Source organism: Crocodylus siamensis, chromosome 2 (assembly GCF_052110815.1).
Source record: "Crocodylus siamensis isolate JL-2025a chromosome 2, ASM5211081v1, whole genome shotgun sequence".
NCBI classification, from domain to species: Eukaryota; Metazoa; Chordata; order Crocodylia; family Crocodylidae; genus Crocodylus; species Crocodylus siamensis.
This window is the reverse complement of record NC_143396.1, coordinates 170,645,068-170,870,660: the sequence shown is the minus strand read 5'-3', so window position 1 is coordinate 170,870,660 and position 225,593 is coordinate 170,645,068. Positions and strand designations below refer to the sequence as shown.

General features: G+C 50.7%; 1 protein-coding gene and 1 long non-coding RNA gene across 7 annotated transcripts; one reads left to right on the top strand and one right to left on the bottom strand.

Annotated features, from left to right (window-relative positions):
* Positions 1-67,912: 67,912 nt before the first annotated feature.
* Positions 67,913-81,205, bottom strand: LOC149871297 (uncharacterized). Its single transcript, XR_016440193.1, has 3 exons — positions 81,141-81,205; positions 72,134-72,209; positions 67,913-68,168 (listed from the first exon to the last, which is right to left on the bottom strand). It is a non-coding gene; the product is annotated as an uncharacterized LOC149871297 (long non-coding RNA).
* Positions 75,150-224,743, top strand: SYT7 (synaptotagmin 7). 6 transcript variants are annotated; one of them, XM_090032267.1, is made up of 13 exons: positions 75,150-75,472; positions 146,363-146,466; positions 158,195-158,274; positions 164,768-164,899; positions 166,008-166,223; positions 172,621-172,989; positions 178,763-178,885; positions 186,969-187,104; positions 200,589-200,859; positions 203,273-203,442; positions 204,007-204,121; positions 204,913-205,112; positions 216,712-224,743. In XM_090032267.1, exons 1-13 carry the CDS (start codon positions 75,439-75,441, stop codon positions 216,814-216,816), a joined length of 2,055 nt encoding a protein of 684 aa, XP_089888393.1. In that variant the 5' UTR covers positions 75,150-75,438; the 3' UTR covers positions 216,817-224,743. The 6 variants fall into 6 exon arrangements, with proteins under 6 accessions (XP_089888393.1, XP_089888395.1, XP_089888394.1 ...); XM_090032269.1 differs by lacking the exon at positions 164,768-164,899; XM_090032268.1 differs by lacking the exon at positions 178,763-178,885.
* The last annotated feature ends 850 nt before the right edge of the window (positions 224,744-225,593 follow it).

Genomic DNA, 225,593 nt, shown 5'->3' with positions numbered 1-225,593 from the left:
TGAAGGCAACAAACAATCTCGGAAGGAGGGAGCTGAAAAACTTGGCCAGCAGGGAAGGCAGAGTTCGTAAACCAAGAGACACACCACCAGGGAAATGTGAACAGGCAGTCCTTGTGCTGGGGATTGTGGAAGTCTAGTCTAACAGGCAGGGCATTAATCTGGGCATCAGGAAAGCAGGTTCCTATGTCCAAATCTGGTTCCAACCTGTTGTGTGACACTGGGACAGTCCCTTTGCTTCTTTCCCTTCCTCTCCCACGCATCCAACTCCAAACCTTTGCTTGTGAGTTCTGTTACCTGTTGCAAACTGTTGTCAGCAAATTGCCAACATAGGATCTTGGAAAATAAGTGGAGACCTAGAAAATCCAAGCTCTACCTTCAGGAAAAGTCACAGGAAGCAATGACTTTCTCTTTAATCACTGTCAAGAAGCTAGCCAGATCCCAGCTCCTGGTGGGTTGTTGGTTGTAGCCATGTTGGTCTAAGGACACAGGCAGACAAAGTTGGTCTAATAGTTGGTCTAATAAAAGATATCACATTTACCCAAATAACCTTCTCTACCTAAACTCCTGGTGGGAAATTCTCAAGGATCTTTGGTAGTTAACACAGCTATGAGCAACCAGTACCACGTGCTCCCATTTCCAAAGACATGATGTGCACATGGGTATATACGCATAGAAGGCTAAGGAGGGGCAGGCACAGAATTGGCTACCTTGCAGGACTCATCTGTCAAGTCACCCAGAGAGACGAATGCAAAATGAGTTTCAGTTGCCCAAGTGCTCCAGGATCCATCTGCATTGCATTTATTCTTCCCCTCCTCATTGACTTAACTCAGGCATGGGCAATTATTTTGGGCGGAGGGCTGCTGACTGAGTTTTGGGAAGCCATCAAGGGCTGCATGCCAGGCAGCTGGGGGAACATAAATATTAATTTTGTAAATTTTTAGGGGCCTCATGGGCCATAGAGAATGGCCTAGTGGGCTGCATGTGGCCTACGGAGCACATTTTGCCCACCCCTGACTTAACTTCTGCCCTCCTGTAGGAGCCATAAAGGAGTGCTTTTCCTGCGTGGGGCTATATCAGGAGCCAGGATAATGAGGAGTGCTTCTGAATCAAGAATCACAACAGTCCTGCAACTGACTGTGGAAATGATCTCAAATGCTCAACAAAGGGCTGTAGTATGATGGCAGACACATGAAGTTGTTCATACCGGAACTGGTTGGAGGAAGGTGCCCACCTTCCCATGCACTGCATTCAGGCTGAGGCACATCCAGTAGAAGACATTCCCTGTCTTGTGGTCCACTGTAGATGAGTTAAGACAGGGGAGAAGGACTTGTCATCCTATGAGGTGTCAGGTGCCAAATGGGATGTGTAATGTAGCTGGGACATCTGGTGTTTCCCAACAAGTGATCTCACAAGTTCTGCCTAACCAACTCTGTGCACAGTTAGAATTTAAAGAGATTCTTGTTTGTTTGTTTGTCAAAACTCTTCTATTAAGTTGCACAGGTCACCAGAGTGAACTAATACTTAGGTGTCAAGCTGTTGCTTACATGATGTACCCACACAAGCCAAAACATTTTTTATATTTAAACTTTCCATATTCCAAGCCAAATTAGCCAAAACAAATTCCAAATCTGAGAGTTAGTCCAGAACCATAAGTGGCCCTACTACCAGCAAACATCCTCCACCCCCATCTGGGGCTTCAGATGTTTCCAAAATCTTTGGCAGGCATCCTACTCGCAGGTCCAAGCCCAGAGGCTTCAGGTTCAGATGCCCCCAAGTTTTGCTTGCCCTCAGCCATAAGGCTGCAGGAACAAGCTTGGGAGAAGTCTCCCCTTTCCATAAAGTAGACATAAAGCCAAGACCTTCCCACTCTAGCAGCTAAGTGGGGGTTTACTATACATTAACTTGGCAGGTACTATCCTTATGCCAGGAGAGTGGTCTTCCCCAGGTGTGAGTAGGTAGATCGTCTCAGTGGTCATGGTGTTTCCCTTCTCAGGTAAGCATATCACTACGCTTGATCCGAGCCAAAAAGAGGTTGAGAACATAAGCCAAAACATTTAGATAATGTCAAATATTACAACCTGTACTTTACCATTCCCTAAACCAGGGCGGGCAATTATTTGGGCTGGAGGGCCACTTAGAGAGTTTGGGTGAGCTGTCGTGGGCCAGGTCAGCACTCCCTGCCCCTCCTTGCCTTCCCCAGCAACAGCTCACCAAAACTCCCTAAGCAGCCCTCCAGCCCAAATGATTTTCCATCCCTGATCTAAGAGCAGAGAGAACAAAGGTTAGGTACAGGGGTGCAGGGAGAAGTGGGGGAAACAGAACATAGCATCAGCCTGGCCAGGCCCAGATAACCTGCAGCTCTAGCCCCCTTCTCCCTGAACCCCGCCCCTGACCCTGAGTCTCCAGCACATGACCAAGCTGGTGCCACACTATGTTTCCATACACCTCTTCAGGCCATGTGGGTGCAGCTGGTGTGGCTCCTGTCTGACTTGGCTGCATGCGGGGGAACTCATGGTTGGGCAGGAGCCACACCAGCTGCTCCAACTGGACCCACACAGCACAGCCTGATGCAGCATGTGTGAACACAGAGCAGCACCATGTTAGCAGCACCCACACCCCTACCAGGCCCCAGCCTGACAGAGCCCAAATAACCTGTGGCTTCTGGCCCTCTTCCCTTTGCACCCCCACCCCACCAGCAGGAGGAACTTTACCTGAATTTTACTCTCTGGGGGCCAGGCTGTCTGGTCTGCAAACAGCCACAGGGTTGGAGCAGCACACAGACAACCTCACTGGGCAGAAGCCTGGCCAGGAGTTCAGCACCCCCTACCTTAGAGCATACACTGGGGGCTGGGGGGCAGGGCAGGACAGCTGGGGAGGGGAACAGCTGCTGCTGCAGCAGCCAGCTGGCATGGGGAAGGGAGAAGGGAGAAGGGCGACAGTCTAGGGCAGTCGCAGGCTGGATACAATTGTCTTTCAGAGGGGCAGCCATGGGCTGGATAAAATTATTTGGTGGGCCAAATCCAGCCTGTGGGCTGCCCTAGACTGTCCCTCTGCTGGCCAATGCTCCAGAGCCATCTCAGTAGATCACTAATGGAAAAATCAGTTACTGACAAAGCTTATCCTGATATCCCAGGGCAAATAGAAGTATCCAAGAGAGCAGGCACAGCTATGAATCATAGAAAAGTAGAGCTGGAAGGCACTTCCAGAGGTCATCTACTCCAACCCCTTGCCTGAGGCAGGATCATCTCTATCCAAACCATTGGTTGCACATCCTTGTCTAACCTATTATTAAAACTACATAGTCAACCCTGTCATTACACAGTGAACCCTAACACACAGCCACAAGGCATAGCACTCCAACATGCCATAGGTAAAGCAGGGAGATAATGATGGCGAGCAGCCTGCTTCTGTAACGGCTGATAAAACATGCTTAAGAGAGCCAAAAAAGAATACCACACCCCCTACCACATAGGAAGGCAAAATTCCTGAGAGTCCACATCAATCTGACCATGGAGTAAAAAATTGTCTTGACCCCAAAAGGTGGCAATCAGTTTCACCCTAAGCATAAGGGCAAGATCATTCCCAGCAGGAGCACTGACATAGTCCCAGTCAAAATCCCCAGCCCTGGATGCATCCACACCCAATACTTCTGGGGAAGGTAGAAAACAAAAAGCCAAAAACAAAAAAAAAAAAAACACATGACACACGTAACAACAGGAAGGGAGGAGGGGAAATCCTTTCTGAGCCCATGTGGCAACCAGAAAAACCCAGAAGCATAGGAAATACCCTTAAAGTAGCATAGGGATAGGTATTCCTAGATCATCCCTGACCAGTGCTTATCCAACTTCTTTCTGAATACCTCCAGGGATGGAGATTCCACCATTTCCCTAGGCAATCTATTCCACTACCTCACTGTTCCAACAGTAAAGATGTTTTTCCTGACACCCAACGTAAACCTACTTTGAAAGCTATATGAAGTATATGAGGGAGAAAGAAATGGTCTCCAAAGCCCTTGTTTTGTACTATACAGCAGAGGTCTAGCTCAGATTCATGCAAACAGATGCTGTGAGGTCAAGCACAGGTTTTGCATGGTTAGGTAGAAAGTCTAGAAGGAAAAGTTATGTTACTGTCCTCTGAAAGCCCTGGCCCCATCTGAAGAAAAAGAAGCACTGGACATTGAGGAGCTATGTGGTCCAGTCAGCTAAAAGGACAGATTGAGTCTGAAGATGCACAGCCCTTCAGCAGGCTCTGCCACCAGAATAAACCTCAGCTGAAACAGAGTGAGATCCCAAGCTGGTGAAAATCAGGAAAGGTTTGCAAATTGTAGTGGAACTAGGCTGATTTACACCCACTGGGAAATCTGCCCTATAACTGTCCAGCTCTTCATGAATGGAAGCCCCCAGGCAGGATAAAAGTAAATGCTGCAGCCTTTCTTCAGGATGTATCCTTCCTCCAAAAAGGCAAGTGAAGTCAGACTGGCTCAGGAGGGGGGTCATTTACACTTCCCTGTAGCAGCTGCATTGCCCCATGCCTGATAACTCTCAATGCCAGGCTCTCTGTAGGGTGAGGGCTCCTTGTGCTGTTTGGACATGATGCCTAAGACAAGTGGCTGAGGCTCTTGTTTCTGGTCACTCCTGCTCGTGGCAAAGGCAAGCATCTTGGAATTCACTTCCTGCAGAAAAGATATGGCATTGAGGCTTATTTTATCAACAATAGAGGCCATTCAGACATGCTGAGCAACTGATAATGTGCACCTGGCAAGGGGCCACTCTGTTGCCAAGGGATCCCGGATGCCTTCCTCATACAGAGGCTGCTACAAGGAGTTGCGCAGAGAACAGGGCCCTTATTCATGGCTGCTAATTTTGACAGCGGTCCAACAGAAAACACAGAGCAATATGTTGTCCCAGGGGCTTGGGGCAGTAGATGAGCTAGGCCAATGTGGCTATTAACTTCCTGTGAAGCTACAAAGCAAGTAAATGAGCATTCTCTTTGCCATGGGGCTTTACGGATATCCTGCAAGTGCTTATCAGAAAGGTCAGTTTTGTTTTCCAGACACACATTCCCTCTTTCTTCAACTCTTTGCCCCTCCACAGTGTATTTTAGGTCATTTTTGTGGGCACAGGATGATTTTGACTTGGCTGGTTACTTAAAAAACCTTTCCAAAGATAGGACAATGAACAGATTCACTAGCACACAAAATATGTGTCACCTTTCACCCTACCCCCTGCCCCCCAATGCACATTCATAGAAAGACTCAGTGGACTGTTCAGAGGGTTTTCCTCCATCTCAGGTTGATAGCAACCAGAACTAACAACCATCTCATGGTTGCTGCAGCAGCCTGCCCAAAATACTGAGGTTCATGGTTTAATTCTTGAGAGACATCTGAAGGGCCAGGTCCCATATTGCCCCACTGTTGGCAGCCTGTGACAGGCCAGTAGAGGGTGCTCCTGCACCTGAGCCACCTACCTCACTGCACCAGATTCCAGTCTCCGAGTGCCTCCCTGGGGGTGCCTCACGTCTGGCCAACCCCCCTTCCTGGAGCACACCCATTAGTCTGGGGGTAACACTGCCGCCACCCAGGCTCTGGCCTGATCCTGGCACTGTGCCCCCTGGGAAACACAGGCCTAGTAGTCCTTGCGGGTACTCAATCCACTCCAAGAACTTGGGATGCTTCCCTCAGCCTGGAGCACAAATAGTGTTCTCCCTTAGTCAGCTGAACCAAAGGGACCCCAAGGCATAATCTAGTCCCTCTCCCAATCAGTCTCCCATGCTAGGTACAAAGGAGAAGTTTATTGGTTACAAGGAGTAGGTTTGGAATAGGGTACAGGGTAGAGCAATATCAAATAAATCCAATACAGCAAATAGGGTGGCTGGGTGCCTTTGATCATGCATCTGAGTTACTGCAAACTATATATCTAGTTAGATCTCAGGTAGCCTGCTCACGAGTATCATCCAGAGGCAGGTAGAGATTCCCTCTGGAGGCAGGCAGTTCATTGATCATGAGTTTCGAGAGAGAGCAAGTTTCAGATGGTCCAGCTTCTCTCTCTCTGAGTTTTCATGATGGCTACTGCCCCTCTTCCTGGGCAGTCCTTATCTTATATAGACCTTATTGACCTCATTTACCTGCTCCAATGGAGGCCAGCACCTGTTGGCTGCCAGCCAACCAATTTGAAATGTATCACTAGTTGCCAGGTAGACTAGCGTTGCTCAGAACAATAGGGAGCCCAAGCCTCTCACCCAGGTATGTGATGCCAGTCACATAGGCAGAGGGAGCAGGTTTCCCGCCTCCCTCAGGAATGTATCCAACTCGGATTACAACTCAGGGTTACCTAAAGAGCCCATGAGATATCTGCCCTTTGCAGTGACCATGTTAACCAAATTGTCACATAGCAGAGTTTTGGGGGAGAGACAGAGGTGGCCTTCTGCCACACAGCCAAGGACCACTTGTGGCCTGGAGACAACATGCTCTTCTTACCCACAGTGATAAAAACCTCTGGAAAGGGATACAGGTTTGCCAGTAGGGTAGTATAGAGGAAGTCAGTGCTGCTGTTATTGACAAAGGGAGAGTTCCTGTCTCTAGGTATGTTAACCCAGCACCTTTCACCAGCAATAAATTAGCTTTAAAAAAATAAGTTAAATATTTTAGAAGTCTCTGCACAGCAGGCTGGTTTTGCTGACATATGAGTGGTTCCTCACTCAAGTGCTAAAATCAAGACCAGCCAGAGTTGTGCACAAGATGCAAGGCCAATCAGCAGAGAGACAAATGGAGGAAACAAAAATGATGTAAGCTGCAGCTTTCCCCACCCCAGTACCCCATCAGACGCATTACTTCCTTGCTGTTAGGAGTTAGGACATTACAGGCTGACTAGCCTCTAGCTGGCCTTGACAAACTGAGTGGGTCTGGCTGCCAACAGCTTTATCTCTAGCAGTCCTTAGTTACCTGTATTGGCTGCATATAAGCAGCAGCCCTTTTAGGATATAGATTAATGTACATTTGAAGCCCTTTCAAAAGGGGAATGTTGCAAAGGGGCAGCAGCTGATCTGTTCTAATTGTCACTGGACAAGCCAGGAACAATATAAATGTATTAAAACGGCTCTAACTTCAAGGTTGGAGGAAGCAGAGTTAAAGGTTAACCATTTTTTGATACAGTTGTTTCCTTCCCAGCATAATAAAACCACATAGAATAGATATAAAACCAATAGAATCATATTGTCATAAAAAATAGAGTTGGAAGGCACCTCAGGAGGTCATCTAATCCAACTCTCTTCTCAAAGCAGGACCATCCCCAATTACATCATCCCAACCAAAGCTTTGTCTAGTCAAGTCTTAAAAACCTCCAAGGATGCAGCTTCCATCACCTCTCTAGGTAACCTGTTCCAATGTTTTACTACCCTCCTAGTGAGAAAATTCTTCCTAATATCTAACCTAAACTTCCCTTACTGCAACTTGAGATGGTTGCTCCTTGTTTTGTCATCCGCCATCGCTGAGAACAGTCTAACTCCATCATGGGCGACAGTGATCATCGCCTGCTGGAATTCACCATCCAGCGCAAGGTAGCAAAGGCCTGCAGCAAGGCAGCAGCCCTAGATTTCAGGAGGGCGGACTTCAGTGAGCTAAGGAGAATAGTCGGGGAGGCACTGAGGTCCTGTAGGGGAGGGGAGCCAGGTGTCCAAGGAGAGTGGTTGCTCCTTAAGGAGATGATCCTCCAAGCCCAAAGGGAGGTAATCCCAACATGAAGCAAAGGGAGCAGGAGCGCACAAAAGCCCCCATGGCTCACCAAAAGCATCCGGGAATGTCTTCTACCTAAAAGGGAGACGTACACCCAATACAAGGGAGGGGTCATCACCAGGGGGGATTATACTGTGGTTGCTCGGGGATGCAGGGGGGCAGTCAGGAAGGCCAAGGCAGAGATGGAACTGGGAACAGCTTCCCGGATCAAGGACAACAAGAAGTCCTTTTTTAAATACATAGAGGGCAAAAAGAAGGTAATGTGGGGCCCCGGCAAGACACGCTAGGAAATTTGGTCGTCACACCAGATGACAAAGCTAACCTATTTAATGACTTCTTTGCCTCCATTTTCCTGAGCAGAGATTGGATCAGCTCCCCCCCTGGGCCCCCCTCAGGCCCCAGGGGAGGTGCACCCATGTCATGGGTCAGGGAGGATCTAGTCAGGGAACTTCTGGAGGGACTGGATGTATTGAAATCAGCTGGTCCAAATGATCTCCACAGCAGAGTCAGAGTGCTAAGGGGATTACCTGAGATCATTGTGGGACCCCTGGCATGGCTGTACAAGCACTCGTGGTGCTCTGGTGTGGTGCCAGAGGACTAGAAGATGGCCAGTGTGGTTCCCCTCCAAAAAGGGAGGAAGGAGGGGGTAAATAGCACTCTGTTCAAAATTGTTGATGACACTAAGAGGTGGGGGGATGTGGGCATGTTAGAAGGAAGAAATAGGCTACAATCAGACCTAGATAGGTTATAGGGATGGGCAGATGAGAATGGGATGGGATTCAACACTGACAAGTGCAAGGTGCTGCACCTGGGGAGGAAGAACCAGCAGCTTACCTACAGGCCGGGGAACTCCTTTCTCGTCAGTGCAGAGGCAGAAAAGGATCTTGGAGTCATGATTGATGCCAAGATGAACATGGGCCGGCAGGGTGGGGATGCAGTCAGGAAGGCCAACCGTACCTTGTCATGCCTCCACAGATGCATCTCAAGCAGGTCCAAGGAGGTGATCCTCCCCCTCTATGCGGCACTGGTCAGGCTGCAGCTGGAGTACTGCGTCCAGTTCTGGGTGCTGCACTTCAAGAAGGATGTGGACAATATGGAGAGGGTCCAGAGGAGGCCACTCACATGATCAGGGGGCAGCAGGGCAGGCCCTATGAGGAGAGGCTACGGGACCTGAACCTGTTCAGCCTCCACAAGAGAAGGCTGAGGGAGGATCTAGTGGCCTGTTACAAACTAGTCAGAGGGGACCAGCAGGCACTGGGGAAGTCCCTGTTCCCCCGAGCACTACCAGGAGTGACCAGGAATAACAGTCACAAGCTGACAGAGGGTAGATTTAGGCTAGATATCATGAGGCGCTACTTCACAGTCAGGGCAGCTAGGATCTGGAACCAACTTCCAAGCGAAGTGGTGCAGGCTCCTACCCTGGGGGTCTTTAAGACAAGGCTAGGCAATCACCTTGCTGGGGTCGTTTGACCCCAGTACTCTTTCCTGCCATGGCAGGGGGTTGGACTTGATGATCTGCTCAGGTCCCTTCTGACCCTACCAACTATGAAACTGTTTTGAACCTCCCACTAGTTAAAGTCTGCTATTAAATCCCTTCTCAGTCTCCTCTTCTCTAGACTAAATAAGCCCAGTTCCCTCCGTCTTTCCTCGTAAGTCATGTCCCCCAGCCCCCTCACTACTTTTGTTGCCCTCTGCTGGACTCTTTCCAATTTGTCCACATTCTTTCTGTAGTGTAGGGGTGCAAAACTGAACACTGAAGTCCAGATGTGGCCTCACCAGTGCTGAACAGAGGGGAATAATAACTTCCCTTGATCTACTGGCTACACTCTTAGCAATGCAGCCCAGTATGTAATTAGGCTTCTTGACAACAAGGGCACACTGCTGGCTCATATTCAGCATATTGTTCACTGTAACCCCCAGGTACTTTTCTGCAGAGCTGCTGCCCAGCCAGTCAGCCCCCATCCTGTACTGGTGCATGGGATTGTTCCATCCTAAATGTAGGACTTTGCACTTGTCCTTGTTCAACCTCAGGAGATCAACGAGTGGAAGGAACCAACAGCTGTTCACTGAAAGTGTTCTCCTTTTGAAACAGGTCTCCAAATGTGTGTGTGTCCATAACCTCAGTGTTCAGCAGGATAGTCAACAGCACAGTTGCCTCCTTAAGGAGTTTTTCTACATCTAGCCATGCCCCAATTTGGACCTTTAATTGCTTACCACCTGCCTTATGACTCTTGCAGATCCCAGTTACCTGAACACTGGATCCTGAGCCCACAACATCTAGCCTCAATTGCTCATGCCCCCAGTCCCCTGACACCTACACATCCATCACCTTTGTAACATGAGACAGACCTGTGTCCTATTTCTGAGCCCAAACATCTCTCCTTGGTTAGGGCTACTTGGCACTCCCCTCTCATACTGCACTCTCCTTCTCATGCTTTCCCTATGGTTTATTAGCAGCCTAGTGTTCTACATTGGAAACACCTAGCCAGTTCCCATTCTGCACAGGAAACTACAGCTGGAATACCTTTTTTTAGGAGATGAGAAAGTCAATTACACATGGTCAAATCTATTACAAACTGGTCCCCATCAGGTCAACAATGGGGCGGCAGCCAGCTGTCTGGATCTAGGAACAGCATTTCAGGTTTTGATGGGGCCATCCCACAAATTGGGATGGAAGACATGAAGAGTCTGATTTCCAAAATTAGGTTCATGTAATTACTCATCCTAAACTACCAGCCTCATCTGTGCACAATTACTGCAATTATGCATACATTCCTGGCCAGTCAGAGAGCTGACTGGCCACTTGTATATTCAGCTACTGCAACTATATGGGGAGGGAGGGCCGGGAATCAGAGCACTGCATGACTATTTGTGCGCATCCAACTTTGACAATCAGGCCCTAAGAATTCCCAGAATCCTTTTCAACACTATTTCACGGTCGTCAGTCTGGGGCACTGCACTACAATGTGATGATGACTTGAGGCCATCAATTTATCAAGCAAACAGCCATGATGTTGCATTGTAACATGACTGCCTTGTAATGTGTGTCACAACATGACAGACTGTCAATATCATCAAGATACAGCAACACCAACATTGTTCTCACTTTGCCCTCCAGTATCTATCCCTTGGCTTCTATCCCTCTTCACTTCAGGCATGCATGGCATTGGGGTACATGCTAGAAGAGTTAAAATCATCAGAGTGCACGTGTCCTCCAAGGCCTGCTTCATGGGATCAGTCAAGTAGTTGCATCTTGCCTTATCAAGTACAAACTGGAGTCATAGCAAAGTCCCCTTGAAATAGCTTTCGCCTGGTCACTGGGATTCGTTATTGGTGACACTGAGTCATTCTCTGCAATGTGCTCTCTGCCACTTTCACTTCAGATCCTATCTGCCTGTAATTTGATCATATCTCCTGCCTACTCTCCCTCTGTCCTCTCCCAGCCTTTATGCACACCCAGAGCTAGAAATGTCAAGATCTCCATGTGTTGTCTTTTCCTGACAGCTTTCATCAGTTTGCTTGTGCCTGGAGGTGATGGAGACATGACTAAGTAGTAATTGCACCATAAGCCCCCCTGTCAGAGGGAGGGGACAGCATAAGTGACCCCTCTGGTAAAAGAGACACTGCTGTTTCATGGAAATACAAGTCCAGCTCAGATGTCATTCTCAGCTAGGATTAACCCTCCCCTCTATGATGCCACGACTTGGTTGGTCAGCAGAGGCAGCTTAGGAAACTGCTGCTATCTTGATATAGGCAGAGGAGTAGCCCAACTCCCTGAACAGGGCAAATAAAGCTAGGTTCTGTCTGCACTGGCAGTTAGGCACAGTTGGGAGACAAATCTGCTGCAAGACAGCTCTAGGGTAAATAGGACTTGACTGGGTCAGGCACCAGAGGTGGGAGGATGTCTTGGGAACCACAGTGGACAAAAGGAGCAGCAACACAAACCTTACAATAAGATGATGCTGAAGGAGTGGGTGTAAGCTACAAAAATATGGAGAGGAAGGATGGTCTAGGAGTTAGGACACAAACAAGGGACTAGTTCAAATCCCTGCACTGCCACTGGCTGCCCATATAACCTGGGGCTAATTATGTAGCCTGGGCTGACACTGCAAACCAGAAGGGCAATTGTATCTCATGTAGGTCTTACCTGTGCTTGCTTGCATATTTAGCCACAGAGGTACAGCTTTCAGTCACCAAGTGCTTGCCCAGAGTCCAGAGTGGGTCTGTGCAGCACATATTGAAACCCACTAGCTTAAAGCTCGCTCATATATGCCTGCATGAGCTGCAGCTGTACCCATGGGCTGAAGCCTAAACTGACGTACCCCTGTACCTCAGTGTAAAGTAGGGATAATGGCCCTTCCTTACCTCTGCCTCATGGGGACATTTACATAGGCTGGAGATCTGGCCTATGGTATCCAGATTAACAAAAAGGCATAAGATAGAGCTGTCTTCTCCCGTCTTCCACACACCACCCGATGCTACCAACATAATAAAAAGTGCATGCCTCTGCACCCAGCTTTGCAGGAAAGCTTCATTTCAAGGGAAATCCATTTTTAAAGGTAATGAACCTATCACCTGCTCAGAACACCCTAGTGTCATATTTTGGAAAATCAATTCATACCATCATTGCCAAATAAAATGAGAAGGTATTCAACATGCATGGGTCCATTGCCAAAGGCTACATTAAGAAAACATTGATGTAAAAGAGACAAGCACTGAAACGCAAGGAAAAGCTGAAGTCACACAACCTTAACTCTGCCCACTGGTACAACCTACAATTAGCATAACCACTCAAACAATACCAGGCAATTTCCCCTACAACCTTAGAATCAGTGGTAGCTTTTTGATCTATTTTTAACAGTCTTTTCACATTGGATCTGACTTCATTTTCATAATGTACCAGCCTGCTTTGTTTTTTGGCTTAGAGGTTTATATTCCCCCACTTTATGGGCTGTGTGTTATTAATGGATTCAGAAGAAATTAACACATATTCAGGAGCAGCCAGAGGCCATAATCAGAGTCGGGGACCCTTGTGCTGGTAAGAGAGACCCTATCCATCCATCCAGCAGCACCATTTCTCTTATGGACACTGAAAGGGACAAGCCAGCTAATTCTGAGGCTAATTTACATGCCCGCATTCCCACCTCATTTAGGTGCACTTAAGGGGAGGAGGCAGTTAACAAGGAAGCTAATTTAGCTGTTAACTTTGGTGACCTAGATATGCCAGTGAGTTTTTACTCTCATTCCATCTCCTATTTAATCCTAGGGCACTGGACAAGTACAGTTGTGCATTAGGCAAGACTCTCCATAGAAGCGATTCACAGGGCACATAAGTGCTTCTCTCAACATGGAAGTAAGGACACAAGCAATACCAACACGTACATTACTTGAAGGCACCTCAGCCACAGCAAGCCAGATCTGCTGTCTTCCCTCCCCTCTGCCCCCATACAAGGGCTACTGACTGAACAGGGAAAAGGGCAAGATTGACTTCTCTGTACCTGTACTGAAGCTGAACCACGTCTTCTGCACTTGGCCCTCTAGTGGCTGCTGGTGGCCATTGCAGCTCAGCACTGGAGCCAGACAAGAGGACACTTGCACCAGCTCTTGCTTCACCACAGAAGCCAAAGCACAGCTGGTGATGGCACAGACTTTGGACCTTACTAAACACCATCCCATCCTCCTTTGTCCGATATGTGCAGCCTCATGCTTCCCTTTCCTGTCCCATAAGGAAGCTCTGTATAGCAAAACCCATAGCCACCCCTCCAGGTGGCATTGCTGCCATCACTCTCTGGTACAGCCCATGGATGCCCATGAAACAGGGCAGCTAGAAAGCACTGCGTCCCTATGCTTCCATGATGGGGCACTCGAGTGCAACTGCATTGGCTTCAGGGGCACTGTTGGGCCTTTCCCCACCCCTGCTCCTCCCACCGCTCTTAGAGTTCCTTCACGGAGGTCCTCCATGAGGGGTAGAGATGCTGAGGCCTCAAAGTTCCTGAAAGCCAACTTTGCCTCCATTCCTCCTTCCCCTGCTCCCCTACTGGCTGGTCTAGCAGAGGAGATGATGAACAAGACCTGGTCTCTGAGCTCCTCAACCTCCACAGGAGCCAGAAATTCAACTCTTGGAAGATGTGCCCAATCCCCTATTCATCTATGCTAACTCTTGGTGCCCCTCCTGCCCCATGTCCCTCTACTGGCCTTCTTTTGGAGTGGTACTGCCCGGACCCCACAGTAATCACATCTTGGGTGAGGGGACAGGGGCTTGCTTGACATATAAAGCCTCCATGCAGAAGTCAGTGAAGAGTCAGCACTCATTGACATGAGTTCCTTTGAAGCTTGCCTCAAAGCATCATCCTCTGGCCTCTCACCCAGGTGACCAAGTGGCAAATCAGGCTGCAGTGCTGCAGAGACAGAAACCGATACCTCCCAGATGCTGTGCCCTCTCCTCAGAAGCAGACGTGAGCATCTGGGCCAGAAATTGTCCCTTTGTTAGCTTTGGCAGGAGCTCAAGGTGTGCAAGTCACACAGGGGGAGAGATGAGATGGCCTTAGCAAAAGGAAGGAGAAAGAGAGCAAGTTCTGAGTGGAATATTCCAGTGTCTCCAGCACTCCCACAGCAGCTTTACCTTCCTGTCTCTCACTGCTGCTTTTTAAAGCCCATTTCCCATGGGACAGCACAGCTAATTTAACCAGAGGTCAGCTTCTCCGGGTCAGGGCTGAAAAGGATGCAAGCAGGACAGGGTTCTATAAAAAGATACTTGCTGCTGCTTTTTTTGTAGTCCTGCATTGATTTTTCCATGGGTATCTATACCCGTTCTGTGCGGCATAATGAGAGGGAGGGACACGGCTCCCAAGCCTTGCCCATACTGTAGCCTGCTCCTGTAATACAAAGCCAGGCTTCACCTAGCCCACATGAGACAAGCTGGGATTTCACTAGTCAGCCAGGCAGCACAATCTTGTTCACATGGGCTGGGAGGGTTGTGAAGACAGGCTGTAAAGAAGGCACCCTGGCCACAGTTCTCCCAGCTGCATTTAACCACCAGCTCCCAACACTGTCAGTCACTGCTGTCACTCAACCCTGTAGCTCAGTCAAGGAATTTTCCTTCTTCATGAACGCAAATCAGACAGACACCTTTTAACCAGTCTTCCCGTGGGCTCTCGATAGTCCCTTCAGTCTGCTTTTGTTTCCCCTTGCTAAATGAGAGCACATGTACTCTTCCACCTCCCCTGAACAGCAGCAGTCACAGCACTGCCTCAAAGGGCATCAGTGCAGTGGGTCCCCACCCCTCCCTGTACTCTGTCTCACTAACCTTACCCACCCCAGCTACCTACCGCCCTGCTCCTTTCCAGGATCTTGTCTCCTGCATGTCTACCCCTTCTGCTCTCAACAGAGTACCAACTGCAAGGCCTGCTCACCATCCCCTGTCTTTCTCCTCCCCCTGGACAAGTTGGGCCATGCCCAACTCAGCCCCAACTATCTGAAAAGACCATCTCTTTTAGTGACACTGACCATGTCCCAAAAGCCAGCGGCTCTGAGAACATATTTAGCAAATGTACCACAGCCAGGCTCAAGGAGTGGCCTTTTTACTCAGCACCTAGCATCCCTGACATCCCTCACCAAGTGCTAGGTGTCAGTCCCAGGCCTACTCCGTCACTCATCAGCAGTGGGATATGAGAAGCCTATCATGGGATGCAGAGATTAGGACCAGAAGAAGGCCAGGAGGTCAGTCCAATGAAGGGCCAATGGACCAGAAGGCCCAGAGCTCAGAGACATGACTGTAAGAGGGAAATGCTGACTGGAAACAATTGAAATCATAGGCAGATAGCAACTGGTTTCCTCTTCGCCCTGTCTCATATTCCTTTGTTGCCAGGCTGGGTCCCCTGCACCGTAAGATTTTCCCCACCTTGTTCTCTGCTGGTGTAACACGTGCTTACCCTCTCGAAGGGCCCAACTCTACCCTGTCTTCATCTGTGCCTAAGAACCAACCCCCACCACACTGTAGTTCACAACCAAATAACCATTTCCAATTTGACAAATATAACATGGCCACAGGGAGGCTCCTGGCTCAGCTCCAACACTGGAGGAGAATTCAAACTATAGTTGAAAGGCCACTGGGAGGGCAGAGGAGAGGAGGTTGTCACCTTAAGCTGTTGTTCATATTCTCCTTCCACCCCCACTCTGCCTCTCTGCTCTGTCCTTCCTGACCTGACGCAGCCCCTTCTCCTTCCGAACATCACCCACCTCCTCATAGCAGGTGCAGGTGCAGGAGCTGTTACCATGCAATTCAGCAGTGAAGTTCCAGGTTTGTGCTCCTGGAAACATGGGGCACAGTTCATCAGAAAAGTCCAAGCAGCCAATAGCAGCGCAACTCTGGACAATCAGTGTCCCTGACCAGTCCTTGATTGGTTTAGATCATGGATGGGACTGGGCCTGCACTGGGGGGACATAGAATGGGCATAGAGTTGCTGTAGCACCCAGAAGGCAGTGCAACAGGTTTTCCATCAGCTACGCAGGAAGGATGCAGCCATGGACTCCCCCCCACCCCCACCTGCCCTTGGGGAAGCAGGCAGTGGGAAACAGGGAGCAGTACCTGTACCAGTGTGACTAAGAGAAACCTTTAGCCAAGATCTTTGGGCACCCCAAACACCTGCCTTAACCTGGCTGGCCCTGTTGCCTGCAGGAGAATAAAAGATGACAGAAGCACATCAGATGTGCAGAAGGGCCCTTGTGCTGGATGAGACTGACTCCTGGGCTCCCAGCTCTTTTTGGAAGCATTGAAGGAGAATCTCAAGGGTTTCCTTCCTCAGCAGCCTGGCTACAGACCAAGCCTCAGAGAGTACCCAAGAGACTGACAGAGCCCAGCACTAAGCACAGCCTGTCCAGGGTGAGGAAGTGGGTGGATAGTGCTGTGATGCAGCAGAGAGCCACCCTCAGGGCACTCATTTTTCAACTTTAGATTCCTCCACCATTTTTTTTCCATAAGCATTTGCCAGTGAGGAGGAATCTGCTGCCACCAGCACAAGTGATTTTCCACTCGCAGCTTCCCCTTAACTATCTACCCCTCCCACCTGCAGCTGAGCGGGGACTGCAGATTGAAATCATATTTCATGCATTAAGTTAATGTCTTACTGGAAGTGGCCAGAAATCTTATCCCGATGATGCAATGCGCGGCGGGTTATTCTGGGGTGGCGATGGTGTGCTTTAGAAAACTAGTCCATCCTGGTAGGGCAGTCACAGGAAATGAACCTGTAGATGTAGATATGTCCTCTATCAGATTTTGAACAGCTGGGCTGCTGGCTGATTGAGGGGCTGCACTTCCTCATGGGATACTATCTGCTTTATTATCACGGGTTGCTGACAGGTTGTGTACACAGTGCTGTAGGTGAGTTTCTTGATGTATTATACAATAAGCAACACAATTCCAGCAAGCAAAGGGTTGTGCTCTGTGCCACAATCTGATTTGCAGAGGCAATAATGCTGTCTGCCAGCCCCCTCCCCCCATTCCGTGCTGGTTCACCCATGTAGCAGTCAAGAGGTTTGGGGAAAAGAGGAAGCCTCTTTTCACTTTGTAAAATTCAGCTCGTTGATCAGATTCTTTGTGTGCGCCACTGTCTGACACCTGAAACATGAGGGCCCTGCCTTGGCTCAAAGCCCAGCTCCTTGCTGCACTTGGTATTCGGAAACCATGGGGAACGCACAATAGAGCACACTCCACTTCTTGTTTTACTTGAGGAGGATTTAGTACTAGGGAGCAGCATCTGGCAGCTGTAGACCCCAACAGTCCCTTGTCCTCCAACTGGCATGGCTTCCTCCTGTAGCCCTGCCAGTGAGCTGATCTCGACACTGCCCTAGGGTCACTGGCTCTGGTCAGCTTGCCAGGTCTGATCTCCAGTGAGGTCCCCTGGCACAGGAGATGCTGTTGGCAGGCACTGGACTGGCTAGCTGGCCCACTCAAGGTACTCCCAGGGCATGACCAAAGGACTTCCACATACTCCCTGTTCCTCACTACTGACAGCCCATGGGAAGTGCAGAGGCTGCATAACTCAGAGCCAGTGGTCACCCCTGCCACCTCCCGGCAGCATCAAACAAGTTCCACCTATGCCCCCCGCCCATCATGAAGTTCAGTCCAGCCCCAAGGACAAATCTCACCCACTGGGCTTCAATGATCTCTGTAGGGGACTCCTCCCCAGCTGGCTAGGAAGTCCCGTCTCTATGACCCCTTGTCCTTGGCCTCCCTGTTGAGGCAGCCCAGCAACTACAAGTGCTTAGGAAAAAAATGGGCTCAGCTCCTTTCCCACAGTATGTGACTTGCAGAGCTGGGTCGGGTTTACAATGGCAACCTGAGGGAATGATAGGAAACAAGCCTGGCCTCTCAGCGTCTCATCTATTTTCCTCCCACAGTGATACAGCCTCATGGAGGTGAATTTAGGGGTGCATAGAAGGAGAACATAGAAGGTACACAGAAGGAATTATCACTTGGGGCTATTCGCCCTAAAGACGTTCTCTGGGGCAGTTCTCAGGTGCCCTGAAGCAGTTTGCTTGTCTCTTCACTGCACCCTTCCCCTTCATTTGTTCCTCTGCTGTCAAGAGGCTGCTGTAGGTGACCACACAGCTCCACCATGGCAGTCCTTTGCACAACTGGCCATGATGCCCGTGCTACAATTCTGGCACCCACATTCTACACACACCTTGTCAGCTCTCTTCTTCCATAACCAGGCTGTATGTGTGGTTGGATCTCTCCAGGAGTCCACAGGGGAGGCTGGCAAATGCCAGCGGGGGATCCATGCCTCAGAGCAGGTTGTCATAATGGCAGGTCTCAGTACTGTGTCAATGAACTTGCCCATATTCCCTATTGAGCCCCTCCCCTCTGGGTGTCTTTGGCTCACTCAGCCTCATGACCCCCTCACCTTCTGCTTCTGACTTGCCTCAGTGCCCCATTGTTCTATCACCCACCCCCAATCTCACCCCCATAGCAGTCCTGACAATCACCATGCCCTTGTCCCCAGCACTCTGCAGCAGCCAGGCACATGCTCGCCCCAAGACAGACCATTCAAAGAAGTAGTCAGTCAAGGGTGAGCATGGCTTTAGTTGGACCCTTTTCGAATCACAGGAGCCTGACCTCATTCAGTCACACTCTGTGTATGTCACGTCACATATGATTATCCCACCAGCCGCCAGCCTGGGATTCAAATCACGTCACCTCCTTGTGCAGGCCCCAGTATCTCTCTCTGTCCCTCTCTCACAGCCAAGTCAGCTGCTTCCCTTGTTCTCATAATTGAGCTTCTGAAGACACTTAGCACAACCAGACTAAGTGGGAGCCACCAAGCCAGAGAGGGAGGGGGATAGACAGACAGTCAACTGTGCAAGAAGGAGCGCAGGCCATAAGCTTGCATAAGGGGACTCCACATGATAACAAAAGTTGCCTTGGGGATACTATCCCTGGTTAATCAGAGACACCAACACCTCATGCTGGGGATGAGGCCTCTTGGGTTTGGATGAAGATGGAGAATAGAGTCTCCTGCCTCGCGGGGATGGGGGGGATTCCACCATTGTAAAGCTGGGGGTCAAAGGCAGAACTAAGAATACAAAAGCCAGTGCTGTGGGCTGAACCGACATGGAGGGTGGACTTCCGTCTTGGCACAGGGGAGGAAGGCACATGCTGTACAGTGCACTGGCTAGTGTCAGGAGCTGGAATCCAAGTCTGGATTGAGCTATAGTGCTGTCTGCCCAAGGGCCATTTCTTTCCCAAGGACTTGGCCTCTCCAGCAGTGATAACAAGCTAGGATTGGCATCAACTACCCTCTTACCCAAGTGTTTTCCTTGCAGGCAGCCCTACCCCACAGCCTCACATTCCTGCCACCAAGCACCCTTGTCTCACTTTTCCTCCTGCACCAATGATCTCCCTTCACAAACAAGGCCACCCAGGCCAGCTAGTAGGTGCTGTGAGCTGTACCACAAACTGCTGCTGAATGCACTATCCCACAGGCCCCTCTGGAAATGATTGCAAGGACCCTGCCAGTGTCTGATCCTGACCCCAAAGGGGTGGCATCCAAAAGTTCCACAAAAAAACCACCAGGGGGAGCTTTCAGACCATTCCTACCAGCTTGCAGACCATCCTCCTGTCTAGCTTTACTCTCCATGGCTGCTACCTGCTCTGTCCCAAATACAGGTCCTGCACACTGATTAGGCTTCCTGAAGAACATCATTTCTCCCAGGTGTAGGGGCACTTCCAATCAGGGGTGTGCAAGGGAGTTGTATTACACAGAGTTCTGGATGAAGCAGTGTTTTCTCCCCTGCCCCCCCACCCACCCTCGTGTTCAGTCACACACTCTGAAAACCTCTCCCAAGCTCTGACGTGTTCCACACCTGATTGTCACACGGAGGCAACTGTTTTGGGAAAGTCTGAATTAAAACACACACACACCAGCAGCCTCCCCAGCATCACCCTCCAGCCAGTCAGTACTGTGATTCACATGACTGCAGCAGTTGGAAGTAGTCATTGAGACCAGAGCTGCATCACACTGAACAAGCACAGCAGGAGAGATAGACTGTGACCCATAGCATCCCCAGTCCAAAGAGACAAGACTTCGTAACCCTAAAGGCATAGGAGGCTTCTTATCTCCACTTGCTGTCCAGAAAGCTGAGACACCACAGGACAGATTTTCTCAAGTTCACATTTAGACTTGGAGCTGGGTTTTCAAAATAGGTCAGCAACCATTTAGACACCTAAACATAGGCCTGGGTTCAAAGCAACTCTGAGTAGATGCTCAAGAGAATTCAGCAGCCAATCTCTAGACCACTGTCAGAAAGGGACTTGCCCAAGGTCATTGAGCAAGTCAGAAACTGAACCGAGATCTGAATTCCTGCCTGGTGCATTTACCATAAGGCCGGGCTTCCTCCCCACAGGGAATGGCTGAGCACATACTCCTAGAGTAATGGGGCCTGTGGACATTTTCAGAGTTCAGCAGCACTCAGCAGTGCCAGCCCTCATACTATCTGGTTCACTATTCTTTTTAAAGTCCCAGCTCCAGAGTCAAGTGATTCATGAGACTCTGAGGTTCCCTTTTTGCAGAAAGCCTGTAGCGATTAAGCTACATGAAAAATGACTAGAAATATGGCACATAATGGCCCCAAAACTGAGTGGCCAATCCAAAGGAACAGACATGTGGTATTTAATAAATGTCTTTTGACTTATGTGAAGCCAACTTGTGATGTGGAAGGAGGCTGGCAATAGCAAGAGCTGGACACTAAGGGCAGCTCAGCCCCATGGAAGACACTGAGGAAGACCACAATCCTGTGCTGAGCACAGATCCCCAGCTCTATGGACAGTGGGGCAGTCACAGAGTAGGGACTAACAAATCAGTAATGCTCATCTCCCCTGTGAAAGGAATGGCCCTCCTTGGAACTGTCTGGAGGTCTCCTTAAGAGCATGTTTGCATGTGTTTTGGGCATCCATCTGCTGAAAATATACTTCACAAAAGACTAGCATTGTCACTACCCTGGACCCCAGTTTACAGACAACCTGGCTCAAGCAGAGGCTGGTTATGGTCATGTCAACCCAGACTACATGCAAGTGGCACTAAAGCCCTCTCTTCCTAAGGGCTCCCCCAAATATTTTTACATAGGGCCAGTGGTGACCATGCAACAGGAAGAGGTATGAAAAGGAGGCTGCAGCAAGATGTAGTGGTGGAAAGAGATTGCCAGAGACAGGAGTGGAAGGGAAGTGGAACTGATGAACACTAAGGGATTAATTGGTTAATTCCTGGTACCACTCCCTACCCCATCACCATTGCTGCTGCCCCTCTCCCACCTACTGTATTTTGGGCATCTGAATCTATCCATTCTCTCCCTGTTGTTGCTGTCTCTTCCCCTCCTTCCCTCATCTCTAATTCTAAGGCTCTGGGAGAGAGTCTCTGACTTAAGCAGAGGACTAGGCATTATACGCTCCCAGATTCGAGGCCCCCAGTCTTCTGTAGCCAACTCCTAGGTCTCTGGGCCTTACTCCCCTTTACTTATGAAACAAGGATTGTGAGATTTTCCTTTCTGGCTGGGGCAGGGAAGATGCATTTCCAGTACAGTGCTCTTAAAGACCTACAAAGCCCTTCCCCAGAGAAAACTCCTCTCCCCTCTCGTCCGAGCAGAGGAGTTATGAGTCAGGGGAAAGAAAGCTTCAGTCACGTTGCCAGGTCTCCTTCCCCAACAGGCTCTGCTCAGACATGAGGCTCATTGCACCCTAGCTCACCCTGAGTCCCACCAAGCAGCGTGGCTGCCACCCAGCTGTCTAAATTTAGCCAAGTGCTGGGATTAGATAGGAAGAAGCCTAATTAACTGTTGCTGCTTTAGTTTCCGGCTGCCACTTGTCTCCAGAGTGGCATCATGCGCTGCCCAGGAGGAGGTGGGTGTGTGGGGTGCTGAGAAAGAAGGAAGCAGGAAGTAGCTGCAGGAGGGGTCCCTTCCACTATCCCTGTCCCAATGAACCATTGGAGTCAGGCCAAGAGCTCTAGCTCCCATATTACCTATGACCCCTCTTGTCTCTAGATGTTTGTTTTTCTATATTGGTTGGTTCTTATGGGCTAGGGTTGGACATTACACATAAACCAATTTAAGTGATCAGAAACTGGTTTAAACCTGTAACAGACTAGGTGTTTAATGCACACAAACCAGTTTGAAAATGGCTGAAACCAGTTTGAGATAAACCTGGTTGAATGTAGTATCACACTTAACTGATTTGGGTCAAACTGGTTTATGCAATGTCTGTCCCAGACCCCCCTTGCTAGCTTAAGATAAACCAGACTCCCCCAACATCCCAGCATGGTCCCCCAGCATCCCAGCATGGGCTTTGCTCTACAGTAGGGCACTTTGCTCTACAGTAGGGTTGACCCCTCCCCTCTGCTCCCTTGCTGCAGCTCTGACAGAGACCACAGGCATGTGCCTGGCTCTCCTTGCTAAGCAAGGATTATTCCCACCACCCCTCTGCCTTACACAGACACATCATCATTAGCTAGCAGGCCACATGCTGGCTACAGTCCATGCTGTGGGAGACGACAAGGCAGACAGGCTTTTTGGAGCTAATTAACAGGTAGCTTAATGTCCTTCCTTGGAACAGCTGTTTAAGAAGAGCTTGGAGAGAGGCTCTGTTTTCCTAACGGGTTGATAAACACTGAGTTAGGGGTGATAAATATTCCCTGCTGGGCTGTTCATGGGGGGTGGGTAGGGAGGGGGTAGAATAATCAGAGCATTCTGCCAGGGCCTGGCCATGTCTGCTCAGCTCAGGACTATGGAAGTGAAGTCCCCCCAGCTTCTAGCCTGAGCCAGTACAGGCATGTGCCTACATTTCTGGAATGAAAGGGGAATGACTATCCACCACCAAATCAGTTCAAATTTTGCAGGTTAAACTAACTTGCAAATATTGAATCAATCCAGGCTCAGGCTTTTTGAATGTCTGTCCCTAGCCATGAGGCCTGCGACCTGCAGAACTTTCTGGCCCAAAAGATCCCTACACTTCTGTTGCTACAGGGCACACAAGTTTCTCAGGACCCAAACATGTGTATGGGTTGGTGTAGCAAGCCTTGTGGGTCTGCCACCTGGTGGCCCCTGGGGTCTGACCCACTGGCTAGCTGTCTCCGGCCCTGCTTCACCTCCAGACTCTTGCCTACCACCCCTTGATGTTATTGTTTGTTTAGTAAGGAGGTGGGCACTGAAGCTGCTGGCTGTCCTTGCCACCCTCATGCCTGGAGGTCTGTGTTTCCCTTGGGATGCACCCCTTCAGGTCTCCAAGCACCTGCCAGGGCTTCAGCCATCCTGGCCTTGGCCCTCTTTTTCTCACTGAGCTCTCAGCCTTGATCTGCTGTCTGAGACTTTGGTTGCTGGGCCTCAGTCCTGCCTTGGCTGCAGCCCCTCCTGGGCTCCCATTTTATTTCAGCAGCCTCAGCCCTCTCAGGTTATGATTTATTTCCAGTCTCTGATAGTGGGGAGTACCTCATGGGCCCCTGACCCATGGCCTCCTCCTCCCCTGTAGCCACATTCTAGTCCTCCAGTTGAAAAAACTTAAAAACACTAAAGAGTGACTTAACCCATCCTAACTCAAACATAATCCACTTGGGACTCTAGTGCTCTAGCCTTGCTTCTCAGCAGCAATCCTAGTTTCCTCTGTTTAAAAATTGCAAATTCTCTGATTAAAAAACCCACACAAATTCTCATATTAAAAACCCGCAAATCCACAATTAAAATGAAGTGCCACCCTGTGTGTGTGTGTGTAGGTATCGATTGAACACAATGTTTTTATTGATATATTTACAATTTGAAAGCAATTTGGAAGCCTGTCAGTGCCTCAATCACTATAATAAAATAAATTCTAAATATCTATAAATTTTGGTATTTGATTTTGGTGTTTTTATCATGGAAAAATCAGAGCTCCCCTTGTTCGCTTCACTCACCTGGACACAGGTCCAGGCCCCTCACTCCCCAGCCACAGCCCCCCAACCCTGCTGGTGCCCCTTACTCCCCACCCACAGCCCATGGGAAGCGGCAGCTGCTGTGACAGAGTGCAGAGCTCGACTCCCCCTCCCCGACAGGCAGCATGGCTGGAGCAGAGCCTGTGGCAGGGGGAGGTGTGGGTTGCCTGCTGCAGGCTTGGGGCTCCCCGCCCTGCTGCCCTCCCTCCAGGACCACCATGGCCCAGTAGGTGGGACTCAGCGCAGCAGGGCAGAGCATGGCAGGGATGCTCAGTGCTGCTGCCACAAGCCCCATGCCTCCATGGCAAGGAGCCCCCTGCCCACCCAGCAGCAGTGAGGGGCACAACTCCGCACTGCCCACCCCAGTTCTGCTGCTGGGTGGGCAGGAGGCACTTCACCAGGGCACGTTAAAATGACAGTAAGGGCAATAACTAAAGCTCATTCAACAGGGGTCCTGAATACACAAGATGCAGAGGCTGCTGGAGTGCACTAACCAATACACTCCAGCAGACTTGCTTAATTGAGTCTGCTCTGATGCACTGTAATTACAGTGTGTCGGAGCAGCGTCCCTGCACATGTACTGGTACCCTCTGTGTCCTGCATCAGCCAGGGCCAAACTGTCCCATCCCTGATCAGAGGCTGGATTTATATGCCCCAAGCCCAGCTCTTGCTGCACCCAGGGCCCCAGTGCAGTTAATTCAGTCATTATCCGCTGGCCTTTTTCTAGCCTCTGGCTCAGTTCTTCAGGGAAGCTATTACCTGCAACCACTTGGCCTTCAGGTTTCCTGAACCCTTCCCCACCCCCCGCCTAGTAACAGGCCAGGATTTCCTGTTACTGTTGGTCCATCTCAGGGCCTTGCAGTTAGCACTGGAGAAAGCCAGTCCCTCCCACAAAGCACTCCTGTTTTAGGATACCTCATATGCCCAGTCACCATGCTACCTGATGTGTGTCTTCTAGCCCATTGTCTCCCTGTCCTGTGCTCCTTCACCTGGCTGCAGGGCAGGGCCATCCAGCTAAAGTAGCTGGATTTGCACGCCTGTTGTCAGCTTTTGCTGGCCTTTGCTTGCTAGTTAACAGCTGAGGCCTTGCCTGAGTTGCCTCTCATTTATCTCAGCTCTGCTTTTGCCTCTGGTAGCCCTTCAAAAGACTGAGGTCAGAGCCACGACATGCCCATTTCAACAGAGAATACAGGGCTGACAGTGTCTGAGCAGCGGACACAATGGATTGTTCCAGACACATGCTACTTTAAGAAATGGTAAAGACATAGTAATTGGTTCTACTAACAACCTCATTAGAACACAGTGCCTTATTAAAAACCCAACATGCACCAAGCCCAGCAATGCTCAGCAAAGGTTAAACTTGTGATTTACAGCCTGGGTCTGAAAGTCTAGGAATTCAGGCCCAATTTTCCCCACAAATGCCTCAACCTCTGCCCTGCCCTGTTGTGCCCTAGCATGTGTGGTCTACATGTGACAGGTGTTTCAAACACTTGTCAGCTGCAGCCGCATCACTTCTTATGGCAAGCCCAGCCACACTGTCCCTGAGCAAACCCTCCTTGTAGGGCAAGCCAGGGGGATAAGTTTGCTGTAGAGGAGGTAGTGCAGGCCTCTGGGGTTTGCAGCTGAAATCCATACAATGGGTGGCACCCACAAGATTGGAACAAGACAGATTCATACAGCTTTGGATCAGGATCACATAAAAGAGCCCTGGTGGATGAGAGGCCATGAGTGTTAGTTCCATCATCCACTGGCTGTTGCCTCCTTAGTGATGGACCTTCCTGTTAGCCCAAGCAACTGAGGTTTGCCTAGATCCAGAGGTTTGGGGTAGATTTCTGCAGCAGAGCCACTGGGGGAAGTTATTGCACGTGCACAGGAATGCCTCCACTTTGTATAGAGGCTGGTCAGTGAGCTGCACATGAGCAGGCAAAGCAGTGGTCTCTCCTGGCACACAGCCTTTAATAAGTGGATTCATCTTATGTTCATTCATTGTTGTTATGGGTCTAAATGGAGGCCCCAGATCTGAGTCTTTCTGGGCTCAAGAGTCATAACAGTGACATTTGCACTGAGCAGTATTACTTATGATGGACAAGGTGCTTTCCAGGTGCACAAGAAGACACAGTGCCTGCCTGGAGGAGCTCACAACCAAAGGACAAACAGAAAAAAGGTCAGCGTTTTTTATTTGAGTCAAATCAAACCATCATAGGCAGTAAAGAAGATATGGGATTTCCAAGAACTTCATCTGTCAAGGTTTTGGTGGTGGAGAGGAGAGGGGGCTACTCTACGTGGAAGACAGCATAGGATAATTATAGAGAAGACTCAGGTGGGCAAACAAGGGTCAGAGAGATCCAGGCTTCAAGCCCAGCCCTTCATGTTGTAGGTATGTATCCACTTCCTAATCAGAGATTCGGGCTAGTTGCTACCATTAGGCACAACAGGGGCAGAGAGAATCAGCTCTTAATCTGTCCCCCTCCTCTGGAAGCAATGCAACAAGGCAGAGGAGCCCTCTGACTGCCCAATCTGGGAGCCCAACTTGACTTTCTCTACAGCATCTTCCAGCTCTGCAGGGAGGCCAGGAGGCAGAGCATTTAGTACGGGGCAGTCCAAAATTTGGCAGGCCCCCGAGCTTCTTGCCTGCTCCTGGGTGCGTGGGAATTTTATGTAAAGTGGTGCTTTCCAGTTCTATAGCGCTGCTTGGCAGGCGGATGGAACAGGACTAATTACCCTTGTCACCAGCTTCTCTTGCTACCTAGAAGTGAACCAGAAGCATGTAATCTGCCCTGTCAGAGAGGAGCCTGGGTGGGGTAGAAAAGTCTGCCTCCTCCCCACCACTGCCCTCCTACAGCCCCACACACTTTTCCCCAGGCTGTCACCACCAGACGCCACTCAGTGACAATGAATATTACACCAGGCAAAGGAAAAGGGAAAAGCTGATTAGAGTAGGATGAGGCACTGTGATTCACGGGATTAACTGCCAGCTCTGAGGGACAGCTGATAAAGAACAGCTGGCTCCCTGTGGCCACGGACGGGCCAGGATGTGCTGAGAGCCAGTGTGGGCCTCAGGCTCTCCTTGCTCCTGGCCTTGACTCCCCTGGGACCAATGCCCACTCCTACTCCTGGGCCCCAGGCCCAGACAAAGCTTTTTGGGGCTGTAGGGGGTGGAAGAGGCCATGAAACCAGCTTAACCACTATCCATACAGCTCCCCAGCTCTGATCATGTGATCCCAACCCCTTCTGAAAGGACAGCACTGTGTCTGGGCTAATATACTGAGCAGAGGTGCAACGTTCATTGCAACCAGGTAGCACTGCTTTGCTGCTCCAAACTCATTTCAGCCGGCATAGAGTTGATTCTTGCAAAAGACACTGAGATACCTCCTTTCTGAAGAGCTGGATGAAAACCTGGTAGAGGATAAATGCTTAACACCTGCATAAGAAAGACATTATGGTTCCCCAATACCACCTCCTGCACTGAGCTGTTATCACTGCCTCTCTCCAGGAGTCTTGGGCAACACATTGCCTCTGACACACCAGAAGATCATGGGGACTAGGCCTCAGGGTGAAAGCTCCCACCCCACCAGCACACAGAACTGTCCTCTACTGCTCTGCCAACTCCATCCATCAGCCCACGTAACACATTCTCCCCCCTCCAACACCAAGGGCCTGAGCTGGCCATGACCCAGGGAGTGCCACCTACCCCGCTGCCTGGTGAGGCAGCAGGGAAGGAATTGCTGGAGTGAGACAGCAGCCCATCTCCAGCATCTGGGGGCGTCTGATTTCTCCCTGATGCCGTCAATAAAGCCCTTCTAAATCTGTCTCCTTGTTTTTGAGGGTGGGAGGACTTGCGTCAGTGGGTGACACTTTTAGCTGGGAGAGTAGAAAGGGGGGACTCCTGGCAGGGGAAGCAGCTGCTGCTTGAGTCATGCCTGGAGAAGGCTCCCTCCCAGGCAGGCTGGGGGGATTTGCAGGCATGATGGGAAGGGCGGGGAAACTTGTCATTTCATTCAGGTATGTGAGGGGCAGGTGGGTGAGGATTTCCACTGATGCATACTCAGAGAAGTTTCCTTCGTCGCCCACAAGGCTTAGTTGACTCCTCATTTGAAGGCAGTAGCAGCAACCAGATGAGAGAGGGAAGTGATGCAGGTTCTTCTCGTCCCTTCCTCAGCCCCTTCCTGGGTTGCTCCTCTCCTGCACAGCTGCGTGTAGGGCAGGGGAGTCAGGATGAAGCTCCAGGAGCTGTCCAGAAGCACTATCACTTCATGTGTATCCATCAGGAGCTTGGAAATCACCTGCAGTGACCTGCCTGTGGTTCAGGTGGAAGGGAATCCAGCTTGAAGAAGCACCAATATCACCCAACATGGCCCCTTGGAAAAGTTTCTGGGTATCCAGCTGACATTCACTTTGGGCTGTTCCAGGGGACTGGATGCAGCTGACCATTAATTCATTCTGCCACAGCTGGGAGTTACTGCCTGTTTTGTTCAGAGACTCTCCAAACTCCTGCTCACCCACCACAGCTGAGGCCTGGTGTTCCATGAGGAGCCTCATCCACTGCAAGAACACCCCAATGTCTGGGGAATGCGCTTACCCTGCTATCTCTGCTCGCTCTGTGCACGGACAACGCACAACCATTTCTCACCCCAGCTGGATCCCACCAAAAGGCATGTGTGTCCTCAGTCCTGATTGCAGAAAGCACACATTGTGCAGGATCCAAAATAAAGCCCCATTTTTACTAAGCTGGCTCAAACCAAGGACCTCAGTGAGAGCTGTGCAAGTCTAGAGCACCACCTGGAAAACGATGGTCTCTGTGTCTGCTTAAACAGGGTCAGTCTCACCCTACCTGAACAGTTTGGCTGGCCATTTTGGATCAGGTTTGGCTGCTTTATATGGTTGGGACCATTATCAGGATGGAGGTTGACTTATCCCTTTCTAGGGTTAGCCTGAGCCATGCCCACACCCACAGACAGAGCTATCTTAATTAATCAAGGGGCCTTCCTCAATGAGAGGGTTAGCAATACAACAGACAAATGCTCCTCCTCTTGCCACTCCATTTATATGTAATCCAGTTCAGTCTTCTGTGTCTTCATACCATCTCTTCCTTGACCAGCCACTCTCTCTTCCCTGGCACACAACCTTCTATTAAATCCTTCTCTAGACTGTCTCTTTCTGTTCTTAAGAGTGTGTCCATAGCATTTCAGTTCCCCCTTTTTACCATTTGCATCAATTAAGGCTTGGTGCCAATCTTCTTAAGCATCCATTTGTTGGATTTTTTTAGGAGTCCAGGAAACACTCGCTTTGCTTTTGCAGCACATCATCTTACACTTGTAATTTTCTGACTCCTTCCTAAGCATCCAAGTGACACAACTGGATGTTGCTATCAAACGTATCAATGCTTTTAATCACTTTGTCTCTGTTTTTTTTAGCAATCTGCCCACTTGTCCATGTCACATTCAAATGATCTATTATTGCATAAGTTTTGCCTAGCCTATGTTGTACTACATTTATGCATTTATTGTCTTCTGTTAACGATTGCACCCAGTTATATAAAGCTTGAGATTTACTCCCAAGGGCTTATGCCAGCTGATTCTTTCTCCAGCTGTAGTCGTCACTTCAGTCTTTGGAATATTAACCATGGTACCATGTCTTTTACCACCCATCACAACTAATCTTTGCACTAGGCCTTTCACCTTTTCAAGGAGAGTGGCTATCAAATTAATGTCATGATGGACAACTGGGTTTAAGCCCCAGTGCAAATGGGTTGTGTGTGTCTAGGAATCCAGATCCTGTTTGCCCAGAATGCACTAATGACAGATTTCAAGGCAGCATTGCACGCTTCACTGGAATGGGTGCTCCCAAAAAGAATCCACCGAGGCATGTATACCAGACTGGGAATAGGGAGATCCGGCTTCCACAACTGGCTCTGCCACTGACTCTGAGCTTGGCCATGCCACTTGCATAGGGAAAATAAGCAGTCACTTCAAGTAACTTGACAGGTGGGCAGCTACAAGGAAGGGGCAGCAAGCAGTTTTTTGTTCTACCTTCTCTTCAGCCAGGAAGGGTTGTGTGAAACCCTCATTCTTCTCCTTGAGACTTTCCCTGTTTGGTTTCTGTCTGAAAGTTCCACTTTGTGAGGACTGTTTTAGCAAGAGTCCTTCAGCTGCTTTGGAGTTTTAGGAAAGTTAAATAAAGGTATTTTCTACAGCTGGTTGAACCATTTTTGTCAACACTTGACAGAAAATTGGGTTTTTGACAAAAAAAAAATTGCATGAATAGTGTTGGTTTTCCACAGAAACTTTGACTTTTTCTTTCTTCTTTTCTTTTTTTTTTTTTTTTTACAAAGTGAATGCCTAGACCTCTCCCAGAAACACATTTTTTTTTCTTATGTGTCTGCCATGCCTTCTGGCCAGAGGACCTGGTCGGTTTCCTGTCCCCAGTCTTCTCTATAGTCTCAGGACAGACTTCCCATGAGGCTCCACCAATAAAGACTTCCAGGACGCAAAGTCTCCCCACAACCTGGGGTAAGACAGTGGTGAGCTAGGAGTTTTGCCTTCAAACCAGGGATCCCTGCCTACACTGGAGGAAGTAGAGAGTGGTGCAAACCATGGGAAGTACAACCTGCTGGGGCAACTGGATTGCATTTTAAATGAGTATTTCTCAGCATTTGTCCAACATATTCTGGTATATGAATTTTCACTGAAAAAGTCAGGGTTTTTTTTTCCATGGGAAAATACATTTTCCAACTAGTTTAATATGTCTCCCCTCAAAAGAAAGAACCATGATTGTTTTTAGGGGGCCAGTTTTTAAATATTGGAAAGGGGGAGGTGGACAAGCTGGGCAAGCAGTTAATGTCTAGCATGGTTACTGATAACCTATAGCAAACAAAGACTCTTTGTTTGCCTTCTGCTTGTTTTGCTTTCCTGGGACAGGATGCAGTCATCTCTTTGGCACATCAAATAACCTCAGTGGAGCTTTCCTTTACCTAATACCTTTTACACAGAAGGCAACATTTCTAGTGGGTCTCTTGTCCTATTATAGTCTTTTTTTATATTGTAGAAAGGGCCTAAAGGCCTCATTATGCCAGCTATGAACATTTTTTGTTACCCCCGTAGATGATGAATAGAAAATGCTACACATGATCAGTTATGTATATCCTGTCTCCTAATGACAGGTCTAGGAGGTAGAGAAGGCCTACTATCTGCAATTTATAGAAGGAGAACTGCAGAGAAAAACTAAACAACTGGCCCAAGGTCATGCAGGGACCTGGGTGTAGTGTGGGAGTCATAGACTAGTTAAGGCAAACCCAGGAACAAAACCTTCATTTCCTAAGTCCTATACTAGTGCTTTCCTCTCCAATGAAGTGGTTAAAAGTCTAACTGGTTAAGAATTTCAGCATATTTTTTTCTGCAGGACTGCATGAGCTCTTCAAAGCCATCAAATCCTTTGGCAGGAGCTGTCACATGGTTATCCACCTCATTAATTTTGCTGGACATGGTATTAACTTCATTTTCCAGCCAGACCAGAGTGTTTGGCTGGAACAGAACGTTTCCAGGAATAGGCAGAAGCGTATCTTAACTCTGCTGGTAGCCGCAGGTTCTCTCTTTCTGCCTTTCTAACAGGGCTCATCTGGAGCCTTCGCGCCTTACAGGGAAAGGTGATAATGAATGCTAGGCATACAGGAGGGTGTGTTTTAAATTAGTCCAATTTGGCAATTTTATACTGTATTTTTCTTCTTGGTGTTTTGCCTTTTTGAGTTCCACTGGAGATGGGAGATAAAAGCAGGGAGAGAAAGAGAAAGATTTGCTTCCCGAGGAACAGAATGCTCTGTTATCTGAGGACTAGTACAACATTTAGAGAAACCAGTTCAAACCACACACACTCGTTGTGCCTTCAGGAAAGATGCCCAGGAACACAAGTCTGGAAGAGGCCGCCTAGGCCATCAAGTCCAGGCTCCTGCATTCACAATCAAGCATTTATCCCCAAAGTCCTAAAAGCCTCACAGACTCCTTCAGCTCCTCACACACTCCACACTTCAGTGCACTGCAGGCAACAAGCACAGAAGACTTGGATACTATCAATGCCTTGCCATTGGGATGACAGAGAAGTTATTTGGTTAGGTAGAAGGTAGGTTAGGGTGGCACCTTAGAGACCAACTGATTTAGAGAGGCTTGAGCCTTGGTAGGCCACAACCTAATTCATCAGATGGTTAACATATGCTCAGGAGAACCTAGGAAGATGACTACGCTCTACATACTTGTACTAGGAGGCTTGGAGCTGCTGCTACTTTAAGAGCAGGCAGGCTTTGACTGAGGCAGGCTGCAGGTGTGGCAGGATGCCAGTTAGGGACCATGCCTGAGAAGCAGCAGTTTAGAGATTTGGGAAGGAGCCAAAGGGGTGGAGGATGCTCCTGGGGACCCAGTGACTGAGGGGTACAGAGCCTGGGGAAGGGCCATGTGTGAGACCAGAGCCTAGGAAAGGGCTGAGTACAAGACAGGGCCTAGAGAGAGGCTGAGTGTGGGGGACCCAGGGAGTCCAGAGCCCAAAGAGTGGGGCTAAGTTTGGGGACCTATTGTGGGGTCCAAGTGAGCCCAGAGCAAGCAGGGCCAGAGCTGAAAGAGGCCAAAGGTCCGAGAGGACCACTGCTGAGACTGGGGGTCTCACTGGTGCAAAGTGGGGCCAGGAGCAGGGGCTGAGCAAGTCTGGGCCAAGGGGCCTGGAGGTGAGAAAAAGTCAGGGCCAAGGGGCCCAGAGGTCTGCAACCCAAGAGGGGCAAAAAATGGGGTTAGAAGCCCATGGCCCAGGAGGGGCATGTGACTGAAGCTGTGTCACTCAGAAATAGCCAGGATAGGTAAAGTTTCCAGGCAGGACAGCTAGGCCCTAGGGGTGGAAGCAATGACATGTGGGAGTAACCATCGGGGGGTGAAGTGCTCAGGTAGGAGAGCTAGGCCCTACAGACTGAGGCCAGGGCCTAAGGGATGGTCCTGAGTATGACCAAAAACTGCACCCTACTAGGGCTTGTGGTCACAGTGGTAGGACTGCTTGTGGCAGGGCAACCCCTAGAAAGTACCACTGGTGCCAAAACCCAAGGAAGGGCGAGTATGGGGTGCCCTAAAATCCTAGCTCCCACTGTCTTGTGGGCTACCCCTTGGCAGGGAAAGGCTAGGAGAGATAAAAGCATGAGAAGGAGGTTCTAGTGGGACCAGAAAGGTCCAGAGGCCCAGAGAAGAGCTGGGAAAGAGCAGGACCAGAAAGGTCCAGAGGCCCAGTGAGTGTCTGGACCAAAAGGGCTCAGAGGCCTGGTGAGGCACTGGGAAAGAGCAAGATCAAAAGGGTCTAGAGGCCCAGAGAGGGGCTGAATGAGAGAGCAAAGGGCCTGAGAGACCAGAAAGGGGCTGAATGAAAGATTTGAGGGGTCTGATAGTCCAGAGGGGCCAAGTGAGTCTAGGAGAGTCCAGTGTCCAAGGAGGACTACTGGGTGGGACCAGCGAAGGTCCAGGAGCCTATAGAGAGGCTGGAGCATGTGGAGACCCCGGGGGAAGGCTGAGTGTGTTGGGAGTCCAGAGAAGGCCTGAGGGAGATCAGGTAAATAATAAGAGTGTTAACACCCGTGAAGAATGGGGCATGGTGTAGGGCTGGATTGGAGTCATGCAATTAACCCATAAGGCACTGACCCCAGACACATGACACTAAATGAGGTCCTAGAGAAGGCAGACTCGCCTCAAGGACCCCAAGCTCAACTCCCCTTCCAGCACCCTCATCCCCACCTCCACCCCAGGAAATCATTTATACCTTAAAAACCATTTCTCCGGCTCCAGTCTCTGTACCCTCAGCAAGATTAAGATGCCTCAGATCCCATCCAAGACTTGTCAATGGGGCAGACCCTCTCTGTAGAGGAAAAAAAGATGGAGAGTCAGAGGGGGCACTGGAAATATTTAAGGACCAGTACTTTAAACCTGATGAATCCAAGTTTAGGTACCTAACTCAAAGGCTTGTTGTCAGATGTGCTGATAACTCAATAGACCAGTAGAAATCAGGGTCAGATCAGCACTGCAGAAAGTCAGGTCCCCTTTTCTGGTACCTAAATATGAACATAGGCAGACAATTTTAATCAGCCGCCTATGAGGAAAAAATGGGCCAGTACCTGCCTAAGATACCTACTTGCCTGTAACTTGGAGGTGTGCTGTGATGATTAGTTCCATTTATAGATTTTTAGGCCAGAAGGAATCATTAGATCATCCAGCACGACCTGCATAAAACTCTACCCCAGTGGTTCCAGCCGTGGAGGGAGTTGTTTTCTTCTGCTGTCTACGAGACTGTCAAACCCAATAGCTGACAGCTATATGGCGCTTTGCATGTGCTCAGCTGTGAGACACAACAGAAATTCTTGGGGTAAAGGTAGGAGGGATGAAAACCAAAGGAGAAATGATACTGGATATCCGCCACAGGCCTCTGGGACAAGAGGAGATTGAGAATGACAGTGACCCAGGTTGGTTCTCAAGATACTTGAAGCTACAGGGTACTGAAATCCTGCATGAGTTCAACTCCACAGACATCTGTTGGGAAATGAGTTTAGCCAATAGTACCCCATGCAGGTTCTTAACACACAAAGAGGACAACTTTATGATCTAGCAAGAGGTTACAGCATGGGAGCAGCCCTCCTGGGTCTGCTGGGAGAAGATCTGAGAACACCACTGTGCTAACAACCTCAATCAAAGCCACCTCCTCCCTAGAATGAGCTCCCTTCTTACAGCAGAGCAAGAGCATGCACTCTGCTGCAACACACTGGAAATCAGGAAGAATCACATAAAGTGAGGAAGCAACAAACAGGACACACTTGCCCTAAACTAGCCAGGAGCATCCCTGTGTCTAAACTTTGTTCTCCACAGGGAGTTGAGTTCAGTCCTGCTGGGTCACTTCATGTAGGAATGCCCAACTGTAAGGGATCACTTGGGGTATCAGGGCTAATCCTCTGCAGTCATAGGCAATCATATATTAAACATCACCCAAGAGTCCACAAGAATATCTGCTCCAGCCCCTCCTGTAAGCCACAGCCACAAAGGGTCTCCTGAGACTGTGAGGATCTTGAATGACAAAAAAAACTATAAAGTTCTGCTGGAGATGATCAAAACAAATAGGAGCACCTCCTGGGCCTTGGGCCCCTACAACAGCAGATTCTCAGATGATCCTAGGAAAAGCACCGTGCCTCATGCTGCAGATGAAGCCAAAAAACTCCCCATCACCTTTTAGCTATCTGAGCTGGGGTCAAATTACTTCCCAACACTGAGTCAGGTGATCAGTTTGACCCCAAGTGTGAGACTCATGAGCCCAGTACCCAAGAACTTTCTCAGTGTTCCAGCCACCTGCAGAGGGTTCAGAGTGAGAGTGTGGTCAGGGGTAGAAAGGGAAGAAAGATTTATTTACTTAAGAAAAACACAACTACGTGTAGTAACAAGACAAACGATGACAGACAAAAGCAATTCACATTGGCGACTTATCAGCAATCCCTTTGATGCCCGATCACAGCAAGCTTCTCTTTCCACAAAGTTCAGCGAGGTTAGGCGTTCCCGGACAACGCTGTCTGAGGGGTGCCGGGAAGGACCCTGGAATGCATTTCTTGGGCTCCTTGAGGTCCATAGGCCCACTGATCCAGGCAACTGCTAACTAATCCTTTTCACAGAGCTGCAGTTTCCTTCTGAATGGTTTCCAAATATTTCAGATAATTTATAGCTTCTGAAGGACACTGATAACGTACGACCACTTAGATTTCATTTTCTTCAACTGTCCATAGACTGACCAATAGCAGTACAAGCCTTGCATTCTTTTGATAAGGTAATTTTAACTGTACCACAGGGCCTTACTACTTCTAGGCTTTGCTAAATTTACCAGGCCTTACTTTATACAAGGCCTCACTACATCTTAAACTATAATTAGGCTTTTAGCAACAACTTACAGCTTAATATATAAACAAATACAGAAAAACACATAAACAAATACAGAAAAACACTTGGTCTAATCTTCATAGAACCTTCAGCAAGCACTTTTATCACACACACATACTTTTCAGCTGCCACACTCAGTACCTTCTGGAGCAGCCCAGCCCAACTCCCATCTCTAGTACTGACTAATGTCCAAAGTTTCAGACAAAAAAAATCCCAGAACCCAAGTAATGCAGCTCAGGGGGGAACATGGGTTCTTTCTGGCTCCTGCAGACAACAACAGATCTCCTGAGAAAGGTCAAGGATCGTCCCAAGCCTGGTGGCCTAAAGGGATGGCATGGTCAGGGACAACATAGTCTGTAGCTCCTGGCACACAAGGAAGCCACATGACTAGAATTGCATCCAGCTACCTCTGACTCCCCAGTCTAAAGGGCTAGGAACCCATTTACAGCTGAGCTGACTGGGAGCAGCTTTTGGCTTGAGTCTGGAACAAGGCTTGAATTCTTGCCACTGCACCCCCAAAAGCCAGAGGGATGGAGTTAATACACAATAGGGCTGTGAGGGGCTTCCACCTCTGCAGCAGAGCAGTCTGGCCAGTGGAGATAGGCTCCTGCTGCACAGGCAAAGGGGCTTCATCAGCATGGCAGGGAAACGTCACCCTCTCCTCCTCCAGTGACATCCTCAATGGGAAGTGCAGCCAGAAAGAAATCCCCAGGTCAGGGCAGACACCAGCACCAGAAGGAAGCAGCTTGAGCCCTCCCAGGTGGGGCCTGCCCTGCACCTCCGCAGCAATGACCCTTTGGGGGTTGCATAGATTTGTCAGAACATAGAAGCACCTTGTTTGCACCCCCTGTCTATCCCTTCTGGCTCATTTGCACTTCCAGTCTTACCTCCAGCCTCTGGAATAGCTCCTGCAATGGAAATGATGCTGAAGAGGTAGTGTACAGCAGGCTGCCTGCCCCTTACTCCAGGGCATTCTCATGAATTGGGGATGCCTTAGCTGATGCAGAGCAGTGCTGAATGGTGGCCAGAACAGGGTGGGAGCAATGGCAGGACCAGGGCACATGACTAACCTTGTAAGACATGAAACAAAAATAGAAGCATTTTACAAAGAGCCTTCCCTATTATAATCTCCTACTAAACACGTGTCAGGGTGCTGCTTTGCAATGCCAGCAAAAGCTCTCCCAAGGTTCCTTCCCCCACAGCTACATGCAACTACAGCAGAGCAGGTTTCACACTAGGTCTCTCACCCCCCAAAGCAAACTTTGGGGCCCTCTCTAAGCCTGGTTAAAGGGGGAGAGGACTCCCAGCATCCCCTGTGATTTTAAAGGGAATTAAAATCCCTTTGTCATTGCTCACACATTTACAGTCCTCAATACAAACAGGAATCTGCTGCACTAGTCAGGAGGCTGTAACTCTGAGCCCATAGCAGACTCCCCCTGTTGCCAACACAGAGGGGAGTTAACTGTAAAAGGGGACTTTCCTGGCTCTCTCATGCTGTAGTCTTCTTCCTGAGGTTGACTTTTCTGGAGCAGTGCTCTGGAAAGGGAGGCAGGAAGACAGGTAGCAGGGACATGAAGAATAAAGTGCAGTGAGCCAAGCAGGTTCACATGGCTCCCCAACCCTACAGTGCAGCTTGGGGGAAACACAACATACTTATGAGGCAAAGAGTCCTTCTCCCTTAGGAAGCCAAGACCACGGCTAAGGGAGAGAGGTGACTGCTCAAAGCTCCCAGAGCCAGAGAGGATTACCAGCCAGAAACTGAAAAAAGAACCTGGGAAGAAAAAAATGGTACCTGCTACCTTCCCTAAACTGGAAGGGGAAAGGAGATGGTGTTTCTGAGTTCAACAGAGGTAACACAAGAAGTTGCTGTGCCTTCTGCTTCAGCATCTGAAATTCCCCTGCGCGTCTTCCCTCTTACTACAAGATACTCTTCAAGCACCATGAAAGCCCTTTCAGAGGCCAAGTAGGACAGCAGAACACTGTCAAAGCCTGAGCAAAGAGAGGAACTGGAGGAGGAGCAGTGGACCTGGCAAAGAGGCTGAATGAGGGGAGGTTAGGATGCTAATGCTCAGCCTGGAGATGTTGATGCACATAGTGGGCTTGCAGATACCCAAGGAGCTCACCATAAAGGGCAGAGAGGAACCAGCTAGTGTGGTCCCAGAAGAAAGAGTGAGATGTTGTGGGTTGGAGTTGGACACTGACAAGTGCAAGGTGCTGCACCTGGGGAGGAAGAACCAGCACCATACCTACAGGCCGGGGAACTCCCTTCTCATCAGTGCAGAGGCAGAAAAGGATCTTGGAGTCATGATTGATGCCAAGATGGACATGGGCCAGCAGTGTGGGGATGCAGTCAGGAAGGCCAACCGTACCTTGTCATGCCTCCACAGATGCATCTCAAGCAGGTCCAAGGAGGTGATCCTCCCCCTCTATGCAGCACCGGTCAGGCCGCAGCTGGAGTACTGCATCCAGTTCTAGGCGCCGCACTTCAAGAGGGATGTGGACAACTTGGAGAGGGTCCAGAGGAGGCCACTCGCATGATCAGGGGGCAGCAGGGCAGGCCCTACGAGGAAAGGCTGCGGGATCTGAACCTGTTCAGCCTCCACAAGAGAAGGCTGAGGGGGAATCTGGTGACTGTCTACAAACTAGTCAGAGGGGAGCAGCAGGCATTGGGGGAGTCCCTATTCCCCTGAGCACTTCCAGTAGTGACTAGAAATACCGGTCACAAGCTGGCAGAGGGTAAATTCATATTAGACATCAGGAGGCGCTACTTCACTGTCAGGGCAGCTAGGATCTGGAACCAACTTCCAAGCGAAGTGGTGCTGGCTCCTACCCTGGGGGTCTTTAAGACAAGGCTAGACTATCACCTTGCTGGGGTCATTTGACCCCAGTACTCTTTCCTGCCATGGCAGGGGGTCGGACTTGATGATCTGCTCAGGTCCCTTTTGACCCTACCTACTATGAAACTATGAAGGGGAAGCATTGGCTGAAGGGTCTTAGTGGATTGATTTCCTGGGAGAAGTGGTGGCAACTCCATTCTTTGGATCACTTCAAACTGGACTGGGCAAAGCAGTGCAGAATCTGCTGGAGACCACAGCCCTGTAAGGATGGGCAGGGGCAGAATAGGCATGGTGGCTAAATAGGTTCTCTCTATACCCAGTGATCACAGTATTGTGATTCCCTCCATTCTATCTGAGATTAAGAGTGTCTGGGCCCCTGTCTGTGATAGCCCAATGCAAGAGAGTCCCGGGAGGGGGAGTGCTAAGCTCTAGGGCATCTATCAGTGATCACCCTGGCAGTGAGTTCCTGGAGGGTGGTGGGGCTCCAATGAAAAGGGGAAGGACACTTGTTTCACATCTTCACCTATTTCCATCTGGCTCGCCCCAGCTGCTGTCACCAGTCTGTTCCCCATCTCTGGCTGTTGCACTGCTTCAAGCCCTCCTTCCTGCAGGGCCATGGAGCATCTACAACAGGAAGCCTGGTGTGAGCACCATTTCCTGGCCCTGATGGATCCACCTTGGCCTGCAGCATGGACCTATAGCAGCCCCCTCGTGCTCCTTGCTCAGGCACTGGATCCTTCTCAGGGTCAGGGTGATAGGAAAAGGCAAGGGCCAGGAAAGGAGGGGATGAGTCAGTGGAAAGGAAGAAGCAGGAGAGGCCCAAAGCAACCAGGGAATGGAGGGAGTGGGAGAGAGATGGGGGAAAGGAAACCAATCACTTCTGCTAGCTCAAGAGCTGGCTGGCAATCTTCTTACTCCCACAGTAGGGAAAGGAGCCCAGGGGAGCATAGGAGCATGAAGCGCAATACCTGAGTGGAGACCCCCCATGAATCTTTTGAGTGACAAGGCTCCCTGCTGTTCCCATCATGTTGCAAGCAGCATTGGCCTCCCTCAGAGGGAGCCTTCTCCAGGCATGACTCAAGCAGCAGCTGCTTCCCCTGCCAGGAGTCCCCCCTTTCCATTCTCCCAGCTAAAAGTGTCACCCACTGACGCAAATCCCTCCCACCCCCAAAAGCAAGGAGACAGATTTAGAAGGGCTTTATTGACGGTGTCAGGGAGAAATCAGACGCCCCCAGATGCTGGGAGATGGGCTTCTGTCTCACTCCAGCAACTCCTTCCCTGCTGCCTGATCAGGCAGAGGGGTGGGTGGCACTCCCTGGGGCATGGCCAGCTCACGCCCTTGGTGTTGGAGAGGACAGAATGCACTATGCGGGCTCCTAGGAGGACATAGTAGAGCACTGGAGGACAGCCCTGTGTGCTGGCAGTGTCAGAGCCTTTTACCTCGTATGTGCCGATGCTGCAGCATGGTGGCCCTCCAGCTCAGTCCTGAAGCCCAGTCCCCTAGATCTCATGGTGCATCAGAGTGATGCAGTACCCAAGACCCATGGGAAGAGGTAGCGAGCACAGTGCGGTGCAGAAACACTCTTTGCAGGGAGCTGCAACAAGGATTCTCCTTCCCCTGAGGCAACGACGGGGCAGCAGCATAGGAGGCAACTCTGTGAAGCAGGTATTGGGGGTCTCTAGCTCCTTCCCTTGCAGGTGACAGAAGATCTGGGGAGGCTGTAGGGGCACTGTGTGGTGGTGAAGCTGTCAAATATGCTGAAGCCCATTTTCAGTATACCTTTCTCCTGTTCCATCCATGGCACCTGATTTCTGGGCACTGGGGTGCGAAGCATGGTACGAGAGGGGGAACGGAGACAGGAGATCCAGGCTCAGGAAAGAACCTTACTTTACTTGCAGCATCCCTCAGCTACCCCCTCCTGCAATGAGTGCTAGGAAGACCGCCCTGCCAGTCACCACAGCCAGGCAATCAGAGCAGCCCAGTGATAACAGGTTATTAAAGCTCTCTGAAGTGTCCGATTTCCCATTATTGCTCCGAGTGCAGAGTCATTACCATTTAATAACCACTAATCCCCTCATTACCGGTTATCTCCACTCTCTAGCTACTCAGTGGCAGTGCCAAAAGTTGAGCCCTCCCCCCTCTGCTGCCCAGAGGCTGCTGGCACACAGCTGTCCTTAGCCCTGGCTGCAGCCAGCCCTGCTTATTCTCTGCCCTTCCCACCCCCCACCCCCAAAATCCCCACGTTTATGCCACAGGAGAGTATAAGAGCCTCTGGCAGGCCTGACCTGATCAGGGGCACCTCCCCTGTCATCTTTTCCACCTGCTACTGTCATCCCTGGCTAACCCCTGTCTGTGCCCATTCTGAACCTCCAGCAGCTCCAATCTCTCCAGGTCTCTTTGCTGTTGGCTCCCTCCCCCAGCAGGTTTTGGCACTACTGGCAAATCCGTGCATGTCTGAATTTCCCCTTGTTCCAGGCAATAATTGCAGGGGGACGAGGGTCCTGATGTCCACCTCTGAAGCTGCCCCACACCGCACCTCTCCTCCAAGAGAGGTCTACCCAATCCCTATTGCTACCTGCCCATCAGCCAGTTGTTAATACATGTGGTAGCATTTTTATCTGCTTGGTAGTGATCCAACTTTTTAATGTTTATTCTGTGGCACTGGAGTGACTGAAATTCATGCAGGCACTCTGCCCTGCATCCCCTTCATCTGCCTGATCAGTGATTACATTTAAGGAGACTATTAGGCAAGATTGGTGCAACCTCTTCCTCATAAACCTGGGGTACTCAGTGGCTATTATAAACCTTTCTCCATGACATTGGCCATCATGGAGGCCACTGAGGGCTGCTTCTTTCATGCATTGCACTTCAGTCTGTGGGACTTAAGCTTATTTTCTATACAGTCTTAATGCTGGGAGACATTTTTCCTCCTGTCTTCCTGACTGTCTTGACTATCCTTTCTTCCTCAGTGGGCTGAGGGCTGTATTTATTGCCAGGATAGAGGCTGCAGATTTCTTCCACTACAGTATTTAACATCTTCACTACAGTTTATTAGAGCACTGTTCCATACAGCCCGTGCACCACTCCTGCCCCCACCTCCACATATATGGACCTTGCTTCTGCCATCACAGTATTGTCTCTTCAAAACAGGGGCTCAGGCACTGGAGTGACTGGGCCCTGGAAGTGCTAGGGTGGATGGGGTGTGACAGGGCTGCTACCTTCTGCATTTTTGGAACTGGGTTCTAGCCTCAGTTGTTCCCTTTCGGGCTGTGAGTTACATGGTGGCAGTGCCTGTTGCTAGCAGTGTGTTAGTTCCCCATACCTGCAAGCAGGCTCTTCACGTTCTCCAAGAATTCCTCATCCCCCACCTCTGCCCCACCCAAGGCGATCTATGCTCCCCCGTTTTGAGCTAAAATGAGAATCTCAGCCTCAAGCACTCCTGTTCTGCAGCAGCTCTCCTCCCATTTCTCCACCGCTGCCACCCTCTCCCCTAGCTTGCCACTCCCCACTGTGTGGCTGGGCTTCTGCAGTCCGCCTGGTTCTTTTGGATTTCCCACCTCAGCATTGTCTCATTTGTCTGCCGTCTCAGAGGGCAGCATTCCTCTCCTCCTTTCCACCTCCCCACAATGCCTGTTTCCCAGACGATCCTCCCCTGGATCTCAGCTTGCTCACTGCTCTCCCTTGCAGGCTCATGAAGCCTGCGTGTTGGTTGTGCTTAACTTTTAGGCTTCCTGGTCTGTCTTGTCTCTCCTCCAACTAATTACCTCTCCCCTCCAACTTACATTTCAGCTTATTTTATGTGTCCTTCATGGTAAGGAATTTTGCAGTCAGGTGCATCCTGCACCTCATCTCTCAATGTTGACTCTTGCTGAATTGTCCCAGTGAAGTCCATAGGATGAGTATTGATTATTATAGCGGAGGGAGGTAGTTAGCTGTGTCAGTCTGAAATCAGGCAGAAGGTATCATAGAGATGCACCTTATAGACTAATTGAATCAGGGCTGCACAGTTCAGTGATTCTTAACCACAGTGCCATAGCACTGTTAGCTGTGCAAATATGATTCACCAGATAAACTCAGAGATTTCAAATAGGAACCTGTAGTGTTAAAAACCTTCTGGTTTGTTGTGGTCCTGCTGAGTTCTTTGCAACAGAAGAGTTGCTTGGTTATTTTTTGGTAGTCAAAAATGAGTGAAAACTGAAATGGCATTTCCTGAGCGGTGCCTTAAGTCTAAACAGGTTGAGAACCAGTGGCATAATCTATAAGGTACAATTATTACAGAGTCATGTACCAGCCCCAGGGTCCTAACAGTTACAAATACACATAGAATCATAGAAAATTAGGGTTGGAAGGGGCCTCAGGACATCATCTTCTAGCCCAACCCCATGCTCAAGGCAGGACCATCCCCAACTAGATTGTCCCAATCAAGGCTTTGTCTAGCCAGATCTTAAAAACCTTCAAGGATTGAGATTCTACAAAGTCTCTGGGTAGCCTGTTCCACTGTTTTACTACCCTCCTAATGAGAACGATTTTCCTAATATCTCACCTTAACTTCTCTTGCTGCAACTTGAGACCATTGCTCCTTGTTCTGTCATCTGCCACCACTGTGAACAATTTAGCTCCATCCTTTTTCTAACCACCTTTCACATAGTGTAAAGCTTAGCCTGAAGAGCTTGCAATGCAAAATGACTAGACAGAGAGGAGAGCAGGGGGGTGCTCGTAGCCCCATTATGCAGCTGGAGATCTGAAGCACAGAGAGGCAAAGTGACTGGCCCAAGGACAGCTAGAATGCCTGTAGCAGAGATAGGACTTTAACCCAGATCTTGTGAGGTTCAACCCAGTGCATAAACCCTCCTCTCCAGAGTCATGGGAGAAAGGCTGAATGTGAAAGGAAGATTCTTGGGCTCCCAGCCAGCCTCACATTCAGAGGCAACCTGGGGGCTGTGAATGAGAAACTTAGTACTTATGAGTTACAAGAAGCTGTCTATTCGTACCAGGTCTTGTACATAGTGCTTCTACTGGAACTGGAACCAACCTAAAGAAAGCTTCTTCCCTGGTGGCTTCTTCCTCTCTCTCTGTTGGTCTGGGCTAAAACCTGGAGCTGCAAGGAAGAAAAACAACTGGAAAAATACAAGCATAGAATGTGGTATTTTATGTGCCAATCAGGCCATATTCAGTTCTGCTTGAGAGGTACGTTTGCAGGAAGTCATATTTTAACACATGATAAGTCACAGGACTATAAACTCTGACAGACAGACTTGGTTGTTTATTCCTAATCCTGTTTAACCCTAGGCTGCAGCAAAACATAAGTGTCTAGTGGAACTTCAAGGCTAGAATTTACAGTCAAGTGAGTTAACGCAGGCTGAAAGAGTCAAGTGTGGGCAAGTCCTTAGGGGAAAATATCATGGCTGGCTCTTGTTTTATCCAATCTATTCACCCACCTAACATGCCTTCTCTTTTCTGCAGTCCTTCCCTATGCACCAAGGAGCTTGAACAGTGATTGCTTGTCCAGTCAATTTCCTCCCATCATGCTGGCCTCTTTGGCTGATGTGAAATCCAAGATCACAGCTCTCCCCTTGCTATTCCCTCCTTCCTTTGCAGTGAGAAGCTGTCTGCTGCCAAATCTAAACATCTCCCATATGCAAGTTTCCCATTTGTGCTCCTTGACAGAACTCTCACTGTGAGGACTGAAACTTTCTATTCCACATGTCATTTTTCATCTTTCATTTTTTGACATTCTTGATATTGGCTTCATCATTCATAACTGCCCAAGCTGCCTCTATTCCCCTACTAAGGGATCCTTAATAATATGCATGCAAAAAGCTAAGCATTAATGCCATGTTCCAGATAAGACATCCAGTGCTCCAGTCAGGAAATGCAAAGTTAAGCTTATGATTGACTCAGCTCCTTCCTGCTAATGCCTTAAAAATAGGTCTCCCTTTATGTCAGTGTAAATGACATGTCAATCAACACAATATACAATGTGAACTGGTAGCTTTACAGACAGATTATAAGCTTTACAGACAGTACATTACAGATGATACAGCCCAAAGACTTGGCTTGACTTTTGTCTCAGTGAGATCTACAGAACAAGCCAGGTTTGAAAAAGGTTCATTTAGAAGTAGGCTGGCAGTGGTGACCTCCTCTCTCCCACAGCTTTGCTCTTTCTCCCTTTTCAAATTTTCTTCCAGCCAGAAAGCTTGCTCTGCAACTCCAGGAGGCCCAGCATAGGCAGCTCAGTTCTTGAGATCCTGAGATGTGCCAGGGACTGAAATGGCCCCCACCACAAGTGACAGCAGTCCTCAAATAGTCTAATTCATGCTTATGCTGGGCATCAATACCAGCCAAAAATCCCCATAACACCCTGTGCAATAGGGTGGTCCCACTCCATCTTTGCCCTGCCAGACCTCCCTTTCCCAGGGCTTGCTGAGGGGTTGAGGCTTTTATGTCATCTCTGTAGTATCTGCCAAGATAAAAATAATCTCCAGCACCCTGGGGTATATTAATGACCCCCTGTCCACCACTGGAGAGGGCAGAAAAAGGACCAGAGCCTGTCTATACTGTCTGAAAGTGCAAGGCACATTCTCACAGGCTGGTGGGGCAAAGTGGTACCCTCTCAAGAACCCAGGGGTGTTTGAGATGACTCTGAAGGCCTACTGCCCTGGAGATACTAACAGGGTTTTCTGTGTATATGTGATTTGCTCCAAGCTTCACCTCAGCCAGAAGGGATGTCAGCCTCAGGCACCAGTTCAGAGGGAGTGCAAAAATGGTAGCTCCCAGGAAACCCATCCCACTGCCACTACAGCAGCATTTGTTTGAGGAGCTTGTGATCAGCCTGTGCTGCTTTCACAACCATGGCAGGCACTGAACAGAAAGGTAAGTGCTCACTTTCTCCCCTCCCCTCCATTCTGCCATGCTACCCAGAGCACCAACATTTAAATTTTTATTTTTTGGACAACTATATTTCTACATATATAAATGAATATATATCTACCTGTACTTTAACAGTCCTATTTTGTGACTGGTCTGGTTCACTTGACAGTCCTTAACATACATACACTATTATACCATCATCTCCTATTATAATAACTGCACCGCATACCCATGTGCTTGCATGCCTATCACCATCACCTGGCCCATCACAATTACGCAAAGGACCACCTCTGCACCTCCTTCCCAACGCCCTCCCTCCTCTCCCCTTACAACTCTCCCTCCTGATTCCCAAGTCCTCTCACTCGGTGCTGTCATTGTCCTCATCATCATGGTGATCTCATCATCATTGCTGTTTTCTCTGGTTGTCCCATTGAACAGTCTGTGCCAGTCTTTTCTTTTCCATGGGATGTCCGCCATCTCCTCCCTAACATCGTCTACCAGCTTTCTGTAGTACCCCTACATCTCACTCAGACCTATTTTGACAACAGCCCTTGACTGAGAAGTTTCTGTGCCTGTACATAAGCAGGTTCCTGGTCTTCCACGGGGCATTCCTGAAGCAGGAGATGAACTAGTCAAAGCGGGTTGTCAGGGTCTCCTGCTGTTGCTCCTTGGTCAAGTGCCTGAACAGTGCCACCTCTCTGGTCAGGATCTTGACCCTTGTCACTAGCATGAGAGATTACTCTTCTCCACAGCCCCTTGGCATAAGGGCAGTATCAGAGGAGGTGGGTGATAGTTTCTGCCTTCCTCAGGCAGATTTCCCTGAGCCAGTTTGGCTGGCCTCTGCCCCTTTCTGTGTCTCTGTGCCCTCATAGGGAGTGCCCAGCAGGCTACTTGCCAGTTCAAGTCTCTCTGCTCCTTTTGTAGATCATTGTGGAAGATCCACTCCCACACAGCCTAGCAGCTGTCACGGAGTAGTCAATCCACCGTCGACACAATGTCTCTTGCCCTTACCACTTTCTGCATCTTCCAGTGGTTGGTCATGGTCACTGTGGCCTGATTGCATAGTCCATATTTGTTCCAGAAACATTCAAGGACCCTGTAGAACCATGGCAGCTCCCAGGATCGCAGCAGATGCCCTACAAAGTACCTTACAAAGCAGGCTGTTTTGGATTCTGTTCCAGTTGAGTTTGCAGATCTGGCTCATGGACTTGGCAGTGAATGAAAGGACAGAGGACCCAAAAGGACACCAACATTTCAATTGATACCTCTGAGGAAACCTGGCTCCCACCTTACTCCTGTGTACCAGGGCCAGCACAACCTATGCCAAGTTCACAGTGTCCTGCACGCCGTAGAAATCAGCTGAAAAAGAACACTGCAGCTGTCCCCGGCTGGAGCTCCCAGGATGCAGGGGTCCAGCCTTGCCTCAGAGCATAGGGAGGCTGATATGACTCAGGATGCCCTGTACCAAAGCTTTGCCAACTCTGTGGGAGGGGAGGCCAGCAGCAATTGACATTCCTCTGACTGGCTGCATTTGGATTATTTTGTCTCTTGTCAGGTCCATAATAATGATTAAGGACCTTAACATTTAAAATTTGTGTGCGTTCCATCATTCTACGTGTGTGAGAGAGATGGGAAAGCTATTTACTAGCTCAAGTAGTAAGTATAATAGAGATTTTTATCTCCAGTTCTTTTTTATCTCTATTAGATTTTCTGTATCTCTTGGACACCCAATAAAATGATTGCTACAGCAGCAGCGTGTTCTCTGTTCAGCCGCCAAACACAGCACCTCTGGCACACTCCTCCTAGACAAGAAAGTGGCTTCAGAGGCAGGAGGTCTCGCTGGAGACAGCAATGTCTGCTTAGGCAGGATATTCTTGGCATAGCAAGACGCTGCTGACCTTGTTGGAGGGGTATCCCGGGAGGGCAAAGCATACAATAGAGGGAGATCACCGCCCTATTTCTATGTGTGCTGTGCTGTGCTGTGCTTGCTACTTGGACTTCCCCACGTTTCTGGCTGTCACTCCCCACCTGTAACCCCTCCTTGCCCAAATAGGTGTGTTGTTTCTCTGGTTTCTCTATGTCCTGCCTCATCTCCTACCATGATGCAAAGATGAATGTGCATACGTCTAGCTATTTCCTCCTGCCTTTGGAGGTGCAGTGAGTATTTCAAGGAGGTCCCCTCAGAACTTCAGTGTTTTTCTCCTCGTCACCCACATAAGGACTGACTGTCAGGCTTGGAAAAAAGTGAAACCATCTGATAAGGGGAAAGCATTGGCAGATGCCTCCTGTGTCCCAGGTCTCTCATGCACCACCCCATGGCCTTGACTTGTGAGAGCCTCCCTTGCAACTTCCCACCATGCGGGCAACTAAGTTGAAGGTGGAGGCATCTCTGAATATCAGCAGCCTCCACTGCAAGGCCCTGAACTAGATCATCAACACCTAGGGACTCTCTTGTACCTGACCAGGACTTCCCCATATCTCAGCTTGGCCCTGCAGAGCTCTGATTCCCACAGTACTAAGCACAGGAGGTGGCAGCAGGAGACATAAGGTCTTTGGTGGATCCATGTATGTCAGGAAGGCTACAGCGGTGCAAGGCTGGGAAGAGATACAGCCTGGAGGAACAGGAGAGGCCAGCTGCCTGGTGGAAGGAGCCATAAAGGGCAGTACAAAAGCTACATTGTTCCAGCAGACCCCAGGGGGCCTGGCTGCCAGCAGCCTAATTCCTTGCAGCTGGCAATCTTACTTGCATGGGTGTGGTACCCATCTTATAGGCAGTTGTCTCTCTGTCTAGCCCCCAAATTTTGATTCTTTGCCCTTAGTTTCTTGGTTCCTGTTCCTACCTGTTGGCTTTCAGTTTGCTAGGCCCATGCTTCCCCTGTGGCATAACAAATAAGCCTGGTTGCTGCCTCCAACCCCTTTGCTCCGGACCTGCCAGCTCCTGACCACTTTGCTTTGGTCTCTAGTCCAGACCTCTTGTGCTCTGACAGCTGTCTCTTAGCCAATAGCTTTAGTTTGGTGATTGCCCCTGTCCTGGTACTATACAGCTACAGCTGCCTGCTAGTGACTCCCTGCTTCGTGTTCCTGAAACCCCCCACCCCCAACAACTTGTTGCTCTATCCATGGTGACTGTCTGTGACTCAGATCCTGGCAGACCTAATCTGCTCTGTCCTGATCCCCTGACTAATGACTCTGGTCTGAACCTCATCTGTGCCTGACCTTGTCTGTTGCTGATCCCCTGGAGTGTGACCCAACAGTGCATGTCCTGGTTGTAGCCTGACATCCTGATCTCACCCAATTCAGCGCTCATGAAGAACTCAGTGCTATTGCATGGCATCCTCCCCCTACCTGGTTTGCTGCTGATGCACCTTATAGAACATCCAGGCATTAAAAAAAACCAACCTAAGGGAATGGCCATACAAAAACTATTGTTGTGAAGTTAAGCTTGGTGATGTGCCAGTAACATAAGGGTTTAAGAAACATCCAAGCCAGAAAGCAAACATTGTCCTCATAAACAATAAATAACGCTCCCCCCTACCAAAAAAAGCAAAACAAAAAACAACCCAGCACCACCACAAACAAAACTAAAAGAGAAAAAGAAAAAGAAAAAACCTGCCTTGACCACAGGAATTAGAAAAGCTGGATGGTCAGAGTGGACTGAAAAGAAAGCCTAACATTAAGCAGCTGGAAGGACAAAAATCAAGTTCTCCAGCAACCCTTATAGGGTTATCTGCCCTTATAGTAATGCTCTAATGGAAAACAAAAACAGGAGACAAAATGCTGAGATGCTCTGATCCCTCCCTAAGAGTTTCAGTTAATCAGGAACTGCAGCCACGGGACTGCTGTGGGGTTTTTTCCTTAATTATGTAGTTGCTCAGCAAAATCCAACTGCATTTGTGTCTACAAAAAAAAAAAAAAAGAATAAAAACCCAAGATGTATTTTACACATTCCAGTATTTGAGACTAATAGCTTACTGGAGATCATCATTCATTAAAACTCCATGTATCACACATTATACAAGCATCAGGAAACAAAGAGCTATTGTTTTTGCATGTAGCTACCTCCTAGGTCTAGAGCACAAGAACAGCAGCGCTTACAGAAAAAGAAGGCAGGCTGGTGTGGTTATGGAGTACCACACCTCCGGCTCCTGCTCTCTGGCAAGTCTGTACATGCTGCACAAAGACAGTCTTTTTCTTCAGACTGCAAATGGCTCAAAGCTCTTATGAAAAAAAGATGACTTAGGGCCAGATCCAAACTGCACTGAAATCAGGGGGCAGGATTTTAGCGAATTCAACAGGCTCTGGAAGAAGTCCAAAGAGAAGGGTGATTGCCAACAGAACGGTCACTAGAGTAGGACACCTGCTTTCCCAAACTGCGGGGGCCTGCTGGCTGGAGGAAAATGTCAAAATACCTCTGCCTACCACAGAGTGACAACAGAGTGAGGATTCAGCCCCAGGTACTGGCAGCCATCTTGTGACAGCTCCCAGAAAACATCCAGACTCCAGAAATAACACTCCTTCCTCCTCTGAGACCTCAGCCCACTGAGTCCTATTCACATGCGTAACAGTTTGCAGAATCCTCGAGGTGCGAAAGACACAAAGGCAGCAAGGCTGGAGCTTGGTACCTCTTGACAAGAAGCCCCAAGGTTGTTGGGGTGCCTGGATGGCAGCTCCACGCTTGCCAAAGGGAGGCTCCCTTGGGGACCATGTTGCTTCTGATGGGCTTTCTGCACTGGATTAAATTTAAATAGAGCAGCAATATTATTTTAACCTTTTTAGCATAAACTTAAAGTTGCTGACATGTGAGCAGAGCCCTGACAGGGATTTTTCTGCCAAGGGATAGTCTTACTTAAGCTGTTTACAGCGCTTTTCAGCTGTAACAGTTAAAGTGCTGAGCAAAGAGGGGCAGGTACCATTAGGTTCCTGCTACAAGTAATGGCAATGCATAGGGGATGCATGTGGGTGCACATGCATCCCCTGAGCATGGCGGTGCACCCCCTGTGAAAAGGTGCCACTGATACCGCCTGCGGGCAGTTGCCGCTCACCACCCCCCCTCGCCGCCAACACCGCTGGCAGTGTCTGAGGGCAATCTGTGATTGCTGCTGGCTGACACTGCTGGCGGTGTCTGCAGGTGGTTGCTTAGCACCAGTGGCGCTCAGCACCCCACCATGCACAGTGTTGCGGCTGCCTGCGGGAGCTCCCCACTTATTGCCGCCATACTCCCACCACTGACAGGGCTGTGGCACCACCTGCAGGAGCTCAGCATGCCCCCCAGCCTCTGGGGGCACGTGGCATTCATGTCTACAGGTATAGACAGAGAGGTACGGAGTGGCGAAGTGGCCTCCCCAAGATCACCCAGCAGGTCAGGGCTCATGGAGCTTTCCTGATGCCCCATCTAGTTCCCTGTGAATTGGACCACTCAGCCCACCTGAATCACTGAGCAAGCATCCAGTTGGAGCAATTTTGGCAGCGACTCGAATTTGTGGTTCCTGGGAATTTAACTGTTCCAGAGCTGACTCTCAAACCACCAACCCTACAACAGCACAGCCCTCCCTGTCACAGTCTTACACGTTAGTAAGTCCCTCTTTCTAACGTCTCCTTGTCTTCTGCCCTTTAGGACTTAAAGCTGATATTGTTATACCGGAAAGCATTACTAGCAGTCGTCCTTTCCTTGGTAAAAGCCAACAGTTGTACTGAGCACCTTTCATTTCAGACTAAGTGCAGAAGCAATTAAATTCCTCTTTCATAATGATGGCTGCAACAATAGATGCCACTGCCCAAGGACAGACCAACATGGTACGGTTGGAGCCATGTGGGACAAGCAAGCCTGTGAGCCTGGAAACTGCCTGCAAACAAAAGGGCTGGGGATTATTTTGGCTGCTGTGGTGGATTTACCGATACAGCCTGGCACCCCTGGGCTCGGAGAGTCTTCATTGTGATTGGTGGAGCACGTCCACTAATCAGGTAATGGTGGGAAGGGGCTTGCCCCACCTTGGCCTGGGCGAAGGGAGAGAGGAGAGCTCCAGACCTGGATCCGGCCTGCTCTTTGCAGGTCCAACAACACTCTGGGGCGGAGCCTCCGGGGTGAATAAAAGGAGCTGCATGCCCAACATGTGGCAGACGCATCGAGGGACGGAGAAGAGGGAGGGCAAAGAAGAGCTAGTGTGAGCTGGCCAGTGGGAAGAACCAGTGCCCTGAAGAGCCTGAAGATGCCTCTTCGCAAGCAGGAGCAGCGAGCGGCTGTGTCCCCAACCCCACCACAGGGAATGTAGCATCAGGGCATGGCTCGGTGCCTGGAGCGCAGACCCTGGGAGCTGTTCAAGGCAGCTCAGGTCTGCCACGCCTGCCATGAGGCCAGGGACCCAGTGTACACAGCAGTGCATGGAGCCCAGACTCTGGGAGCTGCACAAGGTGGCTTGGGTCTGCAATCCCTGGCAAGCAGCCAGGGAACTCGGTGCAGGCAGCACTGCATGGAGCTAGACCCTGGGAGCCACCTGAGGCAGCTCGGGGCTGCAGCCATCCACACGAGCTCAGTGGCTCAGTGCAGGCGACGCTGCATGGAGGGTCTAGGAGCAGACTGAGCCCTGGCACCACGCAAGTTAGCCCAGGCCTCCAGCCCCCAGCAGAAGGCAGAGCCCTCGGTGCACACAACAGTGCACAGGGCCACCTGTGGGCAGCAGCCCAAGGGGAGCCAGTGGCCTGAGAGGCCACACTTGTGAAGAGCACCTCAGCCAAGGGGACGAGGACCACCCATCCAGGCCCTGGAGTCTGAGTTGTTGGGGAAGGGATTCCCACAGGGGAGGGGAGCTACCCCGGCTGTGAGGCAGTTTATCCTTGGGGAAGCTTGAGCTAACCAGTTGTTGAGGCGCCTTATATTTTGTGGGGGAGTGCCTCCAAGTCTGTAACACTGCGTCTTATATTTTGTGGACATTTTAAGTTTGTATATTAGTCATTTAATAGAGTGTTAAGTATAAACTTCTTAAGGGACTCTGCTGGGACCCCTTCCCTGATGGTTATATATTCTTACCTATACTTACCTGTGTATATTTGTGTTTTGACTGTCGTTTAATTGTACTTATACATGCTCACCTGTACTTACGTGTCTACTGTAAATCAACTGTTTGTCAAGACATTGTTTGAGGCTACCTGGAGGGGTGTAATCTTTCAGCCAGTGGCAACGCATAGGAGGTACATGGGGGGGTGCATGTGCACCCCCTGAGACCATTGGTGCAACCCCTCACAGCCAGTGTCCCCCACTTAAGCAGCAGGCAGGGGGAGCAATCAGGGGTGCGGGTGCCCCCCCCAAGAGCGCTGGCCAGGGAGCAGGGGCATCAGGAGCTGGCACTTCCGGGCATGTCCCTGGCCCTTCTGGGTGCACTGCTGGCACTTCTGGGCAGTAGTCCCTCTTAAAGCCAGCTTAGAGGAAACGCTGCTTCTGGGTCAGCGTGCACCGTCAGCATGATCGGCTGCAGAAGCACCCCCCACCCCGGTCACTGATTGACCACTCAGGGGGCAAGTGCCCCCCTGCCTCAGGAGGCACCAGTCACCCATGCTTTCAGCCTTTATCTGATAATTGTATATTTGTATATATATATTTATTAATAGCAATTCCTTTAATTTTTGTATATATTAATAAATCTGTATATAGTTAAGTATCTCTTGGCCTGGCCTGACTCTATAAGGGGTAGAGGGATCGGGCCTGCATATTGCAGATCCCTCTCACAGCAGTTCTGCCACCCACCTATCCCTTCTATGTGGAGAAGGGAGCACAGTACTTGGGTGCACCTGGGTTACATTGCATATGTTTGGGGTTGGGCAAAAAGCATCAGAAAGCAAGGAATAAGTGCATAGAGAAGCAGCGAAGTGTGGTGCTTTGTAGAAGCCAAGATGATGATACCTTTGGGCACAGTACTCCCTGAAAGGCAGACATGGATTTCTGATCAGAGTACCTGCCTCCTCTTCGTCGCTGTGTGGGGTTTTTGTGAATTCTTTGCAAATGAACAGGACTGTATCAAAAATGTGCCTGACTCATCCTGCCATTTTCTCCTCCTAACAGAAACTACCTGGCAAGGCCCCAAATATTGGCTAAGTGCTTGGGATAAAAGGGGCACCGATACTTTTGATTCCACCAATGGCTTTTACTGCCTCTCCCCACCTCTCCTAAGTACATCATCTCCTAGTCTCTTGGCATGCTAGTCAGGTGTCTTATCACACCAGGTCTCTGCAACACCAACAAATTCATAATTGTCTTCATGCATGAGAAACTCAACTCCTTCTTGCTTATTCCCCTTGATTCTAGTGCCAGTGTCATTGCTTCTCAGACATCACCCACCCCCTCCCTCCTTCCTCCTCTCTCGGTGTTTCCTTTGTTAGTCACAGGGTTGCTCTTCCTCTTCCCTCAGGGACCAAGTTCCGTGCATCACACACCTCCATAATTGCATTCCCCAACTCAATGCTTAGCTTTCAAGACCTTCCAAGCAGCCTCACTAGCCTGCCCCTCAAGAGGATAGCCTCCTACTCAAGTGGGGGATCTATCAGCACACAGAGAGCTAACACTGCAAAAACCCAAAGCTCTTCCCCTGCTCTATGGCAGCTCCAGAGACATTTGTTTCACCAACAGAGGCAGACCTCTTTTTTCTCTATCTGCTCTTGCTACAGATGGGCCCTCTGGAGAGATCAACCAAGAAGTCCTTGCCTTCAGGTGCTATCTAGCTATTGTCCAGCTGCAATTATCTACTAAATAGTGCTGCCATGAGGTTCTCTGCACTGTTTTTTGCCTTCTTCTGTGGCCTGGCTGCAGGAAATCTGAACAGTTCTTGAATGCTCAACAACTATTCTGCAAGCAGAACCCAAGCTGCAGAGGATAGGGGTGGCAGCACCTGTAAATCCAGTGTTTATTTCTTTACAGCCACAACGTCTTCTGCAGAGAGAACAGAGCCAAGTCTGCTGCCTAATGGCTAACAGTGAAGCCCCAGAGAAGCCAATTTCTCCCCTCCCCAGACACATACCCTATGCCATTGCTCCAGCTGTACCTGGTGCCTGCCATGGACCTCACCCAGTTCCCACTGACATGGCTGGGCTTTGACTCAGGCCCTATTTGGGCATGGTCCCCACAGACCTGAGTGAGGCAGGTTAGGAAAGCTGCCTGGATTTTCCCACAATGCACTGGTATAATTCAGAAAGCTAGGTGAGACTACAGACACGGTCGTTTCACATTTCAATCTTGTTTAAAGCCTCTGCTAATGGCTGGTGAGGCAGCCGTCACTGGGAAAGCAGAGATCTCAGCAATAAATATTTTTAGCTGAAATTACTCCCAAAGAGAGGAGGGTGTTTGTTAGCCTGGAAGCAGAGGTGCATAAACACTTTGAACAGGACTGTGAGGGAGTGAGAGAGAAATGAGAAGGGAAGGGGAAGAAAGTAGATGGGGGCTGGCAGATAAATAGGGCACAGGAAAAGAGAGCCAGAAGCAAAGCAAGGCAGAGAAACAGCGGGAAGGTGGATAAAATAGGATGAAGCCCCATTCAGGCAGCTGCTGAGCACCTGAGTGGCTTCAGTAGGAGTTGAGGGTACCCAGCATCTCAAAGGCCCTGGGAAGTGTCTGTGTTTATCCTTATTCTTGATTAAATATTATTTCAGATGCTCTACTTGCCTCAGAGGCAGCAGCTGAGCAGGGATTGCGCTTATTCACCTTCCCCAACTCCCAACTAGCAAATGCACCTGACACTGGTATGATGAGTGAGTGGGAAGGTGAGGGGGAACAGTACTGGAGGCCTGGTGAGCGGGGGTGGTGGGGAAGTGCCTCTCTGAGATATGTGTGGGTGAGCAAGGAGGGAGCTGTAAAATGGCTATATCCATGATGGGGAAGAGCCCCCTGATGAGCAGCCTCTGGCTCTCCCACCTCCTTGCCCTCAGAGCACTTGGAAGGCACTGTCCTGAGAGAGGGGAGGCTTGGTTAGACTGCGCATGTCTCTTCCTGGGTGGGCTTGTTGGAATTCTGCACCGAGCGGGCGGTAGCTGGGCATCACTCTGATCCCAGACCTGTCTCCCCCTCTGCTGGCTGGGTGATGGGCAGGTGTGTCAAATGGTGGGGAAAATGGGTTCTTGGATTGCCCCGTAATTCATCTCTCTGACTCTGCTCTCCCTGTCTCCAGTCTTCATGTTACCATATTTTTCGGACCATAAGACGCACTTTTTTCCCCCCAAAAGTGGGGGGAAAATGAGGGTGCGTCTTATGGTCCGAAGGTGTGTGTCCCGGGGAGACGGGGCGGAGCTTGCCCGCGGAGGCGGCGGAGCCCGAGCGGGACATCCGCCGCTTGTTTAGACCGGAAGCCGGCGCCCGTGCCAGTGGCTGGGAGCCGGCAATAAAAATGGCCGGCCGGAACAGACGGGGCAGGAGTCCGAAGGAGGGACTCGCTGCCGCGGAGACTGAGGCTCCAGGAGGGGTGCGTCTTATGGTCCGGTGCATCTTATGGTCCGAAAAATACGGTAATTAGAATTTTATGTTTCCAGTTGGGTTTCTTTTGTTCTTTTTATAACAATTGCTGCTTGGGAGAGGAGAAATAATGAATTTTTCTGAAATACAGAATGGGGGCTGAGTGGAACCCGGCAGAAAGGGCCTGGAGCCCTTGCATTTGCCTGGCTGAGCAGAGCCCAACACCAGCAGAAGAGCAAGTAGCTGGCCTCCTTGGGTGGTGTGGCAGGGGCATCCAGAGGAGCTATGTGTGCTCCATGGGACCCTTTCTTCTCCAGCTCAGGTTGATTTGCTCTGCAGGGGGTGTGTTGGCTTCTAAGGGGGCTGGAGGAAAGCAGAGGTGGAGGAATGCCCAAATGAATCCTGCTCTCAAGATTTCTTCAGTGCCAGGGAGGTTAAATTTGAAGATGTCTCCAAGGCCTATAAGCCTCTTGGAATTGGGGGCTCCTCTGATGTCAAAGGGAGCCAGTAAGTAGCTGATGGATCCACCCATAGCGACTGTTCAGGACTCTAGGAGAACCAGTTAATACTGGGATGGACCCCTCTGTTTTCAAAATGGGTAGTCTGTCCCATTCCAACTACTGGGATCCAGAATAAAAGATACCAATAATCCTTGGAACAAAGCAGAGTGTTGGAGATATTTTACATAGTCAGTTAGCCTTTGCATAATAAATTAGTTGTGTAGATATAAAGGAAGAGGCATAAGACAAGTCCCTAGAGAAAACCAGTAACACAGAAGACAGGACCAACACCCTGCTGGATTCCCCAGGGGAGGCTTGGGACCTTGCATCTTTGTGCAGGCATTTACTATCCATGCATATATGTGTGATAAACTGAGCAGGAACTGGCTATTACAGTCTGAGTTGTAAGGGATAATAACAGCTGCTGTCCTCTCTGCTGCTCCTGGTATAGCTCTTGTTTAAGGGTAAGAAGAACAACAGTCCCCTAAGATGGTGATTGCTGCTGCTCCTGGTCTGAGACTTTTTTTCTCTTGAGTAGTACACTCAAAACAGAGGTTTTCAATCTTTTTTTAGTAGGTGTACCTCCGGCGGATGGATGCAGAGTGACGGGGAGGTGGTGGCGCGCAGCCGGACATGGAGCAGCGGCAGCGCGGGGTGGTGAATGATGGCAGCGGTGCAGAGGGGTGCTGCCGCCCTCACCCGGCCCTGGCCCTGCTCCTGAGAGGCAGTGGTACGGGGTGGGTAGGTGGTGGCGGTCCGTCCCTACCCACCCATGCATACCCCCTAGGGCCTTCCCAAGTACCCGTAGGGGTACATGTACCCCCAGTTGACAACCCCTGCCCTAAAACATGGGTCAGAAACCTCAGACCTGCAGGCCAGATCTGGCCCAGGCAGCCACTGGATCCAGCAAGTGGACATGGGGCTCCAGTGGCATTTGGCTGTGGGGGACTTTGACTGTGGACATTTTCCCTGTGATACCATGGAGAGAAGTGGTGGTTGCAGGTGGATCCTAGCTCCCACCTGCCTTTTCAGTCCAGCCATGGCTGCCTGCTGCGCCACAACAAAATTCAGAGCAACATCCAGCATGAAGAACCACAGCACCTCTCCTGATATTTATATTGGTACTTCAACAAAGATCTAAGAGAGGCCTGTACTGTTCCCTACTCCTAAACTTCTAACCTTTTCCAGGAGATAAATTACCTGTACATGGTCTTCTTCCCTTGCTTTTTCTCTCAAAGGGTGTGCTTTCTCTCTTTCTCTATCTTCTCCCAATTTCCTGTCCTCCTGTCTCTCCTCCTGGTTTCCTTGACACCAGTTTTTCAAACAGAATGAGGATAGCTGAACACTTAGCCCTGATTTCAGTTTAAAGGCTGGACAGATAAGGAAGTTGTTAGGTGGATGTAGATGGTGAAACACTGTCCTGTCCTGATGAAGGTGGCCACAGACCAGGGGATAGTTGGACACTTAAATGTATGTTGTACGCAAATGGGATGAACAAGAGCAGAGATAACTGAGAGGTGCTGATACTGTTGAAAGTGCCTTAGTGAAAATAACTACAAATAAATGCCCTACTGCTGATATAGTCTATTTGTGGGATGCCATGAGGGAGTGATCCAGACTGTTATGAAGAAACAGGTTACTGCAATGAGGCAGTTGAGAATAGAGATAACAATGAACAGTGCCAAGGACAGTGAGGTGATACCATGAAGAGAATTCCTACCCTGACTTGTGAGGAACACAAGAAAATACTGAATTTTCATTTCTACCTAGGAGAACTTTAACAATCTCTACTCTCTCCTATGCCTGATGAAGGGTGTGTGGACCCAAAAGCTTGCAGATAAATATGATGATTTGTTTGCAAATATCTAGTTGGTCTAATAAACGATATCACTTCTTCCATGAGTTTTGATTCCTGCTTTCCCTATAAAGTGTTCCTCTAACCCTGTTATGGGAAGGAGAATGAGGGACAGGAAAAAAGGAGCAGCTGTGTGTTTATGGCCAGGCTGTGCTGGCAAAAAGGGGTGGGCCCTGGAGCTCTATAAGCCTAGCTGTGGTGAGGGCTAGGTACAGATGGGCCTTGGTAGTGCTGGGGAGAAGAGCTCCTTGGTGACAGAACTGCAGAACTGGAACCTCTTGGATTGCTTACTGTGAGTATGCCCAGAAGAAGACCAGAGCTGGGAGAAGTTCAATGAAACTGAGGGAAGCTCTGGGAGTGCCTGAAGAAAAAGCATCCAGGACAGAACTGAGGTTGTTTTGGGGGGGTTGGGGTATTTTGGTTTTGTTGGTTAGGTTTTTTATGCAAAGAGAACTCCTGACTACAGAATTCGAAGCCACAAGGTATGGAATGTCTGTGAGTGGAGCTTTGAGGCTCCTGCAGGAAACTGTAGGGCTAGGGACGTACATTCAGAAAGCCTGAGCCTGAATTGATTCAATCTTTGCATATTAGTTTAACCTGCTTAGGTTGAATTAGTTTGCAGGTACACAGACATTCTCTCTGGACTGAGTAAATGCAGGCACATGCCAACAGTGGCTCAGGCTAGAAGCCAGGGAGTGCTAAAGCAGCCCCCACTTCCCTTCCGTAATGCTGAGCTGAGGGTGGGGGGGCATAGCCAGGCCCCAGCAGGTTGCTTTGATTAGGGAGGGGTTTAAAATCCCACTGTGCCTGCACAGTCCCAGGCTTTTCCCTGCTCGCTGCTAAGGGGGCAGGGGTGTTGTCAGCCCCCATCCCCTGGCTAGCACTCTGAGGCAAAGGAGGTGGGGGGAGCAGGGGGGACTGTATGCATCTGTTGATGATACTGAGCTTTTCAATCTCCCTTTCTCTGCTTCTTCATACTGTCTGAAAACCTGACAAGCAAGTGAGCCAGCAGGGAGCTGATAACATAGCATTTAGCAGCCCACCAAGGAAACAAAATCCTCTCTCATTAGTTCAAGCTCTTCTTAAGCAGCTTTTTCCAAGGAAGGAATGGAGGGACATTACCAGTTGACCTGTTGATTAGCTCCAAAAAGCCCTAAGCAGACACTGTCCTGTCTGCCTTTGTCCTGTCCCAGTGAAATTGGAGACCTATACACACAGACACCTCTCAGGATTAGCTAGCATACCACATGCCTAGTGTCCATGGGGCTGGGGTCCATGCTGTGGGAGATGGAAGGGAGGGAGGGAAGGGATCCCTGCTTGAGTAGAGAGATGGGGGGTGCAGCAAGGGAAGCCAGGCAGACCCTGAAGTCTGCTAACACTTCAGGAGCTCTGGCTAGAGAGCTCCTGGCTTCTGGCTGGAGCTCTGGCTAGAGAGCAGAAGGGTGGGGCCAGCCCTGCTCTCTGGAGCAGACAGCCCAGCCCAGCCCAACCCAGGGCTGCAAAGCATCTGGGATGCTGGAGGACTCTGGTTTAGCTTAAACGAGGGGGGTCTGGGAGACATTGCATAAGCCAGTTTGACCCAAATCAGTTAAGTCTGATACTACATTCAACCAGGTTTATCTTAAACCGGTTTCAGCCATTTTGAAACTGGTTTATGTGCACTGAACTTATGTTCTGTTACAGTTTTAAACCAGTTTCTGATCACTTAAACCAGGTTATGTGTAATGTCTGACCCTAGCCCAGAGGGTGCATGGTTTGTTTATGATTTGTGGATTACTTTGACTAGCAAGCCCAGGTGGACTGATGGCAGACTGATCCAAACTTATGAACTGGCTGGGGTCAAAGCAGCCCTGTGCCCTGCTTGTAGCCTTATGTGACCCTGTGAACTGCTGGCGCAGAAACAGCCTCATAAATTGCAGGTAGACAGAACGGTTTAGAAAACTACAAATGGGCAGAAAGGCCCAAAAGGGGAGAGATACTGTTTAGAGGCTGATTGGCAGCTGGTAAACCCACATGAAAGAGCAAGGTTTGTTGTGGCTAGACATTGTGGGCAAAGGTGATGTGAAGGAGTGGCACCTAAGGTTGCTCTGTGACTGAAGTGAGGGACTACTTAACTATTGATAGCACCAAAGATATGGCAGTTAAGGAAAATTAGACCACTGGGACATCAGATGGGTAGGTAGGTGAGAACTGACCACCAGGGGGACAGTAAACAACACCACAGTCCCCCAGGCCTGCTATACCCCAAAGACATCCATCCTAGATTTTAAACAAGGCATTGGCTGTGATTCAGAGAGCTTAGTCAGTGCCATGTGGATGGTCTTGGGCACTGCAGACATAAAAACACTTTTACTCCCATACCTTCTTCCTGGATCCCAACAGCTCAGACAAAACCAACTGAAGATAAGGTAAGATGAAGGCAAGTCAAGGTGTGTGTGTGGGGGTGGGAGGGGCACCCAATGACTGATGCCAGTGAAGAAGATGAAGCACAGTCATAAGGGTGGCAGTGGCAATGATGAAAACAGGACGCTTGCTATGAGGAAGCACCAGAGAAGCGGCATGCAGACAGGATCCAAACGTTACACAAGGTTGATAAATTGGAGCAAGGGGCTGAAATCAATTAAAGGAGATTCAGCGGGAACAAGCACAACATGATTTATGTGAGAAGGAATAATCAAATGCACACGCATAAAATGGGACAAAGTGGCAAAGCAGCCGGTCCCATGGAGGAGGGCCAGGATGACAAATGGAAGAGTCAACAAGACACCGCTCTCACAGAGAAGGCAAGCACCTGATGGGGCATCACATGGAGCAGGGACTCTTTCTGCTTTGCATGGCAGTGGGCAGGATACCATTGGGAGTCTGTGCACAGATTTTTGGGAAATGCTGGGAAGCTGAAAACAAATCAGAGGAGAGGCAGAAAAGTATATAAGAAATGAATCTCCCAGGGCAAGGTTAAAAGAAAGTGGAGGACAGAGTTGGCCGGGAAAGAGGCAGAGGGGAGACATAAGAGCCATCTACAAATACATAAAAGGATCAGTTCCCAGCAGCTGAGGACAGAACAAGACACATCCAGCTAGAGACCCAGTCTGGAACATTTAGCTTAAATGTTAATAAAAACTTCCCAGCTTTTGAGAACTGCTCAGCTGTGGAGACTTGGGGGTGGGGATGCACGGAGGAATGGGTCAGGGAAAGCAGAACTGTTTTGTGTAGGTGCAGGCACAGGTGGCTAAGGCTCTGCCATGACAGTGAGTGCAGGGGATGTAAAAGGAGCATGGGCAACTGAAAAGACCTGAATCTATGACAGGGACAGCAGGGGAGGTGACGGGGAAGAACAAGCAGAGGTAGGACACAATGCTTTGGAACGGGACAGATTGAGGTTGATTTTGGTGGGATAACTGAATGTGGACACATAAAGATCTGGGGATCTCAAAGACTGACTGCAAAGTGCCCATCCCTCATGCTCCCCCACTTCTACAAGCAGTTGCCCTTTCTTTTATTTCCTCAATCAAAAAAGGCCCGAAACCTCTTTAAGTCTTATCCCCAGGCCTGAAACCTCTGCCTGGCCCTCTCTACAGGGAAGAGGGAACTTAATCTACCTCTCCTCTCCAAACCGACCCACAAGCACGGAAGTTAGAGTGGCAGAGGGAAGAGGGATTTCGTCAACAATTTGAGTCATGTTGCGTTGCTGGAGGAAATCCTTCTGGAGCTGAACTCTGATTTTTGCTGCAGCAGGTTTGTGGAGATAACTCAACTTTTAGAATGCAACAGCACAATCCTATCTCGGTGCTTCACTGCTTGCTTCAGCCAGAGTTCAGCAATAACACAGTCTTGGGAGTTCCCTGCTGTGCCTGATAACAGCAGTCCCAGCCTGCCTGGACCTCCGAGGAAGCCCCCAAACTGGAATTGTGCCTGCTGAGAGTCTCCTGGCCTAACAGGATTCTTTAGAAGCTGTGACCTGCAGCCACCCTGATAACAACAGCCCAGAGGCCACAACCTACATTTCCATTTTGTGATTGTATTACTGCCAGCTGGAGCTTCCCTTTAGTGTGTAGTGAGGTAGCTGCGGTGTAGGCCCGTTAACCTGTGTACATGATGAAGGAGAGAGAAGAGGGTCCAGAGATGAGTAGTGGAGCACGGTGGAATCCGGGCAATCCCTCAGCACAGCTCCCCATTCCCTAAGCAGGAGCTTCTCTTGGTCTGGTGCCCAGAGGCCTGATTCAGTTGTGGGGTGGCCCCTTCCAAGTGGCTTCTCTAAGTGCTCTGGTGACACAGAGGAGTAGAGGTGGCCGTCTCACCAGAGGTGGCATCAGCCTAGGCCAGGCTCTTCCCAGCACCTAGTACAGTTCAGCCGGTGCACAGTGGGAATGCCCAGTCCTCTGGTGGTTCCTAAGGATCAGTGAGAATAAACCATAAAGCAAACCCGAGGCCACTCTAATTTACAGCAAGGGGCAGGGGAACCCCTAGATGGCACCAGAATCTGGAGCTGCTAAGTAAGTGGGGGAGTATAAAGCTACCTTTGCCACCTCTACCTCCACAACTCTTGCACTGAGTGCAGCGAGGCACTGTGGTAAGAAAAATGCTTTTCCTCAGCCCACTTCCTCCAGCTGCTTCCAGATGCTTCACTCTCTGGCAAGTTTTCTCTGCAATCAGGCTGTGGCCAGCGGGAGGACCCTGGCTCTGCCATTGGCTCCTGAGCAGAAAAGTGTATCTGTTGAAAACAGTCCTAAGGGCACCAGTTAGCAACAGTGAGAGGCAGAATTCATTAAAAAAAGCCTCAGAGTCAACAGCCCATAGAGATGCGTGGGGTAGTTTTCACCCCAGCAGAGGCTAACCTTTCCTACTCTCTGGAGTGTCACTGAAAGACCATGGCAGTTCACACTGAGAGCATTTTCTTTGCAAGGTTGAGGGCTATGGATGGTAATTATTTAAAGATGTAAACATATATTCTGCAGAAATGGAAAAGTCTGTGACTAAAGCTCCTGAGTGCTACAATACCCATTATAAATAATTATAATAAAAGTGGCTATGGTGAGTAACACACCCTGTCATGCCTTAGCTCCCAGCAGCCCACTGCATGCCCTCTCCCAATGTGCTGCTTTACACAGGCTCAGTCCAGCCTCTGGATTCACAGCTTACTGACCCACACCAGCCTCATCCACCCTGTGCTTTTATACTGGCCTGTTCCTTTTTTACCCCAGTGCCAGCCCTGTCTGTGGGAGCAGAGACCCAAAGATTAGAATGCTTTGTGCAGCCTTTTGCCTGGAAGATGAGATTGAAAGCAGCACTGAGGAGCTCTGCAGTTATTCCTATTTCCCTGCCACTCAGGAGGAGATGGAGCAAAGCTTTAAGACTTGGTTGAACAGTTGGGCTCCTAGAGCCTTTCCATCATTTTGTCAGCCACAAGCTGGTGTGTCCCTGTGCCTTTGCTAGGGAGACCTAGACTGACCTGCTCTTGCTTAAAATGGAAACATCATCCTCACTGCTAGGGACAAAGGATGGAGGGTCTCCTTCAACTTCAGCACCAGAGACATGTCTGCTCTGGGAAACTGATGGCCCTGAATTTTTGGTTGAACATTTGGTTCAGCTAGTGACTGTGACTTCTGTGTCTGGAGTCAGGACACATTCATGATCCTTGTAAACAGGGCAAAGTAGTCCAGTGCTCAGCCACTGCAGTAAGACAGACAGGCAATATGGCACATGACAATATTTCCTACGCAGCCAGAAGGCTCTGTACAGGATATAAAGAAAACCAGAGGACCTGACCCAACACCCATTAAAGACAATGGGAGGCTGTTTGCAGACCTCAGTAAAGGTGTGGCACAGGTCTGAAAAGACGCAACTGTTAAATAAATAACTAGTAGCAGAACACTGAGTGCAACACCACCGTGGGTGCCAACCCAAGGCTCCCCTGCTGCTCCGGTCTGTGGGTTTATAGAGGAGATGGGTCATAGAATCATAGAAAATTAGGGTTGGAAGGGACCTCAAAGCAGGTCATCTAGTCCAACCCCCCACTCAAAGCAGGACCATCCCCAACTAGATCATCCCAGCCAAAGCTTTGTCTAGCCAGGTCTTAAATACCTCCAAGGATGGAGCTTCCACCACCTCTCTGGGTAACCTGTTCTAGTGTTTTACAACCCTCCTTGTGAGGAAGTTTTTCCTAATATCTAACTTCAACTTCCTTTGCTGCAGCTTCAGACCATTGCTGCTTGTTCTGTCATCTGCCACCACTGAGAACAGTCTGGCTCCATCCTCTTTGGAACCCCCTTCAGTAGTTGAAGGCTGCTATTAAAGCCCATCTTCAGTCTTCTCCAGATAGCTCACAATGCCACCGTCCTTGGTCCTCACTCTCTCTAATCTGTTCCCATGTGTACTGTATCGTAAGGGATGGCCCTGCCCTGATGAATCACCCCACAGGTCCCTTTGCTCAAGGCGGGTTTGCAACCAAACTTGGCTGATGTGACAAGACCTCTTGTTGTGGCTTCTCATGTGGGTGAAAGTGCTTACTTTGCTAGGAAAAGGACTACAGCTATGGCATCAGCTGTGCAAAGCAAACAGCCAGCCCAGGCCAGTGCAAACACTGAGCCATAATGAAGAACTTAATCCAAACCCCAGTTAGAGCTTTGCAAACATATAAACCCAAACAGGAGAATCCAGGGGCATAATCACTGTGCCACAGGAAGTCCCTGGGAGTTGCTTCCTCTGTTATTAAATGGCATATTGCATGTTGGATCACCACCAATCTGGTCACTCACATTGGATAATGGACAAAGGTAACCCCTCTGGCTAAAGTGTCGTGAATGCAAGTTCTTTCAACCTAGGGGTGCCCCCTCCAGCTTCCTATCCAGCACTCTGAAACAACCAAAGAGGTGCCATTTACTCAGGATTTATGCTAAGCCCAGTGCATACTGAGACCAGGATTTTGGCAGGGTGGCAACTGGCGAGGAAGACAACACAGCCTCATCCCCAAATGAAAGGTTTTTCATTCAGCACCGACTTCCAAATAGGCGTGTTCTGCAGATGACAGCTAACAACTGCTTGAAGGAACGTATATCCTTGAGAAGTGTCTCCTCTCTTGTATGAGCCTATTCCAGCCCCGTGGCTGGGGCACCTGAGTGAGCAGCCTGACCTCTTCTCAGAGAAAGGTATTATTTTATTACCACTTCTGCCAAATGTTCAGTGGAGTGTGCGCCAGAACTCATGAAAGACCACAAAAGCCTTTCCATTGGCCTGAAACTGCCTGTCCCTGGTGCGGGTGTGCGGCTGCAGGGGGAGTTCTGCTGCCCCCCTGGGTGGAAACAGGAGCAAGACTGTTGTCCACCAATCAGCATATGCTCCAACACCTGTTCAGTGACCAATCCACATAGCATCTGAGTTATGGTATAACTTTGGCTGCAGTGCTTGGTCCTTTAACTCAAGCTGTGCAGGTCTGTGCCTGTAGCTCTGGAGGAGCCTGGTTTTCAGTTTCAGTCACCACCAGGATGGTGACTGTGATACCGTGTAATGAGCATAACACTGGATCCTGGTTACTTCCGAGGCTGTTTTTCTCTTTTATTAAGATATCACAGCATTCAAGATCACTCAGTGCTCTCCAGCTATCAGCCCTCCCAGAACTGGACAGCCAGGGGCCAGTGGCAGGGCATTTTCATCTTATGCTCTGACTCTCACTCTCTCTGCCTTGGCCTGACAGAAATAGGATCTAAAGAACTGAAGGCCTTATCTGGGCTACGCATATAAGTTCTTGTTTGTGGGAATGTGTGGGTGAATTTCCAGCTGACCTTCTTTGTTGGATAAGTTATTACTGTCTATTTACTGGGACTGTGGCAGTTTCTGTTACATATGGGTTGAGGGACTTGCTATCAGAGAATATTATACAGTGACAAAACTAATTGAATGCACAAGTATGTTTCCAGGGGCAATAACATACCCAAGCTGTTCATTTCCCCGCATGAGCATGATATATCCTCATATAAAGGGCCCACATAATCTCTCATATGCTGAATCCCACTGCCACAGCAGGCCTAAACAGCAGCCAGGGTGGTCGCCAGCCTTCTGGAACACATGCACATGCATACGTACACTCACGCAGCTGCTCACACAAGTTAAATAATTTTAAATTCCATTTCACCGCCTGACCAGTTCTGTCCTACACGTAATGTTTACCCAGAAAGACAAACAAGATGCCGTGGTGCAGCCAGGCTATGATTCCACTTCTGTCAGCAGATAAGAACTACACCCGCCAGCCCCAAGGCTCTTCTTCAGGCCCGGGATGTAGCCATAAGATGCACAATGCAGCTAATCTTACCCCATTTATATCTGAGGGAGTATCTCAGTATCCTGGCTGGGTGGAACCCCTAGGGAAAAAGAGGAAGGAGGAAAGGGAGGGGGAAACTGCCCAACAAAATAAGCTTTTTTGTGCCTCAGACCTGGAATCCTTTTTCCATGACAACAGGCAGGAAAGATGGCTTTACTGTCAAAGCACTAGAGCAAGCCTTTGGAGGGAGAGATCTGCAGTCCTGCTGGAGGGCTCTGTGTACCCAGTTGTGAGCAAGTCACTTGGCGCTCTGTGCCTCTATTCTCCAGCTGTACAATGGGGATAAGGACATTCTTACCCTTTGCTTGGTCGCTGTAGTCTTCAGGGGAAGGGAGTCACATAGCACAATGGACTCTCATCTCGGTAAGTCCTACATATACAGTAATAAGGACAGCATACCAAAATGCAAGAGAATTCTTGACACAACCAGAGCCCCTTCCTGTGGAAGAGGTCCAAAAGCTTTGCAAACAATAAGGAATGTGGCCTCTCTCCCCCTCTCACAGACAGAGGGAAGGAAGAAGACCCAAGAGAGTTTCATGGAGGTCCACTTAGGGATAAAACCCGAACTCCTGCCTCTTGGTTTATTTATCATTTTGATCCCCTTTTCCCTACCCATACTCTACCTCCTTTGAAAGGTGCATGCAACAATTAGAATTAATACAGGGGTGTAGGCTGTAGCTGTGTCGGTCTAAGGACATAGGCAGACAAGATTCTTTGGGTAAATCTGGTATCTTTTATTAGACCAATAGTTCTTCACCAACTGTCTATCTTGTATGCAGACCACCCCAGCCTCTGGCTTCTTTACTATTCATTCCATCCAGGAAGAGCACATACCAACTGCTGAAACTTCCTCAGCCTGAAGAAGGCTTTTTGAACCCGAAAGCTTGCTTGAAAATTGTTTTCTAACTATTTAAGTTGGTCTAATAAAAGATACCAGATTCACCCAAAGAACCTTGTCTGCAATTAGAATTAATAGCACTTATCATTCAAGCAGCACTTTTTACCCCTCAGAATCACTGTACAAACACTCAATCACAGAACAAAAAAGTTACAAGCTCTTTCTCAGGTGGGCACCAGTGGGCGGTTTTTGCATTAGGTCATGCCTGAGGCACATTCAGCCTTGATAGCAAGGCTTGGGTGGGCCCAACTGACTCAGAAGCCAGAATGGTCTTATTCATCATCCAATTAGGTAATGTATACTCCAAAGCACAGTGATCCCGGGGCTATCCCCATCTTGTGGTGTCTCCTGCCGGTCCTAAAAGGAATAAAACACAGTGGATTATTTATGGTAGCTTTTAATCTGACAAATTGGCTTGTTAGAAGTTTCATCTGAAGGAAACTGAATCTAGGTAAATTCAAAGAAGAAGGAAGGTACTCATTTTTAACCATAAAAGTAATTAACTGGGAACAAACTGCCAAGGAGCATGTCAAATTCCCCATCACCTGGAATCATTAAGGCAAGATTAAACAGCTCTCTAAACACTATACTAAGTTTAAGACAACAGTTATTAAACTGGTTATTGGGTAAAGTTCTATGAGCTGTGTAATAAAGCTGATCATAATGGTCCCTTTTGGTTCTAGAATCCATAAAACTATGAGAAAGGCAAGACACAATAGAAAATCAAGGTGTTTGAAGGGGAAAGAACGCAGAGTCCTCAGGCCAAGGGGAAGGAACTGAAAGAATTTAGGAGTCATACTATTATTTCTAGTTCATTAACATTTTTATAAGTCCTAGCAGCTACCTGGTCACAACGTCCTCTCATTGAAGCTGTGAAATAATATTCTCTCTGACCCCCACATTATTAGTCATGTTGGGAACTGGAAATTTCATGTTTTTTTGGATTAAATTTCCCCAGCTTGGGTTCAGCCCAAAGATTAATTTTTATAAAAGGTTTGAACAAAAGAACTGTTCTCCCATTTTGGAGTTAAAGAGGAATGAAAAATATTCATTTTTCCCCATTGTCCAACAAAAAAAGTTTAATGGCTTCTTTTTGAACAGTGCCATAGCCAGAATGGCTGGGGACTGAACATTGCAATTTGGCAGGGAAATAGACTTCATTGGAGAGCAGTGCACGGTTGCCTCCTGGAAGAAACTCATTTTGATTTGGTCAAGTTTTAAGCACTTGGAAATCATTTATTGAGCTTTCACAGCATATTTTTGGCAAGAAACATTAAGGGCACAATGGAGAAAGTCCAAACTTGTCATGGGTGGTGATTACACTGTAGTGATGTCCACTGCTGTGCAACTGGTCGCAAGGGTTGATGCAGAAGTTATAGCTGGTTCAGAAAGACATTCTGGTCTTTCTGAGGTGGTTAGGGGGAGATGGTGAAGGATCCAAAAAGGAGATGTGTGTTTTGATATTATGTATATAATAGCACCTACTGTGCTAGGTGCCATACACATCCTGGACTGCCCTTTTATAGTTTAAATGTGCAAGACAGACAAAGAGCAGAAGGGAAAAAAACCCAAAGAGAGGACATTATTTCCTCAATATCACACAGTGGGTCAGCGCTAGGGTGCTATTAGTAGAGATCAGGGCTCTTCACTTTGAGGCTATGGCTCTGTTCATGAGATCTCATTGCTTCGTGTGCTGGTGAAGGGATGTAGGGCTATTCTATATTGCCTCTGTGTTGTGCTCAGGACTTCAGACAAGAAGCATGTCCACACCCTTCCTCTGCACATGCCAAACCATGAAGTGAGCCATCATAGCCACCTTAAAGCATCTCTGAGTACATGCAGTAAGCATGGCCAAGGCAGAGAGCCAGAGAGCAGGGCTGGGGCACATGCTAGGTGCTGTGTTAAGGTGGCTACATTTCTTCATGGAGGTGGACCAGAGTTGAATGGGCATGGTGTGTTTCACAGTGGTGCCCCTTGGTGTGTCACAGAAGTGATGCAGATCTGTCATAGGGTAATGAGGGATGGAGTTTTACTCCTAAGCAGGAGCTGGGAAGATTCTCCAGCTTAACTGGAGCCACACTAGGGGTGAAACATCTTAATTGCCCAGCTGATTTGAGGTGCTTCTACTCCTGTGCTCTCACCTGGAAACATTGCTTTGGTTTGTCTTTAGGAAGAGAACATGGGTGAGATGGCCACAATTTAGACAACACCCTGGGGACTGAACCTGTACAGTCCAGACCTAAAAGCACATTACTATAACTTGAGTTCACGTTCTCCAACTGGGTCTGTACTAGATAGACTGCTATCATCTCTGAAACAGGCACAGAAAGAGGAGCTGTAATGTATGCTCCCCAGTGCACTAGAGGAGCTGCATTCTGTGCTGCGTGTATGTGCACAGACCTGGCAGCACTGCTTGACGCTAGTCCCATCACACATTCTAAGTTCATTGCACAGCACTGCTTCCAGCCTCTGCTCCTTGCCTCAGCATTCTGCTTCCAGAGGAAGGGAGTGGCTTGATGGTACTCTGAAGAGCACTGGCTCCAGGTACAGCAACTTGGAGCCACCCCCCCATATCATTAAAACTTGCTGCCCCCCTGCACTCAGGTCTCTAGTAAAAACTATTTGTCTGTAAAACCTCAACCACAGCCCAAGTGCAGCCCTCAGGCAGGAGGGTGGCTCTGCAGTCTTCACATAGTATTGATCAGGAAATGAAGTCCAGGATGAGTGAGGACTATGCAGGGCTCAGGGGAAGAATGGAGCATTTGCCTCATAGTGGAACTGGCCTTGGGAAGTGGATGGTAGGGTCATGGATGAATGGACAAGCAAGTGAAGGGAGAGGGACAGGGAGGGCATCATGGAGGTATGGAGAGCAATGAAGAGACTATGCCTCTCTGAAGTAGAGCTGCAGCATGGGATAGAGTAGGGCTGCCTAGGAGAGGAAGGAGGGACCTACTGGTAAAGCCCCAGCCCTGGGACTCCAGAGATCCACACCAGGCTTCTTTGCTCTACCACAAACTCTCTTTATAATCTCATTCAGATCGCTCGAGGTCAAGAGCTTGAAATACAGGACTGTGGCAGCAGCTGTGATAATCACAGGCCGGTCTTCCAAGAAGTTCAATGCTCATCTTGCTGAGCACCCTGGGAAACCTGGCCACTTATTCTGGTGCATAAATGGGGACCTCAGCTTCCCTGTGCCTCTGTTCTCCACTGTATTACAGGGATGACCATCCTTCTGTCCTCCCTTCTGCTGTGTGACTCATCCATCCAGGTGCTCAGGGCACAGCCTGTCTCTCATGGGTCTGCATAGCACATGGCCCCGCTTTGGGCCTCTGACCCCACCTTGTGGAGTCCTTTACACCTGTGCCTAGTGAGTGCACGACACTGCTCTGATTCAGCAGCATTTCACACCAGCTTGGCATCGGTAAAAATGACTAGGCAGGGTGCAAGGCGGCGGCGTATGCCTGTGTGGGCGCATGGGGTTATGTAGCTGACTGGAGATTCTGGGCGTGTGGGGAGGGGAGCTTTGTAGCTTGCTGAAGAGCGCGTGGGAAGTGAGTGTAGAAAGCAGAGCAGAGCAGTGATTTGCTGCCAAGAATTTAATGAGAGGTTCTTGCACAAAAAAGGCTCCCCTTCAGCCTGTGAGAGAGAGCCAGGTCACTCCTGGAGGGTAAGGAAAGGGACTGGGCGGTCTATTCATTTGCTTTCTTCATTTAAATTAAACCACTGCCTTGGAGCCCCAGGGAACCGGATAAGATCAATTGGCAAACAAACTTTTGAGTGTATTTGCTGGAAATGTTTAGCTTTGGTCCTCACTTAGAAGTTTTGTCAGCGCAGTTATGCCAGTCAGGAGGGTGAAAAAAAAGAAATCACAGCCTCAAGTCAACATCATTGCAGCAACAGGAGACCTAATGTAGACACAGCTTGCCCTGGCCAAAAAAAAGCCTGAATCTGGTACAGCTGATCCCACACAGGGAGCTGGTCAAAGATCTGTGGTAAAAGCACTCTTGTCTGCCTCTTTGTTAGCTGGGCTGGCCAGAATGACTCTGCCAGGGTCACTGCAGTTGCTGAGCACACTTTGGTCCTGAGGCATGCACTGAGTTTCTGAGACTCTATCTCAGTATTTAGCCAGTGTCCTTTGCAGTAGGGGTTTGCTATATGCACACCTGTAGCCTCACAGGTGTGTATAAAAGAGGCCAGAGCCACCATGCTGTGGGCACCAATAAGAGACATGTTTCAGACACAAGGGAAAGAGGTCTGACTTGGACATGCAAGTCCAACACCAGTATAAGTCTTGTATTTGGAAGTGTAATAAATACCCTTACCAACACCGTTGAATAGGTACAACTCCAAGAGTGGACATGGCTGCACTGGTGTACACATGTCCTGTGCTGCTGCAGTCTGTGGAAATGAACCAAAGGGATGAGAAGGCACCTTTACCCAGGATAACTGCAACACTTGATAGAAGCTGCACCATTGTAACTGTACCAGTAAGGCTAACACAACAGAGTTTTTATATGTGGACAAGCTCTCAGTTTAGAGGCAACACAAAGACAGATCTCTTCTCAAGTAGCTTACCACAGATGGGATACTCCTCACATGAAAGGAGACAAAATCTCATAGGTTGAATTCTCCCAGGAGCAGTTTTTTCCACACAGCAGCAGCCTACTGGGAGGAGATGGCCTTCTCCACATGCACGTCTAAAAAGGCTTTGTCTTGTGGAGCCTGCAAGTGCTTTCTGAGATACAGTCCCAAAAGGTGTTGCCTTCCTTTATTTGGGTACCCAGACAGCAAAAGAGCCAAGGTCCCAAGAGACTTCTTTTGGATCCCAGACAGAATACGGCATTTGCTACACAGTGGCCAAGTCTACGCAAGCTGAGTACTAAATACCTCACAGTAACCAGCATTACTGGGCAGTAGTGTCCCTGAACATTTTTTTCTGACACTATTGCACAGTAGCGTCGTGTCATGGTTAGCACCCCTCAATGCTACTGCGCAGTAGTGTCTTGTGTAGACATGGCCAGTGTCTCCTACACACATGTGCATGTTCTAACACAATACATGCATGCAATGCTTGCATACATTTGCATGTCTTCATAACACTGCCCTCAGGGAACTGTTTGCAGTAGGAACTGAACCTGGGACACTTCATTACAACACATGAGTAGGGCCGGATTAACGCATAGGCAAACTAGGCATGTGCCTAGGGCCCTAAGTGAAGAAGACGTCCAGTTATGCTTACATACTATAATTACTGAGTGAAAAAAGTCAGGGCCCACACGCTTGTTTGCTTAGGGCCCACTTAAAGGTTAATCCAGCCCTGCAAGTGAGCCTCCCCTGTCTGAACTGAATAGCCCAGCCCTGTAAGCCATAGTTGCTGCAGGGGGATCCACCTTTGTCCACGTCAGTCACAGCCAGGAGGGTACAGCAACTGATGCTGAGTGGGGAGGTACGTGGGCACCAGCACTTGAGTATGTGTGCACATATGAGCCTGCACATAAGATGCCTGTTAGGGCACCTTCCCTTGAAAATGTTTTTATAAAGCATCTGCCACTCGGTGCCAGTTGGTGCGTTGCAATGGCAAAGATGTGCTTTTCACAGATAACTGCATGGACCCCAGTGAAGAGGAGGAAGAGGAGGAGGAAGAGGAGGAGGCCTGCCTGGCAGAGCTGGCTCAGCAGCATCCACAGGGGACATGAGCTTCAGCAGGGGTAGGGAATCATCTCTCTCCTCTTGGGCAGGATGGTAGCTAAAGGTACCTGCACACACTGCTGCTCTAAGGAACAGACTATGAGGTCTGTCCAACTCCAGCACGTATGGAAAAGGTGTTTGTCTAGTTATCTGTGGCATGGCCATGTACAAGCACAACATGGAGATGGTGTTTGCCTGGACCTTTTCCTCATCTCAACATCACCCCATACCTGCCTTCCCTTGTCCTCATCCAGTGGCACCCTGCAGATACCCTTTGGGCCAGGCCATTTGATGACCCCAGTTCCCTCCGCAAGGTTGTTGCTCACTGAGTACAATGCTCTCCAATCTCAGGTCCCAGGGAAGGACTGCAGGATGTGGCTGGAGAGACCAAACAGCAGGTCTTCCTGCCAGCCAACAGAGTGGTCCCAGGCCAGAGGGATGGAAGAGGCCTGCTGGATCAGGAGTCCCCTACACTCAGAGTGGGGTTGGAGGCTGTCAGTTTTAGGAGCCAACATAGCCAGTGGGCTCTGCTCCTGTCCTGTCCCTCCTGCACCTTCCTCACTGCACCCAGGATCCAATTTGGAGAACATCCTCCCTTTTATTTGCCATGTGCTTGCTTTTCCCTGGGATACGTTTGCAAATGTTCAATATGCAGTGAAGCCAGGGGGCATAAATTGCATTTACCTGCTCCGGTCAGGGGAGTAGGACATGATGGAGGGACCTTATTCCACACTACCATCCAACTACAGTTGGGCACAAAGATCTCGCCTTTGTTTTACCTGTGGGAAGGGAAGGGGGAGGAGGGGAAGGGGGCTAAGGGATGCCTGCGCCAATTTTAAGACTATTGAGCTGTTGTCCTCTGTGACTTTGGGGGCGGGAACCCAGGATGGATTTCTTCTGTGTCCAGTGGAGCAGAACCTGGGGGCCATGTAGGGCAGGAACACGCCTCGCCAGCTCACAAGGGAAAGGGCAATTGGACCTGGATCTCTGGGCCCTCCAGAATGGGGGGCAGAGGGGGGAGCTGGACACAGACTGCCCTGTGCCCTCTGGGGTGGGCACTGGGTGCAGCCAACGAGGAGGAGGAGCTGGGAAGTGTGGGTCCGGGACGCTGTGACCCCTGCAGCAGGCTGGTTGCAGCTGCCGGCACCGGCTCCTGTCCCCTGTGGGCAGGGCTGGCTGCCTGGTGAAGGCGGGAGAGGTGGGGTGCATGTGTGTGTATGTCCATGCATGTGTAAGGGTGTGTACGCGTGCATAGGGGTGTGTGCATACGTGTGTATGAGTGGCCGTGTATGTGTGCATGGGGGAGTGCAGGTGTGTATGGGTGTGTACGTGTGCATGGGAGTGTATGGGTGTGTATAAGGTGGCTGTGTATGCGTGTGTACGGGTGTGTACGTGTGCATGAGGGCATGTATGTATGGGCGTGGGTGTGTGCGGATGGCTGCGTGTGCGTGCGGGGATGTGTGCCTGGGGTGGGGTGTGTACGCGTGCATGTGTGCGTATGGGGGTGTACCCGTACGTGTGCAGGGGCGCGTGAGTGTGCGTGGGCGTGCCCGTGTGTGTGCCGGGGTGCGCGGGCGGGCGCTGCAGTCCCGTCTCCCGCCAGCAGCGAGCAGCACGCGGCCGCGCGCGGGAGCGTGACGGCGGCGGGCGCGGAGCTGAGCCGAGCCGAGCCGAGCTGAGGGGAGCTGAGCGGAGCACTCCGCCCCGCGCCGCCGCCGCCGCCGCCCCGCGCGCACACACACACATGCCGGCGGCTGCCGCGCGGCCGCTGCGGGGCTCCTGGGCGGGCCGGCCCGTGCCGACAGGTCGCCGCCCCCGCGCCGCCCGCCCGCGGCAGCCCCGCAGCCCCCGGCGCCGAGCCGGGCAGCGGGACCGGGACTGAGCTGCCGCCGCCGCCGCCGCCCCGGGCTCCAGCCGGCGGGGCCCGCCCTGAGGGACCATGCACCTGCCCCCGGACGCTGCTGCCGGCAAAGGTGCGCGGGGCGTGGGGGGGAGGGGGGGAGACAGCCGCGCCCCGGCGGCGGCCGCCGCCCAGCACCCGCCAGGTGAGCGCTGCCCGCCGGGGCCGGGGCCGCGGCCGCGCCCGCGCGAGGGCACTTCCATTGCCCCCTGCGGCTCTTCGCTTCCTTTATCCCCGCTCCTCATTTCCTCCCTGCCGCGTGCTTGGCTCCCCTCACGTCTCTGCCTGCTCCCTCCTCCGAGCCACCTTCCCCGTCCCGACTCCCCTTCCTCTTCCAACACACTCACACTCATTCACGCTCTTGTCCTCTCTCCCCACAACCCCCTTCCACCTTCTGCACCCCCCTCACCCCTCCTGCCATCCAAAGCTTTCCAGAGTTGCCCTGGGCAGGAGTTACAGTAGTTTGGGGAACAAGTCACGGCAGCTCGTTTCAAATGAGTCACCACCCTGCGGAGAGGCACCCGAGCCTGGGCACCTGCTGTTCCAGGTAGAAATAAATGGGGTGTGCTGCAAAATGTGCCTGAGCTGCCGAGCCGATTCGAGAGCACCCAGCCCAGCTTGGTCCAGCAACCTGTCTCCCAGCCCTGTGCGCCCAGCAGGTTGCCGGCTGCTGGTTTGGCTTGGCTACCTTCCTCTGCCCCTCCTGCCCTGTGCTCGTGCCCTCGGAGGACAGTCGTTTTAGGAGGTGTTTTAGCTAGAGCTGTTTTACTGATCTTATGCTCAAAGAAATGGGGCAGCCCCACATCTAGGAATCTGGGACGTGCTGTTGTGTTGGGACTTAGGAGGGACAGCTGCACAGTAGCGCTTGCCCACTTTCTGGGCAGCAGGGTCTCTTGCCAGTGCCCAAAGAGAGGGAAGGGGCACTGGCAATGCAGTAGGGGTGCCTGGGCCTGGCAGGTGGTTACCCACAGGGTCCTGGTGCATGGGCTGCTACCAGCAATGGCCCCGGGGCCAAAGGACAAGCTGTCCTCCCCGGAGTTGGGGAGATGCTGGGTGGAGGATCTGGGCAGAGGGAGTGCAGGGGCTGTTTTTCAAAGCAGTCCCAATTTCAGCTGAAGGCAGAGTGGCCTGTCAGTGCTCGGTACCTCAGCAAAATAAGGCCTGTAGGAACTAGCAGGCTGGGACAGAGCCAATGTCCATCTGGTCCAGTTCCTTGTGTTTGTCAGTAGCCAGCACCAGATGCCTCAGTGGAAGGTATCAAAGGTGTCAGAGCCCCAGAGCCTGTAATTATGGAATAACATGCCCACAAGGGAAAATTCTCACTCTCTGTCTTAAGTACTTATCTGGTCCTGTCACTGCAGCCTCTGAGCATCTTACAGCCTTGAATCCATTGATCCTTACACCCCCTCCGGGAGATGGACGGATGCCGCTTGTGTTTTACAGATGGAGAATGGAGGCACAGAGTGGCTAGGTGCCGGCCCAGGGTCACAGGGGAAATCTGTAGCAGAGCAGGGACATGGATCCAAGCATCATGTGTCCCAGCCAATGTCATAAAAGGTGAACCGCTGTCCTGAGAGCCCTCACAACAGCCTGACTTGGGTCCGGACAAGGGGAGCTTACATCCCTTCCAAACTTTGGCTCTTGTGGTTTAGAGTCCTGCGTCATGTTCTCATTATCAGTGCCAACAGGTCCCGTCCATCCCTTGAATCTGGCCACACTGGCTCTTTGTGGTGAGGGCTTCCACTGGCTGATCTTAAATATTTCCTCTCCTCATCTTCAAATTTGCTATTTCTCTCATTGTTGAATGGCCTCTCGTTCATGTTTGACCTGATCTTAGCTGTCTCCTGTGAATTATTTTCTTTACTTTGCTCATATTCCTTCTGAGTCATCTCCCTTCCAAACTAAAGCAGTCCCAAGCTTTTCAGTTTCTCCCCACAGGGAAGTTTTCTCATATCACTAACGATCCTGTCTCTGAACCTCCACGTTTCCGCTCTGTCCTCTCAAGACAAGGTCTTTGGACCAGCATGTGGCATTCCCTGCCAGGGTGTCCCAGGACTTTACAGACTGGCACTGTAATGTCCTCAGTATACTTCTCCCTCCCTTCCCTCTTGCTTCTTAGTATCTGTTTGCTTTTTCCTTCTTGCTGCTACACGTTGCGTAGAGGCACATTGCACTGTCTATAGCCATGCTCAGATCTTTTTCTTGACCGGGGCAGTGAATGTAGAGCCCAGCAGTTCCTTCCTGTGGTCCATTTTCTTACCAGAACCTCCTGTTCTGCCCTGGTCCCTTGCTCGGGAAACGGAGCACCCCAGGTATGTCATAACCGTGACTGCTTGCTGTTGTCCTCTACCTGTCCCTGGATTAGGCAGTAGCAGCTTACAGTACCCTCAGCTTGGCACTTATATTGCTGCATGAGCAGTTTGCCCCAGCTTCTACCATGCACTGCACTCACCACATAATGTGAGTAGCCTTCCCTGCACCACCCTGGATGAGAGACTCTATTCTACTGCCCATCCACTGCACTAAGGAGGCTTCAACAGCTTCCCTCTCTGTGGCATGGCATGCAAGTGAGCATGCACCTATCTGTGGGGTGATCCCTCACCATCTGCTAGGGACCCCTTTGTACAGCCATGCCTTAAACCCCTCCACCCAATATGCCATGTGTCCAAACACTCCTGCACCCATAATCTTGATCTTATACTACTATGAACCCTGCTTTCATCATGTCATGTGGGGCAATCCTGTTCCACCACTTGCACTGAACTTGTCCTGGCCTCTGGCCTCCTGTGACTTCCGGATTGCAGGTGCAGTGGGGCTAGCCCCTCTGCCTGACCACACATCATCCCAGCTTGCTTGCCCTTACTGATCTTTCCCCCTTAAATGGTAGATTCCTAGGGTCTGAGCTCCCAAGCTAGCTTGCTTGTCAGAACACATTGAGCCAGATGGGGGTGCTGATAAGGCAGCAGAGACCTTCCTTTCATGCCCTGGACAAGCCCAGATGCTTGAATGAGTGTGCGAGTTCAGGCTTTTCAGGAGCTCAGAGGCTCCCAATGATTTCCCATTAAAGATAACAGGAGTTGAGGGCAGTGTGTCCCTTGCAGGGTGTAGCCCCACATATGCCTGCTCATTGTGTGTCCGGTAGGCAGGCCAAGCAGATCTATGAATAGCCTCTGCTGATGCAAATTCAGCCAGCAACCCAGCCCACAATGAGCTGGTGAGAGAGCTTTGGCTGTGCAGAGGGGTGGCCTGAGGGACGGTGCACTGGTAAGGGATGAAGAAGTTGCTTCCTGTGCTCGAATCTCCCATCTGTGAGAAGCGCAGGAACAGCTTTGCACAGCAGCATTCAGAGGAGCAGGTGCTGACTTGGGACCAGGGGTTACAGCGGTAATAAAGCAGCAGCACAGAAATGAATGCCAAAATATTTACAGCTGTGTGCCCTCAGGTGATGTCACAGGGTGGTACCAGGTCAGTGTATGAATGGGAGACTGGGGGGTGAAGCAGGCTGGGGATGATCAGCTCTGAGTGTGTCCAACATTCCCAGGTATGCTGTTTGTGCCCCGTGGGTGTCATGCTTCCTTCTCAGTCATACTGGTCCCCTAGCCCCAGCCTGGTGTCTAGGGGCACTGTGCTGCAGGAGGGGGCACATTTGCATCATTAAAGAGCTCCCAGTGTGACTGCTAAGCTTGGGTTTCCCTTGAGGAGTTGCATTTTGAATCCCTGCAGCACTTTGAGTTGGATGCAATATAATCCTTCATTTCCTGCTCTGTGGGGAGTGTTGATGCAGCTGCTGTTTAACAGAAAGCATCTCTTTCCAGCAGTGGCTGCATTTCAGGGAGGTGATATTCCATGATGCTGATAAGGGATCATATCTGGCAAAGCCCCATTCATTACACTTTGTAAAATCTGGTCTCACCCTTGAATGAAAAGTGCATGGTAGGGCAATATGGTGGGTGCAGTTGCTATTATTTAATCCAAAATAAGCCATAGTCCAGTTCTGCACTCTGAGTTGAAAGATGTCAGGTAAAGGTGTAGTGTAGGGTGAATGGAACAAGTTCACTTGCAATTCAAACTAGGGTTGAACAAATGTAATTTCCAGACACTCCTTCCAAAATCCAGGAGCTTCAGGGAAGCTTTTTGCACCAGAAGTTTACAGCAAAGGATAGAGGAGGCACCAGGGGCATGGTTATGCTTGTGCAAGAACTGGGGATTGGCTAGTGGGAGGGGGAAGCATGGAAGGGAGTGTGCTCTGGGGTGCCTTTGCCACAGACACTTATGCCACTGATATGTAGCTGGCACGTCTGGAGGATCTGTGGTGGCTTGAAAAACAGGATGCTGTCTAAGTGTGAAAGCCTTCTGCCCTGGCGTAAGGTTCCATCCTAGCCCACCAACTTGTACCCTCCCCTACAGAGTAAGACTTCTCCTTTCTCCATCTCATCCCTTCCCTTTACATTTCACAAGGCTCTTTTTCTTCCATCACAGCTCCCCGGATCCCACCCTGCCAGTCTGGCCCCACCCAGTCCCTCAAGCAGCCTCAGAACTTCACTTGTCCCCAGTCAGTCCTCCCCAGGAGTGCAGTGGGAGGTGGCAGTCTGACTGTGGTTGCAAGAACAGGCCCTGGGAAGGTGGGTAGGGATCAGCACCATGTACTATCCCTGCAGGGCAGAGGCCCCCTCCCAGCCCATGTACCAGGGCAGCTCTTTCTGCTGCTCCTTTTGTGCCTTCCCTCTTTGGCCTCTCTCCTCCGACTGCTGGCCTCAGGAGCTAGCTGGCTGCACTGGCAGGAGCCAGCAGCCTCAGCAATGGTCCCTCAGGACATGGTGAATAAATAACCAGGCAGCAGTGTGTTTCCCCTGATGTTTTCTTAGGGTGGCGCTTTGGGGGTGGGAGGCAGGGAGCAGGGAACGCTGAAGTCTGGGATGAAAAGGGCTGAGCCTTTGAACGTCAGATGGCAGAGCCGGAGGACAGGCAACTCCCCCAGGCTTGTGGTACAGGGACAAAAGCCCTAGTCGGTAAAAAAATAAGGTGAGAGAACATCAAAAAGATTGTAGCCTGCGGCATGGGGACAGGCGGAGCCATGGCCCTGAACTTGCATAAATGGAGCAGCCAGAGGGAAGGTGGGAGGGGAGGAAGGGAGCAGAGCTGGGGAAGATCGTCAGTGCTGAGGCAGACAAAGGGCAAGGAGCTCAACAGGGCCAGGCTGCTCTGCAGAGTGTTCCTCTTCCCTTGCTCCCTGCAGGGGTCTGGGGGCAATCCTAGGAGTGGTCCACCTCTGCCCCTCCCTCTCCCTCCCTTCTTCCCCTCCTCCCATGTGATGATGTGGTGCATGCCTGGCCTGAGTGGGAGTTGCCTGTGCTGTTGTGCCAAGGTGCTGACTCCTAGCTGCACCTCTCAGTCCTTCTGACCCAGAGTGCCCCCTGCTACTCTGGTGCTGCCAGCTACACTTCGTCTCTGCCTCTGCCGCAGCCTCAAAATCCAGCCCTGCCTCCCTCACCCCATGCATATATCTTCTGCCACTGCCCCTCCATCACCTTCTACAACATCACCTGCTCTTCAGGCTTGAACTTCCTCTGTCCTGCCCCAGACACTGTTGTGCTTTTCCAGGTCTGGGCCCCCCTTGCCCCACCCGCTCTGCAGCCCCCCATTCATGTTATTCTCAGCAGAAGCCATTCATGCCACTCTCAGCTCCCATGTGGTAGGTAGTATGTGGATGAAAGCAAACAAGATGCCTAGACTCCTTTTACCTGGGATCCAGCTTGCATCTCCTGGTGGGGTTGGAGGGGAGGAAGGCTATGCATGAAGCTGTTGCAGAGGGGAGCTCCTAGGGCTCCCACCCTCCCTCTCCCACTAGCCTCCTGCTTGCTTTTCTTTCTTTCTCTTTCTTCCCCGCCTACTAGCTGTAAAATTCCTCCTCCTCCAAAGCTCTCAGGTGCCTCTGCCTCTCAGAATAGCTCCCGAGCTGAGGAAAACCATACATGCACATACCCCTCTCCACTGCCCCCCCACCCCTGGGCTCCTTGCTTTCCAGCTGAGTGACAGATGAGGGCAGGTTATTCCAGTTATACACACCCTGCCTATAGCTGGAGGAAGATGAGCCCTTTGTGAAGCAAGGGAGCCCGTGAGGGCCAGGGCTGTGGGATCTGTGCAAGACAGATCCTGACTTTGGACACAAAGAGAGCTGGCATGAGGGGGGAGCAGCCAGGAATAGAGGGAGAGGAGAGAGCTGGAGGCTGCTTTCCGTGGTCTGATCTTGCAGCCTTCAGACTGCCAGAGAGAGAGAGAGAGTGGGAAATGAAGACAGATGCAGATAATATTGCTGCCACCCCCAAGCCCCCAGGGGCTTGACTACAATATCTATTATGGATGAATTCAACAGGGGAAGGGATTTCGACTAGCAGACAGCAAGGCTGACACTAAGGGGCCATGTTCAAAAGGCAGAGAGCCAGGGAAAGTGTAAAGTCGGGGTACTTATCTAGGGTGAGAGGCTTAGAAGGCTGCCCCTGGTCCTGCAAGGCATAGTGCACATTCCCTAGGAGAGGGCCAATGCAGAGACGGGTGAAGTGAGTCCTGCGGAAAAGACCCAGGTCCCTCCTGGCCTGGTTGGTGAGGGGTCTGTAGTCAGAGTGGGAAACCATACATCCCTGCCCAGGCCCTCATGAATTTACAGGTTGTACAGTCGAAAGGGACTGTCACAATCCACCTGCCAGAATCCTTCCCAGTTCTGTGTCATCACCCATGCTCAGAGCCAGGCACTGTGTTTGGACCATATGGATCCAAGTCATGCATGCCGCCCATGGTTACTCTGTGGCAGAGATGGTTGTAGAACCCAGGAGTTCTGATTTCCAGTTCTTGCCTTCAGTGCTAAAGAAGGCTCTTCCCTGAGTCCAGGACCAGGACCTGAGAGTCCAGCCTATGGGAGCCTTTTTGCTGTGGGGGACTGGTTCTGCAGGTCCTAGCTGTGGCTGTGGGGGTGCCATGTCCTGTCCAGACAGTGGAGGAGATTGGCTCAGATACGCTGTTCAACTCTGGGGCTTTTGGTCCCTGGTGGTGGGTGTGTCGGATCTCCAGATCACAGGACAGCAGAGGTACCCAGGAAGAAGTGGGGGATGACACAAGACAGCCACAGCTGGGTCTCTCCTGTGCATCTCCCACAACCAGAGTCACTCCCCCATATCCAGCTCATCTTACCTGTCCATTCTTAACACCCCCCCTGCCCAAACTCATCTCCCTGCCCTCATCTACCACTTTGTCAGCGTCTCCTTTCTTCTGGTCTTTCTTGTCATTCTGTCTTGTCCAGTTTTCCCTGCTGACATCTGCTTTTTACCTCTCTTTTCAGTTCTCTTCCCCTTCCTACTTTCTCCTGTCTGTCTGTCTTGTCCATCCCCTCCTTGCCCCACACTTCTTGTCAGCCATTGAGCACCTCTTTCTTGGTCATTATTGTCTCACTTATCCCTTCCCCCTCTTTCCCTGTTTCCTCTGGAGTCCCATCTGTCTCATTTCCCTGGGACTGACCTGCGATTGGCTTGTTAAGGTCGGCAGGAAGCCAGACAGACGGGGACCCAGGTGAGATGGCTACTCATGCTGCAGGATAAGAGGCATCAACACAGGAAGGAGTGGGAGGGGGAGGTCACCTTGTGTTGAGTGAATGAGGTTTGAAAGGGAAGTCACCAGTCTCACAAGTAGAGATAAAGGGAGGAGTGTAGGGTGACTAAGGAGACTTGGGAGCAGGCATGGCAATGTGTGCAGCCTCCACACTGCCTCATTAAAGCCAAGGAGTGGAGGGGGGCAGGGGGGAGCGTGTCTCGCATGCTTCCACTGGGATGCCCAAGCCTCTCTGAGAGCACCAGGCAGAAGATCGTGCTGCCCCCCTGCGACAAGCGTGGCAGTCTAACCAGCTGAGCCTGCCAAGGGCACTTGGAGCAATGTGCCAGGAAATGTGGCCTTGTGGGAATGCTGGGAAAACTCAAGCTGACCTTAGCAAGAAAGGCCTGTAGATTCACCTCTCCCCACCTTGGTTTTCCATGTGGGTGGTGCTGTGTGCTCCTGTCCAGGCCTTTAGTTGGGTTTTGGCCCAGTTTCCTACAACCCTCCAGCTCAGAGGCTGCAGGTAAATTTCTCCTGAAGTACCTTGACCACTGGCAGCCAATTATTATAAGAAGCTGGTAGCTGGTTTAGCACATACTTTGCCCCTTTTTTCTTGTTCTTGCCTACCTTTGCCTTCTCCACCTTCCACTGCTAACGTCATCATGTCTTTTCCCATCCTCTGTCCATAAACTGGAGGGGGTGCTGTATCTACAGCACAGTCCTTGTTGGTTGGTGGGGGTGGCTGGCTTGAGGGCACTTCTGGTGATCTGGGAGACTTTGATAGTAGGCAGAATTGGGAGAAGTGCTCTTTCAAATGCCCTTCTGCGAGTTCCTTTGGATGGCTTGTGGCCTGGCTGGAAGATGGCTCTAAGTGGAGCCAGACATGGGAGGAATTCATTGGGTAAGTGAGGATGGGAAGAAGATTCCCATTCAGCTAGCTAGCTCCTTTCAGGGGAGGAAAGTCTTGAGGATGGTAGAGGCTCCTACTGAGAAATTATTTTGGCCAAGATGTCATGAGGAACTCAGCCGCTTGCAGGAAGTTTTGCTTGGCCAGCACCAGGTGCGTGGTGGAGAAAAGCCAGCGCTCTCTGGTTCTGTGGTTCACTTGCCTGGGCCAGGTGCATCACTGTAGGCCCAGGTGGTTCTGTCTGGGATGTCACAGATTCAGCAGTCTCATGTCTTTGAGATATTGTCTCCCCTGAGACCAGTGACCATGGAGCAAACTTTATTTGAGTTTTGGCCTGTGCTCTGGGGGCAAAAGCAGGATGCACATTCCCATGGCACTGCACATCTCCTGAAACATTGCCAACACTTGCTTTTGGAGACTTCTGTGAGCATCTGGATGCCAGCTCAAATGGGCTGGCCTTCATCATCCTGGAAGCAAGGGGTGGGCTTTTAACTTGAGGGGCAAGAAGAGTCCTGTCCTTCTCTCCCATCTGTGTGCATGCTCTGGTTAGTTCAGGTTCTCCTGTGCTTCTACTGGTTGGGTTGGTCCAACCATCACCTCAGAACAGCTGCAGTCCCACTCACATTTTTCCTCGCTATCTTGGAAGCTTGTGAGTCTCCTATAGGTGTCTGTGGTCCCATTTCTGATGCTTGAAGTATTTCTGACCCTCGGCTCTTTCAGTTGCAGACTGACAAGTATTACTGAGGGGCATTGGCTCCTTTTAACCCACAGTTATTCCTGGAGGTCACTAAGATAAAATCAGTACATAAGATCAAAAACTCAATGATACCCTCTTCCTCCTTATGGAGTCTATGCACCCCTTCTCCATACTCAGCAGCCCAGTCTCCATTTCACTGAGTGTCACTAGCGGGCCCTCCTCTTTCAGCAGCTTCCTGATTGTCATTTCCTTTTTCCTCTGTTCTGTGCCACCATCAATGGATCCTCCTCCTTCTCCATCCCTCTTCAGGGTTTTTTTCCAGGATTTTGCCATTTGCCAAATCCACTTCTCCCTTTTACACTCTGTCTCCTTCTGCCAGTGACCCCATCCTTTCTTACAGCCTCTCTCATCCCCTCTATGCTCTCAAATCTCTCTCTCCAGCCCTGAACTCTCTCTATTTACTTAAACTCTTCCACTCTCTCTCTTTCCACCCTGCACCACCTCAGAGGTGGTGCCTTTGGGTATATCTTCAGCTCCTTTCTTGTCTTGTTCCCTCACATCCATGCTCTCACTAAATCCTGGTCTTTCCCCTTGAATTTCTACCCCATCTCTTGCCTCTACCACTTGAGGAGGGCTTAGTAATACTAAGCACCTTTACTTACCCTGCAACAGGCTTGCACTGCTGGCACTGAGGCCATGACAACTGCAATTCCTTTTTGACAGGGCTGCTGGTAAGTGTCCCTTTTGCTCACTACAACCTCTTGGTGTTGAGTTATCATGAGGCTATTACACCCACACTGAGTTCTTGACACTAGGTGACCGAAGTGGATGATTGATTGGAACTAAGAGCATCAGCTTTTAGAGCCCTTGAAAGTTCAGGGCCTGGTTAGCATTAACACCATCTCCTCTTTGAGTCTTGGCAATTGTCCTCTGAGATCCTGCTACCACGTTTTAGGGCTGCTGATGATTGTGCCTTCCCAGGCTTTGAGGTATGAAACGTACTGCCTAGCCAGGGCTGTGGAGTGGGGATGTGCCTTAATTTGAACTTAGGACATAAAGTAGGAGTTAGACTTTATTTGGACTAGGGCTGTGGGATAGAGAAGGAGTCTACTAGGACAGGGAACCGGAGGCACAAACAAAGAGCAGGACATTGGGGTAAAAACTCAGCTTGATAAGGTATATCAGTGGATAAAGGTATATCTGAGTCAGCAATGAAAGAAGCCCTTTACTCAGGCAGGGTGATGGGGTATATGAAGTAAGACTTTTGCTGAGAAAGCAGTTGGGGCATGGATTCTGAGTCCCCAAGGTTTTAAGAGGAGTGAGATGAGAGACACTAGTGGCTGAGAGGCCATCAGCAGGAGGTACACAGAGTGATGTACTTGGTATTTGTGGCCATGCATTATAGCCATGGAAGGTGGGAGTCTACCTGCATGCAGTGGGCAGGTTCTGTTGTTGTGGAGTCCACCATGGGGTGGGAAGACACTTGCCAGGCTTGTATTCAAGGACACTGCATAGAAGAGCAGAGGTGTGAAGAAGGCAAAAGAAAGAAGCTGAGGCTGGAGTAGCTCTGACCCCATCACATCTGTCACTTCTGTACCATAGTGCCCCCAGCCCTCTCTGTCCCTCCCCAGCCAGCATTCCTGACTGGCTCTTCACAGTGCACCTGAGGTTTGGGCTGCAGTAGCCCTGGGCTTGGTTTCTCCTCTCATTTCCAGTCCCACATGGTAACGGATGTGGACGCATCTTGCATTGTCTCCTTTCCCCCTCCATCCATCACCCTCCACATTTTTGAATAATGGAAGGCCTCAGAGCTAGAGTGGGGTGGGAGGGAGAGCCTGGGCCATGGCAGTTTGCTCTTCCAACCCCAAAATGGCAGCGCTGTCCCACAGCCAAAGGGCACTGATGGCTTGAGAAGTGGAGAGGCCAGTGGTGCACACATACTGCACCTGCTCCCAGTGTGACGGAGAGGAGGGGAAGATGAGTGAGATGGAGAGAGAAAAAGCCTACGCTTCACTGTTTTGTGAGAGCCAGAGGAAGACAGCCGAGGGGCCAGGAACGCAGCACTCAGCAGGAGCTGCATGCACTGCTACTTTTATACTCCACTCTCCCCATGTCAGTGCCTAAGATGCACCCCACCCCCCGTGTTGTACACACAACACCCGCAGGGGACAGGGCTATTAATATTCACCAGCCAAGCAAGCTCCCCTGCTGCTCCCTGCCTGCTGCACATACACAGAGGTTGTAATAGCACTGAGCCCTCCCTTGCACCAGCTGCCCCCCCTTCCTTGCTTGCAGTTCTGGCCCTCCCGTCCACTGAGGGTGGCCCAGCTGATGAGAGGGGACAGAGCCTCTGCTGTCAGCCCTGGGAGACCCCTGTCTGCTTCCCCCCTACCCCTACACCCCCCGCTGCAGCCATACATCTGCTGAGTGAGGGTGCCCCCTGCTGGTACTAAAAGCAGATCTCCCAGGAAGTCCCCTGCAAGGTGTGAGTTCTATTAGAGGCATGGCAGTGCTGGGTGGGTAACCTGAGTCTCCAGCCTTGTGTGCTTTAGGTAGGGGGGGGACTAAGCCAGTAAGAGTCTAGCTGATTAGGTGAGCAGGTGACAGCATAGCTGAATTTAACCCCCACAGTACAAGTGCCCACAATCGCACCCTGCAGGGAGGGAGTGCACAGGTCGGTGACATGCTTGTGCATGGGTGGGCACAGGTGAGCAGAAGAGTGGATGTGAGAGCAGGTGGATCTGAGTGGACAGAGACGTGAGGATGTGAGAGTGGGGACAAGTGTGCGGGTGGATGAGGGAGAATAAGGAAGCATAAACATGCAAGCAGGAGGAAGTGAGTGTGTGCTGCATGAAGGGGACCAGGTGTGGATAGGATCTGACCTTGCTATCGGTCTTGTAGGGAGAGGGTTGACTCCCTGGTGATGCTGGGGCCCTGGAACCCCTGTTGTTACAAAGCTGTGCAGTTCCAGGTGTTTTAAGCTGTGCATTAAGTTATACCTGCTCCCACCCAAACTTTTAACCTGCTTTTGCATGCACCGGAAGGAGAAGAGCATACAGTCAGAGCATGTAATGCTTTGGAAGGAAAATGTCTCTCTGAAATAATTGCCCTGATTCTGGTTTAAAGGGAGAACGCCTTGCCTGTAACAGGAGTAGAGAGCTCAGCAAGTGGAGTGTCTAGAGTGCTGCTCTGGCCCTGTCATTGGTCACTGACATTGCCTAGCACCAAGCATTTGAGAGGAAAGGGCAGGAGATGTCTGTGGAGCAGTGTGCCTCAGGAAGCTTCTCCCCCTGAATCCCATTAAAATGAATTCTTGCCCTTCCTAAACTTCCATTGGTCATTGTATTATTTGCAGGGCATCCTGATTTCCAAGCCAGTGTTTGTTCCCTGCTGGAGCCTGCTGAGTCTTTGGCCTCCATATTATATTGTGGTAGAGAGTTCCCCAGGCTAGCTCTTGGTTGTAGGAAAAAGCATTTCTTTTTTGTCAGTTTAGAGGCTGCCATCTTTGATGTCTTGCCAGGGGGTGGGGCAGGGGGGATGATGACGACAGGACTATCAGCTTGAGCTGGTAGTTTTCGTCCAAGTTCAATCCACCTTTTTCCTGAAGACCAAATGCGTTTGCAATCCAGGTGACAGGAAAAGACAGACAAGATAAGATGACACTGCTGCTTTCTTTTTCATTTCCAGCTTAGCTGCTGGGGGAGAAAAAACAAATCTGAGGTGAAGCACACAATACCCACATCTTTGATTAGTCACTTCACAACCTGGCAGACTTTGACCAGAATGAGCACTGCTTTCAGTTTGCTTTCCTGTTCACCACATTATTGCAAGGGCAGGATATGCTTAGCTGGTTAAGCCAGACTCTTAGTAAACACAGAGGGCAGGAAGACTGCAGAAGGCATAAGGGAGGAAGCTAGCGCATGCAGGAAAGAGTACTAGTAGCAGGAGCCTCAAGTTTGTATCACACGCACTGGCTGCAGTGCTGCCTGCTCACCAGAAATCATCTGGCCTTGTCAGAAGCACTGTGGTTCAAGACATGGGACACAAGACTGAAGCTTAGGGGACCTGGGCTGTGTTCTCAGCTCTGCTGCTGGGTTACTGGACAAGTTGCTTCCCTTCTAATGCTCTGCCTTGTTGACTTGTAAGCTTTTTGGGACAGGTGCTGTCTCTCACCAGGTGTTTGTATAGCTCCTGCCACAACAGGGCCCTGAGGTGCCACCATAAGCAAACAGTAATAAACAGAGCCCTGTTGGGCAGGAATGGGTATTGTTGTGTATATGGCAATAGTCTGTTTCTGGGGAGCTGTGTCTGGTTAGGGTTCTGGTGTCTACGTATGTTGAAAAGCAGGAAGAGTCCCAGAAAGGTACTACAGGAGCAGTTTGTGGTCTGGAAAACCTGCCCCTTCACAGGGACATGTGCAGCTTAGCTGAGGGAAGACAAGGAGGTGACTGGAGCGTAGTCTGCCCATCCCTCCAGGGGGAAGAGATTTCTGATGGCACAGGGCTCTTCAGCCTGACAAAAAGAGGCGTAACATGATCCAGCAACTGGAAGCTGCAGGCAGACAAGTGTGGCCGAGAACCGAGGCACACAGTGAAGATAATTAACTGCTGGAACAAGTTCCCTCGGGAGATGGTGGCTTCACCATGTCTTGAAGTCTTTAAGGCGAGACTGGACACCTTGCTAACAGGCTGGCTCTTGCTCAAGCAGATGCCAGGGTTTCCATGCAGATACTATTGGGTGGCCTCCCCCAGCTGGGGTTACATGGGAGGTCAGGTTGTGTCCTTGTGATAGCCTTTTGGGTTGATTAATAACGGTAATAACCTGGATCCCTCTGCTGCCCTGGTCTGGTAGGGGCATCATTTAGCCTGAGGAGAACAGCTGTGTCCCTAGAGGAGCTGAGAGCAGGAGCAGCGACAATTGTGAAGCAAGGCTTTGGGGACACTTCCTCTGGTTTGCAAGCACCTTGTCATCTTGCTGAAACAATAATGTGAAACCCCTGCCTCTGAGTTTTCTGCTCCAATATATAACTCATAACTAAACATAACACAGTTTGTAACTAAAAACCCTGGCAACCTGTTAGCTTCCCATCAGCTTCAGACAATGAAATTCAGGCTCAGACCTCAGCCTAGCTGGAATCCCTGTCCACTGGCAGGGCATCAGGGGTAAATTGATAAAAGACCAATTGCTGAAATGTGAGACGCCTAAAAAATAGGATGTATAATTAAAACAGCCCCAGGGCTGCTCTGGTTTCAGCTGGAGGTCAGGTTGGCTTGGGGCTTCCCTTTGCTTTGATCCTAAGTGTGACTTGTTTGGCCAAGAGAATCTACCACTGGCGTGGCATTTGTGGGATATATGGCAGGGAGCAAGTCTTCTGAGTTGACAGTGGAGTAGGAAGGTCCCGCAGCTTCTGATGAACCAGCCATCAGGCTATATCTAGATACAGAGCTGCATCCATTGTGGCCCCACTAGCACTGTTCCGGGCATCACTGCAGCTAATAAAGTGTTGTACTGCGGGCGCTCCTTGTTGCAAACAGATGGATCGTACAACATTGGAAATCAATGGCCAGGCTGAGAGACCTTGCTGGTACTGCCCAGCCTGAGAAAGGCAGCTCATCAATTCAACAGCTACCTGTGGTCTATCATGCTGATCTAGCATTCGGCTGTGTCTCAGTGCAGGTAGAATTGGGCTGAAGGTTTTGCTTTTGCCCCTTGCCCTAGTATCAGTACAGTAGTGAATTTGGGGTGTACTTGGGTGGGAGCACCTAGAAGGGTGTGTGTGTGTGCGCTGCCCTCTATTGCCTGGAATCAGAACTACTTGGCTGGTGCTTTTCAGAATGCCTGACACCACCCTCACCCCTGTACTGCAACATATTGTAAGGAGGCTCTCCCGTACTTCAAGCAGCTGGGCCTTGGGTAGCAGGAGGTCCTGAGGTTTGGGCCTGCTATCACCCTGCTGTTCAGAGCAGCTGGAGTACACAGACCCCTAACAGCTGTGGAAGCCTTGTTGGCCACAGTGGTCTTTTGACCATCTTTGCTGAACATGGTGGGAATACGTTGAATCTCTTCTCAGAGGTGCAGCCCTTCATGACAGCATGCCCCATCCTGCCCAGTGCTGACACTTATGGAGCTCTGGCCTGGTGTGATACATGTGCAATGTCCATACGCAGCCCCATTCATACATAGCCCCAAATGCTTTACAGTGGTAGCTGTACTTCCCTTTCAAAAGAGGGGAAACTGAGGCACAAGGGGGAAGTGATCTGCCTGAAGTCAGTGACAGGGCTGGGAGTAGAGCCAAATCTCCTAACACCTATTTCACTTGGCCTTCATGCCCTTTATGTGTTGCAAAGTCAATACTGGGCTTTCATGCAGTTACCCAGAGCCAAATAAATCAAGCCTGGGAGAAACTGTAGGCAACAGAGCAGTTCTGAACCCCTGGCTGCACCGATGCCTACGAACTCTTGGAGATTTGGTTCCAAGGCCTCCTATAGCTCTCTGGCTTCACTGCATGCCTGACTGATAGGCCTGCACTAGAAAACAGGGCTCTTTGCTGCTCTCCTGCAGATGGTTAACATTGGTCATCTTGTTATCAGCTGAATGTGGAGGGTTGTACATTCTTTCCTGCTCCCCTGATGTGTAGGGAGCTGCTTGGCCCCAGTGTTAGTGAGGTGGCAGGCAAGGGGCAGAGGTGGGAGGATGAGTACCTACTGCTCTGGGACTGATGGGCAAGAGACAGGGCCAGGGAGGCAGTCTGTGATTAATGGCTGTCAAGACTAGGGACAGAGGTCACGTGTGGGAGGTAGAGGCTGTCCCTCAGCAGGGTGTGTAGCAGCAGGGATTTACCATGCCACAAACTCTGCTGATCCCAGCCAGAAAAAGGAAGCTGCAGCTCGCTGGTATCCACAGGACCTCTGTGTATATTGAAGAGCAGAGCACTTGGCTTGGGCAGTATCACCTCCTCTAAGTGTCTGCTCGTGGGTGTGGAGTCTCTCCTGCAGTTTGTAGTGCTCCAGCCTGGCATTAGCTTCAGCCATGGCTGGCTCCTATCCACCCACCCACCGTCATGGCATGTCCCTGGCACCTGCTTCAGGCTCCTTCCTCCCTATTCCTCCTCTCTCCTCTCCCCCACACAGATGCTTCTCCACAGGGGTGAAAAGGGAGAGCAGCTGTTGATGGCTCCCTGCAGCAATGGAGCCATCTCTTGGGGGGAAAAAAAGTTTCAGGATTGAGTTGATACCAGCCCCCTTGCTGCTGGCTTCCTGCTTCCCATTAAGCTGTGGGTCCTGGGACCAAAGAAGGTGTTCCTGACTGTTCCAGTACCTCTTGGTGTAACCTGGGCATCTCCAGGGCTTGGTGTTCCTGTCTATTTAAGAGCTGCCGGAGCTGACCACTTGTCTGCCTGCACTGCCAAATGGACAAAAACTCATATCTCACCCATGAACAGTTCCCTCCAACGTACCTCTTCTACTAATGTAAAATCTCCATCCCTGGGCAGCAGCAGCAGTGTGGGGACTCTGACACATGGCTGAGCAGTTCCAATCCCCCTCCGTAGGGGGCAGTAGTGAGCCTACACCAGCCAGTGTCTTACAACATTTACTTCTCCTGTGGGGTTGTGGGTTGTCTCCATTCACACAGTGCTCTGAGACCTTGGGCTGGAAGCCTGGCACAGGTGTGCCTATGTGCCTCTATAGTATGGCATGGGAGATGGATTTGGGATCCCTGCCCACTGACATCAGGCTGAGGGCAGCTTGATGCCCCACTGGAAAGTGTTTTGACCGTGGAGAAGTAACGTGAGTAGTAGTAGTATAGCGGTTGGGAGGTGGGGGCGGGCAGGCATCACACCATGGACCACTTTAATGGGCTTCCAGCAGGGGGTCTGACAGGAGCAGGGAGCTTCTCTCTGGCTTTGAGCATGGTGTGGTTACTATGTTACATAGCTCAGGGGCTGGTGACAGGAAGGGTGCTGGAAGCTAATTTCATTGGGTGAGATCCTCCTCACTGCTTCCCGCCTGGCAAGCCCGCCTCCACTGATGTCAAATCTTCCCCGGGGGGCCTCCAAGCAAAGGTCAGTGTGTTTGGTCGACTTGCCCCAGGCTTTCAAAGCCTGTTAGCTGAGAGAAGGAGGAAACTGGGAAGGCCAGCACTGATTTGCAGTTCAGCCCTGACCCTGGCCCAGAGCAACACTTTGCAAACGTTCTGCGGTTTGCTGAAGTGAAAGCTAAACAGCACCGCAGAGTTGGAGGGGAGGAGGGGGTTTAGATGTGATGTTAGATAAACGGTGTGCCCAGACTACAAGGTATTCTTGCGCTTGGAGGAGCATCCTTTCTCAGTGCCCTCTGGGCCAGGACGGCTGCCCTGTGTTATCCCACTGAGCAGGAGAGGAAAGCTCTGCTGTGGGCCACGTGCTGCTGGCTGGTTAGTATCGCTTGTGGGAAGAGTGGGTGTGTGGGGAAGAGAGAGGTGAGTGGGTGTACAGAGGGAGGGAACACTGGGCACAGACTGCCTCTGACCTGCACTCAGGACTGGGGGATAAGTAGCCATGTCCCCCTGCTGCCTCCTTCCCTGGCAAGGCACAAGGCATAGGCGCCCATCAGCTTATAGGGCATGTATGCCCACGGTGAAGTGCTGTTGCAGCCAGCTCCTTCCCCTGATGCATCCCCTTGGCTCCAGTGCTATGCTTGAGGTGCTCCAAGCAGAAGTGATGGGGCCTATGAAAGTGATATGACCAGACATGCTTGAGCAGTTTCCAGGCCCCTGCAGGACTATCAGCTGCCTCCTCAGCTCGCCTTTCTCCTTGGTGCTTCCTTCATGGGTGCAGAGTCCCTGGCGTTAGCCCTTGCAAAGGCTCCATCAATGCCGTGCCCAGGAACTGAAGCACTTCCTGCAGGCACTGGGCCAGGCCTAGGGGTCCTCACTGAAGACTGGCAGGGGGAGGTGAGTGCTAGCACTTGTAACCTTAGCAGAGTGACATGTGCTGGTGCAGGCAGCCTGAGCAGGATTGCATTGGAGGAAAAAGCCCAGGAGGCAGTAGTAGGGTCACATCATGTCCTGAGGGGATGAGCTAGCTCCGACTGAGGCTGAGCAGGCAGGCCCCAGCTCATTTTGCAGGTGTAAGGCCAGACTTAAGCAGGATGTTACATGGATCCTGCTTGCACTGTCTCACATTGAGGGATTTCGGGGTTCCGGATGTGCGGCGCATGCTGGAATGGGGCTGTCTCACATGCAACATTGGATTGAGGCGGGGCAAGCATCTTCTTGGCCTGGGCAGAAAGCTTACCTTGAGTGGGTGTGTCCACGTGTGAGACATCCAGCTTTCTGTATAGAGGAGTGCTGCTCAAGATAAACAGAGGCAAGCGCTGTCTGTCTGCATGAGTGTGTGCGTGTGTACTGTGGGTAGGGGGGTGCGGGGGAGGGTGGCGTTGATCTATGTAGCTGTGGATAAGCATGCTCTGCGTGGCTGGGGATGTGTAAGGCATGCCCAGGCCCCCGTGTTGTGTAGGCGTGTGGCGCCCGGCTGCAATGTGCACTGTGCAGGGTGTGCTTGGCGTGCTGCACACATACTGGGAGTAAACACCACGTGGCTGGCATCTCCGTGGAGCAGAGAAGGAGGGGGCAAGCGGGCAGAGGGGGACGTGCACCGTGTACCAATTAGGTTGTTTATTTTTGGGTGTCTCAGCAAAGTCAACAAGTGTGCGCCCTGGGGCCTGGCGCTCTCTTCCCAGGCGGGTCCTGTGCCTGTGCGTGGCAGGGACAGATGCCTGTGAGCAGCAGCTGTGTGTGTACAGGGTTTCAATAATCTTTGCAAACGTAGGCACCACGCAGGAGGTAAATGTTTGGAAACCACCTGATCTCTGCCTTGTTGGGCTCAGTGCACTTCCTTCTCCCTGCCCTCCCTCAGCCGTGTAGAGGCTGATGAGGCAAGCCTGGAGCAGAGCCCAGGTATAGAACCCCCTGCTTATCTCTGGGCTGAGATAGGGCAGAGGCTGAGGGGCCTCTGGTGAGGTTAGGTGTGGGTTGGTGGTGCGGGGGGAGTGTCTGGCTTATGCTGCTGGCTGTAGCAGCTGCCTGTTGACTCTCGGGGTGGAGCTGGAAGATTCATCGTGACCATGCTGTGTTCTCAGCATCAGGCACTAGCAGGGGGCTGAGTGACATCGGGTTGGATTCTCCTCTTGCCTGCATGCTGTAAAAGGGGTTTTGCTCTTTGGAAGTCAAAGCAGTATCTTGCCAGTGTAAGCAAAGGGAGGAGCAGGCCCAGTGGCTTTCATAGTGATGCACCAACCCATTCTGCTAGCATTATGCCCTGTCAGTGATGGCTGGAGGGTGCAGGGAGGTGGGGATAGGCGGGAATGGAGGGGCATCAAAAGATACCAGAAGGGGTGAGTTTCTGTCTCTGGCCTCCTGCTGATGAGGATGTACTTAGTCGCTTGCAACTGTATCCCACTTAGATCCCAGGCACGCCCCCCAAAGCCATAACACAGCTTCCTGGAGCACCTTCTATCCTACTCTGGGAGCGGCACAGGGCTGCCTCCATTTCCCTGAAGCTTCCAGCTGGCTCTTCTTGCCGTAGTTCCTTTAGGTCAGCACAAAGTATTCTGGGGCTTTGTGTGGGAGGGGGACGTGAGTTTGGGGCTAATGACTGAAGTGGCCATACTGCACCATTTCATTTACTTGCTGCACTGTTATGATGGTGGCCCAAATCATCACCCCCGTAGTCAGGGCTTCTGTGAGCTTGCTGGAAACCTACTTCTGTCAGTTTTCAGTGCAAACTCTCTGGACGCCGTCTAGGAGCCTCTCTGTCCATCAGTCCCCCAGCAGAGCCAAGTGGCACTCAATCCATTTGCAGAACTGGATGCGTATGAACATGACCTCCATTTCAACTTGTCAGACGCTATCTCCTGCCTGCAGCTGTATCACCCTGGGCTGTGATCTTGTCATCTCTCATAAGCTAAACAGGGCTAAGCCTGGTCAGGGCTTGGAAGGGAGGCCTCTAGGGGAAGCCCAAATGCTGCAGGAAGTGGTGCTGGTGGTTCTGGTGATAGCTTTCTTCTCTCAGTGTCAACATGGCATTCAGGGATGCTGTGCCCCTGTCTTCCAAATACAACATCTCATCAAGGCCTTAATCCTTCCTGCTTATTAAAGATACAACAGGTGTCTGTCTGTACATTAGCTCTGATGTCCAAATTCCTCAGAAGTGTTCAATTTGGAAGCTGCTTTTTGTTCGGTCTCCTAAAGATGGCTTCATGCAGCCATGTTCCCCCCCAGAAACAGATGTATTCCTGTGTTCAAGAAGTGACCCTTGCAAACCCAGCCTGGGAAATGACATTAAGATAGTGTCTATTCCAGGGATTGGCAACATTTTTGGGCAGAGTGCTAAAAATACCCGCAACCTCAACTTGCAAGATGTTGGTGTGTCAGGGGTGGAGGGTAAGGGAGACATGAGGGGCCTAATGCTTGTTGTGGCAACATAGATCATGAACACCGTGTGCCCCTGGAGGCTGGGGGGGCAAGGCGAGCTCCCACGGGCGGCAGCACTGTCCACAGCGGGAGCATGGTGGTTGCAAATAGTGAGCTCCTGCAGGTGGCCCTGGCGCTGTTGGCAGGGGTGGGGGTGATGGGGAGGTGGTGGTGGTCAGTGGCAACTGCCTGCAGGCGCTGCCAGCAGTGTCAGCAGTACACCACTAAGCTCAGGGGGTGCACATCCACCCCCTACGCATCACCAATGACACAGACCCAGCCCCTTCCCCACCATCTGCCCCAAAGTGAATGGGTGAAGCAAAATGCCTTCATGTGCCATGCTCTGGCAGCTGTGCTGGGGGTTGCCTGCCCCTGATCTATCCCATCCACCCCTGTTCCGGGGCAGTGGGATGAGAGAGTGAGAGAGAAATGCTGCCATATTGCTTTTTTCACAAGGAGCTGCGATTTCACAAGGTGTGTTGGGGTGATGGACGTTTTATAAACCTGTCTGTATCACCTCCTGCCCCTAGGCCTGGGGCCTCAGGCTGACTCACTCCTTGGCAGTAAGGATCTGGCATTTGGCAGGACAGTTCTGTAGACCATTCCACCAACGACAGATCTGAGATGGCCAGCACTAAGAATCTCTGGTGAATTCGCTGCCTGGGGGAGCTGAGGAAGGACCCTGTTGTACAGTACCTGTGTGTGGTCAATCTTTAGAGAACAGGTCATGTTCAGGCTGTGGAAGGTCAGAGGGCCTGGGAAGGACCTGAAAGAATGGATGATGCGGTTCTTAGTAGTCTAGCTCGAGAGCACCAAAGAAGGGCAGGTAAACTTCCTGTCTGTCAAGGATCCAGGACTGGAGGCAAATACTGAAGTGCTGGACTGGTTTTCAATTTTGTCCTTCTACCTCTGGTCTATGGTTCAGGCCCTGGCTAGTAAGTGCCTCCATCCACGATAGAACATGGACCAGGAGTCCTGGGTCATTCCTAGCTGCAGTCCATGGTCTTAGGTGAATCCTTAGCCTGTAAGCTATCCCCTACCCCGTACAGGTGCCAGGGAACCTGGTTCAATCTGTATCTTGGAGCAATGACTGCAGGACATAGGCTTAAGGGGAACTTAGGACACTTGCAGAGACATGGGTGTGTGTGTGTGTGTGTGTGTGTGTGTGTGTGCGTGCGCATGTGTACATGCACGTGCACGTCCTCTTTCCTTTCGCGTGCCTCCTCGAGCTGCCACAAGTGTTTCCTGTTGCAGCTGGCTGGCTCAACCTCAGGGTAATCTACTGTTGCCAGCCTGTGCTGTGCTTATATCTTACTTCCCATGCAGGCTCTAGCCCATGGTGTTACTGCCACACAGCTACTTCTTCGATAAGTGCTTGTGTTGAGAAAATCCCTGGGTACCTATTCCCTGGTAGCTCATAATGTGCAGCTGTCCCCACCTAAGGCTTTCCCTGCTGTTCCTTCATCCTTAAGGTAATGGGAGCATTCAGGTCTCTGTTCCCATTGCCCTCAGAGGAGGGCTCTGTCTCATTATCCCACTGGTAAATGGGCCTCAGCAAAGGAAGCATGAGCAGCTGTCTCTGTGTCCCACCCCAACTCTGCTTGCCTGTCATTGATGTGAACCCCTGCTCAGTGGCTCCAGCCCTCTCCAGCCCTCACCATCTGGGCTTTCTGCCATGTTTGGCACAGGGTGGGGGAGGATGGAGACATGAGGGAACTGCTTAGGCCTGTTGCCTGATACACCCCAGGTTAGGGCTCTGGCCTTGCTGTTGGACATGATCCTCCACTGACAAGCTGACATGTGCCCTGATGGCCCTGCCACGTGGTCTCTTCTTCTATACTGTACTTGCTGCTTCTCCTGGAGCTTAGCATGGCTGCTTATTGACCTGACAGTAGCTGTAGTAGCCTGCAGAGTCCATTTGATGGGAGAGACTGGACAACCGCCACTATGCTGCGTACAAATGACTTTCAGCCTCAGCTCTCCCTGAAGTCCTTTCCTGTGCTGCTGTAGGCATCTAAGAAATAGCAGGGATAGAAACATACATAGGAGGGAGGGACAGATGGATGGACAGGCAGATGGATATGTTCAGGGGTTGGATGGCTAGAACTATGGATGTGTGCAGGGAAGGATGGATGGTCAGATACATATAGGAGATGAATTGATAGATGAAGAGTCTCTTTTCCTCCCTGTGCTGCTCTGTCCTACCCACTCTTTCTTCTCTCTCTTTCTCTTGTGTTCTCGCTTTCGCTCTCTTTTTCTCTCTCTCGCTTTCTCTGTCTTGGGCACTTAGACTGCAAGCTCTTTGGAGTAGAGACTGACTCTCCATAAGCACATCTGTAGTATGTAGCCCCACAGGCCCTTACCAGGACTGTGTCCTCTAGACCAGGGGTCAGCAGCATTTCTGGCTAGAGTGCCTGACCCATGTCTTGACTTGGCATGCCAGGGTTAGATCATGGGGAAGCTGTGAGGGGCCCAATCCTTGTTACTTATAGTGGCTGCGCAAGCACCTCCAGGCAGATGGTGGGGGAGGGACTGGGGTTGCATTGCTCCAGCCCCTTTCCCACCTTGCACCCTGAGGTGTGCATGCAGAGCCTGGGCCAGCTGTGGCAGCCAGCTGGGAGGCTGTACATATCTAAACCAGGCTCCGCAGCCCTGCCCAGGCTCCATGGCACCGATGAGTTCATGCATGCCTCTAGGTGGACTCTGAGGGAGGGGCCTGGGGCAGTTCTCCACGTGGAGGTGTGTGTGTGTAGTCGTCACTGGCACGGACTCAGCTGGGGCACCAATGCCTGGTGCAGCTGTTTGCAGCCTCCTGGCTGCATCTTGCCTGGGTTCTGGGCAGCTGCTGCCAGGCACGAGCCCAGGCTGCTTGCAGCCCGCCTGCTGTGAGTAGCCCAGGCTCCATGGCCAGCAGTAGCTGCCCAGAACCTGGGCCAGCTGTGGCATGCCAAGCAAAATGGCCTCACATGCCATGCACTGGCATGCGTGCTGGGGTTTGCTGACCCCTCATCTAGATGTTACTTTATTATACATGAACAATGATCCTAATATCCTGCCCTGGCACTTCACCCACTACTGCCTTTGGACTGGGACACTGCTTCATTTGAGACTTGTGGTAAAAGGTTCTGTAGAGCATTGATGGTCTCCTATCTGAGCACTGACCAGGCCCTGTCTTGCTTAATTTGAGGCCTCACAATAGAGGATATGTTCCTCTATGGGTAGAGCCTGGCAGCCCTCCCCTCCCCTCCCCTTCCCCAGCACTCAACACATTAGCCAGCACCATGCTGACAACTGCAGGTTGGCCAGGGATCTCATGGTTCCCTCCCATGTCCCAAGTGTGGGTTGTGAGAGGATGGGATGTTAAAAGCTTGGACAAGTTTCCTAGCAAGCTGCCCAGTTAAGCCCTAGATTACAGGGGAGGAATAAGCAAATGAGGTAGAGGGGGAAGGAGTGTCATGGCAGTGGTGGCCTCTTGCTTTGCAGACAGGTCATTTGGGTCTCACAAAGCTGGCAGGGCCTGTGACGGGTCTGTGCCAGTGACGGCTACACACACACCCCTCCACGTGGAGAACTGCCCCAGGCCCCTCCCTCAGAGTCCACCCAGAGGCATACATGAACTCATTGGTGCCATGGAGCCTGGGCAGGGCTGCGGAGCCTGGTTTAGATATGTACAGCCTCCCAGCTGGCTGCCACAGCTGGCCCAGGCTCTGCATGCACACCTCAGGGCGCAAGGTGGGAAAGGGGCTGGAGCAATGCAACCCCAGTCCCTCCCCCACCATCTGCCTGGAGGTGCTTGCGCAGCTACTATAAGTAACAAGGATTGGGCCCCTCACAGCTTCCCCATGATCTAACCCTGGCATGCCAAGTCAAGACATGGGTCAGGCACTCTGGCCAAAAACGCTGCTGACCCCTGGTCTAGAGGGCACAGTGCTGGTAAGGGCCTATGGGGCTCTCACCCCCTCCTCTGTTTGCTGTGTTCAGCAAGCTGTAGCCATCAGAGTCAAATGCTGCAATGTGGTTGTAAAAGCAGCTTTTGCTGCCCAGTGTAGCACATCTGGCGAAGCCATCTGAGTCAGACTTGAAGAGGGTTACTCTCAGTGTGTGACTTCTTCTCTCTTCCTCATTTACTATCACAAGCCCCAACTTTCACTGTTCTGCTACAGATAGGGAAACTAAGGCATGGAAAATCTTGGGCCAAGTGTTTTCAAATCTGAGTAGCCACAGTTTGGCACATGGGTAAGCAGCCTGGGATTCAAAAGACACTGCTCTTCCCAGCCACTCCCATTTAAGTCAGTGCTGCAGGGGCCATGCTCCCAAATCCCCTGAAATGGTTCAGTGGGATTTAGGTGCTCAGTGTAGCCGAACCTAGTGTGAAGTATGTGATCTCAGGTAACTTGTCTGTAGCAACACTGGAAGTGGATGTCAGGATGAGAACTGGAGAGTCCCAAGTCCCAGCCCCATGCCTGCTTATGCCTTCAGGTGGATTCTTGGCCCAGGTCCTACCAGAGGTTCCCACCTGGGAGCAGGGTCTCTTGACTTGCATGCCAGTGAGCCAGGAGCCACTTTGCACCCTAGAGAAGCGATCCTAGATCACTGCGGGGAGGCAGGCAGTTCCTGAGCTCTCTCCATTCCTGCCCTTATCAATGACCCCTTGTTAAAGGGAATGGCAGGGGACAGCACTGCTGGAGAGGCATCATGTCCTTGCTGCTGCCACTCCTAAATCACTAGCTCAATGTAGATGGCATCAGTGTGACCCATAGGCCAGGCTCCTTTGTCATGTGCTAGGGCTCATTCTTAAGCCTCCAGGGGTTCCAGAGAACTGCTTATCTCCCAAGCTCCCTGGCCCTGGCTGCAGGGAGATCTACTAAGGAAACCCCAGAGGGAGATGTCTGCCTTGAACATGATCACAGGGAGACATGCAAAGATTGCACACAGTATATATGCACATGAGCTGGAGCAGCCTATACACACAGGTAGTGCCCACACGCAGGCACACATGCTGCAGGATGCTATGGCAGACAAATATGCAGTGCCAGCACAGAAACACATACATATGGTCCAGTGCATTGCACAGACATACAGCACATGCAAACATGTCCTCCAGGCTCCTGTGACACACAGACATGTGTACACACTGGCTGGTACAGTACAAACACATGTGCTGGGCTTGTGCACATGCATACAGACCCCTGCAGCACATGTAAGCTTGTATACACAAGAATGTACAGATATGCCCAGTTTGCCATACAAACCTACAGGCACTTTTACATGTACTCCCAGGCATACATGCACTGTCTCAAACATACATGTACACAGCTACTAGAGCCTTATTCTCCAGGTACAGTACTGGCTACTGAGATCAGATTTTGAGCGCCAGCCTCCCCTCCTCATGTTTGAATGTCAGCAAAGGGCCTTTGACTTAAGAATCTGCTTCCCCCATCAATCAGAGTGAGAATCTGTTGACCCTGGAGGCTCAGGGTACAGATCATCTGTTTGTTCAGGCTTTTGCCTCAGAAGTAGTGGTGGGATGCATCTGCTGAGAACTAGCCATGGGGTGGTGTCTCTTTGGATTTAGGTTGACGTCAAGCACTAAATTCTGCATTGTTTTAAATAATGTAGGAGCAAGTTTGAAGAGACTGAGTGAGAAGTGGAGTTTTACAAAGGAAATGCAGCTGCCTGGATGTGCTTGCACCTATATCATCCTGCAGCTGGAGACTCATGTGTACAGACCCCCATGGATAGGTATTACCCTGACAGGCCACATGTAGTCCTGCAGGCATGAATGCTATTGTTAGTCAGGCAAGCAGAAAGGCATACCTGTGGGTACAGACATGCACATATGCATATAGGCACCTGCACAACAGCATGTGCATTGTGGTGCTTTTTGTTCTTACATGTTGGGGGGAAATAGTATTTTTCTAATTGATGGGTTTCATCTCACCTCCACCTCTCTGTATTCCTCCTCCCAAGCCTTGTCCAGCCAGTGAGCAATAACTGCTTCCTTGCTGGGGTGGAGAGAGATAGGCAGGAGCACTGTAAGCTGATAGAAGAACTGATGGGAGATCATGAGAGAAGTCCTGTCCCTCATTTCCTCCGTGATGCCTTTTGCCTGGTTGAATCTCTGCATGTGGCAGGCAAGTGACTAGGAATGGCTGGGAGGATTCAAGATGGGTCCAGTTAGACCCAGGGCTGGCCAAGCCCAGCCTAGACAGGGGATTGAGACCACTCTAATGGGGCGGGAATTGTTAGCGGAAAAACTTCACAGATTCATAGGATCGTAGAAAAGTAGGCTGGAACGGACCTCACAAGGCCATCTAGTCCAGCTTCCTGCCCAAGGCAGGACTGTCCCTGGCTAAGCCACACAGCCAACTGTCTGTCCAGCCTGCTCTTGTAACCTTCCAAGGCTGGACTTTAGACAGCCTGTTCCAATGCTGATCACCTGCACAGTCGGAACGTTTCTCCAAATCTCCAGCTCCAGTGTCCCTTGCTGAAGGTCATTGCTCCTAGTCCTGTCCGCTACAAGGTTCTTTGCACCTGCCCCATGGTTTGTTCCCTCAGCTGCTATGACCCCTGGTTGGCTATAGCTCTGTTGTGGGAGAGGGACAGCAGTGTTGCTGAACACACAGAGCTGGATGTATCAGCAGAGAGGAACATAACAAGACTTGGGTAGGGAGGGCAGAGATCGGGCAGGGCCATGGGCATCAGCTACATGGCTGACACTGAAAAACAGCCCCTCAGGTGTCCTCTGTGGATGGGGCAGCAAGAGGCAGGTCCATACTGTTTAGCATATGTTAGAGAGCATCACGGTCTATGGACAAGGTTGTCCCAATGCTAGGCTGCTTACCTGGGTCCCTGTTGCTCTGGCTAACTCTCCTTAGCAGGATGCAGCATTCAGCAGTGCCTCCCCTGAGTACAGCCAGAGGAGGAGATGGCTAGGCTGTCCACACCCATGTTCAAGTGTAGCAGCTCAGTTTCACCTGCATGAGTCAAGTGGAGGGTGAGATTCATTCAGGACTTCTGAGGCTGTACGGATAGCCTCTTCCTTCCCTGGGGCAGCCACTTGCACTGATTAAATTGTCTGGCCTTGTGTTGCCATCACCTTTGCTTATTGCTCCAGGCAACTTCTGTTTCCATGGAGATGATGACTCTTTATTCATTGGCAGAGACTCTCCTGGCCTCTGTGGCAGTGATAGGGACTGTCCCAGGCAGCCCCAGCAGGAAAACTAAGCAGGCTGACAACATGTAAGAAACTCAGCACCCCCTGTTTCAGGACAGCTCCAGGAAGCAGTAAAGGCATGTGCCCCACCAGAGCCCAGTCACTTCTCAGGAGGAGCCTTTAGTTCATACAGGTGCTTCCTGGCCCAGAGACTGCCATCATGGAGCCCCTGGTCAGAATGCTCTGCTGTATACTGGGAGGTCCCATCATGTCCCCCCCTTATAGGGAGGGGTCCTTGCCTTTTCTCAGAGAGACCTCACCCAGTTGTCCTCACTGCAGCCCGGAAGTTCAGGGAGGGGGTAGGATGGCAGTATGCAAAGCAGTATTTAATGGGGCAAGAGAAGGAAAGGGAAAGTGGTGTTTACAGCAGTATGTGGGCTCAGTTTAAAGGACTGTTATGCAAGGACTCTGTTAAGAGAACAATGCAGATGCATCAGACACTGCACATTAGCTTCTATTTCTCTTTGGGCTGAAGGGGCTGCTAATTTTCTGCATTGCTTTGGAATGGCAATACTGCTCTGGCTCTCCCCTCAAGAGGCTCTATTGTATCTTTGCTCTTCACACAATATTAAGGCTCTGAGGAAATTGCACAGACGTGGCTATGTTCCAAAGTGCTGCGTTTACTGTTCCATACAGGCAGGTAAGGCCTGTCTACATGCATACATTTGCATGTCACTGCTCCTGGGGCAGGGTCCATAAAGTAGGCAGATCACAAACAGGTAAAGGACTGCAACCCCATTTCTATACGTGATACATTCTCAGCACATGCTGCTGTGAGAGGCTCCTGTTTTTAGACCCTCTGGATGAACCAAGGGAGGACCCTAGTCAGAGCATCCTCAGAAAAGGCTCCTGGCTTTTAGAGGCAGGGGAAGGTAGGCAGCATTCTTATCTGGCCAGTGCAAGGGCACCCGGCGAGGAACCTCTTTGTGCTTTGGTCTTCTGTTGAAAAGGTATATGGCTACCCTTAGACTTAGGTGTGGAGCAGTTTGCATTAGGAGTGTGCACAGGCTTGCCCACATTTCGTGGTCCCTTGTGGACAACGTCCCCTGCTCTGTGCCAGATAAGGGGCCAAAATTGCTCTGGCAGCTGGACCCTGTGCCAGGCTCTTCTCCTGCATCTGTTATGGGCTGTACTAAGAGTTTGCTGTCCTGGGTACTCCTCTACCCATCTTCTTCCCACACCTGCCCTGGCAGGTGTCAGAGATTCCTGTCCTGCTCCTTTCTCCATCTGCACCACAGGCCAGTTTCTGAATCTTTGGAGTGGCGAAGAGCCCAAGGCTGTTCTTTGCACAGCTCCCTGCCATGATGGACACAGTCTAGTTGACAGGCTTTGTTACTTGAGTGTTTGCACAGGTGTGAGGGCTGTAAATTCACAGCTTTCCAGCTGCAACCTAAAAATAGCAAGTTTGGGAGATGTCTGGCAAATGAGGAGGCGGAATTAGAGGCCCAGTGCCAGGCAAACAGCATCTGGGAACCTCCAGCACTGAGACATGGCCCCATCCCCTCCACTACATCACAGTCCCCAGGGGCCCCTGGCACTGAGACATGGACTCATATTCTCTACTACAGTGTAGCCCCCAGGGACCTAGGGCCTGAGATATAGCTCCATACTCAGGTGTATCACTGCTCCCAGGACCAAGTCATGGCATCATCCCCTCCGCTCTCTTACAACCCTGGGGGAACCCTGAGTGTTGAGTCATGGTAATGTCCCCTCTTCTGTATTACAGCCACAGGGAACCTACAGCACTGAGGCATTACTGTATCTTCTCCACTATTACAGTCCCCAGGGAATCCCTAGCACTGAGACAGATATGTCTCCTTTGCTATAGTACAACTCCAGGAAGCCCCAGCACTGAGTTATGGCTATCTCCCTTCTGCTGTACTGCACTTCCTCCTCTCCTGGGAACCCCTCCACCAAGGGCTGAGGCTGGTGCTCTGGTTCTACATCCAGTGTCTGTGCCTTCTCCAGTGATGCCTCTGGCTCTCGTGGAGGCTGCAGGCGGAAGGGCTTTGATCTCCCCCAGATGTGCTTGGTTCCCTATCATGCTTACTGCAGGGAAAAGCTGGGTCCTCTAGTAAGCATGCGTAGCACTGCCACGGGGAAGGGTAGAGCATGTGCGGGTATCTTTGTGAGGGCCCAGTAGAGAGGCTAAATCTCAGATGGGTTCTGCATTTACTGTAAATATGAGTCCAAACTGATTTGGCATATGAGGAGTGCAGAGGAGACCTTGATCACGTCCATCTCGCTGAGAATGGAGACCAGACATGACTGTACTTTTATATAGGCAGAAAGACCACTCCCCTTTTCACCCCATATCCCATCTATCCTAGCGTGAGAATGGAGCTTTGGATTAGCAACCAAAAAGACAGTTCAGTCAGGCCATCTTCACCTAGGTGAACACACCAAACTATATTTTCAGCTAGTCTAAGCCACCTTTACTCCACTGACTCCCCTGCGCCAATGCCTTCCTAAGAATCTGTGAAGTGATCATGCAGTTGCTTCTTGGTGAAGGTCAGGCTTGTGGCTCTGTGCAGTTGAATCCCATGCTGTCTAGCTGGGTGCTCTGGTAGTAGTCATCCATTGAGAGACAGACACTCTTTGTGCCGTTCAGTCAGTAACTATTTGCTTTGAGCTGTGGGAACACATGGAAACACTGTAGTCTGGGGCAGGCATCTGTCCATCCATCCACCTGTCCATCCTCCCTCCACCTATCCAAAGTATGAAGCAGTCAGAGGCAGCTCAGTTCAATACATGTTATTGGCAAAATGCAGGATGCTGGAATCATCAAAGTGAGGCTCTTGTCTACATTTTGCCATTTCCTCATAGATAGCTCCTTGGCGTGGAAGAATAGCTTTTTGCATGGAGCTGTGGCACTGTAGCTCCTCCAGTGCTTTCATCATTCCTTTGCCAGAATGCAGCATGCATTGTGTTGGGAGATTCAGTGAAGGGATCTGCAAAGTTCTCAGTTCTCCCTGGGTTTGGTTGTATTGATGGATCATGGTGCCGATACTATTTAGTTCTGGGAAAGACTGTGTTGGAGCAAAATGTATATGTTTTGACTTGCTGGGCTGTCTTATTGAGGTGGGGGCAGGAGGCTGCCTGCCTTGGATGAAAGCAGATGTAGAATATCAACCAGCAAAGGGAATTAGCCATGGTCTGCTGGGCTGTCCTTGCCAGGAGAGCACTGTGTGTATGTCCAGCTCTTGTTTGTGGAAGTGTTTTCCACCAGAACCTGTTTAGAAAAGTGTAGATACAGCATTTTGCTCCTATGTAGCCAAAGGAGCAACCTTATATTCTTCTCACAATAATTTTATTGATGGGTTGTATTTGTCCTAGTGGTTTCTTTGCAGCAGAAGAGCCCACAGAGCCTTTCCTTTTAAAGCTTTTGTATCCAGACTGAAGCTTCCCAGTGCATTTATTATGAAGCACAGGGATGTATAATTTAGAGCGCATTCAATTTTTATGTCTCTTGAATCAAATTATAGCTTGTTTTGAGTCATTCTCTGAATGGTCAGAAGTTTGGTCTGCTCTGTGCTGACCCAGACAGCCCAGGATATGAGGAAGCAAGAGGTTCTTGGGGCAGTTCCCTGAGGAGGGCAATAAGGCTGGCTGCATTGCTACACAGAGATGACATAGCCAGGCAGATCCACACCATGGATCAAGCAGATAGCAGTGAAGCTGTGGTGGTTTATGCCTGTTGAAGATTTGGCCCTTTTCCTTCAAGTTACTTGGTGGAAGTTCAAGGGCTGCTGTGGTGCCTGTGTTTACACTATTCCTGGCTTACTGAGCAAGTCTCCATCCATGGGACCTATTTTTCCATTGTCCTGCAAGGAGCACTGCCATTTATAGCAGGACAGTGTTGATGTAGAAATAGTTTCATAGTTTCTAGGGTCAGAAGGGACCTGAGTAGATCATCTAGTCTGACCCCCTGCCATGGCAGGAAAGAGTACTGGGGTCAAATGACCACAGCAATGTGTACATCTAGCCTCCTCTTAAAGACCCCCAGGGTAGAAGCCTGCACCACTTCTCTTGGAAGTTGGTTCCAGACCCTAGCCGCCCTGACCGTGAAGTAGCGCCTCTTGATATCTAGTCTAAATCCACCCTCTGCCAGCTTGTGACCGTTATTTCTAATCACTCCTGGCAGTGCTTGGGGGAACAGGGACTTCCCCAGTGCCTGCTGGTCCCCCCTGACTAGTTTATAACAGGCCACTAGATCCCCCTCAGCCTTCTCTTGTGGAGACTGAACAGGTTCAGGTCCCTCAGCCTCTCCTCATAAGGCCTGCCCTGCTGCCCCCTGATCATACGAGTGGCCCTCTTCTGAACCCTCTCCATGTTGTCCACACCACTCCTGAAGTGCGGCACCCAGAACTGGACGCAGTACTCCAGCTGCGGCCTGACCAGTGCCGCATAGAGGGGGAGGATCACCTCCTTGGACCTGCTCGAGATGCATCTGTGGATGCATGACAAGGTACGGTTGGCCTTCCTGACCGCATCCCCACACTGCCGGCCCATGTTCATCTTGGCATCAATGATGACTCCAAGATCCTTTTCTGCCTCTGTACTGAAAAGAATGGAGTTCCCCAGCCTGTAAGTGTGCTGCCGGTTGTTCCTCCCCAGGTGCATCACTTTGCACTTGTCGGTGTTGAATCCCATCCTATTCTCATCCGCCCACCCCTGTAACCTGTCTAGGTCCAATTGCAGCCTATTCCTCCCTTCTAGCATGCCCACATCCCCCCACATCTTAGTGTCATCAGCAAATTTGAACAGGGTGCTTTTTACCCCCTCGTCCAAGTCACTGATGAAGATGTTGAACAGTGCGGGCCCCAGGACCGAGCCCTGGGGGACCCCACTGCCCACATCCCTCCAGGTCAAAAATGACCCGACCACCACCACTCTCTGGGTGCAGCCCTCCCGCCAGTTAGTGACCCAATTGACTGTGTGGGTGTCAACACCACAGTCCCCCAGTTTCTTAATGAGAACAGGGTGAGAGACAGTGTCAAAGGCCTTCCGAAAGTCCAGGAAGACTATGTCCACTGCTACCCCTGCATCTAATGGTTTGCTGATCTGATCATAGAAAGCCACCGGGTTGGTTTGACAGGACCTGCCACTAATGAACCCATGTTGGTTGCTCCTAAGCATGATCGCCCCTGCTGGCCCCTCGTGGACATGTGCCAGAATAATTTTCTCAAAAAGTTTGCCCAGGATTGAGGTAAGACTAACTGGCCTATAGTTTCCTGGGTCCTCCTTCTTCTCCTTTTTGAAGATGGGAACCACGTTGGCCCTCTTCCAGTCCTCTGGCACCACACCAGAGCACCACAAGTGCTCGTAAAGCCGTGCCAGGGGCTCTGCAATGACCTCGGCCAATTCCCTCAGTACTCTGGGGTGGAGATTGTCTGGACTGGCTGACTTGAATACATCCAATTCCTCCAGAAGTTCCCTGACTAGGTCCTCACTAACCCTTGGCCTAGGTGTGCCTCCCCTGGGGCCTGAGGGGGGTCGGGGGGGGGGGCCTGTTCCGGTCCCTGCTTAGGAAAATGGAGGCAAAGAAATTGTTAAATATGTTGGCTTTGTTGTCTGGTGTGATGACCAGATTTCCTAATGTGTCCTGCAGGGGCCCCACATTACCCGGAACCTTCTTTTTACCCTCTATATATTTAAAAAAGGACCTTAATCTGGGAAGCCAGTCCCAGTTCCATCTCCGCCTTGGCCTTCCTGGCTGCCCCCCTACATCCCCCAGCAACTGCAGTATAGTCATCCCTGGTGATGGCCCCTGCTTTCCATTGGGTGTGCACCTCCCTTTTAGCAAGGAGACATTCCCAGATGCTTCTGGTGAGCCATGGGGGCTTGTGTGCCCTCCTGCTCCTGTCTGTTCTGGTAGTATTTTATACTAGCTTGGCATGGTCTGGGGCAGTAAGGAAATTCACAGGGTCCTGGATGTTTCCTGTTACCTTTAGGCTGATGGATCAGTGCAGAGATTTAACTAGGTCATATTCTCCCTCCTATCCATTGGTTTCCTCTTTCTCAGGGCATCGCTTGTAAGCACTCTCTTGGGGCTGGAGTGAGTAAAAAGCTTTCTTATAGCAGGCAAATCTCTTTTTTTCATGTGTGGCAGTTAATAAACCTCAGCAGGGCAGGGGTGAAGTAGGGTTGTGGTTTCTCAGGCAAGATGCTGTTTAGGTTCTTAGGTGCTACATTGCAATCAGTAAAACATTGCATGCTGCTGTCATTGAGGAAGCTGCACAATGGCTTTCTGATGAGAGGGTTGCCACAGCTGCTGTTTGGATTGAGCTGGGAGGGGATTATGGCTTAGATGTACAATGTTAGGGGAGTACTTGGGGACCTCCCAGGAGCTGGAGGTTCTACAAACCTTCAGCAAGAAGTAGTCCTTGGTTTGGAGAGCTAGGAACATACATGGGGCAAAGAAAAAGCATTTCATTCAAGAAGAAGTTGTGGCCTGGAGGATGAAGGAAATACTCCGTGGGGGAGAAAGTGGGGAGGGAGGGAATGACAATGCAGGGACCTGACCCCCAGGTTTCTTACCTCCTTCCAGAGTTGGCCCTCAGCACAGAGTTGTCCTGCCTTTACACCCTGCTCAAGAGAGACACTAGGACAGGTTAACTGCTTTTAACAGGACTTTGTGTCTCTAGCTGAGGCTGAACTTTGACTGACCCATTCACTCTAACCCCATTCATGCAGTCCTGTAAGTCACATTCCCCAGAACTATGATACTGGCTTAAAAATTATGAAAGGATTTTTTTTTCAAAAACTCTAATAAATTTGGAGTTTGTTCTTTTTCATCTGTACCTCCTGGGCTCTGAGTGTTTAAGTCATAAGTTAAGATTTCCTCTGCAATTACGAAGGCTGGAAACATACTTTATATTTTTAACCAGAAGCCAAGATTCTCACCTAATCACATGCCTACTGGAGCTGGGATTTAAGGAGAACATTGAATATTGCCAAGATGTCCCATCAAAATTGTAAGAGCAGATAACGTGGCATTATCCAGGCCTCATCTTCTTTATGGCCTTGTCTCTGATGGCCCCTGTAATGTGATGGGGTCTCCCGGGTTTCAAACTGCATTTCCTAGTTCCTTTGTTTTTCCGTCCTCATCCTGCTTGGTAGTTTTCCAGCCTACATTCCTCTGCAAAAGCTGTTTCCAGATCTGTCCAGCCAGCACTGTGAGGCTGCATTCCACTGCATCAGTGATGCTTTCTTGCCTGGTCTGCCAGACGGAATTGGTCTCTAATGCAATTTGATTTGGTAGCAGTTTTTTCCTGCAGCTGCTCTGATCTTTTCCTGTGGGAGCACTGCTTTGTAGTTCCTCAGGGAGTCAGGAGAGCTGTTGATCACTTGTCTCTACCTGTGCAGGTGTCTCTGTGTCCCACCTAGGGACCTTGCACTGGCATGCATCTCTTCAGATCGTGGAAGAGTGGGAGTTGGCCAGGACAGAAGCATGTAAGGAAAAACAGATACTGCTCTGTACATGACTGAGGAGGAGTATATAAGGGAAATGCGAGTCTGTGCCCGGGGAGGAAGTATGCACAGTTGGACAAAAGCCTTTGGAGCGGAGAGATGTGCACAAGTATCTATGGTGTGTATGTGCATGTGTGCACAAGTGCCTGGCAGGGGGATAGTGTATACGTGTGCATGTAGCGGTCATGCGTATTTGCATTGTGCACCTGCTCAGTAGTGTGGCAACATGTGCCAGCACCCACCGAAGCATGAGTATACACACACAGAAGTAGCACATGACTGGTCACATGCACAGGGCAGTGTGAGTATGCATGTCTGGGTTATTAGGAGGATGAGGAAGCTTGTGTGGATAGAGAGATCAGCCCAGTCTGGGAGTGCAATGGTGCAGGTGCACACAGTAATGTGTCTAGGTGTGTATGGGGCTGCAGAGGGGTGTATGGGAGTCCCAGGGACTCCAGGAGTACAGCTGAATGGCTCCAGACTGCTCAGCGACTAACTAAGCCACTGCAGAGCTAACGAGGCAGGTAATACACCCATCTATAACAGGATGTGAAAATAGAATTATATTCCATCGGAACACTGAGTTGCACTGAATACTGATGAAGGAGCTCCCAGAAATGAATGGCTGTGTCTCATGCTGCTCAGCGCTCTGCTTCTCCACTTCCCCCACTCTCTCTTCATCTCTGTCTCTTGCTCCCAGCTTTGCCCAGCCTGTTAGGATAACTAAGTACAGTGCCCAGGAGTCCACACCTTGGAGATCTTTCCACAAAGGGGGGCATCTTTAGAGGATACTGGCACTTTGAGTAGCTAAGGGAGTTAGATACTCAACTTCTTTTGATTTTCAGCAGGATAAGGGAACTTCCCTTCTTTCAGCTCCTCTGAGAGTGCTGGCTGGTTGGTAGAGGAGCAGGCTCACGTCTACTCCCACCTCAGCAGTGAGGGACAGCTCTCTCACTCCACCACATGCCATGAGCTGATGCTCAGAGCCAAACTCAAAGACAGACCCCCGTAAAAGTGGCTAGAGGGATTTGGAAGTAAGTGCTACTGCAGCCAATGAAGGTAGCAGGGGAATCCCACAGGGTCTGGGCAGGCATCTCTGGCCTTGAAGGAACCAGAGTGTCTTGGAGCTCTAGCAGGTGGGACAGGTGCTGCCTGCAGTATCTCTGGGATCTGTGGCTAAGTGTAGGGCCTGCTTTCCTTAGGACCAGGCAGGGATGCATTGGAATTCAGCTGATCCACTGCTCCCCACCCCACACAGCATTGCCGTGGCTGCCATTGGGATTAATTTCCCCTGATTGGGTAAGCACAGGGTGCTTTTAGAGCCAGCTCTCCTCAGTCACATTACGCGACCAGCTCTAAATCTGGTGGCCAGGCGAGGGGGTCTCTGTGAGCTCTGGAGCCTGCTGCCTCTCACATGCAGGGCCCAGCTCTGCACTGACAGATAAAAGAGATTTATAGAGAAAGCCAGAGGGAAAAAGAAGGCGGGGGGGCAGAGAGAATAAACAAGCGCCTTATTTATCATGTGCACACGTCTCTGTGTCCTTGTGTGCGCTGCCTCCAGCCAGAAGCAATTACCAGCTGGAGGAAAAAGCCAGGCTGACAAGAGGAGCAGTTTGGGAAATGAATCATGGCGTCACTGACAGAGCTGTTGTTCCCACCCTAACAGTAGGCAAGTCTCTGGCAGGGACTGCCCCCAGCCCCACCCCACACCCCCCAGCAGAGCCATGTAGGCCTGCCATCCCACCCTCCAGACATTCCCCTTAGTATGGCCCAAATTCAGAGTGGTAATTAAGGGTCTAGCAGCATTTGACAAGCCAAACTACCCCATATCCCTGCAGTCCCCAGCTGGGGTTGACGTTCACAGCTGCCCCAGCAACCAGGGGTTGAACCCAGGTCTTCTAGCACAAGGGATGCAGGGGTCTGCAGGCTTGGACTAGAGGAGAGCTTTCTCAGCAGTGAGAAGCCAGTCCCATGCCCCAGGCAGGTCATGGCATCATGTCCTTACTCTTGCTGAACACCTCATGCATGCAGGGGTTCAGCTGGCTAGTTGGGTCATAGCTACTACTGCAGACAAAGGGGAAGGCCTGCCAGTGGCAGAAGTCCCTTGATTTGAGGTTGATCACAGCTCATTGATGGGTCTTGAGATGACTTAAGAGTCCATTGTCAGAATGTCAGCTGAAGTCTTTCTCACTTGAACTAAAGGGATCCTGGTGTCAATTAGGACTTCTGAGTACTTCTGTAATAACAGCACTAAGCATCCGTTGGGGACCCTTTCCAGACTCAAACTCACATAGCTTCTAAGGGCTTACATAGTTCTTAAGGGTCCAAGCCCTCTTTCTACCCATCCTGACTGCTGAATTGCACTGCTCAAAATGCCCAAGCAGCATCCTCTGTCCCCAGAGGGACAATTTCCCTCTCCCCTTCCAACATTTATCTTTTTCCTCTTATTCTTGCATTGGTTCTTGCACCCAGAGCTTATGCCCTTCCTTTGTCTCTGCTGCCTCATGTCCCCTCTCCTTCCTCTTTTCCTCTCGCTGCGTTTCTTCTGCTCTAGCCGCCATGGAGATTTAGGGTGAAGTAGCTGCCATCTGTCTTGTCACAAGGCTGAGTGAGCAGCCGAGCACAGGCCTTGTCTCTCAGCTAACAGCTGTCTGCTGGCTTGCTGCTCTGTGTCACCTCCAGCTACAGCACCCCCAGATGTTCCCTTTTCCTAGCTAGCTCTGCCCCATGAAATAGCTGCAGGGACCCAGTGCTGGGCCTGTCTCCTAGCTAGCCCATTAGGGAGGGCTGCAGCCTGGCTGGCCTCCATCTTTGTACCAGCACGTGGGGTCTTCCCTGTGGGCCAGACTCCAGGCTAGCAGCTTGTTGCTTTGATTGTGGCTAGCAGGGGAAGCTCCCCCCAGGCTGGGATTGGGGTGCATTGACTGCAAAGGGAGAGAGGGGTCCCCAGGAATGGTTGTGTGGGGAATGGATGTGCCTTAATAGGACCAGCAGTGGTGCCCTCCTTTGGACACAGGAAGAGGGCACAAGACATATGCGTTCTCAGAAAGGACAAGGGGTTAAATTCAGTCCTTAGTCAAGCCACCTTAGGCCCATTTTAGGCTGCAGGAGCTGGCTCAGTCCAGTAGGTTTATCTAGTCTATGTGGGTGTCTCTCCCTTTCTCTCTGCCACCACCACAGCCTCTTCTGGTGCTGACTGGTGTGGGCAGTGGGAGTAGGGGATATGGTGTGTGCTCAGAGGGGCTGTGGGAGTTGAGGTAGGCAGAGGAGGATTGTGCCTCACTGACACCATATTTTCCCATCTCTCCTTTTGGGGATGATGCAGGGGCTTGTGGTCTGCACTCGTTCACCTGGCAAGGGTGTGCGTCTCCTGCCTGAGGGGTGTGTGAGAGCGAAGTGCCCATGACAGAGTAAGGATGATGCCGTGCCTGAATGGATGGGGATGTGACCCCAGCAATGAGCAGAGCCTGCAGCTCCAGCCCTCCTCAGTTCGGCTGTGTGGGGAGAGCACAAGGCATGGGGGCATTGAGAACAGAGTGAAGGCAGGCCTGAGGCATGGAGCACAGCAGGGAGGGAGACAAAGCCTCCTTTTCCCTCCTCCCTGTTTCTCTGTTCTCTCCTCTCTCTCTCCCTGCCTTCTGCCTCATGCTGCTGCTCCCATCCCCCACTATTGTGGATCTGTGGAGAAGCCAACAGGGCAGTTCCTGGGGATGTGGCAGGTATCATGTGGAGTGGGGTGGGGAGGGGTCTGCTCCACTGGATGCCCCCTGAAATGCTTTGTTGTTTCTATAGAACCTCCAGACTGGAGCCTCTTTCCTCAGCTGCAGGCGGGGTGTGTGTTCATGTGCATGCATGTGTTGCAAGGGGGGGGTCAGCCCCAGGTGCCAGGGAGCAGCAGCCTCTCTGGGTAATTACTAAGTGCTAATTGCCTGGAAAAATTCATTTAGAACCAGACTGAAAACAGCAACTGGAAAGAAAAAAAATGGGAGGAATATATGAAAGTAGGGCACAGCTGAACAGGGGGCAAGTTGTGGGCAGAGCTGCTGGTTTCAGCCCCATTCCACTTTGCTCAGAATGGGCCCAAGCTTAGGGGAAATAGTGGAAAGGGGGTTAGGGCCTTAGGCTGGCCACAACCCCATTAGCACCTTGCAGGTGCGGGCAGGGGGCAATGGTGGCATTTTCTGAGGAGAGGTGGGTGGTTTTATACCATGGGGTGGCCAGGGTTGAAGATGTATGCATCCCAGGGGTAATTACAAGTACTAGAGGTGAAAGTGCCAGATCAATTAGCTGGGCACTCATGCCTTGTCAGCGGGTGCCTACTTTGGTCCCAGATAGGCAGAGGCCAGCAGTGACAGGGGTTGGGGAGGCATCCCTCATCCAAAGGCCCCAGTATAATGGGAGAGGAGTCGGGATTGGAAGCAAAATAACCTTCAAGCCTGAGCAGTCTTTATTTTTCCATTAGAAACTAATGGTGGCAGCTGGGGCAATAGGGGATCTGCTTGTCTCTGTGAAGGAGAGACTGGAAGTGGGGGCTTCAAGCAAGGAGAGAGGGTGTGGTCATCAGTGACTTCCTACCAGTGTGTGGCATGGTGGTGAATGCGATTCCAAGCCTGTGAGCATGGGGACACAGGGGTGGGTGCAGGGCTTGTGCTAGTGTGAGTCTGTAGGGTATATTCATATGCTGTTGTGTGTTGGGGCATTTGTGTGCTGGTCCCTGCATGCAGGGTGTTAATGTACTGTCAAGAGTCTGTAGGTAGTAGGGCATTAATGTGCTCTTTTATTGTGTATGTGTGAGCATGTTAATATGTTAATGTGTTATTGAGTGTGTTTAGGTAGTAGGGCATTAATGTGCTTGTGTGTGCATACACATGGCATTTATGTTCTGTTGCATGCATCAATGTGCTATTGTGTCCATAATGTGCATTAATCTGCTGGGGGGGGGTGACGGGGTCTAGGATGTAAATGTGCTCTTGACTGTGTAGGACATTAATGTACCGGTGTATGTACTAGTATGTGTTTAGGGTGTTAACACAGTAGAAGAAAATGTGTGGCAGGCATGAATGTGTTGGGGTGTGTGTGTGTATGTGTGAGAGAGAGAGAGAAGATGATCACATTCGCTTCCTAGTCCCCTGGGTATAAGAGCCATGAAATTAACAAGCAGAAAACATCTCTTCCAACAAGCCAAGCTAACCCCTCTCCCCCCTTGACTATTACACATGCTGCCAATGGAAGGAGGCTGAAGGTTCTTCTTTCCAACATTCCTCGAAATAGCCCTTCCCGCGTGCACATTGGGTTTTGGGCACCGCAGGCACAGGGAACTGTCTCTCCCCACAACAATCTGGATTTGCAGTGAGGCAGCCTTCCCTTGCGTGTGTTCTGCAGATGGCTGCAATGGGGGCTGGGGGAGGGGCCTGCCTGCTGCTCTGCTTCCTGATTCAGCACTTAAGATGTGAGTCACGGTGCTTTGACCTTCGGGGTATGGTGTTAGGCTCTGGAGCCATCATTTCTCTTCCATCTGGGCTCTGTTGCTTCCACCCTCCCCCATATTACGAGGGACTGTGGCTTTCCCTGTGCTGGGAATAGAGGAGAGATGCTGTGCCAGCCCTGTACCCCACATCCATGAGGGATAAGTTCCCTGTTGACCAAGGCCATCTAGCAGCCTCCTTTAGGGTCAGGGCCACATGGCACAGGTGCAATGTGAGGGGAGAGAGAGCATCTTCCCTGAAGGGTGGGCAGAAGAAAGTGGTCTTTCTCCAAATGGAGAACTGTCACACAAAGGACCAGGTCCTTTAAAAGTATCTGTATGGGTGTGCCTGACTTCTGCTGGCCTCCATGAGGATCAGGCACTTTAGTTCTTTCAGGGATATGGGCCTAAGTGACTGGGCCAAGGTCACTCAGGGAGTCTCTTGCAGAGACTCCAAGAACTGAGCCTAGATCTTGAAGATCCAGACCCCTTCACCACAAGACCAACAATTCTCTCTCCAGCCCTGAGCAGCCACCAGGCAGCAAAATCCTCATACTCACTGTTATCAGGGACATGACCATCATCTAGAGTATATCCACTTCTGGCCTGGGGACATGGCTACCTCCTGGTCTGTAGAAGGCATTGATAGTTTGTAAGCATCCCTCCTCGGCCTGCTCTGGAGGAAATGGAAGTCAACAGGATATGTTCCAGTACCAGGCTGCTCCAAAGCCCCGGCGGTCTATGGAAAGACTTGGGATAGCTGTCAGCACCATGGAGAGTGCTCTGTACAGTCCATCGATAGAGTGCTTGACAGGGAGTCAGTGTCTGGGCTCAGGACCTTGCAGTCTCCTTGGGGTGGGGGTGAGGGTGGCAAGAAAAAGGGTTGCTGTTGAGTGTCAGAGAGAGATGGGGAGGTGGATGTCCTTTATCCCAGGACAGCTGGCTTGTGTCAGTTCCCCTCTTATAGATTTGATAGGCCGGGGAGAGTGAACAGAGTCAGTGTGGACACTAGAGATAGGACAGCACACAGCACAGGGGAGGGGGCATGCAGGTGTTTGATGGGGTGGTGTGATAGGTGATTATGGGCCCCACATGGTAATCCTGCTCCCTGCAGTCAACGGGAGTCTCCTTGCTGACATCAGAGGAGCCAAATAGGCCTCTGGTGGGGGACACTCAGATGAGCAGCACAAATCATGGCACAGGTGGCTCTGGGGTAGTTGCATGTCATCATGTGTCCCTCCAGCATGTGGCTCCATTAAGCACAGCACCCTGTTCCCTCCAAGTCCTAAAAGGGCTTGCCTAACTCCACTCATCCAGATTTGTGTTTTCTGTGCTGAAGGGCTTGAGTTCCCACTCCACTGTTGGTTGATGGAGGAGAGGGGAGGGCACTGAACAGAGGGGGCTGTGTTCCTGACATTGGCAGGGGAGCTCCTCACTTCTTATTAATATCCCTTACTATTTATACTGAGTTGGGATCTCAGCTGCCAAGTGCTGCACAGGCAGACAGTGCAGTCCTCTAACCTGCCCCCAAAAATCCAGCTCACTTTAGATGCTTATGCAACACATCCCGTTGACTTCGGTAGGGGGCTGTTTGCATGAGGAAGGATGACGTACATGAGCAAAGGTTCTGGGCTTGGCACTTTCTAAATGTTACCCTCAAATTACCTTGTGGCTGAAACATGTCACACTTGGTCTTTGCCTGGAAATCAGGGATGCTGACAAATTTAAAAGAAATCTGTTTGGACAGTTGGTTGAGTGCAAAGAACAAGTCTATCTCAACCATTCCAGAAAAATAATCACCCAGAACCTACAAGTGCATGTGGGAGTATATACATGCCTGTGTATTGTGTGCATGTATGTGTATGCATATGCATGTGTATTCTCACTCTGCTTGTGAGGTTAAACATGAGCTGAAGCGTGCTGCTCTGAACAGATGCTCTGCATGCGTTGGTGATCATAATTCTAGTCTAGCCTTGCAACGCAGCCAGGAACATGCATCAAGTCCAGGCACCCACCTACCAGCCAACCTTTCCTGCAGCAGCATTGCAGTGCTGAGTCCAGCAACCTTAGGGAAGTCTCCTGTAGCCCAGGCCAACTCAAGGGCTGTACATAACTACCTAGGTGCAAGACAGAGACCCACCATGACTCCAAGTACCAGTCTGAGTGTTTGTTCCCTCGTTACTCTCAGGTGCTGGCTGTCTGCTGGCTCAGATAGTTTTATCTCTAACATGCTGGTTAATGTATTGGCATAGGGAGATCCAAGGCAATGTCTGCTCCTGCCTGCCCCACTTCCTTTCCCATGTGATGTGTGGCACTTGTGTGACAGCTGTTCCACTCCAGGGCAGGGGGCAGCCCACTCCAGGGACCAAGTGGGTCCTTGCAACAGCAGTAGAACTCAGCTCCCCATTCAGCTGTTAATCCTCCCTCTTGTAAACCAGCAGTAACAGTATGTCCTCTACCCAGCCCCGCTGTTTAGACCAGAGGCTGCTGAGGGCAGTACAAGGAGTTCTGTTGCATGTATGTTCAGCCCTTGGCACCACTGGGCCTTGCTCTTGGCTGGAGATCCTGTTACTATAACAAATGCTCCAAGTAGGAGGCAGATGCTGTCAGCAAAGACTGTGTGAGCCATGACATTGATTTTGGGTGGGCTCTGAGGTTTGTTTGCCCTTGGGAGCACTTTGGGGAAGGGGCCACTCTCCTTGCATGTACTGGAGTCACAGCAGAGGGGTAAGGATCACTTGGACCATACTAGCACAGCTAGGCAGCATCAGCCCAACTGATTGAGATGTGTAGCTTGCAGGAATTGTGAGCAGTGTGAAGTGGCCTGCTGAGAAATCCCACTCCGCTGTCAAAGAGGGACATCAGGAAGGCCAGGCTGGGTCCATAAGTGAACTGGGAGACCTGGGCAGCAGGCAGTCTGTGTGATGGTCCTTGAGGGCAAGAAGGAGGTATATCTTATCAGAAACTTGTGCCCCTGCATGCTAAGCTTCTCACTGCAGCCTAACAAGATGGGGAGGGGGTTAGGGAACAGGACAGTCTTGTGGTGAAGGCACTGGGCTAGCAGAAAGGGAATCTAAGCTTTTTTCTATTGGCATGCTGTACCTCAATTCTCATTGATGAATTCCAGATACTTGTCTGGGAAGATCTCAGGCTCCTGCAGCCAGAGATAGGTCCTCACTACAAATATGTTCAGTGCCTCACTTGCTCCAGCTCTGATTTCCAAGTGTCTCTGGGACCTAATCTCATCCAACCTCCAGGCAGAAGTGAACTGCAGTGCTCACTATGTCGATAATAGGCTGTTTGAGGGGGGGGGCCAAGTCTACCTAGGTTCCCCAAACCCAGACTACTTCACGTGGGCAATGTGAGCCTAGAAAGTGAGCCTGGAGCGTGAGTTGTAGAAATGCAGACCTCAGGAAGGGCTCTCTGCTGGCAGATAAAGCTGATTCTGCTTTCTCTCAATGGGGATCTTGAGATGCAAGGGCCCTTGGCTTGATTCCTTGCTTTCACAGATTCTTCCTAAGCAGGGATAATCCCTCATTTGAGCTTTGCTGCTTGGATACCTCTCTGTAGTCAACAGAGCTTGCCTCTATCTATTTTTTCTTTTTTAACTCTTGCCAGAATGCGTTGAGGGTGTAATTGGCCCTGCATGGCCTGAGTGTCATTAATCCCACTTAAGCCTCTCAAGCTCATGCTAGCCATCTGCCCAGGGGTCAGTTTCACCCTTAGTTATTAGTTGGGGCTTCTGTTCTTCAGGAGATGAAAATCCAGAGGAGTTACTTTCTGAGCCTGGCTGACAAATTGCCAGGACAAGTCTGTTCCTGGGCCCTCTTTCCTTCTCCTAGCTCTTAGCCCAGAGGTTATCTCCCCCTCCCACTCCCAAGACTGAAGAAAAACCTAGCCTAGCTCTTTTTCTTTCAAGGCCATCACATTCTGATCCCTGCCAGCCCCTTGTGGTATCAGAGGAGGGACGTTGGGGCATTTATTGAAGTGCCGTGATCTTTTTTTCCTTTCTCACGTTTGAAATAGTTTAAAGCAGACAAGATCGATAGGCTCAGCAGCACAGCAGCAAGCAAAGCATGATATTTTCATGGCCCAGAAGAGCAAGGGAGGAGCAGAATGGGAGGCAATTGGTGCTACATCAGTGCTGATTTTACTGACCCTCTCCAAATAAGCTGAGGGTCCCAACAGCCTTGCATGAAATGTGCTTGATTTACAAGTCCAATATGGTTTCTTTTTGCATGCCTGGCAAGCAGAGCTCAGCTAGGCTTGATGCTCTGTACATCTGTGGTAGCATCTCTGCAGCCGCACATGAGGGATGAGTAGAAACCAGAACCTGGCATCTAGTCTTGTGAGTCGGTGCCAGCAGGGGCCCTGATCCTGCCAACAGTTCCAGGCACCCTTAGCCTGAAACTCAAAACAAGGAGGCCCATTTCCATGAAGGCATGAAGGGTGTCATGGGGCTCTGCGTTTCTCCGTGTTTTTCCAAGCCTGCTAGAAACTCCCCACTGTGTAGCCAGCCCTGCAAGCCTGCCCGGGGCTCCAGGTACCAGAGCAGGGAGCAGGACCTTGGTAATAAAGGTTCAGCTGGGTAAATTGGGCCCCTCCTGGCATTGGGGTCTCCCCACCGTTATGGTCTCAGTGACACCATTGCCTCCAGTGGGCTTGGGTGGACCTACAGGCTAGGGAGTCTGTTCCTAGCCATGCAGGCTCCTGTGTGCTCACATCAGGAGCAGGCTCTGTACCTTCACTTCTGCTGCCAAGGCTCTCCATTGTGCTAGCTTGGCTGGGGCATGTGGGTCCCATTCTAACACCACCCCTTGGAGCACCGCTTCTGTGCGGAGTTTCTAAGACAGAAACGCTTCCTCTTCCATGTGCATAGACATAAGACCGGGGAGGGGGGCAGCATGTGGTCACCAGCTGAGAGCCATGGCATGCTGAATGTACATGGGTGACCCTGTCTGTGTTGCTTGCCTGTCTGATATGGCAGCCCCTTTGCCTTTTGTGGCTGTGCTGTGAGTGATGAGGATGGTGTTGCTGATGCTCTCTGTGTGTGGCAACCTGGGCCCTTTGGATGGAGAGAAGCTGGGGCTGTCAAAGCGAAGCTCCATCCTATTAGGATGCCTTTATTTATTTATGGATGGTTTGCAGAATGAAGGCATTGCATGGGCCCTGCTCCATGGTGCTGTCACTCAGAGCAGACAAAAGAAGAGCAGACCAATACATACTGGCCTGCAAAAAAATACAGCAGGTGGCCAGGGGCAGGCTGGATGTGAAGATGGGCAAGCTGAAGGGACTGAAGAGAGTGTGTGTATGGGGTGGGAGGGAGGGTGTATTTGTATTTTGCAAGGGCTCTTGGGTGAACATATATGGCTGTGGAGAGGTAGGCAGGGTATGTGGGTTGAGTGCTGGGCAAGGGCTCAGGGAGTCTTGGGTCTGTGCATGGCCTATGTTGACCTGCCTTTTTAGAGCTGCAGGGCTGGAGGCCATTGTATCAGTTTTAACCCAAGGTGTTGATTTAAGCTAGTTTAGTGGTATCTCTTCAACCCCAGGAAGACTCAGTTCAGCTGAAGTGAACTGGGAACAGGTGTAAACTAAAGCCACTGGTTAATCCAGTTAGGAGCATTAGCACCAGTTGGAATGAAACCCAGTTTTAAAATCACTTTAAGGTGCAACATTCTCCTGAAGGCAAGTCCTTGTTTCCCCAAATGTAGGAGGGACAGTACTCTTGCCTTCCACCTGCACTCATCTTGTCTGCAGAGATGGTTCACTTGTAGGCTTGTAGGGAGAGATACTCTCACTGCATGTCTGAGCAACAGCAAGCATGGTGAAGCCCTGGTCTCTGCTGGTCTTGCCTGAGTGCAGAGGAGAACAGTCTGTCTCTGGGTAGCAGATGAACATCCACAGGCTTCCTGAGAGGGGAGTGTGATGGGGAAGGGCCTGATAGAGGAGTGAATAGAGCAGCTGCCTGTTTTGATGTTCTGCTGCTGCTCCAGAGAGCCGAGGGCATCAGCTGGCCTGCACACTGCTGCCTGGTTCAGCTACTCCACTGCTGGTGGGCTGGGGCACATGGGGCTGTGACTCATGGGACCAGGTTTTTGTTCCTATCCCTGCCACTCAGTCCTGCTGGGTAACCTTGGGCAAGTCACTCGACCTCTGTTTCCTGCTCCCCGGCCATTTGGATTACAAGTTCTTTGCAGCTCATGCTGTGTTTGTGCAAACTGGTTTTACAGGGCCCCAGTCTGAGTTAGGACTTATAGGTGCTGCTGTACAAATATCCCTCTGGGCATCATTGCAAATGCTTCATATAATGGAGGGGCTCCCTGCAGGAGCCCACAGGGGTACTTAGTCCCCTGACACCAGTACAGCTACCACTCCCCACCCCAGCATTGGCAGTACTGATGTGGTCTGCAGGGAGCGGGGGCTGGCAATCCAGCTGTTCCTCTCTGCACCTCATGACTAGTCCTGCTGGTAGTACTGTCACTCAGTACACTTGGGCTCTCAGCTGCTGGGAGATCTCCCCATACAGCTTTGTGGTGGCTCCAGATCTGCTCCAGTTCAGGATTGCTAGGAACTCTGCTGCTTCTCCCCCATCCCCAAGCCACAGCTTGGCTTCCTAGGACAGGGCCCAGGATGGACAACGTCTTAGAGCAACACCATGAGGAGAGGTCATTTACTTCTTCCCCCGCCCCTCCCCTCTAAGTCTCATTGGCTCTGCCAACAGGTTGAGTTGGCTCAACATCCTCTCCAGCACTTATCTGGTTTCAGTTTATAAATGTTTGAAATTAAGGGTTGCTCCCAATTCCCTTCTAGGCAACAGTTGCTAAGTGTGTTTTACACAAAGACTTACTACTACTGATGTGATCAAGGCCTTTTCCCCCACCCCCCACTGCATCTTTGGCATGCACTGACAGGGAAGGAGGAGCACCAGACCCAAATCAGGTGTGCCTGGTGGGAGAGGGTCCCATCACATCTCACGCTATTGCCAGGGTACTTGGTGCCCCTCCCAGCAATGGTTTTGGAAAAGAGAATACTTCTGGAGCCTGGTCTCCCAGCACAAGCCCTGTCACCAGGGCATCAACTTGCTTAATAAGGCATTGGCCTTCCCTTGCTGCCATGCCATGTTATCCTCACCAGCAAAGCACTGATCCCCAGCTCAGGCAGGCAACATTATCTCACTGCTGATACCCCTCACAGCTCCCCTCACTTATGCCAGTATCCCAGGAGTTTCTGGCTCATGATTTCCACTGACACAGGCTTATACAAGGCTGTACGAACACCCCAATTCCAGCTGAGAATGCTGGCTGCCGTAGCAATCAATCGTTTTCTTGGCTGTGTCTGGGTTGTGCCACAATTCGCCTCCCCTGCCTGAGGCAGATCAGAATGCTGCTTGGCTAGGAGCGATTGCCCCCGCTCCGCTCTGGCTCTGGCGGGTCTGACAGATCCATTTATGGCTTGTATTTAGAGCTCCTTAAGGTTTTTCTCCTCTCCGTCCTCCCCCCACACCTTCTTTCAATTATATGCAGCGTATTTTTTGCTTCTGATTTATGCCAGGTTCACAAAGGTGGTCATTTTCCTGTCCATTGAGGAGCTAGTGATGCAGAGATGAATTATGGGGATGCACATCTAAAAGAAGGCGAGTGAAAAGCAGCCGTGGGGATTAGACACTGATACCAGTCAGCGCCACTTGAAAAGGGAGAGGGGTATTATCTGCAAGGCCTACTACAGCTCTCTGGACACACCAATTAAAACACAGACCTTGGATTCACGCTCCTTGAAATACAAATGGGCCAAGGGAGATTAAAAGATCAGCAGTGGAAGAATGGAGAGCCCCATGACTCCCCAGCCTGGACCTTGGGCACAAAGCAAAGCCTCATTATTGGGGGAAGGAGAGCACATGCTCCAACTGACCCAAACGCTGATGCTGGCTTGTCCCAGAAAGAAGGATGCTTTCTCCCGCTGGGCCCTGCGACAGCTTTTTGCTTCTGCTCAAATATAGATCAGATGTGCCAAGTGAAGTGCAATAAAGGAAGGCGAGATCATAATGATGCACGAGGCAAAGGCACCATCCCAGGAAGGAGAGAGAGATCCCTCTGGCCTTGGCCTGGATCATTTGCTGACAATGGCTTGTCATCTCTGGGATATAAATACACAGAGAGGTGGCAGAGCAATGGGGATGAGATCCCAGTATTTTGCAGTACTGGGGTCTCCCCACACTTTGCTGGCCCCAGTGAGGTCAGCATCCTGGGGAAACTGAAGCATAGAAGGCAGAAAACTTGCCCAAGGCCTTATGGGAAGTCAGTGGTAGAGCCAGGGGCTCTCTCGTGTCCCTGGTGGAACATGTGGGCAGAAACCAGGTGTGTTTCTCTTCACAAATCACAGAGAGGGCATCCGCTCTCTTTGTGCATCTCCCACTGAACTATTGCAGCTGGCCACATAGAGGTGAGCACTTCTTACTGTGCCAGCTGGCTGGACAGGGGCTTCCCATACTGACCCTCACCCTTGGACAAACCACTCCATCTTTCTGTGGTACTGTTCCTCCAACTTTCACTGTGGGAGACTGTAACTGGGGATCCTAGCCCTGTTACTGGGAAGAGAGGCCATGGGAGAAAAAGTCAGCAGGGCCCCTTTAAGGTCCACATTTTTGTAGCCTGGAGAGGGGGAGGATTACCCGTGGCAAGGAAAGATGGGACCTTGCTAGCCAGGTAGGGTGGAGCAGAGCTCACCTACCAAGAGAGGCACCAAATCGGATAGGAGGAGGCAAGTGGCTTGCCATAGTGGGAAGCAGGGACCCTCAAAGGAGAGAAGCCAGGACCTGGTCTTCAGACTCACCCTTGCAAAGACCAGCCTGGAGTCAACCAGCTGCAGAACCTAGCAGCGAGAGGGGAGAAAGAGATTAGCCACACCTAGGCCAGAGGAGCAGGACACCAGATCAACTGACCAGGCAGGAATGGTTGATTGGGAGATAAACTCTCCCCAGAGCAGAGATGAGGGACTGGCCCCGGTGGAGAAGGGGAACGGGGCCCTTCTGGGCAGTGCGGGGGAATGCACACCCCACCAGCAGACCTGCTGCCTGGGAGAAGGCAGAGCAGAGCGAAAGCAAGTGCATGGGAAGTGCTAAGAGATTTTTTTTGTGCCTGGGGAGGACTCTGGGGAGGGTGTAGAGAGAACTGCGGACTTTTTACATTACTCCAAAGGAGTTCTGGGGCAGGGGGATGAGGATCCCCGGAAGACTGAGGACTATGTATGTCAGCCCAGGAAGGGTCTGGAGCAGCGGGTTCCCCAAGAATCTAAGACTTTGAGAGCCTGATACAGGTCTACTTTTTGTTATTTTTTGTCTGTTCATTTTGGTAGTAACACCTGGTATACCCAGGTGTGACTGTGAGGGGAGGTACAGAGGCTGCAGAATACAGTACCCAGTGCCCTGTGACTTTCTTAGTGGTTTTTACATCTCTGCTTTTCCACTTGTTTTTCTGCTGGTTTCAGAGCAGGAGGCAGATGAAAGCCCCTCTTTACATGGAAGGCCTAGGAGAGGGTCAGAGCTCAGGGTGGCCAGGGCCTTGCCTAAATTAAGATGGGCCAGAGCCCAACAGGGGCTGAACCCTGCCTACAGATGGAAAAGGGGCAAGAAAAAGAGAGGGGCGGATCCCAGCGCTGCCCAGTCAGACTTGTGGCTGAGGGGCGAGTAGTGGGAAGCAAGGTGCCTACAGCATACCCTTCACTTTCCTAAAGGCAGCCTTTTGAAACAGCACCTCAGTTATAACACCTAGATGTGGCAGGCAGGAGAGAAAGGAGCCAGCTTAGGAGATGGAGTAGGCAGCCAGTGGGCCCCCAGCTGCCCTGAATGTGCACCCTATTACAGAGATTTTTCCCAACCTATGTCCCTGTGGGTGGGGAGAATTGCGGGGGGGAGGGGTCTTCTCTTGGGCACTGGCCTGTTGCCTTGAGGCTGAAGCATGCTGACTCTGCTGCCCTGTCACCCAGGGGTCCCTGAGAGCTCCCAGCTCTGCTACTCCTGGCACGTCTCCCTGTAATGATCTGCTTGGCACTCCTCCCAGCTCTCCTGCCTTGGGTTCTGCCAGCTCTCACAGTCTTCCCCAGGACACCCAGCACTGGGGGAGGCATTGTTTCTACCTTGAAGCCTCTTCTAAAAGAAAGGGGGGGAGGGAAAAAAAAAACAGTTCTACATGATTTTTTTTTGTTTAGTCTTCAAATGTTGCCAGGCCTGGGTGACAGGGAAGGGTGGGTGGTATGGCTGCCACCACTAAGCCTGAGCCAGAACCATGAAGGAAGCAGACAGGAGCCATTGTCTCCATTTGGTGTCTCTTCTTTGAGCTGCTCTTCAAAATGTTGCAGCTGGGCTCAACTTTTCCTCTGCCTTTCTCTGCTGGTTTCCCTTCCCTTTGTCTTCCCCTCAGGAACATACACAGCAAAGGCAGCAAGAATCAGGCGGGGACATCTTGCCTTCAGTGAACAGTCCTCTCTGGCAGCTCGAAGCTAGAAAGTATCAGCCCTGGCTCTTACTGACAGAGCTGCTTCCCTTCTGTGTGGGCATGGGGCACACCCCAGCCTGTCACCCAGGTTTGAAAGCCTCCTTCCCAGTGGGACCATACCACACTACTTCCATAAGAGCTACCCAGTGCCAGACTGCAAGCTATTGGCTTGTGCCCTGCATTGACAATGTATGGGAGATGTATGCAGGTGCATGTGCACCCACTGAGATCAGCCATGCACCCCCTGGATATCCAGCAGCGAAACTGGAAGTGCCAGTGGAGGTGCAGTTCTGGTTTTGCTGCTGGTTTGGCGATTGGCTGCTGAAGGACTCCCCTTCCCTCCATCGGTCATCTGGTGCCCCCCCGCCCCCGCCCCCAGACTCAGGAGGCACCAGTCACCCATGGTGCCCTGCTTAGGAAATTTGACTAGGAGGGAAGTTGGGGTAGCACTATCACTAGCAATAAGCATTCTCTTCAGTTTGGGGTTGGGTTGCCCAGTAGGACAGGGCTGAATATAGGAAATGGAAAATACCCTTCATTATTGCCTGTGCTAGGCCATGCCACACTACAAGCTCAAGAAAAGAGGAGCCCTTGGAGGGGAAAGGTAGGGGAATGGAGCTGCCTCCCTGTGGCCAGCATGAGGTGCTTATCCAAGGTAGAAGTTGGGCTGTGCTAGAAACGCAAGGGGATGCTGTTCCCCTCATGCCTGACATGGGGAAGTGGTAGGGTTTCCCTGACGGGTACCAATTGTAAAGTTGTGAGGCATGGTGCAGTTTAGCTCATGTTGTACTTGGGGCAAAGAGACATCCCAGGGCTTCTCTGTAGGAGATGGCAGTGTCTCCCTGGCAGTGGCAGAGGTGCTGTCAGCTGTCCAGGAGCCCAGCAAAGTTCTGGGCCTCAGCATGCACTGGCTTGGGAAGGACTTTGGAAAAGACCTGCAGCTGCAGGACTGGTGCTTGGAGCAGGAAAATTTCAGTCGAACCTACCTGGAATGGCTGAGTACAGGGCAAAGTAGGCAGCAGGGATGGGAAAAGATGCAGTGCAGCTGGAATGGACAGATAGATATGACCCTCTAGGACCCAAGACACATCAGCCAGGGGTTAGTTAACATGCAGGCCCTGCCCCCTCTCTAAGGGAAAATTGGGAGCTGTAGTGTCAAGCCCCTTGGCTCCAGCAGGAAGGTGCTTACTCTAGCTTCCTGAAGGAGGAGATCCCAGAACAGAAGGGGTAACTTACCAAAGGGTCAATGGAAATTAGGTACCTGTATTCAACGAGATCTGGGTGCCTAACTCCCTTAGGCTTCTCCAAAAACCCCAGCCTGGGTCACCCTCAAGTCAGAGAACAGCGTCTATGAGACATGGGTGATCCCAGGGGTCCAGCAGTGGCCTCCTAATCCAGGTCCTATAATAAGGCACCAGTGTACTCTGGAAGCCAGGTATCTGTTCTAGTTCTTCCAGTGTAGGAGACCAAAGGTTGGTTTAGGGCACTGGGACCCAAAGAGCCTTGTGTATGTGGGGCACCAAAAAGGCTCACTAGAATATCCCTCTTCTCACTAGTGTGGAGGACTGGGATTTTGGGGAGATGGCCAGAGAGGCAGGAGAGCAGACTGACTTTAAAGGCATGCCAAACTGACAGCCTCTGGAGGAGGCTGAGCAGAGCAGGCTCTTGGGAGCATCATTTTTATGCCTCTCCTCTGTGGCAGTTGTACAAGCTCAAGAACAGGGCTTTGAGCTCTGTATCCAGAGGTGATGTCTGAGTGACAGTATTCCAGAAAGGAGCTGGAGGGCAGAGACTCAAGATGTGGAATTCTTGGATCCCAGTGCATTTGTTTGACTAAAGAATAAAGTTTACTGCTACTGACCAACTGCGGGCTTCCTGCAGCCCTCTCTGGGGTAGGCAGGTGAGATGCTGGAAGTTAGTGAAGCTGCATGCTTGGGCTGAACTTCCTGCAATGGAGGAAGCAAGGAGCCTCAGGTGCTGCCAACTCTTGCTCTCCATCATGATTCTCATGGTGCTTAGATTAAAGCCTGAGCTGGAGTTGCATGATGATGAGAACCTCAGCTGGCTTTTTAAAGTGAGTTTCTAGGCCTGGTGATTGTAGAAGAAAGAAGGGTTGAAAATATGACCCTTGCTCTGCCAGCTCAAAACCCAGAAAGCTAAATACCTTCCCCCCCAAACTTGACTCTCTTTTTTTTGAACTGTAATGATGCCTAAATCAGTCTGCTGATCTCTGTGGGGCTGGCTCATGAGCTGGGGTTGGCAGCACTGATTCAGTGTAGTGCTTTTGGGGAATATTTCCCCTGCCAACTGGACAGAAAGACCTGGATTCAGGGCTCTGTTTCCACGTTTCTCCCTAACTCGCACCCTGTTGGATACCATTAGCATCCAAAGAATGGCACTATCTTGCACTGCCCCATGCCATTTCTACCTCAAGCTACAGACCCAACCTGGAGCCTCTACTGGAGGGACAAATTTCCTTGGTTGCACTAAGCAAGATCCCAAGGAGCTGGCATAGGCACAGAACTCCATTAGCAGAACCTTATCTGGCTAGGATGGGGCAGATCAACAGAACAACCATTTCTCTACCAGCTTCTGCAAGGACCCGGCAGGAGGAGGGGGGCTGTGCAGGACCTGGCACTACTGGAGTAGCCAAGGGCTGTAGCAGCCTGTGTGATGGATCTGCTTGTCCCTGGCGTGCCCTGTTAGCAAGCGGTGTATGCTGCAGCCATTCCCTGGCTTCATTCAAGCCACCTGCCTCAATTACGCTGTGTTCTTTTTGCTCTGCCAGCAACGTGTCTGTGGATTTAGGAGCAAGCTGCCAGCCTCCCAGAGGGAGAACAGATCCCTGCTCCCCACCAGCAGGCTGGAAGCACCATGGGGTCATTCCCTCATCACAGCCCCTCTTCCAGGGTGTGCAGGGATGGCCAAAACTCATTTGCTCTCCTTCCTGGCTTTCTCCTCTGTGAGAGATGGGATCCAGCCATGATGCCTGGAAATATTGCCAGGATTTGGGGGATGGGGGAGAGAGGTGCCTAGATCCAAAGAGTTAATAGGGCATAGAGTGCTGGAGCACAGGGGAGCTCACAGCTGCACTTGGATCTCACTACCAGGAGGCATGTAGCAGCAGGGATCTGGGTACAGGATGCTCAAATTCATGCCAAGGAGTCAGGCTCAGGGTGAGCTGGGGCTAAAGACACCTCTCAGGCTTTGGGCCAAGAGTAAGGCCTGAGGCTCCAAGGACAGCAGGGAATCTGAGCCCTTCAGAGAGGAGCCAAGAAGGGAGTTAGGGCCCTGATGTCCTGGGCCAGGGGGGCTGGGATACAGGATCTGTCAGGGATTTGTACTCAGGGATAGATGAAACACAACCTGGTCAGGGCTCCAGAGAAAGAGGGTGGATACTAAGCTTGCCAAAGTGTCAGGGCCCAGGACTTAGCAAGCACCCCAGCCTTGTGGAAGGACAAAAGGGAGGCAGCTGCTGCCTGTAGGGAGCAGTCACTCTTGCTAAGCAGTGCTGTCTTCATTTGGAAATGTTAGCCGTGCTTGTGGGCTACTCATTTGTTTCAATGATTTAGTGATTTACTGTTCATTACAAACTCCCGTTAAAGATTCAAGCTCCCTGCATGACAGAATGAAAGAGCTGTTCTCCCCAATCCCCCCTCCCCATCCCCCTGTCACTCAGGCAGTGGCACAGCCATCTGCTCTTTGCCTGTGCTGAGGGTAGGGGAATGGAGCCTGCTGGGCACAGCTCATGAGGAAACTGGACACTCTCCCCAAGAGTGCTCCATCTAGCCCCCACACCTTGTCATGCCCCATACACACTGCCCAGGCCCATTTATCCCTTCAAATCTCACATAGCCCATCCACAGACCATATGCCCCATCCATCCCCACATACCTTGGCCTACCCTATGCACTCTGGCCAAGTCTCACACAGTCTGGCCAAGGTCTGCACACCCCATCCAGCCTTACATCCCTTTTCTTGCCCCATACACCATACCCAAATCCCACAGGCTTTGCCCTGCCCCATGTACCAAGCCCAGGACCCACATAGTCCAGCTCCACTGCCCCAGGCCCACAGGCCATGACCAAGACCCAGATGGTCATTGCAACTCCTTGCACCCAGTCCAAGGCCCGCATACCCTACCCAAACCCTCATGCCCTAAACAGTCATATGTGCTCTGTCCAAACTTGCACACCTTCACCAAGGTTCATAGATTCATAGATTCATAGATGCTAGGGTCAGAAGGGACCTCAGTAGATCATCGAGTCCGACCCCCTGCATAAGCAGGAAAGAGTGCTGGGCCTACATTACCCCAGCTAGATACACATCTAGCCTTCGCTTGAAGACCCCCAGGGTAGGGGAGAGCACCACCTCCCTTGGGAGCCCGTTCCAGACCTTGGCCACTCAAACTGTGAAGAAGTTCCTCCTAATATCCAATCTAAATCTGCTCTCTTCTAGCTTGTGGCCATTATTTCTTGTAACCCCCGGGGGGGCCTTGGTGAATAAATACTCACCAATTCCCTTCTGTGCCCCCCTGATGAACTTATAGGCAGCCACCAGGTCGCCTCTCAACCTTCTCTTGGGAGGCTGAAAAGGTCCAGTTTTTCTAGTCTCTCCTCGTAGGGCTTGGCCTGCAGGCCCTTAACCATACGAGTGGCCCTTCTCTGGACCCTCTCCAGATTATCCGCATCCTTCGTGAAGTGCGGCGCCCAGAATTGCACGCAGTACTCCAGCTGCGGTCTGACCAGCGCCCGATAGAGGGGAAGTATCACCTCCTTGGACCTATTTGTCATGCATCTGCTGATGCATGATAAAGTGCCACTGGCTTTTCTGATGGTTTCGTCACACTGCCGACTCATGTTCATCTTGGAGTCCACTAGGACTCCAAGATCCCTTTCCACTTCCGTGCCACCCAGCAGGTCATTTCCTAGGCTGTAGGTGTGCTGGACATTTTTCCTCCCTAGATGCAGCACTTTGCATTTCTCCTTGTTGAACTGCATACTGTTGTTTTCTGCCCACTTGTTCATACATCCTGTCTAGTCCCACATGCCCTGTCCAATCCTATACACCTTACCCAGTTCCATGTGCACTGTCCAGCCTCATATGAGCTAACCAAGGCCAATACATATTGCCTGATGCTCACATGTCCTGCCTAAGGCCTGTGCCACCCATCCAGTCCTATCAAGGCTCTCCAAATCCCATACTTTCCACCTGGGCCCATATGGTCTCTTCTGCATGGTCAGTCTTCAGCCATGCAGCTGTTCTGACCCTATAACATACCTTTGCTTCTGTTACAATTCATTTGGCATTGATTTCATCCCTTCGCCCCCAACACGTCTTATAAACCTTAGCATGCTCAGTTCAGAGTGCAATGCTACCATCCCTTTCTGTATAGTCTCAGCCTTCCCACCTGGTCCCTCTAGACAAGAGCCACCATTTCTTCTCAACTTATTCTGGACTCTTCTCTATGGCAAACTTACTCTGTGGAGCCAAACTCAGTCCCACGGGAGAAAATTACATTGACTTTAATGGAGTCACACCTGAGCTGATCTCTTCTTTTCACCGTGTAATTGCTGAATTGGCTTGGTGTTGGTCTTTTATAGGTTCATCCACCAATTGTCTCAAGGCACTTTGCAGACATGAGTGAGTTGTCTTGGCTTCTTGCAAGTCAGGTTGTCACCAGTGTGACAGGTGTTTACATCTCCTGTGTCTGTCCCAGGGAGAGGAGGAGTTAGATTAAACAAGAGGGATGGGGAGAAGAAAGAAAAACTGGAGTGTGATGGAAAGAGTGGAGGAGGATGTTCTCCTACAGAGGACTATTAATAAAAACTGCCTGTCTGGCCTAGGAATAGCACCTGCCTCTTACTGTGACAACAACAGTGCCATTAGTACAATTCCCCAGGATCCCAGGAGGCCTTCCCACTCAGGACACTGACTAGAGATGTGGTGACATATCAGCGGCCCTTGGAGAGGAGTACAGTCTACAGAAAGCTATGGGCCGAAGGCGGACAGCCACGGGCGGCTTTCCATGTGTCATGGCCAATTAGCTCTTGGTTTCTTGATATCCCCTGGGGGCATTCAAATGAGCTGGTGCTGGAGGGAGACTTCAGCTTCTGACCAAAAATTACCAACAGAGAAATGCAGCTGCCTCCAAGGATGGAGTAGGCTCTGGATAAAGGGTTCTATTCTAAAGAGCTGCCTAGAGGTATGGTCCTGGGCCTTGGCAGGGCATGCAAGTAACACTAAATCCCCCCTTCCTTTTTTTAAGCTGAGGCAAAGCTGGGCTTATCTCAGTAGTGCTGTGCTGTGGAGGGGATGGGAGCTTGGCAGAGTGAAGGGACTGCAGGACCAGCAGAACTGGCTTGTTGGCATGTGACTTATTGGCCTCTGTTGATCCCAGCAGGGACTTGAGGGTCTGGAGTGCAAGTTCTGTCTTAGGGAGTTCTATAGGGAAAGGCAGGTAGTCTGGGAGCCAAGGCCCTCCTCTGACCTAGGCTGGAGCTTTGCCACAGCCTGGCAACCAAACTGTGGTCATGCTGGGGGATTTCCAAAGAGACTGCTGCTGGGAGCCACAGGTGCTATGATGAAGGAGAGTGCTCTGGCACCTGTGCACATGGAAAGTGGGACAGAGATGTGTGCTAATTGGCAGCTCCCAGCAATGAGAGCAAGGGAGGAGGCATTGTTAATAAAACACAGCATTGTAACCTGCCTCTAGGCACCCCCTTCGCCCTCAAGCCTGGTGCGGTCCACATGGTGCCACTGGCAGCCAGCCTGGTTGTGCATGACCCAGTGGAGCAGTGTAGCTGGCCCCATTCAGGGCAGTGCTGAGTGAATGGAGAGTAGCCAGGAACAATCTGTTTGTGTTGGGTGTGCCTGACTCTTTTAGGAGCATCATTGTGGTCTGTGTGCAGGCTGGGGCAGGCTAGCATTTCTATGGCATGGTGTGGTGGATACCAGAGGGGTTGCATTATGAGTTGGAGTGGCTGTCTCTCCTGGAGTGGTTCCTGGAGCCACCTAGCAGTCTGTCCAACAAGTTAAAGGGCAAAGAGGACACCCCCTGTAGTCCAGGAAGGTACCATGGAGGGGTGAAGCCTGGCTGGAACTCCTCCATTGCTAAGCGAGATTCCCGGGAGGGCTCTGAGAACCATCACTGAAGCAGCCCCTTCCCTGGTCCATTGCCATGTGTTTGGCTTCAGTTTGGGCTTGGTTTGATGAATGTTGAACATGGTTGTGACCTAGCTTCCCAGCTAAGAGCGGGGTGCAGTAGCTGGCACAACTTGACTGTGGACAGATGCTCACGTGCCCCAGTATAATTTGTACTGGGATTTTATAGTGATGAATTTTACAGCAGGGTCAGGAACAGACAGACATCTCAGAGGAGTCAGCACTATTACAGCACCTCACCACTATACGGGAGGAGAGCAGGTAATAAATAGCTTGGGAGCATTTGCAAATAGCTTTGCTGGGATGAAAGTGGACAGAGGACACCTACACCAGTAGTAAACTTTTCCCCCTTGTTCTTTCCCTTTCTCCCATCCTCCACTATCCAAATGCCAGGAGCAGTTAGAAGCAAATGCAGATCTTTGCACCCCGTTGTATCTGGGTGTCCACCCAGAGTGGAGGCCCAGCTAGGGACAGTCTCCCTGAAGCGTTGCACTGCACAGCCATATCACTGGCACACAGGTCACCGCAATGAAGTTGGCCTGGCTGTCACATCACAAGACAGACTCAGAGTTTTGCTCTAGCTTATAGCGCGGGCTCCGCACCTGTTGCCCAGCTGAACAGTGACAGTTCCCCAAATGCTTAGCTTAGCTCCAGTAACCCTCATACCACGGAGACTTTGACTAAGTGGCAGATACATGAGGCTGTCACACCAGTCCTGACCCTGCTCACCAAATCTCTCTCTATACATCTTGTAGTGCTCAGCACAGTCGTTTCGCTGAAGGCAGCAGCTAAGCCCCTGCTTTGTGCCTCAGAGAGGGACAAGCAGCAGTTCATAAGAGGGATAGCTGAGCCCTGGTGAAGCAGACGGGGTTGGTGTTCTGATGGTCCTACAGGCTTCTTTGGAGAGAGCGGAGCTTTGCCCCTGTGTACCTGGGGACAGTGTGCTTGCTCTTTCCTGCCCTGTTTCATGCAGCACTGTCTATCTCAGTTGTTCCTGTGGCCCTTGTTTCTGCCCCATACAAGCATTTCATAAGAACAAAAGGACTGCCGTTTACTGGGTCAGACCATAAGTCCATCTTGCCCAGTATCGTCTGTCACACAGTAGTAAAGTGGATGCTGAAAGGGGGAGTGAATTGGGTATAACCAGGGTTTTTTCCTACTGCTCTCTCTTACCTGCAGTCTCCAGCATTTAAGGTCTAAGAAGTTCTGATTCAGAGGTTGTATCCCTAACTCCCGTGTTCAATAGCTACTGATCCCCCTGGCCTCCAAGAATATGTCCAATTCCTTTTTGAATTTGGCTAAGCTGTGAGCTTCCACAACATCTTGTGGGAATAAGTTCCACACTTCAGTTACCTTCTGTGTGGAAAAAGAGCGTCCTTTTGTTAGTGTTAAACTTACTATCTAATAGCTTCATTTTGTGTGCCCTAGTTCTCGTATTGTGAGAGAGAGTAAAGAATAAATCCCTCTTTACTTTTGCTGTCTTGAACATTTAGTTTCCCAAGGCACTAGGAAGTGCTCCCATCCCCTGTCCACAGCTGGTAAAGTGAGGCAGGAGGAGTGCAAGCTACTTGCCCCTGGTCACACAGGGAGTCTGTGGCAGGTAAAGGAGATGAATCCAGGTCTTCCACCCAAAAGCAATACCATATCTCTAGGCCCATCCTCCCTCTTTTGTGGGGAGACCAGATCTGTTAGTCTGTACTCTGTAAAACATTGAGCTCCATCCCATGGCAAAAGTGTCCCCTGATTTCAGAGGGGGTCAGGGCAGGTCCCTGGTGACTTGCAGGGTGGCAGGTGCTCTAAAACCATGAGAGACAAGAGTGATATTTATTGCTGCAGCGGCCTAGTCAATACTATACCACCTTATCATAGAATCATAGAAATTTAGGGTTGCAAGGGACCTCAGGAGGTCATCTAGTCCAACCCCTTGCTCACATCAGGATTAACCCCAACTAGGTCATTCCACCCAAAGCTTTGTGTAGCCGGCTTTTGAAAGCCTCCAAGGATGGAGATTCTACCACCTCTCTGGGTAACCAGTTCCAGTATTTTACTACCCTCCTAGTGAGAAAATTCTTCCTAATATCTAACCTAAAATTCCCTTGCTGCAACTCGAGACTGTTGCTCCTTGTTCTGTCATCTGCCACCACTGAGAACAGTCTGGCTCCGTCCTCTTTCAAACCTGCCTTCAAGTAGTTGAAGGCTGCTATTAAATTCCCCTCTCAGTCTCCTCTTCAGATTTCCAAAGCCACAGCAGGGGGACAGCCCAGTGTATCTTCTTGTTTCATGTGCATACAGCACAGGGAGGACAAATGTCCTAGCTAGGCAGTGTCTGAGGGAACAGTCCCAAGCTGTGTCTGATGTTACAGGGAGTGAGAGGGTGGGGGTGATGCTGATGGACACACTGTACCCTGGAGAAGGAGGGTTACTGCCCCTTAACTTGTCATTTGGATGCAGGAGAAGCATCTCTCCCTGCTAAGGCTGTCATGATTCGTACACACATCCATTTCTTTGGGGAATTCCATTCCCCTGTTAGCCTCAGTTACAAAATCTGAGGATGAATGAATCCGATAAAAGTTTGGAAGAAGTGGAATTATTTAGTTTGGAGAAGATACAACTGAGAGGGGGATTTGATATCTCTTCAAATACCCAAAGGGTAGTTATGAAGAGGATGGTGATAGATTCTTCTCTGTGGCCGCAGGGGACAGGATAAGGAGCGCTAGTTTTAAAATGTAATAGGTTCTGCTCAGGATGGCACAAGCTGCATGTGTGCTGTGTGTCAGGTAAGATTATTATTACACTCGTACTTCAGACTCTCTCCCTCCCAAAATCACAGGCTCCTTGTGCAAAACAGTAGACATTATATAAACAGGTAATGAAGGACAGCCCCTGCCCCAAAAAGCTTATGTTCTAAACAGATGTGAAGAAGAAAACCAGGTGCAATGGGGTCCAAAGGCGCTGAAAGGGGAAGGGACTTACCAAGGGCCAGGCAATTGGTCAATGGCAGAACCTGGAAGTGGAATTCAGATCTCCCAATGCCCCAGCAAGACCCAAGGTGCTGCTTCAAGGCACTTCCCTGAGTGCGGGCAGGGGGGGGGTGCCACCCATCTTTCCTGGCTGGGTGCAGGATCAGTGCTTCATTCCCCTCGTTCTCCGACAGGCTTTTCCATCATTTCACGTGGCCTGTCTCTCAGTCTTCTGCCTCTTCATCTGAACAGCCCAAAGACCTGATTCTACCAGGCCTCTTTTATGTCTTTATGGGAAGGGCCCCTTACAGATCTGGTTGGTTTAACACTGAGTCTTCTCAACACCAGCTCTCCCCGCAGAGGGAGTGTGTGAGCAGGGTGATTACACTACAGGTCACACAGGCTGTTTTCTGCTGCCAGAGGAGGCAGAACATAAGAGCAGCTGGGAGGCTAGAATAAAGGTAATAAATGGCCCAGTTTGTCTGGGACAGCCTAGGCTTGGAAAAAAAGAAGCCCTGATATCCCCAAAGAAGTGTAAAAATTGTGATTTTGTCCCAGATTAAAATTTTTGTTCAGGAAAAACATGGCCTCGCGATGGCACCAGGCAGCACCACAGTGAGCTGTGGTGCATCTGTGCCAGGGACTCAAACTCCTGAGCGTGGAAGAGGTAACTGCTTTCGCAAGGCTGTACAAGGGCCAGTGCCAGCTCTGCACTACTACTTAGACCAGGGCTACTGTAACTTAAGTAGCCTTGGTCTAGCAAGACTATTATCAGAAGAGGAGGTCAGATTCTCAGCTGATGTAAATCATTACAGCTCCTTTGTGATTAATGGACCTACCCCAATTTCCTCAGGCAAGGGAACACAGAAGTTGCTTTTGAGCTACCTCATTTTCCCCACCGGGGCTGCTAGGAATGAGTCCCATCCTCCTCTGACTCCATCTTGTGATTCTGATCCTTGTCCATGCCCTGCCCCGTGTTTGGGAGATGAGGGGACCAGGCCTGAATGAGCCTGCATGCAGGCAACCCACACAGCTAGCAAGCAGGAGCCCACTCTAATATTTTTCCTACCCTCTGTCTTGTGCCCTAGCTTTGTGTCATCACTGAACCTAATGCTTTATTCCCTCTTGCTTCACCCTCATACCCTGCATGCATTAAGCAGAGCCTTTACTCAGTGATGTTTTAGTCTGCTTCCGAAGAGGCTATTGCCAATTCAAAAACCACTGGGGCATGTTATAGTAGTTTAAACTGTTCCCTCCACTGGGGCAGCACTTGCACTGATCTAAGGTGAATCTTGTCCACTGTTCTCCATTCAGGAGGCCCTCTTTTGTCCCTGCAGATAACTCAGCAGGCTTCTGGAGTCCTGCCTAAACAAAATCACCCTGTTATCGAGCAGGTTGTGGTCTGATCCATCCCTCTTCCAAATCACAAATAGCTGGAGGCCTGGGCTTAGCACTGAGGAGTCTGCTCTTAATTGCTGGCCGCCCTGATGAGTAGCTGTTTGTGTGATCATGATGTAACCCTGCACCACAGGCAATTAAACCTGGCACTTCTCTGGGTCTTAAAGCAGGTTCCTTTTCTGCCTGAGTCTCTGGCACGGCCAGAAGCTGATCATCAACCTCTGTCTGAAGGCCAGTCCCTACCTCAGAGAGGGTTACAGCAGCACCTAGACATAAGGCCCTGCAGTGCTAGGTGCTGTACATGTGCCTCATAAGAGACAGTTCCCAAGTCAGGTCGCTTACAGGCTGAACAGAAAAAGGAAGATCAGTATTTCCTGTGTGACAGACTGGGACCCAAGTCACAAAGTGGTGGCATGGCTTACCAAGGTCACACCACAGAGTCTGTGGCAGAGCTGGAAAGCAAAATCCAGTTTCTTGCATCCTGGCCACCGTCTAAGCCACAAGATCCTCCTTCCTTACTGAGAACAGGCCACAAATTTTTCCTTTGGAACCTGATCCAAGGCCCACAGACATCACTGAGAGTCTTTCCATGGGCATCAATGGGCTTCTTGAAACAGGCCTCTGAGGCCCCTGTGACTCCATGATGCGGCCATTGCTTGTAGGCAGTTCAGCATCCTCATCAGCTCCTTCATGTAAATTATATCCCTTCTTCTCTCTAAATCGCTGATCTAGCCCTTCCTGAGTGTCTCAGCAAGGGACATGCCCCTGTCCCCATTTGAAAGCTATACTGGGTGCCTCTGGAAGTACAGTCACTGCACATGGTGGGTTTCACTGATGCAGCATTTAGCCCCACCGGGCTTTCCAGACCCTGACAAAATATAGCCTGAGCCCAAGTGGCTCATGCCAGGCCCCGAGGCTGCCAGACAATTATGCTCTAAGAATAACTTATGCCTTCTGGAAGGGATTGATGGCTTAAAGAGGGGCCCTGCTCTCAGCCGCACTTGCATGGCTATGGTATAGAGTTGCTCTTGTCCTCTTGTGGCTGCAAGCAGAAGCCTAGCAAATTTGACTAAGGAGGAGGGGCAGAGCTGTAGCAGAGAGAGATTTGAACCACTGAGGCTACAGGCTGGGAGCTTCCCTAGGGGGGAGATGTTTTTGCTCAGCCAGAGATTAGGGTCTTGAGATGGCAATAACTGGTTGCCACCCCATGGCCTGTGGTGTACAGGGATTGCATGGGTGTGATGGGGCAGGAGTGGGGAGGCCATAGGCTACAGTGAGGTTTCTTGGGGTGCAACAGCAAGAGGCATACATCCCAGTGGAGTTGCATGGGGTATGGTGGGACAGAAGAGAGACTGTAGACTTTGTTGGAGTGTCTTAGGGGGAAGACATTTGGGATGTGACAGGGGGACAGGGACATGATACTTATACCCCAGTGGGGTGTGAGAGGCCAGGCTCATGGTCATAAACCCCAGTGTGGTCATGTGGGATGTGACAGGGTAGAAATGCAGGTCATATGTCCCATCAGGGTGTAATAGGCATGGGAATTTGCGTCCTTCCATTGAGTTTGCAGACTGGAGCCCCTCCACAGGGACTTCAGTGCCTGCTCCCATTGATAATCTGGTACCCACAGCCGGGCTCTCTGCCTGCTGTATGCTGGTCTGCCTGCCACTGTGACTGCGTAGTTTTGGAATTCCAATGCCATGATAGAGAATTAGCCCCAGGCCTGAGGTAATTATTTTCTCCTTTCTTTCCCAGCAGTGCTGTAAAGGTCTCCAGTCCATAATTGCCAGCATCACCCTTAGCATCTTTCTCACGGAGGGACACGGGGCTGGCTGCGCTCCAGTGCATGGGGGAAGGAGCTGCTTTTAATGATGAATTATACCTTTTTGTTAACAGCACGGCAACGTTGTTCTTCAGCTTCTTCCACACCTGCTGATGAACACTGCCCGGGCTGGGTGATTTATGAATGATGCCAGCTGGCTGACTGGCTGGCTGAGGGGCTATCTTCCTTGACAGCAGTAAGAGAAATGCTCCTACTCCGCGCCCCCCCCTTCTGTCCTCCCCCAACACACACACAACTTTGGCTGTACTTCCTGCCATCCCTCCCCTTTCCAGCATCCATGTGCGCAGCATGATTGGACTCTCAGTGGCTATTTTGAGATGCCCAGATATGGCACTGGCTGGGGGGGATGTGCGGATTGGAGCTGTCCACAGCATGGGCATGTTTCTGGTGTCGATTTTTCAGATCACTCAAAGTCTGCCTTGCATTTATCACTGCAGATACAGCAGAAGGAAAGCTAGGACTAGCCTGAGTTTCCCTGGTGCTGAGCTCCCATTGTCTTCTTGATGGTCAAGGCTGGGATATTCCCAGCTTTCAAGGGCAAAAAGACCTGTGACGACCTCCCTGTATAACCCAGGCCAGGGCACTTCTCCCAGCAGCTCCCATGTTAAGTACATAATTTCTGGGTGAGGGGGGACTGTTACTGTTGGAGAAACACCTGGGCTTGATTTAAATGTTTCAAGTGACAGGCAATCTATCCCCTCCTGCTGGAAACTGAGCCAATGTTTCATCCATCTCGTTCTTTCGCATTTGCTTCCCACTCCCATTTAGAACATGTCAGGCCTTCATTTCCACTGCCTCTATTGCCAAATCATATCCATGCGCTTCCACATAAAGGTGTGATGAGACTTGGGGCCAGTACATCTGGCCAAGCATTTGGGTGAGGGCAAGTCACCTTATCTCTCTGCCTCTGACTTCCCCCCCAACAGCAAAATGCCTCGAGATCTCTAGATGTGGGAGAAGAAAAATACTAGATTTATCGGTCCTCTTGTGAACAGCAGTGCCAGTGCTGAAACTTCCCACCTGCCTTTGCTACAGGGGAACAAACATTTGTCTTGGACGGAAAGCTCTCCACTGCTGCAGGAACTGTGCGGCACATCTGACCTCTCTCTTTGCTCGTCTATGTTATTTTATTATCACCACTGTTATTTTATTTTATTCGTACATGGCATCTTCCATTAAAGGACCTTCTAGCCTGCAGCGCGCATTAATTAAGTCTCCTCATACCCACAGGAGATGGGAGATAAGATCAGTGCAGTATAATAGGGGTTGCTTGCTCTCAGCTCACACCTCTGGAGTGGCTAATTCACAGCATCATAACTGTTTGAGACAGGAAGTGGAGACAAATCTACCCTGGGATTCTTAAATTGGAGGTCATGACAACCAATAAGTATTATGGGGTAGCAGATACCCTTCTTTTCCTAATGGCTGAGAGGCCTGGAGGAGGGCAGTGTTGAAACCCTTTGTGTTATAGTGTGGGATGGCTTGACAATCTTTGGGGTAGTTGTAACAATGGGGAGCTGCACTATTTTTGCCCAGTTTGGAATTAGGCCTGGGTGCTGGGGCCAACACGTACTTATTTTTGAGGCCAACACCAGAGGAACCGTGGGAACCTCGAGCATTCAGGAGCCAGAATTTTTATTTACAGCTATGACAGAGGACTTCTTCAGAAGTCAGCATTCCCTGTATCCAGGGCCAGTTAGGTCCTGTAGAACAGAGCAGAACATGCTTCTCCACCATCATACTTTGACATCCAGCCACAACTGACTTGTAAAGAGAAGTGTTCACCACCACCCACCCCCAGCCAGGTCCCCTCCCACCCTTGTTGCTCTTTAGAGGTTTCTTTCAGACTTGCTCACTCATGGCTAGCACTGTGTGAATAATTGATTTTTTTCGGCCTGCTGCCTGAACTGAAAAAATTGGGGAGGAAGATGTTTCAAGTGGAACAAAGCTTCTTATTTCACTTGGCTTGTTCTTTAACCTCTTTTATTTAAAGTTAATTTAGGTAAATTTTGAAAGGCCTGCAAAGGTCCAGACAGAATGCTCTGAGTCTTCCAAAGAAATAGCATTTCCAAGCAGTGTCATTTGATATAAATCTGCAAATTCCTTCAGTTGCACCAACCTGCATGTGTCAGTGGAGAAGAGTTTTGCCCAGCTCTGATGCTGGTCTCCCACTCAGCTCATCCCGGATCAGTAGGTGGAAACCAGCCAGTTCCCAGCACAGTGCAACCCAGCCCCAGCTGGCTTTTTACAGCCTGCAGAAATAGGATGCATCAGGCTGGCACAGATGTGGGACAAGCTGAGCCATCACACATGGGAAGGCAGTGGGAGCCTCTTGTCCTCACCAGACCATTCCATGTTCTCGCTGCTCCCTGGCTTGGTGCCACCTCCCTTGCCAACAGAGAGTGATGAGCAGTCACTTCAGAGCTTGCTAGCTTGGGGTGCATGCCCCAGGTTCTAGCCTGTGGCTGCCCTGTTGCTGGTGCCAGGAGTAGATGGCTTCATGGCACTGCTGGCTCCCTGGGGTTTTGAAGCAGGAGGTTCATTAGTCTCTATGCTTGCCCCACAGTAGGGAAGATTCTTGAGTACCCAGGTCTCCTACTCCTCCCCCTGCGTGAGTCCTGGGAGCTGCATGCCTGGGCAGCTTCCCACCCCACCAAATGTAAGCAGCCCTGACACCCTTGTCTTGCTGCTTCCTTGGCAGGTATGTCATACAGGTGGCTGCTGCCAGCCCTGCTCCCTCTTTTGGATGCCGTGCACCTTTTGCAGCACATAGCTCCATGGTGTGTACGTGGAGGGAGGGGAAGGAGGTGGATCATGGCTTTCTGTGACAGTGGGAACAGGAGGAGCCAGGGAGTGGGGAGCTCCCAGTTCTTCAGTGGCCTGTTTGTGACTGACCCACCAGTGTCTTCTGTGCTCCCAGTTTTCAAACCTTCAGGCAAGGACCTGGCAGCTTGAGGAGGGAGGGGTGGTGATGTCTCTGGGGCCACAGGATAGTGCTAAGCAGAGGTGTTTGGCTGGGAGTCAGCGGCATGCTCCTCAGAGCACAGTGAATATGGATTGGTTAATTATTAATAGGTGATGATGGTACAGATTCATTATACATTAATGCTGATTGTTATTTACCCAGTGCCTTATGTGCGTTAAGGGGCCACAGAGTGGCCTCCCATGGGAAGAACTGTGATATCAATCCCTTCATTATTCAGAGCAGGACAGGCTAAAGCAAGGGGCTGCTGGGAGCTGCCCTCCAGCCCTGGACCCTCAGGCACTAGCTGGCCTCCAGCTGTGCCTAGGCTTCCAAAACCAGGCCAGACCCTACCACCACTCCAGCATGAGCCTTGGTGCTGCAGGGTAGAGCTCCTTGAGGCTGGGATCATGGCTCTATGTCAGCATGTGCATGCATGTATGAATAACACATGCATACAGATGTGTGTCCTTCAACCAGGTCTGTAGCATGCACCTGCAGGGATCAATGTCTACTGCTAGAAAGCCACTCTGACTTTGTTCTATGGCTGACAGGAAGCATTTCTGTCTAAGGGGATGCCTGGTTCTCTCTTTGTGTCCTCTGCCACAGAACGGGGCTGGGACCCTGCTTGCCCAAGCAGCCTTCTGGCACAGCAGCCAGCAGGGAGGAAAATGAAGAGGCGTCCTGGAATATGGAGCCCTCCACTCTTAGCTGTCAGCTTCTACATGGTCCTGGGATGGCAGACATCTGCAGGGATCAAGTTCCCATGTGGTTTAGAGATGGACAAACACGTATGTCTGAGACAAAAAGGGTCCTATGGCAGGGTGCCTGCTCAGCCTAGAGGATGAGGACTTCCAGGTCACTGTTTGCAGTCTGACATAGAGCAGGGGTGTCAATGGATAGATTCCCTTTGACTAATGCATGGGCTTTGAGCAATAACCTCTGTAGCCATAAAAACAACTCTGGCGGTCACAGCAGAGACATAAGGTATGGCATGGACTGGGGAAAACATGCTACTCTGTCCACTGGTGCTGGTCTGGGTCAGAGCAAGATAGGCTGGTTAGGAAGTGGGGAGATTTGCATGGCTTTTGGGGACATGGCGTGTGTGGCTGCCTCCCAGCCCTGAGCCCAAACTCTGACATTATTTGAGGTGATTAATAGCAGAGGTTACCAGGGTAGAGGAGTCCTGTTTTCAGGCTGGAGTAAACAAAGGTGACTCATTCTCTAAAGCCAAAGAGCTTCAAGAGCTGGCCAGACAACACTTTGAAGCAGCCAGGCCCTTTTAGAATGAGGCAGGCAAGAGGTGGCTGCAGCACAGAGGCTGTGGCAGGCTTCCCCCATGAGTCATTTCAGTCCAGGGGAGTGCACCACAGCTAAGTAGGCCAAATCCAGCCTGGGTGTAAATCCAGTGTGGTACAGATGATTCAGCAGCAACAGAGGGATTGCTTCACCAGGGGAGGCCAGCTGTCCACTCAGTCCTATATGCAGTGTCCATCTGCAGCTAGTACCACCTGCCTTGCCCATGGGTGGCAATAATGTACAGACTTAGCTATGCGGAAAAGTTCTTTCTAAGCCCAGCCAGGTCATGGGTGGTATGAGGGCTTTCGGTGCTGGCAGTATTTCTTCTGAAGTCTGTCTTCACCCCTTTCTGGGGGAAGTGTCTGGTTTGCAGTGTCATCTGCCTTTGCACGCTGAGTTGGGGTTTCCTGCTAGCTGGCTGCAGTGACACCTCGGCATTTTCTTTGAGCGCTCATGGTTAATTTAGAGCTCATCAGAGCGTACAAGCAGTTCAGAATGTTCCTTCCGATGTGCATTACCCTGCACTTATCCCTGCTAAATTGCAGCACCCATTGTACAGCGCTAATCTCCTCCATTGACGAAGTCTTTCCTTGCCACGTGTGTTAGACCTCACCAAACATAGCAAATGCTGTATCATCTTCATATATTGCCCCCTCCCTTTTGGCCCAGGCAGCCTCGCAGCCTATGCCTCTTTCCAGGCTGAAACAGAAACATTCCTGCCTGCCCTTTTGCTCCTGTCTCTCAACCGATTTCTAATCCAGCACATTGGGCAGCATGAGGGCACTACCAACCCTGGAGATTCAAGCCCCAGTTGGTCAGAACTCCACCCCACCATGTCGCATTAGAAGCTGTAACACTGACAAGCTGCTGTCAGTGTCCCTGCTGCTGCTCTGATGGTGACCTGCTGAAGAGTAGGGGATAAACATGAAACGTCCTCTGGGGGGGACACCCTGATGCCGTCTGACACTGAACTGTTTCACCTGTTGAAAAAACTGAATTTCTTTAGCCACTTCACACCGCCATGCATAGTCAAAGCACTTTAGAAAGCTCATTAACCACTTCTCTTGCACCTCCTAGGTCTGTTTCCTGCTCACTCAGTCCAGACTTAGCCAGGATCCCCCACCTGTTTAGCATGATCATGGCTCCCTGTGACCTATTCACAACACCACTGCATGCAGTTTTCTGGTCCCCCCAGCTCAGAACCCCCTTTCTGGTGCAGTGACTGACTTCTTCCCAGAAGTCTAATGTGCGGGAGAGGGAAGAAATTCCACTGGCCTGCTACATCTTTGTAGCTACATCCTTGCTCATGTTTTAAAACAGTTAAATATGCATGACAGGTTGTATTTGGTATGTGTTGGAGGTCACACAGCCAGGAGTGGGGAGGGTCCTAGTGAGACTGGGAATGCCATGTAAGACTGGAGACAGTTGTCATGGAGGGCAATATACTCCGTGCTGTGCATCTCGTTGAAATGTGCTGCATCCTGATATGAAATCCATGGGAACATATCATCCACACACGCATCATGGGCAGGACACGCTGTACCCACAGCCAAATGTAACTTCGTACATACCAAGCAACTTGGTGGGATTAGATGCGTGTAACTGAGAAGAGGGTCCTTTCTGGGGTGGGGGCTGTTTTCAGCTAGTGTTTTTAAAGCACTCACTACAACAAGACTCTGAGAGCCCTCTAGCACTTCTGTGAGGCACATAAGCTTTGCCAGATGTCTCATATCCTTCTGGCGTGTCAGGTGCACCAAAGGGATATGTGGCTGTCACTGGGAGGTATGCTGGTCAGCACAGCATACATGAATACATAGTGGGGTGCGGCTTTGGTGTAGCACATCCTGCTTTGAGACCACTGCTGGCTAATGTTAGTTGGGATACTGTGGGATGCAGATGTGTGGCCTGAAATACCAGCAGCTCCCATGCTCTGGTGTCAGGGGAGGAGGCAGTAGTGGAGGTTTCCAGTCCACGCAGTGACCCCCCCACATCTCCCTCCCTGTCCTTTTATCGTGGCCCCCACCAAGAGGTCTAACCTGCGGCTTCTCTCCTCAACAGGAGCGCCTTCCCGTGATGTTCTCCTGGTCTCAGCCATCATCACCATCAGCCTTAGTGTCACCATTGTCCTGTGCGGGATCTGTCAGTGGTGCCAGCGCAAACTGGTAAGTATTGGAGGTCACACAGCCAGGAGTAGGGAGGGTCCTAGTGAGACTGGGAAGAGAAGACTGTCAAGACCACTGTGCAACCCATGCTCACTGTGGGACTGGGAAGGGGTCTGATAGCACCACTCATCAGTGATGTTGCAGCCTCATGCCATGAGACATGTGGCTCAGAAACCAGTGCAGGCCCTGCCACAGACAGAATGCTGGGGAGCCAAATAGCTCATCCAGGGGAAGCAGAAAGCTAGACTGCTGGGAGAGGGATGTGGGTAAGAGGATGGCCCAGCTGTGACATCCCCTGGTGACTGTGTACCCCTGCCTGGCTCAGGCTCTAATATTGCCCTCCCTTGTTCACTCACCCACCATGCCTTGTTCTTATTAGAGATAGTGTAAGGGAGGCTGCCCATGGGCTTTAGAGTGAGCCTGCATCCAAACAAATCACCATTGGACCCCTCCTGGACCCCCTTATTCTCACCTCATCCCTCAAGCCAAATAGCCCCTCTCATCTTGTCTGTGCCTCTGCAGGGGGCACGTAGCCTTAAGGGCTCATTGCATGGCTCTGTCCTTCCCTATACCACACCGCAAGCCTTGTGGATATTATCATTTCACACACTTGGCCTCCTTGTGCCCTCGGAACCCCTGGTCTGTCACTCAGCCTCTTTGAGCTCTCCAACCCACCAGTCCCACATTGAGTCCCCTCTGGGCTCCAGGATCCTTTGTTCCTGCACAGCCCCTCTCTCTGGGGTCTTAGGGCCCTGGTCCCATGTGCAACCCCTCTCTCTGGGCTCAGGGACCCTCTGGTCTAGGTCTCAGCCTCTCCCTAGGCTCCTTGACCTTCTGGTCCTTCACTCCATCTCGGCTCCTGCACTCCCTGCGTGGCCCCACTCTCAATCCCTGGGCTCCTAGGTTACTGGTTCTCTAAATGGGCCTTGAGCCTGTCCTCAGAAGGGCTCAAGGCTAAACCCCAGTGCAACTTAATAAAAAGCACCTGCGTCCTCTCTAGGCTTAACAGAAAATCATGCCACCTGCCTAGAAAAAGGAGCCCCTCTCTGCCCCAGATATGTGGTCCTTGTTCCCAGGCCTGCAAAGTCACTCCCTGCTGCTCTGCTCCTAGGAGCTCCTCACTTCCTGGCTCGCAAGGCTAGACTACCAGACCAGCTCAGGCCCGGTGCTTATATAGCTCAAGCCTGACCTGCTGCTGGCCTGGTGAGTCCTTAATCAACCCTTTTCATTACTTGCAAGCTGCCTTTCAGGCTGCTTGCCCCCTTAAGGGAACAGCTGCACCTCAGTGCCCTGTCACACCCAGTAACAGTTGCGCCCCTGACCTCATCCTACTCATCTGGGGTAGTGGATCCTCCCCTCTGTGATGGCCAAAGGACAGTGATGATAGATCTTGTCCCGCCCTATGCTCAGTTTCTGCAGCTGATGACCCCTTCTCTCCTGAAAACACAGTGTAGTGCAGCCCCAGTGCAGTCATCTGAACAGATGCCTACCCTCAAAATGCAGTGCTGGGCAGGCCCAGGCAGCACAGCCAGTGTGCTGTGGGGAGCAGGGCAGTGCTGGGCCACTCCCATGCAGAGCACTGTAGACCTCTTTCCAGGGAAAGCCCTCTTCTCCCCAGGGAGCTCAGTGCAAACCCCTCAGTTCCCACAGAGCACTGGGTAGCCAAACATTGTCCCAGGACTGGGGCTGCACAGACTGGTACTCAGAGACTGCAGCAGGGGAGAGGTCCCAGTCCATTTGTTCTCACTGCCCAAGGGCTCTCACTGCTCAGTCCCTGAAAACTCCAGGTACTGTCACTGCCTGTCAACCAGTCAGCTCGACTTCGGTATGGCAGAGAGCCGGCCACTGACCCATCACCCTCCTCCCATCACATTTTTCCCTCTATTCCTCCCTCTTGTTTCCTGTCCCTCCTCTCCTTCTGCTCATGCAGGCTCAAGCCATTGGGCCAGCAAGCTGCTGTAGCCAGCTGCAACTGCATACTTCAGAGGAAAGGCAAACCTTCCCAGAATGCACCTGACTGAGCCCAAGGGGGGAATTCTCCCCTGACCCATGTGGCAACAAGCATCTGCTTTGAAGCGTGACAATTCGATTACCCTGCCTTAGCTGGCACAAGGACATGCCTGAGCATCTTCTGGAGGGGTTCCCTCCCACCTCCATGTATGGAGAGGTAAGGTCAGTCAGGACAGTCAGTGCTCTCCATGTTCCACTGTGAGGTCCCAGAGCCCCATGACCCCCAGAATGATTGTGGGTTGGATTTGAATGCACAAGCAGGCTGAGAGCTCAGAGGGGGAGGCACCAGCAGGACACTCCTGAATATGCCAGACTCCTGAATATCAGGCCTGTCCCTAATACAGAGCAAATCCTCAGTCCCTTGCAGCCTCGGGGCATGTCTTTTCCTCCAATTCTGATTTATCTCAGCTCCAGCTGGAGAGACCAGTCTGGGTCACCTGCCCTGCAACACATGCTACTACTTACTGTTGCTGTGGTAGCCTTTCTGGCAGGTTGGAGTATGCCCCCACCTCTGGTGTGCTAGGCACAGACCCCACCCCCCAGGTACCTCACCTACTGGAGTTTGAGCTTCATTTGGGCCCACAGGGGAGAGAGGCCAGCCCACACAACTGCATGGCTAGCATTGCAGCCCTCTTACAACACATGATTTACTCCAGGGAATCAGCTGTCCAGCAGTATATGCCATCAGCTGGCCCCTTGCCTGTCTGTCTCTAACCCGCACTCCAGTTATATCTGATCCCCTTTACCCAGCACCGTGAAAAGCCTGGATGGAGAATTGGGAGTTGTAGCGATCATGGGCTTTGATAAATACAGGTATACATGGATGAGAAGAACTGAAAGATTATCATTATTATGGAGCAATAGGCAACCTCTTCAGACCATTGGTCTTTCTCTAACTAACTCCTTTAACTAAAGGACCATCTCCCAATTCCCAACTTCTGTAGTGTTCTAAGTAAGGGAGTCTCTGTAAATGATAACTTTGACCAGTGCAGGAGTTGCCATTTACATGCTCTTGCAGCTAAGAACTTCACTCCTGACAATGGGGCAAACTTCAACAACATATGACCTTAGGCAGAGGATGGGCAGGGTTCCCGGGGCAGAATTGAGGTCATTGTTGGGAGCTTCACTGTGAATTTCCTTAAATTCTAGAGTGCTTTTTACACCTCTGAGTATTCTCAGGGTAGTTTTAACAGGCAATCTCTTCTCAGTTTTTAGTCAACTTTAACAAAATTTCATGTTGGGGAATAAGATGTTCCATTTAGACCCGTGTTGATGTGGCCATTTCTGACTCATAAAACCACGAAGAAGCATCTCTTCCATTCACACCGCTTCCTCAGAAAGCAGCAGTTTCATTAATTTGGAATCTCAGCAAGAACCTTTGCTTATTAATTCATTAGGATTGTTAATTAAATAGCAGAGTGACAAACGGAACATCCTTAATAGCAGCCCTCCCTTTCCCCAGGAGGAGAAAAGTGGAGCTCCTTGGTATGAAAACCCGCTGCCAAAAATTAAATGTAATCAAGCTGTTGGGGTGCTGGTGAACAGGACCCAACTGGGGGAGAGTAGATGTCCCCTCTGCCCTGTGAATAAAACAGGACATGATTTTAATAAGGGAGGAAATGTTTGAGGCAGAGTGAGAGGAGTTTGAGGTGAGGGTCAGAGGAGGGTAATTTGGGGTCCTGGCAGGAGGCAGTGTGGATGATGAGAGAGGGAGAAGGGGAGTCCTCTGCGGTGCAGAGTAGGTGCCTCTGGGTGTGAGAGGGGGAGCTATTTCCCAAGGGATCCTGTGCTTAGCAGTGACGCCACAGCCCGGGATCGGCATTTGTTGAGCAAAGCTCAGCAGCGGCTGCAGCTTTTATTTTGCTCTTTAGAAGATGTGATAATTGAATGTTTTGGTGGAAATGTTTGTGCAGCATAAAGAGAAGTTTTCAAAATAAATATATATATATTTGTGATGAATGGTAATGATCTGGCCCCTCTCCTGCTCAGCTCTCACTGTTTAATGAATGGCTCGTGGGGAGAGGTACGGGGGAAGGGGAGGGGCGTGCAGCCCGCTCTGCATGGCTGCTGTGCCCTGGACTGGCATTAGTGAAGGCACTGTGGACCCACCTGCCTACAGCACCCTGCAGCCCCCACCTGTTCATGTTTGCTAAAATGGCTTGCGGCTCCCACCTGCCCAAATTTCCCAGAATGCCTTGCAGCCATCAGCTGCCTGGCTTTCATCAAATATCCTGCAAGTCCCTACCTGCCCAGATTTCCCAGAATGCCTTACAGCCTGCACCTGCACACACCACTCCTGGGGCCATACACCCCCACACAGCCTGCCCAGATTACCCAGAATGCTTTGCAGCCCCCTCCCACACCTAGAATGCCCCCACACTTGTCCAGCCCCCCTGAGAGTGGCCTACATGTCCAAGCAACAGGAACATGCTCTGCTTTGTTTGCTTTCCAAAGGAAGCCTCTCTCCACGCAGCTGAGATTTAAACTGGGTCAAGTGCTCAGAAAGCGGCTATTTTCGCTTTTTCTTTATCGAAACAGAAAACATGCCAATAGAAACAATTATCTCTCCCCTTTCAAATGCCACCGTCTCCCTAGGTAGTGAAGAGGGAGAGAGACACACACCAGGCATCAATAATAATTAAAAAGCAATATCATTTTTTTTAAAACCTGGTGGTAAATGTAGACAACATCTCCCTCCCTAGAGGAGCATTCACATGATTAGCATCTCCATGCAGAGACAGCGCTCCTTCCCCAGCCCCCCCAAATACTTCAGCATGTTTGCAGACCAGCTTCTAGCCAAAGACTATCATGTTTCCTCACGTGAGTTGAGGCCCCCTGCACCCTGACTTAGTCTGGCTGGCTTTCCCACAAGCTACAGAAGGGGAAAGCAGCTATAAGGAATGCCAAGGAGAGCATCTACATTGTACAAACAAGGGAATTAAGCAGCCCTGTTGCTACATTAATAAGTAAAGAGTTTTGTCTGGGAGCCAAATTAATAAAACCAGGAGCCCAGGAGTAAGTGAGATGCATCAGAAATCTCCCTGTGCAGAGAGAGCTGGGCCTGAGGCTTGTTCCAAAAGCACTCCTGTCAACAGGCGCAAGAGAAACAGATGCTCGCTCTGATGGGAAAGACAGCCCCATTTTCTGCTTGGGGCCATAAGGGACTGCTGCATGAGGAGAGAAGGCTGGACGAGTGGCTGGGAGGGGCTGGCTCCAGGGATCTCTTGCCTGAGCAGCCTTAGGAGGAGGGTGGCTTCCTCATTCCTGCTAGGAAAGCATTTCTGTGCTGCTCCCTGATACACACTCACACACTCTCTCAGATATGTCCCCATTTATGGTGCCCAGGCAGCCTCCCTGGAAAGCGATTGCCTTCTGCCTGAATAAGTGCTGCTAGGCTGAATCCCCCTGCCCCCTCCCTGCCACCTCCAGCGTAAAACCAAAATAGCTGAGGCAGGCAGAGAGAGAGAGAGGGAGAGATGTGTTGTGGTGAAGGCCAGAAGGTCCATGAAGCACCAGGTCCTCTAGCCCCTGTCCCATACATTGCATTCTCCATTCCTGTGTCCATAGTTCCTGAAGCAAAATTTCCCCTCGTGTCTAGCCAGCCAGCCTCCTGGCTCCCTGCACTCCACTGGCCACCCAGACCCAACTTTTAAAGAGCATGGCTGGCTCTACAGCACTCCCCTTCTTCCTTGTACCAGAAACATAGCAGGAAGTTGGCCAGATCTCCCTGACAGCAGCTGCAGCCCCCTTGCTGATCCTTTCCTCCCAGTCCAGCCTCACCTACTCCCAGTGCCTTCTTTCTAAAGGGAGTTAGAGAACAGGTAATGAGAGAGTTAATGCCAGCCACTGCCGCATGTGCCACCTGTTTGGAGTCTCCCAGTGGGGCCAAGAGCAGCGGCTGAAGAGGAGGAAAGGTCACAGACGCCGCAGCCCATCGGTACAACACGCCGCGCAGCGTAGGCAGCACAGAATTTTAACGAATGATTATGTTCTTCTGTCGGGCTAAATTTAGAAGCAAAACCAAGAAGGTGAAACCCTTTCACCTTCTCCAAAAATGCAGCTGAAATGTCTGCAGCCAGCTTCCTGCTCGCACCAGGTCTCAGACCTGTGTTCAGGGAGGCTGGGACAAGCTGGGACCCTCCTCTCCCACCCCCAAGCCATGGTCCACCCCCAAGCCATGGTCTCTCTGTCTAGAAAGGAGGTTGATCTATTGATAGCATGTGGAGGCTGGGGGTGACCTGCAAAATACTTGATGAGACAGGCTGTTTTGGTCTCTGGCCTGGTTGCCAGCTTGCAGTTCTGGCTCATGTACCATACCCGCAGGAACAAGTGGATGTCTGGCATCCCCCTTCCCCATATCTATTTCTTCTCATATAGGGTCTTCCTTGCCACCTTCTCCATTCTGGATACCCAGAAGAAAATGCACATGGCTCTCTGGATTTTTTGGGTAATCCTCTTTGGAGTGAGGAAGACCAGTGCAGTGTACAAAAGCACTGGTAACAATGCTGACTTCATGAGTGCCATGTGCCACCCCATGGAGAGGTGGCACGCATGCCACAGACTCAACCTCTGGTTCACCTTGGCCTCCTTCTTCTCCCAGGCCCTCCTTATGTTCAGCTCAGGGTTGAACTCCACCCCAAGTATCTTAACCCCCTTGTGGGGGACTGAGACTCCCAGGGACTCCAGGTCCCTCAGCTTGCCCATGTCCAGGCAGGTGCTTTTGCTCACGTTGAGCCTGGCCCCCCTGCCACTTTGTAAACCTGTGTGTGCCACAGGGCTTTTTCTACTGCATGGTAATTCTGGCACAGGATGTTCAAGTTGTCCATGTAGGCCAGGACCTTGCTCTCTTCCTTGTTTCCTCTGGGTATCTGGACTCCGTGCATCCCACGGTCCTGCCTGATGTGATGGGTCAGGGGTTCAATCGCACAGATGAATAGGATCGAGGAGAGTGGGCAGACCTAGCGGATCCCCGATTCTATCATGATCTGCACACTCAAGAACCTGTTGACAAGCACCTCGCTCCTTACTTCCATGTACAGCATCCGTATCCAGCCAGTGAAGGTTGAGGGGACACCCATTCACTTCAGTTTCTTGAAGAGAAATCAGTATGACACTCTGTCCTAGGCCTTTTCCAGATTCAGGTTCAGCACTGCCACCTTCTGGCCTCTGTCCTGTTCCAGCTGGAGTGCATCCCTCAGTTGCAGCAGGGCCCCATAGACCACACACAAGTGGTCCTCATGAATGATGGAACCTAGGACAGATTTAAATCGCTCATCCAAGACTTTGGCAAGAAGCTTATAGTCAAAGTTCAGGAGGGTGATGGGCCTCCAGTTCCTCAACTCTTCCCTCGGACCCTTCTTGTGCAAGAGGGTCATGAGTCCCTGGTCCATCCCAGCCCCTTCTGCTCCTTTCCAGCTGTCCTCCCATTTCAGCCTGGATTGTGAGGAGGCAGCGGTCCAAGAAACAGATGTGAAGAGGGCTTCCCTTGCCTCCCATTCCTTGGGGAGGAAGACAAAGTCTATCTGGGTTTTGGTTTTCCCTGCTGGGCCCACTTGGGTGAAATTTCCCCCAGGGCCTTGGGCTCCTTTCCCAGTGTCTCCTAGGCTGTGGTCCTCAACCAGCTTTTGCAGTTGCTTGGAGAACCTGTCCATGCCTACCCTCTGGGCGCTGCTGACTCTGTTGCCCTCACTGATGGCGCAGTTGAAGTCCCCTGCGATCATTACTGGCTGGCCACTTGGCCATGTTTTCTAGAAACTCGCACCTTGCTTTTGTGTGGGCTGGCTTGCATACGCACAGAACTTCAAAACCTGTCCCATTTGGTTCTGTGGTGGCTTGTTCCTGTCCTGTTCCCTACAGCACCCCCTGCTAGGGGAGACTGGGGCGAGATTGGGGCTAGCTGAGAGGCCCCTTCACAGCCAGTGCTCATGGTCCACTCCCTACAGCATCCCCTACTGTAGAAGATCGGGGCTAGAGTAGCTGAGAGCTCCCTCCGCAGGCAGCCCTACTGTCCCACTCCATACAGTGTTGCCTGCTGGGAGACATAGGGACCAGCCTGGCTGAGCGCTCCCCGGTTGTAGTGCTCACACCCTAAATCCTCCAGTGACTTGCCTTCCTCTTCTCTCAGGCTTGCTGTGCATGGGTGTCTCGGTGCAGCCATCAGACACCCTGTGATTGGGGTAGCTCATGCATTCACTTAAGAGGGCTGAAAGGATGGGAAGGATTCTGTCCCTTTCGCCACCTGCCCCAGGGCTTCTTTGTTGCCCACCCTGAAGCCTCAGCCCTTTCCACATCCAGTGCTGGCAGACAGAAATGGACAGTCTCTAATGGCCCTCCCCACACTCCTGCCAGGAACCCTCTCCAACATACCTCCCTCCCCACCAGGGCTGTGACTGAGAGAGGAGCTGTACCCACCCCCTGCATTCCTGTCCAAGGCTCTGTGCCTGATTTATGCCAGCTGAGGGTCTGGTCCTCCAGGCCCTTCCAAAAGGCTTCACCTGCCTTCCTGCATCAGTGGGTCAGTCACAAGCCACAGCACAGTGCAGGCTAACGAGTCAGTGTTCGGACAGTATCTGGGTAGCTTAGGCCTGTGACTGAAGATCAAGCTCCCTAGAGTCAGAGCTGTCCCTGGGGGCGTTCTGACTGGGCTGGGGTCAGGAGGGTCTGACCACTGTGTGACAGCAAGTCAAGTTCATCCATCCCTTCTCTTCCAGCACCCTGTTAATCAGCATCTGTAGAGGGGTGATGCAGGCTTCTTACCCTGGACTGCTTACATCATGTGCACACCATTATCCTACCCCCATCTCAGGCCCCCTTTGGGCAAGACACCCTGACTTCAGAGTTGCCCAGCCTGGACCATCCCCAGCTGCCTCATGCAGACAGTAAAAGCAACATACTATTGGCCAAAAGTCAAGGAAGGGGGAGTGGGGGGCCATAGCAAAGGCAGAAGAAATGTGTCTAAATAGCAAAGTGGCTAGATTTGCACTAAGGAAAGGAAAGCCCACCTGGTGTGACACCTTTGTCCCTGTGGATCACACAGGAAAAAGTCCCTGGTCTGTACATCAGTGACAAAGCTGGGACTCTTGGTCACCTAAAGGAGGATGTGTGTTTGCCTCAGGTTGGCCTGCTGGGCCAAATTCAGCGCTGGCATAAGCACAGAGGTTACATCCAGGCAATGGGGGTGAAATTCAGCTTTCTGTATGAGGCAGGGGTCACATCTTCTTTGCCTTCCCCAAAAGCTCATCCCTTTGCAACCATGGCAACTAATAACCCATTATGCTGTCTGCCCTAAATCGCTTTCATCTGACCCCCATTCTCCAGTGGAAATGACAGCAGCAAAGTTAAATCCCTGTGACTAATGCCACTGGGGAAGTCATTGCTCTCTTTGATGTCCTTGAAGTCTGGTTAGGTAGCAAGGGGCACAAAGGAAACTCTCTCTCCCCATGGGCTGCTCCAGGGGAGCAGAGCTGAATTATGGACCAGGCTTTAGATTTGACCATGTTTATGGATGTGGTGTTGAGCTGAATGACATGGGACATATTCTTCAGCTTAGAACGGGAGTCAGGTGCCCTTCTGGCTTGTGTCTGAGACCTCAGTGGCCAGGAATAGTTTGAGTGATGGGGCTGGCTGGAGGCTGAGCTAGCAGAGCCCGTGGCTCCCTCACACCTGACCAGTCCTGTTAATGGAGCTTGCCAGAGCTGTGCACTGCTGTGGCAACATCTGCTTCAGTCCACGACCCAGAGAATTTCCAGGGCAAGGCTGAGGTGTCTCTGGGACCTGAATGCATCAACTGATGCAGATTCCTCACTCCACAGGCCAGGCCAGCAAACCCAGCGCTGTTGAACAAGTGTATGCATGGATCTCTTCTATCACATTGGCAGAGCCTGCAGCCTTTCTCCAGCCGTGGGGGAAGGGAGAGGACAGAAGTGGAAAATGGAGTGTCTCTGGCACACCCAGCAGGTCTTGTGAGGAGCACAAGCCTGTGCCTTGCGGCCAACAAAGGTGACAAAGTCTCCAGGTCGCACTGCCTGAAATAATGTTGGCAAAGGTTCTCAGCTCAGCTGGGTCCTGACAGGAGCTCTCCAAGGTTCAGGAATTCACAGTGGCCAGTTCCAAAATTAGCCAGACAGCCTTCCAAGGAGCATTCAGGGACACAGACGTGCCTGCAAAGGACATTTGCAGATTCTAGGCCAAATTCTTCCTGAGGTGATGACTCCCCAAAGTGAGGAGATGGAGAACATCTGTTTCCCACATCCACCCTTGTACCTGCCTGCACGACCTCCAAAAATCTCTTCCCTGCCAGATCATTGCACACAAGAGGTTCCCTTTGTTCATTCTCAGGCCTTTTCTCAGCTCAACTTGGCTTGATTATCCCACTACATCAAGCAGCCTCAGCAAGTATTGCTTGCATGCAGCTACTCAGGGATAAGAGAAATATTGTGGGTGGGGTAAGAAGCGGCAGGGAGAGGGGGTGTTTCTAAAGGTTCATGTTTGACACTGCTAGTTATACCTCCCAGCCTGACCCTGCTCAGGATGTCATTTAAAACTGTTGTCCCCTTAGTTCTGTCCTTTTCTGATGGCTCTCTGAATGCCACTCCCACTCCCAGTACAAACCATAGCCACTCTTGTACTGGCCCCGACCTCCTTTCAGACCTGGCTCCCCTTAGATCCTTCACACCTGCTGCCCTGCTGTTCTTGTCATCCAGCCCTGATTCAGATCTGAATCCACCTCCATTACTCATACCCACCCTGAGGCTAGATCCAAAATTCTCCCTGTCCCTCAGGCTGCCTTATCCCTCTCTGTCACCACACCCCGCAATCCAGATCCAAATTCCCACATTGTCACACCCCCTAGCTGCTATCCCACTTCCTGTCATTCCTTTCCACCCATCCCCCAATGGAGAGCAACCAGATGCTGAAGAGCACTCAGCAAGGAAAGGCTTTCTCTCTGCACCTGGGCGGGATAGCTTCATCTGCTAATTGTTCACTAATTAGCATTAATTGTGCTCTTGTCTGCCCTGGAATCATGCAGCACGTTGAACCTGCCATCAGAAATCACAACAAAGTGCCCTTATTATCAAGACCCAATTAGGAACAAATGCACACTTCATTATCTTATGACTTTAATTTTTTGTTACTGTGAACTTAATTAATTAAAGTTCAATTAATCCTAAAATTGCCTGTTCCTCCCCTGTTGCAGATATGATGGGGTGAGAAAAGGGAGGGGGCAGGGCTCAAGGACACAGTCTTCCTAGTGCTCTTTTAGTATCCTAGTGCACAATACCACACTGGTGCCAACATCCTTTATCAAGCTGTGGCATGATAGTCCATTGGGGGGATCTCTGTGTTGGGGTGCTCTCTCCCAGTGTTAGATGTCAGGGGGGACCCCCCAGAAATTGGGAGAAGGTTCCTAATTTGCTTGTGGGGCAGGGTGGGTATAATGATGAAAACCAGGAAAGCAGCTTCCAAGAAAGGTAGACCAGGAACCCCCAGGGGTAAAACTAGATCATCTCAAAACTTACCTGCCAATTGAGGGCACAAATTTCAACCATAGCCTCAGGCAAGGTCTGTCTCCTGAAATCCAGTAGCTGTACATTCAACTGTACATTCCCTTCTCCCTGGAGAGCTAGGTGGCACCACTGAAAGCCTCTGCTGACACTGTCAGCAGCAAGCCTAACAGCTGCTTCCTGGACTTAACTTTCTCTCCTCTTTTTATTCCTAGGGTAAACGTTACAAGAACTCCCTGGAGACGGTGGGGACCCCAGACTCCAGCCGAGGCCGAAGCGAGAAGAAAACCATCAAGTAGGTGCCACGGGAAAGCGCGGGAGGGGATGGAGGCTTGAGGCACAGCTCTGGGACATGGTCACTGCAGCAGAAGGCTTTCCAGGAGCAGGAATTTCAGCTCATGGAAGGTGCTGGACCACACACTCTGTGCCCCAAACCCTCGACATCCCAACACATTGCACCACCACATTGCCATATTGCCTCTTCCCTACAACATCACTACATGTATGGTGCCCCCACAAAGCCTCAACACCTCTCAGGCTGCCCCCAACAAACACCACCGCATGCCCTCAGCACTCTGCAACCATCCAATATCCCCATATACTCTGCTCCTCCTACATCCCTGTTCTCACACAGTTGAAAAGCCCCCTAACATTCTGCATACCCTGTACTACCACCCCTAATCACTGCCACACTCTCAACACAACACACCTCACAGACTTTGTCCCCTCATACTCCCTGCCCCTATAGTCTTAGCATCCCACAAGTATCCCCACACATTCTGCTTCCCCATTCTCATTAAAAAATTAGGTGACTGTAGTGTCGATGCCTGCACAGTCAGATGGGTCACAAATTCGCTGGAAGGCCGCACCCAGAGAGTGGTGGTGGGTGGGTCATTTTTGACCTGGAAAGATGTGGGCAGTGGGGTTCCCCAGGGCTCAGTCCTTGGGCCTGCACTGTTCAACATCTTCATCAGCGACTTGGACGACGAGGTGAAAAGTACCTTGTTCAAGTTTGTGGATGACACTAAGATGTGGGGAGAAGTAGGCACACTGGAGGAAAGGGACAGGCTGCAAATAGATCTGGACCAGTTACAGGGGTGGGCGGATGAGAACAGGATGGGTTTCAACACTGACAAGTGCAAGGTGATGCACCTGGGGAGGAAAAACCAGCAGCTTACCTACAGGCTGGGGAACTCCCTTCTCATCAGTGCAGAGGCAGAAAAGGATCTTGGAGTCATGATTGATTCCAAGATGAACATAGGCTGCTAATGTGAGGACATTGTCAGGAAAGCTAACTGCACCTTGTCATGCATCTACAGATGCATCATGAGGAAGTCCAAGGAGGTGATCCTCCCCCTCTGTGCGGCAATGGTCAGGCCACAGTTGGAGTACTGCATCCAGTTCTGGGCACCGCACTTCAGGAGGGATGTGGACAACATGGAGAGGGTCCAGAGGAGGGCCGCTCGCATGATCAGGGGGCAGCAGGCTACGGGACCTGAACCTGTTCAGCATCCACAAGAGAAGGCTGAGAGGGGATCTGGTGGCCATCTGTAAACTGGCCAAGGGGGACCAGCAGGCAATGGGAGAGTCCCTGTTCCCCCTGAGTACTACCGGGAGTGACCAGGAATAACGGTCACAAGCTGGCAGAGGGTAGATTTAGGCTAGATATCAGGAGGCACTACTTCACAGTCAGGGAGGCTAGAAGCTGGAACCAACTTCCAAAAGAAGTGGTGCTGGCTCCTACCCTGGGGGTCTTTAAGAGGAGGCTGGCCAAACACCTTGCGGGGGTCGCTTGACCCCAGTACTCATTTCTGCCCAGGGCAGGGGGTCAGACTTGATGATCTGCTTAGGTCCCTTCCTACCCTACCTACTATGAAACTACACCCTACACTCTCAGTCAGTGTCAACACCAAACATCCTCACAAACCCTCAACACTCACTTCCCCACAGACATTGTACATTCATGAACTCACACATTCAAACATACACATACACATAAACTGCTTCAATAGCTCACAGACATGCCCCTGCTCACAGACTCTGTTCCCTGTACACCTCACCATATATTCACTCAACTGAACACCAAATGCCTCACATACTCTAGTTCCACTCCAAACAGCTCCAGCATCCTGGTTCCCAAAAGATTTGACTGTCAAATAGCCTGCATCTCCTCAACTGCAAATACACTGTCTCAGCACTCCCCAGGCACCCATAAAGTCAGTTTACCTTTATACAGGCAGTTCTAACTGCACACAAAGAAGTCTGCTTTCCTACCCCTGTGCATGAGGCGGCATCAGAGGCACTACATCCCCCATCTGCTCCACCATCAGATACACCCAGTATTGACTTCATACCCCTTCCCCAGTGAGATACTTCATATAGTCCCCAAATACCAAACACCCTCAAACCGTGTGGCCCCAAACCATCCCACAAAACTAACACTATTGACCCCTCACATTCTCTTTTACCACAAGTGCCTCACACACCTACTTACCCATACCCTTCACTACTAAATACTCACACATTCACTACTCCAGCCCTACAGCTCAGACCATGTATCCCCACACTACTTTTACACAAGCACACACATACGCACACACACACAAACAGCCTCAGCATCTTGCTCCCATAACACACAGCCCCACCATCACCAGTTGGACTTCAGCCCTACAACTTTGTGTGTACCTGTGGCAACACCTCACAGACTGCCCTCCCCCTTCTTTCCTGGCCCACAACACACCCCAGTGCACATATGTTGGTCTCAGCTCTCCAGTGCTGCTCCAACACACTGGCTTTGAGGGAACAAGAGAGCCAGTTAATGCTTTGTGTTTCCCTCCATCCCTCCCTGGATGGCAGGAAATTGCCTCCCAGGAGCCTTGGTGGCTGTCCTCAGTGCTCTGTTTCCTCAACGTGGGCAAAGTCAAAGCCTTTGGGCACTAATCCCAGGCATCACTGGCTTCATTGTCCCAGATGAACCATTGTCTGTGATTTATTCTTCCCCATTTGCACAACAGCACCCAAATTCATCCCTTTCTCCAACCCTGGCCATTCTGCCTGGAGAGAAGGAGACACATCAGAGTCCTCTCTGTCCCCCAGATGGAGATGGAGATGCTTCAAATCTCCTCAGCCCCATAATGGAAATTGGAGGTACCTCTGTGCCACAGAAGGAGGGGGCCTCTGTGGGCCCATTTCTCACATCATTTGAGTCATGGACATTTCTGTGACTTCTCACTCATATACCAAGCCTTTTTACTCTGTGATGTGCTCTGGGCCAAGGCTGTTGGAGGATACAGGTCAGAAGACATTTCTTAGAGCCTGGCCGTGGCTGGGCTCTGCAGCCTCACAGTGTTTAGAAAACAACATGGCATCAGAAGATATAGTGGTTTGCCCTCCACATGGAGTGGTCCCCACTCCAGCTTTCTGGAGGCACAGAGCTGAGAGCTGTGCAGGCAGATGGGCTGCACACTCATGGCTGAGAAAGCCTCCTGGGATGTATGCAATGGAGAGGAGGGCATATCTGCAAGGAGAAGGGACCAGTGCTGGCAAGGGCATGCTGCAGCGTCACACCATGGGGCAGTGTGGCACAATTGGCCCATATGGGGAACTTAGTCCTCCCCCAGGGCTTGCAAACACAGCTCAACCTGAGGGTGAAGAAGAGATTATCCCCACCTGCTCCGGTAGAATCAGGCTACTGGAACCTTGGCATCCCTTGATCTTTGGTCTCTGCATCTGGGTGTAGGGCTCACTGGGAGGACATTGTCCTGGGAAGATAGATGATTTGGTGAATGAGCTCTTGTCCTGATGCAGCATGAAGAAAGAATTCTTGTTGGTCTGGTCCTCCAGGTTGAGCTTCTGTAAACCTTCACTGACAGAATGGCTATAGAGGCCTGTCGCTTCTCCCTCCATTGTTGCCAAGGCTTTATGGTACTCTGTGTAGAGAGCTGAGGCAGGGCCTCCCCCTCATCCCATTGTGACCAGGGCCGGCCCTCCAGGGCTGCTGCTAGTGTGGCTATTCTGGCTGGTGGATAAGGGAGGGAGGGAGGGTGTGCATGGGATCCTTGGATGGATGGGGCCTTGCCTTATGCCAGCCCACAGGTGTCACTGCCAGTCATTACTAGTACCTGTCGGGTGCTACAGTTGTGGTGGGTAGCACACGGGCTGCTGAGGACTGTGTTGGTGGGAGGATAGGGCCAAAGGGGTGTCAATGTGGCCTCGTTGCTCGCTGAGGAGTCATGTGTGGGTTGCCTTCCCCAAAGAGGAGCTACTCCAGGGCCAGTGAGGGAAACAGGAGAGAGATGGCAGACAGCATGGGAGACTGCCCCTTCCCTCCCAAATGCTCTGCCCTCCACCCAAAGCACTCTATCTTCCATCCCAAATGCTCCCCTGCCACCTCCCCCCACCACCTTCTGCCTTCCCCAGAGGACAATGCACCCTCTCCCCTCTTTCCTGGGACTCAGGGACTCACTTTCCTGTAGGCATGCCAGTCCCAGCACCAGAAGAAGCCTCTCTGGGGGGCTTGCTCTCCAACCCTCAAGTGGCTGGCATGTCAGTCAGAGAGGCTTTGTCTCCCTCCTTCTTTTACCTTTTCCCTCCCCTCCTTCCATTTCTCGCCCTTGCCTACTCCTCCCCTTTCTCTTTCTCTCTTTTTTTCCTCCCTACCCCCTCCTCCCTGCCCTGCTCTTCTCTCCATCTGGTGGTAAGTGAGCCTGGTGCTCCCAGGTGAAAAGCAGCAGCTCTCCCCTCCGACCCCCCGGGGTTGCCGCCACCCCCCTCTTGTAGGCCTTTCATCTCCCTCTTTGTGTTTTGAAAAGGCCTGCATGAATCTGCTTCATGCTGGAGCCATAGGAGGGCTGGAGGAATTAATGAGGGGAGCTGGGGCTGAGTGCAGGCATGCAGCCTACCAAGGGCTTTTGAAGTTTCTGATAAATTTGCCGCAGTACCACTTGACTTCAAAGGCACTGCTTGCTGCTCTCACGTGCTTGGGGTCAGAGCTGGGAAGCCATTGACAGCTCTCTGGAGTCAGGAGGTAGTGGTTAGACCTGGCTCCCATCTTATCTCTCTGTGGTGTCAAGTGACCTATTTAGAGTCGAAGAACCATACAAGGAGGTTAAGTCACAAGGCACTCCCCCCGCCCCTGCCATCTCCCCAGCTCCCTCTACACTACCAGGTAAAGAAATAAAGCAGGGGCTTGCAGAGTCCAACCGTCAGGGGCCTATTGATCAATGCCAGAAGGGCTAGCCTAGATCTAGAGCTTTTAGAAGGAGAGGGGTTCACATTAGGAGCAGGGAATTAGTAGTTTTGGATCTTTCAGGGAGGGAGTTACACATCTGGAATGGGGGTGTCAGCAACTTTGGATCCTGCAGTGAGGGAATCACACATCATGAATAAACTATCGTGATCTGTGGGTCGTCCAGAAAGGGGTTGCACACCTGTGACCAGGTGCCAGTAGGTCTGGGCCGTGCAGAGAATGCTCCCCATTGCCCCCCATCTGCAGCAGGGAGTTTTTCAGTGATTCACTCTCCCAGGTTCTCCATTCCTGCTGTGTTGAAATGAGTCCCAGTGATGGGACTCTCAGGGTGAAAGGCAGGGACTCAGAACCCTCCCCTGAAGCCATCCACTCTCCCTTGCAGGTGAGCTTTTACTGGTAAGTGGCAGATTTCAGTCTTGTGTTTCTCTTAGCTTGTGCCCATAGGCACACAAATTCCCATCTCTGCTTATTCCTGGTGGGGTGCCATATTTCAGAGAACATCTCACAGTGGTGGCTGAGGCAGGCTAAGTAAACTCCTGCCCACTGCTTCATGGAGACCACTGAGGGACATCCCTGTGGATCAGAACCTGCCTTTAGCTCTCAATATTGGCAGGTATCTTAGAGTCTTTCCAGCCTGCCAGTCCCATTTCTTCCCATCCTTTGTAGTCTGGGTGTTGAATCCCTTTAGGCCATCTCCCTCTAGTTGTTAGGGTTACATATGCCATGGCAGCTGCTGGAAGAAGTTAAGGACTCTGCCACCGTCTCAGGTCTAAGAGAATATGTCTAGAGCAGTGTCACCAGCCCTTGTGATTTTAGTGTGAGTCGTAAGATGATGTAGTGTTTTTTCAGTGGCTCCAGGTCCTGGAGTCATGTGATTTTGTGTGACTTTCAGCTTCCTTTTAAAGCCCAAGTTAGTCCCTAGCCCTTACAGTTGCTGACAGCAGCTTGAAAGTACAAATGCTAGAGGTCTGATGCTCTCAAATTTTGCATTTCCTAAAAACCTTGCCTTTTTAAGCTGGTCTTATGAATATGGAGTCAGCTTTTCATTTCTGATGGCATGGAGTCAGCAGTAATTCTACTATCCATGGCAGTGAGGTGCTTGGGGAGGTGGCCAGCACAGGAGCCAGGTTAGCCTGGAAGTGGTTCCCCAAGAGCCGGGCTGAAAGCAAGGAAGGATGTAACAGGCTGTGGCACCCAGCAGCACTGCCTTTAACCCATGCTCCATCTCTCTCTCTCCTACCAGCTTTTCAAGGCACCTGCTTCTGTCTTTCTGCAGCTCTTCCTCTCACTGTCCCCCCGTCCATCCTTCCTCAATGTGTGCGTGGGGGTGTGTGTGTGGCAGATGGACGCCACTACAGCCATGGCTTCTCTCCCACAGGTGGAATCGGCATCCGTCTCCATTCCCCCCCACACCTGGCTGTCTGGTTTTCTTGGGGGCGGTGATTTTTTTTATTTTCTTCTCCTTCCTCCCCTCGCAGGAATTCAGATTCTCTCTCTTGTATTTCCCTTTTCTTTCTCCCCTCTTCTCCTGCCGATCTAGTGATCTAGACAGAGACTTTTGGAATAACAATGACAACACAGTGCAGCAGAAATGGAGTTCCTACCCTCCCAAGGAGTTTATACTAAACATTTCACCTTACGCCCCATACGGTGATCCACGGCTTTCCCTCAAGTGAGTTTCTCTTTGGTTTGATCATGTGTAGTGAGTATATGCGCAACCACCTTCCTCTCCCCGCTCCCCTCCTCCACCTTTCTCCTCTTCACTCTACCTCCTCTCCCCACACACTCCACCCCCATGGGCAGATGACCATGGAGACGAGCAACCCCTCCTGCCCTTTCCCCTTCCTTCCCCACCCCTTCCTCAGTGCTTCCCAACCACTGGTATGCACGCACTGGAGCTGTCACACGAGGCTGGTTCACCAGACTCACCACCTCTCCCCCACAACTAGATCTGGGTCCTGGCACTGGCGAAGTCTAAGGTAATGTTACCAATGGGTTTGATGGCACCAGAACTGGACTCATGACCAGGAACCCTGACCTCATGCCCTGCTGCCTCATAACTGGGGAGGTTGGGCCTGAGCTTCTGGGTTTCATCACCCAGTCCTCACCACTGCCAATGGAGAGCTCCATTGACACGGGTGAGCTTGAGCCCAGGCCCTTCACCGGTGAGACCAGAACGGCTGCCCAAATGGGTTGGGAACCATTGCATCAGCGACTCTCTCCATGAGGCTAGCGCTGCCCTCCCTGCCAGGTCCCCTCGGCTCTCCCTGCCCCACCCAGTGCCCCCACTCCTCTGCAGCATAGGATGGGGTTGCGCGTTTTGGTCACCCTCTCAGCGTGTACTCTGCATTTGCACTGTGTGGTGGTGATGATGGTACTGGTAAGCTCTCACTAACATGGCTTTTCTCTCCCTCTGCCTGTGCAGTGCCTCTCCTAACAGTTTTCTCCATTGTTTAACCCCTCGTTGTCTATGGGATAATGTAATTTTACCGCCATCATAAACTCACAACCGAGCTGGGGCCGCCTGTTGTTTTTTTCTCTCTCTCTCCACTCCCTGTGCCAAAGGTTCGCCCTCAGCCCCTTCTTTTGCAGTGCTGATGTCTCTCTCTCTCTCTGTCTGTCTGTCTGTCTCTTGTCTGTCTGTCTGTCTCTCTCCTTCTCTCTCCCTCTTTCTCTCTCTCTCTCTTTCTCCCCCTCTCCCCATGTGGCCTCCTCCCCGCCACGCCCTGCCACCCCCTTCGTGTCTGTCCTGGGGGGTACGGCCCGCCGGCCCGCCCCAGTGGCTCCCTGCTGTCGGGCGCTAAATTGGCTGCCTCTGCCACGTCGGGGTTGGCGGGGGAGCGAGAAGGACGCCTGGGGGAGAAGCAGCAGCTCCGAGAGGACGGCATGAAGAGCAGCCTGTCTGCCCACAGCGACCCCAGCAATGGGAAGGCGGGGAAAGGCCGATGGCACACGGTGCAGAGCCACCTAGCAGCAGGGAAGCTCAGCCTATCCAAGTGAGTGAGAACGGCCCCGATTGTCCCGCACTGCCCCACCGGGATGGCCTGGATGCCTGGCTGCCTGAGGGGATGGCCTGTCCCCCACAATGGGGTCAAGCTGGGGCGGGGGGAGGCCAGGAAAGTGTGGGTGGGAGCAAACATTTTCCTGCATGAAGGGGTTAATGCCCCGGTCAGATTGTGCAGGAGAACCTGGAATGGAGGCGATAGCATGAGACTCGTGGCCACCCAGCAGGGATTTTGCCCCAGTTCAAGATGAGGTCATTCTCAACCTATCCACCCATAATGATTATTATCTTTGTTGCCTTAATGCCTTGGGGCTCCACTGGACTAGACACTGCAAAGAGGACAGAGAGGAAGTCTCTGCTCTTAGGGGCTTACAGTCTGTAGCAGTCCACCTATACCAGACAACAGGTGGATACAGGACTCAGTCCATCAGTTGTCTTGATTGAGTTTTGCAAGGAAGGAACTGAAGGAGGAGGATGTTTGCAGACAGTGAAAGGGAGCTTGTGTGAGACCCATCAGAGGAAGGAGCATGAAGGGGCTTGTTTGAATGCTTAATGTGAGTGGCAGAGGGAGGATTGGTGGGAACTAATGTCTGGCTAATGTGTGAGAAGCAATAGGCAGGATGTGGATAGACCAAGAAAACCCTTGGAGGCGACAGGGAGTCACTTGTGTCTAGCAAAGGCAGCAGACAGATGGCAAGGGAGAGGTGGGATGGACACAGTAGCCAGCCAGGGGTATGATCTTTGCAGGTGCCTCCTAAGCAGATAGCAAGCAGGGCTAGGGTGCATTTATCAGTGGCCCGGATGAGGTGGCTTCTGAAGGCAAGATATGAGAGCATGTGGGCTTGGAGGGGCAGGCTGCCTGGGTGGACAGAAAAAGACTAGAGAAGGTGCAGGCGAGGTTTCCATGCAGCCTGGGTGTGAAAGCATAGTTGAAAGTGATGCTCAGGCCACCAGCAGAGACTGGGAGGGTGGCAATAGGATGATGGTGTCCATGGAAACTGAGAAATGAAGGGAAGCAGGAGGGCTTGTGGGGGACAGATTAATTAACTCAGTCACATTCTCTAAACACCTGGTGGCCGCCCCCCTCTCCCTGATGCCAGATGTCTAGTTCCCCCAGCTGTTCTCGCCAGCTGCTCCTCTGATGTGCCCTGGGGAAATTTAACCCCAGGGACGTGGCCTGCCACCTGTACTGCTAGGAGTCTGGACTGAGGTTGCCTGACAACCACTCCATCCCTTGGAATCAGCGCTTCATTCCAGGAAGGCAGTGGGTACAAGGCAGGGGAGCAGTATTTGTGATGGGTGAGGAAGGGAAGAGGTTGCCAGGGTGCAAGTCCCTCTGACTTGGGCATGCTTCTCTAGCTCTTCCATGCTGACTAGTGGTTGCACCCGGCTCTGCTGAGGGAATGCTCCCATGGGGATTCTTGAGAAGCTGCTCTGGTTTGTGTGGGAGCAAAACTGAGTGCTCAAGAGAGAAAATTGTGAGAGAAATTGAAGAATACTAGAAATTGCCAGAGGTAGCTAGGGGCTGTTATGGCCCCCTGGGCTCCAGTCTGTGTTCAGATCTGGATCCTGCATTTAAAATTAGACAAACTTTTGGGACCTGAAATTTCTCCTACTCTCCCCAACCCTTTTGCCTGATGCCAGAGAGGTGTTAGGGGAAATCTTGAAGTCCATTAGGTTTAGGGAACATAGAGCTTTTTCAGCTTGTTGAGAACTCTTGTAACCTAAAATGGTTTGGTTCAAGATTTCAAATGAGGTCTGCAGCTGATGTAAACTGAACTAAACTGAACTCTGTTAGAGGGAGTCATGTGGTTATATATGCCAGCTGAGGGCCTGGTCTCAAAATTTCTAATCTCTGTTCACTAAACTAACTTGGAGAAAGAGAATGTAGACTTTGATAGTGCAGTATTTAAATCAAGCACAGTGTCGTTTTGTAATTTATTGTGTAACATGTATAATTCCGCACCCTGTCTAGAAATATAGCAAAATAGTCTCTCAGAAGAAAATGTATCGATCTACAGTGAATTTTTTACTGCATTGTGCTAAAGTACATTCAGGAAAAAAGGAAGGATGTTCCCAAGACAGCATATCAAATACTTCTAAAAAAAGAATTAAAACCTTATGGTTATAAAAAAATCACTTTAAAGCCGGAAAATTGTAAGTTAAGGTTCGTGTGTATGGAGAAAATAATTCAAAGGTGTGGAGATTCAGAGGTTCCAATACTTGCCATAGATACGCTGCTTCCCAATGCCCCTGAACAACCTTACAACTGTCTTGGACAGCTTTTCTTTCTTTTATCAGTTATGGGCTTTTCCTGCAGAAATCCATTTTTTGCTTTATGATGTAGAACCTGTTTTTTCACTGTATTGGAATAACATCCAGGTACAGTCCTTCCTTTGCGTTAACTTCCTGCACTGACTCACATGCAGTGCTTGCTTTCTGCCTGTCAAATACAGACCACAAATGCCTACTGGAGCTAAGAAAGGGCTCAGTCACCTTTACCTGTTCTGCAGAGGCGTTATTTAGATGTTCACCTAAAGGGAGAAGAAGGGAGAGAGGATGGATGGACTGACTTTTTAAAAACTTTTTAATCTTTATTACAAAAATGTTAAAAACAAAAGTTATAAGTGTAGAGAGTCCCACCAGGCACTGGTCATTAAAACATTTGTCACTAAAAGTGACTATAACAGAGATTGAAATCCCCTCCCCCTCCTCACCACCCTTCATGCAGCCAAACTTTTAGGACTAGCCAGTCATCTTCCACTGCACAGAGTTCCCCCTTAATGGCCCAGTGCATCGCAAACTGGGTCACGTTTTGTTGTAGAGTGATGTGTCCAAGCTCAAAAGAGACATGTGCCCATAGCAGGAACTGGAAGACGTGAAGGGCAATGTAAGAGCCGGCCCCTGTGGTTCTTCAAGGTTGCTGTCTTGACCTGGCCCAGAAAGACAGACTAACAGAACTTTATTATAAAAATGTTAAAAATAAAAGGGAAAAAAGTATACAAAAAGTAGACATGGCTGTACAAGGAGCTGGGCATGAAAGTGTTCACCAGTCAAAATGGCATCATAACCAAAAGACTGAAGCCCTTTCCTCCCTCCCCTACCTCCTTCATGCAGTCATACTTTTTGGACTAGCTGGCCATCTTCCACAATACAGCATGATCCTTTGATGACCCAGTGTGACACAAATCCATCTGTGTTCTGTTGTAAGGTGAAGTAACTAGAGTCAAGGGAGAGATGCATCCAGACCGGGAACCAAAAGAGGTGAAGGGTGATAAATAGAATCATACAGTCTTTAACGTGAAACTGGATTTATGCTTTAATCATGACAGACAGGTAGACAATTTCACTGCTTTGAAACTGGATGTCTTTCTACCCTGTATTTCATCGAGAGAGTGGAGTTGACAAACCTCTCAACATAACTCATAACACCTAGCCTGGGCACCAGTCTATATCATGTGGATCATGAGTTGTAGAGTGAGGAATGGTGCAGTTAAGGGTGTTTGTAGAAACTTAACTCTGAATTTCTAGTATCTCCAGCCTTTGTATTTTCATAAATTTCACTTTTGATTCTACTGGTTTTCAAGTGTTGCTGGGTTTTTTAGATACTCTGTCACTGTTTCAATAAGGTTAGCTGCAGACAGAATCAATCTGCTGTACCTTAATAAAGTTCACTTTGTCTGGGAGTGACATTGGCCATTCCTGTAGCTGACATGCCTGGCTCTGATGTGGCCTTCCCTGCACTGGCTGGCTGGCTGAGGTAGCCCTTGTGCTCCCTGCTGAGTAGACATGGCAGTACCTGACAATGCATGCAGGTACCAGCAAATGCCAAGGTACAGGTGTTGTGGGTGCCAGGATCAGCCTTTCTACTTCAGGACTGGCTCCTATCCCACAATTACCACTGATAAAAATGCATATATTCTTCTGGCACAGGGCCTGGAGAAGCCAATTTTAGTTTCCTGTGACTGAGCAGTTGTAAATTGGACTAATTTAGGATTTGATAGAAACCTGAAATGAGGTCGCCAAGCTCTGGGAAGGAGGCAGCAGCTGGGAAAGGCCCATCTCTGCCTCATGCCGGGCAGTCCACGGGCCAGACTTGTGGGACCTGCTATCCAGGTGATGCTGCCCCTTCTGAGTCACATATCCAGTCATTGGCCAAGAGACCCACAAATATGTTCAGAGCCAGAGACAATGCCAGCAGGATAACACATGTCTCCAAGGTGCCAGGGCCCCAGGGGGCTCCTTGCTGATGGAATTCACTTCTCTCTCTTTCTCTCTCTCTCTCTCTCTCTTTTTCTCCCCCTTTCTTTTTCTTTCTTTCTCTCTTTCTTTTTCTCTTTCTGTTCTCTTTGCACTCCACAAAGGCACAGCTTCACCGTTAACACAGCCCATGCCCAAATGGAGATTATAGGAGGTTTTGCTACTGCTGCTATGGTGAAAGTGGTTCCACCCGAGTCGCGTGTGCCATAGAGGTCAGCTGGGATGGGCACTAAGATCTGCTGTCTTGGTGCTAGGGCCGTTCTGCTTCCTTTGTGCCCATGGGAGCTAGTTAAGGATAGGAATGTTGGTTTGAGATAAAATGTGGGGTGGACTGTGAATCCCTTGGCTGCCCCAGAAATAGCTCAGCAATGAATGCTACCTTGTTTACCAGCCTGCCAGTCTGCATGAATGTCCAACTGGGTACCCTGCCATGTGCTCTGGATGTGTGTCCAGCCATGTGCTCCAGAGGCGTACCCAGATGCGACAGATGCGTGCTCAGCTGTGTGCTCTAGCAAATGCCCAGCCATGTGCCCTACCACATGTACAGCCAGGCACTCCCTCCAGTGTCTGTTCATGTGCCTGTAGCATGCCCAGTTGGAGTGTTAATCCTGTGTGCCATCATGTAGTCATCTGTACTCTGCCTTGCATGCTCAGCTTGGTCTGGCTGCATGTTAAGCCATGTGCCTTGTCACATGTTTGCCTGCCTGTTTAGCCATGTGCTCTGACGCATGTTTTGCTGTATACTCTTTCATGCCACTGACTGTATATTTTGCTGGGTGTTCTGTCATGTATCAGCTTGCAAGCTCAGAAGACACATGCCTGGTCATGTATTGGCCTGCATGGTTAGCCATGTGTCCTGTCATATATCAGGTTGTGTTTTGCCAGGTGCTCTGTCAAGTGCCTGGCTGCCTGTTTGGCAAGTTGTACAAGCCCATATCTCAGCACAGACCCTGTCATGTGTCATTCAGCCATATACTCTGCCTGCTTCTGACTGCACGTTAGCGCATCTAACAACCTACAGTGTCTTGCACCAGCCCCTGTGCTCCACTGTCCATGTGCTCTGTCTCTCATGCCCAAAGGAGATCCCGATCTGGAGCTCTGCCATATTCCTAGCCATAAGCTCAGATGGCTGCAATTCTGACTGTGGACCCTCTAGAGTCGGTGGAGGGGCCCTGATTGGCAGCAGCTAAGGAGTGGGGCTTTGCATGTTTGTGAGTCAGGGGTTGGGCCCCTACATGCAGAGATATCCCATAAGCTAAAAAAATGTCGTTTATCCAAGATACAAGCATTTCCTCCCTTAGTTCGGGGCTGCTGAGTGCAGAATCTATGGGCTTTCATCTCACAGTTTGCTCAGTGCCACATCTGATGTAGCTCCCAGATCTGTGGAGCAGCATGCCCAGCAGATGGCTAGTGAAGGGGCTGCCCGCCAATCGCAAAAGAGCTTACTGGAAGGTCCCCCCTTCACACTTAGTCTAGCATGTGATGTGGCTGCCGCGAGTCACGCCATATTCTCAGTATACCAAAAGGGCATCCATGTCACACTGCTGCATGAGCTCTGAGCCTGGGGGAGGGGAGGTGTGGAAGGGCCAGAGGCCCGGGGCCAGGACTGTATCTGTGATGCTCCAGCTGCAAGCTTGGCTTGAATCTCCTTGCCAAGCCCGTTTCTGGGAGGTCTCGGCTGCCCTACCTATAGCCCATGGGGGAGGGAGGCGGGGCAGGTGGGCGTTTCCTATGTGATAAGAAATGGCATGGACACTGAGGGATTTGCCTTTCCACAGCAGCCTAATTAGCTCAGAAATGAGGTCGGCTGGCATGCTGAGAAGGTGCCGTCTCTCTGAGTCGCGGGGCAGCGGAGCAGGGACCAACCGGCAGGCACTTTCACACCCAGCCCTGAGGAGCAGGGGAGGGCAGATGGGCAAGATGGCTATGGAGCGAGGGCTTCGCACCCCCAGAGAGGCAGAGACGGGGTCGAGACCCAGAGGAACCACTTGCTGCTTCCGAAGGCGCCTGCCAGACAGCTCCTTGCGCTGGGGCATCTTCTCTCTAACTCTCTTCTTTTCCTTCCTCCAATTTTGCCCCTTCACCTTCTTTTCCTTTCTCTCCTCTCCTCTGCCCTTCCCCTCCCTAAGTTTTGAGGACTCCACCATGTCCACAGCCACTACCCTTGAGTATATCCCCACCTCAGCAGGAGACCCAAAATGCCAGCGCCCCCGCACCCTGATGCGCCAGCAGAGCCTTCAGCAGCCTCTCAGCCAGCACCAGAAAACCAACCACAACCAGCCCACTACCAGCCAGAGCTTGGGCCACCTCCAGTCCCACACCAGCTCCTCTTCCAGCGCCGGCAACGCCCGGGGCTACCGGAGCGGCCAGTCGCGCCAGGGCACCTCGGCTGGCTTCAAGCACCGCACGGCTGGGGGCCGGAGCCGCTCAAACCCAGGGAGCTGGGACCATGTAGTGGGGCAGATTCGCAACCGAGGCTTGGACATGAAGTCCTTCCTGTAAGTTCTCGCTCTGTTCTCCTTTCCTCTTGCTCCCTTGCTCCTTTGTTCCACTTGCCCCCACAGGCTCAGGGCTGAGGCCCTGGTGCCATGCCAGGTGCCAGGTTTTCCTCTGTCATGGGCAACTCTCACTGCTTAGACTCCTTGCTGTTGCACTTGCCAGCTGCCGAAGTAGCTACGTCCCAGCATGGCCCAGTGAGACAGTGGTGGAGGAGGTGGAGAGCCTCATCTCCCTCCCAGAAGGGGTTGGGGTCTCTCATTCCCCTCCGCTCCCTCTCTTTGTATCTGGGGAAAGCATTTGCTGTGCATCACTGACCAAACTCCACCACTTCCGTGTCATGTCCTGGGTTTGCCATGAGCATCGAGGAGGACCTTTCCATGGGCCTGCTCCAGGATAGTTCTCCAGATCCCACTCTCCCACCGCTAGGAACCAGTCAAGCTCATTCACTTTGTGGGTCATAGCCCAAGGCAAGAGAACCGGGCTGTGGAGCCTGCTCTCAGCAGCCCCATAGGCAGTGCTATAGCACCCTATTTCTAAGTCCTGCACTCCCCAGAAGATTTAGACCAGGCTCCCACTTTGGAACCTCACTTGCTAAAGGGCTGCTGCAAAAATCCAGATGTCAGTGATATCTTGCCATATCCCCCTCAGCATCAGGCAGACAGTGCACAATACTGTCTCAGGTGGGAGGGAAAGTCTGTCAGCTCCCTGGAGAGGCGCTTTCTTCCCCCTGCAGCGTGGCAAACAGGTTCTCATTCCATCCCATGAAACTGGCACCCCTCTCCCTCGAGGGGGCCACTTGCCTGCATTTCATCACAGAGTAGGCAATGGTCTACTTAGCCTCTGTACCCAGCCGCTTAGCGCCAAGACCCTCAGGGCTGCGTGGGTGATCTGTCATCTGTCTAAAACACGGCTCCTATTGAGGACAGCTTTGAAATCCCCAGTGCTTAAGGACTAATCCAAGGCTGTGGCTGTCACCCTATCTCTGCATATGAAGATGTGGCTTATCTTCTGAGGAAGCCTCCCTCCCTTCCTCCCTCCCTCCCTTGCCCACACCAATATTCTCCCAAGCCCTCATGCTCTGCATGTTATGTCTCAGCCCATGCACAGTGCCAGACAGGGACCACATTTTGTCCTGCCATGGGAGCACCTGTGGCTAGATCCCCAGCTGATGAAAATCAGGATTGCCTTATGGAAGTCACCAGGGATGGGATTGTGAACTAAGACAGCTCCTTGCTAGTGGAGGTAAATTGGTGTATCTCCGTGCAAACCCTGAGTCTGAATTTCCCATGCTGGAGTAAATCAGCCACAGTTCCTTTGACTCCAGCCATGCTTGGGAAGGGCAGTCTAGTACCCAGGGCACCAGAATGGGGTTCAGGACAGCTGGGTTCTGATTCTGGCTCAGACTTCGTCTTCATGAGCAGCTGTGGGTGAGTCATGTAATCTCCCTGGCACCTCAGTTCCCACTTTGCCAAGTGAGATAACACTTCCTGATGCCATTGTGGTGCTGGGAGGAGGAACTCCACAGGTGGGCTGTGCTCAGGTCCTCTGGGGGTGCCCAGTTAGGTGAGGGACTGTGCTGATTTCCAGACATTGACGGCTCTAGCACACAGAGGCGAAGTCTGTCCTCCCTCCTGGACACGGCTAGCTTTAATCAACCCAGCGCAAACCACTTTGAGATCCTAGAGCAGGAGCCGCAGTCCACCGTGACAATCACAAGCGATGGCGGTGGCCACCATCCTCCACATTCATTTACTTGCTGTTAATTCCCCTCCATTTCCTAGCAGCCCACCCCCTTCTCCATCTCAATCAGCAGCATGGAGTGTCTGCCTCCCAGCCTCGGCCTGAAAGATTTTCATAGCGGGCTCCATTTGCCTGCTTCCTGATTTATACATGAAGCTCATTAGACCTCCAGAGGATTATAGACTTCTGTGTTTGCACAGCATCATTTGCTTATTCCAGCTTTAATTGGTGGGGGGGAAAAAAGCATACCCACAGAAAGGAAAGGAGCAGAACAGCCCCAATGTTCCTCCCCTTGGAGGAGCCACCGCCACTTAGTTCCATTACTTCCCAAAACCATTAACTTTGTTGTTGTTGTTGTTGTTTCATCTTGTTTACCATCAAACTCTGCTCCTCAGCATTTTAATGCAAACGCATTTATTAACCTCCAGGGGGTTGTGGGAGGCTGCACTAACGAGCTTGCATCAGCCACACAAAGGCAGATGTGAAGACTCGCTGTCCCAGAACCTGAAGTGGACAAAAACCGCTTGATCTTCAGGCGTGGGATCAGAACCTTTATGTAAGGGGCTTGTACCGATGGCCGCGAGCTCCCCGCCCCACCCTCCACCAGGAGGCTGAAGCCAAGCGAGTTCTTCTCCATACACATATAGAGAGCAATCTATCTGCCCACTCTTGCTTCCCCGTGCAAATAATTGCTGTCGTTTGCCTGGCCATGAGCGACAATTGCAGGGGTGAGGGGAGCTAGTCCATATGATGTGGGCTGGCAAGAATGTGAATGGTGAGTGCAGCTCTAGTAGGGTTGGGTCCATGCTGGGAGAGTGCCAGGCTTCATGCCATTGGAAGGGAGAAGGGTGTCCCCTGCTGCTCCTCCATGAGATCCAATGCTGCCTCCTTGTCCTCAAAGAGCCTAGGATAACAGAATTAAATCGATGGCCATTGTATGTGGCTTTGTTAGAGGGTTTTCATGCCCCTCTCTGAACCCCGGGTGAGCTCTTTATAGGGCATTAGGTTGCAAGCTAGATGACTGATAAAACATGCCCTAAGATTAAGGTTTTCCTGAGGCAGTTTTCTTTTGCTATAACTGGCCTCCCCAGGGGCAGGAGCCTGCAGTGCCATCCAGACTCTATGCCCCGTGGCGTGCAGGTGTGTCTCCCCTCCCCCGAGACACAGAGATGGCTGTAACCCCTTGTTTGTACCTGGTGACAATCTCTCTCCCCACCACACCTTCTGATGTGGGGGCCCTTTGTTCTCCCCTTCCCCCAACAGAAGTCTGTCCTCTTCTTTCTTGCTTCCACTTGCCATAAGGAAGATTTCTCCCCTGTTCCCTTTTTCAGGGCACATCCAAAGTGCTAGTCTTTCAGGAGAAACCCAGGCATCATATGACTTGCCCTGGCCCCAACCCCTAGTCACTTTGAGTGACCTTTCCCAGCCCCCAACCGTCCCAAGCACCTTTTTGGTTTCTTGAAGGACACTGCAAAGTAGTGACATGCAGGCTGTGTCCTCAGATGAACTAAGGAAGATCCTGGGGATCCCAGAGCTGCATTCCTCAAGGGGTGGAGCCTCATGATGCCAGATCTGTGACCCTGAAGAGCCACCTGCCCTTCCAATGGCTGCAGATGCTGTGGGGACAGTGCCCTGGCAGGCCCCCTTCACTCCAAGCTGGGGCTGGTGCAGAGCAAGCTACAAGCTAGCAGGTTTGGTGTAGCAGCCTCCTCCTCTCACATGCCTTGAATTCAAAGCCAGAGGGGGCTGCGCTGGTTGTCCAGCTGATGTCCTCCATCACACAGGGTGGTGGGGAACCTCCCCCAGAGACTCCCACACAGAGCTTGCAACTAGGGCTGTTCTGCTGCTGGAAACCCAGGTGTGCTATGTGTTGTGTGCCAAGCCCTTCACAGGACAGACCTTGCTGATAGCTGTTCCTAGGTTGGAGCCCTGGCTTGGAAGCTCAGCTGCCCTTTAGTTTCCAGAGTGTCCTCCTAACAAAGTCCGTTTAGGGCAAGAATCCAATAGATGGCATAAGACTGAACCTCATGGCAGGAAGGAGTTTGCAGCATGGAGAGGGGGACTACGCTCCCCTGTCATGCTACAAGGAGCTTCATGTACCTCAAGGCTGCTGTGAGCCCCTTCTGGATGACACTGCTCTAGGGTTCCAGAGGTGTAGCCCTAGGGAGGATGTGCTTTCAGGGCACAGATGTGATTGTGGTTAACAACTTATACTGCCACAGCATCTTCCAGGCCATGACCTCAAAGCACTTTGCAAACATCAGGCATCTGACAATTAGAGAGGGAGGCCTTATACACTGATCAGGGCAGGGGCAGGGTCTAGGGGGTCATAGGCAGGCAGACTGGGTTCTGACCCTGGCTCTGTTAGCATGACCCTGGGTGAGCAGATGAACCTCTCTGTACATCAGTGTCCCACAGGTGCCAGCACCTTCTTATCTGCTACAGGGAAATGTAAAGAGATGAAGGGAGCTGGATCACCTGCCAGTCCCTCAAATTTCAAAGCCACTCAGACTCCAAACACTGTCATATTTTTCTTTAAAATCCCAGCCTTCTCCAAACAAACAAGGTTTGCAAACAAGGGTGCCTAAAAGTAGTTTTCTGTACTAGCGCCTACAGGCATGTCCACACTGCCTCTATGCCAGGCCCTGGAGCACCACCCTGGAGCAGTCCCTTCTTCTCTCACACCAAATCAGAGATGTGAGTGGAGCTGCCAACCGTGCAGTGCCTTAGAAAGATCCCCATCCAGGTGAAATGTTGCCTGAAGGCAAGGATCATGTTTCTGGGTGTGGCCCTTTGTGAGTGATGCAGCACTGAAATGCCAACTCTTCTTCTTCCACGCTGGCTGACCCTCTGTCAATCCAGTTCTGTATCCCAACCGCTATACTTGCATGTATACATGCACACACACACAGAGTCCCCAGCTGTCTCCTTATCAAGGATTTCCTTCAGTCTTAACCCTGCGGCCCACCCCCTCAGCATCAGACCTCCTCTCAGAACCACCCATCTCCCATGCCAACCCTTAGCCAGGCCCATCCTTCCCACATTGTGCCCACTCTCTCCCATCCCATACCTATCTTCACTCCCTCCTCACCTCCCTTTGTTACCATCCCATTGTCTCTGCTGACCCTTATCTTCTGCACAGTGTAACAACCCTGTGCAGCTGTGAGCAAGAGCAGAGCTGGTCTCCCATGGGAGGGGAAATACCCCAGGCCTCCCAGTTCCCTATGTCAAACTGACGGCCCCTTCCTGGACTTGTGTCTCAAAGAACGTGAGCAAAGTAGAATAGGATCACACTTAGAGACTTAGGCTGCTGACAGATGTGAAGAAAAAGAAAACAAAACAGCACTTTACCAGAAGAGGAAGCATGTTTGAGCTGGCCCCCCAGCGTCTGTATAGATCACATGCTTTAGTGGGCTTTTTTGGTACTTTTATCTCTGTACAGACACGGGGTGAGCCGGGTCAAACTGATGAGATGCCTCTTCCAGGCATGCACTGGGATTGGCACAGGGGTGTGCTGAGCTGGAAGTAAAATGCTGTTTTCGGGGGGGGGGTTATATCTGTAAGCAGCCTTAGGTGCCTAAAAGACTCTTTAGTGCCATTTAAGAGGTCATAGAGGTGGGGTAAGGTCTGTGTCACAGCCTTTTCCTGGAGTTGTGTCCCCGTCGGTCTCCTGGCAATGAAGTCCCCATGGACCCCACAAGTTCCTTTTTCCTGCTGAACAGTGGCACTAGGACTGGATGGCTTTCTCCGTGGGCTGCGTGAGTTTTCAAAGGTGCGTGCTTTACAGAGATCTGAGAAGCTCTGTTGTGTCATTTCCTCTCCCCTCAACATGCTTCCAAATGAGCCTTCAGCTTGTGCCATGGGTGTCTTCCCCAAGCTGGAGAAGTCCCTTGCACCCATTCTGTCTCTGGGGTAATTCTCGCTGCTCTTTCTCCCTCAGGCTTCATTTCTTATGCTTTGTTCTCTCTCTTTCCTTTCTGCTTCCTGAATCTGGGGCCTCCTCCTCGCTGTGGCCGGCTCCCTTTTGGGCAGGGAAGGCCGGATGGTGGTGTTATCTCTGGTTTTGGGACTCTCGGAACAGGACGACTTTGCCAATATACCAGACCTGCAAACCACGGGGAACCAGCAGAACCAGAACACTCAGGGGGACAAGAGGTATGAGTAAGGGAGAGGGCACTTCAGCAGCAGGAGGAGACGAGAGGGTCGGCGAAGGCTGGCACCAGCTCCTGTGGCCAGTGGGAGTGGAAGGTCGGAGCATCAGGAGGGTGGAACTTCAGGCATCCCAGGTGCTGGGCACACTGACTTCCCTAGTCCCTGGCTCCCACTTCTGGTGTCCACACCTGCTGTGGGGAAGCGCTGGAGTGTGGCATTTGCTTCTTCCCTCACCCCATTCTCCTTAATGTCAAATCCCCTCCCTTCTCTTGTGGGCATGCAGAGGGTGCATGTCGGGGAATGGAGAGGGGTCTGCTAGGGCTATAAAGCATCCTCAGCCTGATTAGTCCATGCCATAGAGGTAGAGGGGAAAGGGCAGGGAGAAGGGATATGAAAATGTCCCTGGAGAAAAGGAGAGAGAGAGGCTGACTGGGTTGAGGGAGAGAAGGGGACTTTTGCCCATGTGGGGTCACTGGGAAGCGCTTGGGAAGTCCCCATGTCCCAACACCTTAGCCCACCACAGGTAGTCTCAGAGAGGTCCCTGACTATTCAGTACCCTGTGCAGCACATCTGGGAGGACCAAGAGCCACCACCCTCTGCTGCCACCCCCACCCTGATTGCAGTCCTGGCCCCTATAGAAGGTAAAGGTGGTTTTGCCACTGACATACTCAACTCCAGTGTTGGCTGGCAAGGGGCTCAGGGGGGCAGAGGGTGAGGAAGGGCCAGTGAAGAGGAGTATATGTCTTGGATTCCACCCTTGTGTAAACACTGAGGCAGTTGTACATTAGATCCCGGGAGACCACCTCTGCTGAACGTGGATAGCACATGCCCTAGAGCCACCATCCTGGCCCTTAACCTGTGTTTTGAGAAGTAGCTTGCATTTCCCTGCATCCTGGTGCCTTGGGGTTTCTTCCTGGCCTCCAAAATGGGAAGACATTCCCCATAGGTCTAGGGAGGAGCTTTTCCTTCTGCTTATTGCCAACAGCACTGCCCTAAACCCTGTCTACAGCCATACCTACCTGGAGAGAGAACAGCAGGCTCAGAAGTAGACCCAGAAAGTCTGGGGAGTGAAGCTCCCTTCCCCCATTATGGACCAGTTGCTGTTTTGTACACCGGGACAGCTCTGTCAGCATATCCTACACTCTGCCAGCCCAACAGCTTAAGCAATCACCCCAGCCCTGCCCATAACCCTGGGGATTGTCTTCCTCAACCACACATAGAAAAGTAGACCTGGAAAGGGCTTTATGAGAACATCTAGTCCAATCCCATGCAAATGAGGGGTTGGATTACATGACCATTTCAGCCAAGTATCTGTCTTACATGCACTAAACCATCCCAGCTAATTATCTGTTTTACATGCACTTAAAAGCTCCCAGGATGGAGGTTCCACAGCCCCTCTAGTTAGCCTGCTCCAATGCTCAGCCACCCTTATAGTAAGAAAGTTCTTACTAGCATGCAACCTAAATCTCCCTTGTTGCAATTTAAGACCTTTTTTCTATGTCCTGTCCCCTGTGGCCACATAGAACAGTCCTCTTTATAACCTTCCTTCTTGTATTTGAAGGCTGTTATCAAATTCCCACTCAGTCTTCTCTTCACCAGATTAAATAATCCCTCTTCTTCCAACCTCTCCTTGTAAGTCATGCTTTCTAGACCTCTGCTCAGCTGATAAGCGTAGCTCTGCTAATATCCCCTCCTGTGCTGAATGCTCCAGCACAACCAACCGGACCACACAGCCAGGGTTGCCTGTAGGCTGCCAAAGGTATCCAGCATGGTTGTTCCAAACCACCCAAATCCAGGCCTCAATAATGGAGCCAACCCCTGAATTTAGACAGCAACAGTCTATACTGCCCCATGTTACTCCAGGGACATTTATTCAAAAGGAGAGGTGGGGGGAAGAATCTCATGGAAGTGGGGTCTGTCTGGCCTCTTCATTGGGGCCTGCCCACTGCTAACTCAGCCCTTTGGCCCTCCCAGTCCAAAGGGCCATTATGTGTCCAATAGGGCTGCCAGAGCCCCAGCCAAGCCAGTGCCCACAGCTGAGACTGCCACACAGCTCTGATGACACCCACTCATGTCTGTTAGCAACTGGGGTTGGACTCATCTCCCAGCACCTCTGGGAGGGCATTTCAGAGCTTCTTTCCCAGACACAAGTCCCTGAGTCCTCACTCTGTTTCACATTTGGGAGTCAAATCTGTAGTTGGGGTGAAACAAAGAGGCTTCCCTGCCTTTTAGATCCAGTGACCCTGGGTTAGATCCCTATGGAGCACCCAGCTAAGGGCCGTCAAGGTTCAGTAGGAACCTGTGCTCATGAGTGAAGTGGGAGGGTGTAGCTCAGGTGACACACAGCCTTCTAGCAAGAGCGTACTCAGCTCAGCCCCCTCAGAGGCCTCTCTGCCCCTGGAGTCCAGGGAGCAAGTTCCTGAGCATTCCTCTGAAATCTTGATGACTCCTCTGCTCCCCAGTCCAGCCCCATTCCTCACCTCCCACCTCTGGGTGATACCTTCCCTGCCCCACCTAGGCTCCCCATAGCACACTACATCCTACTCAGCCACTGTGAGCCCTTGGGGCCTAAGGCTGCCTTCATACCAGTGCCATTCCCCTAACAGCTGTGAAGTCAGCCTGGTGAGGGAATCGGCCAGGTGCTAGCTTTGGTCTACAGTGAGCCTTGACAATCAGGTCTGCTCAGCACAGGCCTGGCTGGACAGGGCTCAGCATCATGACGGGTCCTGGCATCATGCCTTCCCTTCGGTTCTCCAATCAGCCAAGCCAGGAACCCTGGGGGGACACCCCCACCCCCTGTGGGCGTCACTCCCAATCCCCCCACTCCTAGGCACAGGACCAAGATATGCAGCCAGCAAATCTGTTGGTGTCTTTATGCCCTGCCGGTGGTCCCCAGTGGATACTTGTGCCTGGGATTTTAGGGAGAGAATGGTGGTATGCCAGCCCCCTACCCCTTGCTCTTGTGCCACCTGTTTCCCTTAGCAAAAAGGCCCTGGCAAAAGGCATAGGGCAGGGGTGGGCAACATGCGGCCCATGGGCTGGATGCGGTTTTCCAGGCCATTTTATCTGGCCCATGGGGCCCCTAAAAAATTTAGAAAATTAATATTTATCTGTCCTTGATTCCTGTCATGTGGCCCTCAATAGCCTGCCAAAACTCAGTAAGTGGCCCTCTGCCTGAAATAATTGCCCATGCCTGGCACAAGGGGAGAGGGGGAAGGGAGGACCTGGCTGGCGGCTTAGAGGTCTCAAACCCTTGGGAGAGTGTGTTAAATTCCATCTCGAGCTGCAAGGAGGTGTGAAGAAGGCAGGAGCTGGTTCCACATGATCAGTGTGTTAATTAGCTGGCACTGTTCTCACCCACAGCCTATTTTTACCTCGCTCTGGTTCTGTTTCACTACATATTTTAGCACTTCCCTTTTGATCACCAGCTCGTACAGTCTGTCCCAGCCTGACACGCGACACAGTGGTGGGCAGAGACCGTCCTGCTGAGATGACCGCAGCTGTAGCCTGCACAGAGCACCTGGTCTTGGTGCACACCCTTTCTGCAGGCCTCATCCCCCTGAGCTGACACCCCTACTCCAGGCTGTCAGGGAACCTCAGTGCTGTTCCAAAGAGAAAGTCCTTGCTGATGCCCCAGCATACCTCCCACTCCCACTCCCTCGATTGTAGGGGAAGTGCCTTCCCTAGGGTTACGATCCTCCTGGCTGTGTTGAGAGCACCCTCTGGTGGCCCTCGGGAGACACTTACCTTCCTCATAGCCAATGTCCTCAGGACAGTCTAGATCTGTTTGTGGCTAAATTGAAGCAAAAGTAGCCACACGCACCTCTTCATCTCAGATGGACAGTAAAAGGCAGCGGGTGGAGCATGCATGGGGGAAAAAACGCTGCAAGGAACAAAAAATGGGAGCAAGGTCTCTGCGTGTGTATGGGTGCGCACAGGCATGCATGCACATGTGCTTGTGTCTATGTCTAAACTCCAGTGACAATTCCCCTCTTGCCCCAGGAAGGATCCATTGGTGTAGCTGTCTGTGTGTGCACGTGCATGGACACAAACCCTGGCACAGCTGCCCTCTTAGCCTGAACAGGCCTCCAGGTGTACGTAGGAGCCTCTTCCCAGGATAGCAGACCTTGATCCTGGCCTTGGCCTTGCACCTTTAGAGTGAGGATGAAGAGGAGTTGACTGCCTCCAGTAAAAAGCAGCTGGGCCCTTGGGACTCTGGTCTGAGGGAAGAGAGTAATGCCAGCAGGGGCCACTGTCCACTCGTGCAGCTTGTGCTTTCCTTGCACCTTGACAGCTCTCAATGACATCCAAAAATCTCCTCATAAAAGACGAGGTTCAGGCAGGGAGCAGGAGAGAGCCAGCCTGTCCCCTTATTTTCCCCAGGGCCATTCCTCAGCACTGTTAAGCACAAAGGGTGAGTGTCATGTACCCTGGCACCCATGAACCAATCCAGCCCAGGCCCAGGAAGGAGGGCCCAGCTCTGGGACCTTCTGACTTCAGTCCACTGATGCATGGTCCTTTAATGTATTATCATCCTGCTGGGGACATAGGAACATAAACATTTCTGTTTATGGGGTCAGACCATAGGTCCATCTTGCCTAGTATCCATCATGCCCACTGTGTCACACAGTGGCAGAGAGAGGATGCTGAAAGGGAGAGTATGGGCAAGACCCAGAGTTTTCCCACTGTTTCTCACTTTCAGCCTCCAGCATTTAAGATCTAGGAAGTTCTGCGAAGAACCAGCCAGGTGAGGATAAAGACTCTGCCAGTCCTGAAAGCAAACAGAAAGCTTGTGGGGGTGAGGGCATTATTGGGTAGGGGAGAGGGCCAGGGTGGGGGTTCCTCTGGAGCAGGAGTTTGTGGGGACGTGATCAGGCCTGTGCCCTCAGTCCTCACCCTCTGGAGCAAGTGTGCACCTCTGCCCCTCCTCCCCTTCCTCCCTTCCCCTCAGCTTGTCCCTCTGCACGCTGTCTCCCCAAGAAAAGCCCAGCGACTCCTGCCCTTCTCCTTGCTTTTGGCCTCTGCTGTCTCTCTGGCCCCTATCTTCTCATCCCTTCCTAACAACCTCACCTCCTCAGTGCCTCTGGCTCCCTCCCTGTTTCCCCCATGCCCACCTACCTCTGTCTTTTATTTCCTTCACACTTCTGTCTTCCGACTTTTTACAACCCATGCCCCTCCCCCCCCCGCCTCTAACTTCTCTTCCTTCCACCCTTGTGGGGTTAGGTGGGTTTAGCTGCTGGAGGCTGGGAGGGTGGCAAGGGAAGAACTAGCATGGGAAGGACTAGCATAGATTACTCCAAGGTTTGTAGGTGGCTTGAAGACCCTTTCTCTCTCTCTCTCTCTCTTTCTCTCTTCCATTATCCCCCACACCAGCACTCCTGTTTGCAGTGACCATGTGGTGTTGTAATGTCTCCTCCGTTCCCTTTTCTCTGCTTCTTCCTTCCAGCCCTGCTGCTGCTGCTCAGCCTTTCCCCTCTGTCAGCCCCAGCGACACCAGTCCAATGCCTTGTTCTGTCGGTGTGGTGGCTGCTTCTTGTTTACTAATCTCTCTCTCTCTCTCTCTTTCTGTCCTTCTCCCTCTCCTTCCACTTTTTCTGCACTTTGCCTTCCCTCAGGAGGCAGGCCGAGTCCCTGTACTGGAAGACATTCCTCCTCCCTTGTCTCTCTCTCACGCTGCCCCTCGCTGTCCTGTGACCTCTGCCGGTGCTAACCATTTCCCAGACAGCTTTGCAGCCTCTGCAGCACATTGGGGTTGAGAAAATAACTCTGAAACTGTTCCTGCCTCCAGCAGTCAATCACATGCTCACTCTTGCTCTCTCTCTCACTTCGTTTTTAACCTGACTTTACCTCTCCAGCTCTTTCCGTCTCCTTTATTGCTGTGTGTGCCATGCTGTTTGCAAGTGTTTGAGGGTGTCTAGATTGTGTGTGTGTGTGTGTACATGCATGTGTGAGTCTGTAAGTGTCTGTGTGTCAGCTTGGTGTGCACCACTCCGTGAGCATTTCTACAGTGGTGTGTTTCTGTCAGTTGGTGGGTGTATCAGCGTGTCTAGAACTACATGTGTACATGGGTCATTCTGCCTACAGTTGTAATGACATGTCTAGATCTGTGTGTGTATCTGGTTGTGTTTGCAAGAGTCATGGCATATCTACAGGTCACTCTCTCTGTCAATCTATGCAGGTACTGGCATGTACAGATTTTGCATGTGTCACTGTGTGTGTATGTGTTTGTGACCCTGTCTGCAAATGTGTCCTTGGGAAGGTGTTTCTGTAGGTACATCAGGGCTGTATGTATGCATCGGTGTGCATGCATCCTTCTTGGTTGGGTATCTGGGGTTAGTGTGTATCTCTACATTATCCAACATGTGTGCACCATGTATGTTTCTGTGTATACGGCCCTCTGTGCATATGTGTGTGTATGTGTGTATCCTGTGCATCTCTATGCACCTCTGTGTGCGTCTCCAGGCATGTCTGTCTATGTGGGTCTGTCAGCTGCTCCATTGCTGCTCTTTCTGTGTGCACACGACAACATGTGGGCCTATGTCTCTCCTCTCTGCCTTTTCCAGCTCCCTGCCAGCTCCTGCCCCCTCTCCCGCTGGGTTGCTCCTTGCTGCCAATCTCACATGTGTTGCCTGTCTAGAAGTGTCAGGCACTGAGTTGTAGCTGCCAGGGCCTCACCATATTCCTCCTCCCAAGCGGCACTGTTAGCTGCCTCCAGCCCTTGTCATTGAGAGGGCTGATGGGAGCAGGCAGGGCTGGGGCCTCCTTTTTTCATCACACAGTTGTGTGTGCATGTGTGTATTGGGTGTGTAAATGAGTGCTGTGGCCAGGGGAACCTGGACTCCTGGCCTGGAGACATGGCACCATCCCTGAGGGCAGGAAGGCAAGGAGATGCTCTGGTGTCCCTCTGAGATGCAGCCCTCCCACCTGTGGGGAATCTCACTGCCTAGATGATGGGGGGAATGCTTTGTGCGGTCTAGTCACTCTCCCAGTCTGACGTGGTCTCACCTCGTCAGTAGGAACAAGAAGGATCACTGGACCAGAAGCCTGAGAAGGGAGAACAGTGATCTGGCTTGTGTGCTCTGCCCAGCTCTCTTGCCTTGAAACCTTTCATTGGCTTCCTAGTGGGCAGGGAGAAAGGGGCAGTGGGCTAAGCTGTTTCCACATGCAGCCAGCCCTTCTTGGAAGTGAATTCTTCCTGAGTATGGGAGAGGGATGCCCAGATGGGTAGGAGGAGGCCTGCTGACAAGACAAGAGCTAGCCTCTCAATGCATGGGTGAAACCCCCATCACTCATTCCCCTTGTGGGCATGTGAGTCACAGCTGCTCTTGCTGAAGCTCCCACAAGGGACTTGGCGGGCTTGCCAGAGGCGCCACCACCTGGCAACATCCTCCAGTGCCACAAGTAGAAGCAACCCACAGCGTAGGAACTACGCTATGCTAGTGTATGTGAGGCACTAGATCTGCCACAACCAGGCTGGTAGGTAATAGGCCATAGTGGATCTCCCATGGCCTGGCCGGTAGGTCACAGGATGCTATGGGGCTGCAATGCTGCCGACCCGGTCTGCCACCTTGGGGAAAGTTTCCCCGAAGGGGTCCTATGGGAGAGGGTGTGAGTGTGTTTGGGGAGGTCAGTGGGCTAGAGAGGTGGGAAGGGGGAGTCAGCTGGTATCCCATTCTCTTTGAGTACTTTCTCAGCCAGGACATGGGGCCAGAGTGCCATTGGATGACATACCTGAGCACCCACTGAAAGGGTGGGAAACAGGATGGGAAGGAGGGTGAGGTACAAAGGCCTCTGTAGTGCCAGAGCAAGACAGAGACCATAGCAAAAGGGCACCGGTGTGGTGGCAAGTGTGATACAAACCACCTGCCTGAGGGGTGGGCACAAGTCAAGGGTGGTGAGAGATGCAAGAGCAGCTCCCCATTGTGGGACAGCCATCCAGGGGCCATGAGAGGCACAGGAGCTGCTCTGGGGATCCCTATTGGGCATTGGGATCTTTCTTTCAGGACCCAGGCAGTGTTCTGGACAGGCCTGTCCCAGTCTCTGCCAGCTCTCTGCCCCGCTCTCACACACTGCCTCTCTCTCCCAGGTTACCACCCACTGGCAAGACAGCAAATGCAGCTCCCGCACCTGGGCAGACACAGCATGATGAGTCTGACCGCAAAACAGAGCCTCGCTCCTCCGTCTCAGACCTGGTGAACTCCCTGACCAGCGAGATGCTAATGGTGAGTGCAAGCAGGAGCACCCAGAGCCCCAGCCTCAAGGCATGGCAGGTCCTCTGGCACTGACTTGCTCCATTCCTACTGAGTGAAGCTGGGGCTGGGGCACCCCAATTTTCCCCCACAGTCAGTGCCTGTTCCACTGCCTCCTCCTGGTTACATCTGTGTTGAACACCAGTCCTTTCCAAAGCTCCAGGCCTCAGGGCTGATGCTGTAGATGGTGCCCTGGGCCCCTACCAGCTGGTGGGTTTGCCAGGCCATTCCAGCATCTCTTTGTTTCCTTCAGGGGCTGTTGCCAAGATGCCCCAAGCCCCCAGACTCTGCAGGGTGATTGGTAGGACATTCCAGACACCTACTTCATCCTGAACTGCTCTAAACCACCCCTCCCTACTGCCTGCTTTCCCTTCAGGGGCAGTGATCAGCAGTTCTGGGCTCATGCATGGTTGAAGGGTATCCATGCAGATATTCCAGGTTGCTGTTCAAGTCAGAGCTGGCACTCATACTTTTCTCAGTGGGCAGCCAGAGCAACTGTGTTACCCAAACCCATTTCCCCAGAGTCTACTCTTCCAGGACCCACGTTCTGTCAGCATAGACCCTGGCTCTGAGCCCCAGGTACACACCCCCACATACCAACAGGGAAGCGTGAGACAGGTTTGGACTCTTTCCTACTTTCCACTGGTGTGGAAAGGAGGATAGTCCCAGCAAGAGCTCATCCCTCCTGCAGAGTTTCCCTAGCTGTTGAGGTGTCTTTGGACTGAGCATTACCCCAGACATCCAAGCAGCAGCCGCTTGTCACAGAGTCAGGCCACACAGCTGTATTGGTGACCTTGAGACTGCACCCTGAGCTCTGCCAAGCCCCAGATCCCATTCTGCTCCTTGCTGGGGGGGGAGACCAGGATGTAGTGGATGGGGCTGAGCTGGTTCTGGCTCCCATCCAGCAGAGATCAAATGAACAAGCAAACTTCCTGTGAAGCTCAGAGCTGAAAACTTAGCAAGCTGGAACAGACAGGATGAAAGAGACAGAGAGAGACACCTGTCTGAGGAGGGCTGGATGGGAGCTTTGCAGTGCAATGGGTTGAGGGGGGACAGCACAGAGGAGTCTGACGCACACTAGCTGCTTTCCTCAGGAATGGGTCCCTTGCAGAGCTTTGAGAGGGGGAGCTGTAGCTTTTGGAATGAGCGTTTTCTTTTAGAATCGAAGGGCTGCCCGTGCCCTGCTCCAGGCAGAAGCATACCCATCTAAGCATACCCACATCAATAGAGACGAGCAGCCTGGGTTGAGAGCTCCACACCCCCACACCATCAATCGTGAGCATTCCAGAATCACGAGGCAGCCCTGCCGCCCCCATCATAAGATTGGCTTCAAATGCACAAGATGTTTAAAAGAATACTGTGTAGGTTCGCTTTATTTGCTGTTGGGGCTCAGAGCAGTTGGGGAATATCACGTTTGCATTCTTTTCTCTGCAACCAGGAAGGCTAGAAACTGTTTAGTAGGTGTGTATGGGGGGATGGGGGTGTATTATTTTTCTTTAACAAAGACTGAGGTCTGCTGAGGTTCCCATGACTCCAGGAGATGGGGCTTTAAGAAATCCACTGCCTATTATGAGACCCTGGAGGGGATTGCAGTGCTAAAACTGGGATGAGTCACTGCCACAGGAAAGAGCCTAGCTAAAAGTACAGGCAGGAAATCACCACTTGGCAGGGCAAAAGTTGCAGATATGTATTGGAGGGGAAAGGAATCCAGATCAGGGAGGTTCCATGGGAAACCTGAGAAGCTGAGCTAAGAGAGGCTAGGGAAGCAGTTGGGTAGTTGTACCCCCAGTGAGCGGGTACTTGAAATATTGTGTGTTACCATGACGATGCTGTGGTGTTTCATTGCTGTGAAACACCCTGACAATATCAAGCAGAGGATTGTTGCATGGGGAGGGGACAAGAGCATGGTCCAACACCTAAAGAAGCCACTTGAAAGATTCAGTGGACTCTGGATTGTATCCTGAGCAAAGGTCAGTGTGTCTTGGTATTTGTCCGCTGAAGTGAAGACACCTCTGTCTCCCTGGTATCTGGACTGAGATGGTAAAGAGTGTTGAATTGCAGGGGTGAGAACTGGAGTTCTTCAAAGAAAATGGAAGTTTTGGAGTAGTGGAGCCTGAACAAGCATGGTATGGAAGAGAGAAGATAAATGGCAAGGGTCTAGGGAGATTGGCTGGGGAAGCATGGAATAGTTCACAGTGAAAGGTGAGCCTGTGGGAAAAGAGATATGCCATCTTTGTGCCAGATTGGGATGGAGGCCTGCATTTCTATCCCCAGCTCTGATGCCTGTGCCCAGAGTGAATCACCCCATGTCTCTTGGTCTTGGTTTCCTGTCTCCAAGCCAAGGAAACCATCCTTTGCATGCCTGTCTTGACTATTGAATTTCCAGGTGGTTTCAGGCAGGGGCAGGAGTGGTTGTCTCACACCCTGTACAACAGGTCACTGACTGCATAAGACTGGATGGGATCTGGGTTATGGCATCCAGTCTCTGCTGTCACAGGCATTGCATCACAGAATCTTGCTCACACATATATTGAGCTCCAGTATAAAAACCAATCCCTACTACTCCTGCAACCTCCCTCTTCTGATGGTCTGAAACCTTCTCTGAATTTATTCATGGCCTGTTTATATCCATTTGTCCTCATGCCAATGATATCCCTTTGCTTTCAGAGCTCTTCTTCCTCCCTAGTGATTACCCTTCTCATATATTTATAGTCAGCAATCATAGCCTCTCTCAGTTTCCATCTTGTCAGGCTAAACAAGCCAAGCTCTTCTCACCACCTCTGGTATGATAGGCTTTCCATTCCCATCATCATCCCATAGCTCTGCTCGGCCCCTTTCCCAGTTGAAGTCACCTCCTTTGAATGTGTGTGGTCAGTGTTGTACACAGTGTTCCAGTGCCTTGTGCAATGACACTAACATTTCCCTATCTCTGCTGGAGAAAGGGACCAAAACAGCACACCCGATACATCTCTAGGATGACATTTGTCTTTTTGATGGCTATGCCATATTGGTGGCTCATAGTTATCCTGTAGTTGACTCATATATCTGTGTCAGCCTCCTACTTAGCTATTTCAAATTGATGGATCCTCAGTTTATGGCAAAATTCTCATTATTAATCCCCAATCACATGACCTTTGCCCTTGGTAGTATTAAATGTAATCCCATTTCTATTACCCCAGTCGTCAAAGTCATCTGGTTCTTCTTGCATGATATTCCAGTCCTCCTCCAGATTATCAGTGCCTCCCAGTTTATGTCACCAACTCTATCTAGTAGCATACTTCCACTTTTTGTGCCAAGGAAAGTCATAAATGAAAATATCAAATAACAGTCCTAAAACCTTTCCAAGGGACTGCACTAATAACCCCCTTCCAACTCAATAGTTCCCCTTCAGTACAACCCAGGGTTGTCTCCCTTTTAATCAGCTCCTTACCTGCCGTCCAGCTCTTGTACTAAACCTCATCTTCTTTGATTTGCGTAATCATTTCCCATGTGGCACCATATCAAATGCTGTACTAACATCCAGGGCGATTAGATCTGCTGCATTTCTCTCATCTAGAAAATCCATTATCTTATCATGGAAAGCTATCAGGTTAGTCTGGTGTGATCTACGTTCGTAAGCCCATGTTGCATTTTATCCTATTTTCCTGATATCTCCACATCTTTATCTTTTCTTTAAATTTGTCAGCTCTCAGTTTACTCCTTCATATCTGCGTCTGGGAGCTCTTCAGTCTTGTCAGTCTTGCTAACTAGTTCCCTTAATTTCTCAGCGTGCCCTTATGGAATCAAAAGCCTTTTCTATGGGCTGAATTTTGTTTACCCTTCTTTTTAATTTAAGCTGAATCAACTCATGATCACTTGACCTACAGTTATTTTCTGTGACCAGCTCTTACGAAGTCCTCACTAGGCTCTGTCTAGCCAGCTCCTGTTGGCTCAGCGCTTACGTGGGGAAGACAACAGTTAGCTATATCATATCCAGGAAGCTGTGGGTGATCCTATTATGAGGAGCATATTTTCTCTGATCTGTATCTGGGAAGTTAGAGTTTCTCCTAATGACACAATTCCTGGTAGTGCTTTTTCTCTCTGATAATACCACAGCGATCTCTACCCATCTCCAAATCCCACCCTGGGGATCCTAGTAAGTGATCAAGCTCCATCTTAAAATTAATTAGGCTTGTTCCTCTGCTCCTCCTGTTGGGAGACAGCTCCAAAACCTCCATGCTCCGATGATTAGAAACCTTCTTCTAATTTCAGCACTCAGACAGGGCCTCAAGGGACAGCCAGAACGCTGGGAACACAACTTCAAAAACAGGCTTGTTGCAGCAGAAAAAAAACCCTGACATGTTTTTGGCTGTAAAAAACCATTTCAAAGGCAGCTGCGAGCCGTTCAGAACTCTGACTGGAAAGGTGAATTTTCCCAGGGCGGAAAAAGTAAAAGGCGCTTTGTCAGGTTTTGTGGAACTGAGGGGGAACAAAATGCCCTGCTGCACGTGGCCTGCCTTGTCCTCAGGGAAAGTCCCAGTTTCATAACTAAGCATTATTGCAAGAGGTATTTGCTGTTGGAGAACGTGGCACCGTGTGGCTCCCCCAAGTGGCACAGCAGGGAGGATGAGCCAGAGACTCAGTGCTTCCAGAGGGTTTGGGCAAATACTCATTTGACATGCTGGCTTTTCGTTGAAATGAACATGCATTTGGCCCCAAAGTGCATTTGAGGATGAGGACTCAGGTATCCTCTTCCTGTACTCAGGAGTACAAAGAGATTGGGGATGAGCTACAAAGAGAAGCAAAATGTCCTGCAAACAAGAGATGGGCATCCTGGAGACCCCAGCCCTCAGGAACAGTCAGCCAGCCCCTTCATACTGCTCTGCCCGGGAGTCACTGCATCTTCCAGTCACTCCCATTGTCTGAATGGGGTAATAGGAGGTGAGGAGTCAGGTGCACCCCCCTTAATATGCTGCAGTACTCAGCAGTGAGAGGCCCTTCCTTTCCCGGCTGCAGTGACTGCACACAAACAGAGAGGAGCTGAGCTGCAGACAGTCAACAGGATGTAGCCATGCTTGAGCCATAACAAATCAAGGGCTTGACTTTCGACAGCCAGGTCCAGGCCTGGTTGTGAACCAGACCGTAGGTAGGCCTTACCTTAACACCAGCACCTGACCTTCCAGATCCGTAAGCAAGCACCATGGCAGACTTAGCAAGATCTCTGGCTGAAACCACTGTTGAAGAAGACACTATGCTAGGAAAGCTCACATGACTGGCATATGACTGTGAGGAAGTTTACAGCCCTAGAGTCCATGCTGGGCACTGCCATGGAGAAGCTCCAGTACCAGAGGCAATGCTGGAGAAATGAGAAATGAACAACACTAATGCTGTTCTAGCTCGGATGAACTTGGCCCCTGACCCACATGGACCTGTACCCTTCAGTATACAATCCAGGGCTTTGTCCAACCTAGTGTGCCTGACCTGAGCAAAGCGGGTCTTACTCTGGCCCTTGCAAAACTGCTCTACTTCACCATGAGGTGACTGTTCCTGTTCTCCAGTTCACTTGATGAGACTTCCCCATTGCCCCATCTGTCCCTCCCCCCTCCTCTCCCAGCATAACCTGCAGTTACCAGGTCTGCTTGGATGGTCTTGTATCCACTCTGTTGTAAGAGCCAGAGGCAGGAGGCTGAGTGCAACAGCCCCACCATGACCATGGCCAGGGAACTGGAGCAGAGACTGCTGTCCAGCATGGAGTCGTGTAGCATCTTGTATGAGCTGTGCCCTCCCCAGGATGCTTCACTAAGCTAAATATCCTGACTGCAAAGCCGCAGAAGAGTAAAAGGTCTGAGAAGCAATACTGCTCTGCCGCTGAGCTCTTTCCTTTGTCCCAGAGACCCAGGAGAGAGAAGAGGGGCCAGGCTCTCACCCAGTGCTCACAGGCACTGCCTTGCAAGCCTGAGGATCTGTCTGAGTAACAGACACAGAGTCCGTTCTTTTATCTCACAGCCCAGGCTGCTTGGACTCTCCCCTCATCCCTGGTGCTGGGCGTGGGTGTGTAGAGACAGATAAAGATCCACTTCTATTTTTAGAATGTTTTATTGGATTAGATTTATTTAGAGTGAATTTGATATTATCACCATGTCTAGCTCCTGCTGGGAAGGAGGGCAGAGCAGTTATGATGTTTTGTCCTAACTCCAGAGGTAGCAGTTATGACGCTCGTTCCCAGTGAGCCCAGCTGACAGGGGGTACCTGGTCACTGGGCCAGGGAGTCAAGAGCAGCTGGATGCGACTCCACCACATCATTCCCTTGAGTACTGCTGACTAAAGCAACTGGCTTGTCTCACCTATGCTACCCCCAATGGGCTGCTCAGTTTGGGCAGAGCCTTGACTTAATTTCTAAATTCATTTGATGTAAATAGATCTATTTTCATGCTTCGAGCATAATCTCTTCAAATGACAGGATGCAGGAAAGGGTGACTCACACAAGCCCCCTGGAAGGATCAGAGTAGCTGTGGCTGACACCCCCAAATGGATGCCTCTTTCCCTCGAGCAACCAGCTTTCAGGGAGGGTGGTAGAAGCTGAATGAGTGGCCTTTCACAGTGTCTTCAAAGTGACCCCGGTGGGACGGTTGAATTGCCCACAGAATGACCATGGAGGTAACGAAATGCTTCGTGCTCATAGCAAATCTCAAGGAAATCAGTATAATCCTGCAAAAAAAATTCTGATTTTGCTAAATTAACATTGTCCATTGGAAACTATTGCCCTGTTCTACTTCTGAATGCATGTGTCAGGGCATGCTTGGGGGATTTTGAGGGTGGAGGGGAGGGGCAGTTGAAATGGCACCTGAGGCTTCAGAGCCATCTCCACACCTACCACAAGATGAGGTGCTGGGCTGTAGCATTGTGGTGACCATGCCTCAAAAAAGAGGAATTGCTTCAAGACCCTGCAGGAGTGAATGCCATTTTCCAAAGAGGTCTCTGCCAATGAACAGCAATTGACATTTGCCTATGACATCTTGTGAGCACCACTGGGATGCAGAAGTGACAGAGCTGGGATCCATGGCTAATGGAGGCCTGTCCAAGAAGATACACAGCATGCCAACCTCGGATAACATGATCAAATAGGACCATGAAGCCCAAGCTAAGTTAGCTGGATTGCTGGACATGGATTTACAGAGGCACAAATTGGATACTGCCTCAAAGCAGCTGCAGGGCATAAGGAGATTCATAACTGAGGATGTGGAGATAAACAAAGACAGATTCCTTATGATGCCGTCTTCACTCAACAAGTATTAGATGTGAGAACTGCCCTAATCACCTCCTGCCTTCACCTCCTGGAATCACTGGCTGCCTTCACACAACACACACCAGAACTTCCTCCGGCATCGACAAGCACCCATCCCTTACCTGGCTATTGCACAAACACCATTGATCATCCCATGTTACCCATCACAGCAAACCATTGTGAATAGTCTCCTGACCCCAGGAAACATCACCCAGCATCTTTTACCTCCAGCAAATGCCTCTCTTAACCTTCTCTTCCTTCCACTAACTACTGTCCATAATCATCTCTTATGAGCCTTGATGTGAAGATGTGGGAAATCTTGTCCCGCTTTCATTTTCAGGCCTTTCAGTATCTTGTCTCCTGTCCCCTTTAGAGAGTGACCTATGCCTCACTGCCTGAGCACCTTATTTCTTGCTCTCCCTACTCAGTTTTCATCTGTCTAATGCACTGTGTCCAAGTACCCCCTCCTTATTAGCAGCTCCCTATCATAGTCCCTATCCTCTGCCAAGAAGTGTTTGGTCACAGAGTCCGAGATATCTGCAACTGTCTCAGCCTGTCTGTCTCTGAGGATGAGAGGCAGTCTGGGTAGTCAGATCAGTTCTGGGGAAACTGTTCCGCATTGTGACAGACAGGCTGTCAGGACAGATTTGGCTAATTGGAGCTCCTGACCTGAGCGAAGTGAGCATGTGGAGTGGAGCCAAGAGTTGTCTGAGGAGATACCAGTGACAGAGGAAGAAGCTGATGCCCTCTGACAGCTGGCTGGACAACAACAAAGCCATAGGCAGAGAATCCAAAAGATATTATTTATTTGTCTCAACATGGCGGGAAGTACAAACACTTCAGTTCCTCAGTGTTGTGCCAAGGCAGCTCAGTCAGGTATGGAGAGAAAACTGCCAGAAAGGCTCAGAGTAAGAGAGGCTACATGCTGGCAAGGATGTGAGGAGATCAGTAAGGTCCTTGCAGGGAGGAAAGGGGATTGTCCTTCAAGACTTAATCCCCCTCAATCATTACTGGTGGCCCTATGGCAGGGGACAGATGTTTCTCTCATCCTGTAGCCAAAACCGTTCCATGTTGGGCAGATCCTGTCCCTGGAGAAGTCTTGAAGCAGTGAAGGTTACCATTTCCATGTGTGCTTCCATCTCTGCTTCCATCCAGCCACATGGATCTCCAGGAGAGGAGAGCTGGTCCTTTGCATCCCAGAAGCTCCTCTGAGGTGAGGGTTTTGTTCTCTGAAACCTGGGATCCCATTTCCATGACTAGCCATGGACAGGCTAAAGTCATGCACACATCCACTGAGACACCAGAGCTGCTGTGAATAATCTTACAGCCAGGCACACATCCCACCAAGACCCCGGAGCCCAGTTTCTGTGGATGACCACAGGATGGGACACCCCTCTCTGCTAAGCAGCAGCCCATTGAAACATGAGGTCATCGTGATTTTTGTGCAGCCAGATCCCCTGTGCTGGAGCCAGGCATCCACCCACTGAGAGACACATGCCCCACAAAGATCCCAGTTCCCGGCAGTAGCTGAGGGGTCTGCATAGGCAGTGATGTACTTGCTGATGGATAACCTAGAAAAGGTCCTGGACCTTGCTCCAGTAAGAACCTATGAGGTCATCCTGGTGCTCGTCTCACCTGCTGCTCCCCATGCTCCAGACAATCAGTGAAGCAATCTGAGAAAATTTCCTGTTGCACTGGATCTAAAGATCCTGTATCGCCTGCTTCCAGCTGCAGCCCTCCTAAGGTGGGGACACGAGGGATGCCCTTGCTGTACCAGCTCCATGTGGGAACTCACTCCTCATTCCCTTCAGTGACAGAAGGATGGGAAGGAGTTTCTCCTTTGGTCACTTAGAAAAACTACACAGCACAGACAGCATGCCCATCTTCTCAGCCACACACCCTTCTCAGCACTCAAGAGCTTCTCAGTCCAGGTCTCCAGCTCTGCTGGTGGCCAGCAGTTGATCTGCTTTCTCAAGGCTGCTTCTGTTCCCATGGGGTGACTACAGTGAGCAGCATCACTGCCCAGGAGGGAGCTGGGTGTAGCCCACTTTCCATTTGATATGCATCCCTCTTGCCTCAGGAGCCAAAGGCAACTCTCCTGCAAGCCACACAGCTGAGGAGAAGTCATCTGTGCCATTCAAGTGACTCAAACTTCAGCAAATATAGAGAAGAGAAGGAACTCTTATTATTAATGAAGTGCAAATACAGGGCAAGGTCAGTATCACCCACAAAGATTGCCTAGTTAAGTCAGGACAGAAGTCGGAGAAGCCTAAGCAAGGCAAAGTGGTTCATCCTATACAAACTTCCTGTCTCATTCCCACTGATAACTTCTATCTTGCTTCTGTAATTGTACAGCTGAGGCTGGTCAGGCCCCAGAAGAATTTGTGTATGTTCCATCACTTGGGTTCTTCAAAATCCAGCACCATGAGAAGTCATGAAGAAAAGCGTCTTGTTCCACCAAGGTGCACAGAGGAGATGACTTAGTGGGTCTCTTCCAGCTGTGCGTTCTGTACCATTAAGAATGCTTCCTCAAACATCTCAGACTGGAAATTTCCCTGCTTGGTTTCAGGCTGTGGCTGGGATACCACCACAGATATCTGTGAGATGTTTGGACAAGGAATTTGGGACTTCTGAAAGTTTAGAAATGGGGAAGGATTTCTCACCTTCTGTGAGAAAGTGTTTGAGCTGATAGTATCCCCTCAGGGCTTTCAGTGTTCAGAACACAGTATAGGCCCCTGACATGCCTATGAAACACCTCCTGTCCATGTGCAGAAGGGCCCTAAACAGGACACATTCCTGCCAAGTCCTGGTAGGGTGAGCCAGCTGAAACAGTGTCCCAATCTGGGCTGTGAGAATGGTAGCAGGAATAGAGGTTGCTGGCAAAAAACACAAATAATTCAGAGTCCCTTTGGGACTCTCTTGCATGGCACCACTGACCATTCAACTTCTGTTGAACAGAACAAGACTGGACTGGTGTGAGCTCTTAGAGCTCAGTGCAGCTGGAATGCCCTGAAACAGTACTAGTGAGGATATGAGAACTACAACAGTTCTGCAAAACAGGCATATTGAAATGACTGTGCTTAAGCAGGCTCTTCTACTGGTGTGGTTAGGACAGCTCAGTTCTTTAGCCCGGGAATAGGCAAAAAGCATGGGCTAGAAATTCCAGCTTTGCTCTATTATATGCTGGCTTCAGCAAGGGGTCTAATAAGGTATGAGAGGCACTTGACATGAGTATTTTAAGCCTCTCTCTTGCAGCTCAAGAAAGAGCTATGCATGAGGAAGTGTCAGCACAGAAGAGGGTGTCCACAGTGGAACCAGCCCTGGCATAGGCTGTCTAATTGATATGAGAGGTATCAAGGCAAAGCGTTTCTGAAACCCACTAGGCAGAGCTGGTCAGAGTTTTCAACCAGTTTTCCTCCTAATAACATGTCATTAAAACTGGATTTTTTTCATAGGAAAATGTCATTTTCACAGAATTTTTATAAGCATGTTCCAAACAAAATGAACATATGTTGTTACATTTTGAATGTAAATTTCCATTACTCTTCAGCTTTTCAAAAACAAAATGGTATTTGCAATTGACATTTTGGACTCTTTCTTCATTTCCTTTTCCTACTCTGCAACTTACTAAACTTCTTCCACCTTTGACGAGCTAGGAGGCAGTAAAACAGAAAAATAAATTCTGATAAATTCAATCACGTAACATTTCTAAAGTGTAAGCAATTTTGAAAAGTCACAGAGAGAGAACAGGAAAAGATTAAGCAGAAAAGAGTTTTTAAAAATCCGGATACTGTTTATTTTACTGATTCTTTTTTGCAAAAGCAAAAAGGACAAAAAGAAGGGAGCAAGTGAAAGAAAAGGGATAAAGCATGGAAAAACAAAATGTAAAAAATGGTCATTTTGAGGGTGTAAGCCCTTTTAAATCTATTGTTGCCCCTTTGCCTTGAGCAGTTAGCCAAAACTGGGGGTCTTGCAGGATTGTTTCATTAGGGTGAGTTATTGGTGACATGGCATATTTTTAGTACAATCTTGTTCATTTGCAAAAAAGGGACCCAAAGTTTTCATTCCCTGAGCACAGTAGAAAGAACCCACAGCAGCAGTTTCCATGCTTGGAAACCCCCAGTCCATCACTCCAGCCTTCTTTGGGTCCAGGAAGCTGTGTCTTTGCTTCCACTCAAGGACCCACTCACTACTGTTTCTCCCAGCTTTATCAAAACTCAGCATGAATAACCTGAAGCTGTTATCCTAGTCCCTGCATTTCTTACTGAGGAGACTCACACGACTTAGCTCTCACCTGCCATATGGCCTAATGCCCATAACAGTCATCATACATTCCTCAGCAGTTTTACTACACAATAGGGCTGCAGGACCTCTCCTGTTGAGGCTAAAAATGGTTGCCATGCCCACTGACTTGGCTTCTGCATGATCTACAGAGCTAACTGTACCAGTGAGATCAGCCTTGAGGAAAGGGGGTAGTATATGAGCTGTGCCAACTCTGGAGTACCCTCAAAGGCCATCATAAATCACAGACTGTGACTCTGTGTCACAGTTTCTCCCCTTGCTCTGCAGGGTGGTAACTCATGAAAGACCAAGCAAATTACAACAGTGCACACCAGTTCAGTTGCACTGATGAGGAGAAAGGAGAACCCCCGGCTCTGCCTATTCTCATGTCCAGAGTGGGAATTAACATGCATGCAGCAATCTGGATAGCAAGGACAAGGACTTGAGGAGAGTTACTTATACACAGGGACCCATAATCCAAAGCATATGCAGGACATGATGTTCATTATCTGTTCATTGCTTGCACAAGTCCTCAAAACAGAACACCTGGTTTTCATGGCCCAGGATCTGGTGTGAAGGGATGGATCAGACTTAACGGTATTTCTCCAGCAGTTTTGAATTTCAACCTTTCAGATAGCTGTTTGGAAAATATTTAAAGGTAAATATTTTGTTTTATTTTATTTGGTTTTTTTCCAGCAATCACTAAAGTATGTTTTCAAACTTAGGCTGAAGAGAACTGTATTTTCCTTGGAATATAGCCGTAGAGAAAGAAAGAGAAGTACTCCATCACATGTAAGACTAGCTGGGTGATAATTTCTTTGCTCATGGCAATAGGAACGCTTCAGTGCAACTGTGTTATTCATTATTAATTGCTGCTTTATTATTAACAGTAGTCAGGGAAAATAAAAAGAGAAGCATGGCAGCTGGAGAGAACTGGAAGAAATCAGAAGCACTAAATTCAGTGCCTTAAAGAACTGACGGGCCACTGGGTGATTGACCATCCGTTTGTGAGTAGCAGAGGGGAGATAGGGTAGGAGCAGGTGATGGGCTGAGGTCTTAGAGGAAGCAACACCCCTGAGTATGAGACAAGTGTGTTTAGGTGAGGCACTTTCTGGCAGCACAAGACCTCCACCAATGGAACAAGAGATTGGGGGTACCGCCACAGTGAAAATGATCCCAAGGGGCAAGAATGGTACACAGAGAAAGATGCTGATGTGGGAGGGAGTGAGACGCAGTGGCCAGCCCCAGTTTTCAGGGATTCGTGCTGAAGAAAAAGGCGTTGACGTAGGGGGCAAGGAAGGGCAGAGAGCCCAGAAGGAAGATGAACCAGGGGCTGGTAATGAGAGGTGGGGAAGTGCTTAATAGCAAGTCAGCCTCACACCAAGCTAACAGGCAGCAGAGGGACTTCGTGGTTGGGTCTGTGTTAGCTTTCAGCCCCACCGCCTGGTTGCCTTCCCCACAACCCCATGATAGGCAGATCCTGCCCTCCCCACCCCCGCAACAGCTGGAAGTGGCTGTGCAGTGTGCACTGCCTGTCCTTCACCAGAAGCTGTGCCGTAGAGGCTGTAGTTGTACCAGTGCTGCTAGCTGGAGAGCTTCAGTCAGCCCCTAGCAGCTTATACTTTTAGAACTGACAGTCTCCTGTTCGAGCCCCACAGTCAGCAACAGTTACTGCAGCACCTTCCCCAAGCATGCCCCTGCCTGCACGCCACTCACAGCCACTATCTTCAGCCCTGGTTCTTCCCCAGTCCTGCCTGCCTGCCAGAGAGGCACCCTCACCAATGCCTCAGCGATAGGTACGTGGTGTGACAGGTGGATTTCTTATCTCTGGGTCACTCCAGATCCCTCACTCATACATCCCCAGAGAGGGTGGTGGGCCCATGCTGAAATCTCTGATCTCCCTCCCTGACAGCTCTCCCCAGGCTCTGAGGACGACGAAGGACATGAAGGTGCCAGCAGGGAGAACCTGGGCCGTATCCAGTTCAGTGTTGGCTACAACTTCCAGGAATCCACCCTCACTGTCAAGATCATGAAGGCTCAGGAGCTGCCGGCCAAGGACTTCAGTGGCACGAGCGACCCTTTTGTCAAGATCTACCTGCTCCCTGACAAAAAGCACAAGCTAGAGACCAAGGTGAAGCGGAAGAACCTGAACCCACACTGGAACGAGACCTTCCTCTTTGAAGGTAAGTGGGAGGTTTGGCAGCCAGGGCACTGGGCTGGCACTCAGGGGACCTGGGTTTAATTCCCAGCTCTGCCAGACTCCCTCTATGAACATGGGCAGGGCATCTCAGTCTCTGCACACCTCCATTTATAGTCTTTAAAGAAAAGCTAACACTTCCTACTCCAGAGTGGCCAATCCACAATGTTACCCAGATTACAGGTAATCTTGAAGGTTGGCTACAGATAAAAGAGGCAGAAACAGGTCTACAGCCTGACCTTTTATTTTATCGCACTTTAAAATATAAAAACAGATATCCCAAAGTCTATCTGGCTACCTGTGACAGCACGACATAGATAACACATATCTATACTGGTTGTGGAGACTCAAGAGTGGGGAGGAAGGTGACACACAGATTGGTAGCAGGTCTTGAATTTGCTGAGTACTCTAAATTTCCCTCCACCCTATACCCCATATTTATAGATGGCTTATTCTAAAAATTCTAATACATATTCTCTGGTTAGTTTTATTTAACTGTGTTTCACTGAAACTCCGGGGATTAGATTGAACTAGTTCTCTTGTGAACTTGAAAGGGTGGGATTTCTATCCTGAGGAAAGTAAAAGGGTGCATTTCTTATCTCCTTCCTTCACCATCATGAAATGCTGTTCAACACTGTCCTGTTTCTTCTTCACCTTAGTTTATAGTCTTCTTTGACAAGGCCTGTTTGTTTTTACAACTTATCTAAGCATATTAACAAAATATATTTGTTATAGCAAAATAGCATCTAGTGTATTTTTGGTTACATCAGTCACTATTGTTGATTATTTAATAATCTTCCTTTCTCCTTTCAGGCCTTGTGCATTGTTTAATGTACCTCATTACTAGTTTAGTTAGATATGTCAATTGCTTCCTTTACTTTGCTGACCAAGCTGGTTGTCACATCTGCAAAGGTTCATGCTATGGTCACTCAGAAAAAAGCTTTGGGGCCTTCTGCACTTCTGAATTTTGGCGTAGGCCCCTTGGAAATGGCCAAGTCTGGCAAGTGGCATGCATGCCACAATAAAGGATGGTGCTGGAAATAGAGGTAGGGGGACTTGAGTCTCTGGGCCACATGAAGCAGAGTGGGAGCCGGTTGGTGCTGCCAAAGAAGGTGTCCGACGTCACTGCCAAGAACCAGGTTAACCCTTTCCTAGTCCTGCAGCTGCTGCCAAATTCAGGGCTTTAGATCATTGCTCACCATATAAAACTGCAGCAGTTGTAGCACTAAGGAAGAGTTAACCTAGCTCTTGATTGACAGTGATACCTCTCTTGCAGCAGCATCCTACCCTTGCTCTACTCCATACAGCCAGAGGCTTGACCCACTCCACATCTTTCTGCACCCCATGGTGCAAAATCTATCAGGTATACCTCTGGGGGGCAGGGATCAGAGCAACACCTGGGGGAGATGGCAGGCTTCACTTGGAGCATGCCTGACCCAGAGAAGTTTGGCTGCCACTGTCCCACTTTTTAAGGAGGACAAGGCTGCTGGGCAGTGTGAGGTGCACAAATTAGGTTGTGGGGTAGGGGCCATACGTAGACAGATAGAAAGTGAGGCCAGCCCCCTCCCCACCTCATGGGGTTCAGGGCTTTCTAGACTGAAGCAGAGCAGTGAGCCCTCCAGTCCAGCATCTAACCATGTGCCAGTCCTGCTATTCTGACCTTCTCTTCTCAGTAGATCACAGCAATGCTCAGTCAACTCTCCCATGCATGCTTCTGCTTTATCTAGCCCAGCATCCCACCTCCTACCATAATGGTCCCTCTAGTTAGATATTCTTGGATACTACAGCAGCCAGCCCAGCTCTGAAAAGGCAAAGAAGAACCATGCTTATTCACACTATGGTTCTTCATTACCTTTTCAGAGAGCTGGGCTGGCTGCTGTAGTATCCCACTACCTGTCGAAACATATCACACCATCACCTGTGCTATCCAGCCACCTGCCATGTAGGTCACACTGCTTAGTCCAGGATCCATCCCTCTGGACAATGGTTAATTTCTGATGATTCACAGAAAACTCACCCCTGCCCTCACAGATTGTCACCATGCACCCACTCAATTGCTCAGTATTTGTAAAAGGCCTGATTTCTTCCTGACCCCAGCTGTTGGCTGGGGTCCTGAAAGAAGAAAGTTGATTATGGTTATTTTAGTTGTATGCAAGAAAATACAGTACTACTGGAGGCCCCAAAATTCTCCAGGAGCTCATCTTGCTCTGCTTACATAGCTTGAACTGCAGGACACCAGAACAGGCACTGGCAGCACAGACACTTGGCAGCAACGGTTTCCTTAGCATGGTTTCTATTGGGATCAACAGCCATGTCTATATCTAAGCGGGTAAATGTTCTCTGATAGACCTGTCCTGTACTGCTAGGATTTTCACCTCTCCCTTTGATTTCTCTGGTAGGCTTTCCATACGAAAAGGTGGTACAGCGGGTGCTGTATCTCCAGGTGCTGGACTATGATCGCTTCAGTCGTAACGACCCCATCGGGGAAGTGTCTATTCCTCTCAACAAAATAGACCTGACCCAGATGCAGACATTCTGGAAGGATCTGAAACCCTGCAGTGACGGGAGTGTAAGGCCCTTGCTTTGTATTGAGGGAGGGGATTGCAACACATAGGCTTAGTCCATGTGACTAGGAGCCACTCTTTATAACAGCAACAGCTTCCAACTAGTGCTCTTGAGGAAGGTTTGTGAGCTGCTGAGCAAGACCTCAGAGGAAACACGGTAAGGGAGTTGGGCATTATCCCAGGCCCACTGCTGTGGGCTGGGATCAAACCCAGGCCTTTGCCCTCTGTTATGCCAGAGGTCTGTGAACCTGTTTCTGTTCCCTTCTTGCCAGCTGTGGATCCTTTCCTCGACTGATATAGACAAGGATCTGTTTCAAGTAATGTTGTTGGTTGAGAAAATATCATAGATCCTTCCCATCAGCAGCAGATCCTCAGATTCTTACCTGTCATGGTTTGGAAGCTTGTTTGACATAGAAGCAAAACACGTTACAGCCATAGCAACGTTTGGAAGTGGTTTCTTTATGGATAAGGCCTCCCACATGCACTGGTGTTGAGTAGAGCTATCTAGTATCCTGGAGAGCTGTTCTCTTTGAGCTCTGTCAGTTTATAACAACTTTTCTTCTCTGCAGGGAAGCCGAGGAGAACTCCTCCTGTCCCTTTGTTACAACCCTTCTGCTAATTCCATTGTCGTGAATATCATCAAAGCACGGAATCTTAAAGCCATGGACATTGGAGGCACCTCAGGTACTGCACCCCAGGCTCTCTGTCTCTGCACAGCTGAGGTTCACTTGTTGGAGGGGGCATTCACTCAGGCCACTGAGGGGCAGGAGCTGAGTGCCGTTTATTGTACCTCCCAGCGGCACCTTTCCTCTCTTCAGGGAGGTAGTTGCCTCAGAATCTCTCTGTCCCTCCTCAGGGAGAGAGTCTTTCTTTGCTTTCCCTAGGGAAGGCTTATCCCTGAGTCCCCTTTTTTTCACATGGGGTGGAACCCAGGAGTCCCCCTCTGCCATACCAAGGCAGTGAGGATATGCCTACCCCATGATGGGAGGCAGCTCAGTCTTGCAGCCAACTAAGTAACACTGGCTCCTGCTCTGCTCTTGTCTACCCAGAAATGAGGTAGTAACAATGCCCTGGCCAGTGCCCTCTGGCATCACACTCAAGACGTGGATTTCCAAGGACTCAAGAGTCATGGCTTAAGGTGCTCCCAGACCCTCCTCAGTGCTTGTAGGGGAGTGGGTGGGTGGGTGAGGCTTGTTACCTCAATGTTGAGACTCTTGAGCTGTGCCACAGTGCAGACCTACCATGAATATCTCCCCAAACTCCTTGCATATCCCTCATGAATAGGTGCTGTCCCTGAGTCCACTTTCTTCTGCACAGGCAGGAAAAGACACAAGTCAGGAGCAAGATTTCCTCCCCTACTCAGGGCCCTGCAGGGCAATAGGCAGGAAACCTGAGGAGTGGCTTAATTTAGAGGCCATAGCACTCGGAGTACTGCCGTGACCTAATAGCATTGTGCCCTTTCACCTCCACCCCAGACCCTTACGTGAAGGTGTGGCTGATGCACAAGGACAAAAGGGTGGAAAAGAAGAAGACTGTGGTAATGAAGCGGTGCCTGAACCCTGTTTTCAATGAGTCTTTCATCTTTGACATCCCCACTGAGAGGCTGCGAGAAACAACCATTGTCATCACTGTCATGGACAAGGACAAGCTGAGCCGCAATGATGTCATTGGCAAGGTAGGCCCCCATTGGATGTCCCCCAGGGCCGCATCCACTGCTCCCCTCACCCGTGTAAGTTTAGGTGGCAGGTCACAGAGGCAAAGGGGAGGGGCTTACAAAGCCCAAAGCTAAGCCCTCACGCATATCCCAGAAAAACACTCAGGGAATATGGAGGGCATGATGGATGTACCATGGTTGCCATTTTGGATTCCCACCTCTGAGGGATCAGCAGAGGGCTTTAAAATAGCTTAGACTTTCATGTTGATGTAAAACATCTGTTTCAGCACGTGTCATTGCCGTAGTTCATGGACAAACAATACTATTGGTTATAGGCCATAGACACACAGGGTGTGCCTTTAGCTTTCTGAGAATCATTCCCCCACATGGCATTAAGGAGCTGGGTTGTATGATCAGAAAGGGCCAGGGCAAACAGGCAAGAATATTATTTCCTCCCTGTCTTTAATGCCACATAGAAATATCTGACTGGAGAGGACCTCCTGTGTCATGGAGTCTGCTCCTTACTACTCCAGACAACCTTGTCCTATAATGCCTTTCATCAAATGGTCAAGCTTCTTCTTTTTTATTAGGAGGCACTCCGCTGACTAGAAACCTCCTTCTTTTTTCCGTGGCCAGTTATTAATAAAACATGATGCTGATAAGCCCATTGTTAAACTAGTATTGATTCCTCTAAACCTGGGGCCTCCCTGTAGGTACTCACAGCATCCCCTAGACAGATCTACTGAGAGCCTATTAAGACCCTGTCTCTTTTTGTATCTGCAGATACTTCCTCTGCTTAAGCCAGTGACTTCTTCACCTTACTCTTTTGGAACCCCTGGCAGCTCACAGCTCAGGTCTTTCCATCTGTATTGCCTTTTCTGTCAGCTTCTCCCCTGCCATTTGTTTGCTACAGCTGGTCTCACCGTTGTTGCTGAATCTGAATCTAGTGATTAATTTCACCTTCCTCTAGGCTGCCAATGAAAAGAAATCCATGAGAGTCCTAAATGTGACTCCTAAGGCCCTTTTGCTTTCCCTTGGCCAAAAGTCTCCCCATTAATTTTCTGCTCCCTGAGGTGCTGCATAACACAAGGAAAGCCAATATGAGCATCCTAGATGCTATCAGCAAAAAGATGCTCACACTCTTGATGTGGTGCACCACCAGTAATGTCTCTCCACGTCCTCCCTGCACTACACTGGCTTTAAGCTGAGAGCATCGCCTCAGGGAATGGAACTCCACCAAACCACTGATGCCGGAGCCCCTGAGTGATATAGCACCAGGCAAAGGAGAAAGTGTCTGTGCATTTATTAGAAGGGATATTAATGCCAACCGTGTCTCAAGAGTGTGACAGAAGAGGCAGGCAATGCTTTAAATATTAATAACAGCATCTTGAATCTAACCCCTTGGCATACGGAGGAGTCACCCATGGAGAGGGCATGATGTGCTAATGACGGAGTTGCGGGGGATGAAAACTCATCAACAAGACTGTGTCTACACTGCCAGGCTACTTGATGCTCTCCCTGTGATCAGACAAGGAAGTGACTAATGCCTAAGCTGAGATCTCCCTTGCTTTATAGAGAGCTCTGGGCAGCAGAAGTCCTGGAATAAGGTCAAACTTATGGAGATTGGGTGGTTGATGTAGTGTAAGAAAGAGAATAAACTGCAATTGAAGAGTACTTCAAGGAACGCAAGAGAGGGAGCCAAGTTCAGGAAACAGGATCAACATTTCAGCTCAGTTCATAAAAGCCGATACATTCAGCTAGTGAGATGAAGGCAAGGCCATTTTCAGAGGGTGCCATAGAATTTGGCGGTACCATATGTAGCACCACACTCTGCCCACACAGCAGAGGCTGACCAGAGATTTCCAGTCTGTAAATAAAGCACTCTTGACATGAACCAGGGGGGTTTCGGTGCTGCGCCTGAGACTTTGGATGGGAATTTACCATGCAGCTCACTCTGTTCTTGAAGCTCCTCCCACTCTACAACCTTGCTTTCCAGAATCTTGGCCCCACACGTCCCATTCGACACCAGTCAGGATTTTCCTGGCAGAGAAGCCTCTGCTTGCTTTGTATAGATTTTAGTTGTCTTTAAAGATGACAGCTAAATGCACTGGAACTGTCAAGCCTTACCACTGCCAGGAGGTCCAGAAGGAACATTGTCAGGCAAGGATTTTGTTTCCAGGTAGCAGCACAAAGCCAAACTACCACACTGAGCAGCTCTTTAGCAAGCTGACCCCCAATAATAAGGACCATGTAGCGGAGCTCAGGGCAGTGAGCATTTCTGAGGTCTCATACCCTGAACAAGAGGGGTCTGGAGTGTCTCCCATTTGCAGTGTTCATGTGAGTTTGGTGCCAAGGAGAGGCACCAGTCAGCAGCCTCAGAGCCTGACTTCTTCAGTTCATCAACAGGCTGAACCCAGCAAGAGCAAGATCCATCCCACTGTCCCTCATCATCACTCAGCTCCATCTTTGAGGAAGGCAAGCTGGGGGGAAACTGGGACTTGGAAAGATTTCCTAGAGGGATAACTGGGAGTTCATGGTCCATGCCCCACTCAGATCTCAGCCTAGGGTGGACATTCGTCCAGTTTTGTAGAGGACAGCCCAGTTCTCTTCTACTCTATCCTCTGTCCTGCTGATACAAAACTGGATGCCTTTATGTCCTCTGTTTTCCTCCACAAACTTCCACCAGCCTGTCCTCTGTCCTTTTGAAACAAAACCAGACACCTTTATGTCAGAGTAGCAGAAAACCAGTCTGTCCTCTATAAAACTGGATGAATGGTCACCCTATCTCACCCTGTCTTCTGAGACTGCCATTAGGGTTTTGTGGGTATCTATCCTCTGGGAAGAAGCTGAGACCCCTGAATTCATTTCACCCAAGCCAGATGGCAGCTGTGAAAGGGGAATAACTTTCACCACCAGTCTGGTGTAAATTCAAGCCAAAATACCCAAATACAGAGCCCTCCGGATGACTTTATTAACATAAACAAAGTTCATCAGCCAGTGTCAAAGCCAGCTGAAAAGCTTTGTTTGGAGCAGAGTGTGCCCCAGAGCACTGAAACCATAGGAGCTTCATTCCCTTGCCTTTCCAGCAGCTTCCCAATCCTCCCAACACCCTGTGACAGATTGAGAGTCCATCCCAAAACCTGCGTGACCTTCCAGTATGGCTCCATGGTACTGGAACTGCTGCAGGACAGCAGCACAGATTCTGCTCAGAGAACTACCATGTTACAGCCAATCCTAGCACAAACCCAAAGTTAAAAAGCCACCTGAATTCCAGGGAAGTTAGGAGCAGACACTCAACTTTTCAGCCAGTCCTGCTTCTCTGTGATCCCCTCACATCAGCTTCTGACTTGAGATGATCCAAAAGTCACTATTCTAGAGGCACACACAGTATCTACTTTTTCTCTTTCTCTCCCTCTCTCTCTGTCTGCCTAAGCATTTCAGCTATGCACATCACCCTGGTGTACCTGCTCTAGGGTGAACTTGAATCTAATGAAGTCTATTTATAGCAAGATAAAATGAAAGTCCCAGATAATTTCAATGCTCTGCAGTTCCAGGTAAAGGGAAATCTCTGCCTGCTATGAAGCTGTTCTGGGGAAGGGGGAAATTATTTTACTCTGTGAGGAAATAATCTGGCAGCCTTTACTCAGGTAACTAGTTCCACTGCCTTTGACTGTGCAGCTCATATGAGTAATGGCTGCAGGCCCAAACCCAGGAAGAGCATCCTACTGGGCACATCATGCGTTCAGATCTTACCTCAAACACTTAAGAGTATGTTTGCTCCTAGCCTGGGCTGCCCTCAGCCCAAACCCCTGAATTAGCTGACAGGCTTAGTCTAGACACTCAGCAGGTGTAAATTGGCCAAGCTCCATTGGCTTCAGTGAAACAATGCCACTTTAAGCCACCTGGGGATCTGGCCTTGCTGACTCTAATGAAGTGATGCTGACTGTGGCTATGGCCCATTGACTCCAGTGGCACAGCACTGATTTGCTCCAGCTGGGGATCTGGCTCCTTATTTGTAAAGACAGAATTACATTCTGTACTTAAACAAAAAAATCATCTAGCCCAAAACCTGAGTTACATTAAATATATTTAACTCTCCCCTCCTAACGATGATAAATTGACACAGCAGTCTCACTATTATTATTGCATGCCGCAGGGATTCAATTATCCCCCAATGCAGAGTTGTAGTAAAATAAACACATCAATTAAATTAACAATGTAACGTGAGTGAAGCATTACAAGGCTGTGAATTTAAGCACAGGGAAGTCATTGATGAGCAGGTGGCTGGCAGCCACCCAAGCTGGAACTCAGGAGATGAGGAGTTGGGTCTTGGCTCTGCTACTGGCACACCTGAGAACTGGGGTCAAGAGTCCAGTCTTTCTCCTGCCCATCATCTGTTCGGACTGTAAAGTCTTGGGACAGGCACTCTCTCACTGTGAGCGTGCAGAGTAAGACCTGATGTCCTGGACCAAGGGCTGGAAACTGTAGTTGGCAACTGTGATCCTCTGGTGTGACAGGACTGCACACAATGCAGCACACATCCCACCTGCGTGGGAAACAGGACTTTCTTAGGAGTTGATCCCAGGCTGTGGAATTAATTCCCTCAGGAGCCAAAGCCCCTCACAAACCTCACACCTTTCTTCCCTGGCTATGAGGTGTATTCCTTTGGCCTGCCCCCTCTAGCATAAATGCAGAGCAACAGGTGAATTGGAAACAAACTGACAAGCCCTAAGACCCTACCCAAACAAGACACTCCACTGGACCACACTTCTTCTTCAGGGAAATGATAACAGTGTACAACATGTGGCAGGCATATAATCTAGTAGTTTAATGTGCTCTTGGAAGGCACTCACGAACTGTGGTAATGAGCATCCTATAACCACTAGAATAGAATAGAATAGGCGGGAGCCCTGCTTTTGTTGCTTCATCTGGGCACTACACAAGCCAAAGTTCAGAGTCCTTGCTGTGTCCCCATTTATACCCATGCAGCCCAGTTACCATCCATGAGATTTATATATGCATAACCAAGGACAAAATTTGGCCCAAGACTTGCAGCCACATTGACTCAATTGCTCTGCTAATCTGTACACCTACCATGTAGAATTCCCTAGAGCAGGGGTAGGCAACCCCGGCACATGTGCTAGAGCATGAAATGTGGAGGCACTGTACATGGCATGCATGCCTCGGGACAAATGGCAGAAGAGCCACGAGGGGTCCAATCCTTGTTGTGGCAGTGCAGCACTGATGCCTGCAAGGCACACATGCAGCCACTGCCAGCAACAAGCTCTTGTTGTGAGCAGTTTGGGCTCTGTGGGTTTTAGGGGCCTGCCTAGATCCTGACCCAGATGTGGCAGGCAGTTGGGAGGCCCTGGGAAGCCCTGGCCCTGGTCTGCAGAGCCCAGGCCCAGCTCACTGTTGGCAGCAGGTGCATGTGCACCACAGAGCAGACAGCAGGAATGGGCCGGGCCTGCACTGCCACAATGGGGATCAAGTCCCTGCAGCTCCCTGCTGTCCACCCCTGGCATGCCAACATCTGACAAGTTGAGGATGCTTTTGGCACTCTGCCTAAACACACTGCTGACCCCTGTTCTAGGGCACCTTTGTAAGGTAAGGAGCTATTTAACCAACCAGATGTAGATCACAGGAGCACAACACTGGAAAGGAACTCCTGGGATCCAGACCCTATTAGTACAGGTACAAGTCCACAAACTGAGAGCTCCATTTTCAAAGTACCAAGGATTAGTGCACCGGCTGCTACAAGCAGGTGACTGTTTCAGGGCCTCACTGCTATAATGGTTTGGAAATTTCTTCTAATTTACAGTCTCAGTTTAAATACTAGGGACACAGAAGTAGTATTTGTGCTGAAGGACAATGCACAGTTTATACCCAGTTGTTCTGGGCCAGCATTGTCCTTCAGCATAAATACCATTTCTCTATCCTTAGTTTCATAGTTTCACAGTTGGTAGGGTTGGAAGGGACCTGAGCAGATCATCTAGTCCGACCCCCTGCCATGGCAGGAAAGAGGTGAACAAGGTGTACATCTAGCCTCCTCTTAAACACCCCCAGGGTAGGAGCCTGCACCACTTCTCTTGGAAGTTGGTTCTAGATCCTAGCCTCCCTGACAGTGAAGTAGCGTCTCCTAATGTCTAATCTAAATTTACCCTCTGCCAGCTTGTGACCATTATTTCTAGTCACTCCTGGTAGCGCTCAGGGGAACAGGGAGTCCCCCAGTGACTGATTTCATCTCTCTTGAACACAGGACAACAGGATTGTATGCAGTGTTCCAGGAGAGATCTCACGAGGTTCTTGCCCCTGCCTCCACTGGAAATCCCTCCACCTGATTCACCCTAGGAAAACATTTGCCTTTTTTGGTGACCAGATCACCATAGTGGCTCATAATCATCCTTTGATTGATGGATACACCTAGTTCTTTTTCTTCACTGTCATTTCCAACCAATGAGCCCCTGTTTATTGCAAAAATACATGTTATTAGTCAGTAAGTGCATGACTTCCATTTTCTGCTATGAATTTCATCCTATTTCTATTATTCCAGTCTTCAAGTCATCCAGTTATTTCTGTACAATATCCCAATCCTCCTCTGTACTGATGATGACGCTTAGCTTTGTGTCATCAGTTAACAAAGTGATTTTCAACCAGGGTGCCACGGTACCCTGGGGTGCCTTGAGATCCTTTCAAGAGTGCTGCAGGGCCCCACACAATGTTAGCACTGTTAGGCGTGCAAGTATGATTCACAAGATAAACCCAGAGATTTCAAATAGCAATCTATAGCGTTAAAACCATTCTGAACTATTGTGGTCTTTCTGAGAGCCCTTTGCAACAAAAGAATTGCTTTATTATTTTTCTGTAATAAAAAAAATGAGCAAAACTAAGAGCTTCCATTTTCTGAGGGGTGCCTTGAGTCTAACAAGGGGTACCTCAAGGCTAAAAAGGCTTAGAACCACCAAACTAGTATCATTAGTACACCCCTACTTTTTGTGCCAGGACCATTAAAATCATGCAAGTCTCTCCCTACCTGAAGCTGCTTCATCAAGTGCCTCTTTGGTTGTAAGGTCAACCAGAACCAAATTTGCAGATGCAGCCCAAGTCAGGAAACCCAGGTGGCCAGACCCCAGCTACAAATACAGAAGGGAGAGCAGTGATGGACAGGAATAAAACCTGTCTACACAGTGGAGGACATGACCTGTCTCCCAGAGTAAAGTTCTCACCCTTATGCCTCATTCAGGCTCCTCGTTGGGGACAGGAGGGGCCTTTCCTTGTCCTGGGGAGTGTTTGGCACTAGGGAGAAATGAGCTCCGTCAGAGACACTGTCCTGCTCAATTTCACTAGCTTTACAGCCCCTCCTTGTTCCTGCTGTCAGGCCTGTGGGTAGTCAAGCCCGCTAGGAGAGCAGCATTTTCCTCCCCAATTCAACTACATTTCCCTTTCAGCCTTGAGTCACATCTCCCACTGGGAGAGACTGCGGCTGGCAGCTCCAAACCTTCCAAGTCCATTGCATGTTGCGCTCATTGATTTGACATTACTAGACTCTGTGTTGCCTCTCAAGAGTTCCACCCCAAGAGGGCTGGCTCCAAAACTGAGGCACCGAACTCAGGGCTAGGGCAGACTCCAGGCACCGAAAAACAAAGCTGTGGCCCAGAACACCCTTGCTCAGCGGCTGCCTAACCCTGGCAGCACTTATGGCATCTCCCCCCCATTTCATCGGAAAGTTCAGTGGCAGCTCTGTGTAGGCACACGACCTACGGGGCCAGTTCCCTCACAAGCAAATAGTTGTAGCTGCTTTGTTTTTAAAACACAGCTGCCAGAGGAGGTGGTAGCATGGACGGACCTTTTCTTTATAATAGTATAGTGGTTAGAGCACGCACTCAGTGCGTGTTTAAATATTACCACAGCTTGAGGGGATTTTAAGCCACATCTCTTCCCACCACCTGCCCCACCGGAGAGTGCTCTAACCACCTACCTGTTGGCCAGGCAGGGTGGGATACCCTCCACCGCTCCGAATGAAAATGGGCCACTGGGCAGCCCAGCAACCAAAAGTCAGGCAGGCAGGAAGAGCAAAAAGAGGGAGCCTGGTTTGGTAGCCTAGTGATTAAGGCACGTTGCATGAAAGGGGTTCTTGGATTCTGGTCCCTGTTTGCAGGACTACTTTTGTTCTTTATCCAATGACCTTTAAATGTGAAATTCATAAGAAGAGAGAAAGATTCCATAGCTAAGGAGAGGAAATGTATGATACAGTGGATGGATGGCTAGAGAGATATGCACCTAGGGCAGGGGTGGGCAAAATGTGGCCCCTGGGCCAGATGTGGCCTGCCAGGCCATTCTGTCCGGCCTGTGGAGTCCCTAAAAAATTTAAAAAATTAATGTTTATCTGCCCCTGGCTGCCTGTCATGCAGCCCTTGATGGTTTGCCAAAACTCAGTAAGCGGCAGTCCACCCAAAATAATTGCCCGCCCCTGACCTAGATTAAAGCCTGGGATATTTCACCTCTAGAAGAAATTTGCTGAGAAAGTTACAAGGAACAGAGCAAAGAACTTTTGAAAAAACTTGGAAAGGGAAAATTGCCACATTAGTTACAGGCAAACACAGCCTGAGGTTGAGAATAGATTGTCCTCCACCACCTCAGCAGGCGCTCTGCTGCTGGCAACATGCTAATAACTTTTGATTGAATAATTACCTGTATTGTGCAACCTTAGCTCGAGCTGTGAAATGATGTTAGTTTGAGTGACAGTTTCCAGGCTCCGTTAGTGCCTCTGTGACACATGTCTCAGCTGTCAGCTTGTGAGAGAGTTGACACACACTTTTTCTGTATTGCTGTATAGAAAGCTAGACACTAAAAATAACCCATCCCTGCATGGATGAGTTCGCACTTGCTTGCGTTGCCTTGTAGCTATTTCTGACACCTCCAGTGAATCTGTTAGCAGAGGCAGAATGAAGGACGCCAGCTGATGCATCCAGAGGAGGTCCAGGGAATGGTTTGATGCTGGTAGAGGGGAGATCCTTAGGTGTGTAGATGGGTTTCAGCGACCATGGCTGCATGCCTGGTCTGGAAAGCTTCTCTGCCCTGTAGCTGATTGCCTAAAATGGGCAATGGGTCCATGTGCCTCTCCCATGGTTAGTATCATCAAGGAGGAGGCACCGTAGTGTCCAGCACTGTTTTCTGAAGTGCTCCTCCTAGACTGCATGGGTGTCTCCCCTTCCTGGTGAGGCTCACCTCTAGATAGTCAAAGAACCTCCATAAGCCACCTCCCATCTAATTTGCCAGGCTGCTGACCACCTAGGTGACCAGCCAGTCCTTTTCTTCCCAACCACCTTCCTCACAGACCATTTCTGCCTGCTAGCAGCTCCAGTCCATGAAGCTGGCTTCAACCTCCTCTCCTGTCAGGATGAGATTGGTAGAAGCACGCAGGCTGGTCCTCCTCCCCAGTTCCAGCTGCTTTTCCAAGCTCTTCTTAGCAAGCCAGCAGCATCTGGAGAAAAGGAGAAGGCATTCTGGTTTCAGTGCTTGCTACAGATCATGCAGACCCCCAGTATGCCACCAATCTCTCCTTGTCACCCTAAGGCCACACAGCATGTCAGCACCAGTCACCAGGTCCACTGTCAGGACCTGACCAGGCTGTTCAGTCATTTGGCACTGTCCCACAGGGAGAGTGTCACAACAGACCTGTGACCTCTTCCTCTATGAAAACTGAGAGTGCTAACAGGTCCACCACACATGCAGGTGACATGTAGTACAATAGGACTTTCTGCCCACCTGCCCCCAAAACCTGGCCAAAGAGGTATAGGTGCTAAATGCAGTGTACACTTGCCTCTCCCCACCCCATGCCAGTGGTGAGAGGCCAAATGAGAATGAGGATAGAGCACAGGTGCCCTCTGCCAGAGAGTGTTGCAGGTTGTGGGGAGACTGAAGAGTGAACTTAAGCCTCTACTTGGCCTTTCTGAGCAAGTGCCTTACTACATCTTCAAAGATGTGTTCAAGCCTTGCACCAAACTTATGCCAAAGTATACTTCTTGTCCACCAAGCTGTAAATGAGCCCTGGGTTTTTTGGGCTGCGGAGACAAAAGCAGATGGGGTTGATACTACCACATCACTCCCTTGTGTGTCATTAGCTATGTAAACTGGGGTGCCTTAGCCATGCCAGCCAGCTGGTCCACTTTGGCCCTGGTGGGTTGTGGGCATTGCCTGCTTGGGTCCCCTCCCCAAAGGAGAGCTGCCCCACTTTCCTTCTTGCCAGCCTTCACCAAAGGCTCCCTGTGGTATCCATGTAGAGCCATGCAGGCAGCAAGGGAATTCAGTCTAGGACAAAATGCAGCATCAAGAGGGGATTCAAATGGGCACTTTCAGAGGATCTTGGCTTTGGGGAACTTTCCCAAAGATCAGGACTGGGGTTAGCCATGCCCTTGAGGGAGGTCTCACAGAGCAAGTCTAGAGCCCTGTTGAACTGGAAATGCCATGACAGCAACTTTGCTCCTGGGATTTCAGTGCCCAGACTGACCCTGGGTGGGTGACTAAACCTGGAAACAAGGAGAAAAGGAATAAAATAGCCTCAAACGTCTTAAGAGACAAGCTCCAGTGATGGGACAAAGGGGAGCCCAACCTGTTCACTGAGCCCAGTACCCTCCAGGAAAGTCCAGGCGCCAGGTCCTCTGCTAGGATAAGTTGGCATTAGCCACACTGGACTCAGTGGGCACATCTACATGTGCAATTAATGAACACAAATAAACTCTGGCGCTTATTGCTCTGGAGTTTTTTGCTCCCAAGCATGCCATTTAAACATGCACCCAGAAGCAAAATACTCTAGAGCATATTGCTCTTGAGTTATGCATAGTATGTGGAGCCCCGTCATAGCAGGCCAGGCTGGCAAGGGACCCAGGGGGTCAGCCTGCCAGCCCAAGGCTGCATGCTTCATGTGCTGTGGAGCAGCTGGTTGGGGCATAGGATGCTTCAGCGTAGGGGCTGCCTGCTGGCTAGATCCATGCTTAAGCACTCTATGCCCTAGCCACCAGGACAGTGTCTACACGTGCACTGCTGTGCATGAGAAAATGCCGCAGCAGGGTAATACTTGTATTTACAAGTGCTACCTTGCTCTGCAGTTTATTAGTTTCATGCACCCTAATAGGGGTGTAGGTATAGATGTCAAGACATTTACTATGCAATTAGTCAACTGCACAGTAAACATCATGTGTAGATGTGCCCACTGAGGAAGGATCTGATCCAGACCAATCCAGTCCTGGAGGCAGCAGGCTATCGGTGGTCGGGGAGAAGGTTGGAAGGAAAAGTGGTTTGCTCAGCACCTGTGAATTGGGAGCAGATCCCAAGAGCAGGGGTAGCAGGCTGCAGGGAGTGCAAAGGACAGCACGGGAGTAAGACAAGGCAGGTAGAGAGCAGGACTATGAGACAAAAGGTGCAAAACAAGCTGAAACTTGAAAGAGGGGGGACCCTGCAGTTGAAAGGAAAGGTAAGGAGAAGAGCAATGGGATTAGTGCAACAGGGAAACAAGAACCATCTGAGGGCAGCATTGGGCTGGCTAGAAAGGGCAAGACAGGCCCAGACCAGGCTTAGCAGCAGAGCAATTTGGTGATCTGTCGGGTTTGTCTCCCTGCAGATTTACCTGTCCTGGAAGAGTGGCCCTGGTGAGGTGAAGCACTGGAAGGATATGATTGCCCATCCCCGGCAGGCCGTGGCACAGTGGCACCAACTGAAGGCCTGAGTGACAGCGGCCAAGGACTCTGTCTGGGTTCCACTGCTCCGAGTCAACGTTTATTGGCCATGCTCTCACCACTTTATGCACAACCAAGGTGCCCAGGCCTCCCTCATGGGGAAGAGCTCAGGCCTGATGAGGAGCCATGGGACTGAAGTTGGCGACGTTTCCAAACTCTGGGAAGCGGCGTTGGCGCCCGCCACGCCCCATGGGCACATAGCCCCACCGGGAGCATCTTTACTGCCCAACTTCCTGCTTTAGCCTTTCCTTCTGACTCGTAACGTGAAGAGAGAGTGAGAATGAGAGAGAGGAGACCCCCAAGCAGCCCTTTCAGAGGGCAGGAGCCTGGGTGCTGGTTGGTTTTAGCTCATGGAGGCAGGGAGGGGCAGAGAAGTGGCATTGGCGCGACTGGCTCCATGAGGCAGCAAGAGGAAGAGACCTCCAACAAGTTCTTCCAGCCAAATACCTGTTGGGAGTGCTCCCCTGCTCCATTGTGAGGAAGCCAGTGCCCCCTCAGCCTGTGGAGGTGGGCCAGTGACCTCCATCTCCTTGAGGTCATTTCTTTTTAATTCAATAAAACTTGTAAGAGTAATAAGAATAATATAAGTAATAGCGGCTAGAGCCTTCGTCCCGGCCGGGGGCGAGGGAGGAGCTGCACTGCTCCAATGGCCTCCTGTGCGTTTGCTGTGTCCTTGTAAGCGTGTCGTAAGTGTCACACGTGTGTGTGCAGGTCGCTCACGTCTCACTCTTTTTCTCTCTCTCTCTCTCTCTTTTTCTCTCTCTACCCCTGCCCTGACCTGCAAGGTGATCCCGGATCCTGTTGGAGGGCAGTGATTTCACTGCAGATGTCTTTTTTCCCTTCAACTGGCCGGTGGGTGAGGCTGAATGGAGAACTGATGCCACAGGGGAAAGAGAGAGCAGGGTTGGTCTCTGCCACCATCAGCCCCATCGGCGCTCGCCAGGGAGAGAGAGAGGGAGCTGCAGTCTCCTCCAGCCACTCAGTGGCACGTGGGATTGGAAGCCATGACACACAGGTTGTTAGCCAAAGTGGACTCATTTTTAGGGCTAGTGAAAGCTTAACTTTAGTCGCCCGCTTCTCTGGTTGATGAGATGTGAAAGGAAAGTGCCCAGGTCCCCAGCACCACCTGAGAAAAGTTCCCTCTCTCCTGTTCCTCCATGCAGCTACCAGCCAACCCTACCCCAAACAGTCCAATCCCCAGTGTCTAAACCAACCCTGCTGCCCACCCAGGTACCAACCCTGCCTTCATGCCAGTGCAAGGTGCCCACTGCCCTGCCAGAACTGAGCTGCCCCTCCGAAGCCCCTTTGCCCACCTCCAAAGTCCCTCTTAGGTCCCAACCAGCACCTACAGCCCCCTCCACTCAAGCAAAAACTAAGGGTGCTGTGTGCGATGGGGCAACTTCCTCTCCCTGTGTAGTAGCTAGGTTTGGCCACCCTTCTAAATCAGGTCATGGCACCCCAGTGGGACAAGTAGATGTGAACTGGGAGTGCCATGGTGGGGCTGAAGTAGCAGGAGCCTACTTATAGGATCACTGTTCGGGACACCTCCCCATGGAGATCCGTTCAGCCTAAGCATCACCCAGACCCTCCATGCCCACTGGGGAGGCAGTTCAGCACCAGGAACCACCTGCAGAATTGCCAGGGAACAAAAACAAGAAGCAGTTTCTGAGCATGGGCATGGACAAGACAGGGATGGTGCTCTGAAAGCAGAAAGACAGGGATGCTGCCAAAACAGCAGCCAGGCCAATGCCTGTCAGGCCAGGAGATGACCAGCCTTCCTGCTTCTACCTGCCCTATGATCAGGAGTTGAGCCTGAGCACAAGCATTCCAGAGATGCTGCTACACTACTGCCTGCAGCACCCAATGCTAGAAGATGCTGGCTCTAGCCTTACTGTTGAATGCCCTGCAGCCAAGGCTGCTGCCTGCTCTCCTCCAGCATGTGGTGCTAGGGTTGTTTGGCCCACTGCCCCTACAGCATCCCTTGCCAACCCCTGCATCATGCCCACCCTTGGCACTAAGTCCACAAACACCTCCCTGCCTAACAGGTCCCTCCCAGTCCCTGTGGAGCTGCAGTCAGTCACAGGATGCCCGTTCCAGCTCCAGGGGGTGGGCATCCCCTGCTATACAGCTAGCCATGGTGTTGCTCATCCTATCTGCTGTCCATGGGTGAAGGTGATGCTTGGCACTAGGAGCTACTGAGCAGCCAGTGACAGTCGTGCTAGGCAAGTAACACTTGATTGAATACCAGGGGCCAGTCTCCAAGAGCTGGCTCTGGATTTGGTGGGCAGTGATAAAACCAGAGGGTATTGCATGTCTGCCAAGTGCCCACCAGATGGCGCCCTTGTACCATAGTCAGGGATGCACTGGGGCACTGCATCAAGCCATCCTGAATGGGACAGGATTTAAATTTTTCTGTAATGAGATTTCAAGTCCATCCCATCTGGCAAGAAGGGTTGCTGGCCAGGCTCAGCCAGGCAGTGTCCCCGAGCCTGCCACCTTGCCAGCTGCCCTCAGATCTGAACAGGGAGCTGCTCACTGAATTCCCACCTGAGCAAACACACCTCAGTTCCTCAGACTGTGTGAAAGGCAGGAGACCAAGCAGTACTAACCTGGCCTTTGCTTGCCCTCTGGCTAAGCCTTGCTCCTGCGCAGTGGGTGGTGTGACATGGGTTATGGGATCCTGCAGCCCTGGCTCATGGAAGGAAGGGACCCCTTAAGAGAGAAACCCAGAGGGAAGAGAGATCCAGGGGAGAAGAGAGAAAGCCCTTGCAAGGAGAGGCCCAGGGCCCTGAATGGGTGGGCTGCACGGTGTCCTGGCAACAAAGACAGGATCAGAGTCCGGGGCAGGCATTGCTGTTGATACGTAGGGATATAGGAGCCAGGGGTGAGAACCTGGGGGTGTGGGGGAGAGGTCAGGGTTGTGCAGTGGAGTGATAACTGGGAGTAAAAGTGCCCAGTGGGGCTCTGGGGATGATAGGTAGGGGCAGAGGTCTTGGGGTAAGCATTGGGGCTGTCAGGTGGGGTAGGAGGCCTGGGAGAGTGCACTGAGGTTGATTAGTGGGGACAGCGGGTGTGGGGAGGGGCTCAGAGGCTGATCTGTGGAGTTGTGCCTGGCTGGCTGCTGGGGGAATGAGTGGAGGGGTGAGATGAGTTATGGGGTGCTCAGGTGCTGGGGGGCAGATAAATGTTTGAGCTGCCATGTGCCAAGTATGACCAGAGTACTAGTCAGTAATGTCTCTTCCCCTTTCTCCATTGCTGCTCCCCACCCCCGCTGCCACCTCATGCTGGCTGGATTCCAGTGGGAACTTCAGGAGCTGAACAGCCCTTGGCCCCATGGCTTGGGAGGACTGTGGAGGGATGCTTATAGCAACCAGTGCTTCACAGTGTCCAGACACCATGGCTGGGATCTCAGTGAAGTTGCCAGGGTGAGGGGGAGCTTCCTCAGACCTGCCTTTAGCAAAGTCCAGTCTGCCCCATGACAGCCTCAGCACACTCTGGCCTGGCCAGGGGGTGAGACTCATGCAGGTGTGTTTCCCTGCATGACAGCAGCACCTATTCATTTTCCTAGTGAAGCTTTAGAGCCTCTTATGGCTGGGGAGATCAAGGCAAGAGGAAACACTGGGTCCACCCATGGTGGAGATCATTAATGCCAGTTTTCTTCTAGTTCCACCCTTGCTTCAGGCTTCAAGTTTTGACATTGTTATTCTCAAGTGGTCTCCAGCTGTATGTGGCATGGAAATCACACAAGGTTTGTGGCTTGATCTCCTAGTGAGGGGCAGCGCCAGGTATGTACTGTGCAATCTGGCAGCAGCCTCTGGTACTGCAGACCAAGAGGTGCAGTTGATCACAGCTAGGGTTAATGCGGTGGCTCTTATGTGAAGCCTGGCAGTAGGCAGTTGCTTGACTGACCCAAGAGCACACACAGGTGGGGCCCTGCAAAATTGCAATAGGTCACTTCTACTTAAATTTGTTACATGATGGGCCGTATCATTACACCGTTGACACAGCACTTTCTGTGACCCTACCAGTAAAGTCCTGTTTGGAAGTGCTTTCAGATCACTAGTCTTCCCTGAAATCTCAGACCTCGCTGGTAGCCTAACACATCTGTTATTCTTCTGCCTGTGGTAAGACAATTGGGGCCATCTCAATTGGACTTGGACAGGTTTTCTAGCATTTCTAGTCTCCAGACTGGGCTAGTGCAGTGCCATTTCTGTTGAAGATCATCTGGACACTACTGCTGGGGTGAATATGGCTGCTTGCTTAATTAGCTAGGTTGGGCCCAATGAGAACATCACACTTGTTCTTCCAGATTCCTAGGAGCCCCTCAGTGTGATTCAGGGTGTTGACACTGATCTGTAACTCCCAACCTGGCCTAGACCTTGGCTCCCTGCCAGAACCAAGAACATTTCCTGGTGCACCATTGCGTCACTCCCAGGTCACTCGTAAGCTGAGAACATCTTGGTTAGAATAAAGGGCATTCTCAATGGAGGGCACTCAGAATTCACTTCCCTTTCCATCAACCCAGCAGAAACCAGGGCATTTCACCCTTTGGGGTTGATGCGCGAACCATCTATTCTCTCAGGCCCTTCCTGAGTGGGGGTGGCTCTTAAGTGATGTACAGTAGTTAGCCTATTTTTAGGGAGTAAAAGTCTTCTATTCTGTTGATGTAGTTGCTGTGTGATGGTATTTTTTTCTAAAAGATGTACAGGCGCCTAGTAACATTTGTGATAGGCACATTTTTACCAGTGTAATAATAAATAGGTGGGAAGGCTGGGAGAAGGCTCCAGGGTAATGCAGGGGAGAGAGCTCATTGGAAGGGTCGATGGATTTTGTGTTCTTTCTTGTTCCCCCATGTTGTGGCATCACTTCTTCTCAGCTGAGCCATTTCTTCAAAGCCTAGAGGAAGTTTTGATAGATTTATTTATTGTTGGGGGCGGGGCAGGAAGAAAAACCATTACCGAGAGAAAGAGATGGGGAGAAGCCATTTAGCCACCTGACCCATTAGGTGAAATAGTTACTGACTTACTAAAGAAATTAAAACCAAAACTGTATCTACACAGGCAGGGCAACCGCGTCTTTTTATTTTTTGTGCTCTGCCGCTCAAGCTCTCAGCCAATCAGATGCAAGGAAACTTTCCAGAGGGATTCTTTTTTGGAAAGGGGGACTTTCATGTCAAACACATTTGAAAATACGTAACTTCCTGTCTCAGTATTTGGTGTGATCTGTCGTTAAGCAAGAAGATTTTTTTTCCCTTCAGTCTTTTTTTTTTTGCCTCTCCCTGAGCCTTCAGGAGAGTCAGAGCTAGAGCTAGTCAAACTATGTTATGAGTAATTTTTCGTCTAAAGTTAGCTGCTTTTTAGAGTTAGCCAATTGTTCATGAACTACATCCTCATAGCTTCTGAAGTATATGTTGCTTGTAAGGATTCACCATAGCTTGGATAATTAGTAGACTGCCTCAACTCCTCTCTGTTATTCGGTGTGTGTAATTGGTCACCTAAATAGCATGATAACTGTTTCTCCTTCACTGATTGGATGACCAAAACGCTTTCAAGAGAAGGAAAAAATGAATAAATAAACTTCCTTGGATGTATTTCTGCACCACGCTGTGCTAAAATTGGCCTTTGACCAAACACAAATTATGGGTAATACAACACCATGAATCAGAGTGAGCTGAAATGGTCTCTTAGTCCCAAAAATATCCAAGAATCAGGGTTTGTTTTTTTCCAGTTCTACCAACTCCAGTCATAACTCTGCCACTGTGGCATCACTGGCTGAACTCATGCTTACAGTTGTAATGCCGCAAGGTTGCTTTCACTGGACAGTGGAAAAAGCAAAGGGGCAGGCTTCTTATTCAGATCTCAAAGAGCCCTCACAATTAGGTTTAGGAAAAGCCACAGGGCTCTCCACTATGAATGAGAGACAGGCATGGAAATACAGGTCCCTATTCCACTCAGACACTTAAGCTCATGGGTAACTCTCAGCATGTGTGTAAATTCATGGGGAAAAGTGCATATGCTTAAAAGCTGGTTTGGCACCACAGTAGAAATAATAGTCACAAATCAGAGAGGTATTCTGGGTCCAAAATAACCTTTATTGTCCCCATTTTCGTGCAAGGAACTTGTTTGGGATGTGATAGCAAAGGCCAGTTTTGCCCAGAGCCACAGTCACATCACAGCCAGCCTAAGCCCAGCCAATTGACTTTGGGAGTTAAAGTCATCATCTGTGGAGGAGTGAAAGTGAGATCAACGCTGTGGGCTGTGTGTCTTCGGAGAGTCACTGCTCAACTCTGGTCTGAACTATGACTCTGCAGCTCCAAAGAGTCTCAGTCAAACTGATTCAGCTCTTTCCAGCACACCAGCCAACCCAGCCCATGTAGTCGGGATGAGGAACCGAGACTCCTGAATTCTATTTCCACTTCCACCGTGAATTCACTGGATGACACTGAGCAAATCACTGCACTCAGATACGACGCTGTTTCTTCCTCTGTAAAATGAGGATAACAACACTTATGATGTAGGGCTGGACTCATGAAATACAGAGAGATACTTTACGGTGAAGGGCCAGGTATAATCCATGCCACCGAAATCACGACATTTGTTCTTCCCGTGTCAGCCATGTGAAAAACATCAGCTAATGCCCCAGGAAGATGTAACACTATGAAAGCAATCTGATTATGCACCAAACCGAAGTTTTGCCTGTGATTGAAAGTCCCTCTTCAAAGTGCTGGACAATCTTGACAGAAGTAATAATAATAATTTTAAGAATATTTGTATTTTTATCATATTCTCTCTTTTTTTTATATAAAAGAAAGAGATTTATAAACCTGGTGGAGGAGGGGAACACAAGCTGAATTGCTTTAATCTGGACCAGCAATGGCAATGGTGGCTTTCACTGGCTCATGACAGGTTGGGTAGTGGCATAGAGGGCACAATATTCGCTATTCATTTAATCAGGCAGCAGGAGTCTTATGGTTAGAACAGAGGGGAGTAGGAGCCAGGATTCCCAGGATCTATTCTTGGCTCTGCCACTGACTTGCTGCATGACTTTGGGCAAGTCACTGAACCTTTCTGTGCCTCAGTTTCCCCGCTTGTAAAAATGGGGATAATAATTCTTCCCTACCTCACAGGGGAGTTGTGAGGCAAATCTGATCAGCCCCAGACTCTGATCCCCTTACTCATGCTGAGTAGCTGCAGGAAGTCCCATTTCTTTCCACGGCATTTTTTAATGGGGTGAGGTGCTTATTCCACACAAGCTCCAAAAGAATCGGAATCTGGCCCCCGGCAAAGCCTTTGGAGATCCTTCAATGAAAGACTCTGTAGACCTGCAAAACACCACTTTTGACTGAAAGGCCTCCTCACCCGCATTCCCCGTGGGTTATCAGCTGGGGATAACTGCCCTGCCCTTCCTCCCCCAGGAGTGGTTTCTTTTCTATGATTGGATTTATGGGAGTTGTGTGTTCATTTTTAATTCTAGAGCTCTTAGCTGTATCTTGTTCAGGTATCTCTTCTTCATGTGATGATAACCATCTAACTGGTATAGAAAATACAGGAAAAAAGAAAAAAAAAGACTAAACCGTAGACGACTTATTTGCTAGCGGCAGTGACAGCAGCTTGACTAGATCCTGCTGCCACCTCATTTCTGTCGTGTTTGGTTTTAAAAGATGTTAAATTCATTGGGCTGACGTATTTTATAATAAAACAAATGGAGAAAACACACATACACACACACACAAATAAAAGGAGGAAAATTAACACTACTATTAAATAAAAAGCCAATGTGATTTCATCATCTTGGATGTCTACGAGGTAGGAGCAATTTCTTTGCAGAATCATATTTTTGGAGAACTGGTCCCTCAGTTTGTGGAGGAGGCCCCTGTTCTGAATAATAAAGGATAGTAAATAACTCCTGTCTCCAGGTTATTCATTATACACTTGCCAGGGAGGCAGGAGGATGAGGAGGCATCAGCCTGACAGCAATTTCAGCTGTCCACAGAACTGGTGACAAAGTCTGCCAGGACATGGCACAGCTATGTCAAAGGGATCGGAGAGGCTACACTATTAGGTGACCTGGAGTGCTGTGCAAAATCCACCTCCTTTCCACAGTAAGTATCAGCTAAGGCAAAGAGGAGTCAAACTTGTCCCTGTTCATAACAGTCCAGATCCAGATGCAGTGGCAGCGGCAGGGCAAGCGGGGCTGGCGGCACCAGGGTTAACAGCCATTGCTTGCCCCTCAGCATTATGCATCCCAAAGGGCTCTGTACCCTGGATTTTGGCAGCAGGCCCTGCCCCGACTCACCCCACCCCCAAATTCCCAGCACCTCTGAGAGCCCCGTGCACCAGAGATACAGCTCCTCATGCTGTACTTTTGACACACCTGAGCTAAAGGAACAGCTGTGGTACCAAGATGTAGTGGCCCTCTAGCTTAGACCCACTACCTCCCATAGATGGGCAAGATCAAGATGGGGAAGAGTCCCTGCCTGCCACTTCCTTACTTTTTTAATTAATGTAAACTGCCCCCATTTTCAATGGACCCCACTGATCTGGTTCCCTTGCTAACCAAGCTAGTTCCTCTGTGTTCCTATAGCACCTACCTGTCCATGCATCTGACCCCCGGCAGCCAGTCACCCTACAGATGAAATATTGCCTTCACCCACATCTGCTGTAAACCTGCTTCTCTTTAGGTTTGTGAATAAGCTCCACACACTCACTCCTGCTCCTTGCTTGTCCACCCAGGAAATGAAGCAGTGAGGACACCCTAGGATGCAACC

Excerpts from the sequence above, each read along its gene's own strand:
- SYT7 (XM_090032267.1), top strand. The coding sequence starts at position 75,439 with ATGCACCTGCCCCCGGACGCTGCTGCCGGCAAAG. Across the intron at positions 200,860-203,272 it reads CGAGACCTTCCTCTTTGAAG|GCTTTCCATACGAAAAGGTG; the intron begins GTAAGTGGGAGG and ends TTTCTCTGGTAG. Across the intron at positions 205,113-216,711 it reads GCAATGATGTCATTGGCAAG|ATTTACCTGTCCTGGAAGAG; the intron begins GTAGGCCCCCAT and ends GTCTCCCTGCAG.